The following is a 215,550-nucleotide window of genomic DNA, read 5'->3' as shown; positions in this document are numbered from 1 at the left end:
AATTTATCCATTGAAATATCTTTCAATGCTTTTAAGTTTTGGGCTTGGATTTCATATTTTTGACCAGAGTTGAGACTCTTACCTGGAGGCAGATATGTGCAGTTTGAGCTTATGTAACGCATCCTGAAAAATTGGGTGCATCAGTAATGTTTAATTAGTCACACAGTGTATTTCCTTAATGTAATTGGAGTTCAGTATTCAGAGTTGAATAATGAAGTAAACAGCCTCTAATTATCACTTGATTTATCATGTGCTTTGTTAATAGCAACCAAATTGTTTACACTTTCTAACTGAAGATTGTCAGACACTCAGTGCACTGCACCACTACTGGGTCAAGAGTGAAATTTACCATAATCTTCTGTTCCCTCCATGTCTCCACTCCAACCACCACCTCCATTTTCACCAACCCCCTCCACCCCAAAAAAATGACACCCTTGAATGCATTAAATCAGATCTTCTGTAGTTGCACTTTCAACTCCCAAGTATTACTAAATAGGATCTCACGTAATCTCTTCACACCCTTTTAGCCTAGGGGTTTCCAACTCACATTTTATAATCATAATGCAGGACACGGAATTGAAAGGATAACAAAAGTCTTTATTAATGGTGTACATGTTATCTTCACTACAGTTCAGGATCTAACCCCACTTTTCTCCTTCCTATCAAACTATAACATCAAAGACACTAAACTTCTCTTCCCCACCCACATCTCAACTTAATATAAAGGTAAAGTGTTAAACACAGGCATCCAGCCAAATCAATTTCAGCTGAACTATCAATCTTCAGTTTTTCAGATCACTACACAAAACAAGACAGCCCCGTAGATGACAGATCCATTTAAATAATAATTTTGAAATTTTCCATTTAAAAACATCAGCTGCCTTGGGATCAAATTAACTAGACATTAGTCATCTTCCCTGTCTTTATCCAGTTTCACTCGAATGTTCTTTCGATTCCTCTTTCTTCCACTATGAAATACCACTGACTTGTGCACCTTCTCCCCTGTAGTGCCTTGTTTCCTATCCTTTGCTGGCTCCTCTGCATCTTTATCATGCCACTCTGCTTTCACGTCTTCCACTTCCTTGACTTCATCGTAATCTAGGTGTGCCAGATCCACCTGCCCAGAGTCCTCTGGATTCAGTTCTGCTGTCTTTGCTATCTTCCTCACCACACCATGACATTGCTGTTCGGTCCTGTCTACACCATCTGCCATGCTGCCTACTGGTTTTGATGGCTTGGAGAATAGGATTTTACCAGAAACACTGTCAGACTCCTGATTGAAACAGGTGGTGAAGCTGTCATCCAAGTCCACTGTAGATGTTTCTTTTCTCTGTTTCTTCAAGCTGTCTATGAACTCGAATGCCACTGCTGTATTCTTCTTATTGCTGGTTTCAGGAACATCCTCCAGGCTATACTTAGTCCAGCGTTCCGGATGCAGAAGATAGTCTGGGACAGACTGTGCTTTTTTACGCGAGTTGCTGCTCTGCTTTCCTCTGGGAGGCTCCCCACTAACCCGTCTCTTTGAAGGAGAACTGCTCTGGTTTCCTGGAGGAGACCCCTCTATCATCTTTCTCTGAGGACCTGGATTTGGTGGGCACTTAAATTCTCCATCAATGGTGCTATTGTCCCTGGGTTGAGAAGCATCAAATTTTACTGCGTTCTCCAAACCACTGAATATATTCTGACTACGAAAAGAGAAGCCGGAACTAGTTCCCCGGAGCTGAAACAGCTGTGATGGAGGGCTGTTTCCAACAGTAGATAAAGAATGATCTGACATGTAATCGCACTGGGGTTCAACCCCATGAGCAGGTAAGTCATCTGGGGACCAGGAGTCTGGATCAGATTCACTAAGAGGTGACAAGGAATTGAATGACTGCAGATTAGTCTCTGAGTCAGTGTCACTGAGTGATATTGCATCACTGGGTAATTTGGTTTCATGATCAGGCTCTTTTAGAAGCAAGACATCTGTGAAAACCATGTTGGTTTCTCCGTCAGCCATTTTATTGCAATAATGGAATGTCGTCCTCAGGAAGCACTGCAGCAAACAGTTGCTTCCAGATGTCCAGGGAGCTCACAGCCTGGTAAGAAAATAACAAAGCATACAGTACAACGTTCAGTAGTTAAAGGGACTTTTAAGCACATGCAAACATTTTACAAAACAATGTACTTTATGTATTAAAAATATTGTAATGGGAGAGACATAAGCACCATCAAAACTTGACAGTACAATGCAGTCCGACTTGGTTAATTCATATATATTGGGAACTCACTATTTTGTTAGACAATAAAAATCAGTGTACTAGAGACATCAATTCATTATCAATATTACAAACCAGTAATTTATTACTAAATTTTGATCTGTGTGTTTATGTTTTACTTCATTACTAGTTAAGACTTGTTTTATAATAAACTGATAATTTTGTTGTTCATTAAAGAAACCTGGTTAGTATGTTCTATTCTGGGAAAAATAGAGTATATGACTGACCGTAATGATAAATGGGAAAATTTAAAATATGTTGTGACCTGTGGAGAAGTGGGACTAGAGCAGTGCACTCCTCCTGCCTCGGTCGTAACAGTGGTCATAACAAATTGGGGGCTCAAAGCCAGGATCTGAACAACCAAACAAGAGATTTGGAAAATGGGAGGTAAACTGACCTCTTAAAATTGTGGAAAAATAAACAAACAAGTTTTCTTGTATTATTCTGTGCTTTCTCCACGGTGCTAGAAACAAAAGAGATGGCCACATTTCATGCCAAGGAGTTTATAGAACAGGGAGAGATATCCCATAAGGTAAAGAAATTAAGCGTTGAAGATTTAAAAAGCTTAGCTAAAGAGGTGGGAGTCACTTTCAGACAAGAAGCAAGAAACCTGAACTGGTGAAAAGTCTAGCCAACTATTTTAAACTTAGCCCTGAACTAGAAGAAGATCACCATGAAGAAACCAGAGCATCTCCTAACAGGTGAGAGATAATAGCATTAGCTTTAAAAAGACAGCCAGAGAGAGAGAGACACACACACAGACACACACAGAAAAGCAACATCCTAAAGCTTGCATTCCAGCCAATCCAGAAAGCACATGCCCTGCTGCAGAACTGACATATACAGAATACAGCAGTGAGAGCTAGATGTAACACGCTGTCTTCAATTGAGCCTTCAAATCAAGAGAGAAATCTACACTCATCTTGGGCCTCCATCCAACTAGAACTCGATTTCCAAGAAAATTCAACAGGCTTATTTTAACTTTCCTGTCCCACTAAAAGCCACCTTCCCTTATCCCTTCTCGATCTGTTTCTTCTTCTGTGCGCGCGAACAGTCGTGTGAGTGGACGCGGTTGTGACAATTTCAGGATAAGGCGTATTTATCAATAAACAACTGATTTCCTGTTTTTAAAACCTACAAGAAAACCTGTTCTTGTCTGTTTATTTGAAAAATGTAACACCAAGGGATAAACTCTAATACAAATACACTTGCTACGGTCAGGTGGGGAGTTGAACAGTGAGAACGACCCATGTCAACACCACATGGTGCAACAACTACATTTTAAAAATATCCACTATAAGCCCACTGACTCCCACAGTTTGACCACACTTCGTCCTATCCCACCTTCTGTAATGACTCTATCCCATTCTCCCAGTTTTTCCATCTCACCTGTTGTGATGTTGCATCCTTCCATAACATCACTTCTGATACATCTTCCTTTTTCTTCAACCAAGGCTCCCCCCACCCGCACTGTGGTTGCTGGGCCCTTTACTGTGTCAGTTCCATTTCCCACATTTCTACTCTGACCCCTCCTCCCCCACTTCCCGACCACATTAGGATTCCCCTTCCACCCCACCAAGCTTCCAGATCATCCTCCACCATCTCCAGCGTGATGCCACCATCAAACACATCTCTCCACCAACCCCCACCACCCCCCCAACCCAAAGAATTCCAAAGCAACTGTTCCCTCTGCCACACCCTGGTCCATTCCTTAATCACCCCTCTTCTTTCCCACTGCACCTTCCCATGCAAGCGCAGGAGATGCAATACTGCCTTTTTACCCTCTCTCTCCTCACCACCCAAGGACCCAAACACCCGTTCCAGGTGAATTGGTTTTAGCATACTGTATTTGCTGCTAACGATGCACTGTCCTCCACCTTGGGGTGACCAAACACAGACCGAGTGACTACTTTTCAGAGCACCTCTGTTCACTATGCAAGTGTGATCCTGAGCTGCCAGTCGTCTGTCATTTTATGTCTCCTCCCCACTCCCACTTATGCTTCCTAAACTGTTCCAATGAAGCTCAACACAAGCTCGAGAAACAGCACCTCATCTTTCGATTAGGCACTTTATAGTCTCCCAGATTCAATAATGAGTTCAACAATTTTAGAGCATAACCTCTGCTCCCCTTTTTCATGTTTTTGGGTGGCAGCTGTTGTTGATGATTCTGCTTTTCCCATGTGTACCTCCTTTAGACCCTTTTTTCCCCCCTTTAATCACCCCATTACCATCTCCTTTTGCCATGCACCACCACCCTTTTGTCATTTAGTCTCTCCTACCTTCCACCTTATCAAAGACCTTCCTTTTTGTTGCTCCCACTTGCCTCTGTACTCGCTTGAAATCTGTTACATATTTAACTTTTCCCAGTTTTGATGAAAGGTCATTGACTCGAAACGTTAAATTTGTTTCTCTCTCCACAGATGCTGCCAGATCTGCTGAGTTATTTCCAGCATTTTTCTGTCCCTTATTTCCTGAAAGTGATTCTTATAGGGTCACAATTCTATAAACACCAATTGTCCTGTTGTACTCCTTCCAAGTCACAAATCATCTTAGTGCTATCATTAGCTATTTGACCATGGGGATGGAGGAGTGAAATGCCATCTTCACTATACATCCATACATTGCTTGCATTTCAGCAAGGATCATCGGCGAATAATCAAAAGTAGAAACCCAGACTGATTTTAGCCCTTCCCAATCCAAGGACACTGAAGAAAATTGTGGGGTGTCCAGTGTCACATTATCAAGTTTGCACAAGCCAGGGATGGAACCTTGGAGTTCCTGGACTTTATAGCCCAGTACCACACTGGAGGCTATCTTTATACACTGAGCCACCAAGGCAGTCTGACTGTACCTTTCAGGTAAAAATGCTGAGAGAAATAAGCTGGAGGTTATTTCTCAGAGATTGAACTTCCAACTGGAGTGCTAACTTTATAGTCCCTAATTTGAGAGTTATCTCAAACTCAGCTGTTTAGCTTTGCCCCAGACCTGCTTCAGTTTCTGTAAATTAGCTGCAGTTCACCTAGTTGAAATTCAAAGAACATGAAACACATTTATACTTTGTGGGCAGTGCTTGAACACCACTGCACAAATACTGTTACTTTAGCACAAAAGGAGGATACTTAAAAAAAGTAGATCATCAAAGTATTGGCGTCAGTGCTAGGAATGGAACACTTCCCATTTTGGCACCCATTGTCTATTAGACACTTTGCAGTCGGGCATAAAATAAATTAATGTAAAGCATAATCTTCTGTGCCTAACCCCATGAGCATCCTCTATTCCAACAATGTTTTTTTTCCATTTCCTCTCCCAACCTGAGAGAGATTGCCAATTCGTTCCACATTAGAAGCTTTTTTTGTTATGAACTAAATTAAGTCACTAGTGGTGTGCCTCAGGGATCGGTGTTGGGACCGCAATTATTTACAATTTATATAGATGATTTGGAGTTGGGGACCACGTGTAGGGTGTCAAAGTTTGCAGATGACACTAAGATGAGTGGCAGAGCAAAGTGTGCAGATGACTGTGAAACTTTGCAGAGGAACATAGATACATTGAGTGAGTGGGCAAAGGTCTGGCAGATGGAATACAATGTTAATAAATGTGAAGTCATTCATTTCGGTAGGAGTAACAGTAAAAAGGATTATTACTTGAATGGTAAAAAGTTGCAGCATGCTGCTATGCAGAGGGACCTGGGTGTCCTTGTGCATGAATCGCAGAAGGTTGGTCTGCAGGTACAGCAAGTAATTAGGAAGGCAAATGGAATTTTGTCCTTCATTGCTAAAGGGATTGAGTCTAAAAGCAGAGAGGTTATGTTGCAGCTGCATAAGGTACTGGTGAGGCCACACCTGGAGTACTGTGTGCAGTTTTGGTCTCCTTACTTGAGAAAGGATATACTGGCACTGGAGAGGGTGCAGAGGAGGTTCACTCGGTTGATTCCGGAGTTGAGGGGGTTGGCTTATGAGGAGAGACTGAGTAGATTGGGATTATATTCATTGGAGTTCAGAAGAATGAGGGGGGATCTTATAGAAACATATAAAATCATGAAGGGAATAGATAAGATACAAGTAGAGAGGATGTTTCCACTGGCAGGTGAAGCTAGGACAAGAGGGCATAGCCTCAAGATTAGAGGGAGCAGATTTAGGACTGAATTAAGAAGGAACTTCTTCACCCAGAGGGTTGTTAATCTATGGAATTCCTTGCCCAGTGAAGTAGTTGACGCTTCTTCAGTAAACGTTTTTAAAGCTAAGGTAGATATCTTTTTGAACAATAAAGGAATTAAGGGATACGGTGAGAGCGCGGGTAAGTGGATCTGAGTCCAAGAAAAGATCAGCCATGATCTTATTGTATGGCGGAGCAGGCTCGAGGGGCCGGACAGCCTACTCCTGCTCCTAGTTCTTATGATAAGACTGACCAAATTCATTTTAGAAACAATCCTTATTCCAAGCAGACATCGAACAATTTCATCCCAAAAATCTAGACTACATTTCAGTCCAACTCCCAGAGGTGAAAGGCAAGTGCCTAACTCACTATACCACAGTCACCCCTGACTTTTTCTACCGTCATCCTTTCTTGGCTCAGCTGTCTATTACGCAGCCTTTAACAAGCCCTTCCATGGGTAATAAAGTAGCATGTATTAGCTACTGGAACAACGTTTATTCTTCTAAGATTTAAGAAAAGCCCCTTGACTCAGCGTCCTTTCTAACCGCAGGCCTTCTCCCTACACACAGGCACCCACCACCTCTTCTGAGACTCTGTCTTTCAATAAAGGTTCAGTAAAATATAACTGATATTCAGGTGGAAAATAAGTAATGTTCTGCAATTTACATATTGAATAAACTGGCACACTGTGATTCAGATAACATAAAATACTTATGTCACATTCTCTAAAGTGTATTCCAGTCAGTGCTAAATGGTAATTTAATGTGCGTACATGGTTTTACCCCAAAGTACATCCTCCAGGTCCTTAGAATACAGAAACTCCTGACAATTTGATAAATCAAGATCACACTGTATCAGAGCGAGTCAAGCAGCTAACTTGGAAGGAACGGCAGAAGTAACTTGTGTTGGATCAGAGGCTTCTGTATCAAAGCCCTGACTTAAGGATCTGTGTAAAGATGTCATACCACGAACACTTTTTGGAATTATCTTACATTTTCAGCCCATTGTTAAATCAATACAAGTCTATAATATAGTCGAGAGTACAACCATTTAGTCTCGGGACAGATAGGGCACTACCACACTGTTCCCTCTAGTATCAGAGGGAAAGTCTACTAGTCAATGCTTACTTTGTTCTGAGATTGGACTAGTTTCCCCCCTTCACGGTCTGTCAAAGCTACCAGCGTCCTGAGCTCACACACCCTGTAAAAGAAAGATGAAGGGCTCTCAGGTTAATGCTTTTAGTTGTTACTTGCCTTTTACATCAGCTGCTGCTTTGGCTCAGATATTGAAATTAACATAAATGCGTTTTTTTGAACTTGACATTTTTCATTCCTTTTTGCAGTTTCAACCATAAATGTCCACCTGAATCATCCCAACAGGCAGATGTTAAAGATTCCAGGACACTATTCCAAGCAGAGCATCAGAGTTACCCCATGATTTGGATGTGGGGACCAAATGTAGTATTTCCAAGTTCGCGGATGACACAAAACTAGGTGGGAATATGTGTTGTGAGGAAGATGCAAAGCGGCTTCAAGGGGATTTCGACAGACTTAGTGAGTGGGCAAGAACGTGGCAGATGCAATATAATGTGGGAAAATGTGAAGATATCCACTTTGGTGGAGGAACAGATGTGTAGAGTATTTCTTAAATGGTAAGAGATTAGAAAATGTAGATGTACAAAAGGAGCTGGGTGTCCTTGTCAATAAGTCACTGAAAGCTAACAAGCAGGTGCAGCAAGCAATTAAGAAGGCTAAAGGTATGTTAGCCTTTATCGTAAGAGGACTTGAGTACAGGAGTAGTGAAGACTTGCTTCAATTGTATAGAACCTTGGTTAGACCGCACCTGGAATACTGCGTGCAGTTTTGGTCCCCATACCTTAGGAAGGATATTACTGCCATAGAAGGAGTGCAATGAAGGTTCACCAGACTTGTTCCCGGGATGGTGCGACTGTCCTATGGAGAGAGATTGGGGAAACTGGGCCTGTATTGTCTAGAGTTTCAAAGAATGTCAGGTGATCTCATTGAAACCTACAAAATACTTAAAGGGATAGACAGGGTAGATGCAGCTAAGATGTTTCCGCTGGTTGGGGAGTCGAGAACCAGGGGACACAATTTCAAAATAAGGGGGATGCCACTTCAAACAGAGGTGAGGAGAAAGTTCTTTACTGAGAGGGTTGTGAATCTTTGGAATTCTCTATCCCAGAGGGCTGTGGAAGCATAGACATTGAGTGTGTTTAAAGCACAGATTGACAGATTTCTAAATACCAATGACATCGGGGGGATATGAAGATACTGTGGGAAAAAGGCATTGAAGTGGATGATCAGCCATGATCGTACTGAATGGCAGGGCAGGCTTGATGGGCTGAATGGCCTACTCCTATGTTCCTAAGAACACTATCAAAAACCAACCGGTCACTCATCTCAATGCTGTTTCTTTGCTTATACATAACAATTTCAAAGTAATTCATTATAAGTTGAGTGCTTTGGAACAGAAATAAAGTAGGGCGATTTACTAAATAAAAACACAAAAATGCTAGAGATACTCAGCAGGTCTGCAGCATCTGTGGAGAGAGAAACAGAATTAACATTTCAGGTCTGTGACCTTTCATCAGAAATGAACAGGGTGATTCATGGTTTATGTGATATCAGATAATTATAAATGCAATTTTAAAACTGGTTTTGTCCAACTTTGTCTTTTATGGCAATGGTGACCAATACATACAACTAGCTCTTTATTCAACTCTGGGAAGATCTCGGTTTCCCCATGCGTAAACCATTAGGATGTGTCAAGTGCCCATAGAATAAGATTGGTGCCTACAAGATTGCCAAAAGGTACCAGGGGCCACGGCAGAATACTGAATGTTTTATTGGCTCCAATTTCAAAATTGATGATGCCACTCTTAGTTTGGACAGCTTATTTATTACAAACTCAAAATACTGCAGATGCTAGAAATCTGAAATAAAAACACAGAATGCTGGAAATGTTCAGTGTGTCTGGCAGTATCAGTGGAAAGCGAAAGCGTTAATGTTTCAGGTCAATAATCCTTCATCAGTTTATTAATAGTTAAACTGCATGTTCCATTTTAAGAATTTTGTATTTTGGAACCACTGGGAAAATCAGCAAAGACCTGGAGTAAACCATCAGGGAATCAGTACAGATGTGGGATTGGTGGCTTTACCCAGTAAATCAGCAGGGAATTGGGGCAGCCTTGGGATTGGTGCCTTTACTCAATAAACCAACACAGACCAGGGATCAGTAATCTTACCCACTGAACCCACAGAGACAGACTCTTTGGAAAAAAGGAGAACCACTGTTGAATTTGTGAACTTTTCTTTGTGGAGTGCCTTACTATTTAGTGAGGTCATTGATCTAGTAAAGATGTGCACCTGTGAGCTGACAGATAACTAGATAAGTGTGCCAACAGTAACAATTGTTGGCCTATCCAATGCAAGGTTATTTGGAGTAAATGGAAAGGTCCTCTCATGCAGACCAAATTCCCTGTCCATACACGTGCACATTTTGGTGTTCATTCTGACCAGGCCCATTAATCTTTTTTCTCTGGGCTGTTCTTAGTGTTTTCTTCCCTGTCGTTTCACCTTCCTATTGCCCAGTCATGCCATCTTTCATTTTTGCATTTTTCATCATAACAGATAGATATTAAAGATTCTAGGTCACTATTCCAAGCAGAGCATTAAGTTACCCCAGCAACTCAGTGTTCATTGAGGAAGATATGAAGGCCATCAAAAACCAATTAACTGGTCACTCATCCTAAGAAGTGTGTCCCTGATCTCTACCCCAACCCATCAATACTCTACGGCCAGCTTACTCTCCTGTTACTGTTCCAGACATGAATCATGCTTGCATCAACCCACAGCTACCGTGGCATTCTCCGGACCACCAATCGAACTATCCGACCGGTTTCCTTATGAGCAATAACCCAAACTGCCCCATCCTCCTACTTCGCTGACCTTCTCACCCAACACATCCACTGGGGGCCAACCTGCTTTCCAGCCACCTTGGATTCTGCTAGCAATCAGTAATCACCATCCTCTCCGCACTTTCCTCCAGAATGTCCATTCATTCGCAAATCAGGCCTTTGCCATCCAAAACCTTACTGGAGATAATTACAATACCCTCAACCATGCCATCTCCTGTGGCCTCTCTATTTCCATGGACTATAACACAAACAGAGCCATCTCCAATCACTTCCTTGTATTCCTTGCACCCACAACCTATAACCCCTTTTCAATCCCACTTCCTTGTGTCCATCCCTGAAAAATATTCTCCACCAAAATCACTTGCAAATTAATTTCAAATACTAGTATTGTCAATCAGTTCGACTACTCCCTCATCTCCACCTTTGATACCCTTATTCCCAACAAAACCTCTACCCTCATCCATCTTGGTTGATCTCCTGCTATTGCCCCCTTGCTCGCTCCATTAAGACCAAGGGGCACAGACTTGAGCATATCTGGTACACAACAGGCTGAATCATCCATAGCCAGATTTGTCTGGACTATATCAAGTGCTATCGGACCTCACTATCCTCTATTTCAGGATCATTTTAGAATGCAAAGACAACCCTCGACTTCTTTTTAGCGCTACAAAGCATCCCTCCTGGCTGGGCTTCCATCCTCCTCCCTCTAAACTTGTGCATCCCTCCCCTTCACCCCATTATTGGTAGATATGCCTTTAGTCACATAGATCCAAGTTCTGGAATTCCCTGCCGAAGCCCCTTCACCTTAAAACTCCATCTCCTCCTTTAAGATGCTCCATAAAACCCACCCCTTTGATAAAAGCTTTTGGCCTCTCCTCCTAATATTTCCTTCCTTAGCTTGATTTTGCCTTGGGACATTTTCTACACTCAATGCACTATATAATGTTGTTGTGCACTCTTTTTAGCAAATGCTTGACAAAGTCCCAATACCACAGGTGGAACATCAGAGGTTGAAACAAACTCAACTGTTTAAATCCTGTCGCTTATCAGACTCCGTAACTATTACATTTATAAAAAAGTTACTTAACAATCCCCCTTCACCCCATGAACTGATTCTAAATCAGTACTTGCTGTATCATTTGGCTCCTGCATAATATTGAACCTGTGAAACAAACTGACCTAAAATAATACAGCAAAGCCATTACTGATGGCAACACTCAAAAAGAAACTTCAGTGAGAATTTGATTACAAGACCATGTGGTAGGTGGTGGTAAGTGTCAGAGGTACTGCCCATCAACAAGAATTTTGGGTTACAATTCATAAAATATAAACATTGGGTAAAGGCAACAAATTTAAATCCCAACTATCATCTGGCCTCTGGAATTGGAAGTACAATTTCAAAATTCGCAGGTGACACCATATTGGGAGGTGTAATGAAAATTGAGGAAGACTGTGACAAAATGCAAGAAGATATTAACATACTTGCAGAATGGGTGTGTAACTGACCAATGAATTACAGTATAGGTAAGTGTGAGGTTGTATCTTGACATGAAGAATAAGGCCGCATACTCCTTGGAACACAAGTCTAAATGGGATAGAGGGGCAAAGGGGTCTAGGGTTAAGATATACAGATCACTGAAAGTAGCGACACAGATCAATAAGGCCATAAAAATGCAAACAAAGCACTGAGCTTTGTTGCTGGAGGGTCAAAATTCAAGAGCAGAAAAGTTTATGTTAAACTTGTACAGTACCTTGGTTAGACCACATTTGTAGTACTGTGCACAGTTTTGGTCTCCTATTATAAAAGGAATATAGAAGCCCTGGAGATGGTGCGAAAAAGATTTATTAGGATACCAGAATAGAGGGGTCATGGCCATCAGGACAGATAGAACGGACTGGGCTTTTTTCTCTACTGTTAGCTGTGGCTCAGTTGGTACCTCACCTCTGAGTCAGAAGGTTGTGGGTTCACACCCCACTTCAGGACTTGACCACAAAAATCTAGGCTGACACTCCAATGTAGTACCGAGGGAGTGCTGCACTCTCGGAGGTGCTGTCTTTCAGATGAGAAGTTAAACCGAGGCCCCATCTGCTCTCTCAGGTGGACGTAAAAGATCCTATGGCACTACTTTGAAGAGCAGGGGAATTATTCCTGGTGTCCTGGTCAATATTTATTCCTAAATCAACATCACAAAAAACAGATTACCTGATCATCACATTACTGTTTGCGGGAGCTTGCTGGGGGCAAACTGGCTACCATGTTTCCTACATTACAACAGCGACTACACTGCAAAAGTACCTCATTGGCGAGAAAGAGCTTTGGGATGTCAAGAGGGCATGTAAAGAGCTATATAAATTCAAGACTTTCTTTTTTCCTTAGAAGAGATGGCTGAGAGATTATCTGATAGAGATCTTTTAAGGTTATGAAAGGGTTTGATAAGATAAGATGCAGAGCTGCTTCCAATTTAGTAAAACACCAAAACTAGGGGCTATAAATATTAAATAGTCATTAATAAAACCAAAAGGAAATTCAGGAGAAACTTAGATTGTGGTTAGAAAGTTGAACTTGCTACAAGCAGCAGTTGCGTTGAACAGCATAGATGTATTTAAGGGGATTCTTGATTAAAACATGAGGGTTATGTTGCTAGGGTTAGATGAAGTAGGGTAGGGGGAGGCTTATTTGGAGCATAAACAGTGGCAAAGCCTGTTTCTGTAATGTACACTCTATGTAATAAAAGTAATTTAAAACTCATGTCTGGCATATAAGTGTCAAATTCCTTCTATCACCTATTCAAACAACCATTCTTCATAAATGAGCCTTAAATGCAAATAATCAGCAAGGGAGCATTGCTGCCAAATCCTACTTGACCACTCATCACTGGATTGTGGCCAAGAACAAGAATCCCTGCTGAAACGATTGAGAGACCAATGTTCTTGTAGTCATTAAATGTGTGTCAGTCAGTAAAAATAGCAAACAGTTGATAATTGAGAAATATGATTTTGTGTGGCTATGTAGCCAACATTAGATTGGGTTAAAACTACAAACAGCATCAAATGGTGGAAGGGCTTCCCTATAGTAGATAAGAAATTGTATACAGTAAGCAGCTAAATCAGACTAGGAAGGTCCCAAACAAGTTTAATCCCTCATCATGTCCCCAAACATAGAATCATAGAACAATTATGGCACAGGAGGCCATTCAGCCCATCGTGTCCCACGTCAGCCAAAAAAACTAGTCACCCAATCTAATCCCACCTTCCAGCGCCTGGTCCATAGCCTTGCAGGTTACAGCACTTCAGGTACATGTCCAGGTACCTTTTTTCATGTAGAGAGTTAGCTAATAAACAACTAGGACAATAAAAGGGATGATATAATTGGCTACTCGATTAGGCAGGAAAAAAACTAGCCAGAGTTTGTACTCCAGATCATTGTTCGTTTACCCCTACTGAAGATTCACATGAGGATATTAGTTGATGGCAACATCAGGTTTAGTCGTAATGGCCGCTGAGTGGAATAACCTGCCAATACTCACTGTCTAGACTTTGTTGTGAAAGAAGGCCATTTGGCTAAGATGCCCAAGGGCATGACTCTTTCAGAATCTTCAAATGAGGATGGCAGAAAATTGGGGAAAAGTTGCTCTAGTGCCCTTTATACGTATACAAGTGTAATTAACGATTTACGGCTGGGGTCTTCTACGCTAGATTTTCCAGACTGATCCTCTTCATGGAACGAGCCTATCAGAAAGCGCGTAAAGATGGCGCACAGTGCATCCCTCGTCCCCTCCGCTCTACTCACAGGTTCCGAGTGGTGGACAGGATACTGTTTAACTCTAAAAGGACAGCAGTTCTATGTGCATTGAGCTGTGACTCCGAGTCCATATCCCTCTAATCTCGATGCGGCCTGGTTTCCAGGTATGAATCGCGGCGCCACCGTGTACCTTGTCACGCCTCTGCCGCCAACAGTCCCCACGACTGACTGAACACAACAGCCGAATGCGCACTTTGCAAGCCTATGCCGCCCATTGCGTGCTGGGAGTGGTAGTCCAGCGGCTTCCGCCTGCTGCTGGCAGCTGTGACGCCTCCATCCCATAAAACAACAACTCCCACAATGCCTCGCTAAACCCCGCCATCTTAGCAACTGAAATAAGCGCTCCAAGCGCCCCGAAGCAGTCGACGGTGATCGGCAACTGCGTCAGCGAATGAAAAGCCGAAATGTGCATCCATAGCCAATCAGCGTGAGGCATCGGCGGGTTCTGCGGTCTGGCTCCGCTTCCACCTGTTGGTGAGCCCGAGCAGTCTGTTCTTGCTTGAATGTTGCTCTGTTTCGGTTGTCATTGTATAAATGGCGGGCTAGGGATGGACGATATTGGCCTGCTGCGTAAACTCCACCCTGCTTTAGCGGTTAGTGCCGCCTCTGCCGCTGTGATTGGGAGGCGCGCCGATCAGCTGGTGGAGGCTAGGCGGGTGTCCACGGTCAGTTGTGCTCGCGTTGGAGGTGGAGGTAGTTGTCCTGGATTACATGGTTCCTCAGACCCTCGAAGATTGACAGCTGTCAGTCAGGCTGATAATTGAGGCACAAGAGCCTAAGGTGTAAACACGCACAAAACAGACGCGTAAACCTGTCTATGCTTGGAAATTATGGCAGGTCCAGAGAAAGGCACGGGGTCAGGCTTCGTTATCATGGTAACTCACATCAACATGGCTCTATATTCCACTTGTTTCTGGATCCAGACTGGAGTTATGCCTGTGAGTAGTTAACCGTCTTTTACTGATAGCTAATCTGTGATTAGGTAACATGCAGTAGATAGCGCTTCCTGGTTGCGCAATGTTCCAGGGCTGGGTTGAGATTTTTATTGAGTTCCTTTCAATTTATACAGTTAGTTGAGTTATAACACATTAGAAGTGACATAGAGTGATAGAACGATACAGCACAGTGTGCCTCTGCCGGCTCTTTGAAAGAGCTATCCAATGAAACCCACTCCTCGGCACTTTTCCCACAACCCTGCCAATTTGCAAGTATTTATATACCTCTTTTTTTTTTAAATGTTGTTATTCAATCTACACATTCTTTGAGATAGTGCCTTTCAGATCATGACTTGCTGTGTAAAAAAAATGTTTCCTCATGCCTCCTCTGGTTCTTTGGCCAATTACTTCAAATGTCCAGCAGGTTAGGCAGCATCTGTGGAGAGAGAACCAGAGTTAACATTTCAGGTCTGTGATCTTTCATTAGAACTGGCAAACGTTAGAAAATAATTAGGTTTTAGATAAGTGAAGTGGAAGAGCGTTGGTGGGGAAGAGAACAAAAGGGAAGGTGTGTGAGAGGGCAGGAGAGATTAAATAACAAAACTGCCATGGGACAAAGGCAAAGAGCATGTTGATGCTTGCGGTGAAAAACAAAGCATTAGTCCAGAGAGAGTGTTAATGGCAGAGTAATGAGCAGCTTTGTCCACATGAAAAAACAGGCACATGGTTTAAAAAATATATATATAAAAAAAGCCAGTTATGCTCTGAAATAGTTGAACTCCAGGTTGAGTCTGCGAGGCTGTAGAGTGGCTAATCAAAAGATCAGTTACTGCTCCATGAGCCTGCTTTGATGTTCACTGGAACACTGCAGCAGGCCAAGGACAGAATGTGGGCATGAGAGCAGTGGGGTGTATTGAAATGGCAAACAATCGGAAACTCAGGGTCATGCTTTCAAACTGAGCGGTGGTGTTCCGCAAAGCGGTCACCCAATCTGCATTTGGTATCTCCAATGTAGAGGCGACCACATTTGTGCCACAAAACTGAAGGAAGTACAAGTAAATCGCTGCTCCTCCTAGAAGGAGTATTTGGGTCCTTGGATGGTGAGGAGAAAGGAGGTGAAAGGGCAGGTATTAGACCTTCTGTGATTGCATAGGAAGGCAACAAGGTGTTGGAGGTAATGGAGGAATACAAGAACGCAATGGAGGAGTGGACCAGGGTGTTGCGGAGGGAATGATCCCTTTGGAAGGCTGAGAGGGGAGGGCAAGATGTGTTTGGTGGTGGTATTACGCTGAAGGTGGCGGAAATGGCGGAGGATGATCCATTGGATGTGGAGGCTGGTGGGGTGGAAAGCGAGGACAAGGGGAACCCTGTTACGGTTTTGGGAGGGAGGGGAAGAGGTGAGGACAAAAGTGTGGAAAATAGGTCAAACACAGTTGAGGGTGCTGTCAACCACAGTGGGGTGGGGGGTGGTGGTTGTGGGGGGGGGGGGGAAAGGTTGGGGGGGGGGTGGATCCTCAGTTGAAGAAAAGGGAAGACATGTCAGAAGCACTGTTGTGGTCAGAACAGATGCGTCGGAGATGGACAAACTGGGAGAATGGGATGGAGTCCTTACAGGAATCAGGACGTGAGGAGGTGTAGTCAAGGTAGCCGTGGGAGTTGGTGGCTTATAATGAATGTTAATAGACAGTCTATCCCCAGGGATGGAGACAGAGAGGTCGAGGAAGGGAGTATCAGAGATAGACCATGTAAAGGTGAGAGAAGGGTGGATGTTGGAAGCAAAGTTGATGAAATTTTCCAGTTCGGGGCGAGAGCAGGAAGTGGCACCGATACAGTCATCAATGCACTGGAAAAAGAGGTGAGGAAGGGGGCCTGAGTAGGACTCGGACAAGGAATGTTCAGTATATCCCACAAAAAGACACATAACTAGGACTCGTGGGTACCCATCGCAACGCCTTTTATTTGAAAGAAGGAGTGGAGTTGAAGGAGAAAAATTTTAAACACTGTGTTTTGAACTCTCCCTTGATGAATCCTTGTTTGCTACTTTCCAATTATAAAGCAAAGAAATGAGCACGAACAGGCTTTCTTAGATTTAAAGAAGAAAAGTGAAATTTATTAAAACTTAAACTCTAATTCAGTTAACGCTAACGGATACATGCTGTGCCCCACACAAGCATGCATACGCGATATGCACTTGTAAATAGAGACAGAAAAGAGCAGAAGAAAAATAAAGTGGAGAGGTTTGAGGAAATATCAGAAGAGTTTCTTGTTACTGTGCTTCAAGCTCACTGTGGAATCCTTTTGTAGGTAATTCTTGCTTTTCATTGAGGCCCAGTATTCTTCTTAAACCTTGTACACTGTAGGAGACTTTTTTTCTCTCTCTCGGGGGTTCTTGTGTCTTCATTGGATTCCAAAGTTGGTGGGAACGAGATGGGAGCAGACAGGAGAGAGATGTTCTCAATCAAGGAGCCAAAAGCTTTCTGTCTTCAAACACTGTTTTCTCCAATCTAAAACGCTCAGTTCAAAACTCTGCAACAGCCAGTCAGTCATGTGACTAGCAGGTGTGACCATGTCCATTTGTGTATTCAACCATCTGAGCAGTCAACCTGGAATGTTAGCTCCTCCACCTTCAATGTCTGGTAATCAAAAGTCCATTGTGGATTGAATGTGTCAGGGATTGGTCTTTTGCCCCTTTTAAGCACTGTCTGTAAATATGCAAATGTCTTTCCAGTCAAGAGTCTTTTTTTTAAAGCAAGTTCTTTCTTTACTCCAGTAACAGTTTAAAACCAATGTTCATGTGGCGAAATTAATATGCCTCATTCTTGCAGGTGGGGGCCTGCATGACAGGGAGGTAAGAAGAAGTGTCTGAGAGTTGGCGCTCAGTTTCTGCAAGGTAGAGGTCAGTACGCCAGACAACAACAGCACCACCCTTGTCAGCAGGTTTGATCACAATATCAGGGTAAGACCTGAGAGAACGGAGTGCAGCAAGTTCGGAGGGAAACAGGTTAGAGTGAGTGAGGGGAGCGGAGAAATTGAGATGGCCGAAGTCTCGCTGACAGTTCTCAATGAAAAGATGAAGAGTGGGTAAGAGGCCAGCGAGAGGGGTCCAGGTGGAGGGTGAATGCTGGAGGCAGGTGAATGGCTCTGCTGGTCGGGGGGAGGATTCCTGGTCAAAGCAGTGAGCCCGGAGGTAAAGGCGATGGAAGAAGAGCTCAGTGCCATGCCGAGTGCAAAATTCATTGAGTTGGGGGTGTAAGGGGTTAAAATTGAGTCCTTTGTTGAGTACAGATTGTTCAGCGTCAGAAACGGGAAGATCAGAGGGTATTATAAAAACACAGCAAGGGGTCAGATTAGGAGAAGGAACGTGGTCAGAGGGAAGTGAAGGGGAAGAAGGATCGGGAGAGGTGATAGTCTCCATCAGCTGTTGGAGCTTGCGTTCTTTAACACCTGAAAGGAGGAGAAAAAGCTTTTTGTTAATGCGTTAGTTAAGATGAAGGATGAAATGAAACTGAGGAGCAGGACAGCTTTTGAGACCAGGTCATTTGGTGCTTCTGGAGAGAAGAGAGGTCGAGTGTGTTCATGCACATGGCACTGAGTGTGGATCTCAGGATGCGGTGAGAACAGCAGTCCAAAGAACGTTGCATATGTTGGAGATACCTGTAATCCTGGATAGATTCAAAACATGAAGGATGGAACTTCAGTTGGAGCCGGACACAGTTCTTTATTTTGTCATTGACACTCTTTCTGCACTAATGCTTTGTCTTTGTCACACCATTAGATTTAGTGATTGGTAGAAATGTTTGAGGGGAGATGAGGAAAAAGCTTTTTCACCCAGAGGGTGGGGGTCTGGAACTCACTGCCTGAAAGATTAGCTGAGGCAGAGACCCTCAACTCATTCAAAAGGAGTCTGGATATACACCTCATGTGCCAAAATCTGCAGGGCTACAGACCAAATGCTGGAAGGTGGGATTAGAATAGGTGGATTGTTTTTTGGCTGGCACAGACATGATGGGCCAAGTGGCCTCTTTCTGTGCCTTAAATTTTCTATGATTCTTCACCATTAGCACTTCCTTTGCCTCATGACCTTGTCAATTAATCTGTCCTGGAGTCTGGGGAAAGTCGCTTGATGCTCAATGGTGGAGTCATGGTCCAGGGGGCGGTAGGAAGAAGTGTCTATCATACACCTTCCCTTTTGTTTTCTTTGCCCCCCACCCCTGCTTCACTTGCTTAAAACCTATTACATTTCTAACCTTTGCCAGTCCTGATGAAAGGTCACAGACCTGAAACATTAACTCTGCTTCTTTCTCCACAGATGCTGCCAGACCTGCAGAGTGTATCCAGCACTTTCTGTTTATTTCAGATTTCCAGCATCCGAAGTATTTGCTTTTATTCTCTCAGTTTCTCCATCTCCGACACATCTGTTCTGATGATGCAACCTTCCACAACAGAGCTTCTGATGTGTCTTCCTTTTTCCTCAACCGAGGATTCTCCGTCACTATGGTTGACAGAGCCCTCAATTGCGTCCGACGTATTTCCAGCATTTCTGCCCTCACCTCTTGCCCTCCCTCCCAGAACTGTGATAGGGTTCAACTTGTCCTCACTTTCCACCCCACCAGCCTCCACATCCAATGGATCATCCTCCACCATTTCCACCACCTCCAGCGTGATGTCACCACCAAGCACATCTTCCCCTCCCCTGTCAGCATTCCAAAGGGATCGTTCCTTTTGCGACACCCTGGTCTACTCCTCCATCACCCCCAACACCTCATCCCCTTCCCACGGCACCTTCCCATGCCCCATTACAATAAGACCAGGTGAAGACAGTAAAAGACCCCTAGACACATTTCTCACCTGGTCGTAACACTTACAATTACCTTAAATGTCCTCCTGAAGTCTGTCATTATCCTCCTCACTGTTTACTACATTTGAGGTTTGTGTCAGCTGCGCACCTTTGAACTTCTGCCCTGTAAACCCAAGCCCAGGTCAATTATTTCTATAGAGTGATTGGATGGTTACAGCACAGAGGAGACCATTCAGTCCATCGTGTCTGCCGACTCTCTGCAAGAGCAACTCACCTAGTCCTGCTCTCTTGCCTTTTCTTCGTAGCTCTGTAAATCTTATCTCTTCAGATAATTATCCAATTTGCTTTTGAAGGCCTTGATCAAATCTGCCTCCACCACACGCTCAGGCAGAGCATTTCAGATCCTAAAAACTCGCTGCGTAAAAAAACGTTTTTCCCCATGTTGCCGTTGCTTCTTTTGCCGGTCACCTTAAATTGGTGTCCTTTGGTTTTGGATACTTCCACCAATGGGAACAGTTTCTTCCCATCTACTCTGACCAGACCCCTTTATGGACACTTATCAAATCTCCTCTTGATCTCTTCTCCAAGGAGAACAGCCCCAGCTTCTTCAACCTATCCATGTGACTGAAGTTTCTCATCCCTGGAACCATTCTCATGAATCTTTTGTGCACCCTCTCTAATGCCTTGACATCCTTCTGAAAGTGAGATGCCCAGAACTGGACACACTGCTCTAGTTGAGACCAAACCAGTGTTTTATACAGGTATATCCTTCCTTGTTCTTGTACTCTATGCCCATATTTATAAAGCCCGGATCCCATATGCTTTATGAACTGGTTTCTCAACCTACCCTGCAACCTTCAATGATTTATGCATATATACCCCAGGTCCCTCTGCTCCTGCGTACCCACTTTTAGAATTGTATCCTTTAATTTATATTGCCTTTCCTCATTCTTCCACCAAAATGAATCACTTCACACTTGTCTACGTTAAATTTCATCTGCCAATTATCCACCCATTCCAGCAGCCTATCTATGTCCTCTTGAAATTTATCACTATCCTCCTCTCAGTCCACAATACTTCCAAGTCTTGTGTTATCTGCACATTTCAAATTTGTGCTCTGTACACCCAAGTCTAGGTCATTAACATATATATCAAGAAAAGCAGGGGTCCTAACACTGACCCCTGGGGAACCCCACTGTATTCCTTCTTCAAGTCCAAATAACTACTGTCTGTTTCCTGTCACTCAGCCAATTTTATATCCATGCTGCTACTGTCCCTTTTATTCCATGGGCTCCAACTTTGCTGATAAGCCTGTTATGGGGCACTTTATCAAATGCCTTTTGGAAGTCCATGTACACCACTTCAACCACATTACCCTTATCAATTCTCTCTGTTATCTCATCAAAAAACTCAAGCAAGTTAGTTAAACACTATTTGCCCTTAACAAATCCATGATGACTTTCCTTAATTAATCCACATTTGTACAAGTGACTATTCAGGACAAAATTAACAATCATTTCTAAATGGTTTCCCACCACCAAAGTTAAACTGACTGGCCTGGCCTGTAGTTGCTGTGCTTGTCCTTGCATCCTGTTTTGAACAAGGGTATAACATTTGCAATTCTCCAGTCCACTGACAACACTCCTGTATTTAAGGAAGTTTGGAAGATTATGGCTAATGCCTCCGCAATTTCTACCCTTACTTCCATCAGTAATTAGAATTAGAACATTACAGCGCAGTACAGGCCCTTCGGCCCTCGATGTTGCGCCGACCTGTGAAACCATCTGACCTACACTATTCCATTTTCATCCATATATCTATCCAATGACCACTTAAATGCCCTTAAAGTTGGCGAGTCTACTACTGTTGCAGGCAGGGCGTTCCACGCCCCTACTACTCTGAGTAAAGAAACTACCTCTAACATCTGTCCTATATCTATCTCCCCTCAACTTAAAGCTATGTCCCCTTGTGTTTGCCATCACCATCCGAGGAAAAAGACTCTCACTATCCACCCTATCTAACCCTCTGATTATCTTATATGTCTCTATTAAGTCACCTCTCCTCCTCCTTCTCTCCAACGAAAAGAACCTCAAGTCCCTCAGCCTTTCCTCGTAAGACCTTCCCTCCATACCAGGCAACATCCTAGTAAATCTCCTCTGCACCCTTTCCAAAGCTTCCACATCCTTCCTATAATGCGGTGACCAGAACTGCACGCAATACTCCAGGTGCGGTATCCTAGGATGCATCTCATCCGGACCTGGTGACTTATCAACTTTAAGTACAGCCAGCCTATCTAATACCCCATCTTTATCAATTTCTTGTCCATCCACTGTTTCAGCTACCTCCTCTTTCACTATGACTTGGGTAGCATCTTCTTCCTTGGTAAAGACAGATGCAAAGTACTCATTAAGTTCCTCAGCCATTCCCCTTGCCTTCATGCGCAAATCCCCTTTTAGGCCCCTAATTGGCCCACCACTCTTTTTACTATCCTTTTACTATTTATGTTACCTTCTAATCTATTCTCACATATTTCCTTTTCCCCTCTTATTTTCATATTCAGTTCCCCTCTACTTTCTGTTCAGCTTGGTTCTCTATTAAATTCGGAACATAAGGAGCAGGAGTTGGCCATTTGACGCCTCTAGCCTGCTCTGCCATTCAGTAAGATCATGGCTGACCTGATTGTGGTCTTAGCTCCACTTTCCTGCCTGTCCCCCATAACACTTGACTGCCTTGTAGATCAAAAATCTGTCTAGTTCAGCTTTGAACATATTCAATGACCCAGCCTCCACTGCACTCTGGGGTAGAGAATTCCAAAGATTAATGACCCTCAGAAGAAATTCCTGCTCATCTCCATCTTAAATGGAGGACCCCTTATTTTGAAACTGTGCCCCCAAGTTCTAGATTCTCCGTGAGGTAAAACATCCTCTCAGCATCTACCCTGTCAAACCCCCTCAGAATGTTTCAGTAAGATCACCTCTCATTCTTCTAAACTCCAATGAGTATGGGGCCCACCTGCTTAACCTTTCCTTGTAAGACAATGCCTTCATCCCAGGAATCAACCGAGTGAACCTTCTCTGAACTGTTTCCAATGCAAGTATATCCCTCCTTTAAATAAGCAGACCAAAACTGTAGAGTCAGAGTTTTACAGCACAGAAACAGGCCCTTTGGCCCAACGCACCTGCCCCGACCATCAAACACCCATCCAATCTAATCCCATTTTCCTGCTTTTGGCCTGTGGCCTTGTATGCAATGGCATTTCAAGTGCTCATCTAAATACTTCTTAAATGCTGTGAGGGTTCCTGCCTCTACCACCCCTTAAGGCAGTGTGTTCTAGATTCTTCAACTCCCCTCTAAACCTCGTGCCCCTTACCTTAAATCTATGCTCCCTGGTTATTGACCCCTCCACTAAGGGAAAAAGTTTCTTCCTGTCTACCCTATCAATGCCCCTCATAGTTTTGCATACCTCAATCAGGTCCCCCCTCAGCCTTCTCTGCTCTAAGGAAAACAACCCCAGCCTTTCCATTCTCTCTTCATAGCTGAAATGCTCCTGCCCAGGCAACATCCTGGTGAATCTCCTCTGCACCCTCTCCAATGCAATCACATCCTTCCTATAGTGTGGTGACCAGAATTGTACACAGTACTCCGGCTATGGCCTAACCAGCATTTTATATAGCACTAACATAGCCTCCCTGCTCTTGTATTCTATGCCTCGGCTAATAAAGGCAAGTATCCTGTATGCCTTCCTAACCGCCTTATCTACCTGTGCTGCTGTCTTCAGTGACCTATGGACAAGCACCCCAAGGTCCCTCTGAGCCTCTATACTCCCTAGGGTCCTACCATCCATTGTATATTTATTCCCTTTCCTTGTTAGTCCTCCCAAAGTGCATCACCTCACACTTCTCGGGATTAAATTCCATTTGCCACTGCTCCGCCCATCTTACTAGCCCATCTACATCATTCGTAATCTAAGGCTTTCCTCTTCACTATTTACGACACCACCAATTTTCGAGTCGTCATACCTCCTATATTCACGTCTAAATCATTAATGTACACTGGGGTGGCGCAGTGGTTAGCACCGCAGCCTCACAGCTCCAGCGACCCGGGTTCAATTCTGGGTACTGCCTGTGTGGAGTTTGCAAGTTCTCCCTGTGTCTGCGTGGGTTTCCTCCGGGTGCTCCGGTTTCCTCCCACATGCCAAAGACTTGCAGGTTGATAGGTAAATTGGCCATTATAAATTGCCCCTAGTATAGGTAGGTGGTAGGGAAATATAGGGACAGCTGGGGATGTGGTAGGAATATGGAATTAGTGTAGGATTAGTATAAAATGGGTGATTGATGGTCGGCACAGACTCGGTGGGCCGAAGGGCCTGTTTCAGTGCTGTATCTCTAAAACTACAAACGGCAAGGGTCCCAGCACCCATCTCTGCGGTACCCCACTGGTCACAGGCCTCCATTCGCAAAATCACTCTCTGCCTCCTTCCACTAAGCCAATTTTGAATCCAATTTGCCAAATTCCCCTGGATCCCATGGGCTCTTACCTTCTTAACCATTCTCCCATGTGGGACTTTATCAAAAGCCTTAGATGACATGTAGATGACATCAACTGCTTTACCTTCATCTACACATCCAGTCACCTCCTTGAAAATGTAAATCAAATTTGTTAGACACGATCTCCCCCTGACAAAGCCATGCTGACTATCCCTGATTAATTCCCTGCCTCTCCAAGTGGAAATTAATCCTGTGTCTCAGAATTTTTTCCAATAATTTCCCTACCACTGACGTTAGACTCACAGGCCTGTAATTACCTGGTTTATCCCTGCTACCCTACTTGAATAATGGGACCACATTTGCTGTCCTCCAGTCCTCTGGTACCTTTCCTGTGGCCAGAGAAGATTTGAAAATTTGTACACAGCACAATCCTTATAATAATCCTTTATGCGTTTCTTTTTAAGCTCTTTAGGCTAAAAACTTGATAAGGCCAAATAACGGATGTGATGCGCGCTGAACCTGTGCCTGTTCATAGTAATTCAGGCAGCGCACAAACTTTGTGCTATCAGCTCATTTCCATGACAATGGCATGCAGCCCAGCACTAAATGCGCTGCTGAGGAGCTGCACACTCAGCAGGGCTCCAAGGTTTGTGTCAATCTATCACCAATTAAAACTAGCCTGTATGTCGTAAGTCAACCTGCCCCTCTTAAATGGTGGCTGCAACAGCTCTTTTAACTCGCCTTAGGAGAAGGAAGAAACTTGAGTTATGGTGCAATAGGCCAGAGAGCCTGCTCCTAGATTCTTGGATGCAGTGTTGCAGACCTGAGTGCTGGAGGTTGAAAGGAGGAGTGAGTTGATGTATCTGCAGGACACCCTGCAGACAGACACTGCCTGTGACAGGTAGCCACGGAGATAAATGCCAGGAATTTGGTCCTGAGGACCTGGATACAGTTCCGGAAGAAGTTCAGTGACCTTACATGAGTGGTCAAGGTCAGTGAATGCATCCTCAAATGCCATACCCAAGTAACTGCACCACTAACCTCACGCTCTGCACAATGCATCACACAGCTATCAATCATCTCTGGCAACCAGGGCATTCATGTGCTCCACCTCACCTTCACACACTTACCACTGCTTCAAGCTGCACACCCACATCTTGCAGATTCCACATGCTGCCAACTATTCAGCTATGACAGGCACATCACCCAATCGCATGACAGCACACTCACTGACACACTTCCCTATCTTTTGCAGGACAAGGTGGTCCATAATAGACAGCAGCAGAGAAAACCAGCAGGGACAGGCAGGACTGCATGTGCTGATCCCCGTTGGAGGAGTCAGTGCTATGACTAATTAAAGCAGCCATCACTGAGGTGGCCAGCGGTGTCACTGAAGCCATCCAGGATGACTGTATGTTCCGTATGCACCTTCTCGAACCCCACTTCACTCTTATCCCGCAATCTGGTATGATGTACAAGCTTCAGATCATGTAATCATATTACTCCTGCTTTCCCTCCATGTCCCCCCCCCCCTTTACCATATCCTAACCCTCTCCTTGTGCATTTATGCTTTCAGGTAACCAAGAACTGCAACCGGACTAGCCATTGGTGTCTGAGGCGGAAGGCCCAGAAGAAAAGCAGACCTCTGAGGAAGAAGCATCGTCACTTGGTCTGACACTCGCAGCCACCAGCTCAGATACTGGCACTATGTGCACGTTAGAGGGTAGTATAGAGATGGGATCTGCATGTGGTGAGTCACCAGGCAGAAGGGAGCCAGGCTGGGATGCACGTGCCAGCTCACTGGAAGGTAAGGTCGCGGATGAGTTCTGCTGCAGGGAACTCAGATGAAGACTTCGATTGCACGGTGTACAGGAAATGGCCGATGGGCCTACACAGGAAATGCAGGAGGGATATACTTGAATTGAAGGCAGTTCAGAAAAGGTTCACTAGGTTGATTCCTAGGATGAAGGGGTTGTCTTATGAGGAAAGGTTGAGTAGTTTGGGCCAATACTTAGAGTCACAATGGCACAGAAAAGGCCATTTGATCAATTGAGTCCATGCTGGCACTCTACAGAGCAGTCCAATCAATCCTATTCCCTGGCTCTTTCCCTCTAGCCCTAAAAGTTTATTTCCCTCAAGTGTCCATCCAATTTCCTTTTGAAATTATTCATTGTCTTTGCTTCCATCATCCCCGTAGGCAGCGAGTTCCAGATCATTACCACTCGCTGTGTAAGAAGCTGTTCCTCACATCCTTTCTCCATCTCTTGCTCAAAACCTTGGATCTGTGTCCCCTGGTCCTTGTACCATCAGCTAATGGGAACAGCTTTTTTACTACCCTATCCAAACCTGTCAGAATCTTGTACACTTCTATAAAATCTCCCCTCAATCTCCTTTACTCCAAGGATATCAACCCCAGTTTCTCCAACCTAACCTTGTAACTAAAATCTCTCATCCTTGGAACCATTCTGGTAAATCTACTCTGCACCCTGTCAAGTACCCTCACTTCCTTCCTAAAGTGTGGTGACCAGGAATGAATGCAATACTCTAGGCCAAACCAGAGCTTTATAAAGGTTCGGCATTCTCTCCTTGCTTTTGTACTCAATATCTGTAATTATGAAGCCCAAGATCCCATATACTTTGCTAACTACTGTCACAATATGTCCTGCCACTTTCAAAGATTGATGCACCTAAACCTCCAGGTCCCTCTGCCCCTGTACACTCTTTAGAACTGTGCCATTTAGTTTATATTGCCCCTCCTTATCCCTTTTGCTAAAATGCATCATCTCACATTTCTCTGTATTAAGTTCCATCTGCCACTTATCTGCCCATTCTGCTAGCCTGTCTGTCCTGTTGCAGTGGATTGGTGTCATCCCCACTGTCTGTCACACCTCCAAGTTTGGTATCATTGGCAAATGTTTTAATTTTATTCTGTATTCCAATATACAAGTCATTATTATATATATATATATATTTATTTATATCTCTAGCACTGAACCTTGGGGGACACCGCTATCTACCATCCTCCAGTCTGAAAAACAACCATGTACCATGACTCGCTGTTTTCTGTCCTTAAGCCAATTTTTTATCCAAGCTGACACTGACCCTCCTGTTCCATGAGCCTCAATCTTGTTAGCCAAACTTTTATGTGGTACTTTATCAAACGCTTTCATAAAAATCCATATAGACAACATCCACCGCATTCCCTTCATTAACCTTCTCTGTTACTTCATCGAAAAAATCAATTCGACTAGTCAAGCACAATCTGCCTTTTACAAATCTGTGCTGGCTCTCCCTCATTAACTCAAACCTCTCCAAATGGCTGTTGATTACTTTCCCTGTTTATTATTTATAATACGTTACCCATCATTGATATACCCTGACTGGCCTGTGGTTACTAGCAATGTACTTACACCCTTTCTTGAGTAAGGGTGTCACATTTGCCATTCTCCAATCCTCTGGCACCTCCCCGTATCTGGGGAAGATTGGAAGATTACGGCAAGCCCTTCCACTATCTGCACCCCTGCTTCCTTTAGCAACGTGGGATGCAAGCCATCCGGACTGGGCGGCTTATCTACTCTAAGCATATCCAGCCTTTCCAGTACATCATGCCTATCAATTTTCACCTCATCCAATACCTCTACCATCTCCACTTCTACTGATATTTTGTGAGCATTCTCTCAGTAATACACTGATACAAAGTACTCATTTAAGTATTCTAGCCTTACCCTGTGCCTCTAAGCATAACCCTCTTTGTCTCTAATAGGCCCCACTCCACCTCTTACTATCTGCTTACTATTTACATACTGGTAGAAGATTTTTGGGTTCCCTTTTATGTTAACTGATTGGAGTTCAGAAGAATGAGAGGTGATCTTATTGAAACATATAAGATTTTGAGGAGGCTTGCAACAGGCTAGGTGCTGAGAAGATGTTTCCCTTCATGGGGGAATCTAGAAATAAGGGGCACACTTTCAGAATAAGGGGTCTCTCATTTAAGCTGGAGATGAAGAAGAATTTCTTTTCTGAGGGTCGTTAATCTTTGGAATTCTGTACCCCAGAGAGCAGTGGGAGCTGGGTCATATAATATATTCAAGGCTGAGTTAGCCGGTTTTTTGATCTACAAGGGAATCAAGAGTTATGGGGGGAGAGGCAGGAAAATAGATTTGAGGCAATTATCAGATCAGCCATGATCCCATTGAATGGCAGAGCAGGATCGAAGGTCCAAATGGCCTACTCCTGCTCCTATTTCTTATGTTCTTATAAAACCTGTTGTCACTGTCAAACAGCATGTTGGAGTCCGGTTCCACCTTGGCACAGGGCTTGGAGCCCATCCTTTCCAGCGTTGAAGTGGTGACCAACTCCATAAGATCACTTACAGACCCAACTATGAAGCAGCCTCTGATGGCCGATGTCTCAGCCTCCATTGCAGCACAGGCAGAAACCATGCAATGTCTGAGTGCTGCAATGGAAGCTCAGACTGAAGTCACAAGATGTCTGCTTGTTGCCATGCCAGCCCAGCTTTGTGCTGTACAGGCTCAGACAGTTGGCATCGTGGCTATGAATACCAGTGCTCAAAGGGCATTCAGGGTCTCGTAGGAGTCTACGGAATCTGAGCTGCAGCAGAATACTTGGGTTGCTGAAGGGCCACCCTGGGGGAGTGACTGGCTCTGTGGGATACGAATCTACTGTCCTCTCTCAGGATGACAGCGTTCGTGCTCCTGTCACTGCCAGTGCCCAGCTGTTGCCAGCCAGCCTCTACTGCTGCCACCCATGCCGAGGTGGAGCAGTCTGAAGCCGGTCCCTCGAGACTGAGAGCTGCTCAAGGGCATCCTGCAAGGCCATCTGCAGTCTCTCCCATTGAAAGTCAGTAGTTTTCCATCAGCTATGATGTAGCCATTGGGGCAGCACTGCGTAGGAACATTAGGCTAGACAAAGGCACCTGCAAGATAGACATTAAGGGAATACACGTGCAAATAGTTGAGTATTGTATGGATTATTGGAACTGTTGTTGAATAAAGTTGGTATGCCTGCATTCTGGTGTCTTATTTCAAGGTTGTGACCAAGATGATGTGCTGTGACGGTCTATAACTGAGAGATGGTCAGGTGGGGAAATGTTGAACAACAGTGACCTGGGATTTATTCAGGGGAATTGGAGTCTGATGAGATGCTCATGGACAGCCTGTCTGGACAGTGGATGTGCTGGCTGCCTTCTCCCTTCCTCCTCCTCCTCCTTCAGTGCTCACTGGAGCTATAGCGGCAAGGGCTGTGCCCTTATGATGGCATAGTCGTGGAGGATATAGCAGAGTACTGCAAATCAGGAGACACGCTTCAGTGATACTGAAAGCCTCCCCACCATCGAGCAGTCCAGACAGTGGAACCATTGCATCAGGATAATGATGTGTGCTCCACGTTGTTTCTGGTGGCCGCATGGTTTTCATGGTAGGAGCGTGGCTGCATGTAATGGAGTTGCACAGGGGAGTCATTAACCATGAGTGCCTTGTTGCCAAGCAGCCATTGTTTGCTTCGACATGTTGGCTCAAAGATGGCTAGAACTGTGGACTGGCCCAGGATGAAAGCATCAAGTAGATAGTTAAAAGCACTTCGCCTGCAAATTGAATGGTAATGCTTTTAAATAGTACTGGTGAGAGACTCCCTCCTACTTGTTCAGCTGTGTTTTTGAGAGCATGTTAACAGGAACGGTGAGCTCCAAAATGGCAGGTCAGACGCCAAATCCGCGTTACAAGCTAACTGATGTCATGATCTGTCCACACTGCATACTTTCTGTCACACACTGAAGGCCTGCGCTATTACCTTCAACAACATGATGATTGGCACACGCTGCACCAGAAGTGGTCAGGAGCATAACTCCCCCGCCCCCCCCACCACCCACCATTTTTTTCCTCAACCCTGCATCTGTAGCCAGTGAACTATCTGTGCTACGGAGCCCGCTTTTGTGGCCTATATCTTTTGTCATCCAGAGAGTTCCAGTTTGGATGCAGTTCCTTTCCCCATCATGGGAATGTGGATAGTCTGCACCTGAACAATCTCTTCTTTGAAGGCATCCTATTGCTCATTACTGTTTTATCTGCCAATCCCCGATTCCAATCCACCTGGGCCAGCTCCCTTTTCAACTCACTGAAAGTAACCCTCCTTCAGTTGAGTATTTTTGCATTTGATTGTTCCATGCTTTTTCCACAACTATTTTAAACATAATGATAATGAGATTATTGTTTCTTGAATGCTGCTCCACTGAAATATGCTGTACTTACCCCACTTCATTCCCCAAAATGGGCGGCACAGTGACACAGTGGTTAGCACCGCAGCCTCACAGTTCCAGCGACCCAGGTTCAGTTCTGGGCACTGCCTGTGCAGAGTTTGCAAGTTCTCCCTGTGACCTCGTGGGTTTCCGCCGGGTGCTCCGGTTTCCTCCCACAGCCAAAGACTTGCAGGTTGATAGGTAAATTGGCCATAGTAAATTGCCCCTAGTGTAGGTAGGTGGTAGGAGAATTGAGGGAAGGTGGGGATGTGGTAGGGAATATGGGATTAATGTAGGATTAGTATAAATGGGTGGTTGATGGTCGGCACAGACTCGGTGGGCCGAAGGGCCTGTTTCAGTGCTGTATCAGTCTATAAAAAAATTAGATCAAGCACTGCTTCCTTCCTTGAAAGCATATAGATCAAGAAGATTCTCTCTTACACATTTCAGGGATTCCTCCCCCTCTTTACCCTTTACACTAAGGATAATTGAAGTTCCCCATTGTCACTACTCCACAGAACAATGTAAAAACTTTAATTTGCCTGTTAATTTGCTCCTTTATCTCCTTCCCGCTAATTGGTGGCCTATAATCTACATTTAACAGTGTAGTAGCTTCCCTGTTGTTCCTTAATTTGGACCCAACAGATATTGACTTTGCAGCCTCAAATGGTTCTGGTTGACTTCCTTCCATCTATGAAAGTTGGTGGACATGCAGGTAGGGTGTCTTCTGTTGATGCACCTTTGTTGATGGCTGTGAAGGTCAATCCTTGAGAGGCAGGATCTGCCACAAGTGCTGCACATAAAGCTGCTAAGCGATGCTGTGAGGAGTTGCTTTTGACGTTGGCGTCTGTTGCCAAGCTGGTCGCTGTGGTAGTGCACACCAGTCCACAGAATGTGTCGCCATTTTCCTCTTTTGCCAGATAGTTGACATTTAGGCCCTTCATGTCATGTTTGCAAACATCCTTGAGCTTTGGGTGCCCCACTGGTCGTCTCAAATACATCAAAGACCCTCAAATACATCATCCCTTTCTAGTGCTGTAACAGTATCTTTTATCAATAGTTTCACCACCCCGCTGCCTTTTGTGCCTTGCCCATCTTTCCAGCATACATTCTAGCCAGAAATATGAAGTGTCCATTCCTTCCCATGTTTGAGCCAGGTCTCCGTTAATACCATTATATCATAATCCTGTGACTATAGCTCACCAACCTTAATTATCAAGCTCCATTCATTTATGCACGTGCACTCTAAACCTATTTTAGCCCAATTTGCATTTCCCTTGTCTGGTTCTTCCTATTCAGTGTAATGCTGTTTCTCTCTCCAAGTCCTCTCTGCCCCTTGCATCTCCTTTTCAATGCTTCCTCTTGATGCCCCTCGCACTCTCAAATCCCCCTTCAGCACTATTTAACCACCCTGCAAGGACATTGCCCCAGCTCTGTTGAGATGCAACCTGCCCATCTTGTACAGGCTCCTCCTGTTCCAGAACTAGTCCCAATGCCCCAGGAATCTGAAACCCCCCCGTACCATTTCAATACCACACATTAACCTGTCTTATTTTACTGTTCCTATACTCACTAGCACGAGGTATTGGGAGTAATCAAGAGATTACTACCTTTGAGGTCCTGCTCTTTAACTTCTTCCTGAAACTCTGTCTGTAGGACTTCAGTCCTTTTCTACATATGTCATGATTCCAACATGGACCACGACTTCTGGCTATTTCCCTTCCACCTACAAAACACTGCACCAGTTCAGTGATGTCCTGTAAGTACCAAGTAAAATGCATGTTACTTGCAGGTACATACAGTTAAGATCTTATAAAGTGCTATATATTTCATCAGCACTAGGTATTGAGGGTTGGTAAGGTCAGGGTCTATCTCTGATTAAGGGGAACATGAAAAATTGGTGCAATTTCATATAACTGCTTTAATTTCATTTTTGAATCTTGCCCAGAGACTATAAGAATGGGTCTCTGCTAATACTGAGTGAGTTTATCTAGTGAACAATTGAGCTGTTCAGACCAGGAAGATACTAGCAGCAATGTCTCCAGTAAATGCCAGCTAGCTGATCTTGGGGACACTGCAGTTGGCCTCACTACCCACAAAGCAAATCAGTTAAGGTTCCTGATTAATAACCAGAGTCCTACTGAAAATCAAAGCTGAGTTGTTTTTCTTTCTCTAATCTAGGGACACTGAGGCCAATTATATTACCTCTACCACTGTTCCAGCTAAGATGGTGACAGCACAGGTTGAGAAATGAATCAAGATGGTTCTGGCCTGTGTTGCTCAAGTTACTCACTGGATAATGTTGCTGAACCATCAAGGACTATTTATTGTGTTTATTTCATACACCTATCTTTATACTTAAAGTACTAAAAGCTCCTGAATGAAATGCTCAAGGTACTTTTGTACAGTAGACTTGATCAAGTTTTGAAGACTTACTAAACTTGCTGGATTATCCTGGGTACACAGGAACTTTAGAAAATGTTAAGATAGTTAAAGTTTTGGCAAAAACTTGATTTGTAACTTTACTTCCTGAACACACTCCTGTCTGTGTCAGAACAGTGAAAATGCTGTTATCTCTGTCGAGGATTTTGGTTTGGAATAGTATATACTTTTTGAACAGAACTCAAAGGTCATGATAGTTAGATAACTTATTATGCAAGGCAAGATACTGTTAGCTACTGCAGGACTCCACTTATTTGCATATCTCCTTCATTCTGACGCACTGCACTTGTAGATCTTTTACTTCAGGTGCAGTGAGCTGTAATGATATACTAGGGTCATAAGTCCATTGTGAACTTAGTAACGGTAGGATTGATATTCTGATAACTGTTCAGCGCCTTGCCTTTTTTGAAATGACTGGTGATTAAATTGCTAATTACATACTTTTATTTGAACATTTCCTTGTACAATGAAATTTGAGTTTTGCATATGCTGTACAGCAGAGCAGAGTTACAGCATGGGGTGACATTTCTGAACAAAAAATCATATGTTGTGCACATACCAAAGAGAGTACTGTGTCTGTTGATAAAATGTTTGAACTTTTATATCATTTACTTTACAAAACGCATGAAATGGGTAAGTCGCATCAAGCGAGTGCCTCCTTGACTCAACACAATTCACTCTTAACAAAAATTGCATGTGCCTCTACAGCCTCCCTTTCCCCTCCCGTCACGTATTTGCCAGACTCCTTGAACAGCTTCTCTCAGTTCTGGTCCCAGTTCCTGCTCAAGTGAACTTTGAAACATTTTACTACATTTCTGCAAACAGAACAATCAGGTGTCAGCGATGGCTCAGTGGGTTGCCTCTGAGTCAAAAGGTCCTGGGTTCAAGCCCTGTTATAGAGATTTGAACATATAATCTAAGCTGCTATTGGAGGTGCTATGGTTTAGATGATATGTTAAACCAAGGCCTCGCCTGGCAGCTGCAGGTGGATGTAAAAGAATCCTTCACACTATTCAAAGAAAAGGGATGTTCCTCCATTATCCTGGTAGTAGATTACCTTGTCATTTATCTCATTTCTCATTGTGGAATCTTGTGTGCAAATTGACTACCCTAGATTACAATAGCGACTACACTTCCAAAGTACTTCATTGGCTGTGAAGCACTTTGTAACTTCCTGAAGATGTGGGTGGTACTATATAAATGCAATCGCTTCCAGGGCTTGGAATAGTAAAATACAGGAAGAAAATGTGGATGTGGTAGTATAGTGGTTATTTTGCTGGACTAATAAACTGCAGATGTGAGTCCAAATCCCACCTTGGCAGTTAAATGAATCTGGAATAGAAAGCTGATAACTTCATAGTCATCATTACAGATATTATTTGTAAAAACCCAAGTAGCTCATTAATGTCTTATAGAGAAGGAAATCTGCGGTCCTTATCTGATCTAGCCAATATGTGATTCCAGCTCCACAGCAATATGGTTGACTATTAACTGTCCTCTGAAGGGCCCAGAACACCACTCAGTTGTATCAAAACTGCTATGAAAAACTATAAAAAGAATAAAGCTGGACGGACCACCCGGCATTGACAGAGGCAACAGATTTGGGCATGACAAAGGCAACCCTGCCTCCTTAGTAACATCTGGGGACTTGTGCTAAAATTGGGAGAGCTGTACCACTGGCTAGTCAAACCTAACATAGTATACACACAAAAACACAGACATTTGACAATGTCCCAGGCTCTACCTGTCCTACTGACAGGAGACACCCACGAGAGCTGGCTTCGCAGTGGTATAAAGTCAGGAAGGAGTGACCCTGGAAGTCCCCAGCATTGACTGTGGACCCCATGAAGTCTCATGGCATCAGGTCAAACATGAGCAAGGAGGAGACCTGCTGATTACCACCTATTGCCCTCCCTCAGCTAAATCAGAACTGTTACATGTTGAACACCACTATAGAAGCACTGAGGATAGCAAGGACAGAGAATGTACTCTGTGTGGGGACTTCAGTGTCCATCACCAAGTAGCAGCACTACTGATGTCATAGCTGCCAGACTGGGTTGGCAACAACGGTGCAACGCAAGCCACCCTATTTGAAAACTTACTTAACCCTCATCATTAGATGCATCTATCCATGACAGTATTGGGAGGAGTGACCCACTGTGCAGTCCTTTTGGAGATGAAGACTCAGCTTCAAACTGAGAACACTCTCCATCATGTGTGGCACATAAATTCAGAACAGCTCAAAATGGAACATGCATGTCGGCCCTCAGAATACAATTCTGCTTCTATCACAACCTCATGGCCCAACATACTTTACCATTACTATCAGGTCTGGTGACTAACCCTGGTTCAGTGAGGAGTGTAGAACAGCATGCCAGGATAAGCACCAGGTGTACCTGAAAATGAGGTGCCAACCTGGTGAAACAACAACACAGGACTACATACATGCCAACCAGTAGAAGCAGCGTGCTGTAGTAGAGCCAAGTGATTCCACAACCAACAAATCCGATCAGAGCTTTGCAGTCCTGCCACAAGCAGTTGTAAATTAAGGGGATGAAGATGCTGCATGAACATTCCCATCCTCGATGATGGAGACCAACACATGAGTGCAAAAGTCAAGGCTGAAATGTTTGAAATCATATTCAGCCAGAGGTGCTGAGTGGATTTTAGCCTCCTTCTCAATTTCCCACCATGACAGATGCCAGTCTTCAGCCAATTCGATTCACTCCACTTGATATCAAGAAATGGCTGAATGCACTGGATACAGCAAAAGCTATGGGCCCCAACAGCAACCTGGCTGTAGTACTGAAGACATGTGCTCCAGAACTAGCCGTACATCTAGCCAAGCAGTTCCTGTACAGCTACATTGCTGGCATCTACTCGACAAATTGGAAAATTGCCCAGCTATATCCTATCCACATTGAGCAAGATGAATGAAATCCGGACAACTATCACCCCATCATCCTATCCTCAATCATCAGCAAACTGATGGAACGTGTCATTGATAGTACTATCAGGTGGTGCTTACTCACCAATAATCTGCTAACTGATACACTGCAGCAACTTGCCAAAGCTCTTTGACAGCACCTTCCAATCCCGTGACCTCACCTAGAAGGACAAGAGCTGCAGATGCATGGGAACATAATCACCTCTAAGTCACACAACATCTTGAGTTGGACATAGATCGACGTACATCATCGTTAGGTATTGAGTTAAGATTTTGACCTAACAGCACTATGGGGGGAGTTCCTTCACCACATACACTGCAGTGATTCAAGTAGGCAGCTCACCACCACCGTCAAGGGCAATTAGAGATGGACAATAAATGCTGCCCTTGCAAATGAAACCCATATACTGTGAATCAATAGAAATGAATAAATTAAGTTCTTTCTTTCGATAGGCCTCTCCTCTGTCTCACACTTTATAAAATTGTGCAGCATACTCTTAAATTCAGAGTTGCTTAACTTGAACTATCTCATGATTCACATTAAGCACTAAATTTCAACTTTGCTGTGATTATACAAACAGAAATTAATAGTTTACCCTTGTGTATTGCCTTAGTGGCAGTCTTGAAGGGTGCATTTGCCTGTTTGAATGCTCCTAAGCAGTGCAACCCCAGCATGGATGGTAGAAGACTATTGAGTTTTAATGGGGGCGACTGCAGACGGTCTTGCAGGACACACTCGAGCAGCTTTGGGCCTTGAGGGCCCATCTTCAGACTGCACCATCTTGGCATAGGCAGCAGCCATCTGGGCTGGCTGGCTGGCTGAAAGGCAACAGCAAGGACACTGGCATGGTGGCAGCACAAATGCTGTCATCCTGAGAGAGGATATCAAATTTGTGCTTCATGGTGTCACTGCTACTCCCACGGGGTGGCACCTTTGCAATCCTAGTAATCTGCTGGAGCACAGATTGCTGAACTGCTGCAAGAGCCTGTATGTCCCTTTTGAACAGTGAGATCCGCAGCCATAATGGCAACAGTCTGAGCTTGCAAGGCAGCAGGCTTCAATCTTATGATCTTCGTCTGAGTTTCCACTGTCGCACTGAGACATTGAGTGGCTTCTGCCTGTGCTGCAGTGGAAGCTGAGACAGAAGCCACCAGACACTGCATCATTGCTGGGTCTGCTAATGCTGTCATGGTGTTGGCCCTCAACCCCATGGTGGAAAGGATAGTGTGACGGAAATCACACCTGCCAAATGGAAACACGTTAATTTTGTAGCATGGGGCACTACTTGAACCTTTGTTATTGGACATTGCACATAACTTGTTTTTTTAAAAAAAGAGTTGAACAGCTGAAAACGTGGTTGCGCATTTGCATTCTGAGAGACAGTTGAATAGAGAGACAATGGGAGTGCTCACTGATTCAATTGACAAGATTGGTCTTGGCAGTAGTGATGATCCATATCTTGTCTGTGTAAGAGCCAAAACTCCACCCCCACCGAGTGTGTCTGGAAAGCTTTGAAATCCAACAGCCCGCCCAGAAGATGTTGTTACAAACAAAGAGATGGTCACATGACTTACCTGCTGGCCAGACTGGGGTCTTTTTGAATTGTGCCACACAAAGGACAGACTGCAGTTTAAACAGAAAGGAGAAGGAAGGTCTCCCTCTCTCTGTCTCTCTCTCCAGCAAAGTCCTAGGAAAACTACAGTGGCAGTTTCTACGCTTCAAGACTACAAAGTCTATCTTCGGCTTTCTGGTATCAGAGAAGCAAGTTGGAAATTGTGCACTGAGGCCCAGTGAGGACTCCTTGCCCTTAACTTCCACCAAGGACTTCACATCAAAGACACAAAAGACAGTACCTGTATTCCATTTATTACAAACTCTACTTCAACTCTTCCCCCCCCACCCCCCAACAATTCTTTCTTCCCCTCTGTATCTATTTGTGTGCGTGTGTTTCTCTCGTATACATGCTAGCGTGGTTGTGTCGCGTATTTTAGTAAATTTTATCCAAGTTAGAGTGATAGGCTAATAAACTTACCCTTTCTTGTTTAAACCAAGGAAAACCTGTCTGGTTCAGCCCAGGGCTCACTGAGGTGGTAAGCTAAAATCACTGTGTTAAAAGATAAACCTTGTTACAGCCAAACCAAGAAAGGGGCAAGAGGGGAGGCTGAGACCCCTTCCTCACTTCGTTGTAACAATAGGCTCCAAGCTCTGCATGCTGCCCTCTGCCATGTAGGAGCCAGACTCCTTCATGGTCCTTGACAATGACAGTCAGTGATGGGCTTACCAATGCTCCAAGCATCTTAGTGCGCATTGTCATCAGCTGCCTCATCGAAGTCCCGATCTAAGTGCCGTGTAGTAGAACTTGTCCATGACTTCGTCCTATGGTGAGCTGGCAGTCAAGCTACCCTTTCCCTGGGCCTAGTTGCAGCCCACTCATGCCCGATGACGCAACACGTGCTGATATTAACTCTATACTACCCTCTAAGGAAAGTGCAGTACTAGTATCTCAGAGCTGGTAATTGTCAGAACAAGTGACACTGTTTCCTCATTACAGTTGCGGAGTTGTGCGCTTTCATCTTCCTGGGTGTACTGTGGCTGGACAGGGGGCAGATCTTGGGTATCTGAAAGCATAAAATCAGAAGGAGAACATTAAGGTGAAGGGGAGTGGTGGGGTGCAAATCAAGGGGGCCATGGTCACATCATCTGCAGCTTGCACATCATTGCCAGATAGCAGGATATGGATGAGGTGGGAGTTGTAAAGGGTCATAAGGCAGTAACATTCCATCATAGTCATAGAGATACAGCATTGAAACAGGCCCTTCGGCCCACCGAGTCTGTGCCGACCAACAACCACCCATTTATACTAATCCTACATTAATCCCATCTTCCCTACTACATCCCCACCATTCTCCTGCCTATACTAGGGGCAATTTACAATGGCCAATTTACCTGTCAACCTGCAAGTCTTGAATGGTCACCGGGAGGCCGGGTACTATGGGCTCTGTCGCGGCCAGCCCCATGATGCGCAGCACCATCTCCTCTTGGGTTCAGTAGTTGAAGGCATCTCTGGCCCCCACTGGTTCTCTGCTGCTCCCTTCTATTGTGAGTGACTTTGTCCTGCAGGAGGGAGGGCAGAATGTCAATGATTGTATATCAATGTGTTTGGATGATGTGCATGCCGTAGCTGAATAGCTGGAGGTATGTGGAGGCTGCGAGAGGTGGGTGAGGGTGAGGTGGAATATTTGGATGTTAGGTGTGAGTCCTGAGCCAGGGAGTGCTGATAGGTTAGTGATGGGGGTGTGATGCATTGAGCAGCATGAGAGGTTGGTGGTGTGGTGAATAGGAGATGTACTGTGAGATACATTCACTGACCTTGATCACCCACGTGAGATGATTAAGCTTTTTTTGATGCTGCTGCCAGGTCCTTAGGGCCAGACTCCTCCCACTCCCTTTGGAGGGCATTCCTTGAGGGCTTCAGGCCGCCCCTCACCCCACCCCCACCCCTGTGAAAACCTAGCTTTTCCTCTTCTCTCCACCTCCAAGATTAAGGCCTCCAACGCTGCATCTGTGAACCATAGAACCCTCTCTCTACCCTGGTATTCCATTTCCCTTATTTGCACTTACAGCATTGGTAGTAGCAGCCTCCTGTGATTCAGTGCAGCTTCCCTTGAAGAGGGACAGTCTGCTTTTAAGAGCTGAAGGCTAACTGGAACATATGCTAGTTTGCATGCTGGTAGGCCCCTGTTGAATATGCAGCTAGCCAGCAGTGCAGGTCAGGCTGGGCTGCACACTGAATCCATTCAAGTGAGGAGGCACACAAAGTTTGCGTACTGCCTATCTCAAGGGAACGGAGGCGAGCATGTCAAAATTACGACCCCTGCGCCTGCAAACTGTTGCAAACTAATTTTTTAGCCTTGTATCTTTAGTCATCCAAGGATGATAGCTTTAGATGCCCTTCCTTTTGCCTTTGCAGGAATTAGTCTACTCTGTACTCGGACCGCCTGGTCTTTGAAGGATTCCCATTGTTCATTTACTGTTTTGCCTACCTATTTCTGATTCCAATCCACCTGGGCCAGATCCCTTTTCAACTCACTGAAGTTAGCCCTCCTCCAGTTAAGTTATTTTGTGCCTCATTGTACCTTGTCCTTTTCCATAACTATTCTAAACCTGCTATTATAATCACTGTTCCAAGTGCTCTCCTGCTGAAACATGTTCCACTTTCCCCACTTCATTTCCTCAAACTAGATCCAGCACTACTTTCCTCATTGAGCTGGAAATTCATTGATTAAGAAAGTTCCCTTATACTTATTTCAGGAATTGCTCCCTATGTTTGCCCTTTACACTGTTACTATCCCAGTCTAAGTTCAGATAGATGAAGTCCCTATAATCACTATTCTGTAATTCTTGCATTTTTCTGTAATTTGCCAGCAAATTGGCGTCTCTGTCTCCTTCCAGCTATTGGTGGTCTATAGTATATACCCAGTTGTGTAATAGTTCCTATATTGTTCCTGAATTCTAACCAAGTAGATTCTGTCTTCGGCCCCTCATCTACTTCATCCTTCTCCAATGCTATAATAGTTTATTTGATCAATACTGCCACCCCCTCCTTTTTTTCCTTATCTGAGTACCTTGTAACCTGGAATATTAAGTTCCCAATCCTCCCCTTTGAGCCAGGTCTCTGTTGTTACCCCTATATCATAGTCCCATGTGACTTAAAAGCTGGCACGGTCCCCCCATAGGAAAGTGCTCTGTTTAAATTAAAACAGAAAATGCTGGAAACAATTAGCAGGTCGAGCGGCATCTGCGGAGAGAAAAATAGAGTTAACACTTCAGGTCAATGACCTTTCGTCAGAACTAGAAAATGTTAGGGGTTTAACAATTTATAAGCAAGTGTGGAGCCAGGGAAAAAAGGGGGTAAGGGAGGAGGGAACAAAAGTGAAGGTCTGGGATAGGGTGGAGGACAGGAATGATAAATGACAAAAAGATTGATGGTGTGAGGCAACGGTACAAGTAAAGAAACAAAAAGGTAGCTCCAAAGGATGTGTAAATGGGTATAACAGAACCATTATCAGCACTCAAATATGAAAGGAAAATACTGCAGATGCTGGAAATCTGAAATAAAAACAGAAAATGCTGGAAATACTCAGCAGGTCAGGCAGCATCTGTGGAGAGAGAAACAGAGTTAATGTTTCAGGATACTGTCTGACCTGCTGAGTATTTCCAGCATTTGCTGATTTTATTACATTATCAGCACGCGCTGTGTGAGGAAAATGGGAGCAGTGGTTATGATCTAAAAAGTTATGAACACAGTGTTGAGACCAGAAGGCTGTAAAATTCCTAATTGAAAGATGAGGTGCTGTTTCTTGAGCTTACATTAAGCTTCATTGGAACAGTATGGAAAGACGCTGGCAGAACGGTCAGAGTAGGATGATTAAGTAGCAAACAACTGGAAGCTCGGGCCGTGCTTGCAGACTGAACAGAAGTCAGCAAAGCGACCACCCAATCTGTGTTTGATGTCCCAATGTAGAGGAGATAACACCGTGAATAACAAATACTGTATACTAAGTTGGAAGAAGTATACGTAAATCATTGCTTCACCTGGGAGGAGTATTTGGGGCCCTGAACAAAGAGACACGAGGAGGTGAAAGGGCAGGTGTTGCATCTCCTGCACTTGATTGGGAGTGTGTGTGTTGGGGGGGTGTGGATCGGTGGGGGGGAAGAAGAAGTTCTGTTTACATGCTGGGTGTTACAGCAAAGTGTATTCACACAAGTCTTAAATGTAAGAACACTGAGATGAAAAGTGGTTAAAATATTACTAAGCAAGCTCGACTAAAAGCGCTAATTTGTTAGTTTGGTTCAGTTAATAAGCACCTTTTGTGTTGAGCAAGAACACTGGTATCATAAGACCTATAAACCTTTAATAGTTTTACAAGAATTCAATTCACTCAGTTGTGCCTGTTTGGTTCTAAACTGCTTAGAACACCCTCCATGGATCGCCATCTTGATGTGGTGGAGAGGCTTGTGCACTCAGATGATCCCTTGAGCGATGCCAGCAGGAGCTCCTTGCTCCTGGTAGGGCCACCCATGGTGACAAGGTCTGGGGGAGGTGCCAGACAAGGTGCAGTCCAAAAGGTCCTCAATGGCAGAACAGGCGAAGGAAGACTGTGTGTCTCACCAGCTGCGAAGATGGAAGAAGGCTGCAGGGGCACGGTAATCCTGGTCATTGTGATTCGATACGTACTGAAATCTGACCACCAAACAGTCAAGATCGTGTGGACAATGATGGCGCCCCAAAGTCCCCATGTCAAACAAAGTCAGGTGCAGGCTTCTACCAGGGTCCATTTGCCAAGTCCTGTGTCGATGGAGAATTGGTGACGGGGACAGGGCTGTGAACCTGGGAATCCCTAGTCAAGAATCTGCACACAAGTGACAGATACATGAAGGTCGTTGGACACCTGTGTTGGGAAGAGGTGTCTTTGGGCAGCAGCATCTGTGACTGAGCAGTCATCTTCAGGATGCCCTCTGCTCACCCCAAATGGGGAGGGGGCTAGAAAAGGTGCACTAAAAATAGGCTGTCCCACTTTCTGCTGGCTGGGGAACCAAACCCTGCAGGACTTGGAATGTTAGAACACTCATGGATAATCTCAAGAGTGACCGCCCGGAAAGAAGAACTGCAATCGTATCACGTGAGCTATCAAGACTCCAAATTGACATCGCTGCCCTCAGTGACACCCGCCTTCCTGGGGTGGGACAGCTGAAGGGACAAGCAGGGAGATACACCTTCTACTGGGAAGGAAAGGCTGACAGCAACCTTTTGTGCACAGATTTGATTTTGCCATCCGGAATAAGATCTTGGATGCACTGCCAGAACTCCCCAACTGCATAAATGAAAGACTCATGACATTTCACCTGCAGCTCAGCTGTAATCAGTATGCCACCACCATCAGCACTTATGGCCCGACCCTTGACTCCGATGATGTTAAGGAAAAGTTCTATTCTGACCTTGATGAAGTCCTCATTGCCATCCCAAAAGAAGAGAGACGATCATTCTTCTGGGGGACTTTAATGCCAGGGTTGGCCATGATTCTGATGTCTGGAGAGGAACCATTGGACAAGATGGGGTAGGAAAAGTCAGTGCAAATGGTATCCTCTTGCTGACAAAGCGTACTCAGCATGCTCTCATTATAACAAGCACCCTCTTCCGCCAGAAGGGCAAATACAAAACCACATGGCGGCATCTAGATCAAAAGCACTGACACCTCCTGGATTATGTCATTGTTCGAGTCAAAGATCTAAGTGATGTCTGTATCACTCGATCCATGCAAGGAACGGATGCCTGCTGGACAGATCATCGACCTGTTCGATTGGTGATGAACATCCACTTAGCACCAAGACATCACAAGACCCAAAAGTCCAAGAGGAAGAAGATCAATGTCTCAGCCCTAAAGCAGCTCGACCAAAGAGAGGAATTCCAAGTGCAGCTCACAACTAATCTGGAAAATGTTCACACATCCAACTCAACGCTGGAAAGAACATTTTCAACAACTCAACTATGAATCCACAGTGGCAACTGGTACTCTCCAGGCTATCCCCCAGTACTCTGTGGTAGAATCCATGGGTGAACCACCATCAATGGGAGAGCTGCAACAAGCAATCAAATGGATGAAAAACAACAAAGCCTGCGGCCCCGATGGTATTGCAACTGAGGTCTTCAAAGCTGGTGGGCTTTTAGGAAGATAGGAGCAGGAGTAGGCCATTCATCCCATTGAGCCTGCCCCGCCATTCAATATGATCATGGCTGATCTTCCACTTCAATGCCTTTTTCTCACGCTATCCTCATATCTCCTTAAGTCATTTGTATTTAGAAATCTGTCAATCTCTGCTTTAAATATACTCAATGACTGAGTTTCCACAGCACTCTGGGGTACAGAATTCCAAAGATTCACAACCCTCTGGGGCGGCACAATGGCGCAGTGGTTAGCACCGCAGCCTCACAGCTCCAGGACCCAGGTTCGGTTCTGGGTCCTGCCTGTGCAGAGTTTGCAAGTTCTCCCTGTGACTGCGTGGGTTTCCGCCGGGTGCTCCAGTTTCCTCCCACAGCCGAACACTTGCAGGTTGATAGGTAAATTGTCCATTGTAAATTGCCCCTAGTGTAGGTAGGTGGTAGGAGAATTGAGGGAAGGTGGGGATGTGGTAAGGAATATTGGATGAATGCAGGATTAGTATAAATGGGTGGTTGTTGGTTGGCACAGACTCGGTGGGCCGAAGGGCCTGTTTCAGTGCTGTATAACTCTATGACTAAAGAAATTTCTCCTCATCGCTGTCCTGAGTGGCTTCCCCCTTATTTTGAAATTGTGTGCCTTGGGAATTGTGTACCAGGAGAAACATCTTAGCTGTCTATCCCTTTAAATATTTTGTAGGTTTCAATAAGATTGCCTCTCATTCTTCGAAACTCTAGAGAATACAGGCCCAGGTTCCCCAATCTCTCTTTATTGGACAGTCCCGCCATCCTGGAAACAAGTCTGGTGAATCTTCGTTGCACTCACTCTATGGTAATAATATCCTTCCTAAGGTAAGGGGACTAAAACTGCTCACATTAAGACTCTGTGTACTCATCCTACGGATTTGGGAGGAAAAAGACCTGTCCCCTCACCACCACCCCCGCCCGCCCCCCTCCATCCCAACTTCAGCAATGCGACAATTGGAACGATCTTCAAGAAGGGAGATAAATCATGCTGTGGAAACTATCAAGGTATTTCCCTCTTGTCAATAGCATGGAAAATCCTGACACGCATTCTCCTGGATCACCTGCTTCCTGTGGCTGAGGAAATCCTTCCTGAGACAGTGTGGCTTTAGACCTTCCAGAGGAACTTCCGACATGGTCTTTGTTGCCCGACAAATCTAAGAAAAATGTCGGGAATACCAGGAACTCTTCATTGCTTTCGTCGATCTGATCAAAGCATTTGACTTAGTAAATTGTGAGGCTCTGTGGATGTGCAAAAAACTTCATCACAATCCTGCAATTGCTCCATGATGATATGACTGCAACTGTCTTGAGTGGGAGATCTGAAAGAGATGCCTTCAAAATCCAGACTGGGGTCAAGCAAGGCTGTGTGATAGCCCCCATACTAATTTACAATCTACCTGACAGTGGCTATTCACCTCAAATATCAGCTGCCTTCTGTGATTATTAAATACCGCCTAGATGGAAAACTCTTTTTAACCTCAGTCACCTCCATGCCAAAGCTAAACTGACCACCATAGACATACATGATCTACAGTTTGTGGATGACTGCAGTGACGTTGCCCACTCTGCACCAGATCTGCAAGTTGCTCTTGATCTCTTCAATTCTGCATACAAGAGATTTTGCCTGTCCTTGAATGTTGCCAAAACAAAACTCATCAACCCACACCTGGTCAGCCAAATATTCCACCTCCCAGATATGTTGAAGGAGAGACTCTGGAATATGTTGAGCACTTACCTTGGCAGCCATCTCTCTCAAAAGGCTACCATTGTCAAGGAGATCCAACACCGGATCAGCTGCGCCAACAAGGCCTTCTACGGCAGTGAATGTATGACAACATAGACCTCTGCAAGTCAACAGAAGTCCTAGTTTACAGATCAGTTATTACCACACTCCTGTACTGCAGTGTGACCTGGACTGTGTATCAACAACACATAAGAGCACTAGAGAAATTCCATCAGCAATGCCTCTGCTGCATCCTCCGGATTCAACGGGAGGACCATCGAACAAATGCTGGTATCCTTCTTGAAGCCAGCTCCACAAGCATTCAAGCAAAACTCCTGCAAAACCAACTTTGATGCTGTGTCCGGATGGCTGTAAGCTGTCTCCCCTGCCATGTCCTGTTTTCTCAACTCTCAAATGGCCAACATTCCAGGGGAGGACAAAGAAAACAATTAAAAGCCACTCCAAGTTCTCTTTGAAGTGTGGCAGCATTGATGTTGATGACTGGGAGGAGCTTGCATTCAAAATGGTGACAACTTGTCCATCAAGCTGCATCATGCTTTGAGTCCAAACACCTTAATGAGGCAGAGCGGTGGCAAAGAAAAGGAAGCAAATCCTGCACTCCAGATCCCACTACCTCGTGGGACATCCCGCCCCATATGCACAAAGATCTGCAGGTCGGGAATCAGCCTGTTCTGACACCTGAAGAGCCATGGAAAGAACTCGTGACCTTGAGTGGACGTCATCCTTGAATCGAGAGACAACCGACGACTTAGAACAGCATCAAATTAAATTATATTTTAAAAGCTATTCTCATTTTAATAGTGCCACTCTGTCTGGTTGTAAATAATGGCACAAAATTATACAAGATAATAGGTCATTATTCTTGGCACTTCTTGGTCGATAAAACATCATAACCACCCCACCCCACCCTGCCCCATGTTCAATTTTAAGTGTACTTACTTCCAGCCACTAATTGGAAACAGATTAACTCTGAAAGATCCTTTTGTCCTTACAGTGCTATCTTGGATTATCCATAGCTCTTAGCATTAATACTTTGTTTTCTCCAGAGTTCAGCAGGATTGTTGCAAATGCCAGTTTTAGGACATCCCTGGGATTTTTAAGGTCACTTCTATAATTGGGAAGGTTTCTTACCCTGGGCACTTGACAGGGACTGTTCTCTTGGATTGTGTACAGGAAGATAAAAACAGAAGCAAGTACTTGCTGACAAGTTTTTAAACAGAAATTGTGAATGCAAGCTTTCATTAGATTGAAAAGGTTACAAGGATGGTAGTTACAAGTTATTTTGTTTGCCAAGGCAGGCAGTCTACCAATGTGGAAAAGGCTATTGAGTTTAAAGGCCCAGATTTTGCAGTCAGTGGCTAAGTAATGGCACTTGCCATTCTTCACGTTTACATTTGCCTACAGAGTCTTCACAGGCTGTTGAGTGGCACTTTACGTATTTTGAGATTCTTTCCAGCATGGTGCCCTCTGCAGGGGATCTATGGTGTATGTGAGAAGGGCAAACAATAGTGTGGCTCTTCGACCAATCAGATTGAATAATCCTCACTGAAACACATTGAGAGAAATTTGTTGGTATAGCGCTGGTTCCACTACACAGACTTATCTCGATTCCCCAAGGGCAGGCAGCACTGTGGGCTCATGTGGCATTTTTCAATGCTATCATTGAAGAACGCCATGTAGGTTACACAGGTAGCACTACCTGCCCCGGGGAATCAAGGTAAGTCTGTGTACCACCGCTATAAGCAGTGCCAAGTGAACAAATCTCTCCCCCACTGCATCTAAACCAGGAAGTATGAATTAGATTATTTGATTATTATAAAATCATGGACAGAAAGCAAAATAATGAGAGGGAAAGAAAAATGAGTGTAAGATAGAGAAAGACAGATAAAAGGGAAAGAGAGAAAAAGTAAAAACAAAATTTTAATTCTTTAGATTGCCAACAATTACATTCTTAAGGAATGAGACTCCACACCTGTTAAATTAAATTTTCAGTGCTAGAGAGGTTGTTTGGCAGTAATTATGACTTGTCACGCCATTTAAAAATTCACCTAGGCCTGAATGTACCAGTCCTAACATTTTCTGATATGCTTCGTGGGTAATTAAGGATAAGTACAGCAACTTCAAGCCTTTACATGTGTTTCAATGCGGAGTATACCAGTGAGATACCGATGTAGTGCATCTTTTGGAGGAGCAGGGCAAATTGTACAGCAAATTCCATGTTTCAGTGGTAAATTGTGTATGTGAGGACTCCCCATGTTGCCTGATTTAGTCTGTAATACTGGTGAGCGTTGGTAGCTTCACCATTATTGTCTATGCAAGATCTGAGTCATTATTTTGTATTATTATACCAACACAAATTGGATTGAATAAATTAGATACTGGACTTTATGGGCATAGCAGAACCCAAATTTGTAACAGAAAGCAAAGAGAGAGGACATTTTGAAGCCAAGAAACCCAGCTTTCTGTGGATGTATTGGGCTATTCAGCTAAGTGCTCTAAACCTAAAATCCTATATTGTTCTTTGACTGTATCCTGCTTTTTATTCCTATATTACTGTAAGTTATTTGAAATGGAAAAATTAACAACACTAAGAACTAGGGGTAGAGTCACTGCAGCTCTGTGAATTTATTATTCTGTGCCACTCCAGCAAAACTAAAAATGGAGAGTAACCAGGTCAGTGATTGGAAAAGCTTTAAGAGAACTTGTGACAATTATGAGCAGCCAAAATGTGGGAATTCTTGCACTAATGTCCTGTGTGGGCAGTGGGACACTGAAAATACTTGATTGTTCGTTTGAGACAGGTACAAACAAGACTGATAGAAAGGCTGGTGTTGCTAAGATGTAGCAATTTTGTATAGAGGAAACTAATGAAATCTAAGAAATTTTGGAAAACTGAAATAGACTGTAAACTCTAAAGAAAAAGTCATGTCAGAGAGAAAGAAGCCTGTCTTGCTTGGGATTCAAAGTGTAATACAGGTAGAGAACTAAGCCATTTCTTAACTGTTCAAAGGTGTTCAAAGTTCAGAAATTGGTTTTAAAAAAAGGAAACAGCAGCTACAAACTGTAGATTAAGCTAATTGTTAGTCAGTTGAAGGTTACATTTTCTGGCTTGAAGTTGTTCGATCTGTAGCGCACCAATATTAGAATGAACACCCAAGACTGGTTGATGATGCAAGTGGCAGAGCTTCAGAATTTGAACACTACTTCACATTCAACAAAACAGAAATAAAAACCATTGGGGAAAGGAAATGTTAGTGTTAAAACCCCCAAGAATAACAAGAAATACAACAATGAGTTTTGAGTAGTACAGATCTGTCTGAGGTACGGGGATCATTGAGTATATGCAACTGGTGACAATGACTCAGAAGAATATTATGATGGAGGGTTCATCACAGCTAACAAAACAAGATGTAGTAACCATGCAGGGGGGGAAACACTGTGAACCTTAAAATTAATCAGAAAGTCACAGAATGGCAGAATTGTTACAGTGCAGAAGGAGGCTATTCGGCCCATCGTGTCTGCACCGGCACTCCAAATGAGCAATTCACCTAGTGTCATTCCCCAGCCTTCTCCCCATAACCTTGCATGTTCTTCCATATAACAGTCTAATTCCCTTCTGAATGCTTCAATTGAACCTACCTCCACCACACACTCAGGCAGTGCATTCCAGACTTTAACCACTGGCTGCGTGAAAATGTTTTACCTCATGTCGCTTTTGCTTCTTTTACCAAATACTTTAAATCTGTCCCCTCTCATTCTCGATCTTTTCACGAGTGTGAACAGTTTCTCCCTATCTACCCTGTCCAGACCCCTCATAATTTTGAATACCTCTATCAAATCTCCTCTCAGCCTTTTTTCCAAGGGTAACAGTCCTAACTTCTCCATAACTGAAGTTCCTCAACCCTGGAACCATTCTCGTGAATCTTTTCTGCACTCTCTCCAAAGCCTTTGTATCTTTCCCAAAATATGGCGCCCAGAACTGGACACAATAATACAGCTGAGGCCAAACTAGTGTCTTATACAAGTTCAACATAAACTCGTGGCTCTTGTGTTCTATGCCCATATTAATAAAGGCCAGGATACTGTATACTCTAATAACCACTCTCTCAACCTGTTCTGCCACCTTCAATCACTTATGCACATATACACCCAGGTTCCTCTGCTCCTGCACCCCTTTGAAATTGTACCCTTTATTTTATATTGTCTCTCCATGTTCTTCCTACCAAAATGAATCACTTCACATTTCTCCACATTGAACTGCCACCTGTCCGCCTATTCCACCACCTTGTCTGTGTCCTTTTGAAGTTCTACACTATCCTCCTCACAGTTCACATTGCTTCCAAGTTCTGTATCATCCCCAAACTTTGAAATTGTGCCCTGTACACCACGGTCTAGGTCATTATGTATCAGGAAAAGCATGGGTCCTGACACTGACCCCTGGGGAACTCCACTACAAACATTCTTCCAGCTCAAAAAAATCCATTAACCGCTACTCTTCGTTTCCTGTCAGTCAGCCAGTTCCATATCCATGTTGCTACTGTCCAGTTTATTCCATGGGCTATAACTTTGCTCACAAGTCTGTTGTATGGGACTGTATCAAAAACCTTTTGAAAATCCATGTACACCCCATCAACTACATTGCCCATTAACCCTCTCTGTTACCTCTTCAAAAAATGGCAGCAAGTTAGTTAAACATGATTTTCCTTTAAGAAATCCATGCTGGCTTTTTTTAAAATTAATCCACATTTGTCCATGTGACTATTAATTTTGTCCTAAATTATTCTTTCTTGAAGTGTCCCCACCACTGAAGTTAAACTGACTTGCCTGTACTTGCCATTGTCAGGCAAGGAAACTGTTAAAAGAACTTGACCAGAAGCAGCTTAATGAACTTATTGATGATAAAGTTATTGCGCTGGTCAGTGTCCTGACTGACTGGCTCTCTTCAGTGATGGTCCTGGAGGTAAAGAAAGAGAATAAGGTGCGCTTGCTTATTAATCCAAAGCCACTTAATAAAACGCTCAAACATAATCAGCAACTGCTTTAAATTTATATAACACTTCTAACGTAGTAGAAACATCCCAATGCACTTTACAGGAGCATTGACAGATAAACTTCAAAACCTACATTATGAACTAGTGAAAGCTAAATTATTTCAGTCATAGATGCAATGAATGGGTGTTTGAAGAATCAAGCCTCCAGGTTACCTTTTCAACACCATTTGGAAAATGCAGGTGATTGCATAAGCCTTTCAAAATTTCTGCAGATCCTGAGCGAAATCAGAGAAGACTTCACAGTGCACATAAAAGTCTGGCAGGAAATGCCATTACAGCAGATGACGTTGTAATGTGTGGTGCAGTTGAGCAAGACCAAGATTGGAAATGAGAGCCCAATTGAATCATTGCCTAGATAAAGGTATCAAGGGCAACAAACAGGAAGTGAAATATTTAGACATTTGACATTCAAGATGGACTAAAACCAGATACTGAAAAGTTGAAATGGTTCTTAAGATGCCTTCTCCCACTGTCAGACAATAAATACAGAAAATTTTGGAATCACTATTTGCCTCAATTTTCTCTAAATCTGTGAGGTAATTACTACAGTTTGTGACAAGAAAAAGTTGATTTTAAATGGGAAGTATTTGGAGGACGTCATGAAGATCATCTCTCAAGCACCAATACTGAAATTCTTTGACATCAGTATTGGGAGATTGTTTCATGCGAGAAGGATAACCTGTGGCTTGTGCCTCAAGATCCCTAATTGAAACTGAGATGGCTATATTGAGATGGAAAACCAACAGTTAGCCATTGTTTTGGGATTGAACAAATTTGATTGTATGTCTTTGGAAAGAAAATTACTGTGGAAAGTGATTAGAAGTCCATTTTAACATTTTTTAAAAATCTAATTAGTGGGCTCAAAACATTCCACAGAATTTATCTTCACAAATACAATTTTTTGTCCAAAGAAGAGGCAAGCAGATGTTTTAGTGACATACTGTATAGAGTCTGTCATATATGACCAGACTGGTTGTCAATTGATACGTTTTCAGAAATAGAAAGATAAATCATTAACACGCTGTGGTACTGACCGCTGTGTGAGGATTGAATGGCCAAGATAAAGTAAATTACTGGAGTAGCTGAAATTGTCCAGTATGATATATTAAACAAAAGATGGCATGACACAGGAGAGGTAGCGCCCAGATTCCTTTCTATTTCAATATTAGAGACAAACTCCAGAAGCAGGATAGGCTATGCTACAACAGATGAGAGAACAGAAGAAGTATAGCCTTCAGTCAAATTGGAATCTAAGGTTGCTTTTGAAGAGCTAGATAAATTATTTGATGTAGACCAGCAGATTCAAGCCAATTAGCAAAAAGCACGATTTATCAGCCACCAAATATCAGAAATGCCATGGGAGAAACTAGTGTAATTTGTTAGAAGCAAATACAAGAAACTATCTCACATGATCTGACTATAACTCCATTTTTTTTTAAATAGGAAAAATGTCATAGTTAGGATGAAGGGTTATTTGCATGTCATATGTCAAATAATTGACCGTCATTTAGCTCGAGAGGTTTACAATAGTTTGCATAATGGTATGAGTTCAATCCTATCATCTATTCTTCAAGCTAGAGAACATTGTTGAACTTGTATATGCACACCTAAAAAGAGCTTACTAGCCTGGCCTAGATCCTTGCCCCACTCTCAACTGGTACCATGCAGAAAATGAGATTCTAGGCAGCTCAACAGATCAAAAACATTTTGCAAGAAATTCCTTTGTCTAGGAAGCTGACCTGAAACTGAGGCTGGTAAGAAATGTAAAAGAGAAGCCACTAACAAGAGCAGGGAAATGGAAGCCATCACAAGTGTAACAACAAATGGATATCAGGTCTTACAAGATCTAAAGATGGGAGGGTCTGTTCGGAGGAATCTGTGACAACCTGATACATCTGAGTTTGGTTATACACTCTGTACCAGTCAGCTCAGTTTTTCTTAAAGAAAAACAAAACCACAGCAGTAAACTGCAACATAAGAAAAGAGTGTGATCAACAAAACAGAGACAGCATTATAACTAAAACCTTTGATGGAAAGGTTTTCCATTAGCACTGGAACAGCAAGCTCGCTACCTTAACCAGCAATAGTAGAGCAGTGTAAAAATGACATACTTTTATCAAGTGACATTGTTTGAACTGCTAATATTGAAACTATTAGACATTATATAGTAGATACCAATTTTGCTGTTGTTGGTCAAAGTGTTCTTATTTAAAATATAGTTTTATTTTGAGAGAAATATATCAATATTGGTTTAAATTTGTATCTGTTGTTAAATACAGAAAGTTCCCTGTCAGTTCCTACTGACTGGAGATGTTGACATAATTGACAACTACATGTGTTTGACTTGAAATGCCTGATCAGTAATCAGCACATTTTTTAAAGTTCCAGAGTATTTCCTAGTTTGAATTCAATTGAACTTAATAACCAACAGTACAAATAACTATCAATGGGGAATGTCTAAGCAGCAGGAAACTAAGTAAATTGCTAAATAGTTTTGCAAAGCAATAATTCCTAAATGACAAGTAGCAGAAAAGAAACTAATTGCTCTAATAATTTTGTGAAGTTGGTTTGAGCTGCCAACTTGAATTTTCCAGCAAGTGGAATATTTACGATTTACGTGGCAATATAAGAAACCCAAAGAAAACAATGGAATAAAATGCTTATTTCTATTCACAAAGTTGCCTGTACAATGCTGTAAATCCCTGAAAATAATTTTCCTGAGGGGCTACTCCTGTGACATGAGCCTGAGATTCACTTTGGAGTTTAAAGTTTCAAATTGGCTCAGTGGTAGTAGTCTTATCTCAGAGACAGCTCTCTAGGAGTTGAGCATGTAATCTAGGCTGGCTTATCAGAAACTGTGGGAGTGCTGTATTACAGGAGGAGTAATTTTTTGGATGAGGTGTTAAACCAACGCATTGTCTGCCAGTTCAAGTGGACACAAAATGTCTTGAGGGTGTGAAAGGCGGTGGCTAAATGCAGGTTCTTCTACTTGGCTGGAGTTTTAATAATTAGGTTGGACTTTGCTGCTTATCTTAAGCAAATGTTTTGAGTTCACAAAAAGCGACAGTCATGTAAATCACTCTTTAACCTCTGCTATTTTTGGTTACCTGATCCATTCAGTAGTCTGGTCTGGCCTTTTCCCACTAGTTCTCTTCACCCCAGCCACCTGGAATCCTTCACAGCCCAGCACACCTCAGTCTGCTCAAGAATTGTTTCTGCCCGAGTCGTTTTTACAGTTGAAAAATATAATAGGAGATCTAAATATAGCACAAGCTACGGAGAAAACCACAGTTGAGGAAGGACCACAACTGGTCCTGGTTGGTCTGCAAAGGATTCTGGGTAAAGGGCAGGCTGAAAATGAGTGGTGCAACAGGCTGGACAGCAAAATGGCCCAGAGTGCCTCTTGGCCTGTCTGTTCATGTACTTAACCCAAGTGCATCTTAACCGATCTGTGACAAATACCTCCTAGCTTATCTGTTACTCACTCACCTAGACTTCCTGACCATGATGTGCAGACCTGAACACAAAATAATGTGGATGCGGGAAATCTGAAAAAAACTGAAAATTATGGAAATAGTCAGCAGGTCAGGTAGCATCTGTAGGTAAAGAAACAGAGTTAGCATTTCAGGTCATTGATCTGAAACATTAACACTCAGTGCTCAGAAACCAGCAAAAAAAAAAGGAAGGCATGGGGAAAGGAGCCAGAACTGAGACAGGACTGCAGCTCGAAATGGGTGAAAATGTAAATGCCCATTGTAACTGGGAAGCCATTAGGATCAGGATCTTGATCTCAACAGCTACCTGAGACAGACAAAGATATGGACACTGAAGGCAGAAGGAAGTGCAGGTGAGAGACCTGAAACACAGCATACTTGACCCGAAGACAGTGGCTGTGGCAGTCGTGGATGCAGGCATGTAAAAATAGCAGATGGCAGGGGTGTGGGCCACTGACCTAATGCACCATGCCCCAGGAGAGAAATGGCCAGCAAGGGAGGGCTTTGGAGAGTTTTATTGGTGGGGTTAGGCAGGCCTGGGAAAGCAGGAGGGTGAACGTAAAGCAGATGCACTTTAGGCTCCAGAGACCTGAAAGATAAGTCAAGGTAACCTTCTCTCAGAAATACCCTGATACGCTGAGTGTCTCAATGGGAAAGGCAACAATTATGCAAATAGAGCCAGAGAGTCTAAAACGTTTCCATGTTTGATTCCTAGGGCTGCAATCAGCAGCGAGCTTCAAAGATGGCGGCCCGCATGCGCAGGCTTTACTCTGCGGCGCCACCGCGATATTAAACACGGCAGTTCATTTACAGGGCCGGGGCGGACCATTCCCCCCCCCCGTTGCCGTGGATGGGTCAGACGATCCGGCAACGGTGTCCAGCGCCATTGCGCGGGCACTGACACCATTTTTGAAGGGCTTCCACCCTTACATTTAATTAAAATTTTAAAGTTACAGGAGTGTTAAAAATTAAATGAAGTTATCCCAACCCTCTCCTACCCACCCCCCCACCGCCCAATTACCAAATTTATTACTTGCTCTCTCCCCTCGCAAAAAAAAATTTAACTTGTGCTCCCGAACTTCCCCCCCACCATAGTTAATAAACTATGAACTTTACCCCTTCCCACCACCCCCTAAAGTCCAGCCCCTAATTTCTGTTGAGCTGAATGATGTTAGGCAGCAGTTGCAGCACCGCAGTTAGCGTCAGTAACCCTAAACTAGGGAGAAGTGAAAATCACAAGGACTCCCCTGCTTGCCTGTAATTCCTCTTCTTCTTAAGCAGTCCCTCGGGAATGAGGATGACTTTTTTCCAATCCAGGGTTATGGGTCCTTAGATGACTGAATAGTCCAATTCTGGGTCTGCACACTCTGCCACAGGTGGGACAGGTGGTGTTTGGTGAGGCGAGTGAATGGGATGCTCGAATTTCCGAACGCTCCTTCTGCTCTTTGCACTTCGTTGCTGCCTAGGCATGTCAACGTTGTTTGAACTGACTGGCACCTTCGCGAATGCTTCTTCTCCATTTTGGGCAGTCTCTGGCAAGAGATTCCCACGAATCAGTGGAGATGTCACATTTTTTTCAGGGAGGTTTTAGGGACATGCTAGTAGCATTTCCTCTGCCCTCCTGATAGCCTCTTGCTAAGACAGAGCTCGGAGTAAAAAGCTTGTTTTGGGGGTCTTGTGTCAGGCATGTGGACGATGTGGCCCGCCCAAAGTAACTGAAGAGCCATAACCAGTGTCTCGATACTGGGGATGTTGGCCTGAGAGAGGACACTGATATTGAGGTGCCTGAATTTGCAGGATCTTGCGGAGACACCGCTGGTGATACCTCTCCAGGGCTTTGAGATGTCTGCTGTACTGTGTCCATGTTTCTGGCACATATGGGAGGGAAGGTAACACTGCGGCCCTGTAGACCATGAGCTTGGTGCCAAGTTTGAGGTCTTTGTCATCAAACACTTTTCCTCAGGCGACCGAAGGCTGCGCTGGCACACTGGAAGTGATGCTGAGTTTCATCATCGATATCTGCCCTTGCTGAGAGGAGGGTCCCAAGGTATGAGGTGATCCACATTGTCCAATGGTTCGCCGTGGATTTTGATAGTCTGGGAACAGTTTTGCGCTGCGGGAGCAGGCTGGTAGAGGACCTTTGTCTTCCAGATGTTTAGCTTGAGGCCTATTCTTTCATACACCTCTGTGAATGTATCAACGAGGATTTGAAGCTCAGCCTTTGAGTGTGCACATGTACAAGCATCATCAGGATACTGCAGCTCGATGACAGAGGTTGGAGTGGCCTTGGTTCTGGACTGGAGGAGACTTACATTAAATAGTTTCCCACTTGTCCTGTAGAGTAGACCTACTCCTGCAGGGAGCTTCAAGGAGGTAAGATGGAGTGTTGCGGCAAGGAAGATGGAACAAAGTATTGGTGCGATGACACTGCCTTGCTTGACCCCAGTTTACACTCTGATTAGGTCAGTGGCAGATCCATTGGCAAGGATTATAGCTTGCAAGTCATTGTGCGGCAGGTGGAGGATGCTGACGAGTTTCTCTGGGCAGCAAAATTTGAGGAGGATGTTCCATAATCCCTCCCAGTTGATAGACTCGAAGGTCTTTGTGAGGTAAAAGAAGGCCATGTATAAAGTTTGCTGCTGCTCCCTACATTTTTCTTGGTGTTGTCTTGCTGTGAAGATCATGTCCACTGTGCCTCTTGATGGATGGAATCCACATTGCCTGTAATTATTTCAATGTGGAATAGTCAGTTTAAATTAGCACATTTGAGTGGTCACTTGGGTGAGATACAAGAGGGCAGGCAGCAACCATGAAACCCTTCTGCAGCAAGAGACGACATCTTCAAGAAAGGGGAGAAAAGCAAGAGAAAGAAAACAATTCTCTTGATTTGCAACTTTAATAGTGCCCTGATAGGGTGGGGTCAACTAAGTTCAACCTGTCAACAAGCTGGAAGTCCTTTGAAAGTTTTCAAAAGCAAGCACAGCGGCACAGTGGTTAGCACCGCAGCCTCACAGCACCAGGGACCCGGGTTCAATTCTGGGTACTTCCTGTGCGAAGTTTGCAAGTTCTCCCTGTGACCGCGTGGGTTTTCGCCGGGTGCTCCGGTTTCCTCCCGCAGCCAAAGACTTGCAGGTGATAGGTAAATTGGCTGTTGTAAATTTCCCCTAGTGTAGGTAGGGAATATGGGATTACTGTAGGGTTAGTATAAATGGGTGGTTGTTGGTCGGCACAGACTCGGTGGGCCAAAGGGCCTGTTTCAGTGCTGTATCTCTTTAAAAAAAAGCAAAAGCTGGAGGAAGAGACCAGACAGAAGGGCAAGATTCCATCAAAATTTACAGCATAGAAACAGGCCATTTGACCCAACAGGCCTATGTCTGTGTTTATGCTGCACATGAGCCCACTCCCACCTTACTTCATGTCACCCCAGCAACATATCCTTCTAGTGATTTATCTCTTATGTTCTCATGTAGCTTCTCCTAGGTGAATCTATGCTATTCGTCTCAACGACTCCATGCGGTCATGAATTCCAGATCCTCACCACTTTGAGTAAAGAAGTTTCTCCTGAATTTCTTATTGGATAAGTTAGTGAATATCTTACATTTATGGCCCCTAGTTTTAGACTCCCCCACAAGTGGCAACGTTTTCTCTATGTCTATTCTGTCAAATCGTTCATAATTTTAAGCACCTCTCAGTTCACTGCTCAGTTTTTTTCTAAGGAAAAGAGCCCCAGCCTGTTCAATCTTTGACAGTTGCTTCCTCTCGGTTCTGGTATCAGTCTTGTAAATCAATTTTGTACTTTTCTAGTGCTTCTATATCCTTTTTGTAATATGGAGACTAGAATTGTGCACAAGTGTGATCTGACCAAGGTCCTCTATAACTTCTGCTTTTGAATTCTATTCTAGAAATGAACCCCCCGTGTTTTGTTTGTACTTTATGGCTTTGTTAACATGTGTAGTTACTTATAATGACTTGTGAATCTGTAACCTAGTTTCTTTTGCACCTCTACTCCTATCGAGACTCTATTTTCCACCAATAAGGTGACATCCTTATTCCTCCTTCCAACATGCATCACCTCACACTTGTCTATGTTTGAAATTCATTTGTCATTTACATGCCCATTCTGCAAGTTTGTTAATGACATCTTGTAGTCTGTTGCAGTCTCAGTATTGACTATACTCCCTAATTTGATGTCATCTGCAAATTTTGATATTGTACTTCTGATTCTGAGTCCAAATCAAAATGGTGAATAATTGTGGTCCAGCACCAATTCCTGTGAAACACTGTTTCCCTGCCTTCCACCAGTCTGAGTAGCTTGCTTTAATCCCTACACTCTGTTTTCTGTTTTGTAGCCAGTTTGCTATCCATCCTGGTTGATTGTTACTGGTCGATGCTTTTGAAAAGCTGCTGACACTCCTGCTGTACATTATAACAAACCTGCTTATTCTTTTTCTTGGAATTAAGGCTAATTTTTCATACCAAGCTTATGTTGGATTTGATAGTGGTGATTTGATAAATTACACCTTGATTGGCTACTAATGCTGTGGAGGATGAATTCCTGGAGTGTGTACAAGATGGGTTTCTGGAGCAGTACATTGAAGAACCAACTAGGGATCGGGCTATTTTAGATTTCGTATTATGTAGTGAGAAAGGGCGAATTAACAACCTTGCTATAAAGGAGCCATCAGGAAATAGTGACCACAATTGTTAAATTCCAGAAAGCTTGTTATGGAACAATAATGCTGGAGCTTATATTTACTCAGTTTCACATTTATTGTGCAAAGCAAAAGGATTACAAACGTATAGCACCTCACTCAAAACCTCTCCCAGTCCCAGTGAGTGTCTGCTTATAAGTGCTCAACTAAAACCTCAATTAATGCCCTTCACCTGCATATAATCAAACAATTGCCACACAATTAACAGATTCCCTTCTTTCTTTTATAATATAACTTAGATTAACATGCTCGAACAACATTTCAAAAGACGTTCCATATTATGCACAAAGTATGAACATGCTCAAAGAATATTTCAAAATAAATCAAAATAAATTCCATATTGGGTACAAAGTTTTTTTGTACATTGTGAGACACCCCTCCTCTAGCACCTCTAACAGTTTCTTTGTACTCACATTTCTTTTTGTGAAACAATCGGATAGCTGATGACTTGCATCTACCCATTTGAGTTTGGAGATTTCCTTTCTCTCCAGCATTTATTTCAATCCAACAAGGTCAATACATAGTATTTTCTCACTCAGACATTTTGTAGAGTGTACATTGTCCCACAAAGAATGATTATCCACATAATATTCAATCCTATCTTCAGGATGTCCCTTGTTCAGAATTTCACCCAAAATATTTGACAAATAGAACCCCATGTCCACTGCCTCCACAAGACCCAGTGTTTCTGCAGCTAAAGTGCTTTTAACAACCTGTTTTATTTTCTTAGCCTCCCAAGCTAAAGGACAACATTTCCCATTTTCACCAATCAGAAATATTATGAAGACAGCTGTACTTGAATACCCATCAGCAAGATTGCATGTGAAGCATCACTAAAAATTATTAGCTTCATGTCCTTTGGGTCACCTAAGGATGGGAACTTCAGTACAATTTCTTCAGATTTTGTTTTTTCAATGTTTTATTTGTCCTTAAAACATTCTTAACTTTTGGATGTTTCATCATTGTGCTTAACTCCAGCACATCAAAACTAGCATTAGGCCTAGTCTGAGAGTACAACCAGTTTAATTGACTCACCAGGGTTCACAATTGCTCAATCTCTGCTTTAGATAGATCAAATTTCTGTGATGACCTATTATGATTAACTGGGATGGGAGTAACACTCGCTAAATAGAATTGTTGATTCAAACTTCTTCCAGACTTAGTCTGCTTAATATCTAAACCAATATATTTAAAGGCCCCACAAGGCTGACACCCAATCTTAAATTCTTCACTAATCTTATTCATATATTACTCAAATTCTGCAGCACCACCCCATAAGAAATCAACGTGCATCATGAAGATGCCTGAAAGTTTCTCTTTATGATACCAGTGCAACAGTGCAGGATCTGCTTTTAGTTGAACACAACCAATTTTCAACAAAACAGGTCGAGAAATACCACACCCTGGAAGCATCATTAAGGCCATAGACGCATTTGTTCAGTTTCCATAATTTTCCTTCTGTATCTGCTGCCTCTTTAGGTGGTTTCAGATTCACTTCTCTCTGAAAAGTATCACCTTGCAGAAATGCAGCTTTTGTCAATGGATCTACATTCCCATGAATGTGGCCAAAAGAGCCAAAAGAAATTTCAAGATTACTTTTCCAGCTGTGGGAGAGTCCACTCTAGCATCGGCATCCCCCAAATCGGTCTTCAAAACCCCTCGCAACTAACCTTGCTTTAGCTTTATAAGTTCCATCGGGAAGGGCTTTTTTAGTACAAATCCATCTATGTGACCAGGCCGGCTGTCCCCTATCTAGTACCTCAGAATAGACTCTAAACTCTCTTCAACTCTCTAATTCCTTATGTTTTGCTTCTCTTATTAGTTTATCTTCAAGTTTATTGGCAGCCACTGAAGCTTCACCATCATGAGGATTTCTGCTTCTAGTTCTATTCCGAGACTGCCCTCTAGCCTTCGTTTCATTGTGGAATCTCTTCATACTACGGCCTCTGTTAGCACTTTGATGTCTTTCGGAACTACTGCTAGAAGATCTCCCTCGCCCTTTATTGGAGGTTCTTTCTCCAATACGTGATCGCTTCCTTACGCAAGTCACTTCCTGACCGACTATCAAAACGTGCACTGTGCTTTCTTACCCTCCACTCTTTCACCCCACTCTGCCAGTCCATGGATCTGGCTTCTTGGCCATCATCGTGAACATTTAACCAATATTTGAACTTGCCTGTAGATTTTCCTGCACACCCCACAATTGTCGCATCCCTCTATTTATCAGACCCCTCTGGAATAATGTCACCCGAGTACCTACTCGAGGCAATTGGCCTTTGGATGTGATAGCTCTTTCCTGAGCATCATGATTGGTTACATTACTATCTAACTTTTGATCTACTGGTGCCTCAGGACCTTCATCACAAAACACATGAGCATAGAAACACAAACATAGAAAATAGGAGCAGGAGTAGGCCATTCAGCCCTGCTCCGCCATTCAAAAAAGATCATGGCTGATCGTCTAATTCAGTACCCTGTTGCCGCTTTCTCCCCATATCCCTTTGGCATTAATATATCTATCTCCTTCTTGAATATATTTAATGACTTGGCCTCCACTGCCTTCTGCGGTAGGGAATTCCACAGGTTCACCAATCTCTGAGTGAAGAAATTTCTCCTCATCTCAGTTCTAAATGGCATACCCCGTATCCTGAGACTGTGACCCCTGGTTCTGGACTCCCCAGCCATTGGGAACATCCTCCCTGCATCTAGCCTGTCTAGTCCTGTTAGAATTTTATAGGTTTCTATGAGATCCCCTCTCATTCTTCTAAACTCTAGTGAATATAGGCCTAGTCGACCCAATCTCTCCTCATACGTCAATCCTGCCATCCCAGAAATCAGCCTAGTAAATCTTCTTTGCACTCCCTCCATGGCAAGAACATCCTTCCTCAGATAAGGAGACCAAAACGGCACACAATATTTCAGATGTGGTCTCACCAAGGCTCTGTATAACTGCAGTAAGACATCCTTGCTCCTGTACTCAAATCCTCTTGCAATGAAGGCCAACATACCATTCGCCTTCCTAACCGCTTGCGGAACCTGACTGCAAGCTTTCAGCGACTAGTGTACAAGGACACCATGGTCTTGTTGTCCCTCCTTTCCCAATCTATCACCATTCAGATAATAATCTGCCTTTCTGTTTTTACAACCAAAGTGGATAACCTCACATTTATCCACATTATACTGCATCTGCCATGCATTTGCCCACTCACCCAACTTGTCCAAATCACATTGGAGCCTCTTTGCATCCTCCTCACAGCTCACATTCCCCCCCCCCCCCCCCCCCGCCACAGCTTTGTGTCATCTGCAAACTTGCAAATGTTACATTTAGTTCCCTCACCCAAGTCATTGATATATATTGTGAATAGCTGGGGCCCAAGCACTGATCCCTGTGGTACCCCACTAGTCACTGCCTGCCACCCAGAAAAAGACCCGTTTATCCTACTCTCTGTTTCCTGTCTGTCAACCAATTCTCAGTCCATGCCAGTATATTACCCCCAATCCCATTAATTTCCCTAGCACTATTTTTTTTACTAATACTGATTTCCTTCAGCTGCTCCCTCTCATTAGACCCTTGGTTCCTGAACATTTCTGGGAGGTTATTTGTGTACTCCTTTGTGAAGACAGAACCAAAGTATGTGTTTAATTGTTCTGCCATTTCTTTGTTCCCCATTCTAATTTCGCCCGTCTCTGACTGTAATTGAGGTACAAGGTGCCTCGGGTCCCTCTATCAGCTGCTCAGATTCTGAGATTTTGTAATTGAGATTTTGTATTTTGTAATCAACCCCGATTAATCATGAAAAATGAACCATTTTTGATTTCCATGCTTGATAACTACCGTCTTACCATCCCGACCGATTACCTTAACAGGGCCTTTCCATTCCCTATGTCCCTCTCTTTTATAAGAGACCAAATGTCCTGAACTAAATTCTGCCTCAGATGGCTTTATACGATGGCTCAGAGCTCTGGAATTTTCTCAGTGACCTCAGTCTTGATGAAAGCCCATCTCCCTGCATGTAAAGCATTCAAATGTGTGGAAAAAAATGGAACTAATTACAGTACCTTCTCGAGCAGGAGGACTGTCGCACAGTACAGGAGGCAATTTGGGATTCCGCCCATTGACCAATTGATGGGGACTATATCCTCCAAACATCTGAAGCGAATTCTTCACATGAACTGCCTATGCCAGGGCAGTTGTCAACTTGCAGTTTGGCTGGTCAGCTAAGATTTTATGTAACATTTCATCAGCCACTGCATGATTCCTTTCACAATGCCTATTGCTGAAAGGACTTTCAACTGCAGTATTCATAACCGTAATGTTCATGTTTTCACACATATGCCTGAACTCATCATTAGCAAATTCCCCTCCATTATCAGTCAGAAACTTAGCTGGTGCCCCAAGCCTAGTCCCTATCTATTTCTCCATAATTTTGTCTATAATCACTCTTTTGTCCTTACTATTTATAATTGTAAAAAGACTAAATCTAGTTGCTAGGTGTATAAAATGCAGAATGAAAATATTCTTGTCTTGGTTCCATACCTTTAAATCCATGGCAACTACCTCATTAAAGTCACAGGCTAATGGAAGGCTGGCGATAGGACGTGATGGTGTCCTCCGACACTTTTTACAAATTTCACACTTTTCACTAATCTCTTCTATTATCCTTGTATACTCTTTATCAATCACACCTGCATCTTTTAGTAGGGTTTTTAATCTCTGACAAGAAGGGTGAGCAAATTGCCTGTGCAACTTTAACACAATTTGCCTTTTGTCTCTGATTCGTTACACCTGATGCCATCAATACTTCTCTAACACTCTGATGAGAAATATCAGGTTTTGTTAAGGGGATACAATAATGACCTGACTGGGTAAATTGCAAATTCACTGGCTTCTCCAAAGCAATTACCTTATCATGTTCCATATCAAGTTTTATCTGTGCCTTTTTCATTGAAGGCTTACTCAAGAGTAAAGTTTCTTACTGGAGACTACATCAGTACTGATAAAGTGGCTTACCCCAGCTATTTCACATGGGATTACAACGCTCTTCGGTGACTTCAATGTGTTGTCATCACCAAACCTAAAGCTGGTACTACTTTTATACTCCTTAACCTTGCGTCGATGCTCACTACTAAGTGAATCCAGATGACACTGTAACCAATCAGTTCTACATACTGTCGATGTACATGCACTATCCAGTACCGCACAGTTGAACGAATCCGCAAACAACGCATTCATCACAGGACTAAAACTTCTTGTGATTAGTACAATTCCTTCAGATCCATCAGTATCTTCTTCTCTGCACCATGTGTTATTTCGAAGACTCTGCCCCTCCACTTAGGACAGTTCATTGCATAATAATACTTTGGGCCACATCTGAAGCACCTATTCCTGTGCCTTGGGCATTCCTGGGATTCATTCGCCTTTAATTGCTGTTCCAACCCTGTCTTCTGCTGTAATATTCAGACCTGCTAAAGGTGCTTTCATCCTCATTCCTCCTGTCTTTAACTCTTCCATTGTACTTAGGCCTGCTTCCAGTCTTGGATTATTTCAAAGTCTTGTAAACATTGAGTCCTCCATTCTTTGTGTCACCACAGAATGTCTCACTTGTTCTACCAGGACTGCAGGAAATGACTATTTCCCCAGGAATTTTTTAAGGCCACGGAAATTTGGTCCAACAGGGAGTCTTTGTCCAAGAACCAAACCGCAGTTAGAAACAGGAGCCTGTCCATATGCGACACTAGCACAATCTACAGTTTAAAAGCTAGCACTGAACCAGGGATCTCCAAATTGAATTTCCTTAATCTTTTATACAGTCTGTTAAAGTCCATGATATATTCCACCATTGAATAACCATCTATTTTCCGAAATCTATCAAAGTCTGACCATGCCTCATATGCATTCAATAGGTCATCTTTCTTGTAAATTTCATCCAAGAATTCGATCAGAAGATCCAACCCTTCATCAGTATCCAACTGACGAGCATCCAGTTCAGGAAACACTTTACTTATGATGTTACTTTTGGTAGGAAGTGACAATGCCAAAGCCATACCTTGTTTCCTTTTTGGTACAAATGTAACCCGTATCCACAAATCCTCTTCATTCTTCCACTGGTCATATGGTTCAGACTCCAAAAACACTGAAGGGTAATCATACCCTGACAATTTGAACTTGCTTCCTGCTATATTTATCACAATAGCCCTTGAGACTTTAGTTTTCTAGAGTCATAGAGTTGTACAGCATAGAAACAGGCCTTTCGGCCCACCGCGTCCATGCCGACCATAATGCCTATCTATACTAATCCCACCTGCCTGCATTAATTCCATATCCTTCTATGCCTTGCTCATTCAAGTACCTGTCCAGATGCCTCTTAAATGTCGCTACTGTTCCTGCCTCCACCACCTCCTCAGGCAGCTCATTTCAGATACCCACTATTCTCTGTGTGAAAAATTTACCCCTTTGATTCCCTATAAACCTCCTCCCTCTCACCTTAAATCAATGCCCTCTAGTTTTAGTCACCCCTACCATGGGAAACAGATTCTGGCTATCTACCCTATCTATGCCTCTCATAATTTTATATACCTCTATCATGTCCCCTCTCAGCCTCTTTCGCTCTCAGGAAAACAGACCCAGCCTATCCAATCTCTCTTTATAACTCAAGCCCTCCAAACCAGGCAACATCCTTGTGAATCTTTTCTGCACCCCCTCTAGCTTAATCACATCTTTCCTGTAGTGCGGCGACCAGAACTGCACACAGTACTCCAAATGCGGCCTAACCAATGTTATTTACAACTGTAACATGACGTCCCAACTCTTGTACTCAATGCCTTGGCTGATGAAGGCAAGTATGCCATATGCCTTCTTCACCACCCTGTCTACCTGTGTTGCCACTTTCAGGGAACTATGTACTTGCACCCCAAGGTCTCTCTGCTCAACAACACTCCCCAGGGCCCTGCCATCACTGTATATGTCCTGGCCTGGTTTAACTTCCCAAAATGCATCACTTCACACTTGTCTGCGTTAAATTCCATTTGCCGCTCCCTCGCCCACTTTCCCAGTTGATCTATAGCCTGTTGTAACCTTAGATAACCTTCTTCACTGTCCACTATACCACCAATTTTGGTGTCATCTGCAAACTTACTAATCATGCCCCTTACATTCACATCCAAGTCATTAATATATATGACAAACAACAGAGGGCCCAGCACCGATCCCTGCGGCACACCATTGGTCACCAGCCTCCAATCTGAAAAACAACCCTCCACTACCACCCTCTGCCTCCTATCACCAAGCCAATTTTGTATCCAATTTGCTAGCTCACCCTGGATCCCATGTGTTCGAACCCTCTGGACCAGCCTACCAGGCAGGACCTTGTCAAAGGCCTTGCTAAAGTCCATGTAGACAATGTCCATCGCCCTGCCCTCGTTAATCCTCTTGGTCACCTACTCGAAATACTCAATCAAATTCATGAGACATGATTTCCCACGCACAAAGCCATGCTGACTATCCCTAATCAGACCATGCCTTTCCAGATGCATATAAATCCTGTCTCTCAGAATCCCTTCCAATAACTTTCCCACCACTGATGTAAGGCTCACCGACCTGTAGTTCCCTGGCTTATCCCTGCTGCCCTTCTTAAATAAAGGCACAACATTAGCTATCCTCCAGTCTTCTGGTATCTCACCCGTGGCTAACGATGATACAAAGATCTCTGCCAGGGCCCCAGCAATCTCCTCCTTTGCTTCCCATAGCATCCTAGGATACACCTGGTCAGACCCTGGGGATTTATCCACCTTAATGCGCTTCAAAACCTCCAACACCTCCTCCTTTGTAATGTTGATTTGCTCCAGGATATCGGTGTTCCCTCCCTTGAACTCACTAGCTTCCATGACCTTCTTCACAGTAAATACGGACGAGAAATATTCATTTCAGACCTCGCCCATTTCCCGTGGCTCCACACATAGATTGCCACACTGATCCTTAAGGGGACCTACTCTGTCCCTACCTACCCTTTTACTCTTAATATACTTATAGAATCTTTTAGGATTTTCCTTTATCTTATCTGCCAGGGAAATCTCATGGCCCCTTTTCGCCCTCCTAATTTCCTTCTTAAGTGTAGTCCTACATCCCCTATACTCCTCGAGGGACTTGCTCGATCCCAGCTGCCTCTACCTGACATATGCCTCCTTCTTCGTCCTGACCAGACCCTCAATATCCCTCGTCAACCAAGGTTCCCTAAACTTGCCAGCCTTGCCCTTTCATCTAACAGGAACATGCCGGCCCTGACTTCCTACCTCACTTTTAAAAGCCTCTCACTTGCCAGACGTCCCTTTATCTGTAAACAGCCTCTCCCATTCAACTTTTGAGAGTTCCTGTCTGATGCCATCAAAATTAGCCTTCCCCCAATTTAGGGCTTCAACCTGAGGACCAGTCCTATCCTTTTCCATAACTATCTTGAAACTAATAGAGTTCTGGTCACTGGTCCCAAAGTGCTCCCCCACTGACACATCAACCACCTACCCATCCTCATTTCCTAAGAGGAGGTCGAGTGTAGCCCCTTCTCTAGTAGGGCCATCCACATACTGCTTCAGAAAACTATCCTGGACACACTTAACAAATTCTTCCCCATCTGATCCCTTGGCACTAAGGCAGTCCCAGTCACTATTAGGGAAATTAAAATCACCTACTGTTACAACCCTATAATTCCTACACCTATCTGTGCTTTCCCTACATATATGCTCCTCCACTTCCCTCTGACTATTGGGGGGCCTATAGTTTAATCCCATCAAAGTGAACACCCCTTATTTCTAAGTTCTACCCATATGGCCTCGCTGGACATTCCCCCCAGATATCCTCTCTTAAGTACTGCTGTGATGTCCTCCCTAATCAATAGAGCAACTCCCCCTCCTGTCTTACCTCCACCTCTGTCATACCGGAAGGATCAGTACCCCGGAACATTGAGCTGCCAGTCCTGTCCATCCTCAACCATGTTTCCGTAATAGCTATAATATCACAATCCCATGTGCCGATCCATGCTCTGAGTTCATCTGCCTTACCAGTAAGGCTTCTTGCATTAAAGTAAATGCAGTTTAGCCTACCAGACCTTCCACGCTCCCTGTCCTGCCCCTGCCCGGCCTGCCTACTGGACTTGCTTGCTTTAACCTCTACATTTGCCTCAACTATCTCATCGGAGACCACTACTTTGGGTCCCACCCCCCTGCAAGACTAGTTTAAACCCGCCTGAGTAGTACTAGCAAACCTCCCTGCAAGGATATTGGTCCCCCTCCAGTTTAGATTCAACCTGTCCTTCTTGTACAGGTCACCCCTGCACCGGAAGAGATCCCAAAAAAAAAATCCCCCCCAAAATTTCCTATTTTCCAACCTTCAACTTAAGGCAATCATCCTTCTGCTACCATGTTAAATTCCAGAAAGCTTGTTACGGAAAGATAATGCTGGAGCTCATATTTACTCAGTTTCACTTTTATTTTGCAGAATAAAAGGATTACAAACATGTAGCTCCTCACTCAAAACCTCTCCCAGTTCCAGTGAATGTCTGCTGATAAGTGCTCAACTAAAACCCCAATTAACACCCTTCACCTGCATATAATCAAATCATTGCCACACAATTAACAACAATATGATAGAATTCTATATTAAGTATGAAAGAGATATATTTTATTCTGAAACTAGGGTCTTAAATCTGAATTAAAAAAAACTATGAGGGCATGAAGGTCCAGTTGACTTTGGTGGATTGGGAAAATACATTAAAAGATTTGATGGTCGACGGACAGTGGCTAGTATTTAAAGAAGTATTACATGGTCTACAACAAATATACATTCCTCTCAGACACAAAAACCCAACAGGAAAGATGAATCAACTGTGGCTAACAAAAGAAGTTAAGGATTTAATTAGGTCAAAGGAAGTGGCTTATAAGGTTGCCAGAAAAAGTGGTAAGCCCGAGGATTGGGAGCAATTTAGAGTCCAACAAGGGAGGACCAAGAAACTGATAAAGAAAGGGAAAAGGGATTATGAATCTAAGATAGCTAGAAACATAAAGGAAGACTGTAAAAGCTCCTTTAGGTATGTGGAAAAAAACGATTAGCAAGGACGAATGTGGGTCCATTGCAGCTGGAGACAGGAGAGTTTGTGGTGGAGAATGAGGAAATGGTGGAGAGACTAAACAATTACTTTGTGTCTGTCTTCACAGAGGAAGACACAGAAAATCTCCCAGAAATACTAGGGAACCAATGAACTTGCAATAATGATGAACTGAGAGTAATTAGTATCAATAAAGATGTAGTACTCGAAAAATTAATTGGATTGAAAGTTGATAAATCCCCTGGACCAGATGAGCTACATTCCAGAGTATTGAAGGAGGTGGCTATAGAGATAGTGGATGCATTGGTGGTTATCTTTCAAAATTCTATAGATTCTGGAAGGGTTTCTGCAGACTGGAAAGTAGCAAATGTAACCTCACTGTTTAAGAAGGGAGCGAGAGAGAAAACTGAGAACTACAGACCTGTTAGTTTGACGTCAGTAGTATGGAAAATGTTGGAATCTATTATAAAGGTTGAGATGAGTGGACACTTGGAAATAATGATACGATTGGGCAGAGTCAACATGGATTTGTGAAAGGGAAATCATGTTTGACAAACCTGTTGGAGTTTTTGAGGATGTTACTTGTATGTTACAAGAAAAAGGAGAACCAGTATGTGGTGTATTTGTATTTTCAGAAGGCTTTTGATAAGATCCCCCACAGGAGGTTAGTGAACAAAATTAGAGCACATGGAATTGGGGTAATATACTGCAATGGATTGAGAAGTGATTAACAGACAGAAAGCATAGAGAAGGAATAAATGGGTCGTTCTCAGGACAGCAGGCTGTTACTAGTGGGGTACCGCAAGGATCAGTGCTTGGGCCACAACTGTTTACAATCTATATAAATGATTTGGATATGGGGATCAATTGTAACATTTCCAAATTTGCGGATGACACAAAACTAGGAAGGAGTGTAAGTTGTGAGGAGGTTGCAAGGAGACTTCAAGGAGATTTGGACAGGCCAAGTGAATGGGCAAGAACATGGCAGATGTAATATAATGTGAATAATTGTGAAGTGATCCACTTTGGTAGAAAAAACAAAAAGGCACAGTATGTCTTAAATGGTGAGAGGTTTGGAAGTGTTGATGTCCAAAGAGATGTGGGTGTCCTTGTTCATGAGTCACTAAAAGCTAGTATGCAGGTGCAGCAAACAATTAAGAAGGCAAATAACATATTGGCCTTCATTGTAAGAGGATTTCAGTACAGGAGTAAAGATGTATTCTTTCAATTGTATAAAGTATTGGTGATACCACACCTGGAGTATTGTGTATAATTTTGGTCTCCTTATCTAAGGAAGGATATACTTGCCATAGAGGGAGTGCAACTGAGGTTCACCAGACTAATCCCTTGGATGGCAGGATTATTTTATGGGGCGAGATTGCAGAAACTGGGCCTGTATTCTCTAGAGTTTCAAAGAATGAGAGGTGGTCTCATTGAAACTTACAAAATTCTTACAGGGTGTGACGGTGGATGTGGATAGAATGTTTCCTTTGGCTGGTGAGTTTAGAACAAGTTGACACTGTCTCAGAATGAGGGGTAGGCCATTTAATACTGAGATGAGGAGGAATTTCTTTACTCAGAGGGTGGTGAATCTGTGGAATTCTGTACCCCAAAGGGCTGTGGAAGCTCAATCATTGAGCATGTTCAAGACAGAAATCGATAGATTACTGAATACTAATGACATCAAGGGATATGGGGATAGTGGGCGTAGAGGTAGATGATCAGCCATGATCTGTTTGAATGGCGGAGCAGGCTCGACGGGCTGAATGGCCTGCTCCTGCTCCTATTTCCTATGATCCTATGATTGATCAGTGACCAGTAATCAGGAGCACACCTGTGATACTAAGTTTCCATTTAACAAATATAGAGAAGGCAAAGTATGTCAGAGCTGCAGTCTGATTGGTTATAGGCTTCAGAACATTGTACAGTATTATCCCAGACTCTAACACTAATGTTTTGTCCCTAGTATTTGTCGAAGAGGCTGGGAATGGATACGGTCATGTTTGGTTATCTACAGACAACGTTTGCTGTTATCCAGCTCCTGGGAGGACCACTATTTGGCAGGTAAATGACTTGGGCCAGGAAATAGGATGATTGGATTCACCAGGATTGAACTTCTGTGAAACTTTCTTTTTTTGTTAGGGAACTCCTCTGCACAATGAACCCTGACCCTCATAGGACTACTGTTCATTAACCCCGTCTGTGTGCCTTAACCGTGAACCACACAGACCTCCGCTACATAGCGTGCCTCAACCCTGGAACTTATGGGCTCCTCAGTGTTAACCCTGATGATGTGTCTAAACTTGAAGACTTGTGGCATCACTTTAGCCTGTCAAAATTTCAGGCTACCTTTCCTTTTCCTTGGCAATTCGCCAATATTCTGTCCCTTTCATCCTTCCAACTATTGCTCTATTGCCTGTGTATTGGTACTTTCTAAGGTTATGGAAGTTGCTGTTAACTGTCAAGTTATATATTAGTTTGGAATTTCTGGCCAAATCTATGATCAGCAGTATTATGTTTGATGCTTCTGTTCTTGCTTACGACGTACATATCTGGATCTCTGCTTTTGGATTCAATTGTCATCCCCTTGGATATCTGTAAAACATTCGGCATCTTAAACCTTCAAATGGGTTTCTACCCTTTAGTCTTCAACCAAAATTATATTCATGGCCATCTAGTTTCCTCTCACATTCTGCTATATGTTGATGGCTCACCTTGAGATAATATTTCTAATAATACAACGTTCTCTCCACTTTTCTTCCTCACCTTGTCCACTCATTATCCAACCCTATAAAGTATTTCTTTTAAATTAAGATTGTTCACAGAATGTGGGCAGTGGTGGCAAGGCTGAATATATTGCCATCATTAATTACCTGAGAAGATGGGTCTTATTGAAGTGCTACAGTCCTTTTGTGCTTCTACAGTGGTTTAGGTAAGGAAATCCCCCATTTTACTGATGATCCCATCTAGGTTCAGAAAACTTTTTTCAGAACACTTGCCTTCCATGCAGGCAACTTTCATTCCTCTTGCAGCCTAATGATTGAATTGCTAAATGCCAGTGACCTTCATTGAGGCAATAAAAACCTTCTTTCTTCAAATTCAGTGACAGTTTCCTTCATATCATTTATCATTCTAACCAACAGCTCTCATCACTTAACTTTGATAGCTTCACCATTAATTATCTTCATTTATTTTCCTTCTAAGCTTCAGTACCTTTTCTGATCTCAAATGGAACTCCTAAACCCTGACCCCATCCAAGAAAATTGGTTTCCTAATTTATGCTAAAACTTCTATTCTTTCAACAATTCCTAATTCATTGTAATGCCCTAGTCTATCCAAGATTTGAAGAGTTTGCACATATCAGGGAAGACTCTTCTGCTACTTTCTTCATACTCCTCGCTAGGAGTCATAAAATAGGCGGTGGTTTTATGTTTTTTTTTCTCACTTTCAGTATTTTTTGTATGCCATTATGATATATACCACTATGGGCAGTGTTCTCCAAACATTCTTCTTTTCATCCTAAGCTCCAAATTTGTTATCTTCTTCCTTACATGCTCCTGTGTTTAAATCAAGACTTAGTGCACAATGTAATTTATTTATTTCCAGAACTTCAAAACTATGAAACTTTTATCTCTGCTATTCTTCCCATCCTCTAAAATCTACAGGATTTGGAGTCTCACAGGCATTACTTCCTGATTTATGTCATCTTCTCCCCTTCTCTTTTAAATCTTGATTATGTTTTGAATTATGGATCTTGGCTCTTCTCCCAAGTTTCTGAAAAATAAAAATTACCTCTTGGCATTGTGCCTTAATACTGAATCTCCCAGATTTGCTCTCTGTTAATCTGGCAATTTGCCTTAGCAGAAGCATCAGAACATCACAGTCTCACTGCCCAATGTGACTTTTCTGGTTGTCACTGCAGTGAGTGGGAACAGTTTTTAACAGGCATGCAGCTGAGTATTATTACTAAAGTCAGCTACACAAGAACACAAGAAATAGGAGCAGAAGGAGACCATATGGCCCATCGAGCCTACTCTGCCATTCAATACGATCATGGCTGATCTTGGGCTTCATCTCCACTTTCCTACCCGCTCCCTTGATTCCCTTCGTGACCAAAAATCTATCTATCCCAGCCTTAAATGTATTCAATGATGGAGCATCCACAACCCTCTGGGGTAGAGAATTCCAAAGATTCACAACCCTTTGAGTGAAGTAATTTCTCCTCATCTCAGTCCTGAATGATTGACGCCTTATCCTCAGACTGTGTCCCCATGTTCTAAATTCCCTGACCAGTGGGAACAATCTCTCAGCTTCTACCCTATCAAGCCCTTTCAGAATCAATTAGATCGCCTCTTACTCTTCTAAACTCCAGAGAATTTAGGCCCAATTTACTCAGCCTCTCATCAAAGGACAACCCCCTCATCCCAGGTCCAATTTAGTAAATCTTCCCTGCACCACCTCCAGTGTAAGTATATCCTTTCTTAAATGTGGAGACCAAAACTGCATACAATATTCCAGGTGCGATCTCACCAAAGCCCTGTTCAATTTTAGTAAGACTTCTTTATTTCTGTACTCCAATCCCCTTGCAAAAAAGGCCAATATACCATTTTCCTTCCTAATAGCCTGCTGCACCTGCTAACTTTGCGTGTTCCTTGTACGAGTACCCCCAAGTCTCTCTGAACATCAACACTTACCAGTATCACACCTTTTTTAAAAAATTCTGCTTTTCTGTTTTTACAACCGAAGTGAACAACTTCACACTTCCCTACATTATACTGCATTTGCCGTCTTGTTGCCCACTCACTTAACCTGTCTATATCTCTTTGCAGTCTCTGTACGTCCTCCCCGCAGCTTACCTTTCCACCGAGCTTTGTATCATCAGCAAACTTAGATATATTACTCTCTATCTCTTCATCCAAGTCATTAATGTAGAGTTGAGGCCCAGTACTGATCCTTGCGGCACCCCACTATTCACTGCCTGCCAACTTGAAAATGCCCCATTTATGCCCACTCTCTGCTTCCTATCTGTTAACCAATCCTCTATCCACGCTATTACATTACCTACAACACCATGAGTCCTTATCTTGCCTAATAATCTTTTAAGTGGCACCTTATCGAATGCCTTTTGAAAATCCAGATATACGACATCTACTGGTTCCCTTTTATCTACCCTACTAGTTGCATCCTCAAAAAACTCGAATAAGTTTGTCAAACAGATCTCCCTTTAGTAAAACTCTATGCTGACTTGTTCTAATCATACTATGCTTTTTCAAGTGCAATGTTAAGACCTCTTTAATAATAGTTTCCAGCATCTTCCCAACGACTGATGTTAGGCTAACTGCCCTTTTCTCTCTACCTCCTTTCTTGAAAAGCAGCATAACATTTGCCAACTTCCAATCTGAGGGGACCATTCCTGAATCTAAGGAATTCTGAAAAATCATAGCCAGTGCATCCACTATCTCTGCAGCTATCTCTTTTAGAACCTTAAGATGTAGGCCACCTGGTCCCGGGGACTTGTGAGATTTTGGTCCCTCAAGTTTCTCTAATACTTTTTCTTGGCTGATAGCAATATCCTTAATTTCCTCACTCTTTTTAGCCCATCGGTTACTGCCTGTTTCTGGTATGGAACTTGTGTCTTCTACTGTGAAGACAGACACAAAATATTTGTTCTGTTCAATGCCTCAGCCATTTCCTCATTCCCCATGATGATTTCTCCTGTCTCTGCCTCTAAGGGACCAACGTCTACTTTAGCTACTCCCTTCCTTTTTATGTACTTATAAAAGTTCTTACAATCTGTTTTTATATTGCTGGCTAGTTTACTTGCATTCTATTTTTTCCCCTTTTTATTAACTTTTTGGTGGCCCTTTGCTGGTTTCTAAAACACTCCCAATCCTCAGACTTGCTACTATTTTTTGCAACATTGTCAGCTACAGTCAGGAAGTGTTCTGTCCAGTAGGGGGCAGCATTGAGTTTTGGTTCTAAAGACAGAAAAGGACAGTGTTACATAGATGGAATATGTAACACCATCTAGATGTCAAATGATTTGATATTTGCATTTGTTTACTTCAGTTTATGGACATCGACTATTGTGAGCTGCTTTCACTAGGTACAAGGGTTCCAGAGGTTACTCTGTTTTGCACTAGAACATTGGAGCATGAAAACTTGTGGCTTTGTGATTTAAAAGTGGAATTATTATGTTAAGGGTTTGAGACAGTGAGGGAAATAAAATCAATCTGAATCACTGCATTCATTTTATGTTGGACTTTCAAGAAATACAAAAGTTTTTTTTTAAGGAAACTACTAGCGCCTTGTTGCTACACATAAGAATGCAAACTCCTTCAATTATAAACTCTCAGCCTGAATGAAGTAATTTTGGTTCAAGTCAGTCACATAGCAACTGTGGCACAACTTCAACTGAAGACTGTAATGAAACATCACACCACCAAGCAAGTAGAAGGCACCTGTCTACAGCTTGTTTCTGTCTCCCTCACACATTTAACTAAACAAGGGATACATTTAAATCAACTCTCTGTTCCATTGTTTTCAGAAATATCATTGGTGTCTCCAACTTGAGGACGCCAATATTACTCACTGGGGACAGGTGCTGCAATGGCTTAGATATTCTTTTCACGTAAAGCGCCTGGAGTCAAATCCAGACCAGACCAGAACAGTAGGTTAAACATCTCCTCTACCTAGTACCTGTAAGGCTCATACATAAAGAATAAGATACTTGGATGAGACTATGAAGGTTGGTCTGCATCCTTAGCACTGTGCTTGTAAATGACTCAAAATATTCAGAAAAGGTAGGGTTAAAAACTGTGAGAAAAAGAAATAACCTTAGAACAGCACACTTCATATTTCACGAGTGCAACATGTCTATTTCCACACTAGCCCAATGGACAGTGTTACAATAGGGTCTAACAACCACTAAGAACTGGGCTCTGATGTCACAAACACTATCCATGTATTGGCAGTTAATCAGCAGTCCTGCTCGTAAAGGCCACAGGGCTCATGTGGGAGGTGAATATATTGCAACAGTGTGGTATGGAGGGTACTGTTGCAAGCTTTTATTGTTTCAGAGTTTTCACCCTTCCCTCTTCTCCAAAAGGCTTTGAGTTGAGTTGGGGTAAAGTTCTATGGGCTCCAACCACCCTGCAGATCCTCAACTAAAGTAGCCTATTCCTCATGCCACTCTGGAATGACTTATATTGGGATGTGTATGTGTTTATTATGTAAATATATGCACATATCGTTGAAAGAAATAACTAAACTATACTAATCACCTAGAGCATGTGTTAATTACATCTTTATATTGATTGGTCTGTTCTTATCACATTGATGGAAATCACTCGTCAGGAATGAACAAGTGATTCAAATTTGTCTTATACTTTTGCCAAGTCTCCTTTTTTCCCCTATTACAGCCAACAGTAATTCCTCGACTCAGAATTCTTTTTCTTTTGGGCCTCCTTATCTCGAGAGACAATGGATACGCGCCTGGAGGTGGTCAGTGGTTTGTGAAGCAGCGCCTGGAGTGGCTATAAAGGCCAATTCTAGAGTGACAGGCTCTTCCACAGGTGCTGCAGAGAAATTTGTTTGTTGGGGCTGTTGCACAGTTGGCTCTCCCCTTGCGCCTCTGTCTTTTTTCCTGCCAACTACTAAGTCTCTTCGACTCGCCACATTTTAGCCCTGTCTTTATGGCTGCCCGCCAGCTCTGGCGAACGCTGGCAACTGACTCCCACGACTTGTGATCAATGTCACACGATTTCATGTCGCGTTTGCAGACGTCTTTAAAGCGGAGACATGGACGGCCGGTGGGTCTGATACCAGTGGCGAGCTCGCTGTACAATGTGTCTTTGGGGATCCTGCCATCTTCCATGCGGCTCACATGGCCAAGCCATCTCAAGCGCCGCTGACTCAGTAGTGTGTACAAGCTGGGGATGTTGGCCGCCTCGAGGACTTCTGTGTTGGAGATACGGTCCTGACACCTGATGCCAAGTATTCTCCGGAGGCAGCGAAGATGGAATGAATTGAGACGTCGCTCTTGGCTGACATATGTTGTCCAGGCCTCGCTGCCATAGAGCAAGGTACTGAGGACACAGGCCTGATACACTTGGACTTTTGTGTTCCGTGTCAGTGCGCCATTTTCCCACACTCTCTTGGCCAGTCTGGACATAGCAGTGGAAGCCTTACCCATACGCTTGTTGATTTCTGCATCTAGAGACAGGTTACTGGTGATAGTTGAGCCGAGGTAGGTGAACTCTTGAACCACTTCCAGAGCGTGGTCGCCAATATTGATGGATGGAGCATTTCTGACGTCCTGCCCCCATGATGTTCGTTTTCTTGAGGCTGATGGTTAGGCCAAATTCATTGCAGGCAGCCGCAAACCTGTCGATGAGACTCTGCAGGCACTCTTCAGTGTGAGATGTTAAAGCAGCATCGTCAGCAAAGAGGAGTTCCCTGATGAGGACTTTCCATACTTTGGACTTCGCTGTTAGATGGGCAAGGTTGAACAACCTGCCCCCTGATCTTGTGTGGAGGAAAATTCCTTCTTCAGAGGACTTGAACGCATGTGAAAGCAGCAGGGAGAAGAAAATCCCAAAAAGTGTTGGTGCAAGAACACAGCCCTGTTTCACGCCACTCAGGATAGGAAAGGGCTCTGATGAGGAGCCACCATGTTGAATTGTGCCTTTCATATTGTCATGGAATGAGGTGATGATACTTAATAGCTTTGGTGGGCATCCGATCTTTTCTAGTCGTCTGAAGAGACCACGTCTGCTGATGAGGTCAAAGGCTTTGGTGAGATCAATGAAAGCAATGTAGAGGGGCAACTGTTGTTCACGGCATTTCTCCTGTATCTGACGAAGGGAGAACAGCATGTCAATGGTCGATCTCTCTGCACGAAAGCCACACTGTGCCTCAGGGTAGACGCGCTCGGCCATCTTCTGGAGCCTGTTCAGAGCGACTCGAGCAAAGACTTTCCCCACTATGCTGAGCAGGGAGATTCCACGGTAGTTGTTGCAGTCACCACGGTCACCTTTGTTTTTATAGAGGGTGATGATATTGGCATCGCGCATGTCCTGGGGTACTGCTTCCTCGTCCCAGCACAGGCATAGCAGTTCATGTAGTGCTGAAAGTATAGCAGGCTTGGCACTCTTGATTATTTCAGGGGTAATGCTGTCCTTCCCAGGGGCTTTTCCGCTGGCTAGAGAATCAATGGCCTCACTGAGTTCTGATTTGGTTGGCTGTATGTCCAGCTCATCCATGACTGGTAGAGGCTGGGCTGCATTGAGGGCAGTCTAAGTGACAACATTCTCCCTGGAGTACAGTTCTAGGTAGTGCTCAACCCAGCGGTCCATCTGTTTGTGTTGGTCAGTGATGATGTCCCCTGATTTAGATTTGAGGGAGGCGATCTTCTTGATGGTTGGCCCAAGAGCTCTCTTCATGCCATCATACATTCCTCTGATGTTTCTGACTCAGAATAGGATGTAGTTAATGTCACAGTCGAGGAAAGGGGAGTAGAAATATTGGGACAAAAATAAATAAAAAGGAGGTGCTAAGTATGTTATCATTTGAAGTTAACAAATCATCCAGTCCAGATGGGAAACATCCTTGGTTGCTGAAGGAAGCTAGGGTAAAGCTAGCAGAAGCTCTGGCCATCATATTTCAAACCTGCTTGGCTATAGGAGTGGTGCCAGAGGACTGGAGGTTTGCAAATGTTACACCGCTGTTCAAAAAAAGGATCGAGGGATAAATCTGTTAACTACAGGCCAATCAGTCATGTAATGTCAATGGTGGGAAAACTACTAGAGACCATTGTCAAGGACAAATTTAATTCTCACTTGGAGAAGCATGAGTTAATAAGGGACAGCCACCAAACGTGTTAAATTGTGTCTGACTAACCTGATTGAGTTCTTAATAAAAGCAAAATACTGCGAATGCTGGAAATCTGAAATAAAAACAAAAAACACTGGAAATACTCAGCAGGTCTGGCAGCATCTGTGGAGAGAGAAGCAGAGTTAATGTTTGAGTTCTTTATTGAAATAACAGAGAGGGTTGATGAAGGTAGTGCAATAGATGTTATACATATGGTCTTTCAAAAGGTAATTGATAAGTGCCACAGTACAAATGACTAATTTCCATCGATGTGATAAGACCAGACCAATCAATATGACGATGTCAGTAACACATGCTCTAGGTGATTAGTATAGTTTTGTTATTTCTTTGCTACAGCTGGAACTTGTCTACCTTCCAACTATCTTGGCAGCTACCTCTGGAGAGATATTAGGGAATTTGCCCAACTGTCCAGTGTGCTCCTCATGATGGTTATCCATTGTGTGAAAATTTGTGGAGTGTGCAAGAATCTTTGACGGAGTATTCTTATTTTTTATGCTGACAGGTTTGGTGATTTGTTTGGAGGACGTGCTGCCTTATCACTGGCATACCTCTCCTCAGGACTTACCTACGTTCTAATGGGACTCTCGACTAGTGTGTCATTGCTTTTCCTTTCCAGAGTGCCCTCAGTTTTCATGCATGGGATGCAAGGTACTGTGTGATACATTTTTTTTCCTTCCATTTTTGGCTTGTCTCTCTTGTGTCTGATTTTAAAATACATTTCTTTCCTTTTAAACTCTCCCAGCTGCTCAGATGGTTGTGACTGATCTGTCTTCTGAGTCGGAACGGGCAGGTGCCCTCGGAAAGCTTGGTCTCTCGTATGGTATGGGGATAATCATTGGTTCTTCAGCTGGTGGTTTTCTGATTGGCAGGTTTGGGTGAGTACCAACTGGGTGTGTCCGTGTGTCCCAGAGGCCTCAATCCAGCAGAAAAAATGATCACTCCTAATCCTCTCCTCATTCAAACAGCCCATCAGACAGTGCCCTTGATAGCTAATTAGATTGATGTACAATGTGGTCCTGAGTCATACAGATCAGAAAGGTCCTCATTGGTCAACTCCTCCTAGAAACTTTGTGGACTGGATTTTCTGGGCCCCCCGAGGTGGGGGGGTGGGTAGGGCAGAAGGCCCATCGCCAAGTGATTTTCACGGGGATGGGATAGGCTGAAAGCAGCCTTTCTGCCCAAGGATTTAACCAGCAGCGGCGGGATGGGGGGGCGGGGGGGTGGGGGGGTGGGGGGTGTGGCTCCACCAGGTGGGGAGGGCACCTTGTAAAATGAGGCATCGTCCCTGCAGACTTGGGTGGAGGGTGCTCCATGGGCAATCTATGGCTCATAGAGGGCCTGGCCAGGAAACAATGCAGCTCCCAGAAACCCCTCCTCTTGGACTTTATGACCACCCCATCCCACCCTCCTTCCCTGGGGCCTTCTGGCCTGGCCCCGGCAACTTTGGTCCAGGATTGCAGCACCGGGCCTGAGTCCAAGGCCTCTGCAGTACCGCAGTGGCCACTGCTCTTGGTGGCACCACCGATACTGCTGAGCTGCCAGTCCTGTGATTGGCGGTATCTCTTGGAGGCGCAACCCCCATCTTTAAAGGGACGGCGATCTTGGCGCCGGAAAACTTCGCCTCCGGAACAACAGAAGATCGTGCTGGGGGAGGCGCAAAAAGGTCGAGGCAGGGTTCCACCCACCTTTTCAGCCTGGTGCCAGCAGCCCCGCCTTCATCACAAAATCCAGCCGTTTGTGTAGTAGTCAGATGAAGACCCAATCATATTCAGTTGTACTGTCCTCTTTGCTTGAACGACCTGCCAATGTCTAGACTCACTCCTCAACGGCACTGGTGTCCAGCACGAGCTTGCACCTTGGAGAGAATGTCAAAAAAGTGTTGGGTTGGGGGGAATTTTCAATTTTATTTTAAAAAGCCAAAGGTTGTTGTATGCTGTAGCACAACCAGTTGAAGCACTGACTTTAATTTGTCCTTTGTGTGCGATAACTTTTCCAACTAGATTTTCCATTCCCATTTTTTTCTTCCTCCTCTGGAGGTGTTGATTTCTTGATAGGGTATATTTCTATGGATCCTTGGTGTCAATTCATATGTGAGCCTAAATTATGTGTGTTAGTAGGTTATTCGACTAGGAGTGAAATAATAGTGGGAAGAGGCACAGCACCCAGTCCTATCCTTGCCTGATATGCATACATGCACTTTCCAGCAGACCCACCACAGTGTGACAACATTTTTAAAAAATCCTTGGTACGCCCCCAATCATGACCACATTGATCCAGTTCTTACTTCATGTTCACACAACTGCACTTTCCATTAAGTTTCAGCCAGAGGTAAAGCATGGCTGGATCTCACACTGTGTAACCAATGAAGCTCGTTTGTAAATCTAGCATTCAGTTTAGAAAAATCTTAACAGGCTAACAAATGTACAGCTCCTTTAAGTTAAACTGATTTCTTAATGGATCGGATGTTACACTCCACTGAGAGCTTTAACACCTAAAACAATTCTAATTTGTGTTCACCTGAGAGTTTGATGTGTCAAAGCACTTCTGATATATTAAAAAGAGTAAGTTGGTCAACCTTATAACTGATCTAAACGTTAAATTTAATCTCTTGCTCAGAATTGCATGATTCCCTGCATGGTTTTCACTGTTCCTACATTTCCTGACTGTGCCTGCCTACAAGAGACCATATTGCCATGTTCTAATGCAGGGAACACAGTGTGTTTATGATACTGAAAAAGGTTCAATTTAAGATGAAAATGCTGTCAATGTTGACTATGTAATGGTTCACTTCGATTGTGATTTTCATTACTTCCCTGCTTTAGTGATATAAAATACTTTGATAATTATTCTCTATATCTATTACTTGTGCATTTTACTGTTGGACAGATTTGTTTTCTGTGATGAATACTTTAATTTTAGGGATTTTCCTTTCAATATCGGATTATAATACATGTGTTTGTGGTTTCTAGAACATGAATAAAACTATCCTCTCAGGACCTGGCCAATCTCTTGTTTTTGTACTGCAATCCATGTGTGCAACAGCAGGGGGCAGCTAAGTGCTAGCAATAGATCCAGGAACAGGCTGGGATCTGGATCAGCTCTTTTGTGTGCTGGACTGTACTCAGGCAGAGGCAGGACAGAGTGAGCTTGATTTTCCTTTGCTTGTTCTGAGAACAGCCAGGCTCCACCATGCATCCATGGCACATGATACAAACAGAAAGATCTGAGGTTCATGGCTTCATTCCTCTTTGTGTTATTTTGCTATACAGAGATTCTATTACGTAAAGCAGAGAGCTGCAGAAGTCTTAGTTTGGTATGATTAAAGAAATAACTGCATTTATATAGCACCTTTCACAATCTCAGACCATCCCAAAGCACTTTAATTAAGTACCTTTGAAGTCTAGTCGCTGTTTTGGAGATGTGGCAGGCAGTTTGCCCACAGCAAGGTTACACACAAAGCAATGAAATAAATGACTAGGTAATCTGTTTTTAATAATGGCTGAGCTGTAAATATTGACTAGAACACCAGGATTAACTCCCCTGCTCTTGTTTGAAATAGTGCCATGGTATCTTACGTCCACCTCAAAGGGCAGGCAGAGCCTTGATTTAACATCTCATCTATAAGACAGCACCTCTAACAGTGTAGCTGTTACTCAGACTACAGTGGAGTATCAGTTTAGATTTTTGTATTGAAGTTTCTGGAGTGGGACTTGACCCTCAATCTTCTGAATCAGAGGTGAGAGCACAACCCACTGAGCCATGGCTAACGTCATTAAAGGAGTCATCTGTGTGTAGGAGTATGTAAGCTCAGTCATGACTATAAATTCCCTAGGTGGTGTTGATTCTTGTTTTAAAAGATAAAATTATGAACATCTGTCTGCTTCATGCAAGCTCTGAGGTGTGTCCCAGACAAGAAACCCACACATTGTTTGTACTGTAAGTAGTGGGTAGTCTTGAACTAACTGAATTTGACATTCTGAATTTTCACCCACTTGCTGACTGGAAATTTTCCCTAAGGGTGCTGACTCTTTCTTGGGGAAACCTCAAGTGCTCAATTTGCTCACCAATGCCTCATTCAATTAATGTGTGAGTCTAGATAAGGGGTTTTGACAGTGGAATGTATCAGAGTCAAGTTCACTCCTATTCCCACCTGACAGCCACTCATGCACCTTCCCAGATAGAGTAACTTGTCACCTCCCAACGGCTGTTCCAGCTAAGGCTGCACAGACTGAGAATTGACCCCAGGGCCTTCTGGTTTGTTTCACTCTGCGCAATATTGGAGTGTTGCACTACGCTTTGCCTTAACCAGTACCTCAATTGTCAAAGCGTAAAGAGAGAAACCAGCCCAATGTCCGCAACAATATCTCAATGCCCAACTGCGGCATCATTGCACAACAAATTCCAATGAACAAGCAGGTGAACACTTCAAAGATGAAGAGTTGTTAAATTGAGTTATAAAGACCAACAGGCTTGCTTTCTGATCTGTACTGAGTTTGGTGTCGCCGTCCAGGTGACAATTGGGTCACCACAGTTGGCCTTGACACCCTTGGTTAATTGGCCAGGGTTCCTGCTCCTAACCACTGCCCAGTGACCTCCATTAAAAAGTGTCCATGTGGTTGTTGGTGGATTGGGCTCAGCTCTGAATAGCCAACTGATGCTCGGGTAGCATTTCCATGATGGTTCTACATTCTTCGCAGTTAGTACAGCAGAAGCCCCAAAAACAGCGTAAAAGGCGTTTATGCTGTTTATCTGGATTTCCCCTGAAATTCTTAGTGATGCTGTTCGTGCTCGGACATGAACAATAACCATTTGGGATGATTTGGGATGATGGCTATAAACTATACACCAGAGAAAGTCAGCACCTTCACAGCAGAGGAGAGCAAAAAGCCAGCAGAAGTGACCAACCATGGAATGGGAAAGGCAGACACCCTGTTATCATAACTGCTAGCAGTCAGGGCCATCCTTCCCATTGATCCCGATACACCAAGAATAAGCAACTCCCTACACCTACATTGTTCCTAGGCACAACCATGACAAGAATTGTACCAATCCACTCTTACTGTGAGAACCATATAATCAAAATAAAACAATTTTTTGTATAAAATATGTTCATAAAATATATAGAGCTCTGTCGAGCAGAGAGCAGCATCCTGCCCCAAATCCAGGCCTTACTCCTGTAAGAAATCTGGTTCTAACCAGCCACTGGTGGCAGCAAGTCAGCCAGCATAAAGGGCTTGCAGCAGTTACAGAAGTTCTAGAGACTGAGGGAGGAAATGAAGGTGGTGAGGCTGCCTGATCCTTGTCGCAGATGTCATGAAAAGGAAAGCAGAGCTTTTTAAATCAGTAATGCAGGGGATTAACAGGGGGCAAAAACCTTTTTGAACTACCCAAAATAGTTGGTGTACTTAATCTGTTAAAAACAGCACCTTCGTAATTGACCGGCAGCTGTCTGAGACTAAACTGGACTGTTCACAACCTTGGTGTCACATTTGACCCCGAAATAAGCTACCGACCATATATCCACATCATCACTAACACTGCCTATTTCCACTTCCATAACATTGTCCGGCTTTGTCCCTGCCTGAGCTCATCTGCTGCTGAAACCCTCATTCATGCCTTTATTACCTCCAGACCTGAATATCCCACCACAATCCTGGCTGGTCTCCTTCTATAAACTTGAGGTTATTCAAAGTTCTGCTGTCCATGTTTATACTTGCACTAAGTCCTACTCATCAATCACCCCTGTGCTCGCTGACTACCTTGGCTTCCTGTCCAGCAACGCCTTGATTTTCAAGTCCCTCCATAGTCTTTCCCCCTCCCTAGCTCTGTCGTCTCCTCCAGCCCCACAATCCTCCGCAATATCTGCGCTCATCTAATTCTGGCCTCTTGAACGTCCATGTTGGGCAGGAAACTGCCCTGGGCAATCATGACACTGCCCTAACAACTTGAACTCCTTGTTCATAAGGTGGCAGGAGGTCAGCAGTAAGTTGTAAAATGCGATTACTTGCAAAGCCTCAAGGGAACTTCAATGCTCCAATACTTAGTACAAAGTGTAAGAATGATCCTGAACCCACAGTCTGGGATTACACATGAAGAATGGACATTTGGGAAAGATACCAGGGTTGTCTCGGTTACTGGAAAATCAAATAAACCTGTAGCAAGCTATCATTGTATTCACGAAACAAAATGTTTAATACACCTGTGTTGAAACATAGTTGCTCCACCATTGGTGGCTCTGCCTTCAATTGCCTAGTCCCTGAGCTCTGGAATTCTCTTCCTACATCTCTCTACCTCTGTCCCTCTCTTCCTTCCCCTTTAAGATGCTGCTTAAAACCTAACTCTTTGAACAAGCTTTTGGCCATCTGGCCTAATATCTCGTTATGTAACTCTGTGTCATATTTTGTTTTATAATGCACCAATGAAGTACTTTGGGATATTTTATTATATTAAAGGCAATATATCAGTTGTTGTTGTAATGGCAAATGGTTAACTCTATTTGCCTGATATTGAGTAGCTCCCTGTGGTAAGCATGAACGATGTTAGTGGTGGGGACTGTACCTGGAATTATCCTTTGGGTGTTTCTGTAACCTTTTGATGGGAAAAATGCTCTTCCTATGATTGGTACTCCAGTTGATCTTATACAGCCACAAAGCACTCTCTTGAGATTTGTAGTACAGCTTAATACTTCTCTGTTTTGGCAGTGCCTTCTAAGCCCATGAACCCTATTATCAAGAAATACAAGGAAAGTCATATCAGGGGAATGCCATCACTCTAAGTTCCCCTCCCAGTCACACACCATCCTGATTTAGACATATACCACCATTCCTTTGTCGATGCTGGGACAAATCCTGCCTAACACCATTATGAGAGCACCATCACCACAAGGATTGTGGTGGTTCAGGAGAAAACCAACAATCATTAGGAAGCAAAAGGGAGGAAGTTCGCAGTCCTGCACGAGTCTAAGTTACTTTTTTGTTTATGCTATTATATCCTGTCCTTCTCCCCATAGTAATTTTTCTCTCTACCTCGTCAATTCTACTGATAAAACTTTGTCCATTAACAATTTACAACTCACCCCTCTATTCACTGGTTGGCAGTCTTACTCAGTTTACTGTGTCCTTCTGATCTGTTTTTCTGTTTTATCTTTCTTGTGTTCCTTGTCCCTTTTGTTGCCTTTTCTGTTTTTTTAATCTCACTTTTTTTCCCCCTTGCTGTATTAGTTTAAACCCTCCCACATAGCATTTGGTACTTGTCCAGCAAGCACACTGATGCCAGTCATCTTGAGGTCTGTCTGTCCTGTACAGGCTGCTACTGCTTCAGAACTGGTCCCAATATCCCAGAAATTTTAAACTTATCCCTTCTACACCAACTGTCCAAGTTTTTTTTTTTAACTCCCTTATCCTACCATTCCTACATGGATAAGAATGTGGCACTTGAGTTCTTCTGATATTACTGTATTCAAGGTCCTGCTCTTTAATCAATGCTCTAATTACAGAAATAAAAACAAGAAATGCTGGAAATACTCAGCAGGCCTGGCAACATCTGTGGAGAGTTAACGTTTCAGGTCAGTGACTCTTCTTCAGAACTGCTTCTCTCTCCGCAGATGCTGCCAGACCTGATGAGTGTTTCCAGCATTTCTTGTTTTTATTTCAGATTTCCAGCATCTGCAGTATTTTGCTTTTGTTTTACTCTAATTACAGAAACTTCTTTTCAAAAACCTAATTTTATTTCTTCCTATGTTGTTTCTAACATGGACGATAATTTATGACTGTTCTCCTTCCCTCTCCAAAATCTTTTCTACCTTCTCCATGATCTCCTTTAGTCTTGCACCTGGGAAGCTATATACCATTTAGGCTCCTTAGTAATAATTGCAAAAACACCTGTTTATTCCACTGTCAACAGAAGTCTTTATTACTACTGTGTTTCTACACTTCACTCCCCCCACTTTGGCAACCACTCCATGTTGCTGTGTTATTGCTCATGGTTGCTCTCTTCCAAGTTGTTGATATTGTCGCAGGTATTTACTTCCTTACCAATTCAGCACTCTGGAATATATCTGTGCTATCTCCTATCTACTCCTCTGACATTAATGGTGGTCACTCGCTTTCCTTATTACCTCACTCGGCATGCACAGCGACACTTCCTGGTATGTCCATTCCAGGAACCCTTCAGCCTTCTGGATGTCACTAGCTGGTCCTCATGCCAAAAACATTTGAACTTGAGTGCAAGGAGTAGGACATTTGCTGCATGCATAGTCATTCTAGACACACAAGGCATCCAATACATTCCATATTGCACAGATATTCAACATCATGGGCCTTAAACTGCCTCCCCATTCTAAACTCAATTGTTTACTCTTAAAAGATTAATAACATTGAATACAACAACTTAATGATTTAACCCCTAATAATTTAATCCTGTCCACAAAGCCCTGTTCAGCTTTTAAATGCGTATGGATTGAGCCATTAAGAATAGCAGTAAGTGTAATGTGATTAACAGTTAAGATGGCAAACTGTAAACTGAATCTAAAAAATCTGGCTCTCCTATTGGGTTCAGTGGATAAATGGTGTGGTCCTTGACCTTATCAACCTTCCCAGGCAGAATCCCTGTCTTGTGAAGAGTTAGCGAACCTCAGCTGGAATATTGGTTTTGATGCTGCAGTTAACATTAGCATCCGAGGTAGGGAGGGGAGGAAATTGCAAAGCAAAAAGCACACTGATTCCATTGAAACATAGGCCAGACAAAGAGCATTAAGGAGACCTTGTACGATATGATCCCAGGGTGGTGCCATTGCATGATTTGATCACATTTTCCAATTACACCCTCTGTCTGTCTGCAGCAACAGGCATTTTGTTAATACAAGGCTGTCTTTAAACACTGATCAGATCTGCTTGGACAAGTCCCATCATGCCCCCAGACTTCCTCCCTTTTGTTGGTTTAAATCTCCCTGTTGATGTTACCATGGTGGCATTATCTCAAAATATTTCCATTGATACCTGAACATGCCTCAGGTAATAATGGGAAATCAAAGATGTTGTGGGAGGTCCAGGCCATGAGGTGTGTAGAGTACAGCTCAGTTATAGATAATGCACTGAATATTTAGATATTGGAATATAAAGAAACAAGAATGCGAAATATTGTTACGAAAGTGCTTCCATTTTTGTTAAATATTTTTTGAAGGCTCATATTTGAAGTGTGGAAATGATTCATTTTGGAGGACTGAAGATTTTATAGATGCTGGACTTTGTTTTTTGCTGAAAGTTCACTGAAAGGACACTGAGAGGTCTTGTTTGAAAACAACCTTTACTGGATATCACAAGCCTTAAGCTCAATAAACAACAGAAACCTTGGTGACTTGGGGGAGATGTTTACAGAGAAGTGACATGTCAAGATTTATGAGGATCAGGAGGTGGTTTCCCTTCTGAGATTTTGTTTTGGTTCAGTTGGGGTATAGGCAGTGTTGAAAAGCAGTTGGTTTTGTAGCCTGCTGAAAAGAAATCCCCAGCTCATCTTTCCTGCACCTCGCTAAGAAGACCCTGAGAAATCCAGAGTGTCAGCTCCTCTTTCTCTACCGAGAAAACCCTGCAAATCCAGAGTGTGATAACTAAAACCCCTAATGCCACATTTCTCCAGACTATTTCTCGACATCCCCAGAATGAACTGCTTCTGAAAAGATCCTAGTGGCCCGTCCCCGTATACCCAGACGCCAGACTAAAAGGTACAACAGACATCCTTCCATATCTTCTCTTTTTCTCGTCAAGAATTAGCAATTATATGGCCAAAGTATTCCTTTTTTGTCTATTTTTTGTAAAAGACCTCTGCAGAGAGAATTTCTTTATTTTTTTCAGTGTGTGTGTGGGTTATTTAAAAAGGAAACTTTCATATTTCAGTCTGTGTTAATGTTTTGCTTTGTTACTGGATAAGTCTTGTTTTATAATAAACTGATAATTTTGTTGTTTATTAAAGAAACCTAGTTGGTGTATTTCTGGGATAAAGAGTAGAGTATATGATTCACTGTATCGGTAACTGGGTAAACATTTAAAATATATGTTGTGACCTGTGGAGAAGCAGAACTAGAAAAGACAGTGCACTCCTCCCGCCTCAGTCGTAACAATATCTACACCAGGGATTCAGTCTCAGCTGCTAAGTCCATGCGTCACTGAATCAAATAGATCCACTGATCCCAACTTTGGTATCTTGACTTGTGCTGAGTTAGCTGATCTCAGCCAGAGCAATTGTGAGATTTGGTGAGGCAAAATAAACCTCCCACATCTGGGATGGAAAGGGAAAATTGGCCAGGGATCCCCCTCCTTATCACTATCCAGTGACTCCTACTGGAAAGAATGCGTGTTTGGATTGAGGACTGTCATGCTTGGTTGTCATGGCCACCACAATCAAATCACCTGGCAACACATATTATCTTGGATCAGATGACAAATCGGCATTAGATGAGATACCTGAGAGTGCCTGGTATGTATTGGACTGTATCCCAGCCTGAGTTAGAAAGGAGGGGCTGGATTTTGTTCTCCACCAGGCGTTGGGGTCCATGTTGTGGGGGGGGGGGGCCTGAAGATGCCTCCGAGAGAGGGCCACCTCGCACCCCGACAACAGTAGGGCCCGACCCGATATTACTGGCGGTGGCGAGGCCTCGTGGCGGCCCCCTTCCCCCCGCCGCTCGGCGACAGGACTCCATTTGAATATTTAAATAAATTTAAATGAATGAATAAATGATACTTACGCCACCACCTCATGTTCCGTTGCGACCTTTGGCCCAGTGGCCAGCACTCCCGTGCATTTGGATCCCTGTCCGGGGAAACGAGGCGCCACACTGGTGGGGAGGAGAGAGAAGGTAAGTTCCTCAGTGCTGGGGGTGGGGAGGTGGTGGAAACTGGGTCAAAGTAACATCATGGGTGTAGGGGATGATGGGAAGGGTTGGAGATTAAAGTTTATGCAGTTTGTGGGGGGGGGGCGGTGGGGAGGTCAGATGGACAAGGTAAGTATTTTTGGAGGGGGGGGAAGGGCAAATAATTAATTTGATTGTTATTGTGGGGGAAAGAGGCAGAAGAAATGTCTCTGTTTATTTTTATTGACTTTAACTTTAAATTTCCCGGTAGGGCTGAAAGCCCTTTAAAAATGGCATCAACACCTGCGCTCAGGCAACTAATGCCATTGCCGGGGACGGACAACCAGCCTCTCCAAGTGATCGGGGGGAGGGCCCACCCCGGCTATTTAAATGCGCCGCCCCAGCTATTTAAATGCGCCGCTGCACGGAAGATTGCGGCGTCTCCGCCGCCAACATCGGCGATGGGCACAGAAGGTTCAGCCCGAGGAGTTGGAAGCAGCAAAAACCAAACCAGGACACCACTTGACTTTCATTTCTGCTGCCTATGTATCGAGACCCTATATCTCTACCCTCTGTGAATGCTTAAGATCTGCTGAATTATACCAGCTTGGCTGTCTCCTCTCCCTGCATATCATTCTGTTCAATTTGAGAATTTCAGTCTTGATCACTGAACAGTAATTCAAAATTTGAACTTTGAAGCACATGGTTGTAAAAAGGGCATAGTGGGGCTTCACATAGTATTAACTGCCCTGGGTAATTTCATACACTACCCGCAGTGAGCTTCATGCAGGCTAATGGATAGTTATAAAAACAGAAAATGCTGAACACTCAGCAGGTCAGGCAGCATCTGTGGAGAGAAACACCGTTAATGTTTCAGGTCAATGACTAAGGAACTTTACAAAGATCAACTCCCATCGACATGAAACATTCTGTTCCTTGTGGAGTTGAAATTGAGCCCCAGATGTTGCTTGCTTGTGTTTCATTGCAGGGCAACAGCTGGCCATAAAGTGAGTTTTATGCATTGGTAATGATGACCGACATTGTCATGCACACAGGACATTAAATGGCTGGTTTGGAATTAATTGTGGGGTAATAGACAGCCGGCAGTGTATTTGCATTGAGATTTAGATAACTGACAGTGTGTTACAGAGTACTAGGTGGTTGGTAGTGAGTTACATTAGATAATTAAAATCATAGAATGGTTACAGCATGGAAGGCGGACATTCAGCCAATTGTGTCCATGCTGGCTCTCTGCAAGAGCAATTCAGCTGGACCCACTCCCCCACCCATTAGCTCTGCAATTTTTTTCTGTTCAGGTGCAAATCCGATTCCCTTTTGAAAGCCCGATTGTATCTGCCTCCACCACACTCTCAGGCAATGCATTCCAGATCCTAACCATTCACTGTGTAAAAATGTTTTCCCTCATGTGGCCATTGAGTTGGGATTGTATTACAAGGGTCTCTGTATGAAAAGTGTAAGAATGGCATTTTTACACGGGTGGGATTGTCTATGTGTCAATCACAGTTTGCATCTCAATGAGATGAAAGGTTTCTTTCAGACTGTGTACTGCTGCCTGGTTCCTGTTTGCACATGCTGGCAACTAAATATGGAGCATTTAGTGCTGAACAGGCCTCCCAGCAAGTTCAAGAAAATGCCACACAGCCCACAAGCATTTCTAAATCACTGATGACATGCTAGTGTTGAACTCAATGTGCAGCATAATTCACTCAACGCCTGACATGTGAGGAAGAGATTAATGCACATCTTTCTTCCCCACTATGCTTTTCCTCTCTTCTCTTTCTCTTGACAGATCCCAGGAGCTTTCTGGTACCTAACTCAAGTGGCCATTGTTATCTAAACCTAGCCAGTGAACGCTGTCAGGATGGGGTCAACTGAGGAGGGTAGAACTTCATCCTGTTATCAGTTGACATCTGCACACACATTTGCTAGTGGAGTCATGGATCACAATCAGGAGCAGGAACCCTGGCTGATTACCTTTTCCTTGCTCAATAGCTCTGAGGCCAATTGTAGCACTGCAACAGCTGGCCCAGCTGAGATGAATTGACTCAGTACGTGTAAATTATTACACTTGATGTAAGCATTAAATCAGAAATAATGGGCCGTATTTTACGTTTCGTCGGCGGATGTAAACAATCGCGGTCCGCCCGCTCAGACCGCACGTTGTGGAGCCATCACAATATTCAGCGCGGTGGCTCATTTAAATGGCCAGGGCAGTCTGCCCAACCCGATGACGTTTGGGGGGTGGACAGTCCGTCCCCGGCAATGGCGTCAGTAGCCTTTGCGCAGGTGCTGGCGCCATTTTTAAAGGGCTTCAAGCCTTTCCATTAATTTAAATATTTACAGAGAGATGTTGCAAAAATGCGAAAAACAGTTAATTTGCCCCTCTCCCATCACCCCCCCCAATAACCATGCAATGCATTACTTGCTCTCTCGCCCCACCAAAAAACTTCCCCTGCCCACCTGATATCCCCCCCATCAAAGTTCATAAATTATAAACTTTACCCCTTCTCACCATCCCCTACACCAATGAAATTACTTTGACACCATTTCCACACCCCCCCGCCCCCCACTCCTCCCCGCACTGAAAAACTTACCTGCTCCCTCCTCCCCACTAGTGTTCTGCCTTGCATCCCCGGATGTGGGTATCGGAAGGAGTGGGAGTGCCGGTCACCAGCACCAATATCACTCTGGAACGGATGGCGGGAGCAGGTCTGTCACTTATTCCTTCATTTACATTATTTTACACATGCAGATTTGGCTTCCGTTGCCGAGCGGGAGGGGAGGGGGTGTTGGAGGGTTGGTGGGTGGGCCGCCACGAGACTTCGCCGCCACCGAAAATATCGGGCCGGGCCTTCCTGACATCGAAGCCCATGGCAGGCCTCTGCTGGAGGCATTTTCCTGCCCCCCACCGCCCAATGTTGGGGGCTCTAAAATTCTGCCCAGTACCTTTGTGGATCAGTTTTGCACTGGTTAATGTGGTTACCCACAGATCTGTTGTTGGAGGAGCTGATAGTTAGTTATTTAGTAATAGCAAGCTTTAAATCAGCTGAGAAGGATACTGAACCCTGTTGATTCCGTGGAGGCCTTTGCCAGCTTGTTGATGGATTAAAAGTAGCTCTCACTTTTCCTCTTGTCACAAAGCTGTCTTTTTTAACAATTTCTTTTTGTTTTAATCCTTTCTTTTCATTGTTGGTAATATTTAGTTTTCTTACTTTCTCTCCTAAAGGTGTTAGCTCTAGCTAGAGCACAATTTTGTGGCATCAAGAGGCCTTGATACTTTCCTAAGGTAGCCATTCATCATGTGTGGTGACTCTGGATAGTCAGTATCAACTGGTTGGTTATTTAACCATGAGGGGATCCTGAACTCACCTGATGTTGTTTCCCTTATTTCCTTTTCTTTCTCATCACCCCAGCATCTGCACATGAACAATAGACAGAGATCAAGAGCAGTAATTGTGGCTTTTTTTTTACTTCACCTCTCCTTCTTCCCTGCCACCCCCCTCAGCCTAGGGACCAATTGTAAAAACTTGAACTTGCCACAGCTAAGATGTGCTATCTCAACAAAGACTCAACAACTGAACCTGAGCCTAGGACACTCTGGTCTGTGGACCTCAGTTCCTACCCGAAACTTGCTGGTCTTCCAGTGCAAAGAGTTGTCCACGACCGAATGTTGCAGACTGGCACATTCCAAGGTCCAGGACTACGTGCTGAGGGCGCACTAAAGCTTGGGGCAGCCGCAGCAAAGGCTCAATGGGGAAAGACCACTGTGTATGGTCCCCCCACCAAGCTGAATGGAGGGGCTGGATCCATGGAAAACTCCTCAAACTGTATCGGGAAAATTTTCGTTTGCTGAAAAATGAAATGGAAGGGTTGAGGCAACTCACTCCTGCATTGAAGGAAACTGACCTCCTTTGCACTGTTTGTAATTTTTGACCTGGTGCTGTTTGGAACTGTTTTGTCATGTATTTTTTACAGATTTTTATGAATAAAGTATATTTTGGAAATTAAAAAAAATTTTCACAGCAAGGTCTCATTTCCTTCATGACTCAAGTATGCCGATTGTGGCAGTCAGTTTCATCAACGTCTCAAGATCAAATTAGTGAGTGTTTGGAGTACGATATTGACATTTGCTGAGTGATGACACAGAAGTATAATGTCTTCCAAACAGGAGGGAAGAACTGTAAAAGCCTTCAGGAGGACATAGGTTAACAGAATGGGCAGATAGCTGGCAGATACAATTTAATGCAGAGGTCTGAGGTGATGCATTTTCAGAGGAAAAAGCAGGAATTTAAGTATACAGTCAATGAAAAGATACTGAAAGGTGTGGAAAAACAAAGAGATCAGAAGGTGCAAAGATCACATTTCTTGAAAGTGGGAATGCAGGTAAATAGCATTTTGTGTTTTATAAATAGGAACATAGGGTACAAGAACAATAGGAAATAATAAATTTCTGCAAGGTTATAGGTTGCAGTTTGAGTATTGGGCACAATTTTGGATGCCACATTATAGAAAATGCATTAAAAGCTATAGAGGGCATACAGTGTAAATTCACAAAGATGATACCAGTGATGAGAAACTATAATTATGTGGAGAGACATGAGATATTTGGGACTAAGAGAGGACTAAGAAGAGGTTTAATGGAGGTTTTTAAAATTGTGATAGTGAATAGAACAAAACAATTTCTGTAGTAAGGAATGATGAGAAGTCCTCAGTTTAAAAAAAAGTTACTATGAGAAAAAATGTTTATGCAGAGTTGTTGGAGATGGAATGCTTTGACAAGGAGTAATTGAGGCAAGGACATTGCATCTTTTAAAGGAAAAGTGGATAAATATTTGAACTGGAAGAAGATTCAGAGCTGTGGGGAAAGAGTGAGGAAGTGGGATTAGTTTTGGATTGCTCTAATAAACAGTTGACACAGACATGGCATACCACATGGTCTCCTTCTGTACTGTAAACTTCTCTGGTGCGGCGGCCCTCTGTAACATGAAGCGTGTGGATCATCTCGTAATGGAACAAGTGGGTATACGCATCACTGACTGAAAACATAATTTCCTTTATTTGTGTTCAAAATACTGTTACTTTTAGAAACATGGCTTATAGTTGCTGCAAGTAAAGTGTTGTGGCAACACAGAGGTTTTGGGAGTGGAGGAGACATGCCTGCTTTCGTCTGCTGAACTGCTTACAACTCATTGTATGTGTATTTAGGCTTGCCCTCTATCTGATAGCTATTTGGTTTGTTGTCAGATTTGTGGAGAGTGGGAAGAAGGAAATGGTACATCCTGAACATGTAATGCTGTGCCTGGCCTGCATTTAATTAGTTCCAGAAGGTTGTTGTCAGTACTCAACCACTTCCTGGCATTTATACACTAAACAGCAGGAGTATTTTTAAATGATAGGAAACTGGCAGGCAGGATTGTTTATTTTTTCTGTGGTGTTTTGATAGTAAGAAAAAATCCTCTTGCCCCTGCTGTTTCCTCCCTGACTATGACCTTTTCAGAAAATAAAATTATTTTTCCTTACTCACTTTATATATCATTAGGTTACATTTCCAAGAGAACCGTGCTAATACCATGCCCAAGTGAGTTTTCTTCAAGTAAAACACAGCCAAAGACTGATGGCAGGCTACTGTACTGTGTTGGGGGTGGTGTTAGTGGGGCGCAGTGGGAGCTGGGGGTTTGGTGGTTGATAGTGAAGTCAGGTACTTCTGTCTACGTTTAATATGATCGGGTAAATCTAAGTTAATAAAAATGACTTCAGCCTTGGGAATATATGGATGAGGTTCTGCTTATTCTATGGCAAAGTTAGTATGGAGATAGCCAATACACATGGCTAGCTGTATTCACATTATGTTTGTCAACCTATTCGTGGGATTCCAATCTCAAATGGGTTTTCTTTGCTGTTTCAATCTGTGTTAGACTACTTAAAATTGTTGTTTCAGTGAATAACAAACTACAGTCTGTTGTTTGTCACTGTGTGGCTCCACCCCCACAGGCCCACTTTTTCTGAATATATCTTGGTGATGAGTGTCTTAAAGTATGTAATTTCCTCTGGTATTCAGCTGAAAAAATTGGCACAAAAGAATCAATCTTTCATGAATACAAGCAATGTTAACTGTTGTAAAATAAAGTCAGCTTTAATAATTTTTGCAACTTCTCTGAACATGTTCTTGGCAACATGATCAAGGTTTTCTGCCTCTGCGTTCAATAGCAAATGATTTCCCTGTCCACTGAAATAAATGTAAGAGAAATTGCTGGCAAACACACAAGTGGAAAGTCCTTGCCAAAGTTTCTAAGAAGAGACATATCTCCTGGTTTGTTAATTCATTGTTCACTGTGTAGGATGCCTGCTTGCACATTGCTTGGCAAGGGTAATCATCAAAAAGACATCAAAGGAAAAGACACTTTTATCATCCAGGAACTCCATCTTGTATTTGTTTAGCCTTTTTGTGTAAGGTCGGGGGCAGCTCCTATAAGAAATCATCTGTTAATGCCCTTCTGAGAAGAACTATGAATGCTGTCTTTGTTTTTCAATAGTTTACAGTAATTAAAATTTGTATCTATATTGCACGTTTATCATAGTAAAACATCCCAAGGTATTCACAGGAGTGTTATCAAGAAAAATTTGACACAAAGCCACATGAGATGTTAGGGTAGGTGACCAAAAGCTTGTTCAAAGAGATAGGTTTTAAGGAACTTCTTTAAGGAGAAAGAGAGGTGGAAGGTTTTAGGGAGGGAATTCCAGAGCTTCGGGCCTTGGCAACTGAAGGCACAGCCACCAATGGTACAGCAGTTAAAACTGGGGATGGTCAAGAAGCCAGAATTGGAGGTGTGCAAATATCTTGGAGGGTTGTAGGGCTGGAGGAGGTTACAGAGATGGGGAGCGATTTAGTTGGAAACTTTCAGACTTTGTCCAAATCCTCTGCATTGTTTGGGGCAGGCATGTTGGATATAGTAACAAAATTGGTGAACAGGCTTGTGACAAAATCGTGTTGCCAAATGGTCTTTTCCTGTCTGTTATTTTTGTATGTTATATAAGCATTTTAAAAAAGCAAAAAGAGAGGCAAAGTCAGACCTAAAAAAAGTTCTGTTACTTTAAAATATTCTTTCACTACTAAGAGGGCAGTCAGAGAAGAGATGAAAACATAAAAGACACAAACAGCATTGAAACTTAGGGTGAGAACAAGATTGTCAATATTCTAAAAGATTACTTCCTCCCTATATTCACAAGGGAACACATAAGCAACATGTCTACCCCAAACAGGCTATAAGGGTTCATGATAAGTAAGTCATCAGTGATAGATTTTCCACTGCCGGTCACACGTTTCTCACCTGAAAAATGGCCAACGATCAGTTGAAATCCAGAGGGTGTTGGGGTTGGACAGACACCACAGCCACCCCATTGATGCTGATACAGTTTTCAAGCAGGTCGATGAGTCGTCTTGCAGACCTGCCTGTCTCAGGCAGAAAGCTGCATACACATCAGTTTTAGGCCCCCATTTCCGATTTTTCAGATAAAAATGGGCAGAGTACGCAACACAAGCTGCCCCAATTTCTACCAGGTGGTGAGCGGCCTATCAGCAGTCCTTATCGGGTTTTCTGGTGACCCACTTATGGGCGGCACAGTGGCGCAGTGGTTAGCACCGCAGCCTCACAGCTCCAGCGACCCGGGTTCAATTGTGGGTACTGCCTGTGTGGAGTTTGCAAGTTCTCCCTGTGTCTGCATGGGTTTTCTCCGGGTGCTCCGGTTTCCTCCCACAAGCCAAAAGACTTGCAGGTTGGTAGGTAAATTGGCCATTATAAATTGCCCTTAGTATAGGTAGGTGGTAGGGAAATATAGGGACAGGTGGAGATGTGGTAGGAATATGGGACTAGTGTAGGATTAGTATAAATGGGTGGTTGATGGTCGGCACAGACTCGGTGGGCCGAAGGGCCTGTTTCAGTGCTGTATCTCTAAACTAAACTAAACTAAACTAAAAGCCCCCAAAAAATTTCTGGGAGAATTATTGTGGAACCAGGAAGCGCAGGAATAAAACAGACTAGCGAGATGATTTGTGAAGCACTGACTACAATATGAAGGAGTAACTGGACACGTGGGAAGGGGGGTGGGAGTACCAGTGGACTGGAATCAGGCTAATCATTATTTAGTGTATGCATATTTGATGTATAATTCCAGCCATCTTAGTGCAGTCATTCAATGATGTGGAACATTCTTCTGTATTTGCCTATAAGGACATTTGTCGTCATCAGGAAGGCCCCAGAAGTGAAGATTTGAGATGCACTGTTCTTGACTAGTTTGAAAACTTGTTGGAACTGCCAAACTACAATGTGGCCAGTTGAATCCTGGTATGTAGAGTCAGAGATGATAAGATCTATTAGAGCATCTGCTGTCCACACTTCACACCAGCTAGTTGGTAGTGAAAAGTCAAAGGAATCACGTGAGTTTCAGCATATTGGGTGTCTCAAAAGGAGCCTCTCTGTTGGTGGATAGAACAAGTCAGTGAATTGACAACATGATTTTCTCACAAAGTCTGTTTACCAAATTTGCTATTGCATCTGAATGACCAAAGATAAGGAGGAACCATGGGAGGGGAGTAGGGTGTAATGCGCCTGACATAACATACATCGTGGCATGCAGTTGAGTATCCACCCTCTTGGTATGTGGTAAGCGAGCCCGAACAGGAGCAAAGTACTCCACAACTGAATAACAAGGAGCACGAGTAGATGAGCCTCAAGTGAGAAAATCCATTCCCCAGGTAGAAGTGGTAAGTTTATTGATTCGGTTATTTCAGGTTTTGACTTTCCCAGAAGTTTTCAGAAGACAATTTTTGTAGGTTAGTGACCATTCATAAGTGGCGCACAAGTAAACAGGATTTTTTTTTTGAGAGTTAGCACTGAAAGAGGCCCTTTGGCCCACCAAGTTTGTGCCAACCATTTATACTAATCCTACATTAATCCCATTACCCTCTCACCTCCCCATAATTCCCCTACTACCTACCTATACTAGGGGCAATTTATAATGGCCAATTTACCTATCAAACTGCAAGTCTTTGGCTGTGGAGGAAACCAGAGCACCCGGCAAAAACTCACGCGGTCACAGGGAGAACTTGCAAACTCTGCACAGGCAGTACCCAGAATCAAACCCAGGTCGCTGGAGCTGTGAGGCTGTGGTGCTAACCACTGCGCCGCCCCTGATGGGGCGATGAGCGATGTGTTTGAGAAGTTGACCATTTAGAATGTCAGTGAGTTCACAAGAGACACTCGCAATGTGCAGGTGAATGTCAGAGGGCAGAGTCTTTGTGATACTTGGTTGAAAATGTCATTTCAGGCAGTACTTCGCCATATGTTTCATATCATTAGTGAATGTGGTTTGCAGTTTGGAAAAGTCACCAGTTTCAGTAGCAATGGCACTGTCATCAAGTCATTTATCTCATTGCTGTTTGTGGGACCTTGCTGTGTGCCAATTGGTTACCGTGTTTGCCAACAATGCTTCACAAATTAATTCATTGTGTGCAAATTACTTTGGGAGGTTCCAATGACATGAAAGGTACTATGTAAATGCAAGTTCTTTCTTTCTTTATGGTCTGAAAATATTGATGAACTTCTTTATCTTTAATCATCCTGTAGTCAAAAATGTATCTTTTCCCTTAAAATTTCTTCTTCTTGTTCAATTGTTTGCTTATTACAAATGGGTTTTCACTGTGTGTATAAAACAGATTTTTTGATGTGCATTGTTCACAATTGTGCCATGCAGACCAGAAGCTCCCAGGTCTCAGTCTGGAACTGTGCTGAATTGGCCTGAGCAGCTACATTTGACTTCAGTGCCGTTGGGGTAGGGAGAGAAGAAATTAGCCAGGGTCATACTCCTGAGCGTTATTCAGTGGCCTGCTCTGGAAAGTATGTATGCATGATTGTTGGATGAGGACAGGATTTGGCTTGGCTTTGTTGTTCGTCATGGTCTACTGACAACTTGGGCTGGATTTTCGTTACGGAGGAGGAAAACAGGAACTGGGTCTGGTTGTGGGTCAGAAATCTACCTCCGTTGGGAAACTGATTCAGATTGAGATTTTCAAATGGGTGAACCTTAATTGGTATGGAGATGGGTTTCCTGTCCACATAGAGCCAATGGAGCTGGGAATGGAGGTGAGTCAGATCAAGTGTGGGACTCGTAGACTCCCATGGCAGCCATCACTGAGGCTGCTTGTTGTCCTGAAAGAGAGATCTGCTTTCAACAGCACCGGATGGAAACAAGATGTCACAGGGAAACCAGAGGCCTGGCACTAGGGGCAGAGCAGACCCTTGCTTCATAAATGCAGACTTGGATCTAATGCTGGAGGCCATGAGGGAGAGGCGGGACGTCCTCTTCTTGGTGTATGGCAGGAGGAGGCCACCTCATCATGCAGCAGGGGCACTTCTCTGTTTAGTGTTATCCCCCCTCCACCCCCTCTTAATGCTTCTCTCCTACCTCCTAGGCCTCCCCTGATGAGTTGCCTCCTTCCAGGGCCTCCCTGTCCTCAAGGTCCATACCTCTCTGGAGGGCCATGTTATGGAGAGCGCAGCAGACCACCACAATGACCAAGACCCTTGCAGGACGGTATTGGAGGGCACAACCCGACTGGTCCAGGCATCAGAATTGCATCTTCAGAAACCCGATGGCCTGCTGAGCATGTGACATTGTTTGTTCCTCCTCTGTTCCCCTATCTGGAGCTCCTGTAGAGGGGTCAGTAGCCATTTCTTCAAAGGATTTCCCTTGTCCCCTTGGAACCATCCACGCACTTTGGGGGATGGAGTGAAGATCCGAGGCAGCCTGGACTGATGGAGGGTGAAGGAGTTATGGCAGCTGCCAGGGAAGCAAGCACACGCATGGAGGAAGATCTTGTAGTCGCAGAGTATTTAGTTTAGAGATACAGCACTGAAACAGGCCCTTCGGCCCACCGAGTCTGTGCCGACCATCAACCACCCATTTATACTAATCCTACACTAATCCCATATTTCTACCACATCCCCACCTGTCCCTATATTTCCCTACCACCCACCTATACTAGGGGCAATTTATAATGGCCAATTTACCTACCAACCTGCAAGTCTTTTGGCTTGTGGGAGGAAACCGGAGCACCCGGAGAAAACCCACGCAGACACAGGGAGAACTTGCAAACTCCACACAGGCAGTACCCAGAATTGAACCCGGGTCGCTGGAGATGTGAGGCTGCAGTGCTAACCACTGCGCCACTGTGCCGCCCATGACATTGAGGGAGTGGAAGCCCTTCCTGTTGATGGATCTCACTGGCCAGTCTCTGGGTGCCTTGATGGTCACATGGGTCCTGCACCTGGGGAGATCCAATGATGGAGACGAAACCCAGTACCCTCTGTGCCAGCACTGGCCCATCTGTGTCAATGTGGTTATAGACCCCTGCCCTCCGGAATATGACATCCGTGATCTGCCTGATGGCGTGATAAGCTGCAAACTGTGAGATGTCACCTAGGTCCACAGCTGATCCCTGGAACAACCCAGTTGCATAGAAATTGAGGACAACAGTGACCTTGACAGCTGCAGATAGGGGACTGCTATGGTGGCCGCAAGGCCTCAGGTCATTGTGGATCAGAGCACAAAGGTCCGAGACCATCTGCATGGATAGGCGCAGCCTCATACAACACTGGCGCTCTGCTATTTTCAGGTGGCTGAGTCTTGAGTGGTAGACCCGATGTCTTGGGTAGTGCCTTATTCCCCTTGCAGCCCCCTGCTGTGCAATCTGGCCTTCTGCTGTCCAGCAGATTGCATCTGTTGAAGTTCATCCTGGCTAATCTGTCCACTGTCAGACAAGCCTGTTCCCATTTGAACTCCCTCAGCTGGGGTTTGTTCGTTCACCAGGCTTTCTGCTGCCAACCTCAGGCGCCCAAGTGATACCAGTGGGCTCACGTCCCTCTCTGGATTCCTGCCACTCACCATGAACGAAAGCAAGTCTTAAAGATCCAGTAATGGCTACTCTGTAGCACTTTTGGAGAAGCTGCTGTTTATTTCATGCCTCTGCATTATTTTAATCAGCCCTTCCCATAGCCTTCATGGCCCTCCGCATTGTTCACATCTCCTAAATCCTGCTGTGTCCCATACATGGCGTTCCCCCCGTTCCTTTCCTTTAAAAATCCCAAACTGCTGCTAACAAGCCTGTTAATGAGCTCCTCAGTGAGCTCAACAGGCACTTAATTGGAGGCATGCGGGGTTACCGTTCCCACCCCCAACCCCCCCCCCCCTCCCACCACTTCCCTTGAAAAATGGTGTCGCATTCTGAAGGCAGCAGGACCCAGTGCTGAGCTCTGAGAAAGTGATCTTTAAATCACGCTCACACCCGCACCCACATCAAGCGACTTTAAAAGTCCAACCCTCGGTGTCTCGACTTAACCATGAAAAATAGCCACTTAGCAGAGAGGTACTTTTTAAAATTGAAACTGAGAATTTGTGAACTTAAGTTAACAGCATCATTGTCTTAGATCAATGTAGCTATTACCAGGGAATGTACTGCAGCAGAAGTTGTCCTTCAAGAGAACAGGTGAAAAATATAGCAGTTCATTATTCTGACTGCTCTGGAGTCTGGAGGGCTGAATTTTCATTCCGGGTTGGGACTCGACATTCGGAGCATTTCTGGGTTCTGACCCCGCGTCATGTAGGCACCTGATGCCCTGTGCAATTTTTAATGAGTAGGCAAATTATTGGCCAGGGTAAGCGGTCGCTGTCCATTTGGGGCAGTGGAGGTGCGGAGTAGGCAGGAGAGCAGTGAGGTGGGCACAATTTAAAGGTGAACTGGCTGCCATTATTGTGGTTGCCAATTTAGTGGGAAATGGAAGAAGGAGGAGATCAACGGCAGACAAGAAGGACAGGCACCTGTTCTGGGGCAGCCCTTCGATTCAGCAGTGACCCCCTTGAGATCCTTTTGGAGGCGATGGCATCACGGCATGCCATTTTATTCCCAGAGAGTGGCAGGAGAAGGACAGCAAGGCAGGCCTAGGTGGAGGTGGCAGAAGAAGTACGAGGCTGCAGCGTGATGAGGAGGACCTGGATACAGTGCCACAAACGTTTCAGTGACCTTCTGCAGACTGGCAAGGTGAGTGCAATGCTGCACCCAGATATCAGGCCTCCAGTTCTGCAGTCACAAGCATACACACAAAATGAGCAGCCTGAGGGTACATAGTCCTCAAGAACAGTCAAGACATGTGTGCCCAGAAGCATTACAGAGCTGTGGGCAAAGCTCACATCACTAGGAAATGTGCAGGAGGCAACACTGAAGACAGCAACATCAGTTAGTGCAGCTGGAAGTAGTTCCTAAATCTCACCCTCTTGACCTTGCAGGAGAAAAGAACACACAATGCACGAGAAAGAGCTCAGTCCGGTGGTGGAGTGCCACATCTAGCCATTCTGATGGCCATGGAGAAGAAGGCCCTTGACTTGGCCAGGTAGCGCAAGAGGGATTGGGCGATGGCGAGATGGGAGTCCATACCAGATAGGGTGAAAAGATCTGATCATCTCCAGGTGGCGCGGATGCAACTTCCTCCTCCTCAGTTTCCTTCATGCTAAAGCATTAGTTCTAATTTACAGAAGCAGCTGCTGACAGAGGGAATTTAGCCGACTGCATTCTTATGTCTTCCACAGGGAGAGATGTGGAGGGGGAGCCAAGGCAGGCCAGGGGGACGTCTTCATTGTCGTCTGTAGAGGAGGAAGAAGCGAGCGAGGCTGCACCATCACAACAGTTCAAGTGCACCCTCCACTAGCGCAGATACATACAACTCGGTGGGCCCTCATGCAATTTTAGAATGGATGACACAGAGTGAGTAACAGTTGATAGTGAGCAGGAGGAGGTGAGGGAGGCAGAGGCAGCTGTAGGAAGTACCCATTACAGGATGGAGGACAGACACAGCCATGCTCAGCTGGGTGGAGATGCACAGCCTCAGGAGTCTCACACACATGGCTGGTGTTCCTGGACCAGCAGCAGGAGATGTGTGCCCACATGTCAGAGTTCCCTGAGACGGTGCAGATTCATGGGCACAGAATGAAGGAGTCCAACACATGTGCACCGTCATGTTTCAGGGTATTGAGTGCATGAGCTCCTCCATTGAGAGAGTGGCCAACCTTATGAAGAGCCATACGTGGTATCACTCTGAGTGTATGCAGAAGCAGTGTGCTGACATGCATAGAACATATAAGAAATTCTGTCGCATTGACCAGTCAGTGTCACTAATGGCACAAATATGCATGGAGTGGATGCCTGTTGCGTTCCAACTGGTGGTTCCCTCAGATGCTCAAGCACTCCATCAAAGGACTGAGGGAGTCAGAGATGATGTTGATGGGGCGACCCCTCGTGAGGCACCGTCAACAGCATCCAACACCTTGGCCCCTCTGACTGCGGAACCCTCGACACATCAAGCCTCTGACAGAGGCTTCCCCTGCATTGTTGCTGGTGGAGCAGCCTGAGGAGGTACACCCACTTGGACCTCCCAGATGAGGATGGCCACCATGGGCATCTCAGCCATAAGCAGCCACAAACGAGCAGGCTGCTTCCACGTTATCCCCAGCTACAGGGGGAGCAAGCCGTAGGAGTGGTCAAGAGCCCAGGCTCTTCTTCTTCTCCTTCTTTGGCCTCCATGTCTCGAGAGACAATTGGTAAGTGCCTGGAGGTGGTAAGTGGTTTGTGAAGCAGCGCCTGGAGTGGCTATAAAGGCCAATTCTAGAGTGACAGACTCTTCCACAGGAGCTGCAGATAAAATTGGTTGTCGGGGCTGTTACACAGTTGGCTCTCTCCTTGTGCTTCTGTCTTTTTTCCTGGCGGCACAGTGGCGCAGTGGTTAGCACCGCAGCCTCACAGCTCCAGGGACCCGGGTTCGATTCTGTGGACTACCTGTGCGGAGTTTGCAAGTTCTCCCTGTGTCTGCGTGGGTTTTCGCCAGGTGCTCCGGTTTCCTCCCACATCCAAAAGACTTGCAGGTGATAGGTAAATTGGCTGTTGTAAATTGCCCCGAGTGTAGGGAGGTGATAGGGAATATGGGATTACTGTAGGGTGAGAGTATAAATGGGTGGTTGTTGGTCGGCACAGACTCGGTGGGCCGAAGGGCCTGTTTCAGTGCTGTATCTCTCAATAACTGCTAAGTCTCTTCGACTTGCCACACTTTAGCCCCGCCTTTATGGCGGCCCGCCAGCTCTGGCGATCACTGGCAACTGACTCCCACGACTTGTGATCAATGTCACAGGACTTCATGTCTTGTTTACAGACGTCCTTAAAGTGGAGACATGGACGGCCGGTGGGTCTGATACCAGTGACGAGCTCGCTGTACAATGTGTCCTTGGGGATCCTGCCATCTTCCATGCGGCTCACATGGCTAAGCCATCTCAAGCGCCGCTGGCTCAGTAGGGTGTATATGCTGGGGATGTCGGCCGCTTCGAGGACTTCTGTGTTGGAGATACAGTCCTGCCACCTGACGCCAAGAATTCTCCGGAGGCAGTGAAGATGGAATGAACTGAGACGTCGCTCTTGGCTGACATACGTTGTCCAGGCCTTGCTGCCGTAGAGCAATGTACTGAGGACACAGGCTTGATATACTCGAACTTTTGTGTTCCTTGTCAGTGCGCCATTTTCCCACACTCTCTTGGCCAGTCTGGACATAGCAGTGGAAGCCTTTCCCATGCGCTTGTTGATTTCTGCAGCGAGTGACCGGTTACTGGTGATAGTTGAGCCTAGATAGGTGAACTCTTGAACCACTTCCAGAGCGCGGTCGCCGAGATTGATGGATCGAGCATTTCCAGCGTCCTGTCCCATGATGTTCATTTTCTTGAGGCTGATGGTTAGGCCAAATTCGTTGCAGGCAGCCGCAATCCTGTCGATGAGTCTCTGTAGACACTCTTCAGTGTGAGATGTTAATGCAGCATCGTCAGCAAAGAGAAGTTCCCTGATGAGGACTTTCCGTACTTTGGTCTTTGCTCTTAGATGGGCAAGGTTGAACAACCTGCCACCTGATCTTGTGTGGAGGAAAATTTCTTCTTCTGAAGACTTGAACGCATGTGAGAGCAGCAGCGAGAAGAAGATCCCAAACAGTGTAGGTGCGAGAACACAGCCCTGTTTCACGCCACTCAGGATAGGAAAGGGGTCTGATGAGGCGCCGCTATGCTGAATTGTCCCTTTCATATTTTTTTTTTTTATTTAGAGATACAGCACTGAAACAGGCCCTTCGGCCCACCGAGTCTGTGCCGACCAACAACCACCCATTTATACTAACCCTACAGTAATCCCTTATTCCCTATCACCTACCCACACTAGGGGCAATTTACAATGGCCAATTTACCTATCACCTGCAAGTCTTTGGCTGTGGGAGGAAACCGGAGCACCCGGGGAAAACCCACGCAGACACAGGGAGAACTTGCAAACTCCACACAGGCAGTACCCAGAATCGAACCCGGGTCCCTGGAGCTGTGAGGCTGCGGTGCTAACCACTGCGCCACTGTGCATGGAATGAGGTGATGATAGTAGCTTTTGTGGACATCCAATCTTTTCTAGTAGTCTGAAGAGACCACGTCTGCTAACGAGGTCAAAGGCTTTGGTGAGATCAATGAAAGCAACGTAGAGGGGCATCTGTTGTTCGCGGCATTTCTCCTGTAGCTGGCAAAGGGAGAACAGCATTCAATGATGGATCTCTCTGCTCGAAAGCCACACTGTGCCTCAGGGTAGACATGTTCAGCCAGCTTCTGGAGCCTGTTTAAAGCGACTCGAGCAAAGACTTTCCCCACTCTGCTGAGCAGGGAGATTCCACGGTAGTTGTTGCAGTCACCGCAGTCACCCTTGTTCTTATAGAGGGTGATGATATTGGCATCGCGCATGTCCTGTGGTATTGCTCCCTCGTCCCAGCACAGGCAAAGCAGTTCGTAGAGTGCTGCAAGTATAGCAGGCTTGGCATTCTTGATTATTTCAGGGGTAATGCCGTCCTTCCCAGGGGCTTTTCCGCTGGCTAGAGAATCAATGGCATCACTGAGTTCCGATTTTGTTGGCTGTATGTCCAGCTCATCCATGACTGGCAGAAACTGGGCAGCATTGAGGGTGGTCTCTGTGACAACATTTTCCCTGGAGTACAGTTCTAGGTGGTGCTCCACCCAGCGGTCCATTTGCTTGCGTGGTCAGTGATTGTGTCCCCTGATCTAGATTTGAGGGGAGCGATCTTCTTGCTGGTTGGCCCAAAAGCTCTCTTAATGCCATCATACAAAGAACAGTACAGCACAGGAGCAGGCCATTCGGCCCTCCAAGCCTGCGCCGATCTTGATGCCTGCCTAAACTAAAACCTTCTGCACTTCCGGGGACCGTAGCCCTCTATTCCCATCCTATTCATGTATTTGTCAAGATGCCTGTTAAATGTCATTATCGTACCTGCTTCCACCATCTCCCCCGGCAGCAAGTTCCAGGCACTCACCACCCTCTGTGTAAAGAACTTGCCTCACACATCTCCTCTAAACTTTGCCCCTCTCACCTTAAACCTATGTCCCCTAGTAACTGACTCTTCCACCCTGGGAAAAAGCTTCTGACTATCCACTCTGTCTATGCCGCTCATAACTTTATAAACCTCTATCATGTCACCCCTCCACCTCCGTCATTCCAGTAAAAACAATCCGAGTTGATCCAGCCTCTCCTCATAGCTAATGCCCTCCAGACCAGGCAACATCCTGGTAAACCTCTTCTGTACCCTCTCCAAAGCCTCCACGTCCTTCTGATAGTGTGGCGACCAGAATTGCACGCAATATTCTAAGTGTGGCCTGACTAAAGTTCTGTACAGCTGCAGCATGACTTGCCAATTTTTATACTCTATGCCCCGACCGATGAAGGCAAGCATGCCGTGTGCCTTCTTGACTATCTTATCCACCTGCGTTGCCACTTTCAGTGACCTGTGGACCTGTACACCCAGATCTCTCTGCCTGTCAATACTCCTAAGGGTTCTGCCATTTACTGTATACTTCCCACCTGCATTAGATCTTCCAAAATGCATTACCTCACATTTGTCCGGATTAAACTCCATCTGCCATTTCTCCGCCCAAGTCTCCAACCGATCTATATCCTGCTGTATCCTCTGACAATCCTCATCACTATCCGCAACTCCACCAACCTTTGTGTCGTCCGCAAACTTACTAATCAGACCAGCTACATTTTCCTCCAAATCATTTTTGTATACTACAAAGAGCAAAGGTCCCAGCACTGATCCCTGCACACCACTAGTCACATCCCTCCATTCAGAAAAGCACCCTTCCACTGCTACCCTCTGTCTTCTATGACTGAGCCAGTTCTGTATCCATCTTGCCAGCTCACCTCTGATCCCATGTGACTTCATCTTTTGTACCAGTCTGCCATGAGGGACTTTGTCAAAGGCTTTACTGAAGTCCATATAGATAACATCCACTGCCCTTCCTTCATCAATCATCTTTGTCACTTCCTCAAAAAACTCAATCAAATTAGTGAGACACGACCTCCCCTTCACAAAACCGTGCTGCCTCTCGCTAATAAGTTTGTTTGTTTCCAAATGGGAGTAAATCCTGTCCTGAAGAATCCTCTCTAATAATTTCCCTACCACTGACGTAAGGCTCACCGGCCTATAATCTCCTGGATTATCCTTGCTACCCTTCTTAAACAAAGGAACAACATTGGCTATTCTCCAGTCCTCTGGGACCTCGCCTGTAGCCAATGAGGATGCAAAGATTTCTGTCAAGGCCCCAGTAATTTCTTCCCTTGCTTCCCTCAGTATTCTGGGGTAGATCCCATCAGGCCCTGAGGACTTAACTACCTTAATGCTTTGCAAGACACCCAACACCTCCTTCTTTTTGATAATGAGATGACTGAGACTATCTACACTCCCTTCCCTCGGCTCATCATCCACCAAGTCCTTCTCTTTGGTTCCTCTGATGTTTCCGGTTTTTTAGTTTAGTTTAGTTTAGAGATACAGCACTGAAACAGGCCCTTCGGCCAACCGAGTCTGTGCCGACCATCAACCACCCATTTATACTAATCCTACACTAATCCCATATTCCTATCACATCCCCACCTGTCCCTATATATTTCCCTACCACCTACCTATACTAGGGGCAATTTATAATGGCCAATTAACCTATCAACCTGCAAGTCTTTGGCATGTGGGAGGAAACCGGAGCACCCGGAGGAAACCCACGCAGACACATGGAGAACTTGCAAACTCCGCACAGGCAGTACCCTGAATCGAACCCGGGTCCCTGGAGCTGTGAGGCTGCGGTGCTAACCACTGCGCCACTGTGCCGCCCCGGTGTCGGAGGCCAGCTGAATATGACTGCATTGGTGTTGCCAGTAGTCATTTGCGCAGTGCCTGGCTGTTCTTTGTGCAGCGCTTCTGGCTGCTTTAAGTGCTACAGATGTTAACTCGCTGGGGGCTTTCTTGTAGTTCAACAGTGCAATGTGCTTAGCGGCGATGACAGGTTCCAGCTCTTCAATGTGAGACTGAAACCAGTCTGCATTCTGCTTCATACATTTGCCATAGGTGGTCATTGCTGAGTCATCGATGGCGTCTCTGATGTGGGCCCATTTGGTCTCTGCATCCCCTGTAGGAGTATTTTGAAGGGCTTTTTCAAGTGAATTTCGAAACTTATGTAACAGCTGTGGATAAGAAATTCTGCTAGTGTTGTTGCGCGGGCGGCCCTTCTGCTTGGAGTGATGCAGCTTTTTTGGTTTGAGTCTAACCTGGCTGCACACCAGGGAGTGGTGGGTGTTGCAGTCCACACTGTGGAAGCTGCGTGTGATTTGAACGCTGTTTAAGGAGGCTCGCCTTGTGACAATGAGGTCCAGCTGGTGCCAACGACATGATCGTGGGTGACTCCAAGAAACCTGGTGACAGAGTTTAGTATGAAAGAATGAGTTGGTGATGCAGAGGTTGTGATAGGTACACAACTCAAGCAGTCTCTGCCCATTCTCATTCATCCTTCCAATACCATACCGCCAAGGCAGGAGGGCCATGAGTCACAGTCGACCCCTACCCTGGCATTAAAGTCCCCCAGCAGGAACAGATGTTCGGTATTGGGGATGCTACTAATGATATTATGGAGTTCCTCGTAGAACTGGTCTTTAGCTTCAGGTGGGGAGCAGAGTGTTGGAGCATAAATGCTGAGTAGGTGCACTGGACCAGAGGTGGTGAGCAGTCGGATGGACAGTATGCGTTCCGAGCCATTTGAAGATGGCTCTATAATGATGAGCAAAGAGTTTCTGATGGCGAAGATGGCTACCGTGTTGGTAATTTCACGTTGAGGTTCACTTGTATTATGTTTGAGTAAAGTTATGAGAACTCAATAGAATGGATACGGTGTTGTTTGACCCGAGACCAGTGTGTTTCCAGTATTTGATGAAATCAAGGTAAAAGAAAGAAGACATGGGGGAACAATGCAAAGGTTTGTGCTGGGGCTAAATGTGTGGCCGCTGCTGACTTGCATGACTTAGATGAAGGTGAGTATCAGGCCCAAGTGTTTTCCTGATGAGGCACCCTCAGGAGAAACATTCCCGAATAAGAGCTACCCGGGTTTCCCTGCTATCCTGCTCAATGCCTTGACCCTTGAAACAATCCTGTGGCAGGCCTTACAATGGTGGGCACTGTCCTCCACTGCCTCTTCCTCCTCCTCCAAGGAAATGTGCTGCTCCATCGTTTCGTCATCTTCAAGGTCCACACCTCTGAGGAGGGCCTTGCTGTGGAGAGCACAGCCGGCAACCACAATGCAAGAGACCCTTGAGGGAGGGTACTGGAGGACACCCCCTGACCAGTCAAAGCAGAAGAACCGTATCTTCTGAAGTCAAATGGCCTGCTTGATGGTTGTCCTAATGATGAGATGACACTGGTTGTAGCACCTCTGTGCCTCTGTTGCAGGGTCTCTCATCGGTATCAGTAGCCATCCCTTGAGGAACAAAGAACAAAGAAAATTACAGCACAGGAACAGGCCCTTCGGCCCTCCAAGCTTGCGCCGATCCAGATCCTCAATCTAAACATGTCGCCTATTTTCTAAGGGTCTGTATCTCTTTGCTTCCTGCCCATTCATGTATCTGTCTAGATACATCTGAAAAGACGCTATCATGCCCGCATCTACCACCTCCGCTGGCAACGCGTTCCAGGCACCCACCACCCTCTGCGTAAAGAACTTTCCACGCATATCCCCCCTAAACTTTTCCCCTCTCACTTTGAACTCGTGACCCCTAGTACTTGAATCCCCCACTCTGGGAAAAAGCTTCTTGCTATCCACCCTGTCTATACCTCTCATGATTTTGTACACCTCAATCAGGTCCCCCCTCAACCTCCGTCTTTCTAATGAAAATAATCTTAATCTGCTCAACCTCTCTTCATAGCTAGCGCCCTCCATACCAGGCAACATCCTGGTGAACCTCCTCTGCACCCTCTCCAAAGCATCTACATCCTTTTGGTAATGTGGTGACCAGAACTGCACGCAGTATTCCAAATGTGGCCTAACCAAAGTCTTATACAACTGTAACATGACCTGCCAACCCTTGTACTCAATACCCCGTCCGATGAAGGAAAGCATGCCGTATGCCTTCTTGACCACTCTATTGACCTGCGTTGCCACCTTCAGGGAACAATGGACCTGAGCACCCAAATCTCTCTGTACATCAATTTTCCCCAGGACTTTTCCATTTACTGTATAATTCACTCTTGAATTGGATCTTCCAAAATGCATCACCTCGCATTTGCCCTGATTGAACTCCATCTGCCATTTTTCTGCCCAACTCTCCAATCTATTTATATTCTGCTGTATTCTCTGACAGTCCCCTTCACTATCTGCTACTCCACCAATCTTAGTGTCGTCTGCAAACTTGCTAATCAGACCACCTATACTTTCCTCCAAATCATTGATGTATATCACAAACAACAGTGGTCCCAGCACGGATCCCTGTGGAACACCACTGGTCACACGTCTCCATTTTGAGAAACTCCCTTCCACTGCTACTCTCTGTCTCCTGTTGCCCAGCCAGTTCTTTATCCATCTAGCTAGTACACCCTGGACCCCATGCAACTTCACTTTCTCCATCAGCCTACCATGGGGAACCTTATCAAACGCCTTACTGAAGTCCATGTATATGACATCTACAGCCCTTCCCTCATCAATCAACTTTGTCACTTCCTCAAAGAATTCTATTAAGTTGGTAAGACATGACCTTCCCTGCACAAAACCATGTTGCCTATCACTGATAAGCCCATTTTCTTCCAAATGGGAATAGATCCTATCCCTCAGTATCTTCTCCAGCAGCTTCCCTACCACTGACGTCAGGCTCACCGGTCTATAATTACCTGGATTTTCCCTGCTACCCTTCTTAAACAAGGGGACAACATTAGCAATTCTCCAGTCCTCCGGGACCTCACCCGTGTTTAAGGATGCTGCAAAGATATCTGTTAAGGCCCCAGCTATTTCCTCTCTCGCTTCCCTCAGTAACCTGGGATAGATCCCATCCGGACCTGGGGACTTGTCCACCTTAATGCCTTTTAGAATACCCAACACTTCTTCCCTCCTTATGCCGACTTGACCTAGAGTAATCAAACATCTGTTCCTAACCTCAACATCCGTCATGTCCCTCTCCTCGGTGAATACCGATGCAAAGTACTCCTTTAGAATCTCACCCATTTTCTCTGACTCCACGCATAACTTTCCTCCTTTGTCCTTGAGTGGGCCAATCCTTTCTCTAGTTACCCTCTTGCTCCTTATATATGAATAAAAGGCTTTGGGATTTTCCTTAACCCTGTTTGCTAAAGATATTTCATGACCCCTTTTAGCCCTCTTAATTCCTCGTTTCAGATTGGTCCTACATTCCCGATATTCTTTCAAAGCTTCGTCTTTCTTCAGCCGCCTAGTCCTTATGTATGCTTCCTTTTTCCTCTTAGCTCGTCTCACAATTTCACCTGTCATCCATGGTTCCCTAATCTTGCCATTTCTATCCCTCATTTTCACAGGAACATGTCTCTCCTGCACGCTAATCAACCTCTCTTTAAAAGCCTCCCACATGTGGATTTACCTTCAAACAGCTGCTCCCAATCTACATTCCCCAGCTCCTGCCGAATTTTGGTATAGTTGGCCTTCCCCCAATTTAGCACTCTTCCTTTAGGACCACTCTCGTCTTTGTCCATGAGTATTCTAAAACTTACGGAATTGTGATCACTATTCCCAAAGTAGTCCCCTACTGAAACTTCAACCACCTGGCCGGGCTCAGGAGATATGCCTTGTCCTCTAACAGTTCTCCACGGAATTTTTCAGGTGACATGAAAATTTGCGGCACCTGCGATTGCCTGAGGATGAAGGAATCATGGTAGTTCCAAGGATACCATGCATACATCTGCATGAAACGCTTGTTGTGGTCGTAGACCAGCTGGACATTTAGGGAGTGAAATTTCTTCCTGTTGAGGAAATACCCTGACTGCTCAGTCGGTGCCTTGATAGCCATGTGGGTGCAATTGACGCCCCTCTGCTCCTGAGAGAATCAAATGATGGAGGCAAATCTCACTACACTCTGTGCCTGTGTTGTGCTATCTGTTTGGAACTATGTAAGATGAGGCCCTCTCAAACAACACATCCATGGACTGCTTTATGTAGTGCTCGGCAGGCGCTTGAGAAATGCCACCCAGGTCATCAGCCGATCTTTGGAACAACCCATATGCAACGTTCAGAGCTACTGTGACTTTTATGGCCGCTGGCAGGGTGAACCCATGAGATCTGCTGGGTCTACGGTGGCCCTCAAAACAGGGCACACAGGTCCAAACCAATTGCCTGGCTAGGCACAAGCTCCTATAGCACTGATGCTCTGACATTGCTGGGAAGTTTATTCTTTGTTGGCACGCCCTGTTGTGAGGGTATCGCCTTCCTTGACACCCAGCTCCTTGTTCCTCATCTCTGTGTCCATCATGGCCAGACATCTGCATCTATTGCTGAAGCTGCTCCTCATCGCTGCTCATCTCCAATTGGGAGTAGCTAATCTCCATTTGCAGGAATGGCCTTGCTTGCCTCCAGCTGGACTATCACGACCTATTGGACCCCCTCACCCCTGCCCCCCTCCCACGGCTATGCCCCCGTGACTCCTGCAGTCTCACTCACCCCATTAGTCCCCCCCCTGACCCCCCAATTGCCCCCGCACTCACTATTAAAAGTCTCAGGGGGACCACTGTTTGCCAATGAATGAGGTGATCCTGAGCCTTCCCCCTCATGTAGTGTTCTGACTACCACCCGAGTCCACGACAGGCTCCCCACTGTGAAGCTGCCTGCCCCTCATGGAGTGGCTAGAGACCCTCTGTGTCTCACGTGTCTCCTTTCAAAAATTGCAAACAGCCCCTCAATGAGCTCACAGCTCGTTTTCATGCCAAATTACAGCCTCACCATTTTTGTGTGCCTCGCCACTTCCTGCTTCCTAATTTTGTTGCACAAATTGTAAACCATCAGAACCACGTCAGGAAACAATTTTTTGATGTGATTTTTTGGGCCTGTCTGCCTCCACCACCCTATGAAAATTCTGCCCTGGATGTTTTATGTATGTACAAACTCATGGGGCATTTTAGATGGACTTCCAAGTTTGTTGACAGTCTTCATTAATGAGAACTGATGAAGTCAGTTGCACATTAACAAGGTTCCTCTGTTCCCACTATATCTGGGCTGTCAGTGGAGTGCTAACTCATGTCGGCATACAAGTTCATGGGTACCAACAGTCCTTTATTACCTTACTGAAGTGATCCTGCTACAGGACTGAACAGCTTTTATCAAAATCACATGATATCCTGTGTGACAGTGACAAAGGTAAACTATCCCTCCTTGTCCTTCTCAACCTTTTTGCAGCTATTGACATGGTTGACCACACCATTCTCCTCCACTGCCTGTCCACTGTTGTCTAGCTGGTAGGACTACACTCGCCAGGTTCCATTTTTTTCTATCTAATCATAGCCAGAGTGCCACTTGTAATGGCTTCCCGCTCCTGCACCATTACTTCTGGTGTGCTCCAAGTATCTATCCTCGTCCCCCTCCTATTTCTTCCCTACATGCTGCCTCCTCAGCGACATCATCCGAAAAGACAGTGGAAGTTTCCACATGTACCCTGACAATACCCAGCTCTACCTCACCAGCAGCTCTCTTGATACCTCCACTGTTGTCAAGTTATCAGACTGCTTATCTGACATCCAGTGCCATATGAGCAGCAATTTCCTGATTGAATATTGGGAAGACTAAGCCATTGTCTTCAGTCCTTGCTCCAAACACCATTCCTGAGATACCAACTCCATCCCTCTCCCTAGCAACTGAGACTGAACCAGACTGTTCACAACCCTCTGTCATATTTGACTGCAAGATGAATTTCTGGTCACATATTCACGCCATCACTAAGACCGCCTATTTCCATCTCCGTGACATCGCCCGACTTCATCCCGCTTAAGCTCATCTGCTGCTGAAACCCTCATTCATGCCTTGGTTACTTATATATTTGGCTATTCCAATGCACTCCTGGCTAGCCTCACACACTTTACACATTGTAAACTTGTCATCCAAAACTCTACTATCCATGTCCTTACTCACACCAAATCCCTGTGCTCGCTGACCTATGCTGGCTCTCGGTTAAGCAAAGCTTAGATTTTAAAATTCTCATCCTTGTTTTCAAATCCCTCCATGGCCTTGCCTCTCCCTATATCTGTAATCTCTTCCAGCCCCACAACCCTTCATGATATCTGTGCTCAACTAATTCTGTCCTCTTATGGACCCCTGATTTTATTGCTCCATCATTGGATGGCTGTATCTTCAGCTGCCTAGGCCCTCAGCCTTTCTGCCTCTCCACCTCTCTTTCTTCCTTGAAGATGCTCCTTAAAACTTAACTCTTTGACCGAGTGTTTGGTCATCTGACCTTATATCACCTTATGTGGCTTGGTGTCTAATTTTAATTTATAATGTTCCTGTGAAGTGCCTTGCAATGTTTTATTATGTTAAAGGCCTTATATAAATATAAATTGCTTTGTTGTTGTTGTATTATTCTTGTGCAAGCACAGACTATTAACAGACTATACAACCATGTAAATATCATATCCGAGCTCCATCTACTGCCACATGCATATCATTTCTGGTATTAACATATCATGATGTAATAAAACAGGGAGCAATTTGGTCTAATTGTATATCAGAACTTGGAAGAACTGCTGGACTAAAGCTAACCCCTGCTTTTAATCTATTAATTCTTTTGAACCGGAGATTTTCAATTGAACCTAATTATATTACATTGAACAGTTTGATTGACAATACTACATAAAACATTTTGGGTAAAGCATATTCTGCAAATATGCACCTAGGCTGGGTTCAGACCATATGCAACGGGGAACTACATCAGTGTATATAATGATCCGAAAATTCACCTTTCCAAGTAAATCAGTTGTCAGCTATATAAAACAATGGATAAAAAAGAATCAACTTGTTCAGATTGTTGGAAATCCTTGCTACTTATATTAATACGGTCAACAGCAATTCTAAATCAGTGAACCAACATAATTTAGATCAAAGATCCCTTTATGCACAAAGATCAAAGAAGCAAACCTCTTTTGATATCTAAATCAGATGTCTCTCCCTGAATTTTAATTCAAGTGAAGAAAGTAAATGCACTAATTGATGCGACAGGTGTATGATGCAAACTTATCTTGTTGATCTAACTTTTGTTGCTTCCTTCAGGGAGTCATTTGCAGCCTATGCTGCAGCAGCTGGATCTGTCCTTAACGTCATTGTAGTAATGAAATACATCCCAGCTCATACCAAGCCTAGGATCTTGACAAAGGAAAATAAACCAGGTCAGTCGAAGTTTGTGTGTGACACAAACATGAACAACTAATCCTAAGTCTTTGTACATTCATATGTCTGTCCTTTTTTTCTGCTTTTGCTGTTTTCTCCCCTTAATCATCCAATCCTGAAGACTTTTGATTTGGGTAAAGTGTGATTCCACAGGCACGAACTGCGCTCTGATATTTCACAAACTCTTACAGGACAAAAGGAGGCCATTCAGCCTGTCACACCTGTGCCAGCTCTTTGAAAGAGTCGTCCAATTCTACACCCCAGGTTTTCTCCCCATGACCCTGCAAATTCGTCCTTTTCAAGTACATGTCCTTTTGAAAGTTTTTATGGAATATGATTACACCACATTTTCAGGTACTGCATTCCAGATCTCAACAACCCTCTGTGAAACAATTGCTCCTCATTTTCCTTCTAGGTCTTTTGCCAATTATTTTCAATTTATAACTTCTGTTTAGCAGCCCATTTGTCAGAGTGAACAGTTTCTCCCTATGTAGTCTATCATGGAGGTCCATTGAAGCCCAATTTGCAGCATTCACCCCTGCCAGACAATACTTGTGGGCTTCCGTCCACCGGTTCTGTGCAGCAGGGGTTGAATGGTGAGACCTAGAAGGTGATTCCTGAACAAATTCTTTCCTCTGCTCCTTAACTGTACTGAGGTTAGTTGCAATGCCTCAACTGATCTCTCGCCTTTGATCAGCTACCTTGACAGAGAATGGGAATTGAATCTGTGATGTTTTCACATAAAGGGTATTAGAAATCTGGAACACGCTCTTCCAAATGTCTGCGAATGCTGGGTCAATTGAAACGTTTAAGACTGTGGTCAATAGATTTTTATTAGGTAAAGGTACCAAGCAACATGGATCAAAGGTGGGTTTGAAGTACAGATCAATCATGATCTAATTGAATGGAGGAGGAGTTCAAGGGGCTGAATGCTTTACTCATGCACCAATGCTTTGATTGGTATGGCTCAATACTACATCGAGTCAGCACCTTTACACACTGCACTATTGGAAAAACATGATATTTTTTCTTAATAAGGCATGTGATAATGGTATTGAAAACACAACTCTTGCACAGGGATAGTGAACAGCATAGCGGGGTACACATTGTCCTTTCACCTGTGAAATGTGAATTTGTGCCCAGCCCAGTCTTATGGAATGAAAGTCGTTGTGATGGCTGTTTGGATCTCAGAAGCTGAGTTTGGGCAGTCTCAGATCAGCCCTAGTAGATACAAGTGCACATTATTCAGTCTAAATTGGCACTTAGAAACATAGGAGCAGGAGTAGGCAACAAAGGAGCAGGAGTAGGCCACTCAACCCATCGAGCCTGCCCCGCCATTCAATATGATCATGGCTGATCTTCCACTTCAATGCCATTTTCCCACATCATCCTGATATCCCCTTATGTCATTTGTATTTAGAAATCTGTCAATCTCTGCTTTAAACATGCTCAATGACTGAGCTTCTACAGCCCTCTGAGGTAGAGAATTCCAAAGATTCACAACACTCTGAGCAAAGAAATTTCTCCTTCTCTCTGTCCTAAGTGGCTTCCCCCTTATTTTGAAATTGTGTCCCCTGGTTCTAGACTCCCCAACCAGGGGAAACATCTTAGCTGCATCTACCTTGTCTATCCTTTACGTATTTTGTAGGTTTCAATGATATCACCTCTCATTCTTCAAAACTCGAGAGAATACAGGCCCAGTTTCCCAAATCTCTCTTCATTGGACAGTCCTGCTATCCCTGGAACAAGTCGAGTGAACCTTGTTGCACTCCCTCTATGGCAATAATATCCCCTAAGATAAGGGGAGCAAAACTGCACACAGCACTCCAGGTGTGGTCTAACCAAGGTTCTATACAATTGAAGCAAGACTTCACTACTCCTGTACTCAAATCCTCTTGCAATAAAGGCTAACATACCATTAGCCTTCCTAATTGCTTGCTGCACCTGCCTGTTAGCTTTCAGTGACCAAAGTGATTCCTGACAACGCAGCGGCCCACTTACGTCATCAGAGTGCACCAAGTGCGCAGCTACATCTTGCCAGGACTAAGTGGCGCATGCACGGGATGACGTTATTGCGCAGCGTCAACATCATCGCGTATCGGCACCTGGTCCATCTTCGCGTTAACGCGTCATCAAGTACCCAGCCCCCCACTCGGCTGGAGAAAGCGGCTGAATGGGAGACTTTGAGGCTGGAGCTCTCCCATCTCGGCAACTTGCTGCAGGCCTCAGCGCTTCCTCCCCTCAGCTGCTTCCTCCCCTCAGCCGCTCACACCAGACCGCGTTGCTTCCCCCCAACTCCCCTGGCCAATTGTTCCTCGCTTCGTGCCACCACGCTCTCTGGCCGCTCACTCCCCACTTCCCTGCCCCCCCCCTCTAGCAGCTAGTTCTAGGCTGCGCCACTTCCCTCCTCTCAGCCACTCGCTCCTATGTCGCCCAGTCACCACCTGCGGACCGCCTTGCTTCTTCGAACGTCGCCTGGTGACTGATGAAATGTGGGAGCAAGTGGGCGAGAGAAGGGAAGCAACGCGGCATAGAGCTAGCGGCTGGAAGTTGGTGGGGGGGGGGGGGGAATGAGCAGCTGGAGAGTGGGGTGGTGCGAGCGGGAAACAATCGGGCAGGGAAGTGGGAGGGAGCAGCGAGGTCTGGAGTGAGCGGCTGATGGGGGGGAAGCAGCCAGCGGGGAGGAGGGGGAGAAAGTGAGTTGCTGAGGGGAGAGAGCGGCCAGTGTGACAGGAGCTAGTAGCTGCATTCGGGTGAAATCAGTCCTAGTCAATCATATAAATGAATCACAATAACGAATTGGCAGCACATTTTATACTGTGCCCGATTTTTGATCGGGGTGACAATTCACTATCTTGCAATGGAAATTCAATCATAAAATTCTTTTTGTATTTAATAGGATTACTTGAATATTAAATGAATCTGAGGATTACAGTTAGTATCCTATAACTACATGGTAGCATATTACTGGGCTTCCATCCAACTTAATGTAAGGTTAGTTTGGTAGAACGATCCAGCTGTAAGAATTTCCTGTGATAAATTGAGCAGCACCATCTTTGATCCTGGCAGCTGCCTGACTGTCGCAAACACTGACGTTCCAGTTGAAGAGCCTGCATTTGCGCGTGTGCAAGTAATGTGCCACCTTGTGGTTGCGTTGTCAGCAAATACAGCCTTCAGTAACCTATTGACAAGGAAACCCAGGTCCCTTTGTACATCTGCACTTTCCAATTTCTTACCATTTAAGAAATACTCTGCACATCTATTCCTCCTACCAAAATGGATAACCTCACATTTTTCCACATTATGTTCCATCTGCCACGTTCTTGCCCACTCACTAAGTCTGTCCAAATCTCCTTGAAGCCGCTTTGCATCTTCCTCACAACGCACATTCCCACCTAATTTTGTGTCATCCACAAACTTGGAAATACTACATTTGGTCCCCACACCCAAATCATTGATATATATTGTGAACAACTGGGGCTGAAGCCCCTGCGGTACCCCACTAGTCACAGCCTGTCAACACGAGAATGACCCGTTTATTCCTACTCTCTGTCTTCTGCTTGTTAAGCAATCCTTAATCCATGCCAGTATGTTACCTTCTGTCCCATGTGCTTTAATTTTGCGAACCAACCTCCTGTGGGGGACTATATCAAAAGCCTTCTGAAAATCCAAGTATACCCCGTCCACTGACTCCCCTTTATCAATTCTGTTAGTAACATGCTCAAAAAACTTCAACAGGTTCATCAAACTTGATTTCCCATTCATAAATCCATGTTGACTATGCCCATTCAGATCATTATTATCCCAAGTGTCCATTTATCACATCCTTTAGAATAGATTCTGACATTTTCCCAAAGACTGATTTAAGGCTAACAGGTCTGTAATTCCCTGTTTCTCTCTCCCGCCCTTCTTAAATAGTAGGGTGACATTTGCCACCTTCCAAGCTGCAGGAACCGCTCCAGAATCTATAAAATTTTGGAAGATGCACCTGGTGCATCCACTATCTCTTCAACACTCTGGGATGTAGAATATCAGCCTTCAGCCCCGTTAATTTCTCTAATACAACCTTCTTACTAATACTAATTTCCTTCAATTCCTCATTCCCCCTAAACCCTTGGATCTCTAATTCTGGGATATTTCTTGTATCTTCCTCAGTGAAGACAGACACAAAATAATCATTTAGGTTCTCTGCTATTTCTCTATCCCCCATTATAAATTCTCCTGACTTTGCCTGTAATAGACCCACATTTGTCTTAGCTAAATGTTTCCTTTTTACGTACCTATAGAAGCTTTTACAGTCCGTTTTTATATTTTTTGCTAGCTTACATTCATATTCTATTCTCCCTTTCTTTATCAGTTTCTTGGTCCTCCTTCTTTGGCAGCTTTGTTTAGAGAGTCTCAGGAGGTTATTTTCTGTGAACAAATAAGGTCATCTTCCTCTCTTCCCCAGTGCCTGCAGCAGTGCTTGTTTATAAAACAATGAGCAACTCCCCCAAAGACTTTGTGGGCAACAGCACTAAACCACACAGTATACAGAGTCCCAAAAACAATCCCAGGATTATGCTGAGATAGGGGGAAAAGGGAAGGAAACTGGGGTGAGAAGGGTGGGTAGCAAAAAACACTAGTGAGAGCATGTGTGTGAAACAAGCAGCATGCACAACACTAAGCAGTGACATACTCACTTCTGTTTCAGAAATAGCTCACAAGAGGAGCATCTTCAGTGTGAAAGAAATCTTAAGACTGTTGAGCATCCCTGGAGCTGTGGGAATTCTCGCAATTAAAACCATCACTGGACTGCCTATGGGTAAGTCATCTTACTGTACCTGACTAAATATAAAAGAGACAACCCCTGGGTAAGTCACCTTATTTCTTAATATGCATTATTATAATGGTTGTGCACTTTTGTGCATCTTTATATAATGGGTACTATGATGTCAAGTTACCTCACTTACTGTATAAAATGAGTGCAAATTATGATTACAGTTAGTATTTTTCAGTTTTTCCTTCTCAATCGTATAGCTCATTCAGTGAACATAAGCAATAGGAGCAGGACAAGGCCAGATGGTCCCTCCAGCATGCTCCTCCATTCAGTAAGATCATGATCAAATCTTGGCTTCAACTCCACTTCCCTATCTGTTCCCATAACCCTTGACTCCCCTACAGTTCAAAAATCTATCTATCTAAACCTTGAATATATTCACTGATTCAACCTCCACAGCTCTCTAGGGGGTAGAGAATTCTTAAGATTCACAACTCTCTGAGAGAAGAAATTCCCCCTCATCTTCATCTTAAATGGGAGACCCCTTATTCTGAAACGGTGCCCCCTAGTTCTAGATTCCCCCACGCGGAGAAACATCTTCTCAGTATCTACCCAGTCAAGCCCCTTCAGAATCTTATATGTTTTAAATAGGATCACCTCTCATTCTTCTAAACTCCAATAAGTAGAGGCCTAAACTGCTCAAAACTTTCTTCAACCCCTTCATCCCAGGAATTAACCTAGTGAACCTTCTCTGAAGTGCCTCCAATGCAAATATATCCCTCCTTAAATAAGGAGGCCAAAACTGTACACAGTACTCTAGGTGTGGTCTCACCAATGCCCGGTATAGTTGTAAAAAGACTTCTGTACTTTTATACTCCATACTCTTGCAATAAAGGCCAACATTCCATTTGCCTTCCTAATTACTTGCTGTAACTACATGCTAACGTTTAGTGTTTCATGTACAATGACACCCAGATCCCTCTGTACCGCACCATTCTGTAGTTTCTCTCTATTTAAATTATATTTTGCTTTTCTATTCATCCTACTAAAGTGGATAAATTATACTCCATCTGCCAAGTTTTTCCCATTCATTTAACCTATTGTGACCAAAACCACACCTGCCAAAATGAGACATATTAATTTTGTCATATGGAACATTATTTTTGAACTGTTACTGGACTTGAAATAACTTGTTTAAAAAGACCACAACAGTGGCTGAAAACATGGCTGCACATTTGCATTCTAAAAGACAGTAGCATGAAGAAAACAATGGGAGTATTCCCTGATTCAATTAGCCAGATGTATTTTTGTCAATAGTGATGATCAAGAGACATTGCGAGTCATTGAGCCAGCACCCAGCACCCCCCGAGAGTGTTTGGTGAGCTTGAACAAATCCACAAATCTCGCAAGTGAGGCTGCTCTAAGCAAGGAGCTAGTCACATGACTAACCTGCTGGCCAACCTGGAGTTAATTTAATTGTGCCTGACACAGAACAGTTTGGGAAAAGACTGCGAGGCAACTTCAAGAAGAGAGCACCTCTCTCTCTGTGTCTCTCACAAAGTTTCAGGCACCCACGGAAGTAACTTAAGCCTCAAGACAGAAGACCAGCGAAACAAGTTTGAAAGTGTGCACTGGGCCCCAATGAGAACTGCAAGACTTAACTTCAATCAAAGACTTTACATCCAATTCAGAAGCAGTAACTAAGTTCCATCTACTGCTTCAAACCTTTCCCCTTTGTTTCTTTCTCCTTTTATGTCTCTATCTGCGTACGTGTTTATCGCGTAAACATGCTAGCATGGTTGTGCCATGTAATTTTAGTAGTTTTAACTGAGTTAGAGTTTTTAAGGTTAATAAACTTATACCTTTCTTGTTTAAATCTGAAAAAACCTGTCTGGTTGATTTCTTTGCAACCACAATTAGAGAGCAGTGAGTAATGACTTTCTGAGGGGAAGCTAAAAATTTAAAATTTTTAATGTTTTAAAAATTAAACCGTGTTATGGCCAAAACAGGAAAAGGCAGAGAGGGGAGCCCTAGATCCCTTCCTCACCTGGCCGTAACACTATCTGTATCCCTTTGCAGACTCTTTGTGTCGTCCTCACAACTTGCTTTCCCACCTATCTTTGTATCGTTAGCAAATTTGGCTACAATACACTTGGTCCCCGCGTCCAAGTCATTAATATAGATTGTAAATAATTGAAGCCCCAGCACTGATCCCTGTGATACCCCACTAGTTACAGTTTGTCAACATGAAAATGACCCATTTATCCCGACACTTTGTTTTCCGTTAGTTACCAATCCTCTATCCATGCTAATATGTTACTGCCAACACATCTTGTGCAATAACTTTTTATGTGGCACCTTTTAGAATGCCTTTTGGAAATCCAAATACACTACATCTACTGGTTCCCCTTTATCCACTCTGCTCGTTACATTCTCAAAGAACTCTAATAAATTTGTTAAAATGCAATTTCCCTTTCATAAAACCATGTTGACTTTGCTTGATTGTGTTATGATTTTCTAAATGTCCTGCTGCTACTTTCTTAATAATGGATTTCAGCATTTTCCCAATGACTGTTGTTAGGCTAACTGGCCTATAGTTTCCTGCTTTCTGTCATTCTCCTTTCTTGAATGCATTTGTTTACATTTGTTAAATTTGCTGTTTTCTAATCTGCTAGGACCTTTCCAGATTCTAGGAAATTTTGAAAGATTACAACTAATGCATCCACTACCTCTGCAGCCTCTTCTTTCAAGACCCTAGAATGCAGGCCATTAGGTCCAGAGGACTTGTCAGTCCTTTGTCCCATTAGTTTGCTTCGTACTTTTTCTCTAGTGATAATTGTTTTAAGTTCCTCTCTCCTTTTGCCCACTGATTTTCTTCTATTACTGTGATACTTTTAGTGTCTTTGATTATGATGACAGATACAAAATATTTGTTCAAAGTCTCTGCCGTTTCCTTGTTTCCCATTATTCATTCCCCAGTCACATCCTGTAAGGGACCAATGCTTACTTTAGCTACTGTTTTCCTTTTTATATACCTATGGAAGCTCTCTCTGTTTTTATGTCTTGCTGGTTTACTCTCATAACTTATTTTCTCCCTCTTTATTATTTTTTAGTCATCCTTTACTGGTTGCTAAAACTTTCCTAATGTTCTGGCCTACCACTGATCTTTCCAGCTCCCGTTTGAAAGTTACCCTTGAATCTGCTTTCACCAGTGCATTCCAGATCACAACTCATTGTGCAAAAAAAAAAGTTTCCTCATTTGGTTCTTTTGCCAATCGTTTCCAGAGCCTTCTGCCACTGGAAAGTTTCTCCTTGTTTACTCTCGTAAAACTGTTCATGATTTTGAGCATCCTTTATCAAACCTCTTTTTAACCTTCTCTGCTATAAGGAGTACAACCCCAGCTTCTCCAGTCTCTCCGCATAACAGAAGTCCCTCGTCCCTGGTACCATTTTAATAATTCTCTTCTGCACCATCTCTAAAGTGTGGTACCCAGAATTTAACATAATACACGCGTTGAAGCCTGACCAGTGTATTACAAAGGTCTAGCATAGCAAACAGAATTCAAATTCACAACAGCCCAAGGTTGAATTTAAACTCCTGCTCTCTGGGTCATTAGTCTAGACCTCCAAATTACCAGTAACAGCCACTACACTACCTTACCTGCTGTTGTCCCTGCAATTATATAAAATTCCTATATTGACAACTGTATGTAGAAAACAGCACAGTGCTCCAAATTGCCAGTAATATAACAGATTTGTGCTTGAAAGCGGATAGGAGTGGCTTTAGTCATGTTTTGAGGCCACATTTGCTGCACCACAGCCCGTTCTGCTGTCGGGATTCTCAAAAATTGGATAACAATCAATTGATTAAAAATGAAGGAATCATCTGGTCCTGGATGATTGGCGTGAGCATGTATGATAACATTTTTGGCTGTAGCTTAGTTATTCGTGGAATCAAATAATTTGCTGGTTAGGTATGCAGAAATATTAAGCGTATCTATCAATGCCAACATTTGCTGTCAAATCCACCCAGTATCCTTAAAAACCCAGTGATAGTGTGGTAACAACTCTGCCTGATCTGATTCTGGGCTTTGGAGACAATAAAATCAACAACAGCAAGACCAACTTGCATTTATGTAGCACCTTTAAAGTAATAAAACCTCCCCAAATGCTTTACAAGCATTATCAAACAAACTTTGTCATTTAGGAAATATAAGGCCAGATATGCAAAAGCTGATCAAAGAAGTAGGTTTTAAAGAGCATCTTAAAGGAGGAATGTGAGGTAGAGGGCAGAGAAATTTAGAGAGGGAACTCCAGAGATAAGGGCCTTAGCAGTTGTAAGTACATCTACCAATGATGGAGCGATTAAAATTGGGAATGCTTAAGAGGCCAGAATTGGCATAGTGCAGAGTTTTTGTGGGGTGGTTCTGATCCAGTGCTGATGTCGGACAAGCAATCTGACAGTTTAGAGACAGTGCAGATATCAAGAGATGGAGGTAAGGTAAAGCTGGGTAACATCAGCGTATATATGAAAACTGACACGGCGGGTTTGGAGGCAGGGAGACCATAAAATTGGGTGGGATGGTGGCGGGGTGTGGGGGTACACCGCCACCATCCCGCCTCTGGCAAAGTTTAGTCCAGTGAATGGCCTTCCCGCCCCACCGCCAGTTGAGGGTAATTAACCCCAATTAAGGGTCTTTTCCTGCCACAGCCGCAATTACCTGTGCCCTGGGTGGCCCTGCCCCTGCAAGGGAAGCACAGAACGAGAAACTGGACAGGCTGCTTCCCAGCTGCGGGGAGGGGAGGGGGTGCTGGGTTGGGGGTCCCTCGTTCAAAGGCACAGTGCCTGAATGAGGGACACGGCATCGAGAAGGGGGGGCCTGGCTGAGGGCCACCCCCCCTAACCTTGTTGCTGACCCACCTACCCCACGACCCCCACCCTGTGACCCCTCCTGCCCTGACCTACCTTAAGCCTGGTTCCAGCGCCACTCCTCGGTGTCTGGTCGCTGCAGCTACACAACAGCCACAGCCTCCGCAGTGGCGCTGCAGTTGCCAGTCTCTGATTGGCCAGCAGCTCTGCAAGGCTAGGATTTCCGACGACGGGCTCCTAAATCCTACGGAAGGCCCGCCACTGTCAAGTTAAATGCCTGATTGGCACTAAATTCGGCAGGCCTTCCGTACAAGCAGCGATGCTGGGATCTCAGCGTCGGTTTACCCTGACGTCGAGACTCCCACTGCCAGCATAAAATTCCACTCTGTGTTTTCAAATGATGTTGCCAAGGGGAGCATGTAGATGAGAAATAGGAGGGGGCCAAGGTTGGGTTCTGGGAGGATACCAGAAGTGATGGTGCAGGAGTGGGAAGAGAAGCCAGATGATTCCCTGGCTGCAAATGGATAGATAAGCATGGAACCAAGTAGTCCCACCCAGCTGGATGATGGTAAAGGGGAGTAGGAGCAAAATCTCATGATCAACTATGCCAAAGGCTGCAAACTGGTTGAGAAGGATGAGGAGGGATAGTTTACCTTTGTCACAATCAACTAAAATGTCATTTGTGACATTGGTAAGACTTTGTCAGGGGTGGAAATCTGATTGGAGGGATTCAAACATGGTTCCAAGAAAGATGGGCACTGATTTCGGAGGGGACAACACGTTCAAGGATTTTAGCGAGAAAAGGGAGGTAGGAGATGGGATGGTAGTTTGCAAAGACGAGGGTCATGGATTGTTTTTTTGAGGAGAGGCGGCATGGTGGTAGATTTGAATGAGAGGGGAACAGTACCTGAGGGGAGAGAATCATTAATAATATCAACTAACATAGGAACCAGAAAGGGAAGTTGGGTGGTCAGCAGTTTAGTCTAGGGAACAAGAGGTGGGTTTCTTCATCTAGATGAGCTCGGAGAGGCCATGATGGGTAATCGAAGGGAAACTAAAATGAGCCAAAGTTCCCAGTTTTGATCACAGTTCAGTGAGGCCTGGGGTAAAGTGATATGTGGATGAGAGGTGAAATCAGGTTCAGGCCCTCGCTGGGCAATAGCACTTCTGATGCTCACAGTATAGGCTCACACATAGAGACTGGTGCTTGAATGATGTAACTGGAGCACTGCTGGTGTGCATGTAACTATGCAATAGTATGAGTCTGAACCTTCAGCACAGAAAATATTATTCAAAATGTCAAAAACAATTGAGTTTCTCTTACTGTTGGTATTTAGTCTCTGCAAGTCTAGTTAGGAACTGTCCTTAGCAAATTCTCTGCAACCTTAATGCAAACCCGCCCAATTGCTAGATTGATCTAGCATAATCCCTTTAAGGTACCTGGAAACAATTGCCTTGAAATTAATCATTCTTATCACTTTCATGGCTCCTGGTTAATTGTGGCAGTTACAGATGAGTGTCTATGTCAGTGCAATATCCTGAAACAAGTTAGGAAGAATATATTTGCTGGATACCTCATCCCCAAAAGATCCTTATTATTTTCACTTATCTGGTATACTATCTGGTGTTGGTTTCTCCCCCTTCCACTCCTCCCCTTCTCTCTCTTTCCCTCTTTTCATTATCACCCCCAAGTGGCCATTTGTTACAATGAGTCCAAATAGTGAGTGTTGGCAGACTATTCCATTGTGGAGAGCATTGCAGCTGTGCCCAATGCTGTCCTCACTTACATATGTGCACTTTATAACAGGGCTTACGGGATAGTTATCAGGAGCAGGAACTGTGACTAATTTTCCCCACCTTCCAGGGGGCATTAAGTTGAATTTCTAGCACCCATACTAATTTATTATGTTTTGATCAACTACCTGGTGATTGAACCTGAGTCATTATGGTCTGCTGTGATTCTGCTCCACTGAATGACAGGTCATCCTACTAGCCCATCAAGGAAGTTCTCCAGTTTTCTATTTTACAGCATTTTCTACCCAAAAGATTGGTGCTGTTCTGATCAACATCTACAGTGCTTATTGGAAGCCACCTAGAAATTAGCAAAAAAAAGGGATCAAATAACACTGCAAAGGTCATCCTTCTAGCCCCACATCTGCTTGTGAAGAATGTGGGAGTGCACAAATTAAAATTCATTCAAGTGGGCCTTTCTAACACTCGTGTTTTACCATTGCAATTTTTGATGGAGCAGCAACGTTGGGGGCCTGCAAATTCCTCGGTTAAGGATCACCCCAAATCTCATTTTGATTGGGTGTAGACCTTTTCCAAATGGAAATACATACTACCAAATATAGCCACTGATTTTGTACACCTGAAAGGTATTAAGACCTTGCATGACTTAGCTTTCGTTTTCTGTTGCAGGAGTGTTCCAGAGTATGTTTTCAGTTGTTGCTATGGACCATTTCAAACTGGAGCCGGAGCACAATGGCTACCTCATGGCTTACATTGGTGTGTTGCAAATGGTAAGGGACATTACAATACACTCGTCGGCAGTGCTGAGATAACTGCAAATACCTGAAGAAGTGGCTACTCCCACAATATCTAGCACAATATATAAGAAATACTGTATCTGAAAATTTCAGTACTAAACTGTTATTAGTTGAAGGGTATCGACAATCTTTCGCTTGCCCCCTTTTCACTAATGCATACATATGAAATGCCTACATTAGCTTGCGTTGATAAATCTTTATTGTTAGCACATGCTAGAAAGAGCTAATTAAGTGAAGTGGAAGGGAATGCTTGATGGGAGCCCCAGCACAGGGACACACAGAAAAGGTGACACTGTGGCCTGCCCAGCATTCCTGATGGCTGCTCAGTTTGAGGTGTAAAGCCCAGAAAGGATCCAGGTTCTATTACTGGTCTTTGCTGAATCCTGCATCGGGCAGGCAACAATAGCAATGCTACAACTGCTCCCAAACGGCCTGGAAGAAGGAGAAAAGATGGTCAAGTTTCCTGCTCCTGGTCATTAACCAGTGACTACTGCATGCATGAGTATATATATATGGTGGGTAAGGACAATATCAGGCTCGCTGTGACACCCCATTTTCTTAACGCCGATTTCAGTACTCCTACTGCATTCCTGGTTTTCACAGCAACTATCCTTGTCTGGCTGAATAAGGCTGGCAGTTTAATGCTAAATTATGGGTAGTTTTGTGTTCTGAATCCACATCCACTAGGAACTGGGTTAGATTACCCCAAACACATTTAACATACAGTAGAATGAACAGGTCGTCCTATGGAAAACTCCCTGATGCTCAATGTGTTAGAACACTATCCCTTCCATTCCTTCAACCTGGGTCTGAGGCGGGGCTAAAGTGTGGCGAGTCGAAGAGACTTAGCAGTTGGCAGGAAAAAAGACAGAAGCGCAAGGGGAGAGCCAACTGTGTAACAGCCCCGACAAACAAATTTTTCTGCAGCACCTGTGGAAGAGCCTGTCACTCTAGAATTGGCCTTTATAGCCACTCCAGGTGCTGCTCCACACACCACTGACCACCTCCAAAATAAAAACAAGAAATGCTGGAATCACTCAGCAGGTCTGGCAGCATCTGTGGAAAGAGAAGCAGAGTTAACGTTTCGTGTCAGTGACCCTTCTTCGGAACTGACAAATATAAGAAAAGTCACAGATTATAAGCAAGTGAGGTGGGGGTGGGGCAAGAGATAACAAAGGAGAAGGTGTAGCTTGGACCAGGCCACATTGCTGACCAAAAGGTCACGGAGCAAAGGCAAACAATATGTTAATGGTGTGTTGAAAGACAAAGCATTAGTACAGATTAGGTGTAAATACACTGAATATTGAACAGCAGCAAGTGCAAACCTGAAAAAAACAGTGGGTAAGCAAACTGAACAAACTAAGATGAAATGAAATAAATGCAAAAAAAGATTGTAAAAAATGTAAAAAAGAATGTAGAAAAAAGGAAGAAAAAATAACTAAAAATGAAAGTAAAATGGGGGGCTGTCATGCTCTGAAATTATTGAACTCAATGTTCAGTCCGGCAGGCTGTAGTGTGCCTAATCGGTAGATGAGATGCTGTTCCTCGAGCTTGCGTTGATGTTCACTGGAACACTGCAGCAATCCCAGGACAGAGATGTGAGCATGAGAGCAGGGGGGAGTGTTGAAATGGCAAGCAACCGGAAGCTCAGGGCCCTGCTTGCGGACTGAGCGCCTCCAGGCGCTTACCCATTGTCTCTCGAGATAAGGAGGCCAAAGAAAGAAAGAAATATGGGTAGTTTTGTGTTCTGAATCCACATCCACTAGGAACTGGGTTAGATTACCCCAAACACATTTAACAGACATTTTCAGCCAGTGTGAAGAAAGGCGTCGCTTATTCCATCAATTGAGGCTGAATTCAGACCCAGGTTGAAGGAATGGAAGGGATAGTGTTCTAACACATTGAGCATCAGGGAGTTTTCCTTAGGACGAACTGTTCATTCTACTGTATGATAACACCCACGGTGGAATTGATCCTATGCTAATTTCCCCTCTGGGGGGGGTACATTTAGTTGTATTAGTCTATGGTTCTATTTCTGATGCTTTGAGTCTCATTTATGTATGTGTAGATTTACCTGTTTTGTGCAAAGTATTACTCATAATTTGATGTACCAACATTCTTTGTTTAGTTGTGTGTGGGGAGGGGCGGGATAGTATTAAATGGAGTTTGGTTCATTCTTTCCTCTTTCATTCTTTTTCACTCTCTCTTTGTCGAAGTGGTCTCTTGCTATGTGAAATTTGCTGCCATGTTTTTTGCATTACAACAGTAACTACACTTCAGTAGTATTTCTTAGGCTGTACGTCACTTTGGACATCCTGAGGTCGTGAAAGGCACTATATAAATGCAAGTCTTTCTTCTTTTATTTCACCTATCTCTCTCTCAGACCTGCATATACCTGAAGCATTGCAAATAGCTCAGGCCACAGAAACCACACATTCCTGAGAAGTTAACGTTCTAAAAACAGATCAATATCTCTGAGATCTGTCAAGGAATTTCAGCAATCTGATTGTCATTCAGTATTTGGTAACATTTCGCCTGTGAATAAATAGACATTATCCCATCTCCTCACCAAAGGTAACAATCACCCGAAATGTTATCCACCTTGACCTGACAACAACATCTTGCATTTGTATAGCATCTTTAACGTAGTTAAATATCCCATGATGCTTCACATGAGTGTTAATGAACAAAATTTGACACTGAGCCAGATGAAGAGATATGAGGACAAATGGCCAAAAGCTTGGCCAAAGTGGTAGGTTTTAAAGAGGCAAGAGGTAAAGAGGCTTAGATTGGAATGGTGGGCGGATGGGGCGGTTGTTTGAATATGGCCAGTTTTCAAGTTGGCAACCTGCTGCCTCACTCCTGACAGGTCCCAGTACGCACTCACTGAATACACTACTATCTTACTGTCAGAGTCATCATTCCTACTCATAAGAGCAGGAGTAGGCCATTCATCCCCTCAAACCTGTTCGACCATTCAATTAGATCATGGCTGAGGCTGATCTGTATTTTAACTCTTTCTACCCACCTTGGTTCCATAATCCTTATTATCCTCACCTAACAAAAACCTACCAGCCTTAGTTTTGACATTTTTAATTGACCTAACCACAAACGTTTTTTGAAAGAGAGAGTTCTTGACTTCCACCAGTCTTTCTCTGAAGAAATGCTTTTTGACATCACTTTTGAATGTTGTTGCTTTAATTTTAAGGTTATGCCCTCTTGTTCTGGGCTCCCCATCAGAGGAAGTAGTTTCTCCACCATCTACCGATCAAATCCTTTAATCATTGCCTATGCAACCTGTCCTCATAATCTCTAACTCTTCTAGTCTTGGTATCATTCTGGTGAATCTGTGCTGCACCCCCTCCATGGCCAGTATATCCTTCCTGGGGTATGGTGCTCAGGACTGAACACAGCACAGTGTTCTGTACAGCTGGAATAAAACTTCCAGCCGTTTGTATTCCAGCCCTCTTGCTCCACTCCCAGCCTGACTCAGAGTTCTGTCCTGCGAATAGATTCTCGGTAGAAGCGAATAAATGGCATTGAAACTGCTCCCCATCCCCAGCATTGTGAACCGCATTACTTCTCTTCCTCTAATGCTTTAGGCACACAAATCAGCCATACTACTGATCTCCTTGTTTCGTGGTTTGACATTGAGTCTGAGTATTCAGGGGAAGCAGGAAATGAGCTGCTTTGTCACATGAATTTTACACATTGAACTCTGTCACTGCCAGTCCCAGTCTCAAGTCACCAAAAGAAGTCTGTGTCTATGACACTGGCGATGTCTAACTCTGGTACTGTGGGGATCACTGCTACCTGCATACGCTGCCTTCCCTGCTGCCTCTGCTATTGATCCCTGTTGCCCAAGCTCCTCTGTTGCCCTGATCTGTGGATGACCAACATCCATGCTGATTGTGGATTACTATCTGATCTCTCTGCAGATCCTGGCCTTTTTGATCTCCATGCTGCCTGCATACGTGCTGATCTTGTAGTCAGTCATGACCCCCTCGTAGACATTATTTTTCTGCTCTGTTAACAATATCCGTGATGTTTTTAAGTACATCTGATGGGGGTGTTGGGAGAGAGGGGAGTGGGTAGCTGGGCGGAATAGGTAAAATACAAGAGTATAGAACTGCTGGCTCTTGAAATATGAAGTGGACATAGCTGAGAAGTTGAATAAGATTTTGAGTTCTATATTTCCTATGTTTAAAGAAACAACACTGTACAGGGGGAAATTGTGGGTTTTATCAGCCCTTCACTGAACTGCAGTGGAGGTCCTAAAGCTTTGCACCACTGGAGAAGCATTTGATTGGCATGGTGGGGGATCCTGAAAGCACAGGTGAGGAATTCCTATGTGTGACTGTGACAAAGGTAAACTTTCCCTCCTTGTCCTTCTCGACCTGTCTGCAGCCTTTAACACAGTTGGCCACACCAACCTCCATCAACGCCTCTCCACTATCATCCAGCTGGCTGGGACTACTCTTGCCTGGTTCCATTCTTATTTATCGAAATGTAGCCAGAGAATCACTTGGAATGGCTTCTCTTCCTGCTCCCACACCATTACCTCTGGTGTCTCCTAAGGATCTATCCTTGGCCCCTTCCTATTTCTCCTCTACATGCTGCCCCTTGGCGACATCCTCTAAAAGTACTGCGTTAGTTTTCACATGTATGCTGACAACACTCAACTGTACCTCACCACCACTTCTCTTGACTCCTCCACTGGTGCTAAATTATCTGACTGCTTATCCGACATCCAGTACTGGATAAGCATAAATTTCTTCCAATTAAATATTGGGAAGACTGAAGCCATTATTTTCGGTCCACATGAAAAACTCTGTTCCCTAGCTACCGACTCCATCCCTCTCCGTGGCAACAGTCTGAGATTACGCCAGTCTGTTCACAACCTTGATGTCACATTTGACCCCAAAATGAGCTTCCGACCTCATATCCTGCCATTGCTAAGACTGCCTTTTCCACCTCCTTAACATCGCCCGACTTTGACCCTGCCTCAGCTCATCTGCTGCTGAAACCCTCATTCGTGCCTTCATTACCTCTAGACTTGACTATTCCAACACACTCCTGGCTGGTCTTCAACTTTCTACTCTCCATAAACTCTGCTGCCCATGTCTTAACTCGCATCACGTCCCATTCCCCTATCACCCCTGTGCTTGCTGACCTACATTGGCTCCTGGTCAAGTAACATCTTGAAAACAAGGATGAGAATCTTAAAATCAAATCCCTCCATGGCCTCACCCCTCCCTATCTCTCTATACTCCTCCAGCCCCACAACCCTCCAAGATGATTGCACTGCTGTAATTCTGGCCTCTTGTGCATCCATGACTTTAATCGCTCCACCATTGGTGGCACTGCCTTCAGTTGCCTTGGCCCCAAGCTTTGGAATACGCTCCCTACACCTCTCTGCCTCACTTTCCTCCTTTAAGAAACTCCTTAAAACCTACCTCTTTGACCAAGCTTTTGATCATCTGACCTAATATCTCCTTTTGTGGCTCGGTGTCATACTTTGTTTTATAATGCTCCTGTAAAGTGCCTTGGAACATTAATAATTTAAAGGTGCTATATAAATATAAGTTGTTGTTGTTATTTGGGACCACACGTAGTCCTCTGGTTTGGCAGCACAGTAGCGGGAGAACCCGGAATTTGGAAAAACTGGGTTGGGTTGAAGGCAGCTAATATATTTGCATTCCACAAAGGATTGATTGCCTTGACATCAAATGTACTTTGACAGATGTAGTTTCTGAGCACAGGAAATGGCACTAACAAAGGCTGGCAACCATATATATAAAAAGTTTTATGTTTTGACCTCTTCTCTGATGCAGACAAAGGAACTCTTTTCTTGCTCCATATAGCTGAAACTTTTTTTTAAATCACATTTACTCTGTGTATCTAAAATCATGTAAAAATATGATAGAGAAATGTTCCCTGTTAGACACAAGACAAAGGCTTTGCTTTTGTCACAGGAGGTACTATACCTTGTCAGCACTTCCATCTAACTGAACAGTACCTCGTGAACAGCATTAAGGACTTTGTGAATAACCCGAAGAGTGAGGCGAGTGGTTAAAATCTCTGTGTGTATGACAGGAAAAAAACCTACTGGTCAATCCAGCTTGCCCCGTGCAATTGTGGTTGCCTTGTGCATCACAGCACACACACTCTCACCTCACCGCCATCCCCTGAAGCTAGGTAATCTCCAAGGAGAGGTGGAAAACCTGATAAAAACCCAGATCAATTAGAGGGCAAAAAATTCTGGTAAATTTCTTCTCTGAACAGCACTTCCCACCAACCCGCACCCCCTTCCCCACCCCCCCCCCCCCCCCACCCCGCACCACCTTAGGTAATTAATACTCGTCCAGGAGACCACAGTACAAAGCCCTTGGAAGAGCTGATCTCCACCTCAGCCAAAATGTGCACACCTTTTGTACAGCATAACTGAAGGCAAATCATCAACTTCAGTCAAATCAGATGAACTGCTCTGCTGTCTGTGGTGTCAGTCAAATCTCAGAGTGCTATGAGAAATGAATAAGGCCTGTCAGTGAGTATGATTAAAAAGGCAACGCCCACACCTAAGTCTACTGTCACTTCACTGGGGCAGTCTTGCAGGATTAGGGATACGCCCAATGAATCAGAGCTGCAACTCCTTTATACAGAAAATGTCAGTACTTTTGGATGCAACTGTTAACCTGCCACTTAATAATCATCAATGAAAAATTAATTAGTGTTAAGGATTTATGTGTGTTGTCTGGGTCCCGCTTATGACTGTTATTTAAGTGTAATTCGGGTGTGTTTCTCCACTATTTGTGAGTTGCTCCAGGAGAAAGTTGCTCTTGTAAAGCATCTTGGGATGTTTTACTAAATTAAAGGTGTTATATAAATGCAAGTCGTCACTGTTTTTGTACTCTGCAGTGACAATGTGGGTTCCTGTAAACTGAGTCTCAGTGAGATACTAGGTGGTGATATGTGCAAGGTATTACTCTAAACCTTTGATGGTGCCCTGTTTTCCAGTTCCTCCCATTTTTGCCTGAAGCTGCAGATTTATGTTGGGTATCATTGCACAGTATTTGGCCACCCACTGGTGTTATGCCCAGGTGACATTTTTCACGCATGTGCTTAGATGGTGAATATCATTATGGCACTTGATTGTAGGGAGGGACAAGGTCATCATTCTGTATCTCACCAACAGTGTAGCTGGTCTCATTGAAAGGAGTTGTGGCCCTATTTCATTGGGCATCTCTGGCTGCCATCAGAAGGTGAAGTGCAGATCAAATTGAAAGAGCTGGCAGTAGTTGGAATGAGAAAGTATGTATCTTAAAAACAGCCTGAAGCAAAATGAGACACACAGACAACAGCACATCTAAGCACAGGAAGATGGAGCCCCAGCATAATGTAACACCTGTTAAGGAGTTAAAGAAAAATCTGCGGCTACAAACCATTTTAAATTTTCAAATCCATTACTAGGACATCAGGAGAATGTCTTGGGTATTCCTGAATCAGGATGATTCAGGTTCTTCCCCAATGGTTCTGTGGGTAAAGGCACCATCAAGTGCCATAATGTGCTGCAAAGACTAGTAGGTCCGAATTTCCATCTGTGGTCTGACCTGAATTAGCTGATCAGCCAAGCAACTGTCTTCAGCTGGCTTCAATACACCTAGGTTCGGCAAGTATAAAAATCAGCCAATGTTTCTCCTCCTGATGGCTGTACAGTGACCCCTGCTCGAAGGTGCACATACCAGGACATCGGAGGAGAACAGGATTATGATTAGCTGTGATAGCCTCATAGTTAAATAGCTTCTTGCTACTTGCTATCCAGGTTCACACATGAAGAATGAGTGAGATGCTGGAGGAACCACGCCTCAGTAAGAGTCAATGCCTTTCAGGGAGTAGAAGAAAAAAATTAGAAAAATTCACCAGCAACACTTTCATTCTCATGCAACATTTTTCTTTCTCGGCAATCGTTCCACAGATACAATGATGCCTGTCATTGCTTAAATTACCTGCAAACCTGACTCATCCTTAACTAACACTTGACCTTTCTGTTCTTGCATATTTTCTGTGTGACACATTCTTCATTTCTGACTCATGCAGACCTGAGATTTAATATAGTACATGGTTGCATCTGTAGGGTAGCACAGGTAGCACTGTGCATCATTGTCTGGCAGTATACTCACACAGTATATTACACCTTTTATCTAGAGAAAATGCTAGAGATGTACAACAGATTGATCAGCACCTGAAACAAAAAGGTTAGGCTAACATTTTGCATGAGGACCCTTTGTCTGATGATGCATTTCCACTCAAGACATTAATCTGTCTTTTTCAGATGTTGACAAACCTGTTGTGAATTTCCAATAGTGTCGGTTTTATTTTTAAATTTCCATTATTTGTTTTTTTTATCTCCACATTTTATCTATATGGAATCAACCCATTTTGGAGTGTCGCTGTAAGCAAAAAATGCTGATGTGATTTTTTTTATTCATTCATGGGATGTGGGCGTTGCTGGCTATGCCAGCATTTATTGCCCATCCCTAATTGCCCTTGAGAAGGTGGTGGTGAGGTGCCTTCTTGAACCGCTGCAGTCCATGTGGGGTTGGTACACCAACAGTGCTGTTGGGAAGGGAGTTCCAGGATTTTGACCCAGCGACAGTGAAGGAATGGTGATATAGTTCCAAGTCAGGATGGTGTGTGACTTGGAGAGGAACTTGCAGGTGGTGGTGTTCCCATGCATTTGCTGCCCTTGTCCTTCTAGTTGGTAGAGGTCACGGGTTTGGAAGGTGCTGTCTAAGGAGCCTTGGTGCGTTGCTGCAGTGCATCTTGTAGATGGTACACACTGCTGCCATTGTGCGTTGGTGGTGGAGGGAGTGAATGTTTGAGTATGGGGTGCCAATCAAGCGGGCTGCTTTGTCATGGATGGTGTCGAGCTTCTTGAGTGTTGTTGGAGCTGCAACAATCCAGGCAAGTGGAGAATATTCCATCACACTCCTGACTTGTACCTTGTAGATCTGCTGTAAGAAGGTCCAGAGTGTCAGATTAACACCATTTGTGATGTGCATGTGACAATGACGATACGCTCTCCTTCTGTTCTAGTCTTTCAGATCACTGCATGTACAGCCTTGGTTATCAGTCACTAAGGGCTGGATTTTACCGGCCGCCCGACATCATGGGTGATAGCGGGGTGACCCAGAAAATGGCTGCAGGAGAGGCTCGCCACAGGCCTTGATGCCGGTTCCTTAGTGCCGGCGGTGGCACAGGCCTCATGGCGTCCCCGCCACCCCCTGGCGGCGGTATCATAATTTGAATATGTAAATATATTTAAACTAATGAATTAAGTACTTACCCGCTCCCATCGTTGGTCCCAGTGCCATAATGGTGGTGGTGGCCGTCACTCCTGCACCTTTGGATCTCCATTCAGAGATCTGAGGTACAACATGGTTGGGAGGGGGAAGCAGGTAAGTTTTCAGGGTGGGAGGTGGAGGGAGTGGATATAAATATTTTCGATAGGTCTCGGGAGTGGTGGGGAGGGGTAAAGTTCATAGATTGTGGGGAGAAGGTCAGGAGCACAAGGTAAGTTTTTTTGGGGGGGGAGAGGGCAAGTAATAAATTTGATGGTAATTGAGGGGTTGGGAGAGGCTCAGGATAACTTTATTTAATTTTTAACACTCCTGTAACTTTAAAAATTTAAATTAAATGTAAGGGCTGGAAGCCCTTTAAAAATGGTGTTGACGCCTGTGCAGTGGCACCAGACACCATTGCCGGGGACGGAACGCCCGGCCCCTCCACGTCTTCAGAGGGGTGATGCAGTCCGCCCTGAGATCGGCAGCGAGCTTGGAAAATGCAGCCCTATGCATCTACATTTACATTACATTGAACATTTCCTGATATATTCTGTTCTGTTGGAGAGGCTTTACACTGGTTCAATGGTAGGAGGGTCCTAAACTGTGACTTTTCCCCATTGAGTCTTTGAGGCAGCTGCCCCAAGCTTCAGGGCTTCCCTCAGCCTGTGCTCATGGACCTTAGAATGTGCCAGTCTGTAACACCTGGTTGTGGACAGTTTCTTGCACTGGAAGACCAACAAGGTTCGTGCAGACCAAAGAGCGCCTTCCAGCAAAAGTTGATGTTTGTCTCAGTGTGTGTCCCTGGAAACAGTCTGAAAAGCAGAGAATCCTGTGTTACGGAGTAGCTTGAAATGAACCTTGACAAAAATGACTGTTATCTCTTTCCAGACGTTCTTTGAAAACGCACATTTGGGTGATGGTCCTTTCCCCACCGTAGTCGCATTGAGGACAATGTGCGATGATACAAAATTTGTGGATGGCACAAAACCAGGAAGTATTGTGAACTGTGCGGAGGCTAGTGATAACAGAGGACAAAGACAGACTGGTGGAATGGGCAGACATGTGGCAGATGAAATTTAATGCAGAAAAGTGTGAAACGGTTCACTTTGGGAGGAAGAACCAGGAGAGGCAATATAAAGGGTACAATTCTAAAGGGGATGCAGGAGCAGAGGGACCTGGGGTATATGTGCGCAAATCATTAAAGGTTGTAGGGCAGGTTGAGAAAGCGGTTAATAAATATATAAACATATTGTCATGGAACAATTTATCTTTCCTCTGTTTAAAACAGTGTGCCTTTAAGACTCTGTCTAAAAACAGTGTACCTTTAAGACAGAGTGAGAAGCTTTAAGACTGAGAACAATGTGTGCAGCAGCTGTACCTGTTACCTAGGCAACAGCAGGAGAGTGAGGAGGTTACATGCTGTACTCTAACTTTTAACTGTGTGTAAAAATCCAGCTAAAACCAGTTTTGAGAGAGTCCAGCGAAGCATGCTGAAGGAAGAAGCTGTCTATTTCTCTTAGCAGAAGAACGACATTGAATCACAGGCTGTGTTTGCCTAAGTAGAGAGAAAACCCCTGGAAAAAGATCATTTACATTATTGAAGTAAAGTTTCTACTGAGAGACTGCCGATTTTAAAATCCGAGTGGACCCATTGCTTTACTCCTTGTTTAAAGAACTATGTGACGCCTGCTGCAACCAAAGTGCTTTGAACACCTATCAAGTAAACACTGTTCATCACATCTGCCTAGAGACTTCAAGTGGCATCTGATTATTTTTTACACTAGGATACCTCACCCATCAGGAACTTAACCAACCAAGACTTACAACCCAGTTATTTATTTATTCTAAAGAAACAGCTAATTTTTAAAACATAATTTTTAAAAACTGCTTAACCATTAGTTTTTGAATGTATGTTTGTGAGCATGGGGGTTAGGTTAAATAAGAAGTTATAAGGTCTTTAGACATAAATTTATCTTAATAGTGTTAAGATTAAGTTTATTAATAAATATTTAATTTGTTTATTTAGAGATACAGCATTGAAACAGGCCCTTCGGCCCACCGAGTCTGTGCCGACCAACAATGACCCATTTATACTAACCCTACAGTAATCCCATATTCCCTACCACCTACCTACACTAGGGGCAATTTACAACAGCCAATTTACCTATCACCTGCAAGTCTTTGTCTGTGGGAGGAAACCGGAGCACCCGGCGAAAGCCCACGCGGTCACAGGGAGAACTTGCAAACTCCGCACAGGCAGTACCCAGAAGCAAACCCAGGTCCCTGGAGCTGTGAGGCTGCGGTGCTAACCACTGTGACACCTGGTTTGGTGTATTTTTTTATTCTGGGCATTAATAAAGTGTTTAATTTGGCTGTTTTCCAGTTAGGTCTCGGGGATCATATTAATTACTCTTGCATCTGGGATCATATTAATTGGAGACTCGATTGTCGGGATCCAAATCTAACACCAATTACGTAAATTATAAGTGGAGTAATAATTTTTTTTTAAATAAAAAGAACCAGGTTTCTTGTGTAATAAGATACAGTCTATACCATTGGAATGGCATTAGCAGTTGCTGTAGAGTTTCTGGGAAAGCAGAATATGTCCCTCAGTGACTTCACAACTTTAACTAAGAATAAACTAAAAGATTTGGCAGCAAAATTGGGGTTAGAGTTGAAATCAGGTGCTAAAAAAGATTTAGTTTTTTAATAAGTAGTTAATTTGTTGTTGTTGTCTTCAGAAAACTGGTTTGATGTACTATTTTATTCTGGGGGTTAATAAAGTGTTTAATTTGGCTGTTTCCTGGTTAGGTGGGAAAACTATAATAATATGGAGCGATGGGACTGAATTAACCATGCATTACTCCCGCCTTGGTCATTACAATACGAATTAGGAGCAGGAGTATGCCACATGGCCCCTCGAACCTGCTGCACCATTTAACAAGATCACGACTGATCTGACTGTAACCTCAACTCCACAGTCCCGCCTACCCCCAATAACCTTTCACCCGCTTGCTTATCAAGAATCTATCTACCTCTGCCTTAAAAATATTCAAAGACTGCTTCCACCGTCTTTTCAGGAAGAGAATTCCAAAGACTCTTGACCCACTGAGAGAAAAAATTCTCCTCATCTCTGTCTTAAATAGGAAAACCCTTATTTTTAAACAGTGACCCCTAGTTCTAGATTCTCCCACAAGAGGAAACATCCTTTCTACACCCACCCTGTCAAGATCCCTCAGGATCTTATATGTTTCAATCAAGTCATCTCTTACTCTTCTAAACTCCAGCGGACACAAGTCGAGCCTGTCCAACCTTTCCTCATAAGACAACCCTCCCATCCCAGGTATTAGTCTGGTAAACCTTCTCTGAACTGCTTCCATCGCATTTACATCGTTCTTTAAATAAGGAGACCAATACTGTACACAGTACTCCAGATGTGGTCTCACCAATGCCCTGTATAACTGAAGCATAACCTCCCTATTTTTGTATTCAATTCCACTCACAAGAAACAATAACATTCTATTAGCTTTCCTAATTACCTACTGTACCTGCACACTAATCTTTGTGATTAATTCACTAGGATCCCTCTGCAATCTCTCACCATTTAGACAATATGCTTATTTTTTATTCTTCCTGTCAAAATGGATAATTTTGTCACATTTTCCCACATTACACTCCATTTGCAAGATCTTTGCCCACTCACTTAACCTATCTATATCCCTTTGTAGCCTCCTTATGTCCTCTTCACAACTTACTTTCCCACCTATCTTTGTGTCATCAGCAAATTTTGCAACCATACCTTCGGTCCCTTTATCCTAGTCATTTATATAAATTGTAAAAAGTTGAAGCCCAGCACTAATCCCTGTGGCACACCAATTGTTACATCTTGCCAACCAGAAAATTACCCATTTATGCCTACTCTCTGTTTCCTGTTAGCTAGCTAATCTTCTATCCATGCCAATATGTTACCCCTACACCATGAGCTTTTATTTTCCGCAATAACCTTTGATGTGGCACCTTATCAAACGTCTTCTGGAAATCTAAGTACAATACATCCACCAGTTCCCCTTTATCCACAGCACACTACTTCTTCAAAGAACGCCAATAAATTGGTTAAACATGATTTTCCTTTCACAAAACCATTTTGACTCTGCCTGATTACCATGAATTTTTCTAAGTGCCCTATGATAATGTCTTTAATAATAACTTCTATTGTTTTCCTTATGACAGCTGTTAACTAACTGACCTGTAGCTTCCTGCTTTCTGAGCCTCCCTTTTTGAATAAAGGAGTTACATTGGCTATTTTCCAATCTAATGTAACCTTCCCCAAATCTAGGGAATTTTGGAAAATTAAAAGCAACGCATCAACTATCTCACTAGCCACTTCTTTTAAGACCCTAGGATGAAGTTCATCAGGGTCCAGGAACTTGTCAGCCTGCAGTTCCAACAATTTGCTCATGATAGTAATTTTCTTGCGTTCCTCCCTCCCTTCCATTTCCTGATTTACAGCTATTTTTGGGATGTTACTTGTATCCTCTATAGTGAAGACCGATACAAAATACCTGTTCAATTCATCTGCCATCTCCTTTTTTTCCATTACTAATTCCCCAGACTCACTTTCTTTCGGACCAATACTCACTTTGTTAACTTTTTTTTAAATCATAGAAACTCTTAATATCTGTTTTTATATTTCTAGCTAGCTTTCTCTTGTACTCTAACCTTTTCCTCCTTATTAATCTTTTAGTCATTCTTTGCTGTTTTTTATATTCTGTCCTATCTTCTGACCTGCCACCCATCTTTGCGCAATTATATGCTTTTTCCTCAAGTTTGATGTCAAGAAAACCCTATATATCAAATGAGAAATATTACTTGCATCGGTTGGAAACTTACATTAGACTTTTAGTAGAAATAATCTTGAAGTTAACTTTAAAAAAAAGAACTAGCAGCCACCGCAATTTGTATCTGAAACACCTTTTCATATTCAAAAGATCCACCCGGAGCCAGAGGTTTGAGCAGCATGGACCCAGAACAATGGCTTGTTCTAAATGACTGAATTACCTAAAATTGCTTCATTAGCACAGCAGTCAAGGCAATCCTAACTTATTGACTTTGAAAGAGCAAACCCCCTCCAAGTGTAAATTGGGCATCCTGGGGCCTGTGGAGCCAGTTCCTAACCTTCAATTTCATTAGAAGGTTCCAGAAAACCTGAAGCAGCTATGTGACCATCTGTCCATCTCGGGGAAGCTGGTTTTGTTTCTCTTGGACAAAGAGACAAGCAGTCACTCGGTGTATGCAGCAGCAGAAGACTGCATGCTTCCCTTTCTTTCTCTCTCTTTCTCTCTCTCTCTCTCCCCCTCTCTCCAGAAAACATCAAGTTGAAAACCATCTGTGACCTTGGTGTCTCCAAGCCTACAGACTGCTACAGCCAGATACCAGGGGAAGAGAGCTAATTGCAATTCTGCCTCCAAGAAAACCCTGAGCAAAGCGGGCCAACCACAAAGTGCACTTTGACCATCTAAGGACTTCAAGAATACAGCTTCAGCCGGAAGACTACCAAATCACCCATGCCACAGTCTGTGTATTTAAGTTCCATTTATTCTGGACTCTAATCCAACCACCAAATCTATTTTTCCCTCTGTAATCTATTTGTGTGTGTGTGACTGTCATGTGAATGTGTGTGTGAATGTGTACGGTTTTTAAAAAAATCATTTTTAAGTCGGGGTTAGATTGTTAAATATAATAAACTTACTTCTTGTTTAAACTCAAGAAAACCTGTCCGATTGGTTCTTTCATGATCATCACAGTAAAGGTAAAAGGTAAAATGCTGACGGAGGTGGTAAGCACAACCACTGTTTGAAAAGGAATAAACCCTGTTATGGTCAAATAAGAGGAAGGGTAAGAGGGGCAACTGTGACCCCCCTCTTCACTTGGCCTTAACAGTACTATCTTTAACTTTTTTAGTTAACCACAGAAGGTGGGTCCTCCTTTGGAATTTTTCTTTCTCATTGGAATGTATCTATTCTGTGTATTCTGAAATATCCCCTTAAATGTCTACCACTGCATCTCTCTTGACCTATCCCTTAACCTAATTTGCCAGTTCACTTTATCTAGCTCTGCTTTCATGCCCTCATAACTGCTCTTATTTAAGTTTAAAATACCAGTCTTAGAACCACTCTTCTCTCTCTCTCAGACTGAATGTAAAATTCAATCATATTATAATCACTGCTGCCGAGGGGCGCCTTCACTATGAAGTCATTAATTAATCCCATCTCATTGCACAATACCACGCCTGCTCTCTGGTTGGCTCCAGAATGTGCTGTTCTAAGAAATGAATAAAGCACATGGGATCCTGGGCTTTATAAATAGGGGCATAGAGTACAAAAACAAGGAAGTTATAATAAACCTATATAAAGCACTGGTTTGGTCTCAACTGTGTCCAGTTCTGGGCACCACATTTTCAGAAGCATGTCAAGGTATTAGAGAGGATGCAGAAAAGATGCACAAGAATGGTTCCAAGGATGAGGAACAGTTACGTGGATAGGTTGGAGAGGCTGTGTCTGTTCTCCTTGGAAAAGCGAAGATTAGGAGGAAATTTGATGATTTGATAGAGGTGTTCAAAGTCATGACAGAATAGATGGGGAGAAATTGTTCCCATTGGCCGAAGGATTCCGAACCAGAAGACACCAATTTAAGATGATTGGCAAAAGAAGCAACAGCGGCATGAGGAAAAACTTTTTTATGCAGCAAGTAGTTCGGATCTGGAATGCACTGCTGAGAGTGTGGTGGAGGCAGATTCAATCAAGGCATACAAAGGAGAACTGGATAATTATCTGAAGAGAAAAAAATTGTAGGACTAGAGGGAAATGGCAGGGGAGTGGGACTAGGTGAGTTAATCTTACCGAGAGCCAGCATGGACACAACAGGCCGAATGGCCTCCTTCTGTGCTGTAACCACTCTATGATCTGTCTATGAAAAGATTCGATACATTGCCTGACTCCAGATTTGATCGAAAAACTTTCTGATTCCCACCCATTGGTTAAAACTGTGCCACTGATGTGTAGAGCAATTGAATCAATTTCGGGTTCCCTCCCCAAACCTCATTTTGGAGAGCACATCCATTGCATGTGTGTGTGATATTTTATCAAAGGCCTTCTCATGGTCCAAGCTGATTAACAGTGTCCACCGTCCTTTGCATTATGTAGGCGATCGTATCCCTGAGTGGCACGAGGCTATCAGAGATCTTCCTGCCAGGTATGGCACAAGGTTTGATCTGGGTGGATCACCAGCTCCAGAGTAGATTTGACCAGAATTTTGTAGTCAATGTCAAGCAGTGAAATGGGTTGCCAATTTCTGATATCTTTCTTCTCCTCCTTCTGTTTGTAAATGAGAGTGACGATGCCTTTCCTGATGAATTCTGGCATGCAGGCGGCCAGAAGCATACTCTGGTACACGTCCAGCAGGTCTGAGCCAATCCAGTCCTACAGAGTCAAATATAACTCGGCCAATAAACTGTTGCTTCCAGGTGTTTTACATGAAGGGACCGGACACCTTTGCCAGCTCATCCAGAGTTAATGATTTATCCAGACTCTCCCACTTGCTGTCATCTAAAACCTCCGAGATAGAGGACAGGAAGAACTGGAGGCTGTGCTGCCTGTAGGCTTCACATCGTACAGCCTGGCATAAGAAGATTTGCTGATTCTTAGTATGTCAGGCTGTTACAGAGCTGTCTTCTTCCTTCAGGGCTGCTGATCACAGAGCTTTTTCCATGTACTTTCTGGAAGAAGAAATGTGAGCACGCCTCAACCCACTCCACAGAACGGACTTTGAACCGGAAAATGATCTGGAGGACTCTGAGACACAGAGTGAGGCCTGGAGGTTCTTCACCTCTTGGAGTTCCTTTCTGACATCAGCCCCCATCGACTCCAACAGGAGTAGATTCTACATGATTTTCCAGAGTCGGGATATTTGCCTCTCTCTCTGTCTCTGTCTCTGTCTCTCTCTCTCTCTCTCTCTTACACACACCTTTTGAACACCTTTCAGAATGAAGAACCTCTTGATGTTCGCCTTGATTGCTTCCCAACAGTGTGTCAGGAGCTCAAAGAGGGGTTTCATGGTTCTGCAACCTTTGTAAACCATTTTGCTTTTCTCAATGTTTTCTGGGGTCAGCAGTTTCACATTTAGCTTCCATACCGCCCTGCCAAGCTTCTGGCTTTCATGTGGGTGACAGTTGGCCAATAGGAGGCAGCAGTCAGAGAAGAACACTGGTATGACAGGAAGTCTATCCTGAAATGGACGTACCTGTCGGACTCGACCTTGTGCATCTACTTTGCTCGCCATCTGCAGGGTTGCTCAAGATAGCGAGCAGCTTGGCGTCTTTTACTGCTTGCATCAGGAGTCTGGACGTGGTGTCCAGATTGCTGTCAGCCTTGCCCAATCATTCAGCCACAGTTGAAGTCACTGCCCAGAATGACTGGCCTGATCATCGCCAGCAGCAGTGGGAGCTGCTGGAAGACGGCCATCTGTTCATGCTTAGAGCCAGGGCACACATATTAGCTGGAGCAGAGTGTTTTTATACAGTACGTCTGCTACGAGGAAGCGACTGCCCACCGCCTCTTTTACTTGGGCGATGGTGAAGTTACCTCCCCGCAGCAAAATATCCAGGCTGGAGGAGTGGTAATTGTTGCCTTCCAACCAAACCAATGGCCTGTGGGAGCATCATCACGACCACTCCCGGTAGTTGCTGCGGTGCGGCAAGCTGCAGTCCTGTAAGTTCAGCAGTTCACTGTTGACCTTGGCAAGATATCCCGAAGTTGAGACACATTGTGTAGTGGTTTTTATGCCAAGCACATTAATGGATGTGATTTTAAACCAATTTTTTGACAAAAAACAGTTCCAAAGTCCTAAAATCAGTTATGCTGGTCCCAGTCCTGGTCTCTCGCGGGGGTGTTGTTTCACTGGGGTGACATTGGTGGTGCCGTGATAAGGGGGAAGCTTGGACTGTCCCCAGTCGGTGCCGGCTTTTCCTTCTGTTTCTCATCTGTGATTTTGCTGCTCCCAGCATCCTGGAACTGGTGTATATTGGGCACTTCACTGCCTCCAGTGTTCAGGAGCTTGGCTGCATTGGTTGCATTGCACAGCATTGCTCATGCAGTTTCACATGTAGCAAACTAAACTGCATGAGCAATGCACTGCGGCACTGTCAGATCATAATGCCAAGGAGGTGGGTTCAGTATATTTCCCTGCCCCTTTATGGTTCCATGTAGCTCATCAGTCCTCAGATGACACCAGGCATACTTCACTCAGCAAGTGCCTACATGTACACAGTCAGGTGGAGGTTGGAATCCCTGATCAATTAACATTATATCCTTGAACCATTCAGTGTACAGCAGCAGTGGAGGATGCCACAGACAGATTTTCAGCTGAGGATTCACGTTCAGTAGCAAAGCATTTGCTGATCTCTTCCCTTAATGGAGACGGTTAAAGTCTGAGGATGTAGCTGGCATCAGCGAAGTGAGAATCTAGACCAGCCTTAAAATGTTGAATGGCTGATCCCTTTATATGTGTATTTTCCATTTTGCTCCACCCACCACTGCCATCCTCTCCAGCCTTACATCCCAGTACACATGCTCCACTTTTCCAATTCTACTCTTTCACTAAACTCTGTTGTCAGTGGCAGAGCCCTCGGCAACTGTGTTCCGAACTTCTGGGACTGTCCGCTTTGCCACCTCTCCCCTTACTTTCAAAAGCTTCTCAGAAACCTACCTTTTCAAATGCACTTTTGTCACCTCCAACAACCTCTCCCACCTTCTGTTCTGAACCCTTGGATCTCTTACACAACATTGTGGGTCATTTCTCACAAAATAGGCCTCATGTAATAGATCCTGTCCTAAAGGCATTGACTCCACAATGTGTACATTTCCATAGCTGCTGGCAACCCTCCAGTGTCTAGCCTGAGCGTCTAGCCTCACTGTATAAGCTTTGATAGCCTTGGCAGGATATTCAATGGGTGGCACACCATACACTATCCTGCTCTCACCTGATATCCACATATGAGTATTTTCCTGCTGAACCTCTGTACTGTGATAAGGAGTGGGAAGTCTAACTGAATTTTTTTGTTCACTGATCCAAGGGCACCCATCTAAGATCAGCTCACTCAATGACGACCGGAGACCTTCTGGCCAGTGTGATTCAGTATCCACTAAAGCCTTAAAAAGTTTTTAATGATCTTACCACTCTTATTGAAACCTTCTTCCTGTTCACAATATCTTGGTACATAGTTAATGTTTCAGGTCAGTGACCCTTCATCAGCAGTTCTGATGAAGGGTCACTGACCTGAAACGTTAACTCTGCTTCTCTCTCCACAGATGCTGCCAATCCTGCTGAGTAGTTCCAGCATTTCTTGTTTTTCTTTCAGATTTCCAGCATCTGCAGTATTTTGCTTTTATCTTGGTACATAGTGCTGGTTATTGGATGTCCATTGTTTCTTGGGAACTTTTGATGGCATGTGGTATTATAAAATCAAAGAGACTGGAATCCAGACCAGCTGAGTCACTTTAATCCAGCATAATACCTTTTATACAATTAGTTGATTAATGTAATGTTGATATTAACCTGCAATATCTGAGTTTCTTCTCTTCACCCATACTACTTGCTTTCTCACAATGGCTAATGGCTTGGCACCTGTAAAGCTGGGCGTGGAATGTAAATTGAATTGCAACAAATAGTTGACAGTGCAACCGTGGGAAAAGACACAACTCAAAAAACGCCCCAAGGCAAAATAAAACACCTGCTGGCAACACATTCATATGCAAAGTGGTGCAGAGAGCATTGTTACACATTGAACAGACTTGTTACTCAGCTGATCCTAATGGCGCGGGGCAGCACAGTGGCGCTGTGGTTAGCACCGCAGCCTCACAGCTCCAGCGACCCGATTTCAGTTCTGGGTACTGCCTGTGTGGAGTTTGCAAGTTCTCCCTGTGTCTGCGTGGGTTTCCTCCGGGTGCTCCGGTTTCCTCCCACAGCCAAAAAGACTTGCAGGTTGATAGGTAAATTGGCCATTATAAATTGCCCCTAGTATAGGTAGGTGGTAGGGGAATATAGGGACAGGGGAGGATGTGGTAGGAATATGGGATTAGTGTCTATTCTTTGGGCCTCCTTATCTCGAGAGACAATGGATACGCGCCTGGAGGTGGTCAGTGGTTTGTGAAGCAGCGCCTGGAGTGGCTATAAAGGCCAATTCTGGAGTGACAGGCTCTTCCACAGGTGCTGCAGAGAAATTTGTTTGTTGGGGCTGTTGCACAGTTGGCTCTCCCCTTGCGCCTCTGTCTTTTTTCCTGCCAACTACTAAGTCTCTTCGACTCGCCACAATTTAGCCCTGTCTTTATGGCTGCCCGCCAGCTCTGGCGAATGCTGGCAACTGACTCCCACGACTTGTGATCAATGTCACACGATTTCATGTCGCGTTTGCAGACGTCTTTATAACGGAGACATGGACGGCCGGTGGGTCTGATACCAGTGGCGAGCTCGCTGTACAATGTGTCTTTGGGGATCCTGCCATCTTCCATGCGGCTCACATGGCCAAGCCATCTCAAGCGCCGCTGACTCAGTAGTGTGTATAAGCTGGGGGTGTTGGCCGCTTCAAGGACTTCTGTGTTGGAGATATAGTCCTGCCACCTGATGCCAAGTATTCTCCGAAGGCAGCGAAGATGGAATGAATTGAGACGTCGCTCTTGGCTGGCATACGTTGTCCAGGCCTCGCTGCCGTAGAGCAAGGTACTGAGGACACAGGCCTGATACACTCGGACTTTTGTGTTCCGTGTCAGTGCGCCATTTTCCCACACTCTCTTGGCCAGTCTGGACATAGCAGTGGAAGCCTTACCCATGCGCTTGTTGATTTCTGCATCTAGAGACAGGTTACTGGTGATAGTTGAGCCTAGGTAGGTGAACTCTTGAACCACTTCCAGAGCGTGGTCGCCAATATTGATGGATGGAGCATTTCTGACATCCTGCCCCATGATGTTCGTTTTCTTGAGGCTGATGGTTAGGCCAAATTCATTGCAGGCAGACGCAAACCTGTCGATGAGACTCTGCAGGCATTCTTCAGTGTGAGATGTTAAAGCAGCATCGTCAGCAAAGAGGAGTTCTCTGATGAGGACTTTCCGTACTTTGGACTTCGCTCTTAGACGGGCAAGGTTGAACAACCTGCCCCCTGATCTTGTGTGGAGGAAAATTCCTTCTTCAGAGGATTTGAACGCATGTGAAAGCAGCAGGGAGAAGAAAATCCCAAAAAGTGTGGGTGCGAGAACACAGCCCTGTTTCACACCACTCAGGATAGGAAAGGGCTAAAGAAGGAATATAGGGACAGGGGAGGATGTGGTAGGAATATGGGATTAGTGTAGGATTAGTATAAATGGGTGGTTAATGGTCGGCACAGACTCGGTGGGCCGAAGGGCCTGTTTCAGTGCTGTATCTCTAAATCTAAAAAATCTAAAATCTAAAATATCCTACAATGGAGCTTCTCAGTTATATTCAGTTAGTTGAGGGAATTCTGGAAGAGTATGTAGGCATCAGTAAGTGGTAGTTGCAAATTGTTGAACTGTGTCTGACCAAGGCCATTCACTACACAATGCAAAACCAGGCATCTCTAAGTCAACCAGCCAATCCAGCTATTGAGAGAGCTCTTTCAGGGCTGATTGTGTTGGGAATAAGGTGAAGGAAAAGAAGTATCCCTAGAGCATCCTTCTTGATGTTTCAGATTCCACCCTCACAGTTCCAGTGTAATGACAGAAAGAGTCTCAAGCCCGCACAATATTCAACCTGGGATGTTGCCCCAAGATGTGGGCAACTGAAATTCTTGACAAACTGGCAATTGTTGCGGCTGATTGATTACAATGCACATTACACAAGTGTTCATGGCCTTCGGGCAAATCTGTCTTCTCTGACTGTTGCAGCTTCTTTTAATCTTGGCAACCTTTAAAAAAAAATTCTTCTTTCTTTGCCAATTTTCTTCTCTCCTGAAGCCATTAGGAGCTTTTACATTACCAGGTTTGATCATCCCTGTCTATATTTCAGTGTACTACTGAGGAAGTGCTGCACTATTGATAACTGAGCCACATCTGCAGGTGGATGTAAAATTTCCCATGCAAATATTCAATGAAGAGCAGGGAATATTTCCATTTTCCTTGCCAACATTTATCCCTCAACTAAAGTCCATTGAAAAGATTATCTGGATATTTATCTCCTTGATGTTTATGGGCCCTTACTATGTGCAAATAACATAAAATTACATAGACTGTACAGAAAGAAATAGGCCTTTCAGCCCAACTGGTCCAGGCTGACGTTTATGCTCCACATGAGCCTCCTCCCACCCGTCATCTAAACCCATCAACATGGGTTTCTCTGTCATGTGTTTATCTCATTTTTCCTTAATGCATCTATGTTACTCACCTCAACTACTCCATGTGGTAGCGAGTTCCACATTTTAACCACTCTCTGGGTAATGAATTTTCTCCTGAATTTCCTATTGGATTTATTAGTGATATCTTATATTTATGCCCCCTCGTTCTGGTCTCCCCTGCAGGTGGAAACATCTCTATGTCTACCCTATCAAACTCTTTCTTAACCTTAAAAACCTCTATCAGGTCACCCCTCAGTCTTCTCTTTTCTAGAGAAAAGAGCCCGCGTCTGTTCAATCTTTCCTGATAGATATAACCTTTCAGTTCCGGTATCATTCTAGTAAATCTTTTTTGCACCTTCTCCAGCGCCTCTATATCCTTTTTGTATATATATATATATATATATATAGACCAGAATTGTTCACAGTACTCCAAATGTGGTCTAATCAAGGTTCTAGTCAAATTTAACATAATTCCTCTGCTTTTCAATTTTATCCCCTTAAAAATGAACCCCAGTACTCTGCTTTTATTCTAGCCTTATTAACCTGCATCGCTACTTTTAGTGATTTGTGTATCCTGCCCCAGATTACTTTGCTTCCTGACCCGATTTAGACTCTTATTTTTCAAGTACTATTATTCCAGCCAAAATGCAGCACCTCACACTTATCTATATTGAAGTTAATTTGTCAATTACATGCCCATTCTGCAAGTTTATTGATGTCTTTCTGCAGTTTGTCACAGTCGTCCTCTGTTTTAACTACACCCTTCATCTCCCCCCGCCGCCCCCACCAATTTGCGATCATCCAAAAATTTTTGATAGCAATAGCTAGTGTTCTTTTGGAAAAGCCCAGCTGCATTTGTAAATTGGCTGCAGAATTTCCCTACAACAGTGACTGCACTTCAAAAGTAAATAATTAACTGTGAAGCACTTGGGGTGTCCTGAGGTCATGAAAGGTACTATATAAAAGCAAGTTCTTTCTGATGGAGAACAACCTCTGAGTGCTACTCTATCCTCTTAAAGTGGATTTTAAGTGCCAGTTTCTGCAGAAGTACTGAGCTCTGCTGTGTAATCCGAAGAACAGCTCTCTGAACATACTTTGGCAGAACAGGAGGTCTTAATACAAGAGTAAATTTGTAGAGCAACATTTTCATGGGTTTGTGATACCATCACTTCACTACAGATCCAAAGGTTTTTTTTCTTTAGTTGCTTGGTGAATCATATGCCTGCTATCAGCTTACTGCTCTAATGTAAAAGCACCTATCGACTTCATTTTGTGTTAGGGTTCCATGGCACTCTCCATTACTTCACTCAAGTGACCATTCTTCAGGTGTAACACTAAATGATAAGAGTCAGAAAGGTACTGAATCATTGGGTCATCAGCCAGAGCTATCACATCCTCACCTAACATCCATACAGCTCATTTTAAGCAGTGATCACAGTTAAAAGCAGGAACCTGGCATAATTTCCTTCCTTTTACACAAGAACATTCAGGTCAATTTTGGATCTTGGCTCTGACTTACAGTTTGTCTCATATGCTAAGGATTTAGTCTCTCATCAATGTGAGTGAAAGACACGTTCCTTCAACGTCCTTTAGACAGAAGCATTTCTGGAGGTGAGGAAGACCCTTATGCTCACCTTCAGCTTCTGCTGGAGATTCTGCTTTCTTGTATCTATCAAATAACATCAACAGAATCCCAGTCTCAGTTGCCACAGATGAAAGAACTTTCCAAAGTCTGGCACAGCGGTGCAGTAGGAGATGATCTGCTTTGGTTAGGATTGAAATATAGTGTTAGGACAGTATAAACAGATTTTTACTCTCATCTAACTCATATTGTACCTAGCCTAGGAGCAGAATGCCCAGCCTCTGATCTGTTCTTGTAGTCACTGTATTAATGTGGCTGACAATGTTCCCTTTAAAATTTAGTTGTTGTGCGTGGCCAGTTTTTTTCAGTGATCCCTTTGATTTATTTTGTCTGGGCATGCAAATATTTTTTTATTGATTCATGGGATGTGGGCATTGCTAACAAGGCTAGCATTTATTTCCCATCCCTAATTGCCCATGGTGAGCCACCTTCTTGAACTGCTGCAGTCCATATGGTGTAGGTATACCCACAATGCTATTAGGGAGAGAGTTCCAGGATTTTTACCCGTGACAGTGAAGGAACAGCAATTTATATCAAGGTTTGTGATTTGGAGAGGAACTTGCAGGTGGTGGTGTTCCCATGCATCTGCTACCCTTGTTCTTCTGGGCATCACAGTCAAAAAATTATCGAGCCAGACTTTTCAGGAGTGAAACTAGGAAATACTACTTCATGCAAAAGGTTTTTTATAAATGGCAGTTGATGCTAGATCAGTTGTTAATTTTAACTCCGCTATTGATAGATTTTTGTTAACCAAAGGGACTAAGGGATACGGGGCACAGCGGGCATATGGAGTTAAGTTGCAGATCAACCATAATATTGAATGGCAAAACAGGCTGGAGGGGCTAAATGGCCTACTCCTCTTCCTATGCCCCTATGTTCAATGCCTTAATTATGAAGACCATAATGTGCTGTGCCTTTGCATGCTACCGTGCCAGTCCTCTGGGGTCTTATGATTTCATGGTCTGCTAGTGTTTCCAGGTCTCAGGATTCAAACTACCAATCATTTTGTAAAAACCTGCCAAGCAGCTGTATCAGTCTTGTGCCTGAATGTTCTGACATTGCACTCCTGCTGCGACCATGTGGCCTGTATGCTAAGGACAATGAGTGTGACCCAATTGGTATAATTGCCCCCACCTCAACCCCTGGCAAAACTGCCTCACACCATCATGATAGTAGTTGCATCCTGTTCAAGGGCTTCTGTCAATTGAAAAGGCAGTTTATGACATTTTGGGTGTGCACCTTTCACCTGAAATGAAGATTGCATCATTATCTGGCAGGGTTGGTCCACCTGGTTCATTCACAAGTAGGGAGGTGGCTTTATCACAATCCTTTCAAACTATTTCCTTCCTCTTTTGCTTAGTAACAATGAGTTCTGATTCCAGACAGGCACACAAGAGGAGGTAGGTGTGTGCAGATCGGCTGCAGACACAGGGCTTTGTCTTCATTTCCAATGTCCAGCATTGGCACTTTTTTCTTTTTATATTCAGTCCATTGCTGAGGGACCCCAACAAGTCCCAGTGTGGGTTGTAACCTTTCTTTCATCCTAATTTTTCTCTCTCCATTACCTGAAGGCACCTGCTTATTCTGGGGTAATGTTCTTTAGGGACGAGCAATGATCTGGTAGCTTTGACAAGTGACTATTCTTAATGTATCAGTGCAGACAGTGAATTTCCACAATGCATGTAACGACAAGGGTGGCATTACAGCTGAGCTTGTAATATCAAGATTGCATGCAGTTTCCAGAGGGGGCTCACTGGATAACAATTAGAAATTGGGAACTCTTTCTGATTTCCAGTCCTTAATCTAGGAGTATTGAGACCATTGATGCCTGTGTGAAATCAGCTAACTCAGTGCAACCCTGCGAAGCTGGAATCTTCCAACCTATATGGTTCAGTACCACAGCAGGTGGTGTGCTCGTCTAGAGAGAGATGGGTTGTGGTACAGTGTTCACATGCTGTGCCAGGGCACGACCCAATGTCTGGAGGTCACTGCACACACCTGCCTTGCATTTATTTGTCCAACTGGAATCTGAGCTCACTGACACCAAACAAAAGAAGAATGAAGTGGTTTGAATGAGAGTGAAGTAACCTCTCTGTGATTGAAGCAGGTGGATCAACTATTGTCAGTTAATGACTGAGTCACAGAAACGCCCATCAGCACACCTGCCATTGTTGTAGTCAGTGAATGCAGAGAAAGGTAAATGTCAACTCCCCATACAATCAATAGGGGTACGGATACACAAATCACTAAAAGTAGCGATACAGGTTAATAAGGCCAGACTAAAAGCAAACAAAATGCTGGGGTTCATTTCTACGGGGATAGAATTGAAAAGCAGAGAGGTTATGTTAAACTCGAATAGAACCTTGATTTTTTTTATTCATTCGTGGGATGTGGGTGTTGCTGGCTAGGCCAGCATTTATTGCCCATCCCTAATTGCTCTTGAGAAGGTGGTGGTGAACTGCCTTCTTGAACCGCTGCAGTCCATGTGAGGTAGGTACACCCACAGTTCGGAAGGAAATTCCAAGATTTTGGCCCAGTGACAGTGAAGGAACGGCGATATAGTTCCAAGTCAGGATGGTGTGTGACTTGGAGGGGAATTTGAAGTTGATGGTGTTCCCATGCATTTGCTGCCCTTGTCCTTCTAGTTGTTAGAGGTTGCGGGTTGGGATGGTGCTGTCCAAGGAGCCTTGGTGTGTTGCTGCAGTGCATCTTGTAGATGGTACACACTGCTGCCACTGTCCAACTTTAGTGGAGGGAGTGAATGTTTGTCAATGGGGTGTCAATCAAGCAGGCTACTAGTTTGTACTGGATGATGTCGAGCTTCTTGAGTGTAGTTAGAGCTGCACCTATCCAGGCAAGTGAAGAGTATTTCGTCACACTCCTGACGTGCCTTGTAGATGGTGGACAGGCTTTGGGGAGTCAGGAGGTGAGTTACTCGCTGCAGGATTCCTCGCCTCTGACCTGCTGTTGTAGCCATGGTATTTATATGGCTGCTCCAGTTCATTTTCTGGTCAATGGTAGCCCCTAGGATGTTGATAGTGGGGAATTCAGCGATCGTAATGCCATTGAATGTCTTGTTGGAGATGGTCAGTACCTGGCACTTGTGTGGCACGAATGTTACTTGCCACGTATCAGCCCAAGCCAGGATATTGTCCAGGTCTCAGATGATTGACCTCCAACAACCACAACCATCTTCCTTTGTGCTAGGTATGACTCCATCCAGCAGAGAGTTTTCCCCCTGATTCCCATTGACTTCAATTTTGCTAGGGCTCCTTGATGTCATACTCAGTCAAATGCTGCCTTGATGTCAAGGCCAGTCACTCTCACCTCACCTCTTGAGTTCAGCTCTTTTGTCCACTTTTGAACCAAGGCAGTAATAAGGTCAGCAGCTGAGTGGCCCTGGCGGACCCCAAACTGGGCGTCACTGAACAGGTTATTGCTAAGCAAGTGCCGCTTGATGGCACTGTTGACGACACCTTCCATCACTTTGCTTATGATTGAGAGTACACTGATGCAGCGGTAATTGGCCGGGTTGGACTTGATCTGCTTTTTGTGCACAGGACATACCTGGGCAATTTTCCACATTGCAGAGCAGATGCCAGTGTTGTAGCTGTACTGGAACAGCTTGGCTAGGAGCGCGGCAAGTTCTGCAGCACAGGTCTTCACTACTATTGCCGGAATATTGTCAGGGCCCATAGCCTTTGCAGTATTCAGTACTTTCAGTCGTTTCTTGGGGAGGCGGTAGCTTATTGATATTGTCACTGGTCTAGTAACCCAGAGACCCAAGGTATTGCTCTTGGGACATGGGTTCGAATCCCCCCACAGCAGAAGGTGGAATTTGGATTCAGTTAATAAATCTGGAATTAAAAAGCTAGTCTAATGATGGCCGTGAAACCATTGTCGATTGTTGTAAAAACCCATCTGGTTCACTTATGTTCTTTAGGGAAGGAAATCTGCTGTCCTTACCTGAAATAACCTAGCAAGCCACTCAGTTGTATCTAACCGCAATTAAGTCAATAAAAAAGAATGAAACCGGACGGACCACCTGGCATCGACCTAGGCACTGGCAATGGTAAACCCAGCTCTGTCGACCCTGCAAAGTCCTCCTTACTAACATCTGGGGGCTTGTGCCAAAGTTGGGAGAGCTGTCCCACAGACTAGTCAAGCAACAGCCTGACATAGTCATACTCACAAAATCATACCTTGCAGACAATGTCCCAGACCACCGCACAGTCCTTGTGGAAACAATGTCCCGCCTTCACATTGAGGATACACTCCACAGTGTTGTGTGGCACTACAACTGTGCTAAATGGGATAGACTTCGAACAGATCTAGCAATGCAAAACTGGGCATCCATGTAGGCGCTGTGGGCCATCAGCAGCAGCAGAATTGTACTCAACCACAATCTGTAACCTCATGGCCTGGCACATCCCCCACTCTACCATAACCCATCAAGCCAGGAGACCAACCCTGGTTCAATGAAGAGTGCAGGAGAGCATGCCAGGAGCAGCACCAGGCATACCTCAAAATGAGGTGTCAACCTGGTGAAGCTATAACCCAGGACTACTTGCCTGCCAAACTGCGTAAGCAGCATGCGATAGACAGAGCTAAGCAATCCCATAATCAACGGATCAGATCTAAGCTCTGCAGTCCTGCCACATCCAGCCAGTTAAACAACTAACTGGAGGAGGTGGCTCCACAAATATCCCCATCCTCAATGATGGGGGAGTCCAGCACACCAGTGCGAAAGATAAGGCTGAAGCATTTGCAACTATCTTCAGCCAGGAGTGCCGAGTTGGTGATCCATCTCGGCCTCCTCCTGAGGTCCCCAGCATCACACATGTCAGACTTCTGCCAACTCGACTCACTCTGCGTGATATCAAGCAACAACTGAAGACACTGAGATTATACCACATTGGAGTACTGTGAGCAATTCTGGTCTCCAAATTATATATATGAAAAGGATATAGAGGCATTGGAGAAAGTAAATTCATAGATTCCCCAATGGCCCAGTGAGAAGAACATAGCCTGATGTGGCACTGAGCCATGCAGATCGTTTAGGAAAGCTAATAAAATGTTAGTGTTTATTGCGAGGGAAACTGAATACAAAGGGAGGTAATGCTTCAGTTATACAGGGCATTGGTGAGACCACATCTGGAGTACTATTTACAGTATTGGTCTCCTTATTTAAGGAAGAATGTAAATGCGTTGGAAGCTGTTCAGAGAAGGTTTACTCGACTAATATCTGGAATGGGCGGGTTGTCTTATGGGGAAAGGTTGGACAGGCTAGGCTTCTATCCGCTGGAGTTTAGAAAAGTAAGAGATGACTTGATTGAAACATAAGATCCTGAGGGGTCTTGACAGGGTGGATGTGGAAAGGATGTTTCCTCTTGTGGGAGAATCTAGAACTAGGTGTCACTGGTTAAAAACAAGGCGTTGCTCCTTAAGACAGAGATGAGGAGATATTTTTCTCTCAGAGGGTCGTGAATCTTTGGAATTCTCTTCCTCAAAAGTCGGTGGAAGCAGACTTAATATTTTTAAGGCAGAGGTAGATAGATTCTTGATAAGCAAGAGAATGAAAGGTTATCGGGGAATAGGCAGGAATGTGGAGTTGATGTTATAATCAGATCAGCCATGATCTTGTTGAATGGCGGAGCTGACTCGAGGGGCCAAGTGGCCTACTCCTGCTTCTAATTCGTATGTTCGTAAGGTCCTAAGTTCAAGCAGCTCCAGATCAATGAATAGTAACAATAATTGTACTGGTATCACTAATGCTGTTATAACTTTAGAAAGGAAAATTTAATTTCATTAGTCTTGGCTGGATTCAAACCCAGATCTCACAGATCATAGAACAGTTTTCCACCTAGTTCCCTACTCATTGTCTCCCGAATATTGCATGTTGTCGAGATTAAATTGATGTCAGGGGCTCTTTGTGTGTTTTTGCTCTTTCCTAGGTTATGCAGGGGCTAGTGGTTGGATGGCTGACTCAGAAGATTGCAGAGAGAACCCTACTTCACTTGTCCATCCTGGTGATTTGTCTGGTGGGTTTGGCAACGGTAAGTTTTGATCTTGTCCCTCTGCATTACACTGGATGGTGTTCTTCACCTTTACTTGTATTCAAAGTGAATTTCAAGAAAATAATGACAGCACATTGACAGGGGAGGCAGTGGCATACTGGTATTGTCACTGGACTAGTAACCCAGAGACCCAGGGTATTGCTCTGGTAACATGGGTTCAAATCCCACCACAGCAGAAGGGGGAATTTGAATTCAATTAATAAATCTGGAATTAAAAGCTTGTCTAATGATGGCCATGAAACCATTGTCGATTGTTGTAAAAACCCATCTGGTTCACTAATGTCCTTCAGGGAAGGAAATCGGCTGTCCTTACTTGGTCTGGACTACATGTGACTCCAGACCCACAGCAATGTGGTTGACTCTTACATGCCCTCTGAAATGGCCTAGCAAGCCACTCAGTTATATCTAACCGCTACAAAGTCAATAAAAAGGAATGAAACCAGACAAACCACCCGGCATCGACCTAGGCACCGGAAACGACAACAGCAAACCCAGCCCTGTCGACCCTGCAAAGTCCTCCTTACTAACATCTGGGGGCTTGTGCCAAAGTTGGGAGAGCTGTCCCACAGACTAGTCAAGCAACAGCCTGACATAGTCATACTCACGGAATCATACCTTACAGACAATGTCCCAGACACTGCCATCACCATCCCCAGGTATGTCCTGTCCCCCCGGAGGACAAACCCACCAGAGGTGGTGGCACAGTGGTATACAGTAGGGAGGGTGTTGCCCTGGTAGTCCTCAACATCGACTCTGGATCCCATGAAGTCTCATGGCATCAGATCAAACATGGACAAGGAAACCTCCTGCTGATTACCACCTACCGCCCTCCCTCAGCTGATGAGTCAGTACTCCTCCATGTTGAACAGCACTTGGAGGAAGCACTGAGGGTGGCGAGGGCACAAAATGTACTCTGGGTGGGGGATTTCAATGTCCATCACCAAGAGTGGTTCTGTAGCACCACCATTGACCGAGCTGGCCGAGTCCTAAAGGACATATCTGCTAGACTGGGTATGCGGCAGGTGGTGAGGGAACCAACAAGAGGGGAAAACATACTTGACCTCGTCCTCACCAATCTGCCTGCCACAGATGCATCTGACCTCATTACAGCCTTGGTTCAAAAATGGACAATACCGTCCATGACAGTATTGGTAGGAGTGACCACTGCACAGTTTTTGGGAGACGAAGTCCCGCCTTCACATTGAGGATACCCTCCACCATGTGTGGCATTACCACCGTGCTAAATGGGATAGATTTCGAACAGATCTAGCAATGCAAAACTGGGCATCCATGAGGCGCTGTGGGCCATCAGCAGCAGCAGAATTGTACTCAACCACAATCTGTAACCTCATGGCCTGGCATATTCCCCACTCTACCATTACCATCAAGCCAGGAGCCCAACCATGGTTTAATGAAGGAGCAGCACCAGGCATACCTCAAAATGAGGTGTCAACCTGGTGTAGCTACAACACAGGACTATCTGCGTGCCAATCTGCGTAAGCAGCATGCGATTGACAGAGCTAAGCGATCCCATAACCAGCGGATCAGATCAAAGCACTGCAGTCCTGCCACATCCAGCTGTGATTGGTGGTGGACAATTAAACAACTAACTGGAAGAGGTGGCTCCACAGGTATCCCCATCCTCAATGATGGCAGAGCCCAGCACATCAGTGCGAAAGATAAGGCTGAAGCATTTGCAACAATCTTCAGCCAGAAATGCCAAGTTGATGATCCATCTCGGCCTCCTCCTGAAGTGCCAGACTTCAGCCAATTCGATTCACTCCGCGTGATATCAAGAAACGACTGAAGGCATTGGATACTGCAAAAGCTATGGGCCCTGACAATATTCCGACAATAGTACTGAAGACCTGTGCTCCAGAACTTGCCGCGCTCCTAGCCAAGCTGTTCCAGTACAGCTACAACACTGGCATCTACCCTGCAATGTGGAAAATTTCCCAGGTATGTCCTGTACACAAAAAGCAGGACAAGTCCAACCTGGCCAATTACCGCCCCATCAGCCTACTCTCAATCATCAGTAAAATGATGGAAGGTGTCATCAACAATGCCATCAAGCGGCACTTGCTTAGCAATAACTTGCTCAGTGACGCTCAGTTTGGGTTCCGCCAGGGCCACTCAGCTCCTGACCTCATTACAGCCTTGGTTCAAACATGGACAAAATTGCTGAACTCAAGAGATGAAGTGAGAATGACTGCCCTTGACATCAAGGCAGCATTTGACTGAGTATGGCATCAAGGAGCCCTAGCAAAACTGAGGTCAATGGGAATCAGGGGGAAAGCCCTCTGCTGGCTGGAGTCATACCTAGCGCAAAGGAAGATGGTTGTGGTTGTTGGAGGTCAATCATCTGAGATCCAAGACATCACTACAGGAGTTCCTCAAGGTAGTGTCCTAGGCCCAACCATCTTCAGCTGCTTCATCAATGACCTTCCTTCAATCATAAGGTCAGAAGTGAGGATGTTCGCTGTTGATTGCACAATGTTCAGCACCATTCGTGACTCCTCAGATACTGAAGCAGTCCGTGTAGAAATGCAGCAAGACCTGGACAATATCCAGGCTTGGGCTGATAAGTGGCAAGTAACATTCGTGCCACACAAGTGCCAGGCAATGACCATCTCCAACGAGAGAGAATCTAACCATCTCCCCTTGACATTCAACGGCATTACCATTGCTGAATCCCCCACTATCACCATCCTAGGGGCTACCATTGACCAGAAACTGAACTGGAGTAGCCATATAAATACCGTGGCTACAAGAGCAGGTCCGAGGCTAGGAATTATGAAGCGAGTAACTCACCTCCTGACTCTCCAAAGCCTGTCCACCATCTACAAGGCACGTCAGGAGTGTGATGAAATACTCACCACTTGCCTGGATGGGTGCAGCTCCAACAACACTCAAGAAGCTCGACACCACCCAGGACAAAGCAGCCGCTTGATTGGCACCCCATCTACAAACATTCACTCCCTCCACCAAAGTTGGACAGTGGCAGCAGTGTGTACCATCTACAAGATGCACTGCAGCAACGCACCAAGGCTCCTTAGACAGCACCTTCCAAACCCGCGACCTCTACCAACTAGAAGGACAAGGGCAGCAAATGCATGGGAACACCACTACCTGCAAGTTCCCCTCCAAGTCACACACCATCCTGATTTGGAACTATATCGACGTTCCTTCACTGTCGCTGGGTCAAAATCCTGGAACTTCCTAACAGCACTGTGGGTATACCTACCCCAAATGGACTGCAGCGGTTCAAGAAGGCACCTCATCACCACCTTCCCAGGGGCAATTAGGGATCGGCAATAAATGCTGGCCTGGCCTGCGACGCACACATCCCATGAATGAATTTTTTAAAATGCCCTTAATGACCCAGTGAATAATGTAGCAGGTCATATGTTACTGAAATTAAGAAGAGTGTCCACGCAGGATCTAAGAGGTGCTACAGAAAATGAAAAGAAAATCAAAATTCTTTTTTAATGCCCTGATGATTTTTCTCCCTGGTTGTTTGCAGAAGTGTCCTGAAGATTAATCTTCAATTCCTGGAAACTCCAGGTCAGTCCTGGAGGGTTGACCACCCTAAATGAGAGAGGGGTGGGGGGGAAATCTAGCAGAAAAAAGTGAAATATTTCAATTACAGTTCAAAGAGAAATCTTAAATAAAAGCTTTAGTTCATCATCACAGCAACCCAATGAACTGTCTCACTATGGCAGCTGTGCTTGTGAATATGACTTTAATAGCAGGATGCAGCTCATCGCCTAAGGCTAGACCACATCCTCACAGTGATGTAAGGGTCACAGGGTAAAGATCTGTTCCTGTGGAACTTAAAGCACGCTCAGGCTGAGGTGAATATTTTAGGTTTTGTGCAGGTGGATAGGAATTCGTTGCTTGGAGCAGCGAGAGGGGCTACATAAACAGAAATTAGGGTGTTTAGTGCTGCTTGATGCCTTTGAAGTCCTTTGCATGTTTTGTTGGTGGCCTTTAGCTATCATGCAGTGTGAGACCCTTTATAAGCAGCAAGGGTTATGGGAGACTGGAGCCTGGGAAGATCGAATCTCAGTAAAAAGACTTCAGGGCAGTTTTTGGAGCTTTTCTTTTGCACTGATTTTCTCCCAACCCCTTCCCTCTTCTGGAAATATTGACTGTTGCTCGGTTACAGTTTGTTCTTGGGATCTAGGCATCGCTGGCAAGGCCAGCATTTCTTGCCCATCCCTAACTCTTCTGTGTGATCTTCAGCTGTGATATTGGCGACATAAAAAAATGTCAGAGGAGGAGGGCACCTCCACAGTTTATACTTCACAAACAGAATGTGTTATAGCTTTGTCATTTGGTTTTAGTTCCTTCCTTCCTTGATTAATTGTTTCCATCTGTTTCCTTCAGGCATTGATGAAAAACATATTCCATTTCTACCTCACTTGCATCCCGATGTCCCTAGGAATCTCTGCTTTCTACCTCACTACGAATAGTATCTTAACCAAAATAGTTCCTCCCACAGACACTGGTAAGTGGACAATACAACACAGTAATTGCTAACACTATATATTGCTGCTATTAAACACCACCTTCAAACCCTCCCACTTTCTTATGATTCATTGTGAAGATGCATTGCATAGTGATCTACTGAGCTGTACAGACCAGAAAGTCCCAAGTTCAGTCCCTGGTCTGTGCTGAGTTTAGCTGATCACAACCAGGGAGATTCTTGGGATGCTTTCATTTGCCTCAACCTCTCTTGACAAATGGAGGGGGGAAAAAAATCACGGCTTTAACTTTCAAAAGGGAATTGGATATATACTTGAGAAACAAAATGTTTGCAAGGCTATGGGGAAATAACATGAGTGGGACTAATCGGATAGCTCTTTCAAAGATTACGCTTCATATCCTTATCCATGGAATCATGTTGGAAAATTTGCATATGTGAACATCAGGCAAGGTCAGAATTAGACAAATCTATGAAATCCGCTCCCCTGCGTTCCCCTCCCCATGCTGCATTAAGTTGCCGAGACTACCTGTCTAGGTTCACATATGATGAGTAGGCACATGGTTGAGGTAATGAAAAGCTGTCAGTACCTCTTTCGCTGCAACTGGACCCCAATATCTTCATCACCTCAAGGTTCAAATCCTTTAAAGATTTTTTTTGGCTATCCTCCTTGCCTCAACCTTCACAAGCTTCAGCCCATTCAGGACTGCAATTCACATCTTTAACCCCCTACAAGATCATCCTTCTCCATCACCCTGTCTTCTCCAAGGTCCATTGGCTACCTATGCCCCTTCAAAATTCTCATGCTTGCTTTTCAATCCCTTTATGGCCTCGTCCTACCCTATCTTAATGCTGTCATTCTCATCTCTGAGTCAGAACATAATGAGTTCAAGTTCCATTCCAAAAATTTGAGTACAAACTCTCGGCTGACACTCCAGCAGGGCTCTGAGGGAATATTGTACTATTTCAGATGGAATGTTAAACTCAGGCCAGTTTACCCTCATTGGTGGACGTGAAGGACCCCATGGCAATATTTCAAAGAGGATCAGGGGAATTTTCTGCACTGTCTATGCTAATATTTCTCCCTCAAACAACATCACTAATACAGATCTGATGATCATGATGTTGCTGATTGTGGGACTTTGCTGTGTGCAAAATTGACCACTGTGTTTCCTACTGTTTAACAGTGACTATACTCCAAAAGAGCCAACTGTGCAACAGCCCCAACAAACAAATTTCTCTGCAGCACCTGTGGAAGAGCCTGTCACTCCAGAATTGGCCTTTATAGCCACTCCAGGCGCTGCTTCACAAACCACTGACCACCTCCAGGCGCGTATCCATTGTCTCTCGAGATAAGGAGGCCCAAAAGAAAAAGAAAGAAAGAATACTCCAAAAGAGCTTCAGTTAGCTGTAAAATATTTTGTCCTGAGATCATAAAAGACACTACAAAACTGCACAAGTGTCTTTTCTTTTGCTTCTCCAATGCATCCTCCACTCCTCTAACACCAGCCTCTCCTTGTCCTTATTCCCACTGCTCTGCCATTAGTGGATATACCCTAAGCCCTCTGTTTTGACTTAAAAATGCCTTCCTGCCATTCTTGTCAATTGTATTCCTCTTTTTGTTTTCAGTTCCTGTCTTCCTAATGTTGTGCCTTGAGACAATTTCTTTTTTTTCCCCCAAAATATACTTTATTCATAAAAATCTGTAAAAAAAAAAATACATTACAACACAGTTCAAAACAGCACCAAGTTGACATTCCAAAAAGTGCAAAGGAAGACCTTACACAGTGGTCTTTCCCCATTGAGCCTTTGCTGCGGCTGCCCCAAGCTTTACTGCGTCCCTCAGCACGTAGTCCTGGACCTTGGAATGTGCCAGTGTGCAACACTTGGTCGTGGACAACTCTTTGCGCTGGAAGACCAGCAAGTTTCGGGCAGACCAAAGAGTGTCTTTCACCGAATTGATGGTCCTCCAGCAGCAGTTGATGTTTATCTCGGTGTGCGTCCCTGGGAACAGCCTGCAGAGCACAGACTTCTGTGTTACAGAGCTGCTTGAGATGAACCTTGACAAAAACCACTGCATCTCTTTCCACACCTGCTTTGCAAAGACACATTCCAGAAGGAGATGGGCAACCGTCTCTTTCCCACAGCCCCCCATTTCTTGCACGTGAAGAATGCAGTAGAAATGCAAGTTACTGAAAGTCATACACACCTGTGCGCAGCTATCATCTCTCCCCACCTTCTCCTCCCTCTACCCAGATCACTTTAGAAGTTTTAGCGAGAGATGCCAGGCTTTCTCTGCGATTTGTGGTGTCATTTCAGTGAGAGAAAAATGAAAATAGCTTGTAATTTTTTCAGCCCTAAACAATTGGAATTTGCTGGGCTCAGCCTGGCTGGGTGACCAAACTGAGCTAGGTTGTTGGGAGGGTTAGAATAGTAAGCAGAATGATTCACCAGATGAGTCTGTCTGAGTAACTCTGCTAGCTGGGGGAGTTGGTCTGCATTACTGTATAGGCTAGGGGAATTGGGATGGGGAAATTAGACTTTAGCTGGTTTACTATAGAATTGCATAATGGCTGGGGAAACACAACTATAATTGCTGTCTGGGCTTTTAAGTTGGCTGGGCAAAATGGCCTGTAGAATTCAGACTGAGTTACTATATTGGCTGAGCATGATTGTTATGCTGACTAGGAGAAATGGACGAGGGAGCCAGGCTGGGATGATGAGGGCTGCTCAGAGCGTTGAGACGAGTGAGCCAGATTGCATTATCTTGGTGGTAGGGTATGGAGATATATGAGCCAGGTTGTGTTATTGTGTCAATAGGGAGAGTTGGACTATATGCACCAGGCCTGTTGCATTGTACAAATTTTTCCTTCATTTGTTATTTGATTGTAAATCTTTTTCTCTAGGTACGATGCTGGGGTTGAATATGTGTGTTCACTCTCTCATCCGCTCGGTGGCTCCCACTATTGGAGGCTTCCTATATAAATCATATGGATTTTCATCCTTCGGATATCTACAGTTCCTGATCAATTTGCTGGTCTTCCTCTACTTGTTTGTGAGCAATGCCAATACTGGGAACATAGCATCAATACTGGGAACACTTTAGGGGCTAGATTGACTTCAGAAGTGATAGTACAAAGATCAGGGTTCAAGTCCAGTCCATCATTAGAGTAAGAGAATTGCAATAACACAATAATCTAATTTGTGAATAATTTCACCATTTGCCGCATCAACAGAACTGCATTAGAGCAATGTATGCAGTGAGATGACAATTTACCAGCTTAATATACTGTATGGCCAGTGTCTCGATCCAACCCTCTGATTTTTTTCAAGATATTAAGAATAGAGAGGGTAGATACAAAACTATTTCTGCTGTTTCGGGAGTCTAGGACTGGAGGGCATAGTCTTAAAATTAGAGCTAGACCTTTTAGAAGTGAAATTAGGAAACACTTCTGCATACAAAGGGTGGTTGAAGTTTGGAACCCTCTTCTACAAACAGCAGTTTGTGCAAGATGAATTTTACTTTTAAATCTTAATTTCATAGATTTTTGTTAACCAAAGGTATTAAGGGATATGGAGCAAAGGCAGGTACATGGAGTTAGATCGCAGATCAACCATAATTTCATCGAGTGGCAGAACAAGCTCAAGAGGCTAAATGGCCTACTCCTGTTCCTAAGTTCCTATATTTGAGTTGAGAAGATCTCGTGTTGGAGAATTATAGAGTCTGCTTTTGCTCATTATAAGTATCTGTGGATACCAAGAATGTTAGTGTTCAGCTGCTGCACACTGAAAATCAGGAACTACAAATATGAAGAATATTACACTTAAGAGGAAACTGTCAGCATGCCACATAAAATTAATTTTATCAAGATGAAAGCCACATAATTCAGTGGTTGCGGTTGTACAACATTTCTACCTTACAGAGTACAAATGGGGACAGTGATGTAGTGGTTATTCTACAGAACTAGTAACCCAGAAGTTATAGGTTTATATTCCACCGTGCCAAATTGCAAACTGAATTCAATAAGTTTCTGTGCTAGGCCCAGAAAAAAAATGACCATAAAGGCTGAATTGAAAACAGAAAATGCTGGAAGGATGCACAGCTCAGACAGCATCTGTGGAAAATGGAAAAGGCTATGTTAACATTTCAGATCGTTAAAAAAAAAATTGGTTCACTACCCCTACCCCCACCCCTGATGCTAATATACACTACATGGCCACCAGACTCAGAACAACCCAGAACTGCCTATGTACCAAGACCAATTTTTTAAAATTATCTTAAAAATTGAAAACAGAAGCAGATCAAGTTAAACTCACGCCTTGTAAACAGTGATTGGGCAATTTCTCTCATCGTACATGGTAGAACAAAAGGGACTGCATAACAATTGATAATTGAACAGAAATCCTCTAATTACTTGTATATGTTTGGCCAGGCCTTAAGTCTAAAGTCGTTATGCTTAACTGTGTTACACCACTGCCAGCTGATGCTGCAGGAAGCCATGCCTAAACGAACTATGCTACAGGTACGTGTGCCTCTCTTGTATCAGCTGCTGGTGCATGTAAGCATGTGGCTTTGCAGAGCACGTGTACCAGGCATGTGTGCCTGTCCATTGAAGCAGGGCTGCACTCATACTAATGACAAATGCCGAATGACTATTTGAGCCTGGTTTGGTCAGAGTTAAGTCCCAGCACTTTGTAAATGGATCCCGTTCCTTTGCCACTAACCCCATCACCGTCTCTAGTAACCTGCTCAGGGCAGACCAGACCATGTAAAACATTTGCATGGTATTTGACCCAGGCTGAGTTTTAAACCACCATTTCTTACTCATAAGAAAGACCATTTACTTTTCCCTCTGCAGTATTGCCTCATTCTACCTCTACTTCAGTCTCACCACTGCTGAAACCCTTATCCATGCTTTTATCACCTTTAGACTCAAATGCTACAATGTCTACCTTATTTGGCCATACACCCTCCATAAACTCCAACTTGTTCAAAACTCAGTTTCCAGTATCCTGTCTCACATTACCCCATCCTTACTGACCAACACTGACTTCCTGTTCCTCAATACATAAAATTTGATGATATCATCCTCAACTTTAGATCCCTCCATGGCATTTCTCCATGTATCTCCGTAACCTCCTCCAGCCTTCATTCACCCTTTGGTCCTCTGACACTGGCCTCTGTGTATTACCTTCCACTTTACCCTACTATTGGTAACAGAGCCTTCAACTGCCTTAGCCCAACTCTCTGAAACTCCCTCCCTGAGCGTCCTCAACTCTCCACCTCCCCTCCCACTTTTAAAACCCCCCTCAAAAAGGCACTTCTTGAACTAAGCTTTCAGTCACCTTTGCAAACTCTTCATCATGATTTGCTGACAGTTCATTTATTTTCGATAATTTTCTCCCCCTCTGTAACTTTGAGAGAATATATAATCATTCTCCAAATGGAGGGGCCAATTCCATGATGATGTGTGCTTGCAGTGCAGGTACCGTTGTGCAAATTTGGTAGGCACTTTAGGGCATGCCAACCTCAGGCCTATTGCTTGCCTGAAACATGGAGTGTGCTGAAATATGGTGGCCCAACATTAGAAGAGCAGAGGGTGAGTGCATGTGACATGCACAATAAGTTAGGTATGCCAAATTCACTTACTTCATTCCCCTTAAAACCTGATCTCAACTGTAGAGAGTGCTTCTTGCACTTGCACTTCTTGTCTGTTTAAAATGAGACCTGGCCAGAAGGTCCATTCAGTCAGGCTGGGGCTTCCAGTCATAAAGGCAAATTTACATTTTGCTGAAGGAAGTTTAGCTTGTCTGCTTGCAGTGCTTATTTTGTAGATTTATGGCAATTTTTCTTGTCAGTCTTTTTATTTTTGCTGGCAGTATTGTATTGATTTTTTTCAAATTGTTGTCAGGAGGTTTCCACAGTTATTCTTAATGCAGTAGTGCCACAGGTCTAAGCATGGAGTACCACTGGGGATGTCACCATATCTGCTGGTTCTGGAAGGCGGAAGAGGAGCATCAGATTGGTTATGAGATTGAGGTGTATTGAGCGTATTTATGCCTTTGACACTTATACCACATCCCCCCACAATTAACTACACGTCAGGTCAGAGGAGATCAGTCTTGGAAAGCTGTGATCCCCAAGGAGGCAATAGAAAAAATATGCCATCTCCTGGACCTTAGGACCAGCTCCAGGACAAAAAAAGCTCTAACGGAGGTTGTCAAGGTAGCCACTGAACACCATCTCTGGAATTGGTTTTCCAAGCAACAGCTGGAGTTATGTGGCAAATATTGCATCCAACAATGCAAATACACATGTCCTTGTTTGCCAGGGCCAGCTTCTGTATTGTTTTCCCCTTGGAAACCAGTCAGTAGCGTGAGAGAGCTCTGCACATTTATCAAGTGGAAGGTTTCCCCTCAGTGTAGTGCATTATTAATGGCACACATGGCTATTTGAACCCTGACCTCCCAATTCCACACCCTTCATGAACAAAAAGGGCACCATCCCATTTATGTTCATCTGCTCCACAACTGTAGGTGCATGTCATGGCTCCTTTATTTTACCAATTGAATCTACCAACATTATTTGAAAACCAAGGAAAAGCAGATGGGTGATTGCTCAGGGACCAAGGTTGCCCTCTTCACCGTGGCTCATGACACCTCTCAGACCATCCATTATCATAGTTGAAAACTGTTAGAAAAGAGGTTGAGCCTATCACCAAGAACATGCTAGAGGAGATTACCAGGGTTGAAGCAGAGGTTTTGAAATCTCAACCAATAGAGGAGCAGTAGATTGTAGTATTAACAGCAAAAAATCCCCAAGATCATTGTGGTGTGTTGCCTCTTGCTCATCCTCTTTGTCCAAAGAGGCATTGCCATGAAGCAGGTGGAATAAGAAGCCCAGCCACATTCAGTAACAGAAGAAGACACTGGCCCAGAGGCTGATGACTTGCATGCAGAACCTGAATTTCAGACAGGAAGAGACACTTTCACTTACTTGTTTGTGCCAAACAATGCAAAAATAGTCATTTGCTCGTGTGCCCAAGAAAGAGCTAGATCAGAGGAACTACGCATAAATTGCAGTCAAATGGAAAAAAATGTTTAGGGCCCTGGAGAGTAGTATGGAGAAGGGAATTGGACAGGAGGAGGAGGCAGTGGCAGGGAACGAGCAGCTGTGAGTAGTGGAAGTGAACCAGGATGTCATGGAAAGAACAGGAAGCAGAGATAGGAGGGAGTGGAAGATGTGTTTGGTAGTGGATCATAGGAACAGAGGTAATAGGAGCAGGAGTAGGCCATTCAGCCCCTCAAGCTTGCTCTGCCATTCAACTAGATAAAGGCTGATCATCTACCTCAATGCCCATTTTCCTACACTATCCCCATATCCCTTGAAATCTAGAAATCTATCAATCTCTGTCTTGAACATACTGAATGACTGAGCCTCCACAGCCCTCTGGGGTAGAGAATTCCATAGCTTCACCGCCCTTGAGTGAAGAAATTCCTCCTCATCTCAGAACTAAATGGTCTACCTTTTATTCTGAGATTGTGTCCCCTGATTCTCGACTCCCCAGCCAGGGGAAACATCCTTCCTGCATCAACCCTGTCAAGCCCTGTAAGAATTTTGAATGCTTCAATGAAATCACCTCTCATTCTTTTAAACTCTAGAGAATATAGGCCCAGTCTCCTCAATTTCTCCTCATAGGACAATCCCGCCATCCCAGGAATCAGTCTGGTAAACCTTCATTGCACTCCCTCTGTGGCAAGTATATCCTTCTTTCCTAGAGGCTCCTTTACAGCTAGATTATTAATTAGCCCTTTCTCATTGTACAATACCAGATCTAAAATAGCCCATTCTGTAGTTGGTGCCTCAACATACTGTTCGAGAAAAACCATCTTGTATACATTCCAAGAGCTCGTCCTCCACAGGATTAGGGCTAATTAGGTTTACGCAGTCTATATGTGGATTGACGTCCCCACGATTACTATATTACCCTTGTTACATGCACCTCTAATTTCCTGATTCATACTGTGCACTACATTACCACTACTGTTTGGTAGCCCTTAAACAACTCTTACCAATATTCATGATTTAGGTGATGGAAATGGTAAAGAAGATCTAACGAATGTGCAGACTGGTGAGAGGAATGTGAGGACAAGGGGGCTCTAAAACTGTTGTGAGAGGAGGGGGAAAGGTGAATGCAGAAGCATAGGAAATGGGACAGACATGGTTCAGGGATCTGTTGACCACTGTAGTAGTGAATCATGAACTGAGCCAGAAAGAACAGTATTTTGAAAGCTCCAATGGTATTATCAGAGCAGATGCAACAGAGACAGAAAGTAATGGAGTCTATACAGGATGTGAAGTGAATCATGATCCAGATGGAACTTATTAATCCATATGGCTACATATGGTTACACACTACACCATCAAGTGAGTTAGCCCCGGGTGGTTTGAAATTTCTACCAGATGGTATCAGAGGATGTGTATATTCCGTGATATGAATTATTGATCATTGTTTTTGACAGTTATATGAAGTACAATGAAACAGATCATGCCTTAAGAATCCATATTCATTAACAAAATCAGCTTCTCCCCCCCAATTATGTATTCATTTCCTGTAGATCCACTTTCATTATGTTCTTGAGATGTAGATTAACAAACATTGTATTTTTATATCTATTGTAAAACAAGGAATAAAGATCTGACAAATAGATTTTACAGTATGCAATGTACAAATCTCAATGTCTCAAGCAGACTGCTAGCTACCTGGTACTACAGTGGTTTGGGATCTAGGTACTCCTGCCATATGTGGTTTATTACCAGTGCCGACAAGGATAAAAACTGAATGGTGATTTTTAAAATAAACTTTTTAAACTAAAAAGGCTGTCACGAACCTTCCTCTGTCTTGCCAATCTGACCATTTTTCAAGTGAGAATTTAGGCAATGAAGGGCAAAAATAGAGTGCAGATTCACAGCTATATTGTAGTTGCCCTTTCTCCAACTCATGCTTATGTCTAGTGAGGCTCTGCACTAGTGGCTTGCCCCATAACTTCTGACTTTGAGTGTTATCTAGCTATTTTACTGTAGGGGCATTATATCTGAACCCAATGTCCACATTCACACACTTTCCAACAATTGTTGCTGGCCACTGATCAAGAGCTCAAAGCAAAATACACCTCATTCTCAAAGCCACCCATGTGTCACTGTAGCCTAGAATCAGTCAGGTGCAAGATACATTCTCTTTAACCTGCTTTTTCAAAATGACCAGCTTCTCTGTCACTATCTGTTGTAGTCAAGCCTGACAACATCCACTGCAGGCATTGATTTCTGCAAGTGAGGTGAGCTGAATAATTGTCTACTTTTGTCTTTATGGTTTTGCATCAGTTTGCACAAGTTCCTTTATATGTTATTAATCATTTTTTAAAGTGGGTTAAAGACTGCAATTTATGTGAATGCATGAACCAGTGCACTGAAAAAGAGGCAATTAAATCCACTGGTGTTAAAAGCTGTTCAGGAACCTACCCCTTTTGTTACACTGGTACATGTTTGTTATATTGTAGGAAACTAATTCTCGTGCGTCCTGTCCTGGCATTTGCACAACTATATCCAGCTTCATTATCCCAGTGGCAGAATCATTGACTGATGATGGCCTTTATCTCTTATGCTGGCACCAGAAGGGATCTAGATTTAGTATAAAAGACAGGAACGGGCTCAGAGACATCAGTCTCCCAGAGCCTGACCTAAACAAGCTCAGTGCAAAAATGGTTTAAAGCACCAATGGCCAGTGTTGTATCTGAGTCTATGTTGTACAGTAAACAAATTTAAAAGCTGTTTGACGATTACCCGCCGCAATCCCTTTTTATTGTTGATTCAGCATTTCAGTTTTTATATATCCAGCTGAAAGGTCAGGAAGGCTACATATCTTTAGGTAAAACTTTGGTGTCAGATAAACTTATTTTACTGGTTGGCATTTAATAGTTTTTTTTTTAAATTTACAGAAATTTATTTTGATTGTAGACTGGCAAGGAAACAAAAAGAAATGCCATAGACTGAGTCAAACAAGTCAGTATACAGTCTCCGTGTGTCATGGAAAGTGTTCTCCTACCCAAGACTAGGGAGCACAAAAAATATGAAAACAAGCAGTTCATTGGGTAGATTATCCTTGTTATAGATAGTTGCAATATTGTTCCAGAGCAGCACAATAGTTGGATTATTTTCTCCTTTCATGGGATGTGGGCATTGCTGGCAAGGCCAGCATTTGTTGCCCATCCCTAATTGCCCTTGACAACTGAGTGGCTTGCTAGGCCATTTCAGAGGGCAGTTAAGAGTCAACCACATGGCTGTGGGTCTGGAGTCACATGTAGACCAGACCAGGTAAGGATGGCAGATTTCCTTCCCAAATGGGTTTTTACAACAATCAATAATAGTTTCATGACATGATTACTGAGACTAGCTTTCAATTCCAGATTTTTATTAATTTAATTAATTAATTAATTGAATTTAAATACCACCAACTATCATCATGGGATTTGAACCTCTGTCCCCAGGGTGTTAGCCTGGCCTCTGGATTACTAGTCCAGTGACATTACCACGACACCACCATCTCATAAGTGCTCAATGGTTGCACATGGTCCTAGGATCACAGCTTGGTTATCCATGATTATCTCCCAACAAAACCTATCCAGTATTACCTTAAATTTAGAATCAGGTTAGGCCAATTATATTTTAAGTCACGTTCTGCAGGAGGATGGCACCACACTCATCTATTCAGTTTGTTTCACATGTCCTGTGATACAAGAACTGATAGTCCTTGTCTGTACTGTATGTTCACATTTAGAAATCTAAATCATAGGAAATAGGAGCCAGAGTAGGCCATTCGGCTCTTAAAGCCTGCTCTGCCATTCAACTCGATCAAGGCTGATCGTCTACCTCAACGCCATTTTCCCGCACTATCCCTTTATGCCTTTAATATCTAGCAATCTATCAATCTCTGTCTTGAACATATTCAATGACTGAGCCGTCACCACCCTCTGGAGTAGAGAATTCCAATGATTCACCACCCTCAGGGTGAAGAAATTCTTCCGCATCTCAGTCTCAAATGGCCTACCTCTTATTCTGAGATTGTGTCCCCTGGTTCTACAGCAGCCACCACCAGCCCCCGCGCCCGCCCCCAGGCAAACATCCTTCCTGCATCTACCCTGTCAAGCCCTGTTTTTGCATGTTTCAGTAAGATAACCTTTCATTCTTCGAAGCTCTAGAGAATACTGCACGTTTCAATAAGATAATCTCTAATTCTTCTAAGCTCTAGAGCATAGTGGCCAAGCCTCCTCAATCTCTCCTCAAAGGGCAATCTGCTATCCCAGGAATTAGTCTGGTGAATCTTCGTTGCACTCCCTCTATGGAAAGTATATCATTCCTTAGGTAAGGAGGCTAAAACTAAGCACAGTACTCCAGATGTGGTCTCGCCAAGGCTCTATAAAATTACAGCAAGACTTCTTTACTCCTCTACTCCTGTATTCAAATCCTCTTTCAATAAAGACCAACATACCATTTGCCTTCCCAGTTGCTTGCTGCACTTGCCTGTTAGCTTTCAGTGACTCATGAACAAGGACACCCAGGTCTCTTTGGACATCAACACTTCCCAATCTCTCACCATTTGAGAAATACTCTGCATTTCTGTTTTTCCTACCGAAGTGGATAACTTCACATTTTTCCACGTTATATTCCATCTGCCATGCTCTTGCCCACTCACTTAGTCTGTCTAAATCCCTAGAAGTTTCTTTGCATCCTCCTCACAACTCACCTAGTTTTTTGTCATCAGCAAACTTGGAAATATTGCGTTTGGTCCACACATCCAAGTCATGATTATAGATTGTGAATAGCTGGGGCCCAAGCACTGATCCTTCCGGTACCCCACTAGTCACAGCCACCAACCTGAGAATGACCTGTTTTCTGCCCGTTAACTAATTTTCAATCCATGCTGGTATATTATCCCCAATCCCATGTGCTTTAATTTTATTTACCAACTTCTTGTGTGGGGCCTTACTGAAAGCCTTCTGAAAATACAAATGCACCACATCCAGTGGTTCCCCCTTATCTAGTCTGCTAATTACATCCTCAAAAAACTCCGACAGGTTTGTCAAACATGATTCCCTTTCATACATCCATATTGACTCTACCCAATCCTACCATTATTTTCGAAGTGTCCAGTTGTTACATCCTTTATTATAGATTCTAGCGCTTTCCCTACTGTTGATGTCAGGCTAACAGATCTGTAGTTCCTCATTTTCTCTCTCCTTTCTTAAATAGTGGGGTTACATTTCTGATGTAACCTGGCCCCTGCGCCCCTAGCCAAGCTGTTCCAGTACAGCTACAACACTGGCATCTACCCTGCAATGTGGAAAATTGCCCAGGTATGTCCTGTACACAAAAAGCAGGACAAGTCCAACCCGGCCAATTACCGCCCCATCAGCCTACTCTCAATAATCAGTAAAGTGATGGAACAGTGCCATCAAGCAGCACTTGCTTAGCAATAAGTGACGCTCAGTTTGGGTTACGCCAGGGCCACTCAGCTCCTGACTTCATTACAGCCTTGGTTCAAACATGGACAAAAGAGCTGAACCCAAGAGGTGAGGTGAGTGTGACTGCCCTTGACATCAAGGCAGCATTTGACTGAGTATGGCATCAAGGAGCCCCAGCAAAACTGAGGTCAATGGGAATCAGGGGGAAAACCCTCTGCTGGCTGGAGTCATACCTGGCGCAAAGGAAGATGGTTGTGGTTGGAGGTCAATCATTTGAGCTCCAGGACATCACTGCAGGAGTTCCTCAGGGTAGTGTCCTAGGCCCAACCATCTTCAGCTGCTTCATCAATGACCTTCCTTCAATCATAAGGTCAGAAGTGGAGATGTTCGCTGATGATTGTACAATGTTCAGCACCATTCATGACTCCTCAGATACTGAAGCAGTCCGTGTAGAAATGCAGCAAGACCTGGACAATATCCAGGCTTGGGCTGATATGTGGCAAGTAACATTCGTGCCACACAAGTGCCAGGCAATGACCATCTCCAACAAGAGAGAATCTAACCATGTCCCCTTGACATTCAATGGCATTACCATCGCTGAATCCCCCACTATCAACATCCTAGGGGCTACCATTGACCAGAAACTGAACTGGAGTAGCCATATAAATACTGTGACGACAAGGGCAGGTCAGAGGCTAGGAATCCTGAGGCGAGTAACTCACCTCCTGACTCCCCAAAGCCTGTCCACCATCTACAACGCACAAGTCAGGAGTGTGATGGAATACTCTCCACTTGCCTGGATGGGTGCAGCTCGAACAACACTCAAGAAGCTCGACACCATCCAGGACAAAGCGGCCCGCTTGATTGGCACCCCATCTACAAACATTCACTCCCTCCACCACCGACGCACAGTGGCAGCAGTGTGTACCATCTACAAGATGCACTGCAGCAATGGACCAAGGCTTTTTAGACAGCACCTTCCAAACCTGCGACCACTACCAACTAGAAGGACAAGGGCAGCAAATACATGGGAACACCACCACCTGCAAGTTCTCCCCCAAGTCACACCATCCTGACTTGGAACTATATTGCCGTTCCTTCACTGTCGCTGGGTCAAAATCCTGGAACTCCCTTCCTAACAGCACTGTGGGTGTACCTACCCCACATGGACTGCAGCGGTTCAAGAAGGCAGCTCACCACCATCTTCTCAAGGGCAATTAGGGATGGGCAATAAATGCTGGCCTGGCCAGCGACGCCCACATCCCATGAATGAATAACAAAAAAAAATTTGCGTCCTTCCATTCTTCAGGAACCGCTCCAGAATCTATAGAATTTTGGAAGGTAATCACCAATGCATCCACTATCTCTATAGCCACCTGTTTCAATACTCAGGGATATAGATCATCAGGTCCAATAATTTACTAGCTTTCAGTCCCATTAATTTCTCCAGTACAACTTTTTTTTTAATAATTGTAATTTTTTCAGTTCCCCATTCTAGCTAGTCCTCTAGTATTACTGGGAGGTTTACACAAAGTATTTGTTTAGTTTCTCTGCCATTTCCTTATTCCCCATGATGAATTCTCTTGTAATAGGGGGGTCACTGACCCAAAACATTAACTCTGCTTCTCTTTCCACAGATGCTGCCAGACCTGCTGAGTGGTTCCAGCATTTCAGGATTTTTTTTTTAATGTGCTTCGAGCTCGCTGTAGGATCCTTGATTGTAGGTAGTCTTGCTTTTCGTTGGGGCCTAGTATTCTTCTTAAACCTTGTTCACTGTAGGAGACTTTTCTCTCATGGGGTTCATATGTCTTCAAATGGTTTCCGAAGCTGGTGAGAGCGAGATGAGAGCAGACAGGAGAGAGGTCTTTTCTAGTCCAGGAGCGAACAGCTTTCGGAGTTTTAATCCTGTGGCCAGTTCCATACCCAGGGGAATGAAATACGATTTGAAACAAAAAGGCGCATTTCATTACAGGGCTTGAGAGAAATATAAGATACAGAAAGAAAAACCATGCATTTCTCTCATTCATTTCCATTTATTCACCAATCTTCGAGCTTACTAAAATTGTCTTTTCTGGGTGCCATTGCTGCTTTGATTTCCCTTTTTTTTCTCAGGAGAGTTAGTAGTGGGTGGGTCTATCCTGAACTCTCTGAGTCATGCAAAGATTATTGCCCTTAAGGGATGGGTGTTTCCCTTTCCCTCTGACTGTGGGGGAGGATTCTTTGTTACTCTCCGCTTTGTTCTCTGGGATACTCCTACCTGCAGGTATTTGTGCAGATTTGACTGCACTCTCCTGTGACACTTTGAGTAGGTGAGGCATCACCTCCACGGTTTCTGTGCCCCCAAGAGGTCTCCCTTTGTCTCTACAGGTTCCTGTAAATGCTGTTAGCAACTCTGGTGGGGTGCTTCTAGAGTTTGCATTTACATAGCAGGATGTGGGGTCTAACTTTTCACACTTTCCGGGGTTGGTTGACTGGACAGTAGGGGTTTTCATCTGGGAGTCTTTCCAGACTTCCTTTAACCTGCCCTCTTGGTCACTTTTTCTCCTCTTTCTAAACTTTTGCCAGCCATGTGCCTGCCTGTCCCCTTTTGTTCTCTGCCGGGGTCCCTTGTAGTTCACCAGCCCTCTACTGGAAGGTCCTCCTAATACTTAGGAGTGCAGGCTTCACTGTAGGTTGGGGTTTCCCCTCAACCTGGCACATTTGGCAACTCCTGCAGTACTCCACCACATCTTTGTGGCGTTTTGGCCAGTCAAACTGCTGTCTCATGCAGGCTTTGGTCTTTTGTATACCAGAATGTACAGCCACTATAGTCTCTTGGGCCCTTCTTAATATTTCTGCCCAGTACCTCTGAGGCACCACTAACTGGTGAACTACTGTCCATTCCCTGCCCTCAGATCTGTGAGGAGAACTCCATTTCCTCATCAGTACCTCATTCTTTAAAAAATTGCAGTCAGGGACTCCCTCTGCTTCATTTTCAGACTGGGCAGCCTGTGCTAACTCTCGCAATACTGGGTCAGCCCGCTGAGCCTCGGCTAGGGAAAATCCATTTAATTCATTCCCTCGGTTTCCTAACTTGCCAAAGAAAATTTCAGACAGGCAGACCTCATGGTCATTTGCCTGTAGTGCCAATGCAGTCTCCTCTGGGGGAGCTGGTTTGATCATGGCCTGATCCACTACACATTCAGGGACTCTGCAGGGATCCATCTCCTGCCACTACCCTGTCTCTCTGACCTCCTAAGGTCTTTCTTTCACTACTGGGAAGGGGGGGGGGGGGGGGGGGGGTGGGGGGTTGCTACCACCCTCACCCCTGCCAGATCATTACCTAGGAGCAGGTCAACCCCATCCACAGGCAAATTAGGGACAATCCCGATGGTCACCGGTCCCAAAACTAGGTCACACTCCAGGTACAGGCATACACTGCCCTCCAATACCATTCACCACCATTGTGGTGTTCACCTGCACTTTCTGGAAGAAAGGACAGGACTTTTCCCAGTAAAAGGATTCTAGTGGCCCTGTGCCCCTGAGAATCACTATGGGCTTGCTTCCCCCACTTGAGGGCTATGGGGTTACTTTCCCTTCAGAATCACAAAACACTGATAACCTTCAGGTTCACTTTTAACCTATTAACTTTTCCTGCATTGGCTGTAGTAAGCTTCCTGGGTTGCACTCTTACTGCAGTTAAAGCCACAGCTTGTTCTGTGCTTTCCATCAGGATCCCATCTGCACTGAGCGGGTGTGCCCTGATTAACCCTACCGGTTTTTGCCTTTAGTTTCCAGCAGTCAGCTTTTAAGTGCCCTGCCTTATTACAATGGAAGCACACAGGTCTTTGCAACCTCTGGCTGTTCACCCTCCCCCATAAGAATGTCCTGCAGCTGCACACTATCATTCTTGACCCTGGGACTTGGGACTACTGCACTATTTGCCTGGTTCTCGACCGTCTGGTGGTCACCCACTCCCTCTATGCCTGCACTCTCTTAACCTGGGAGTGACCATCTCCCTAAATATGCTATCCACGAATCAAACAATGTCTGCAGAGCAATTAGAATGGGTTGCACAGAGACAGTAACACCCATCACGCCCAAGAATTAAAGCAGCTTCGTGTCACAATGTTATTTCTGTAGTTCAGGAAGTCAGCATCTTTGACTCTCCTGATAGAGGATCTCAGTGAGGACCGTTGTCCTCGGTGTCCCTGGGCTAAGCAGAGTTCCTGTTCACAATTGCTATCTGGCGGCCCCTGCTGGAAACTGTGCAGGTGTGAATATCAAGAGGTCAGGACTGGGCTCAGCTGTAATGTTTGCTAAAGTTGACGCTGCAGGCATACAAAGAAGTTACTTGGACAAAGACTAGTACCTGTGGGATATATCCCCAGTGAGAATTATCACCCTCAGGAGAATGAGCGGAGAGAACTATACACTCAGTTGTTGCCTCTGGGTTTTTCTCCTGAAAGGAAGTGACCAATCCGTCCATGGGTGTCTAACAGTGGTCCCAGAGCCATGCACAGCTCCCATTTCCTGGCAGCCCAATCCTCGAACACCAGACTACTCGATGCTGTTTATGCTTAGATTTCTTATTTGCTGGTGCGTCAGGTTTGAATTTTGTTGGTCTGGAGAATTGAAAAGAGCTATTTATTGGCACTGTTGCTTCATTGGTGAATAAATCTTACAATTAGATCTTGCTAACCTGATTTATCAGCAACTTCAGCTTTATGTAAATTAATGGGATCTTTGACTTATGTAGCCCTGAAGCACCATGGTACACACTTCTGCAGCTTGCAAAGCCTCATTTGGAGACCATACTTTTAGGCATTGAGTGAAAAAACATTTATAAACCTTTTTCATGTAAGTGCAAAGTGAACATGAAAAGAAAAACAGATTTAATTTTTTTTAAAAAAACTTTAATAAATATGGGAAATTAATTACAAAATAATTTATGTAAGGAGTTGATGCAAAGAGATAAAAGTTCTTGGATTCTGCAATAGATAAATAAATAGAGTAGCAGGTTTCCAGCCAGACCCACGGGCTCCGGTCAGCTGGGCTTTGGATCCTGGGTGTTTGCTGGCTCTGAATGCAGCAGCTCAGATCCATTGGCAGAAGCAGCTCAGAGGATGAAATTGCATTCATTTCAAATGGCTGTCAATCCCTTAGGTTTCCTTCATCCACACTCTCAGTCAAGATATTTTCTACAATCAATACGGCCGTCTAGAAAGAAAGGACATTAAAGTCAGTGACTAGAGCATTTTCTTACATTCAGCACCATAAGTTACTGTAAAATGTTTAATATTAACAAGTAAGTCCCAGCACCATAGTTTCACATATATTGAAGGGAGTTCTCAACCATACATCAAGCAAGAGCTGGTCATTAGTCAAGTTGTGAGAAGGCTAACTGATGGTAAAATATTTTACCTTTATATTTTGTAAACTGGCATTTCAAACTAAGTGACTAATTACTTTCCTTGCCCTGATTTTCTTCCCTTCCTTCCCTCTCTGATCCTGAAGCTAATGACTCATCTTGGTGTGTCATTACTAAAAAGGAGTGGGCAGCCATCTCCCCATTGATTAACAATTTTTCAGGAAGGAGCCTGGTTGGTAATGGTGGCAGACCATTCTCAGCCTTATCCCACTGTTACCCAATGCCCAGACACGGGCGTGAACATACACACACACTTTCCTGCATGTGGCACTGGATAGCAAAGAGAGAGAGAGACCCTGGCTCATTCTTCCCCTAGTTCAGAGGCACTGAGCTCATTTGCTGCCACTTTTAACTTCCCTGGTTCAGATTAGCTGGTTCACAGCACAGGCTTGGAATCTTCCTGATAGATACAGCTGAATATCAAGCAATAGGTTAAATTTTGAACCCCAAAGCGGTGACAAGTGTCAGCATGAGTTCTCATATAATAAGCGCGTCCTGGCAATTAGACATACACACGATCAGATGCCAAGGTGTCGGGATATTCGGGAAAGAGAATGGTTTGGGGAACATCGAGCCTACCCCGGGATGGGTGACTGGCGCTACCCAATGTGGCACTAAAGTCTCAACAGCCACACAATCTGAGCCCGGAGATTGGTGGCGCTGGCAACATTTAAACAAGGGCCATTTTGCAACTCCCAAGAATTCCGGACTCCACGTGTCAGGATGGCGGAGCGGAACTTTACCGGAAACTTTAGAGGTGACTTTTTTAAAACAAAAGTTCTCCAAAATCAAAGACCTGGGGGTCAGACTGTCGGAAACAGGCGCTAATTCGAAGCTTTGTACATAGCCCGCCATGTTCCAGCTGCCTGGGATCGAACTGGGTATCGAGTCCGGCTTTAACTCGCACTAAGTTCCTGATAATTTGGAATATTTCCCAACTGGATCAGGTCCGAGAACGGAGGAAGAAAGGCAGTGACAGAGAGACTGGGTTGGGGGATTGAACATAAAATGTTACAGTATTGAATTCCTTTCAGGAGGAGTGAGTCTGGTCCTTACCTGCGGAGCGAGGGGGAGGTGGAGGGTGAGGTTTAGGGTGACCTTCCCAACACCTTCTCCTGTTGGCCGGGAGACGGAGTCTCACTCTCCTGTCGAGATTTGAAACTCTGAATGGCTTTTCTGTTCTTGAATTCAATGAGAGCCATGGTGATGGCCGAGTTCCAGCAGCTCTCCCCCAGGCACCTGAAGTCCATCTCCTTGTTGTCGGTGGTGACCACGGTGAAGTAGATGTATTTACCGGTCCTCTCCACACAGTCCACCGTCTGGATCTGCTGCAGGTTCAGCTCCTTCCTCGGGGAGCGCCTCTGGCAATCCGGGAAAAGCCCGATACTGTCCTGGGTCAGGATACAGTACTTCTTCTTCCAGAGCTGCAGCAGGTTGTCGCTTCTCTTCTCGAGGATGCCTTCTTTGATCACTTGGGCGCTATCCGCGATCTTCTTCATTCTGACGGCTTCTCTTTTCAGTCTTGGTTGTGAAAAGAAAGAGCCGACACGAGGCAGTGACCCGGCTTCACTCAGCTGGACCTGAAACTGCTGCTGCTCCACCGGCTGAGCTCGAACTAAAGAATCAATGACTCCTCCCTGGAGATAAAGCAGCTCCGGACCCTCCCATTTCCTGCCTCACCCACTGAGGATGGGAACTCCAGGATGGAGGAGGGGTGGATCAAGTGCAACTGGAGGATCAGAGCCCTTTACTGGAAAAGGAGTCAAATGACAGGATCTGATGCAAGCGTTTCCTCTCTCTGGTTTTCAAATTTAATCTGGTCATCAAAAAAAAAAGGCCAGACTCCAGCTTTTTGGGAAAATCTGTTTCAGTCACTATGTTAGGTATTTGGGGATTTTGTTTAAAGTAGTTTTGATGAGGCTGAGCTTCATTTAACATGCGATGTAAGGAGCTGCCCTAGAACCGGCAACTTAACCAAAAGAGCTCAGCTATGGGGGCTGGGACTGCTCATCGGACCCAGGCCCCGAAACCCTCCTCGGGAGCCGGTTCCGCACAACCCGAGCCGCCTCTCGGAAATGCCCTCCGTGCCATTCCAATCGGCGTGGAGGGGTTTCCTGTACGGGCTGCTCCTGCACACTCTCCACTTCCTCGCCCTCGTCAGCCGGCCGGACACGCCCTGGCGGTCCGCGTTGCCATCTGGCGGCGAGGGGAAACCCCGATGGAGGTCTCTCTACGCGGGAGTCTTCCCCCTTTACATCGGGGACCTGGGGTGGAGGGTGCTGCACAGAGCAGTCCCGTGCAATAGACTTTTAAGTAGGTTCACGGACTCCCAGGCCGCCTGTACTTTCTGCGGCCTGGACGAGTCCGTGTTCCACGTTTATACGGAGTGTGCGAGGTTGCAGCCCCTCTTTGAGTATCTGAAGGGGCTGCTCCTCAAATTCTGGCTGCACTTCAGTCCCACGCTCCTGATCTTTGGGCACCCGGTGCGGAAGGGCTTGGGCCGGGAGGAGGATCTCCTCGTCTGTCTGCTCCTGGGCCTGGCCAAGGTGGCAATTCACAGGTCCAGGTTGCGGGCCGTCGGGGGTTCCGTCCTCCCTGATTGCCTGCCCCTCTTCCGCGGTTACGTTCGCGCCCGGGTGTCCCTGGAGAAGGAGCATGCGGTGTCCGCCGGTACGCTTGAGGCCTTCCGCGACCGGTGGGCACCGCAGGGACTGGAGTGCATCGTTGAAGCCGAGAATGGCATTTTAATTTGAGTTTTTTTGTTTATTTATCTGGTTTTAATAAAGTTATTTTAAAACTGTAAATATGTACATAAAGGGGGCCTGAGGAATAAAGGCCCCCTCGACATGAAAAATATAAAAGGGGCCTGGGGTATAAAGGCCACCTTGAGAAAAAAAAAACGGGGTTAGAAAAAAAAAAAATGGGGGCTGGGATGTTTCAATCTGCCAGCACTGCTCTCAGTGGCAGGAGCCCTGCAGTTCCCATTAGTGCTAACCCTAACCATTAGATTCCCTTGCTGCCCCTAACCATTAGGGAGAGTTCCCATTCCTGATGGCTAACCAGTGCTCCCTGGACAGCAGCTGAAGACAAGATCAGACTCAGGACTCATACCCCCACACTACACCCCCATTATCTAACAGCCTGTTAACATTAATGAGTCAAAATTCCTGTGGCCAGCATTATCTGTGTGGGCAGTGTGGAATTTTCCTTGGGACCTGGCTAGGCAAATTCTCTGCCCCCTTTTTCTGCCCACTGAAATTTATACTGCAAGAAGCAAGTTCTCCTTTCTGTGCAGACGCCACTCAAGGAAGCAGGAGACATCAATTGAAATTCCCACCATCACTGCCTCAACTGCCCCCACTGCAATGTAGACCTGCATAAGGCAAGCACACTTTTGGAATCATAGAATTTTGCAGCATAGAAGGAGTCTATTTGACCCATCAAACCTCTGCTGGCTCTTTGAAAAAGCTTTCCAATATGTCCCACGACCCTGCTGTTTCCCCATAAGCCATTCAAATTTTTTGCCCTTCAAATATTTATCAAATTCTCTTTTGAAAGTAATTATTGAATCTGCTGCCACCACCCTTTCAAGCAGTGCATTCATGATCCTAACAACCTGCTGCATAATTTTTTCACTTATGTCACCTCTGGTTATTTTGCCAATTTCCTTAAATTTGTGTCCTCTGGTTATTGACCCTTCTGCCACCGGAAATAGTTTCTCATTATTTACTCTATCAAACCCCTTTATGATTTTAAACACGTCTATCAAATCTCCCCATAACCTTCTCCATTCTAAGAACAACCACCCCAGTTTCTCCAGTCTTTCCAGTCTTTCATTCGTACACCATTCTAGTAAATCTCTTCTGCATCCTTTCCAACACCTTGACATCCTTCCTAAAGTGTGGTGCCCAGAAATGACCACAATACTTTAGCTGAGGACTAATCAGTGTTTTATAAACATTTAACACAACCTTCTTGCTTTTGTACTCTGTGCCTCTATTTATAAAGCCAATGATTCTGTATGTCCTTTTAACAGCCTTCTCAACTTGTCCTGCCATCTTCAAAGATTTGTGTACATACACCCCCAGGTCTCTCTGTTCCTTCAAAGCCCTTTAAAATTATACTATTTAGGTCATATTACTTTCCAGAACCTAATTCTGGCAAGAGTGGGGCCATTTATAATTTAATGAAGTGTCAGCCTTGGCTCAGTGATAGCACTCTCACTGGTCAAAAGGTTGTGGGTTCAGGTTCTACTCTCAAGTCTTGAGCACACAATTTAGGCTGACATTTCAGTGTAGAACTGAAAGAGTGCTGCATCATCGGAGGTGGTGGCATAGTGGTAATGTCACTAGACTAGTAACCCAGAACCCCAGGCTTATGCTCTGGGGATATATGGAATTTGAATTCAGTTAAAATTCTGGAATTAGAAGATAGGCTAGTGGTGACAATGAAACCATTGTAAATTGTTGTAAAAACCCATCTGGTTCACTAATGTCCTTTCGGGAAGGAAATCTGCTGTCCTTACCTGGTCTAGCCTACATGTGACTCCAGACCCACAGCAATGTCATTGACTCTTAACTGCTCTCGCAAGCCACTCAGTTGTATCAAACCGCTACAAAGTCTAAGAAAAGGAATGAAACCGGACGGACCTCCTGGCATTGACCTAGGCACTGGAAACGACAACGGCAAACCCAGTCCTGTCGACCCTGCAAAGTCCTCCTTACTAACATCTGGGGGCTTGTGCCAAAGTTGGGAGAGCTGTCCCACAGACTAGTCAAGCAGCAGCCTGACATAGTCATACTCACAGAATCATATCTTGCAGACAATGTCCCAGACACCAGTATCACCATCAGAGCATACCCACTGGTGGTGGTGGTGGTGGCACAGTGCTATACATTTGGGAGGGAGTTGCCCTGGGAGTCCTCAACATTGACTCTGGATCCCATGAAGTGTCATGGCATAGGTCAGACATTGGCAAGGAAACCTCCTGCTGATTACCACCTACCACCCCGCCCCCCCCCACCCCACCCCACGCCACCCACCCCCGGCCTCGGCTGATGAATCTGTGCTTCTCCATGTTGAACACCAATTGTAAGAAGCACTGAGGGTGGCACTCTGGATGGGGGATTTCAATGTCCATCACCAAGAGTAACTCAGTAGCACCATGACTGATGGAGCTGGCTGAGTCCTAAAGGACATAGCTGCTCGACTGGGTCTGCGACAGGTGGTGAGGGGAACCAACAAGAGGGAAAAACCTATTTGACCTTGTCCTCACCAATCTGCCTGTCACAGAAGCATCTATCCATGACAGTATTGGTAGGAGTGACCACCACACAGTCCTTGAGGAGACAAAGTCCCATCTTCACAAGACCACCATGCTAAATGGGATAGATTTTGAACAGATCGAGCAACTCAAAACTAGGCACTGTGGGCCATCAGCAACAGCAGAATTGTATTCAACCACAATCTGTAACCTCATGGCCCGGCATATCCCTCACTCTACCATTACCATCAAGCCAAGGTACCAACCCTGGGTCAATGAAGAGTGTTGCTCCTTGCCTGGAGCAGCAGCAGGCATACCCAAAAATGAGGTGTCAGCCTGGTGAAGCTACAACACAGGACTACTTGCGCACCAAACAGCGGAAGCAGCATGCGATAGACAGGGCTAAGTGATCCCACAACCAATGGATCAGATCTAAGCTCTGCAGCCCTGCCACATCCAGTTGTGAACAGTAGTGGACAATTAAACAACTGATAGGAGGAGGAGGCTCCACAAATATCCCCATCCTCAACAATGGGGGAGCCCAGCACATCAGTGCAAAAGACAAGGCTGAAGCATTTGCATCCATCTTCAGCCAGAAGTGCCAAGTGGATGATCCATCTCTGCCTCCTCCTGAGGTCCCGAGCATCATGGATGACAGGCTTCGGCCAATCTGATTTACTTCAAGTGATATCAAGAAACAGCAGAAGGCACTGGATACTGCAAAGGCAATGGGCCCTGACAACATTCCACAATAGTACAGAAGACTTGTGCTCCAGAACTAGCCACGCGCCTAGCCAAGCTGTTCCAGTACAGCTACAACACTGGCATCTACCCAGCAATGTGGAAAATTGCCCAGGTATGTCCTGTCCACAAAAAGTAGGACAAATCCAACCCGGCCAATTACCACCCTATCAGTCCACTCTCGATCATCAGCAAAGTGATGGAAAGGGTCTTCAACAGTGCTATCAAGTGGCACTTGCTCAGCAATAACCTGCTCACTGACACTCAGTTTGGGTCCCGCCAGGGCCACTCAGCTCTTGACCTCATTACAGCCTTTGTCCGAACATGGACAAAAGAGCTGAACTCCAGAGGTGAAGCGAGAGTGACTGCCTTTGACATCAAGGCAGCAATTGACCGAATATGGCATCAAGGAGCCACAAGGGCAGGTCAGAGGCTGGGAATTCTGCGGCGAGTAATTCACCTCTTGTCTCCCCAAAGCCTGTCTACCATTTACAAGGCAGAAGTCAGGAGTGTGATGGAATACTCTGCACTTGCCTGGATGGGTGCAGCTCCAAAAACACTCAAGATGCTCAACACCATCCAGGACAAAGCAGCCTGCTTGATTGGCACCCCATCCACAACCTTCAACATTCACTCCCTTCACCACTGACGCATAGTGGCAGCAGTATGTACCATCTACAAGATGCACTGCAGCAACTCACCAAGGCTTCTTCGACAGCACCTTCCAAACTCGCAACCGCTACCATTTGGCAGGTTTGATTTCCGTCATACATTCTAAAGATATATATACATATGCTTGAACAATGTAGTTCCTAAGTCTTTTTGGATAATACAATATAACATCCCTCTTTCTTTATAAAAATTGCAATGCCTTTCCCTGTTAACATAACTTTCTAAAACATAAATTTTTCCTTTTCTTTTGACTAAACTAAAGAAGATTTACAATCAACTTTTACAATTAAACACTTGTAATTCTGAACACTTTATTCATGATATCGTTCCGGTGGTAAGATGTTGTGCCTCTATCTTGTGGATTTGTTTGTCATCATCCTTTCTGCAATGAGCTGGTATGCTGTACTGGCAGTATTGTATGTGTTGCTCCTGGTGTTGTAGAAAGTATGCTTGATGTTAGTGATGTTGTTAATGTTGTGTCGCTTGTTGGTGATGTTGCTGATGACCTTCTCTGCTTTACCAGTTCTGGTGTAGGCCGAATATGGACTCTGTTCCTTCTCATCTGCTTACCAGTTTCAGTCTCGATGATGTGTGATCTTGGAGTCTCAGTTTTACCAACAAATTCTGCAATGGGTCTTGGGCATGTACAATTTGTCCTCTCAACAATTCAAGCAATGATTTGGCATGTTTGTTGAAATGCTGACTTCTTTTACCTCTGCATCAGTGATTTGTCATCTTACTTCCTCATGGTCATTTGGAGGATGTAGCTTGCTTGGTAGAGTTTTCTTCTATTTTCTGCCATTCAATAGCTCTGCAGGCGATTTCATGTTGGCCTTGAGAGCTGTAGCTTGGAGTGACAATAAGGCAAGGTTTGTGTCTTCCTTTGTCGCTTGGCATTTTATTAGGGTCTTCTTGACCGTCTGGACGTGTCCTTCTATAAAACCGTGTCCCCTTGGGTGATGTGATGGTGAGCTTATTCCATTGAATCCATACTGTTCAGCAAACTCCATAAACTCTCTGGAGGTGAATTGGGTTCCATCATCACACATCCTCCTTTCTAGAATCCCTTGCTCAGCAAACAGGTCTCGTACTACTGTGGTGATTGTTATAGCTCTCAAATCCTTTACCTTTCTGATGAATGGGAACTTTGAGTAATAGTCTGCTACTATAAGATACCATTCTTGATAGTGCCTGAATAATGCTCCAACAGTATGCCATGGCCTGGGTAGTACTTCATTAGTCATCATTTCCTCTTTTGGCTGTATATTTCTATACTTCTGGCATCAGTTGTATGTAGATACTATTTTTCAGTGTCTTTGTAGATGCTTATCCAGTACACAGCTCAGCTGGCTCTAAACTTATACTTTTCCATTCCCATGTGGCCTTCGTGTATCTTCTGTTCTCTCTGCATTGTTTTGGGTACGATGATTCTGCATCCAGCCAACACAACACCGTCTTCTAGTGAACTGTCACATCTGATTGACAAATAATGCTGTATTACTGGTTGTGTTTTTTGCACCTTTTCCAGCCATCCCTGAATCACATGTTGCGAGAACATAGGAGCAGGAGTAGGCCATTCAGCCCATCGAGCCTGCCCCGCCATTCAATATGATCATGGCTGATCATCCACTTCAATGCCTTTTTCCCACACTATCCTCATATGTCATTTGTATTTAGAAATCTGTCAATCTCTACTTTAAACATACTCAATGACTGAGCTTCCACAGTCCTTTGGGGTAGAGAATTCCAAAGATTCATAACCCTCTGAGTAAAGAAATTTCTCCTCATCTCTGTCCTAAGTGGCTTCCCCCTTATTTGAAATTGTGTCCCCTGGTTCTAGACTCCCCAACCAGAGGAAACATCTTAGCTGCATCTACCCTGTATTTTGTATGTTTCAATGAGATCACCTCTCATTCTTTGAAACTCTAGAGAATACAGGCCCAGTTTCCCAAATCTCTCTTCTCTGGGCAGTCCCGCCATCCCGGGAACAAGTCGGGTGAACCTTCGTTGCACTCCCTCTATAGCAATAATATCCTTCCTAAGGTAAGGGGACCAAAACTGCACACAGTACTCCAAGTGCAGTCTAAGCAAGGTTCTATACAATTGAAGCAAGACTTCACTACTCCTGTACTCAAATCCTCTTGCGATAAAGCCTTCCTAATCGCTTGCTGCACGTTAGCTTTCAGTGACTTATTGACAAGGACATCCAGGTCCCTTTGCACATCTACACTTTCTAATCCCTTACTTTTTATTTAAAATAGAGATACAGCACTGAAACAGGCCCTTTAGCCCACTGAGTCTGTGCTGACCAACAACCACCCATTTATACTAATCCTACATTAATCCCATATTCCCTACCACATCCCCACCACCTACACTAGGGGCAATTTACCTATCAACCTGCAAGTCTTTTGCTGTGGGAGGAAATTGGAGTACCTGGCAGAAGCCCACACAGTCACAGGGAGAACTTGCAAACTCCACACAGGCAGTATCCAGAACTGAACCCTGGTCGCTGGAGCTGTGAGGCTGCAGTGCTAACCACCGCACCACTGTGCCACTTACCTTTTAAGAAATACACTGCACATCTATTCCTCCTACCAAAGTGGATAACCTCACATTTTTCCAGATTATACTCCATCTGCCACGTTCTTGCCCACTCACTAAGTCTGCCCAAATCCCCTTGAAGCCACTTTGCATCTTCCTCACACATTCTCACATAGTTTTGTGTCATCCGCGAACTTGGAAATACTACATTTGGTCCCCACATCCAAATCATTGATATATATTGTGAACCAGTTGGGGCCCAAGCACTAATCCCTGCGTTACCCCACTAGTCATAGCCTGCTAATGCGAGAATAACCTGTTTATTCCTACTCTCTGCTTTCTGCCTGTTAACCAATCCTTAATCCTTGCCAGTATATTACCTCCTATCCCATGTGCTTTAATTTTGCTAACCAACCTCCTGTGGGGGACTTAATCAAAAGCCTTTTGAAAATCCAAGTATATCACATCCACCGACTCCCCTTTATCAATTCTGTTAGTAACATCCTCAAAAAACTCCAACAGGTTCGTCAAACATGATTTCTCATTCATAAATTCATGTTGACTATGCCCAATCAGATCATTATTATCTAAGTGTCCGTTTATCACATCCTTTAGAATAGATTCTAGCACTTTCCCAATGACTGATGTAAGGCTAACATATCTGTAATTCCCTGTTTTCTCTCTCCCTCCCTTCCAATCTGCAGGAACCGCTCCAGAATCAATTGAATTTTGGAAGATGATCACCAATGCATCCACTATCTCCATAGCTACCTCTTTCAACACTCTTGGATGTAGATCAGGTCCTGGGGACTAATCAACCTTCAGCCCTATTAATTTCTCCAATACAACCTTCTTACTAATACTATTTTCCTTCAATTCCTCATTCCACCTAATCCCTTGGATCTCTAATTCTGGGAGATTTCTTGTATCTTCCTAAGTGAAGACAGACGTAAAGTAATCATTTAGCTTCTCTGCCATTTCTCTATTCCCCATTATAAATTCTCCTGACTCTGCCTGTAATGGACCCACATTTGTCTTAGCCAAACATTTCCTTTTTAGTACCTGCCGGAGATTTTACAGTTCATTTTTTTATTTTGTGCTAGCTTACATTCATATTCTATTCTCCCTTTATCAGTTTTGTCATCCTCCTTTGCTGTATTCTAAAATTTTCCCAATCCTCAGGTTTACTATTATTTCTTACAACTTTATAGGCCTTTTCTTTTAATTTTATATAATCCTTAACTTCCTTTGTTTTCCAAGGTTGACTGCCTTTAGTTTTGGATTTTTTGTGCCTTGAAGGAATGCATAGTTGCTGTAAACTATGTAATATTTCTTTAAAAACAATCCATTACAAATGTACTGTCATACCTTTTAATGTATTTTCCCAATCCGCCTCAGCCAATTTGCCCCTCATACCTTCATAATTTCCTTTGTTCAAATTTAACACCCTGGCTTCAGATTGAACTATCTCACTTTCAAACATAATGTAAAATTCTATCATATTATGGTCACTCATCCCTAAAGGTTTGTTTACAACAAGATTATTAATTAGCCCTTTCTCATTACATAAAACTGGATCTGAAATAACCTGTTCTCTAGTTGGTTCCTCAATTTACTGCTCTAGAAAACCATCCCTAACACTCTCCAGAAACTCGTCCTCCACTGCAATAGTGCTCATTATGTTTATCCAGTCTATATGAAGATTGAAGTCACCCATGATTACTGTATTACCCATGTCAGATGCTTCTCTAATCTCCAGATTAATACCATGCCCCACACTACCACTCCTGTTTGGTGGCCTATAAACAACTCCTACCAATGTTTGCTGCCCCTTGCTGTTTCTTAGTTCCACCCAGATTCCACATTTTGCTCTACTGATCTGAGATCCCCTCTTACTAATGTACTGATCTCATCCCTTATTATCAGTGCAACACCACCTCCTTTTCCTTTTTGCCTGCCCTTCCTAAATGTTGAATATCCTTGAATATTCAGTTACATCTGTAACTCTTCATCTTTACTGGTCTCATCTCTGATTTGTCTCAGTTTTGGTGTTATCACATTCACTAGGTGATGTATCTTTATACCTAGATCTTTTATCTCATGTTTCTCATGTGGTGACAGAAGAGATAGGGTATCTGCTCGCACCATTTTTCTTCCTGGCTTGTATTTCAGAGTGAAATTGAAACTTGAAACCTCAAGAGTAACCTCTGCTGGTGGCTGTACACAGATTTTTCTTGTAGATCTGTTCTAGTGGACGATGATCACTCTCCACAATTAATCTTTTCCTGTCGAGGTAATAATGGAATTTCTCACATCCATACACCACTGCTAAAAGCTCTCTGATCTCAGCTGATGTTAGAGCTTTGGATGCAAATGCTGTCGGCTTTCCTTCTTATACCAGGGCCGCTTCCAGTCCTTTGGTAGAAGCATCTACTCGTAGAGGGACAGATTTCGCTCTGTTGTAGGATGACAGACTTGTCTCCTTGCATATTACCTCTTTGAGTTTACTGAAACTTCTCTCATGACTGATCACTGGTACTCAACATGTTCTCTCATCAGCTCTTGTAGGTTTGCTGTGTACTCTGACATGTGAGGTATGAAAGAGATCATATACTGGTTCAAGCCAAGAAAACTTCTCAGCTCTTTCTTGTCTCTCACAGCTTCCATCTCAGAGATAGCTGTGACTTTTTCAGTGCTTAGCTTGACTCCATCAGGTGTGTACATCATTCCGAAGAACTGTCATTCTGTCACCTTCACAATGCATTTGTCTGCATTTAGCTTGATCCCAGCTTTTCTGGTTCTCTCCATGGCTTTATGCAGATGGTAGTTATGGTCTTTCTCATCTACATTATAGATCTGGATATCATCAGCTATGCTGATCGCTCCTTTGCATCCCCTGTGTGTCTCATCTATTTTCTGCTGGAACACATCCTGGCTAACTTTAAGCCAAAAGGTAGACACAGGAGTTTGTACTGCACAAATGTGTTGAATGTTGTCAACAGCGAAGATTCCATGTCAAGCTTCACATTTCAGTAGCCGTTCCTGTCATCAAGCTTGCCCCTGTCAATTCTAGTGTGATCTCTTCCAGTGTTGGAATAGGGTAGTGATTCCTCTTTATTGCTTGATTAAGATCTTTGGGATCCAGGCAAATTCATAGCTGTCCATTTGGCTTCTGTCTCACCACTATGGAATTTACCCAGTTTGTAGGCTCTGTGATTGTGACAATCACTTTATTTTCCTCTATCTCTTTGAGTTCTCTTTCAAGCTTTCCTTTTTGCTGTATTGGTACTTTCTGTGGGGGATGAATCATTGGTTTCTTCTCTGGGTCAATGGTGATGTGATACTCAAAATCTTCAAAGCATCCAACCATCTCATCAAAACACTCTGGATACATTTGGACCAGATCTTCCTTGCTTCTGATTGGAGGGCACTTTTCAATGGATGTGCTACCTTCAACCATCATTGATGCCTCCTGCATCTCATGGTTTACTGCGATCAGCTGCAGCTCTTCGCAACTGTTCAATTCCAGGATAGCTGAACCAGTGGTGCGGCACAGTGGCACAGTGGTTAGCACTGCAGCCTCACATCTCCAGGGACCTGGGTTCGATTCTGGGTACTGCCTGTGTGGAGTTTGCAAGTTCTCCCTGTGTCTGCGTGGGTTTTCTCCGGGTGCTCCGGTTTCCTCCCACAAGCCAAAAGACTTGCAGGTTGGTAGGTAAATTGGCCATTATAAATTGTCACTAGTATAGGTAGGTGGTAGGGAAATATAGGGACAGGTGGGGATGTTTGGTAGGAATATAGGATTAGTATAAATGGGTGGTTGATGGTCGGTGGGCCGAAGGGCCTGTTTCAGTGCTGTATCTCTAATCTGTTTCAATGACGTAGAATATACAGTTGACATCTTTTCCTTTGTGCGTCCCTCTGATTTGGGTCGTTCCCAGCTTTTGAATATCAGTTCCACCATAGGCTGTCAGCGTGATATTGCTCAGTTTCAAAGCATCTTTCTTTGGGTAACAATTCTTTTTCAAATTTTCAGGAATGATCTTCTGGTATAGTCTGAGCAGGATGATGTTACTCTGTGCTCCAGCATCAGGTTTATAGTTGTGGGCTTACCTCTCACCTTCCCGATCCGTATGGTTGTGTAAATTTATTTTCTTTGGAAACTTCCGCATCCAGACATTTGATGTAGGTCTATGGTTCCTATGTCTATTGTGTCCTTAAACTCCCCATTACCTTCCAGGGTATGGATGTTTTGGTTTCTTTTATTTCTCATTTGCCCTGTTGCTCTGTCGCTGGTAATTCCTTTACCATCTATTTTCTTTGTTTTGCAAATCTTTTCCCAGTTTGATCCATGTGCGGGACATTTCATTCTGTCTGTGAACTCATGTAGCTGTCCACATCTCTTGCATATCTTTCTCTCTCTCTGGTGGGTGTGTATTCCTTTGTTGCTGTTTCACTGCATCAACCCTGCTCCCTTTCCCTTGACTTAACTAAAGGCTAGCCGTTTGTGCGATCAGTGTCATCAGCTGTCTACTCGTGGCTTCATGTGCTCTGGCAGTGTCTACAGTCTGCAAAGTTGTAAGTTTGTCCTTTCCAATTAAAGCTTTCTTGTACATCAGGGTGTGCCGAGCCTCAAGTGAGCTGATCTATCAGCCTTTTATCCACGTCCTTGAATTTACACTGGCTGGCTACATTTCTCATTCATGTTAAAGAATTCTCAATAGGCTCACCTTCTTCTTGTCACAGACTCTGAAATTCATAACAGTGGATCCGATGTCAAACCTTTGGCTGAAGATGTGTGTTGAATTTATCAAAAATCATGTCTGGGTTTTTACTATCGTCCTCACTCATTTCCCAGATATTGAAAAGATCTAATCCTTTCTCTCCTGTCAACAAAAGGACGTAGCTGACCTTTTACTCTTCACTAGTGCCTGTCAGAAAACTATCGAATGTCAATTTGCATTTTTGCTTTTACTTTTTGAATGCCTCCATGATGTCGTCAGCCTTCCAATTCATCATGGGCTGGAACTGCACGTTCATTGCTGCAGAGGGCGGCCATCTCGTTTTTTTCACGCAATTTATAGTGTTTTCTTTCTGGCACTAATTCGAGTTGTTTCTCAGTCAAATTCAGCATTTACATCGCTCATAGGGTTTGAATTCTACTCACAACCACCTTGCCACCACCATGTTATATCTTGTGGTTTCCAGAACTTCTTAAATAATCACACTCTAGACACAGATACTGGAACTTGCACCATACTTTCTCACATCTCTCCATTTGTGGCAGAATGATACACAGCTTGTAGTGCATTGGTGAGTAATGTGGCATTCTAAATTTCAGTTTATTCGTTCATGGGTGTCGCTGGCTAGGACAGTGTTTATTGCCCATCCCTAATTGCCCTTGAGAAGGTGGCGGTGAGCTGCCTTCTTGAACTGCTGCAGTCCATGTGGGGTAGGTACACCCACAGTGCTGTTAGGAAGGGAGCTCCAGGATTTTGACCCAGTGACAGTGAAGGAATGGCGATAAAGTTCCAAGTCAGGATGGTGTGTGGCTTCGAGGGGATCTTGCAGTTGGTGGTGTTCCTATGCATCTGCTGCCCTTGTCCCTCTAAACATAGAAACATAGAAAATAGGAGCAGGAATAGGCCATTCGGCCCTTCGGGCCTGTTCCGCCATTCAAAAAAGATCATGGCTGAGCTTCTAATTCAGTACCCTATTCCTGCTTTTTCCCCATATCTCTTGATCCCTTTGGCATTAAGAAATATATCTATCTCCTTACTGAATATATTTAATGACTTGGCCTCCACTGCCTTCTGCGGTAGAGAATTCCACAGGTTTACCACCCTCTGAGTGGAAATTCCTCATCTCGGTTCTAAATGGCATACCCCGTATCCTGAAACTGTGACCCCTGGTTCTGGTTCCCCAGCCATCAGGAACATCCTCCCTGCATCTATACTGTCTAGTCCTGTTAGAATTTTATAGGTTTCTATGAGATGCCCTCTCATTCTTCTAAACTCTAGTGAATATAGGCCTTATTGACCCAATCTCTCCTCATACGTCAATCCTGCCATCTCAGGAATCAGCCGAGTAAATCTTCTTTGCACTTCTTCCATGGCAAGAACATCCTTCCTCAGATGAGGAGACCAAAACTGCACACAATACTCCAGATGTGATCTCACCAAGGCCGTGTATAACTGCAGTAAGACACCCTTGCTCCTGTACTGAAATCCTCTTGCAATGAAAGCCAACATACCATTTGCCTTCCTAATTGCTTGTTGCACCTGAATGCTTGTCCAAATCACATTGGAGCCTCTTTGCATCCTCCTCCCAGCTTTGTATCATCTGCAAACTTGGAAATGTTACATTTAGTTCCCTCACCCAAGTCATTAATATATATTGTGAATAGCTGGGGCCCAAGCACTGATCCCTGCAGTACCCCACTAGTCACTGCCTGCCACCCGGAAAAAGACCCGTTTATCCTACTCTCTGTTTCCTGTCTGTCAACCAATTCTCAGTCCATGCCAGTATATTACCCCCAATCCCATGTGCTTTAATTTTGCACACTAACCTCTTATGTGGAACCTTATCAAAAGCTTTCTGAAAATCCAAATACACCTCATCCACTGGTTCTCCCTTATCTATTCTACTAGTTACATCCTCAAAAAAACTCCAGTAGATTTGTTAAGCATGATTTCCCTTTCGTAAACCCATGCTGACTTTGCCCAATCCCATTTATGCTTTCCAGGGGTTCTGCTATCACATCCTTTATAATGGACTCGAACATTTTCTCCACTACTGATGTAAGGCTCACTGGTCTGTAGTTCCCTGTTTTTTCTCTCCCTCCTTTTTTAAATAGTGGGGTTACATTTGCCACCCCAATTTGTAGGAACTGCTCCAAAGTCTATAGAATTTTGGAAGATGACCATCAATGCATCCATTATTTCCAGAGCCACTTCCTTTAATACTCTGGGATGTAGATTATCAGATCCTGGGGATTTGTCAGTCTTTAACCCCATTAATTTCCCTAGCACTATTTTTTTTACTAATACTGATTTCCTTCAGTTCCTCCCTCTCATTAGACCCTGGTTCCCTAACATTTCTGGGAGGTTATTTGTATCTTCCTTTGTGAAGACAGAACCAAAGTATGTGTTTAATTGTTCTGCCATTTCATTGTTCCCCATTATAATTTCCCCTGTTTCTGACTGTAAGGGACCTACATTTGTCTTCACTAATCTTTTTCTCTTCACATATTTATAGAAGGTGGTAGAGGTCATGGGTTTGGAAGGTGCTGTCTAAAAAGCCTTGGTACATTGCTGCAGTGCATCTTATAGATGGTACACACTGCTGCCACTGTGTGTCGGTGGTGGAGGGAGTGAATGTTTGTGGATGGGGTGCCAATCAAGCGGGCTGCTTTGTCCTGGATAATGTCGAGCTTCTTGAGTGTTGTTGGAGCTGCACCCATCCAGGCAAGTGGAGAGTATTCCATCACACTCCTGACTTGTGCCTTGTAGATGGTGGACAGGTTTTGGGGAGTCAGGAGGTGAGTTACTCACCACAGGATTCCGAGCCTCTGACCTGCTTTTGTAGCTACATATTTATATGGCTACTCCAGTTTCTGGTCAACGGTAACCCCCAGGATGTTGATAGTGGGGGATTCAACGATGGTAATACCAAGGGGAGATGGTTAGATTCTCTCTTGTTTGAGATGGTCATGGCCTGGCACTTGTGTGGCGCGAATGTTACTTGCCACTTATCATCCCACGCCTGGATATTGTTCAGGTCTCGCTGCTTTTCTACATGGACTGCTTCAGTATTTGGTGCTGAACACAGTGCAATCATCAACAAACATCCTCACTTCTGACCTTGTGATTGAAGGAAGGTTATTGATGAAGCAGCTGATGATGGTTGGACCTAGGACACTACCCTGAGGAACTCCTGCATTGATGTCCTGGAGCTGAGATGATTGACCTCCAAAAATGACAATCATCTTCCTTTGCACTAGGTATGACTGCAACCAATGGAGAGTTTCCCCCCGGTTCTCAATGGCTCCAGGTTTGCTAGGGCTCCTTGATGTCATACTCGGTCAATTGCTGCCTTGGTGTCAAGGGCAGTCACTCTCACCTCACCTCTTTTGTCCATGTTTGGACAAAGGCTGTAATGAGGTCAGGAGCTGAGTGGCCCTGGCAGAACCCAAACTGAGCATCACTGAGCAGGGTACTGCTAAGCAAATGTCATTTGATAGCATTATTAACCACACCTTCCATCACTTTACTGATGATTGAGAGTAGACTAATGGGGCGGTAATTGGCCGGGTTGGTCTTGTCCTGCCTTTTGTGTACAGGACATACCTGGACAATTTTCCACATGGCTGGGTAGATGCCAGTGTTGTCGATGTACTGGAACAGCTTGGCTAGGGGCCTGGCAAGTTCTGGAGCACAGGTCTTCAGTACTATTGCCAGAATGTTGTCAGGGCCCATATCCTTCGCAGTCGCTTCAGTAATTTCTTGATATCATGCGGAGTGAATCAAATTGGCTGAAGTCTGGCATCTGTGATGCTGGGGACGTCAGGAGGAGACCGAGTCAGATCATCCACTCGGCACCTCCGGCTGAAGATTGTTGCAAATGCTTCAGCCTTGTCTTTTGCACTGATGTTCTGGGCTCTCACATCATTGAGGATGGGGACATTTGTGGAGCCACCTCCTCCAGTTAGTTGTTTAATTGTCCACCACCATTCCCGACTGGATGTGGCAGGACTGCAGAGCTTCGATCTGATCTGTTGCACTCTCTATGTATATACATATGCTTGAACAATGTAGTTCGGAGTCATTTTGGATAATATAACAATACAACTGCACACAACATTTTATTGGGCTTCAGGCAGTGCTGATGACTAATTCAAGGCTTGGGACAGAAACAAATCCATCTAAGTTTACTAATGACAGGGAATTGGAAAGAGGCAAACTAAGTACAAAGGGATCTGGATAGACTGTTGAATCGGAATATTTGATTTGGAAAAATGCAATGGAATGAAACTGGGAAAGGAAATAAACAGTGGGAATATAAAGCACTGTGGCTCTTGGCCACATGACGCGACATAGGAGAGTGATCAGGGAGTATTAGAGGATCGTTCACTGAAACCAACAGCAAAGCCAGACCTTTAGATGTGTAGCCACAGGAAGGAAGCATAAAGGACAGGAGGCGCAGAGGGAGCTGTATAAATCGCTTGTGTATCCACATCTGCAATATCTTGTACAGTTCTGGTTGCTGTACTATTGCAAGAATATCCAGGCATTGTAAACAATGCAGAAAGGGCACCTTATTCAATTTGAAATTATGACCCCATTCCTTCCTTAACTATTTAATTGGAACTGTCAACTTGTACGCAATATAATTCCTTCAATGTCTTATAAACCTCGATCAGCTCAACCCTATGTCCATCATTTGGTGTTATACCATGTCAAAATGTCTCAAAGCGCTTCACAGAATAAATTCTTTTAAAGCACAGGGACAGTTGTTTCATAGGTGCAGACATTCCACAGACTTGCACATGGACATATGCATGCTGTCATGTGAATGCACACACACATTCCTGGTGCACAAACCACATGATAAATAAAATCCAATCATTTGCTGTGGGGTTTTACTTCTGGCATGGTGTAATTCGGTTGCAGTTGCCTCACAACACAGTTCTGTTCATATCTAACAATATAACTTATTATAACCATAATGCTGTTACAACAAAAAGAAAAACAAATCATATTTACAGATTGCCTCTAACATAATAAAACATCCCAAGGCACTTCACAGGAGCATTATAGAGAGGTGTAGAGGTGTAGGGAGGGTATTCCACAGCTTAGGGCCTAGGCAACTGAAGGTACAGCTACCAATGGTGCCGTGATTAAAATCGGGGATGCACAAGAAGCCAGAATTCAAGGAGTACTGTGTCTGATTGCCTCTTCCCCATGGTCTAGACTGGTGCTCAGAATGGCCACTTGGAGGAGGGGACAAGTGATGCGCATGGGCCTGTAGCCCAGTGAGAGTCGGCACCTTCATGAGAAAAGGGGAGAAAAGGGCTGGGGAAGAAATTCTCAGGGGGAACAGGAAAATTAACATCTCAAATCCAGGAATGATGTGGTAAGTGTGATACATACATGGTCTGCGAATGTTCTCCTTAAATCTGACCAACTGTGTAATATGTGTGTGGAGGCCACAGTTCTCAGGAAATAACACAAGGAGTAGGAGACATGATTACACGACCTAAGCTGTGACTGAATATTTCTATATTTCCCCGCTCAAAAAAAAATCAGAATTGAGCCCGATGTCGCGACCCAACCGGCAAAATTCAGCCCCGTGTCTCTGCCAGACAACTGTGGAAAGCATGCCTGTTGGTAAATTTCTTAAAAGACAGTAAAACGCGCGCATGCAGACACAAACATTTTTCAGTGACAATTGGCCAGTGGCATCTGTTCCTACTGAGGTCTGGCGTCCCAAAATTTTGGAGTGGGTAGGTGCCTAGCAATGCTGCCCAAAACAGGTAGGAGCCTTACTAACTTATGCAGATCAGGGTCCGGTGATGTACCTAAGCCCCCAATGTGATTTTTATGCCCCACAGAGAAACCACTGGATCTCCAGTTCCTTCCCGGATCATTGAGCTGCCTGTCAGTGCTCCAAATAGCTTATTAATATTTAAATGAGGATCAACCATGAAAATGTTTCAGAGAACTGGCAAAGTTCAAAAGGTGAATGGGGTCACGGGCACAAATATGAGTCCAAAAGCACACAGGCATGCATGCATATCCACAGAAACGCAGTTGAGACTCCGTCAGGAGCATCCCCAAACCTCGACTAAATAAATGTCTGATTTAAATGAACAGAATTTCAGTGGTCAAGAGTTTGTAATGATGAGATCTTACTGTGTAATGTGATTATTTTAATGAGAAAATCACCAAGACCTAATAGTTTGCATCTGAAGAGTTCAGGAAGAGATAGCAAAGGCTGACCATAATTTCCCAAAAGCTTTTCAAATAGGATGTTGTGCCAGAGGTCTGGAAGGTGGTAAAAATGACATCACTGAAAAATCAAAGTGGGATAAACTACTTGTGTTGTTGGTAAAATAGTAGAATTTATAACAGGTGATGAAATTACTAAGCACTTGGAGAACCATGAGCTAATAAGGGCCCGTCATTGTGGATTTCTAAAAGGAAGGTCATGATTGACCAACTTAATAGATTCTTTGATGGATTAAGAGGCGATAAGTGAAGGAAATTCAGTGGATGTGGTTCAGTGTGACTGTACAAAAAGCATTTGGTAAGGAACCACAAATAATACTCATGGCAAAGATAGTTGCACAAGGAATTGAGAGGGATGTGACCAGGCCAATGGAGAGGTGGAGGAAAGGAAATTGCTCAAATAAAAGCAAAATACTGTGTATGCTGGAAATCTGAATGGGAAATAGGCTAAGGGGCTGAATTGCATATTCCTGTTCCTATGTTTATATAATTACTTCAAGCTCCGGTTGTCCCTTTGTCCCTTTTTGAATTGAGATTTTTGTCTGATTCATAGCTGTGTGTGATCTACAAATTCAGGCTACTTCATTTCACCACATTATAAATTATTAATAATTTAATGAAACAATTATTGACTTATTTTTGTGAATTACAAAACACAAAGTGAGCCAAGCAAGTTAACCTTGAATTTTTAACTTACTGAAAATTTCTGGATTTGAATGAAACTGAAAATCGCAAATCTTTGTGGACGGTGAAAAGAAAGAACTTGCATTTATATAGCACCTTCCACAACCTCAGGACATCCCAAAGTGCTTTACAGCAAATGAAGTACTTTTCTTTGAAGTGTGTTCACTGTAGTAATGTAGAAAACACAGCAGTCAATTAGTGCAGAGTAGGCTCCCAAAAATGGCATGACGTCATGACCAGACCTTTTTTGGCATTGGTTGAGGGATGAATATTGGCTAGGACACCTTCTCTTCTTATCATGGAGTCTTTTTATGTCCACCTAACAGGGCAGGCACAGCCTTTGTTTAATGTCCCATCTAAAAGACAACACCTCTGACTAATCAGCATCCATGCTGATAAAATATGCTGACTTTCCTCTTTTGAGGTATATGTACATCGATTTGATTGTACATCATAACTGAAACAATAGTGATTAATAAAAATTTGAGTTTTTTGAACAGATAAGTTTGTTTTGTTAGTGATGAAGTGATTTATGGCTTTAACCCCCTAATAGGGACTAAAACAAACCAGGAGTACATACCTATAAATCTCCTTTAATCAAGTTCAAACCAGACAAATTCGCAGACACTTATTCAGGTCCAAAGAATTGTACTAGCTTTCCCTCAAAGAAAGAAAAGCAACAGAGAATATTACCATCTATTGGATAGCCTGTTTTTAATATTTATGGCTAAGTCATAAGTATCCCATATATTGTCAGGGTCTGGGAAACTCTCTTCAATACGTATCTCTCCACTTAAAGAGACACAGAGAGGGGGTTCTTGTAATTGTTACAGAATACTACATGAGACGATTTATTAACTTTTATAGATTTATTAAAGAATTTAACATGCAATAAACTTTGTAAGTATATCACAATATCAAATATTACTGAGAGAAGTAACACACATTCTTACTTCTAACGTAGAATCTAAAAGTTTAACCTTGCTAATGTTACAGCAAAATTATCTTAGAATATCCATGAAAATTTAAAGTAAACTTTTACCTTAAATCCCCCGTGTAAGGCATGGGGTCAGAAGTGTTGTTTGAGGATACAACACCCTAAACTTTGCTTTCAAAACCTGTCATTTTTATACTATTTCTAAGGTGTCATCTGACTTCCAGCATTTATGTGACCTTCCTGTGTTCCTTTTAAAATCCATATTTTTAATTACCATTTTACTGGAAACCCCCTATTTTCTGAAGTTGTAAGCCTTTATCTGGTCAAAATGTTTATAATTGTGTTTACTTGACCTCTTGTTCCTGTGAGTCCATTTTCTATTATTGCCTTTTTTATGGCACCTTAAAGCAACCTCCGGAGCCGATTTGTCTGCATCAACAACCCCATTAACTAATTAAGTTTATTGCTACCTCTTACTGAGGTAGCACAGGATATTTCAATGTGTGTGTGTTTATCTTCCAATTCCCTGGCAACAGAAATTCTATTCTAACAGGGATCTTGAAACTTTCTAACTTCTTAAAGGGGAGTGTCAGTAAGTTCTAAAAACTGATCATCCATTCAATCCCTAACTCAAAAAGGCATAATACACTAACTATTTCCAAATTCTACTTAATTTAGCCTATTATACCTATATTCCATCACAGTGGCTTTCTTGAGGATGAGCACTGGAAAAATAGAGAAGAGGTGATTTAAATTCTGTACACAATCTCATAAATTGAATGGGCTTTGGATATATGGTGTGGCAATATTAAAAATTAAAAATTCAGGTACAGGAAATGGATACAGAAAGATCCTAATTGTTTGATGTTTGAGTAGCAATAAAGTTTAACAACAGAAAGGTTAAATCCAGTCTTGGAGCAATAAAGCACAGAACTACCATGTCATTTGGACTACAATTTTTTAGTCTAACTGGGAGCGAAGTGAAAAGTGGCATAAAATGCAGGAGAATTATGCTCACCATTGATCTTAAGGGGGTGCGGAACTATGATAATTACTTAATAATAAAAGCAAAATATTGCGGATGCTGGAAATCTGAAATACAAACAGAAAATGCTGGAAATACTCAGCAGGTCTGGCAGCATCCATGGAGAGAGAAGCAGAGTGAACATTTCAGGTCTGTGACCTTTCATCAGAACTGGCAAAGGTTAGAAACGTAATAAGTTTTAAGCAAGTGAAGTGGGGGTGGGGGGAAGAGAACAAAAGGAAAGGTATATGATAGGGCAGAAAGCAGGAGAGATTAAATGACAAAGATGTCATGGGACAAAGGCAAAGGGAGTGCTCATGGTGTGGTGAAAGACAAAACATTAGTCCAGCGAGAGTGTTAATGACACAATAATAGACAGCTCTGTCCAAAAGCACAAAAATAAAAAAACAAGTTTAAGGCAGGAACATGGTTATAAAATAAAATAATAATAAAAAAGGCCAGTCATGCTCTTAAATTATTAAATTCAATGTTAAGTTCAGAAGGCTGTAGAGTGCCAAATCAGAAAATGAGGTGCTGTTCGTCGAGCTTGCGTTGATGTTCACAGGACAGAAAAGTGGGTGAGAGAGCAGGGTGCTGAATTAAAATGGCCAGCAACCAGAAGCTCAGGGTCATGCTTGCAGACTGAGTGAAGGTGTTCTGCAGAGCAGTCACCCATTCTGTGTTTGATCTCCCCAGTGTAGAGGAGAGCAGCGAATATAGAAAAGAAGTAGAAGTAAATCGCTGCTTCACCTGGAAGGAGTGTTTGGGGCCTTGGATGGTGAGGAGAGAGGAGGTAAAAGGCCAGGTATTACACCTCTGCGATTGCATGGGAAGGGGCATGGTGTTGGGAGTGATGGAGGAGAGGACCAGGGTGTTGCAGAGGGAACGGTCTCTTCGGAATGCTCAGAAGGCAGGGAAGGGGAAGATGCGTTTTGTGGTGGCATCACGCTGGAGGTGGCAGAAATAGTGGAGGATGATCCTTTGGATTTGGAGGCTGGTGGGGTGGAAAGTGAGGACAAGGAGAGTCCTGTTGCGGTTCTGGGAGGGAGGGGGAGGGGTGAGGATGGATGTGCGGGAAATGGGTCAAACACGGCTAGGGCCCTATCAACCACAGTGGTGGCGATTCCTCGGTTAAGGAAAATGGAAAACGTATCAGAAGTGCTGTTGTGGAAGGTTGTATCATCAAAACAGATGTGTCAGAGACAGAGAAACTAGGAGAATGGAATGGAGTCCTTACAGGAAGCAATGTGTGAGGAAGTGTAATCGAGGTAGCTCTGGGAGTTGGTGGGCTTATAATGAATATTAGCGGACAGCCTTTCCCCAGAGGAGACAGAGAAGTCGAGGAAGGGCAGGGAAGTGTTGGAGATTGACCATGTAAAGGCGAGAGGAGGGTGGAAATTGGAAGCTAATTTGAAGTTTTCCAGTTTGGGGTGAGAGCAGGAAATGGCACCAATAGAGTCATCAGTATACAGAAAAAAGAGTTGGGGGAGGGGTCCTGAGTAGGACTGGAACAAGGAATGTTTGGCATACCCCGCAAAAAGACAGGCATAACTAGGACCCGTGCATGTTCCTGTGGCAACACCTTTTATTTGAAGGAGGTGAGTGGAGTTGAAGGAGTAGCTGCTCAATGTGAGAACAAGTTCAGCTGGGTGGTGGTGAATGGGGACTGGTTGGGCCTCTGTTCAAGGAAGAAGTGGAGAGCCTCAGACCATCTTGGTGGGGGATGGAGGTGTAGAGAGATTGGATGTCCATAGTGAAGAGGAGGCAGTTAGGGACTGGAAACTGGAAATTGTTGAAATGACTCTATGACATAGGGCGTCAGAAGAGTCACGGATGTAGGTGGGAAGAGATTGGACCAGGTGATAAAAGATAGATTCAAGATAGGAATAAATAAGTTTAGTGGGGCAGGAACAGGCAGAAATGGTGGGTCTACCAGGACAGCCCTGTTTGTGGATTTTGGGAAGGAGGTAGAAGCAGGCTGTCTCAGGTTGCGGGACAATGAGGTTGAGCTGTAGAGGGAAGATCTCCAGAGGTGATTAGGTCAGTGACGGTCCTGGAGACAGTGGCTTGATGTTCGGTGGTGGGGTCCTGGTCCGGGGGGAGGCAGGAAGAAGTGTCTGAGAGTTGGCGCTCAGCATCTGCAAGGTATGGATTGGTACGTCAGACAACAACAGCACCGCCCTTGTCAGCAGGTTTGATCACAATGTCAGAGTTAGACCTGAGAGAACTGAGTGCAACAAGATCAGAGAGAGACAGGTTAGAGTGAGTGAAGGGAGTGCAGAAATTGAGATGGCCGATGTCATGCCAACGGTTCTGATTAGAGATACAGCACTGAAACAGGCCCTTCAGCCCACCGAGTCTGTGCCGACCATCAACCACCCATTTATACTAATCCTACACGAATCCCATATTCCTACCAAACATCCCCACCTGTCCCTATATTTCCCTACCACCTACCTATACTAGTGACAATTTATAATGGCCAATTTACCTATCAACCTGCAAGTCTTTTGGCTTGTGGGAGGAAACCGGAGCACCCGGAGAAAACCCATGCAGACACAGGGAGAACTTGCAAACTCCACACAGGCAGTACCCAGAATCGAACCCGGGTCCCTGGAGCTGTGAGGCTGCAGTGCTAACCACTGCGCCACTGTGCCGCCCGGTTCTCAATGAAAAGATTAAGAGTGAGTAAGAGGCCAGAGGAAGGGGTCCAGGAGGAGGGAGAATACTGAAGGTGGGCGAATGGGTCTGCTGGTCGGGGGGAGGACTCCTGGGCAAAGAAGTGAACCTGGAGGTGAAGGCAACGGAAGAAGAACTCAACGTCATGCTGAGTGTGACATTCATTGAGGTGGGGGTGTAAGGGGATAAAACTGAGTCCTTTGTTAAGTGCAGATCATTCAGCGTCAAAGATGGGAATGTCAGAAAGTATTGTGAATACACGGCAAGGGGTGAGATTAGTAGAAGGGTTCCGAAGAAGGGTCACTGACCCGAAACGTTAACTCTGCTTCTCTTTCCACAGATGCTGCCAGACCTGCTGAGTGAATCCAGCATTTCTTGTTTTTGTTTCAGATTTCCAGCATCCGCAGTATTTTGCTTTTATATTAGATTAGTAGAAGGGCTGGGGTCAGAGGGAAGTGATGGGGAAGAAGGATCTGGAGGGACATTAGTCCCCATCAGCTGCTGCAGTTTGCGTTCTTTAACGCCTGAAAGGAAGAGAAATAGTTTTTTGTTAATGTGTCGGATAAGGTGAAGGATGAAATGAAACTGCAGAGCAGGACAGCTTTGCGACAAGCTGAATTGGTACTTCTGGAGAGAGAGGTCATGTGGCAGCACACGGCACTGAGTGTCGATCCAGGATACAGCGAGAACAGCAGTCTGAGGAACGTTGTATAACATAGAAATATCGGTAATCCTGGGTGGATTCAAAGCTTGAAGGATGGAACTTCAGTTGGAATCTGCGTGGAATAAGTTGATGCTGGAGACAGTCACTGAGGAAGGAGATGTGGCTGTGAAAATGAGTTTTGGTAGACACCTTATCAAACACCAGGAGGAAAATAGAAAGCAATGAAGGTGAACAGGGTAAAAGAGACAAACGGAAATCCCATCGGAGAGAAGAGCAAAACATCTTCAAGGCATTCCTGGAAGAGAAGTGGCAGTGAAGTAAACCCTAAAATAAAAGCAAAATACTGTGGATGCTGGAATGACATAAAGGGGTATGGGGATAGTATGGGAAAAAGGCATTGAAGCAAATGATCAGCCGTGATCATATTGAATGGTGGAGCAGGCTCGATGGGCTGAATGGCCAACTCCTGCTCCTATGTTCCTATCTGAAATAAAAACAGAAAATGCTGGAAATACTTAGCAGATCTGGCAGCATCTGTGGAGAGAGAAGCAGAGTTAACGTTTCAGGTCTGTGACCTTTCATCAGAGCTGGCAAAGGTTAGAAATGTAATAGGTTTTATACAAGTGAAGCGGGGGTGGGGGGGAAGAGAACAAAAGGGAAGGTATGTGATAGGACAGAGGGCAGGAGAGATTAAGTGACAAGGAGGTCATGGGACATAGGCAAAGGGTGTGCTAATGGTGTGGTGAAAGACAAAGCATTAGTCCAGAAAGAGTGATAATGACAGAATAATAGACGGCTCTGTCCAATAGCACAAATATGAAAAACCAAGTTTAAGTCAGGCACATGGTTAAAAAATACAATAAAATAAAATAATAATAAAAAGGCCAATCCTGCTCTGGACTAATACATAGTAGATAAGAAAAGAAAGAACTCAAATTTACATAGCACTTTTCACATTCTCATGATGCCCCAAAGAACTTCGCAGCCAATAAAGTTCTTTTGAAATGTCGTCACTAAGGTAACGCAGACAGTAAAGAATCAGAGGGCTTTGAACCATGGGGTGCATTTGGCCTAAGCCCAATCCTGGCATAAAAACATTTGTACTTTTTGCAGGCAAAACAGCCACTACATTATCTAATATGTACAGTATCTTTATCTGGTTCTTTGTTTCTGCATCCCTTCTACAGTCCATGAGCTCCTCATAGACAGCAACATGCAGACACACATACTGAGACTGTACCATTCACCCAGACAGGGAATAGCTTGTGGTATGAGGTAGAATTTTGTTTTTAAAATGCAGTCTGTCTAAGCCACACACACCAGAAGAACCCAGGCTCAAACCCTGGCAACATATCCTCTAATATTTGTTGCGCATGGCCAATTTGTTGAAGTTGTGTACACATGATAACTTAAAGGGACTTGTGCACGGCCTGCACAGGAAGTTTTGGGTTGCTGTACAGCCACGTAGTGTAGAGGGAACATTGGTCCCTGATCTGCCCTGCATTAGATCACCACAGTTGGGACAGGAGTAAGATTACTGTAACTGGCCACAGGGAAAAATCATCCAGGGTTCTCGTTTCCTGATCACTATCCAGAAAGTATGTGTGTTTGGGGATATCAGGCAATGATGTTAACACATTTAATCATGATATCCGCCTTGGTTAAGTAGCATTCTGACATTCATGGTCCAACTGTGATGTCTGCCACCTCCTAAGTTCACACATGAAAAATGGCCATTTGTGTGAGTTACTGGAGGTTGCCTAATTCTCAGCAATGAGTCAGTGCTTTCAGTAGATAAAGGGACTAATAGGAAAATAATAGTGGAAAGAGGAAAAAGTAGTCAAGTGCAGACAAATCATGTGGAGCCTGCCTGCCCTGGTTAGTTAAAATAGCAGTAGTTGTAGTGCAGGTGTGTCTCAGGTTTACTGCACAACGAAGCTGTGAAGGCACAATGTGTAACAGATAATCCCAACCATAGACACCTCTAATCCCCAACAGTAAAATGTCCAATTGTCTAATGAGTGACTAGGTGTTTCATCACATAGCTTTGGGAGGGGACCTTGGAACACTGAGTCAGAGCCTCTATTTTACCAAGATTGCTTAGGTACTTTACGCCATTGGAGCTGTTGAGAAATCTCACAACTGCCAAGTAATTTAGTAATACAAACATCTTGTGGGAGGAGTAACAGAATTGCAGAATTGTTACAGCATAGGCGGCCATTCGGCCCATTGTCTCTGAATGAGCAATTTACCTAATGCCATTCCTCCGCCTTCTCCCCATAACTCTGCACATTCTTCCTTTTCAGTTAACAGTCTAATTCCCAGTTGAAAGCCTTGATTGATCCTGCCTCCACCACACTCTCAGGCACTGCATTCTGGATCCTAACCATTCGCTGTGTGAAAATGTTTTTCACGTTGCTTTTGCTTCTTTTGCCAATCACTTTAAATCTGTGCCCTTTCTATAACTGAATTGTAAAATTTGCCCATATTTCTCCCACAGCCAGTCTCTAACACTCCACCATTTCTCCTGCTCCCACATCTGTCACCATCTGTCCTTCTCCCACATCTGTCACTGTCTGTCCTGCTCCCACGTCAGTCACTGTCTCTCCTGCTTCCACATCGGTTACGTCACTTGTACTCCTGCGTCTGTCACCATCTCTCCTACTCCCATATCTGTCACTGTCTCTCCTGAAGGTGATCCTACCAGTTTGAATCTCAAATCCTGGGAAACCGGAGCTACCTTTTTCCTGAAGGTGACAGACTTCTTATTATGTTGGGCAGTTTTTTTTAAGTCAGCTGCATGGCCAACACATGTGGGAATCCATCACCTTAAGCTTCTGAACAAAGCTATTGGGAAATCTACATCTGTACTTACCCCATACAGACACATCCCACTTATTTGAGTCCAGAGAGTTTAGAGTGGTTTAAGCCCTCCCAAGTTTCATAGTCACTGCTGGAGATTAAACAGTAAAAAATACACAATATAAAGCACTGGTAAGCTTCATGTTGCTTTCCCAACTAGGACTGCAGTTTGTATTAGGGATATTGGCTTAAGAGTTATTTGGAGCTGATAAAAGAATCCCAGTGACAAGTCTACCTCCCATCTCCCATTATTAGGCTAGACTGACCAGTCAATGGCAACTGTGCTCTGGAGTAGCACAGAATAGGCTGGTCCAGGTGTTAGATTACAGACCCTGCTAACCTCATTCAGCAAGGCTAGTCGCTGGCTGCTGGCTGTGAGCTGATTGTCCGATGGTTAGCTGCAGGCTGGCTGGCTGTCTGGTGATGAATTGAACATCTGTTTGGATGTCTGTGTTAGTTTAGTTTAGAGATACAGCACTGAAACAGGCCCTTCGGCCCACCGAGTCTGTGCCGACCATCAACCACCCATTTATATTAATCCTACACTAATCCCATATTCCTACCACATCCCTACCTGTCCCTATATTTCCCTACCACCTACCTATACTAGGGGCAATTTATAATGGCCAATTAACCTATCACCTATTAGGTGTCTGCTCCAGCTGCTGTCCTCCTTCTGTCTCATCAGGAGCTGTAAGCTTATAGTTAAGCGCTGCCCGCTGAACTTGTGCTGTTTTTAAATTTAAAAATTGCTGCTGTTATTCTTTGTTTAAATGTGTGTAGATAACTTATCATACAGCCAAAACTGCAAAAATCTCTCAACACCATTCCTGCATCATCAGAAAATTTTGAAAATTCACAGCATGTCAGTCAGCATCTTTAAAGAGTAAAGACGGGTTAAGAGGGTGTGGTTTCGGGTGTGTACCCTTCATCACTAGCGTAGTCACACTTTCTACGTGGCCTCGCACTTGATGAATAGTCAGATGATTGTACTATTCCAGCACTGAGTCAGGATGGTTAACAGTCACTATCCAGTCACCCCTAGTAGAAAACGTGCACGTGTAAGGACAGCATCACTCTGATGCCCTCCATGATCAAACAGCCCAAGAATATTCATGGTTTTGGCTCATACACAAAAAACGATCATTTGGGAAAGGCACTGGTTTGCTGCCAGCACTTGTAAAACTGTGCCCCACAAAGAAATGGGTCCCAGCAGGAGAAAACAATTCTTGACACTAGCTATTCTTTATAAAGTTCTGGAGCTGTCTGACTGGGTCACTCTTCATGTCATCACAGGTACAGTAGCAGCAATCTCATTTGCATAGCTAATTCATTCTGCCCTGTTTGAGCCTGTGCAGTACTCCAGGCAAACTATGAGTAAGTGATCAATTGAGATTCCAGCCCTTCCTTACCTTGTTCACCACTATTTACAGGGAAATTTGCAGTTTATAGAAAGCGTTGTGTGTTAGCACCCTACACTGTGATTTCAGGGTCCTATTAGCTAGTTTAGGTCACCCATTAATCAGACATGCTAAACTACAAGAGTCAGAAAAACTGACAATTCAAAAACCATACAGCTGAAATACAGCTCTGGATAAAGGCCTGTGACGGTGGTCTGGGACAAAGGCCACTGATTCAAAGTGACTAAAGTGTTGCCACAGAGCTCACAAGATAGCTATTCTACTGTTAGACAGCTGACTTGGTTCAGCAAATGATAAAACCTGGATGTTTAATGTTTGTCTTGGGAATGCAATTGTGGCAGCTCTGTAACACTGTCAGTTCTCTGATGCCAAGTGAACCCACAACATTGGTGGCATAGAACTTGCATTGGATGAAGGATACCTATGGGTGTTGGCAGACCCATAGCTCACTATGTCTAAGCAGTTTGAGACAACAATAAACAAAGCAAGTAGGATTTTGAGTTATTTTGCTATATCAATGCAGTTGAGTCCCCAGTGCTCATGTACAAAGTGTACTGTGCCCTGAACAAAGTGCAGATGGAGCAGTGTTCAGTTCCTGTCACTACAACTTGTATTTATATAGCACTGTTAATGTAATGAAACATCTCAAGGTACTTCACAGAGGCATTATAAAACAAAATATGACACTGAGCTACATAAGGCGAAATTAGGGCAGATGCCCAAAAACTTGGTCAAAGAGGTAGGTTTTAATGATTATCTTAAAGGAGGAAAGTGAGGTAGAGAAGTGGAGAGGTTTGGGGAGGGAATTCCAGAGCTTAGGGCCTAGGCAGCTGAAGCCACCAATGGTGGACTGATTAAAATTGAGGACGCTCAAGAGGCTGGAATTAGAGGATTGCAGGTTGTGGGGCTGGAGGAGATTACAGAGATAGGGAGGAGCGAGGTCATGGAGGGATTTGAAAACAACAATGAAAGTTTTTAAATCTTGGTGCTGCTTGACTGGGAGCCAGTGCAGGTCAGCGAGTACTGTGGTGTTAGGGGAACAGGAGTTGGTGTGAATTAGTACACGGGCAGCAGAGTTTTTGATGACCTCAAGTTTACAGAGGGTAGAATGTGGGAAGTTGGCCAGGAATGTGTTGGAGTACTCAAGTCTGGAGGTAACAAAGACATGGATAGGGTTTTAGCAGCAGAAAGCCGAAGTCAAGTGCGGAGTCGGACAATGTTACAGTGGTGGAAATAGGCGGTCTTAGTAGTGGTGCAGATATGTGGTTGAAAGCTTATCTTGGGGTCAATTATGATACCAAGGTTTCAAACAGTCTGATTCAGCCTCAGACAGGTGCCAGGGAGAGGGCTGGAATTGGTAGTGAGGGAGTGGAGTTTGTGGTAGGGACAAAGGGCAATGGCTTAAGTCTTCCCAATATTTAATTGGAGGAAATTTCTGCTCAAATGTCAGACAAGCAGTCAGTGTACATGTGGAAACTGACATGTGTTTCGGATGGCGTCAATGAGGGGCAGTATGTAGATGAGAAGTAGGAGGGGGCAAGGATAGATCCTTGGGGAACACCAGATGTAACTGTGCAGAAGTGGGAAGCCATTGATGGTGATTCTCTGGCTACGATTAAATAGGTAAGAATACAATGTATAGGGGCCCCAGAAGGAGTGCAAAGGAGAGCAAAGGAGATAAACTATGCTGATGTCTGATGTCAGAGTACGTTTCTGAAGAACAAATGAAAAAGCTTGTGCTTTGCTGTCTCAAAAAGAGACATTCCAGATCCTTTTGAACTGGCATGAGACTTAGAATAAAAGCAGACACAAAACAATACTTTTAAATATGTCAGAGCAACAGGCGAGAGGTGACAAAATTGGGCTTGTGAAAGGCAATTTCAGGACAAATACTAGGAAGGATGGCCCTGAGATTCCAAGCCATTTCCATTGCTTCTTAGGCACTGATTTCTTTTTTTGTGGCCTGCCATTTCGGTTCCATATTGGCGATGCTTCAGTTTCCATTGCTGTCTGGACCCTCCCAGTGATATGCATGCTCATGCTGCTGGATGGTAATTTAAATAGATGTAAATAAGCATGACCGAAATTGGAGTTCCCAAAATCCAGGACATGTGTCCCCAATGCATTGAAGGTAATCTACAATGAAACAAGAGACAGATCTGTTGCCAGTATGAGTTGAGATTGGTGGATGTGCTTTAATTTTGAGCCTGCAGCCTGGAGAAACTTTCAAAGGAGATTGCTGGAGTTACAGATGAGTTTTTGAAGTGTTTTTTCTTTGCCTTGCACCTAGATAGAGCTGGACTTGCCTCTGATAGCCTTGGACCTGTGAGACCACCCACATATTTTTGCTCCCATCATTAAGAGGCTCTGAGCACCAGCTATAGGATTCACAATGGCAATTGTTTGTAATTTTGTTGAAGGAAAAGCAGGAAAGGATGGTGGAAAGGAGTAAGACAGCATCTGAGGGGCTTACAAGATATTACTCCCTCTCCAAAGAACTTGCAAGCCATTCAGATAGCATGAAGATCTCAGTGAGAATCACTAGCGGCAATGGGTGAATTGTGCCAGCTGCTACATGAAGACCTGCAGCCAGAGTCACAGCTGCCAGTTGTTTCACGTTCTCAGAGACTAACCACACAGCCTGCACAATTTTCCATTCTAAAATTGGTATTCTAGGCAGATGAGACTAAATGAACTGAGCGGCCTTCTTTATACAAACCTATCTTCGAATCTTGAGCAAAATGACAGCATACTGTAATGCCCAACCCCTCTCCTTCAGGATGCTGTCTGCTTGTAAGTTAGCCATACACCAGAATGCTGTTGACAAATCAATGAGCCAGTTTCTGTTCAAATATGCATCCCTATTATCATCCCATTGGAGCCATATGGTCAATACTTCAGTGTTATTACTGAGGCATCAATTGATAGCCCCAAGATAAAACTGACCTGCTTTCCAAGATTTGAGGGATCAGGGTAGAAGAATCATGTTGTAACTAAAGGAATCAGATTACAATCTGATTGTACCTTGGACAGGATGAGGAATGAGGCAAAGCTCTGTTCCAGTAACAGATAAGAAAATAACTCTCTTGATAAGTTGAAATCAGAGCCATGAGTAGGGCACCCTTTCAAGCCGCCTACCATGCTGTGCTGCAAGACACCCTTGTATAAATAGTATAAGCACTTCTAAAATTGCCACATCACCACTACCTATTGTCAACTGCTCCTGAATCATTCAGTACTGATAACTTGTCATGTTACACATATCTCCCTGGCTCATTCAGTACTAGTACCAGTCAACATACACAGCCTCCTGACCCCCAGTATTGATAATTAGTCGACATACACATCCTCCTGACCCCCAGTATTGATAATTAGTCGACATACACATCCTCCTGACCCCTAGTATTGATAACTAGTCGCCATACACATCCTCCTGACCCAATTGGAGTACTGATAGCCCATCCTGTTAGACACACTCCTGACCCATTTAGTACTGAACTGTGCAGGAAATAACAAACTGTGGCAAATGTCTATAATTTTACTTTTAGAACTGCTGCTTACAA

General features: G+C 44.1%; 3 protein-coding genes across 11 annotated transcripts; 1 reads left to right on the top strand and 2 right to left on the bottom strand.

Moving 5' to 3' along the window:
• Positions 1-576: 576 nt before the first annotated feature.
• tssc4 (tumor suppressing subtransferable candidate 4) lies at positions 577-14,627 on the bottom strand. Of its 7 annotated transcripts, none has more exons than XM_068046086.1 (4): positions 14,141-14,399; positions 12,293-12,524; positions 7,541-7,613; positions 577-2,078 (listed from the first exon to the last, which is right to left on the bottom strand). In XM_068046086.1, exon 4 carries the CDS (start codon positions 1,997-1,999, stop codon positions 905-907), a length of 1,095 nt encoding a protein of 364 aa, XP_067902187.1. In that variant the 5' UTR covers positions 2,000-2,078; positions 7,541-7,613; positions 12,293-12,524; positions 14,141-14,399; the 3' UTR covers positions 577-904. The 7 variants fall into 7 exon arrangements, with proteins under 7 accessions (XP_067902187.1, XP_067902189.1, XP_067902186.1 ...); XM_068046088.1 differs by having other exon boundaries at positions 14,283-14,345; XM_068046085.1 differs by lacking the exon at positions 12,293-12,524.
• Positions 14,491-172,437, top strand: slc22a18 (solute carrier family 22 member 18). 3 transcript variants are annotated; one of them, XM_068046083.1, is made up of 11 exons: positions 25,754-25,837; positions 25,949-26,179; positions 70,821-70,918; positions 79,251-79,396; positions 79,491-79,623; positions 116,319-116,434; positions 121,129-121,239; positions 128,486-128,586; positions 158,950-159,051; positions 163,462-163,582; positions 166,465-172,437. In XM_068046083.1, exons 2-11 carry the CDS (start codon positions 26,156-26,158, stop codon positions 166,662-166,664), a joined length of 1,152 nt encoding a protein of 383 aa, XP_067902184.1. In that variant the 5' UTR covers positions 25,754-25,837; positions 25,949-26,155; the 3' UTR covers positions 166,665-172,437. The 3 variants fall into 3 exon arrangements, with proteins under 3 accessions (XP_067902185.1, XP_067902183.1, XP_067902184.1); XM_068046084.1 differs by lacking the exons at positions 25,754-25,837; positions 25,949-26,179 and adding an exon at positions 14,491-14,626; XM_068046082.1 differs by lacking the exons at positions 25,754-25,837; positions 25,949-26,179 and adding an exon at positions 14,633-15,090.
• An 8,519-nt stretch (positions 172,438-180,956) lies between these two features.
• phlda2 (pleckstrin homology-like domain, family A, member 2) lies at positions 180,957-183,094 on the bottom strand. The gene is made up of 2 exons (XM_068046831.1): positions 182,544-183,094; positions 180,957-181,276 (listed from the first exon to the last, which is right to left on the bottom strand). Exon 1 carries the CDS (start codon positions 182,984-182,986, stop codon positions 182,576-182,578), a length of 411 nt encoding a protein of 136 aa, XP_067902932.1. The 5' UTR covers positions 182,987-183,094; the 3' UTR covers positions 180,957-181,276; positions 182,544-182,575.
• Between the last annotated feature and the right edge of the window lie 32,456 nt (positions 183,095-215,550).

Source organism: Heterodontus francisci, chromosome 14 (genome assembly GCF_036365525.1).
Source record: "Heterodontus francisci isolate sHetFra1 chromosome 14, sHetFra1.hap1, whole genome shotgun sequence".
Classification (NCBI taxonomy): Eukaryota; Metazoa; Chordata; class Chondrichthyes; order Heterodontiformes; family Heterodontidae; genus Heterodontus; species Heterodontus francisci.
The sequence above is the reverse complement of the archived record's forward strand: the minus strand, read 5'-3'. Positions and strand labels throughout refer to the sequence as shown.

Coding starts and splice junctions, on each gene's coding strand:
- tssc4 (XM_068046092.1), bottom strand. CDS start 1,999: ATGGCTGACGGAGAAACCAACATGGTTTTCACAGATGTCTTGCTTCTA.
- phlda2 (XM_068046831.1), bottom strand. CDS start 182,986: ATGAAGAAGATCGCGGATAGCGCCCAAGTGATCAAAGAAGGCATCCTC.
- slc22a18 (XM_068046082.1), top strand. CDS start 14,983: ATGGCAGGTCCAGAGAAAGGCACGGGGTCAGGCTTCGTTATCATGGTA. Junction 70,919..79,250: donor GGAGGACCACTATTTGGCAG/GTAAATGACTTG, acceptor TTATGCTGACAG/GTTTGGTGATTTGTTTGGAG. Junction 79,397..79,490: donor TTTCATGCATGGGATGCAAG/GTACTGTGTGAT, acceptor AAACTCTCCCAG/CTGCTCAGATGGTTGTGACT.